This window comes from Homalodisca vitripennis, chromosome 4, assembly GCF_021130785.1.
Source record: "Homalodisca vitripennis isolate AUS2020 chromosome 4, UT_GWSS_2.1, whole genome shotgun sequence".
NCBI classification, from domain to species: domain Eukaryota; kingdom Metazoa; phylum Arthropoda; class Insecta; order Hemiptera; family Cicadellidae; genus Homalodisca; species Homalodisca vitripennis.
The window spans coordinates 173,345,873-173,591,042 of record NC_060210.1 but is presented as its reverse complement, the minus strand read 5'-3'; the positions used below and the strand labels follow the sequence as shown (position 1 = coordinate 173,591,042).

The 245,170-nt window shown below is 33.9% G+C and overlaps 2 protein-coding genes across 2 annotated transcripts; both read left to right on the top strand.

The window, feature by feature from the left end:
* Nucleotides 1–6,923: 6,923 nt before the first annotated feature.
* On the top strand, nucleotides 6,924–32,411 carry LOC124360669 (exostosin-2-like). The gene is made up of 10 exons (XM_046814487.1): nucleotides 6,924–7,722; nucleotides 9,230–9,442; nucleotides 14,034–14,208; nucleotides 21,253–21,392; nucleotides 21,546–21,771; nucleotides 24,179–24,362; nucleotides 25,361–25,527; nucleotides 27,158–27,301; nucleotides 30,673–30,801; nucleotides 31,841–32,411. The coding sequence occupies exons 1-10, from the start codon at nucleotides 7,202–7,204 to the stop codon at nucleotides 32,060–32,062; spliced, it is 2,121 nt and encodes a 706-aa protein (XP_046670443.1). The 5' UTR covers nucleotides 6,924–7,201; the 3' UTR covers nucleotides 32,063–32,411.
* Nucleotides 32,412–43,202: 10,791 nt separating this feature from the next.
* LOC124360668 (serum response factor homolog) lies at nucleotides 43,203–228,145 on the top strand. The gene is made up of 6 exons (XM_046814486.1): nucleotides 43,203–43,789; nucleotides 90,680–90,931; nucleotides 181,131–181,154; nucleotides 206,275–206,347; nucleotides 210,755–210,871; nucleotides 222,381–228,145. The coding sequence occupies exons 1-6, from the start codon at nucleotides 43,343–43,345 to the stop codon at nucleotides 222,581–222,583; spliced, it is 1,116 nt and encodes a 371-aa protein (XP_046670442.1). The 5' UTR covers nucleotides 43,203–43,342; the 3' UTR covers nucleotides 222,584–228,145.
* The last annotated feature ends 17,025 nt before the right edge of the window (nucleotides 228,146–245,170 follow it).

Genomic DNA, 245,170 nt, shown 5'->3' with positions numbered 1-245,170 from the left:
TTTGGACTGTTAAAGGTTACTTACATCATCCAAATAGATAATTGAAGTGACTACTTATTTTGTCGGGTTATATATGTATGTTTTGTATAGACTACAGAGAAAAAACCTGTCATTTCGCGTCACGGGACGTCACATCACGCTTCTTCGCTCTGTAGCCGCTAGGGACGAAACTATCGCGGCCATTTTGATTATTTTGGTTAAAATTATTAATTGACTATTTAAAAGATAATTAAATTTTAGAATGTCAAACGATAAAAAGATAAGTGCAACGATATATGGAACAACAAGATATTTAGCAAGATTTTATTTCATAGTTTTTATTTTATTATTTCAATTATTAACCCATCATTTCATTTTTAGAATATAATGGCAATGAAAATGAAGTAATAATTTCGGAAATACAAGATTGTAGTGAAAATTATACTGACCATATTATAAATAAAATAAAAACAAACTATAATAATAATGAAAATGTATCTATATTTATTACTTTAATATTTAAAAGTCAGCGATCATTGTAATACATTGTATAAGAAATGTAAAAAATATTTTTTACATATGTATAAAATTAATACAAAATAGAAAACGTTTTAATATTGAAGAATTTAATGTCCCATATTATATAAAATAACCATTTAATAATTGAAATATACGATTTCCATTTTTCCATTATTTTAGTGATTCAGTGTACGACACAGTGGCTTACCCAAGGGGATGATGAGGGGACACCCCCTAAAAACCTAATAAAACCCGAATAAACAGCTTCTAACTTGTTTTAAATACAGAAGTTAAAAGTTTAATTTTAATTAAGCTTATACCTAATTTATTCAAATCAAGATTTATTCCAGGTGGCCTAATGTGTTGTACTCTTCAATCAGATTCATTCCCTCCAAAGGCAAGTCTTTATTGCGTCACTGGGTGAAACATGTGACACCTCGTACAACAAAAACAAAATTGTAGAAAATTCAAAAAGCCATTATTAAAATAGTAATAAAACGTGATAAATAAGGTTGCTTATCTGTATTCAGTTGTTTCATAAGTTACACAAAACCGTTAGGAACGATTGCAACTTAATAACGTTCCAAGAACAAAATCGAAAGTTAACATTTTTAATAGCGAGGGCTGATTAAGAATGATTAGATTTGTAGATCAGAATTGTGTGGTGAGCAGTGGAAACAGCGAATAGGGTTTCTGAGGAAAGTCTGCGTTATTTGGAATTAATGATTTGAAGGGCTGAGTGTTGTGGAGCAAAGTGAAAATTGCAACTCATACTAATAAAGTGCGCTTTTCTGAGATCTGGTATCAACTTTACTCGCTCAATTCTAGGCATGTGCTTCTTTTCTGTGAAGATAAGCCTTCTTGTGTATTTTGTTGTAAATTAACCAAGATTATAAAAACATTTTAGGATATTAACTAATAACAGAAAAAACGCGTTTTTCATGATTGACGATTCCCTTAGTTATTTAAAAGTAAACTTATCAGACTGAGTGTTGAAATGTGTGTGATTAACTAAACGATATTCTAAAAAATATTTTTTCAGTTGCTAAGCATTCAGAGTGTTGTAACAAAATCCTAAGACCTATCAGCATGTAAAGTAGCCCTCAGATTGCTTAAACATTAATTGCTGAACCTATTCAACAATTATCTGGCATGCGAATAGACATAATACCTACATTATTATAAACTATTAAGTTTTGTCAAATAAATCTATTGTTAAACAGATTCATACTAATATACAGCAAAATACGGGTAGGAGTTATCGTGTCTATCTCAGCGGACAAATGAGGCTGGACTAAGCAGCCTTCCTTTTCTTCGCAGAAGAGACAGATTGAGGATGGTCCACAGTTTTGGCAGGTTCACTGATTTTGGGGAGTCAAAAATAATAAACAAAAAAATAATGTTCGCGTGCCACACAAGTTAAATGGGTGCCTATGACAAGAAAACGCCGAGACAATACATGATCGGTATAGGAAACACACGATTAAAAAAATAAACTCAGTAAAACCAAATACATTTAAAAGAACGAAGATTATACAAGTAATAAGTAAGTTTATGAAATGGAACTATTGCTATAACCTCAAAAATAGTGACTCATTAGTCCCTGGTACACCTAAACACGCAATATAACAATTATGTATAATTGACATTAATCATTGGGTGGTTCATTAGTATATGTGTGAGCACGACGAAGTGGTATCCTAATATGTAACTAACACATACAAAGAGTATGACTTATGTCATTCATGCCGCATCATACTATGATGATGAAGACGGAATGCTCATTAACGCTTATAAGGAGTCAATACATTGAGAGTGTCTCTGAAAATGTTAGGTTCTACATTTCTCTTTATTTACTATTCATAAATCATGCCTATAAACTACTTTTTAAGAATAAGTCATTAACAATAAGTTAATAATGAGGAAATATTTTTATGATCATAAAAAATAAAAATGAAAATATTAGTTTGTGCGTGTATGTTTATTTATTCAAAGCAGGAAACCTCTATAACTCTTTAGATTGTAATCTTTTCAACTTCTAAATGGATCAAAATGTGTTATATGGATGCAGCTCTTAAACGTTTTAGTAGAGCTATTTAACAAAATACAATTTCATACATTAGTAATGACTACTTAGAATAAGTTTTACTTCGTTATCAGTGTAAAACTGTCAAATTTTTTAGGGCTATAAAGATAGCGAATTGGAACTAGCCAGGTAGGCTTCGAACTCCATATTTATTTAGAGATTGCATCTTTGCAAATGAAATTATAATATCTCAGACGTTTTTTATCAGACCCTCCAGAATGTAACTCTATTACGTAATACACAATATTTCGTGAAATTGTTTGACCGGTTATAAATATTTAATAGTTGCATACATGTTATGATTAAGACTAAATTATTTTATATTATTATCATTTTTAATGAAATAGTTAAATTTTTTGTAATATGATCAAAAAGCTTAACTCTTTTCTTGGAGGAGGATATAGTGAGTGTGTGACAATACCGAGAATATTAACCGTCATGACGATGTATCCCAATGGATACATGCTAAGTAAAGGGTCGATAACTCTAAAACTGTAACTAATGAAATGCCAATTAAACTCCACCAAATATTAGTGTGGCATCCAAGATTTCCAGCTTAGGCTACATGACTGTTACATAACTATCATGTAGTCCTCCTCAGCAGACTAATGGTTATAGTCTCGGCTCTCTAACTGAGAGATCACGGGTTCAAATCCCGGGGAGGGCCAATCATGTATAGACACGAAAACAGTGTACTTTGAAAAATAATTAATAAATCAGTGAACATCGCAGCCTACTTAGCAGAAGCTGAGGCTTAAAAAAAAAAAAAAACTATCATGTAATTTTTCCACCTCACAGCACATGGAATGACAGCTAACACAATTAAACCATATCATTTGAATTGAATCAGTAATGCTTTAACGGTTATAAAAAGAAAATATATATGGCAGTTGCTAGTGTAACGTGTGTTTGTAATTTATAAATAATCTATATTCATTACTATCATACAAGATTACAATATAGGTAACGATTGCAACACACTGGCCATTGTGCAGCACAACATCGCTTGAGATTGGTTGACTTGAGCACTGAGGCCTTATTTTCTTATAGGTATAGTTCGAGGACTCAAGACTTTACCTGCACGCTTGGCCTTGAGTGTGTGATGATATGAGGGAGGGGTGGCGAAGTAGCATTATGCGCTGCGTCCCAAAAACATTTCCTATGACTCATCGACGACAGCTTCCTTTCTCTGAATCATACTGACGCAATAAACTCATTTCAATCACTAAAAATCAGTCTGTTTTGTGACGGTGCTGAGTATGGTGGTCGGTGGAGCTTTGCTTTTACTGATAAATTTCAGTTATAGTGTTGTATCCGAAGATGAGAGAAACATTCAGTTTACGAAATTTTGGAGTATGACTTGGCAAGAAAAAAGGATTTATATTTCAGGATTAACAGAAATAGAATTAACAACCAGAGCAAGAGACAGAAAGGTAGAAAATATGTCAAGAAGGAAGTTTTCTTACAGATTTTATCTAAGCATCAACAAAAAGAAAATGAGGGCTTGTAGACAAACATTTCTTGACACATTCGATTTAAAGGGTTGGACGGTCAATAATTGGCTGAAGGAAAAATCTGATAATGGAAATGAACACGATCTTGATTCACATGAAGACTTGGAAAAAGAAGATGACATGGAGAGTGTGACCGTTAGAAAATCAAGCAAACAACGAAAGGCTGGTGAACCATCAAGACAAGAACAGCTTATTTGTAAACAAAACAACCTTAAAGAATTTCTTTTGACATTGCCAACAGTAGAGTCACACTATTGTCGCAAATCAACAACTAAGCTGTACCTGGAACCTGTGTGGACCTCAAAAAGGGAAATCTATGAGCATTATTGTAAAGAATGGTGTAAAGAAAAAGGTATTGAACCTTTGTCTCAGTGTTCTTTTCGCAAAGCGTTTGAGGATCTGAATCTGGCAATATTCCGGCCAAAAAAAGATCAGTGTGACCTATGTCGGGCATATGCATTGAAACACATCAGTGAATATGTCTATCAAATTCATAGAAAGAAAAAGGATGATGCTTAGAAGGAAAAAGAAAAAGATAAAATAGAAGAGGATAATGTTTTTACAGTAGATCTTCAGTCTCTACTGCTTTGTCCTAAATCAAACGCATCCACCCTATACTATAGACGAAAATTGGCGGTTCACAATTTTTGTATATCTAATTTGCGAAGTAAGGAAGGTTACTGTTTTTTTATGAAACGAGAGTGAAGGTAAATTAACAGCAAACGAATTTTCAAGCATATTCTATGATTTTCTTCAAAAACAAATTCTCTCTCTTAGTTCTTCTAATAGTTCAAAGAAATTTATTATTTACAGTGACGGCTACACTTATCAGAACAGATGTGCTACACTATCAAATGCATTGTTACATCTGGCAGTGAAACACAAAGTAACAATTGAACAGAAGTTTTTAGAAAAAGGCCATACGTACATGGAGTGCGATGCCATGCATTCTACAATTGAAAGACATCTTAAGAATAAAGAAATAAATGTTCCGGCAGATTACATCACAATATGTAAGAACGCAAGAAAGCACCCAAAACCTTACAATGTAAAATACTTGGACTATTGTTTTTTTTTAAAGATTCCAACAAGGAAATGGTATACAAATCTATAAGACCTGGAGAAAAAGCTGGTGATCCAAAATAACTGACATTCGATGCCTCCAATATTCAGCTGAGGGTAAGATTTTATACAAACCTAGTTACCAAGATAATTATGAAGAGCTACAACTTGCTCCAAATAAAAATACTGCTCAAAGGAAAACAACCAAAAGATTAAATAAATCAAATGATGATGCTATCAAAGTTGATAATGTTGGACACTTCAACTTTCCCCAACTGTATAAAGCCAGACAAAAGATACCCCAAGAGAAGTTCAAGCATCTACAAGAATTGAAGACGAGTGTGCCAAAGGATTTTCACTCCTACTATGACAATTTACCAACTGAAATGTGATTAGACTAAGGTTACAAAGTTTATCTATTTGAATATTCAATAAGTACAATAATTTAAACAAACAATGCATTTTAGTTAATAAATGTATATTTCTTTGATAATTCCTGACAAAAATAACCAACTTGTGTTCCTTTTTGTACTTTTACTATGCCATTAATAAATTGTTACTGAAGAAAATGTTATCATTACCCTTGTTGACATTTTTTTCTTTATAATTTGTACTCATAGGCCACATAACTCCATATGAAGTGAAATATTAAGTATCAAACCACCAAATTCCTAAACACAAATCACGTAACTCCACTAGCTGTAACATGCAAAACTTATAACTCCAGTTGAAAATCTCCTAACTCCGTGGATCTTAATTAGCAAATCACATAAATCCATTTATGCATGATTGCACAAACAATGTTTCTATATATCTTATTTCAAATCATTTTTAGCATTAAAAAATAAATTTATAAAGAATATTTGGGAAAATAGCGTATAAAAGTTTTTAAATAATAGGTTTTTTGTGACCCCTGTAAAATTAGTAGTATGTGAGTTAGGTGATTTTACAATTAGGCCGACGAAAATTTAATTAATATAAATAAGTCGTTTGTCAGGTATTTGGCCTTCCGATCATATGTTAGGTTAGTTATTTAAACGCATGTGTGACACACGGCCAAATACAAAATATACTGAAGAGTTTTTGTAAGGGCTCTGTGGTGAAATGGTAGCACATTCACCCGGCAAGTGAGAGATCCGGGTTCGAGTCCCGGCGGAGCAAGTACTTTTTGTGATTCAATGTTTATTGAAATTAAATTCGGCTACATATATATCGAAAATCCTCCAATGAATACATATGTATGAATACGAATATACCTCTTGAATATATTATTTGAATACTATTAGTCCAAACTCCAAACGAATGAATACTTTATGTTTGAGCTCAATTCTTCCAGAGAAATTGTATTCATTTCAAAAGTATTCGAATTTGTTTTGAGGTGTAGATACTGTACTACCATCACTAGTATAATTTTGTGATTTGTTGTCGACGGAAAGTGACCCACCTTTTCCATCCTGAAAACCCTTCTTATCTTAGATATCCTGATCTTTTACAACACTACAAAGACAAAAAACACTAGGAATTATGTTGAGTGATATATGTATGTTAAAAGTCAACCTATTGACCACTGATTAACAAAAATTCATAAGTCAATAACCATTATGTAACACTAACTTATGTTTGTTTGTATCTAATTGTAGATCATCATAATCAACAATTCAATCTAAGGGTGAAGCAACCACAAAAGTGAACTACGAGGCTGCATGGATAAAAAAACCATAGCCTAAAAGATGACGGAAAAAAGACGTTGGTTATCACTGTCAGTTGTCACTTGTCAGTTATTATTGGTTAATTTTATTCCGCCCAGCAGAAATAATGTTAAAAACACAAGAAACTTTATTGTTGATTTTATCGTATGCTCAAAATGCAAAATAATATTATTAGTTTGACAATCTAATGATAACATACAACACTGTTTTGCTTGGCTAGATTGCATGATAGTGTGAATCAATATTTATTGTCGTAATTTATAGGTTAGGTATCTGTTAACTGCTAAAAACTTAAGAAGTAATAGGAGCGTGATTATAGTAATCTCAGTAAAATGGGACAGAAATACACAATATCCATCGAGAGATACAGGCACTTCTTTATAATACTTTTAATAGTAATATTTGTATCATTCTTTATTATTCTTGTTGCTCTACTTAATATATTTTCGAAAAAACTATTTGAATCTGACAGCACAAAACTGGAGAAAATATCACTAGAAAATTTGAACAATATACCAGAAGTGATTATCTCTAAACATGCATTAGTAGCAGCCAGTCGTAACTATCGCTGTAGTTATTATGATTGTTTTAATGTGTACCGCTGTGGTCGCAAAGGATCAGATCAAATATCAGTTTATGTGTATCCTCTTAGGAAATATGTTGATGAACATGGTTTGTCAGTTGGACCGCAGATGACAAAAGAATATTACGCTATTCTCAAGGCAATAGTTAACAGCAGATATTACTCTCCAAACCCTGAAGAAGCATGTATTTTAGTCCCATCCATTGATACCCTTAACCAGAATCGCCTTCGATTGAAAGAAGTGTCTCAAGCTCTTGGATTACTACCATAGTAAGTAGGCCTACTATATATAATTATAACAAGGTGTAGCTTTTTTAGATATAACTTGTTTTTTAGATATGTTAAAAAATGGAATAATTAATAAGATATAGCCTTCAGTAGCATACAAAAGCCTAAACTTGTTTCTACACTAGAACGGACAATTATGTTACCGTTACTCTATAATGGTAGGCCAATTTTGTATTGGATTCAAATTGATTAAAAATAAAATTTTATGTTTAGGTTATTTATCATATTGTCCTGTATATCATTCTTTTTTGTTAATAATGTGGTAAAATATGATATTGAGGGTAGGGTACGATAAGCGGACCCGGTTTTTTATATCGAAATTGGCAAACGATATTACTTAATCATAACCATCGATATAATCAATCGATAGCCTACTGATTAATTAATTTGAACTATTATATTAACAAATAATCTATATCAACAGCTGTAAACACTCTAAAATAATACACGTAGGATAATATTTCAATTTTACATAAATAATTCAGATTATTAAAAATGGCAGCCAATCTTAGAAAACTACACTACATTGCTTTTTCGTGGCTTCAACATGTTGGGTTGGTACCGAAAAACCCATTATAAGAAATTTGTGGGAAAGAAACAACTGTAACTGTGAGAGGAGTAAATATGGTCGTCTTCAGTTTTCCTAATTTTGGTTATAATAATTTGTTTGATCACTGTAAATATTAAATTCATATTTTAATTTAAAACATATGATTGTTATTGAGGACTATAGGTACTTTTATATCGATTGATAGTCTAGGATTTGAGATGCGAATATTAGGTATTGATGACTATATTCTTCGATATAAAAAAACCGGGTCCGCTTATCGTACCCTACCGGATATTAATGATCAAAATTATCATAGTAACTGTAATTAATTTTATAATGCTGGGATTTAATAAAAACAGAAACAAATATATATTAAGTAAAAAAATTCAAAAATCATTTATTTTCAGAAAAGCATTGATTACATTGCAGTATACATATAACTATATTGGACCCTCTAGCATTGCTAATCAAGGAAGAAAATTTGATAAAAAAAAGTTTTTTGATTATATTAAACATACTTAAAAAAGTAGTGATATTAAAGAGGGTATAACGTGTGTAAGTATATGTTTGTTTTATCTGAAATATGTTGCTTTTACACAAACTCCTTCTCTGAAGAGTCAAATTGAAGCTGAAACAGGTTACAAAGCAAAAATCTATAAGAACTGGGGTTCATAGTTTTGTTTGCAAAGACAGTAGTCAAAATGTGGTTCGGTCAATACCTTGAAAACCTGGTATAGGTATATGAAGAAGTTTTTCAATCTACGTGTGTAATATGAAATAAATAAACTAAGTTTTCAAAATAATTCTACCATCCTAGTACTGTTGTGCCACTGTATATTAGTATCTACAGCTGTCTCAGGTAACACTACTAAGATAAATAAAAGAAATTTAATGCCCAAGCAAATTGGTTATAAGTTATTTAAATATTTTGTGTTGCAGTTGGTATGGTGGAGAAAATCACTTAATATGGAATATGTTGCCTGGATCATCACCAGATTATAACACTGTTGTGGACTTAGCCCTTGGAAATGCACTGATAGCTGGTGCGGGTTTTGATTCTTGGACATATCGAGTAGGATTTGATGTATCCCTTCCAGTTTATAGTCCTTATGCTACAACCTTAGACACAGGGAAATCTGCTAATCCAAACAGGTATGGAAATGAACAATTTATTTTTGTTTTACATAAATAAGTTATTTTTTTTATTTTCATTTCATTTTTATTACATTTGTATAAAAATGAAAATAGCCTAGTTTAATATAGAGAAAGATCGATGAACAAAAAGTCTACCGGGATAAAAACTCAGATTTTCACTTGGTTGAGAATGCTAACAATGCTTAATCTTATTCCATAACACGTTCACTACAGTAGTGTTGTGTGTTGACACTCATACTATCAGACATTGAGCTGCTTGGTAGCAAAAGTGTTGACATTGTATACTATAGCTAAAATAGTACTGATGTATAACATGTTCACTACTGAAGTGTACAGTAATGATATATAATGACATTTGTATAATTATACTTTGCGTTACTTGTAGCTGACCTTTTTAAGGTTTTTTTACAACTGACAAAGAGGACAGATTCCATAACAATTGTAGTGTTTATATTTGGAACATAAAAATGGCACATGTTCAAAAACCTGTTACCCTTTCAATACTGGAAACATTATAGTCTTTTACAATACTTTTAAAACATTTTATTTTATATATTCCTAGAAACTTCATAGCAACTCCAAATATATAAACATGTTTTTTTAAATTCAACATCTGTTTGAAATCATTCATCAGTCTCTTTATCCAACATTATGCCAAGGAGGTGCTCCATTAAATTAACAATTTAAAAAATATAATTTAGATGGTTATGATGATATTCCAACAGTTTTTGTCAATGGAATATTTTAAAAATGAGTACCCCAGGTTTTGGGGCATTTACTTGTATGTTCAGGTCTTTACCACAGTTAGTACAACCCTATTTGCTGATGATACTAAATCAAGATTGAAATCTCCCTGAAAAAACATTAACAGTTAACCTAACAAAAGTTAACCTAAAAGGAGCCAATAATTGGTTTTCTATGAATGGATTCGTTTTAAACAGCAGAAAAAGTCCACTTAACAAACTAAACTAGTTAAAATGCACATTTTGTATGTGGAGATATAGAGGTGTTGTCAGGAAGATTCTTAGGTGTAGTGCTAGACAACTGTCTAAAATGGAAAGATCTTGTCTTGATTTGGCTGGAAAGTTAAATTCTGCTTGTTTGCATCATCTAACAACTAGGAGACTGTCAAGGCTATCAATCTATTATATGAGGTCTGTCGGAAAAGTATCCGACCTGTGTTTATATCTTCGTGCCAGAGCGGCCTCTGCAGGGTATGAGTGTAACTAGTAATCCCTCATGAACTACCTGAATGCCGTAGTTTCTGACTGAACACTTGAGTCGTGCACAGCGTGTATTAATGTCTCACATGTTTTTTCTGTTTGTCGCATTTGTGTACTGTTGAAAATGACAGAAATAATTGATCGATGAATTTGCATAAAATTTTGCTTCAATCTCGGCAATTCAATTCTTTAGCAGGATAACGTGCCAGTGCATTCATCGAATTTTGTGGGGCAATTTTTGGCCAAACACAAGATTGCATAGCTTCGCCAGCCTCTGTACAGTCCCGACAGCTCTCTGTAACTTTTGGCTTTCCTAAAATTGGAAATGGAGTTCAAAGGAAAGCGGTTTGATGACATCGAGGCGATTCAAAGTAATGAAACACGCGAACTGAAGGCCGTTCCAAAATCTACGTTCAAAGACTGCTTAATATGTGGAAGCACTGCTGGGAGAGTGTGTTTCAGTCAAATGGGGTCTACTTCGAAGGATGCCACGGCCCGGATGACGAAGAATAGCACGAATGGGAAGATGTGAATGCAGGTCTGATACTTTTCTGACAGACCGTGTATATACATTTTTGCACCTGATGTGTGTGGTGGTGTTTTAGAGCACTTTAGTTCAATGAGAACATGTTTTTAAAATGTTAAATAGACTTATAAGAACACGTTTGAAACCAAGGTAATCGTGTAGACAACATTTTATAAACATCCAAATTTTTCAGCTTCTTTTGCTTTACAACAGACTTAAAACAATTTCTTTTTCAAATTTAATAGCTGTAATTTAAAACAAGTATATACACTGCTTATTGACAAGACAATGATTTTCATTCACTATCCCTCACCTGAACATTGTATTCAGTCTTGAAGCTATGTAATTCACTTCGAAATGAGGTGAACATCACTATCCCTCACCTGAACATGTATTCAGTCTTGAAGCTCTGTAATTCACTTCGAAATGAGGTGAACATCACTATCCCTCACCTGAACATTGTATTCAGTCTTGAAGCTCTGTAATTCACTTCGAAATGAGGTGAACATCACTATCCCTCACCTGAACATTGTATTCAGTCTTGAAGCTCTGTAATTCACTTCAAAATGAGGTGAACATCACTATCCCTCACCTGAACATTGTATTCAGTCTTGAAGCTCTGTAATTCACTTCGAAATGAGGTGAACATCACTATCCCTCACCTGAACATTGTATTCAGTCTTGAAGCTCTGTAATTCACTTCGAAATGAGGTGAACATCACTATCCCTCACCTGAACATTGTATTCAGTCTTGAAGCTCTGTAATTCACTTCGAAATGAGGTGAACATCACTATCCCTCACCTGAACATTGTATTCAGTCTTGAAGCTCTGTAATTCACTTCGAAATGAGGTGAACATCACTATCCCTCACCTGAACATTGTATTCAGTCTTGAAGCTCTGTAATTCACTTCGAAATGAGGTGAACATCACTATCCCTCACCTGAACATTGTATTCAGTCTTGAAGCTCTGTAATTCACTTTGAAATGAGCTGAACAAAGATATTTCGTCTATCTTAAAATAAACCCAGTTAATTGGAAAGAGTATTATTTTATGGCTGAGTAGGGGGTAGTAATGTGAACTTTTTTTAATCCAGACAGTTAGTGGCTTATGTTTATTAGTTAGTATTATTTTATTTATTTAATTTAATTGACTTATTTCAAAGCACATTGGCACATTGACAAATCATATGTTTACTGCACAATCAAAATGTATTGCTTAAGAGTGTAAACTATGTGATTGCTTGAGTAAATAAGTTATGTGTGTGTTTGTTCGTTTGCATCATGGTCTTTTTTGTCAGACTCTTACAAAATTAATAATTCTTCATTATTCGAAAAGGAGCTGTAATACTTTTGAGATTGTGCAAATAACTAATAGAAGGATTACCTTCAAAAGCTAAATATAAGGCAGTGAGCTATTGAAGCCTTATCGCATTTTTGAGATAGATTGAGACCAACTAAACCTTCAGCAAGAGCATACAGAGGACAGACATAAACAATGTGGTCCATAGTATGGTACTCTGCTTGGTAATTCTAAGCAATATATGGGTCAACCTCGATTTTTCTCATATTACAATATAATGTTCCAATAGTCAATTAGAAAAGGAAATGACTAGAATTTCTTGCCGGAAAGCAGTTATAGGGAGCAGGCAACTCATATTACAATATAATGTTCCAATAGTCAATTAGAAAAGGAAATGACTAGAATTTCTTGCTGGAAAGCAGTTATAGGGAGCAGGCAACCGCGAGAATTACCTATTAGTGATCAGGGGTACTGACGTGATCTGGGCTTCAAATTTGGAACTACTCGAGTTAATTTTTTTTCTAAAAGAGCAAGCAGCGCGAAGTGCTGCACAGCGGGCAAGCATCGTGCGTGATCTTCGTATATACTGAATTTATGTAGGCCAAAGGAATGACACAGATTCCTTTACCAGATTTTTACGGAGATTTTGTATTGGGCGGATTATATTGGTTTACTTTGCTTTCCAGCATGTAATTATGTGTTTAAAATTGTTTTACATACATTACCTACATTATATTGTAATATGTAATAACAATTTATCAGAAACTTTTCATAAAAAAAAGGATCACGCACAATGCCTGCCCGCTGCGCAGCGCTTCTTGCTCTTTTAGAAAAAAAATAAACTCGAGTAGTTCCAAATTTGAAGCCCAGATCACGTCAGTGCCCCTGATCACTAATAGGTAACTCTAAGCAATATATGACCGTCTGGCGGTTGCCTGCTCCCTATAACTGCTTTCCGGCAAGAAATTCTAGTCATTTCCTTTTCTAATTGACTATTGGAACATTATATTGTAATATGAGAAAAAATCGAGGTTGACCCATATATTGCTTAGAATTACCCTCCGCTTTGCATGCACACAACTGATTGTGTGCTATTCCCCATTTATTCTTTCAGTAGTTACATCCAACGACTATAGTTTGAAAGTAATTTTGGAATAATTAGGCTTTTGATTGGTTATGTTTTACTTTAATTTTTTTTTAATTAGTGATAATAATAAAATAAGGGTAAAATATTATGGTATAATATGTTGTCTAGCATACCAGTGTCTTGAAGCGATGTATTAGGAGATTTTTTTCATTACTATTGGCATTTATCCACTATTAACTAGAGTGATATTTTTTTTCATTTAACTGTACAAGTCATAATAGGTATCATAACTTTTAAAATAAAATGGCAAATACTGTTAAAATTTGTTTTTCACTTGAACAACAACTATATGACAGACGTGCATAGCTGGGTTTAAAACTAAAATTAATATTTTTACACACTTTATTGATTATTATAGAGATATTTCTAAGTCTAAATATCGTTTGGCAGGAGGTGGCTGGTGGTCTCATCGCAAGTGAACATCCACCCGGAGTACAGTATGGAACTGCTAGGGCTGGCTGAGACTCGAGCGGAGCTGCTGGTGCTAGAGCCTTGTCCAGACCAGTCCAACACCTCCCTCCGCTGTTCTGCAGGAACCATTTACTCCCATCCTCATATTCTCCAGGTACCTTTTTTCTGTCTGTAATCTATACAATTCTTCAAACAATCTCTGGTAGAACATTGAAAACATATTGAAAAGTCCATTAAGTACAGTCTTATTTCACCTGCCTTACAGACCTGAGGACAAATATCAGTATCACTAACAAATGTGAGTAAAATAACCAGTCACCCTAACTACTTTGATAAGACAGTTCAAATATATTACTAGGATGAGAGTTTCTTCAAGTAATCCTGATATTTATTTATAATTTTATTTGATATTCTCTCAGTTACATATTTTACTGATTAATTACAAAACTAAATATTCCAAATGAGAAATGTTTTATTAAGAATCCTTTTATATTTGTCTGTATATATACGTTTTTAATTGTTAATAGTCAAATAGTTTTATTAACCAGTGATCATACATAATGAAATAGGTTTCGTCCATAAATTTCAAAATTAAAATTTATAAAACTATCATATAACTGTATAAACCTAATTAAAATCAACAGTAAAACTATATTAGCCTAATTATAATCAACAATAATCTCACAGCCAAAGAATTCTTTTATGGAATAAAATGGTGGAGATTTAGGCAACCAGCATGTACATTCTAGTCCTAAACATACTTATAGGTGCAGCTCTAGCAGTTAGTGGTAATTTATTGAAACCCTGTATACCATACAGTTTGTGTGATTTGGCAAATCTATGCATTATGGGGATGTCAATTTTGCCTTTTCCACATGTATTATGACTATGTATATTATCTCTGATGACAAATTCATCAAAGTTGTTTTTTTAAATACATCACTGTACTGAAAATATATAAGTTCACCACAGTTAACATTTTAAGTTTAATGAACAAGGGGTGACAACGCTCCGCAGGACCAGCCCAACATACTGTGCAAATTACTTTTTTTTATCAATAAAATGTCGCCAACTAAAGATGAATGTCCGCACAAAAGCAAGCCATAGCTTAAATGTGATTCAAAAAGCCCAAAATATGCTATCCTAAGGTATTCAATTGAAACAATATCTCTTAATTTCTAGATGAGATAGCTCACCCTAGAAATTTTCCTGCAATCAAAATCAATATGGATCTCCCAATTCACTTTTGAATCAGTGTGAATGTCTAATAGTTTTACTGATCTATTTTCTATATATTTTTATAAACCTATTAAAAGTGAGTGATTTTTTTTTGTAGTTAGAAAGAAGGTTATTGTCCGAGAACCAATTTACTGCGCTATCGAGAGCTAATTTTGAAATCACCTGTAAAGTTGTAATATCTTAGTGTTTGTAAAGTAGTGTTATGTCATCTGCATAACAAACAACTGCATCAGCCATGACATTGGATGGAAGATCATTGGCCGCCACAATGAAGAAGTATGGTCCAAGAACTGAGCCCTGCGGAACACCCATTTTAACACAACTTAATTCTGAATTCTTATTGTTGATTGAAACAAACTGTCTTCTGTTATTCAGATAAGATTCAATTATTTTAAAATAATCTTCTTTTATTCCATAAAATTCTAATTTCATTAATAAAATATCAAATGGGATACATTCGAATGCTTTGCTTAGGTCGCACAAGGAAATCAAAACTGTATCTTTATTTAAAAAACCATTGAATGTTTTATTTATAATTTCAAGAACTGCAGTTTTATTTTTCTTTTGCGAAAGCCAAAGCCAAACTGACTGTTGGTAAAAATATTATGATGTTCAAAATAATAATTCAATCGGTTGTAAATTAAAGATTCAAATATTTTTGAAAAGATTGAGATGATAGAAATTGGGTGATAATTTTGCAACAGGAGTTTTTCACCTTTTTTTGAAAATTGGAATTATTTTTGAAATTTTCTGTGGGTCAGGAAAATAACCAGAGTTTTAAGGACTGGTTATAAATTAAAGAAAGGGGTTCACTGATTAACTGGATATTCCTTTTAATTATATAGTTAGACAGTCCAAAGCAGTCCATACTTTTGGAGTTTTGACGAATAAATGTTTTATAGTTTAGATTAGTTTCTATATTATTTTACCATAAGAGTAAAATTTATATAATAGTATTAATAAATTAAATGTGCTGTTTTAAATTGTTTTAATTAATATTAATACAATAATTTAAAAGTTACAGATTTAACTATGGTGTATGGTTTCAATCTAACTTTTTAAATCTAAATAAAATATTATTCTCACTGAGAACCCTTGGGCCACAGGATCAAATTGTGAAATCAGTTAAGCTGTTAGATATTACTCTAGGCAAGAAACCCATATGGAAAGATCACACAAATAATTTATCTCAAAGTTTGCTTTAGAAAGTAAAGATATTGTGTGAATACAAATCTAACTTTACAAGCTTATTTAAGTCATTTTCCATTTGCACTTACTATATGGAACATTTTGTGGGATAATAGTGAGAGTACAGAAACAGTTCTCTCATGGCAGAAGAGAGCCATAAGAATTCTGTTTGGTTTGGATACAGGGATAGTTGTAAGTCATACTTTATTGAACATAATATTATGACTGTGCCTTGTATATTTATTTTACAAAATTTAGGTACTTAATGTAAGAGAAAATATAAGCGAATTTATCTGCAACAACAATATTCATAACTACCAAACCACACACTCAAAAGACTTAGTTTTTTCTCTGTAAGATTGGGAAAGTACATAAAAAGCCATAATTACAATAATAAAATGTAATACACATCCGGAGGCACTTAGATTGTTAGAACTCTTCAAGTCTTTTAAGAGATTAATCTCAAATTGACTTAACAAACATACCTTTTTACTGAGTTTACTGACCAGTCAACAAGATCTGACACCTACACCCCCACTACCCAGTGTTGAGCTCCAATCACCTGCTTGCCCTCTCTGGGTGTGCAAACAGTGTTGTGAAGTGTGAAAATGGTCATTCTGTCATCGAAAGTGCTACCCAAGAAAAATAGTGTCCAGGAGGAAAGTTTGTCTTTCCATGATTGCCCTAAAAATAATACTAATGTTCAACTTATATGTAACACAACAAAAATCACTTATACAGAATTTAAACTCCAACAAATGTAACCTTAATGTTAATGACCCCAGTTTTTTAGAATAATAAACAACACAACTGTAAAAAAACCTTTAAAAATCCTTCAACTCAATATACAAAGCATTAGAAATAACTTAGAATTGGAACAATTTTGCAACATTGAAAATATTGATATTATTTGTATTTCTGAACACTGGTCACTTTCTGATGAGATAGATCTGTACACACCACAGGAAATTTGTGTCAGCTAGCTTTTACTGTAGGAGTAATAAAAAAAATGGGGGTACAGGGATATTTTATCAGACCAAACATTAAATATAAATTAGTACAGTTTGAAAAATTTAGCAGTGAAGTAGATTGTGAAATTTGCTGTATAAAATTGGTGGAACAAAATATTGTTATTGTTAGTTTGTACAGATCACCTCAAGGTAATATTGATACATTTTTTCAAAAATTTAAACAGGCAATAAAACACGTATCAAGTAATGATACACTGATAACGGTTTCAGGAGATTTTAATATTGAAATGGTTTTATTACGGGATCATAAAGCTATAACCTTTTCCAACTTACTTAAGTCACTAAATTTAAAATGTACTGTTCAGGTTCCCACACACTGTACATCTTGTATAGACAATATCTTAGTTAATTTTACAGAGAATTTGTATACAATTAAGTCTTTTCAAGGATGTTTTACTGACCATAACTCTCATGTGCTAGAGGTTTTATTCTAATAAATATCGCCATAAAATCTTTCAAATATTAATGCAGGCAATAAAACTTTTGTGCGCAAGCAGTCAGAAAATGAAATTAATTTATTTATTGATCTTTTAAAAACTGAAAATTGTGGAAATGGTTTGATGACTTTAACTGTGATAAAATAACAGTAGAAGAACTATGCAACAACTTTTTAAAATGGCTATATAAATCTTTGGCATTTCTGTTCTCCACCTATTAGTAAAAAAAGTAAAGATAAAATTAAAAAAGTGCAATGGTACAACCAGAGTTTAGCACAAGAGAGAAAATTATATGCTTAATTTTATACAATATTTATAAAAGTTTAAGAAACAGTAGCTCAGAGGGTTGGGAATTAGCTTATAGGACCTACCGTCAATGTAAAGGAAATTATAGAAATAATTTAAAGCATGCCAAGAGACAAGCATGTGAAAGATATATAGAAAAAGCCCCTAATAAATGTAAAGCCGCCTGGGATTCTTCATCAAGCAAGAAAGTAATTCCAGTACACAACACACAGTTACACTCGAACCAACAGAATTGAACAACTTTTTCCTAAATTCTGTCTCTGAACTTTCAAACAGCATCCCATCCACTAACGTTTTATTCTCTGACCTTCTAAGAAATAATCCAGTCCCTCCTAACACTTTTAATTGGCAAACCATTACTGTGGACCATGTAGTAAATGTTGTATCAAATTTCTCCAACTCCAAAAGTACGGATTTATATTGGATTTCAAATTTTTTAGTAAAAAAAAACTATTCATATTATCAAAGAACCCATTAGCATTTATTCTTAGCAAATGTTTCGAGTTTGGTTACTTTCCTGAGTTGCTTAAAACCTCCAAAATTGTTCCAGTTTATAAGAAGGCGATAGGCTATTGCCTCAAAATTACTTGAAGAATAATTTTGCAGTTGGGTGGGACTGCATAAGTACTAATTTATTAAAGAATATTTCAGATGTTTATAGCAGGACCTTTATCATCTATAATCAATACAAGTTTTGAATCAGGAATTTTCCCAGACAGTCTAAAAATTTCTAAAATTGTGCCTATTTTTAAAAACAAGGGAAACTGCTCAGAAATTATTAACTATAGACCAGTTGCACTTCTGCCTGTTATTCTAAAGTTTTTAAGAAAGCTATTTGTAATAGGTTAATTGATTTTTTTAGAAGCTAAGAGCATACTTTTTGTAAATCAGCATGGATTCATGAGGGGAAAATCCACTTTGTCAGCCATAATCAAATTTCTTAATGAAATAATGAAAGGAATGATAAATGGTGATTTTATTTGTGGTGTGTTTCTGGATTAACAAAAAGCTTTGACTGTGTAAATATAAATATTTTGCTTGATAAAATTAGAAAACTACGGAATAAGAGGGATACCTCATGATTTACTATAATAAATGATCTACCAAATAATTTGAATGTTAGTTCAGTAGTCTACGCAGACGACACTTCCCCTTTTTGCAAGTAATAAAAACCTCCCTTATTTACTCACTAAAATGAAACAAGCTGAAAATGAAGCTTTAAAATGGTTTTTTCCTCTAACAAATTGCTATGTAACCAAGAAAAAAACTCAAAAATATTATTCTTAGCTTATCCAATAACACTCAAGATGTCCAATCCGCAAAATTACTCGGTATTCACATTGATTCTAAAACTAAACTGGTCCCATCACATTAATAACTTTATGTAGTAGGCTCTCGTGAGTAAGTTATCTTTTTTGGAAACTAAGAGATGTTGTTTCTATTGAATACTTGGGGACAGCATACTTTGGTTTATTTCAGTCTCATATTTCTTATGGATTTAATACTTTGGGGTCATTCTTCTCACGTTAAAGATATTTTGATAATACAAAAGAGGGTTTTAACGAACAATCTGTAGAGCTGAATTCTAAGAACATTGTAAACCACTTTTTAATTAGTTTAAAAATTCTCACAATTATAAACCTATACATCTTCCATCTATTATTACATGTAAAAACTAATCTGCGCTCGTTCACACTTAGACAGGATTTGCATTCGTATAATACTAGAAATCGTGATAAGCTTGATATACCCCAGCACAGGCTGGCCAAAACAGGTTCATCTCACATGGTGAACAGCATTGTTTTCTTTAATAAACTTAATGTAACAGCTTGGACTGCCTCAACTGGGGTGTTTAAGAGTAAAGGTATTGCATTGGTTACAACAAAATCCATTTTATAATCTAGAGGATTTTCGAAATCATGATGTAGATGTAGAATTTTAATTCTGAATAACTAAATAGTGCCAGAGTAGTAATTAAACGCATACATTGTAAAACCGCAATTGTAAAAATTGTACTGTAAATTTTACGTGCCTAATTTTTTAAACGTATTTGATCTATTATGTCTATTATTATTAATACATGACTATGCCTATTTCATTATATGTAAAATGTGATCAATGGCAATAAAATTATGGATTATGATTATGAGTTAGTGCATTTTTAAGGCCAGGTATAAATATAGTTACCATACTTTAGGATTAGGTCAATGATAATTATTCAACAGTAATAACAGACTAAGACGACAAATTTTAATAGACTCTCTACAATTATAAATGTTTTAAGTATTATTGTTTTAAAAAAGTTCAGTCAGTTAAAGAAAAATTAGTATTCCGATACATTAATTTTCAGGCATGCGATGAGTATAATATATTTTACCTTTTGTTAAAATATAATTTAATATTAATTTTAAGATGTTACTAAAACTGCTCGTACATGGTTGTTAATTATTTTGTTAAATTTTTATTGCTGTTTTTAGTATTATTATTGTTGCTAATTTATTACCTAGTATTTAAGTTTTATTTCAGTGATTTGAACTAATGTTTTTTGTTATATTATATATAGTTTAGTTACTAGACAAAGCAATAAGCTTATTTAAATTTTACCACCTGCCATGTATTATCACATAATGGTTAGTACTGATTGGAGTTGGTATTAATTTAATTATACAATGTTAGCCTATGCTTATAGTATAGTGACGATGTCCATTGCATATGTTGTATGTCTAAAGACAAATAAATTGTCTTGAATCTTAAATAAAATTGTCAATAAAGCTATACTTTGATGTATTATTGTAAATGTTTTCCTAAATGTTCACTTGGAAAATAATATACTTAAAAGTTTACACAAAACACATTTCTAGATCATAGGGAATAAGTGGTTACAATTGTTTTTACTCTGAAAGTCTCTTTGTCTTTTATATTTCCCTTGTCTTTCATACAAATAAAATGTTATGGTAGTTAGGCAATTCAACGGGTTGAAGATATTGCTGGTTACAGGAAGGCAGCTTTTGTCTGGTGCTGCGTGGCGCCCGCCTTGGTCAGCCTACCTTACTTGAGGCTTTGGCTGCTGGCTGTATCCCTATTGTCACAGCTGATGCCATGGTCATGCCTTTTGCTGACATCATCGATTGGAAAAGGTACATCTATTATCTGGATCTTGCTATGAAACATTGACTATGAAATAAGTGTTTTTAGATGCAAAAAATTGCTAATTATAATCATTTAAATTTCACAAAATCATGGTATCTTAATTGATCACAATTCCAATCAGAGTTTGATGTTGTTTGAAGGGCTGCCTTGTTTGTGGGGGAAGCAGACTTGAATACTGTGATAGATGTAGCGGCAAGCGTATCGGAGAAACGCAGGGATGAGATGAGAGAACAGGGTCTATGGCTCTACCAGCGCTACTTCTCCACCATGGAAGCTGTTACCCTTACAGCGTTGGACATCATCAACGATAGAGTGTTTCCCCATCATGCCCGTACATATGAAGACTGGAATTTTGCACCACATAAAGTAATTCTTATAGTGTTAAGATGTGAAAGATGTTTAGAATATGTAACCTAGTTCTTATAAAATGTAAAGAGTTTCTTTAGCAGGAAACATGGATAAATTTAATAACCAGATACAAATACATCAATTTTACGTACTAAACTAATCTAGACATTAATGTGTAGGTGAGTCAAAAGTGTGAATACATCTGTATTAAAGTCAATTAGTGCAATGAGTCATGTAAAATTTCTTTAAATACTCTTTATTTTTGCAGGGGTTATGGCCTGTTAAATTGTGCTGGTTAGACTGTCGCTATAGCTCATGTCATTATAGTTTCTTGCACCGTTTTACTTTCATAGGATGGGCGCCATCTTGAAATTGTAATTGTTTGAGACTGGCTAACAAACTTATCTAAGTCGTGTGTAAATAATATCACATTAAAAAGTTTATTTTGAATTGATTTGAAATTACAGCAATTATTGTATTTACACCCATTTCTACAGTGTTATTTTATAGTTCTCAAATATTTATATGCCTGCTATCTTGATATTGTTTGGGTTTGAAAAAATATTTAAGAACAAACTTGTTGTAAATAAAATGAGCATTCTAAAATACTTTTGGCATTTAGCTCTGCAATGCATAATAAGTGAGATATAACCTTTCCTTTTTCAAAATTTGATTGGCTATCATCTTGAAACCCTTAGAGATACTGAGAAATGAGTAAGAATATTAAATAAATAAATAAAAATGCCTTCATTTCTTAAGCGTTTCACAGTGTATCACTGTTTTTTTTTCCAGAATAACTTGTGTCAAATAGTATATGCCTAATAACTACTTTACAACTAAAGAACAATAACATACATAACAACATACAAACTATAACGGATATAAAAACAGTTCAAATACTAGACAATTGAGGCAAGTCAAATACAGAAATAAATAAATATTGTGCAAGTCAAATATAAATTAAAAAAGTTCTACAATATACAACCTACAAACTAATTAAAAATTAAATATATAAATAAAACCTACAAATTAGTTTAAAATATCTCTACGTGATATACAATTTCCTTAGTAACATCTTAGTTACTGCTGTTGTATAATTGTCATTTCTTTTTGAACATGCTAACAGCATTAAGTCTTAATGTTGTCAGGGAGGTCATTTATACATGGTTGGCCCAAAGTAGCTGAATCTCCTTCTCTCAACCAGGGTGACCAGATGTAAATTCCTAAAAGGAGGACTTTTGCGGTTGAAAAGGAGGACAGTAATAAATATTCGTATAAACTTAATGAAAAACATTTATCTATACGTTATTAGAAAAACGCACAATAAAAATAAGTACTGGATTTGTTTTTACATATAAATCGAAAAATTAAATATTATTAAAGAATATATTGATGGATAAAAGTATTATTTTAGGTTATTATTTTGTATGTGGCATAAGATTGAATGAATTATTATTACAATTTTCCTCTTTAAAAATTATAAATGATTTCAATCCAAATTTTTAGAATGATATTAAAAATAAATTTTGTGAAATAATTGGAATTAATTCATTGCATTATTCATTACATTGTTAGTGAGCTATACTAATTGGCATATATAAGATATCACTATAACATAAAAATATATAACGTATTATAACAAAATTAACCTATCATTCATTATACATAAATAGAAAATCAAGGGGTAGTAGGGCCAGTGCAGCTGAGCGGATAGAAGCAGCAGTGAGTCAGTGACACTATAGACAACTCTCAACAACAACTGAATCTAACAGCAGTTCTCATGCCGTGAATTACGTGTGCGCTGCAATAACTTTTCATTGTCTATTTTCGGAAATCTGAAGAATTTTTTAATTTTATGCTACTATTTTAAAACATGTAAGTGTTTGCCAAAAAGCCAGACGTTTTACATAATTTTCAAAAACCAGGAGGACAAAAATTAAAAAGGAGGGCATGTCCTCCTGAAGGTCACCCTGCTCCCAACATCAAACCGCACTTGAGGAAATTGATGTTTTCGGTCTTGGCTGGTGCTCCTTTGAGTGATCTCTTCAATATATGAATATTGAGTTCACCTCCATTTGAATGAGAAAGGGAAATCTTACTCCATTCTTCTGTCGTTAAAAAAAGGTATCATGCACAGATTATGTTTACATCTTAAAATTCTGAATAGACTCCACCTGCAACCAGGTACAAGTAGATAAATAAATTGTATTAAACTTTTACATTCATTTATAAGATGAAAATGTTGAGTATGATAAATATTATGTGGATGCATTTAAATGAAAACTGTTCATGTTGTTAAATGTGGAACTGTTAATGCAATAGACAGGCTACATCAGTTTCTCAGTTATACTTCTTCCAACCGCATGTTTAAATTACTGTAGCTTGTGTGTCACTAGGCTACTAACTGCTATGCTTGATGTTGCAGCGTGTTGCCCAGTCTCCTTTGTTCCTTCCTCTGACAGCTCCCAGAGCTCCTGGCTTCACAGCTGTCATTCTCACCTATGACCGAGTCGAAAGTCTCTTCACTCTCATCAATAAACTGGTCAGAGTACCAAGCCTCAGTAAAGTCATTGTTGTATGGAACAACCAACGGAAGAATCCACCACCAAGTGAGTTAACTTAATATGCAAGTTGATTGAAGTAAGGACGAGAGCCAATGACGTTGATAGAGCTATGCTTAAAGTAGATTTGAACCTATTACATCTGTAGACGCAAACTTAAATATATTTATTTATTGTCTTTTGAAGGCTTGTACAGGGTGTTAAAAGTGTTTCAATACTTTGGGATTTTGTTCTACACATAAAAATGAGCAAAAAAGTTCATATGAAGGTAGTCCTAAAACTTTAATTCTTCCGTCAATCTGTCTGTATTTGTTTTTTATAAAAGAAAATTATATCTTTTGAACCAGTTAAGATAAAGTTATGAAACTTTAGAATTGTACTAACCTTTGGTAGACCTTTTCGAAAATAAAATAATAACAAAATTCTTTTACCTGTTTCAAAATGGCGGACATTAGTCGGTTTGAGTTAATTTGATGGAATAATTTTAACTTCCGCCATTTTAAAACAGGTAAAAGGATGGGTAAATTTCAAACATAGCTTCATGTTAGTTCTGTGTTTTCATAATGACTGTTAAATTCAGAGTACTAACAACTAGCCCATTGGGGCCTTTCATGCCAAGGAGTATGAACAACTACAGTTTATTTTCTTTTTGGTCTTTTACTGTGTGTATAAGGGTTTGCTATTTAATTTGATAAATGGGTGTGTGTTTTTAGCTAATAATTTGGAATGTTTTCATTTCAATGCTGTGAATGGGTAACTTTGTTTTACCCATTTTTTTGTACTAAATGGTTTACATAAGTATTAAAAATTGAAAGCATGATTTAGTAATTTTAAAGGCATATTTATTTGTTTTGCCCATTTTACATTGATTAACTATTTAATGTTGTGTTTCTTGATGAAAATTTCACTTTGTTCAACATATTTTTTTATTTATGTAGTTTTGTATGAACTCAACATTATTTTTTTTTAATTTTAATATTTGGTTAATACCAGGTCTTACAAATCGAATGACTATATATCGTTATAACTTTTAATGTTTTTCACAGTGCATCTCTGGCCAAAAGTTAACAAGCTGGTAAAATTGATTCACACCAAAGAAAACAAGCTATCTAATCGTTTTTACCCTTATGAAGAAATTGAGACGGAAGCTATATTGACCATTGACGATGATATTGTTATGCTCACTGCAGATGAACTTGAATTTGGTTTTGAGGTAAATATGTTTTAATAGTTTTTATAGTGAAAAATAATTATTTTAAAAGTATCACTGTAATATTCTTGTTTAGATTTTAAGAATTTTATTTCAAGAAATTGTTGGTTTTAGTAACATTTCTTATTTGTATAGTATTTAAAACTCTTTTTCCCAAACAATAATTACACATTTAATGCTGTAGTTGTAACTGGGAGCAATAACATTGGTAATACAATCATGTGTTAAAATTAGCTTTACACCCAATGTAATTGGAAACAAATTATTCAATTATCAAGTAAACATGTTATTGTATAATTTAGATTTGTAAAGAAATGCCAATAATGCACAAATCAAAGATTGCATACTTCAACAATAGATAAAAGAAAGACAAAACTTACAATTAAATGGAATCCAAAGTTAGATGTATAAATCTACAGCTAAAATCAAGATACAGTAAACTTCATTTTCAATATACCTATAGTTTATAGGCATATAAAAATATGAATGGATGGTTCAAACAAACATATTATTTCCTTCTTATTGGCTCACTAATATTGAGGAATAAAAAAATTAAAACTGCACCTTTGGCAACGGAAATTATTTTCATGCTAGTTTAGGGTTGAATAAGAAGGTATGTTGTATTGTATATAACTTTTAAGGCAGTTAATAAAATATAATTTTATATTATTTTATATTGTATTTAGTCAACTTTCTTTCATGCTATAAGTAAAACCCGTGCTTCAGACTATTCCTCCCATGCATTTCTTTTATATTCACTTTTAGATCAGAATTGATATAGATCAAGACTCATTCTTATTGATTGAATTCTTGTATAAATTACTTTTTATCCTTTGAGTGCCAAGCACTTTTAAGGGGTTGGTGCTGTTAGTGCCAAGCATAGGTCACCTCTCTCAGTGAGCCAAGCACTCCTTTAGTGTTTGTGTAGTGTTCAGCCAAATAATTCATATCTTGCAAAAAAATTCTTTTACTGTGTTGGGGGAAAAGTAGGATAATTATGATTTGTAATAAATATTTCAATGATAAAATATGTTGAAGCTTTTAATTATTAATTTTATACAAAAACATTTGTATTTTTATGTGTTTAATTAATAAAGAAATAAGAAAAAGTTAATTTTGTTGTCCTAAATTAATTATATGCATCTTTTTTATTTTTCCTTATGTCCATAGGAACAAACATACCAAATTTAAAAAATTAAGTATTTTAATGTTAAGACATTTGTATGCAACTTTTTCATTGTTTCCTATATAAGTAGGAACAAGTGCAACTTACCAAGTTTAAAAAGTAAGTACCTTTAATACTGTCTTTTCCTATATATTAGTGCAAAATATTGAAAATCTGCACTGGCATAAAAGTTGTCTCTCATATTTGCTAAAAACCTTTTACCAGCTGTAACAATGTAAATCAAGATAAAAAATCTATGTTTATTTGACTTATTATGTATAAAGTGATACCAAGTACAATGCCATATCTTAACATTTAGTAACAGAATAATAAATATTCAAAAAGCTGATCTACTCGATCCTCTGCACTTTTCGGAAAAACCCAGAGGCACGTCACATTGACTCTTGGCACTCAAAGGGTTAATGAGTGAATATTGTTTGGTAACTTAAAACATACTCTTCTTTTTAGGTGTGGAGAGAATTTCCAGACCGAATTGTTGGGTTTCCCTCTAGAACTCACGTCTGGGACAATTCAACCCAGCGCTGGAAATACGAGTCAGAGTGGACCAACCAGATATCCATGGTTCTGACTGGGGTTGCTTTCCATCACAAGGTACTTGATTGGCACAGAATACTGTATCTAACACTTGGGACACAGATCCTGAAGCTTTATGTGATTGACGTTCTTACCAGAATTATATAGAGTAATTATTTTTACAAGATCTGCTTACTCTGTGACTTCTACAGGAATCATAGTCATAGAATTTAAGACTAGAATAGGTCCAATGTATGGAATAAGCTTATTGATAAACCAGAATCTGTTGGCTTTTAGAATGATGTAAAGAAAGAAAGAAACACTTCTTTATTGAGGCGAAATTAGGACCTCTTTTCTTTTGTATTCTTGTATTCTTTTCTTTAAAACATCTGCTAAAGATTTTTTAAATAATTTAATTTTCTACAGAATTCAACAATTTTTAAATTAAAAGAATGAGGAAAACAAGATGATACAGGTATGTATTGTATATATATATATATATATATATATATATATATATATGGATGGACACAATATATATATGTATATATATATACTATATATATATATATATATATATATATATATATATATTGCTATATATATACAGGGTGATTCAAAACTAAACGGCAATCTCTCGAGAGCTTATTCTATAGCTAAAAACAAGTAAAAAAAAGTTCATATAACCATATGCCCGGAAACGCTTCGTTAGCGAGTTACGCCTAGCGAAAGATTTCGCCCGGATTTCAGAACCCTTGGTGAAGTCAGGCCGTATAAAAATGGTAAAGGTAGTTACAAAGATACAAATACGATTGTTTTTTATGTTTTTATATCTGACAAATTTATTAAAATTCGTCCCAGAGCTGTAAATGCAATACTTTCAGAGATATCTTACGTAAAACACAAGAATTGGTGCAAAGAAATAACACATTTTTGTGTTTAACGTAAGATTACTTCCATAAATGTTAAATAAAGGTCATTTTTTTCTTAAACAGATTTGTAGAACATTTAATTCTGAAAAGATTCATGGTGAATTACTTAGGAAAAAAATTAATAATAGGTATTGAAATTTAGCTTTATTTAAAAATAAAACAGACGCACAAAAATGCATATTCTTATCTGCATAAATATTAACTAATATTTAGGTTGTGAGTAACAGCTGATCATTTATTCAACACTTTTTATCGTCATATTTTCTTTGCAAAGGTTGGCAATATCAGCTGATCAACAATTAAGTTCATGAAGTAATATTTGAATAACCTTTATGGAGGTTTTTTGTATTGTGGCGTGTGAAGATTGTATTTTGTGAGATCCTGTGATTTGGAAATATTTTATACAAGTGTATAAAATATTTTATTAAATATATTATTTTTAAAAATATTTTATTAAATATTTTTATAAAAGTGTATGCAATTATCTTAGTAAATAATGGCAGATAATGTAAATGGTATGTATTCGTTTTGAAGAGTATACGGACATGATACTGATTTACGGCATAGTTAACAAGAGATGGTTTAGCTGCAGTTCAGGAATATCGTGATACTTTTCCACATCGAAGAACACCTGATCGCAAAACATTTGAAGCTGTGGAGAGACGACTTAGAGAAAACTGGTTTAGCTTTAAACCGAAGCGAATAGATACTGGTCGTCAACGTAGCGCAAGGAACTATAATAATGAACAAGCAATAATAAATGCTGTAGAATTATCACCAACCACAAGCACCAGGACGATTATCACGTCAGTTAAATATTTGCCAGTCAAGCGTATGGCGGAGGACACTTCATGAAGCACAGTTGTACCCATTCCATATAACACGTTTTCAAGACTTATTACCGCAAGATCTTAATAAACGGAAGATGTTCTGCCGCTGGTTAAGAAGAAATTTGTTTTACGACATCAGTATTTTCTTCGGCGCTCGTATTCTCTTTACTGATGAATCCTGTTTTACTAGAAATGGAATTGTAAATTTTCGTAATAACCATACTTGGGCGTACGACAACCCACATGAAACTGCGACGAGGCATTTTCAACATACATTTTCAGTCAATGTATGGCTTGGTGTTCTGGGTGATAATTTTGATTGGTCCATTTTTCCTCCCTAAATCGACTTAATGGAGTAGCGTACTTAAATTTTTTAAGAACAAACCTGCCTACCCTCTTGGAAGATATTCCTGTTCAAAACAGAATAAATGCATGGTTTATGCACGACGGAGCACCTCCACATTTTTCTAATGATGTGAAAAACTATTTAAATGATACATACGGTAGACAATGGATTGGTCGAAATGGACCAGTAAAATGGCCACCACGTTCTCCTGACCTCACGCCAGCAGACTTTTTTTTTATGGGTTGGATGAAGTTCAATTTGTTTATTCAAAACGGATTAACACCATAGAGGAGTTACGTAATCGCATTACAGAGGCGGCAGAAAACTATCAAGAATGCTCCCAAACGTTATGAAACGCGCTAGAAAGAGTGGATTCGTCGTGCGAAAACGTGCATTGCTTAACAACGGAGGACACTTTGAGCAACTATTATAGGTGATTATTTACAGTTTTATAAAGGTAAATACATTTTATGTTAATGTTCAGTCTAGAATAAATGATCAGCTGTTACTCACAACCTAAACATTAGTTAATATTTTATGCAGAATAAGAATATGCATTTTTGTGCGTCTGTTTTATTTTTAAATAAGGCTTAAATTTCAATACCTATTATTAATTTTTGTCCTAAGTAATTCACATGAATCTTTTCAGAATTAAATGTTCTACAAATCTGTTTAAGAAAAAAAATGACCTTTATTTAACATTTATGGAAGTAATTTTTACGTTAAACACAAAAATGTGTTATTTCTTTGCACCCAATTCTTGTTGTTTTACGTAAGATTATCTCTGAAAGTATTGCATTTACAGCTCTGGGACGAATTTTAATAAATTTGTCAGATATAAAAACATAAAAAACACTCGTATTTGTATATTTGTAACTACCTTTACCATTTTTATACGGCCTGACTTCACCAAGGGTTCTGAAATCCGGGCGAAAATCTTTCGCTAGGCGTAACTCGCTAACGAAGCGTTTCCGGGCATATGGTTTATATGAACTTTTTTACTTGTTTTTAGCTATAGATTAAGCTCCCGATGAGATTGCCGTTTAGTTTTGAATCACCCTGTACAGTAGCTTTTGACTTTGACTTTTTGAAAGTTGCTAAAAACGCCCAGTATTGTATAAAAAGAAGTGTAAATCAAGGACAGCAAAATGTTAAAAAATATTCAGAGTGTGAGACTGTGCCCATCCATCGCCAATGTATGACAAATGTTATGATTGCAACTGATGGATGGGAGGTGTATTGTTCGCAGACAGTAAACATTGAATTACTGTGGGAAGTTACTGTTACTTGTGAGATAAAATGCTTGTAAACTTTGTGCATAGATGTATTCACATGTTTCAGTATTGGAGTTACCTGTACACAACAGCGATGCCAGGTGACATCAAGGAATGGGTGGATGCTCACATGAACTGTGAAGATATTGCCATGAACTTTCTTGTAGCCAATATCACAAACAAGGCTCCTATTAAGGTAAATATACTTTGATAAAGTCAGTCTGGGGTTACAACAGCCATTCCAGGTGACACCAAGGAGTGGGTGGATGATCACATGAATTGTGAGGATTTGGTTTAGTGATCATCATCATCATCTGACGTTTCCGTTATCACGGGTCGTCGTACACAGCCTCCTCCACTTTTGTCTATCATTCCAGGTCTCCTCTTCCTCCACCTGTATTTTCTGTAGTCCCCTTCTCTCTATGTCTCTCCACACTTGGTCCTCCCATCTTCCTCTCGGTCTTCCTCTCGGTCTTCTTCCTCCTTCCTCCTTCTCCAGTGCTATTCTAGGCATTCTATTATCTCCCATCCTCTTCACATGCCCCATCCACTGTATTCTTCTTCCTTCCATTGTCTCTTGCAGTGAAACTACCTTCAATCTTTCTCTGGTTATTTCGTTCCTTATTCTATCTCTTCTTGTAGTCTTCTCTATCCCTCTTAAAAATCTCATTTCTGCAGCTTGCAATCTGCTTAAATCATTTTTAGTCCACGTCCACGTCTCTGCTCCATATAATAAAATTGGTTGGAAATTATTATATGTTGGTTTAGTGATACAGGAAGTAATCAAGAGTTATATACACTGATTAGGTGAAAGCACTCATCCTCAGCCATCTTTTCAAAGATAATATCCTGAGTGCTGCTGCCTTCACATCTTCTATAATCAAGATAACAAACATCAGTGAACCTTTAGAGGTAACTGATGTATTACAAGCTTCTTGTAAGACATTTTAGTTAGGTTTGTTTTTCAAACTCTAACCTGATGATTATTTTGTAATATGAAGATATATATATATAATAAAGTAACAAATCATAGATTCATTAATCAATTTACAAATTAAGCAAAAAACTATTCTGAGTTTTATAACAATTCATTTAATTTTTTAATTAAAAGAAGTATATATGAAAATTAAAATATTTATTATATTTTCTACAGTTACAATTTTTTATTTTATTTTATTTTTGTAATCTATGAAATAAGGACATTTTAGTAGAACTAACTGAATGACCTTTGCCAGGTAACTCCTCGCAAGAAGTTCAAGTGTCCTGAGTGCACCAACACAGAGATGCTGTCAGCTGACCTAGTTCACATGGTAGAGCGCTCAGACTGTATAAATCGCTTCACTTCTGTCTACGGTCACATGCCTCTGCACACCGTCGAGTTCCGGGCTGACCCAGTGCTCTATAAGGATTCCTTCCCTGAGAAACTCAAGAGGTTCAATGATATTGGCAGCTTGTAAAAAACATATTGTAATTCTTTTCGCCGGATTGTTAACATAATTTAAACAAATCTTGGCAACTTGTTCCGCCTAGACAAATTCATATATCTGCCTAGTGGTGATTAATTCCTTGAGTGCTACACAGTGATGAATCATAATGCCTGTTTGTGCTGAAACAGTGTTCAACAATATATCATTGTTGCGATTTAATATAATGGTTACGAAAAAAGAATAGGCAAGTATTATTAATTTCAACTATGTTATGTTTTTCTAATGCTTTTTTAAATCCTATCCTAGGTAGGCATAATATTTTCATATGTGTCTTTTTTTTACTTAACAATATGTACTTGTAAAATATATTTTAATTGGTGTCACAGTTTTTTATATAAGATATGTTTTAAAACGTTAATACTCACTTTTTGCATCTCTATGTAAATGATTATTTACAAAATAATCCTCTAGTTATGAATCTTCAAGTAAAACTGTACAAATTGCCTTTGATAGCTTAATGCTTTTTTTAATCAACATATTATAAACCTAAATTTTTCAGATATAACATGAAAAATCACTGAGCACTCAAAGGACTAAAATCACTTATGGATTATGCATTCTGAGGGGATCATATACCTTGCCAAGTGATCATGTAACATAAAAACCTTTATATAAAATTATATTTTTGATAAATATACTGGTAATACTTAAGGAAGCAACCCAGTTGCACACTTAAGGGCCGTTGCCCTTGGAGTGGCGGGGGTAAAATGTGCTCAGTGGTTAGGAGCACTTTGGTGAAGTATAAGCTCTTTTAAAAATTCACCCACTTTCTTGTTTTGGTAAGTTTTTTATAATAGTTTTACAACAAAATATTACTATATATATACATATACGAGGGTAATTCGGAAAGTAAGGTCCGTTTTTTTATTAAAAAAAAAACCACAACAGATTTTTTCAAAAAACTTGTTTTATTTGATTCCTGACATCAATTACTATTTTTCTACATAATTTCCACTTTTGTTTAAACACTTGTCATAACGATCTACAAGTTTTTGAATGCCGGTGTCATAGAAGTCGGCCGCCGTCGTCGAGTGACGACGCAAATACCGGTGACATCGAGTGACGCCACTCCATCGACTGGCGTTTCGTTTCTGGGGTTATGTGGTCTCGTCACCCGTCACAATGTGGTCTAAAAGGTTATCACCTTCCTGATGATATTGGATCAATAATTCAAGAGCAATAACCATTCTTCTTTTTTTGTGTTCCTCAGTTAGCAGCCTGGGAACCCAACGTGAGCACAATTTGCGAAAATCCAAAATTTCAGAAACAATTTTAAACAATGTGGATTATTTCCACTAATGTTTTGGAAATTCTATTGCTAATGAAGAAACAGTGAATCGCCGATCTTCACGAATTTTTTCATCGACGGCTTTCACCAAATCTTTGGTGATCACTGACGACCAACCAGATCGTGGTTCGTCATGGACATTTTCCCGTCCATCTTTAAAAGCTCTCACCCACTTCCGCACTTTGCTGTCACTCATTGCATTTGGACCGTACACTTCATTTATCTGTCGAAGAATATCCGCTGCTGAAACGTTCCTTGCTGTCAAAAACCGTATCACAGACCGTATTTCACAGTTGGCGGGACGTTCAATAGTTTTAAACATTTTAAAAAGGCACAGACAACAGCAGACTACAACGATTTCACTGCAAATGGCGTCGTTCTGCGCGCAACGCATGCCGGGAGTCAGGCCGCATGCGCATTTCGCTGCTCGCTTACCGTTTGTCTGGTTAACGTGAATCGGACCTTACTTTCCGAATTACCCTCGTATATATCTCAAAAATACATTTTGTGGTTTTGCAAAAACATTTACTGAGTTTAGTAATTAAAATGACTGTTTATTTTATAATACATCTCCAATTCAAATCAATAAAATAATTTTGAAACAATGTTTATTATTTTGTGTTATTAGTTATATAACTGTAGAAGGAAAATATTTGAGTTTTATAAGTTTTACGAGGTTTACACAGAAAGAGTCAGATCTTATTTGTGTCAAGCATTTTGAATAATCCCATAAAGAAATCTTCCAAGGAATAAGATTGATGAAATATATAACATTTATTAAAGCTTTTTCTAAACACATTAAAATAACTGTTTTCTTGCTACTTATGGTATACTGGCTCTTCCAATTTTATTTAATATATTTTTCCTTGATGATGTTAGTATGTTAACTAATTAATACAGGTGTGATTGTTTTGTTACCTTATCATTGGGCCATGCATTATTACGTAAGCTATAGAGATGTATTCAACTATAGTTCAAACAAAAAACTCATTCTCCTGAAGCTTGGTTTGTTCGGTTACCAGGTGGTTTCGCTGGCCTGTAGTTCATGTGCAGAGTCACACAGCCCAATTGATTTTATGAGACATTTCTTGTTAAAAGTTATAATTTGTTTTACTATTACGATGGTCATCAAATTTATCCTTATAAAAAGATAGAAAATCAAATCATTTGGGTTCATTTTTTTAATTTATCAACATGCCCCATGTCATTGTAACTGTTTAATTGTGCACTATCTTGTTGGAAGAAGATTTTTTTCAACCTATTTCTTGTTTTTTTTGTTCAATTGGAGCAAAGATATAAGATATAAAGATATAATACTGTCCATTTATTATTTACCCAGGACAATAATGTAAAATATTCCGTTATTTCAAAATCATTGCCACCACTTGGTGAACAGATTTCACCATCTTTGCCTCTTTCTGATATTGTTTGCCTTCAAAAACTGGCAGTTTTAATAATTTCTTTGTCCTAGGAGTATAGTTAGTGCATCCATGTTTTAGGATTCAAATAGCAAGGCGCAAAAATAATGCAGCACCATCTTACCGAGATTTTTTCACAGATCTTTTTTCTTTGAAAGATTTAACACACTGAAGTTTGTGAAATACTTTTGGCCTCAACTATTTTGCACACTTTGATTCATTGATCACTGAAAACCAAATCTTGGATTTTTTAAGCATTTTGAGGTAGTCACTGACATTAGATGTTCACAACAAAATGTTCATCTTTTGTGGGTGTAAACCATGTTTAAAGCCATTTACCCAATCATATACAGGAGCAGAAGTACTGTGAACTCTTTTTTCTCTCCTTCGGTGTTAAAGCCTTTTAAATAGAAATGTTTTAATGGCCACCCAAAACTTACATTTTCCATTTTTTGTCAATAACAGCTGAAACTCTGACTGGAGGAGATAATGCTAACTGATAAAAAACCTGTTTCGATGATACTAGTGCTTTATTTTTGTTTTTCTAAAGATTTGCTATTGGTTATTGTGTGGTGGTTATTTAACAACCCTCATGGTTACACACGGTTTGAACCAGATTTGGGAGACTATTAAGTAGCACACTTTTTTACATGTGACTTAAAATATGATAATGAATATTACAGGTCCATTTCTCTGAAATATTTATTATTTCCTGGAAAATTTCTTTATGGTTAAATCATCAAAGATTGACTTGTACTTCTTATGTGTTATATTCAATTGGCTTTGTCATTTTGTTTATCCAGGATAGTGTCTGGAATGAGGTAATAAAACAGTTATTTACAAAAATAAGTATATTATTTATTTTTAATTTTGTTACTGTAATCCAAAAGTAAGAAGGATTTGTACTGTTCTCTATATCTGGGGAAGGAATATAGTTACCAATTAATTGATACCTTGTAGACTGAAATTAGTGAAACTTGTATTTTATAAGATATAATATGTTACTTTTGTATTAAGGGAATCTAAAAGCCACCATTAATTTACATTTGATTTGCCAGGGTAGATTTATGAATATAATGATAACATATATCTGTTAATCTTGGCTAGTTGATATCCTGATTTTAGAGAATTATCAATAGGAGCAATCCCAAATTTTCTCTGTCAACAAAACGTGAAATAGATTTTAATCTGTCTTGTAATTCTAATCCAGCTCGTTGAGAAAAGTATTAAAACTATTGTGTAAGCTTTTACAATTTGTATTAAAAGTATTAAAACCAATTAGATGATTTTACACCAAAGTGGCTTTTAGATAATTATGTAGCGTCTATGTATCCTGTAGACTCTGTATACGTTTTATAAATATGAATAAAAAATAACATTTACATTTGAAATTTGTTTTTTTATTTTTGCCTTAGCATTATACTTGCAAACTTTTGTTATTAATATTTTTCCTTGGGAGAAGATGACACTATAGCCTCTTGAACAACTATTAGATTGATAGCCAAGTAAAAAAAGTGATGAGAAATTGCGCCATCATCTTATGAAATCTACCTGAATTCACAAAAACAAAGGCTTTTAGTTTCCATGTCTTTGTACACATTTTCCTTGATTCTACATTGTGGTAGAAGCAATATTAAACTGTTTCATATCAGAAGTAAAGTATATCCACAGTAATATCTGATATTTATGACTTGTAATTTGTCTTGCCATATTTCCTATTGATTATCAAGGTTCCTAATAATGTGTACTGTTGTCAAGAAATCAATTAGAAAGGATGACACTGAGTCCTAAGATATGCTACTTTTGTTATATTAGCTGGTACACAGATAAAGATAATGTATGATATATTTTTCTCTGTGTATGGTATTAGGGATGAATCGGTATCTCTTTTTATAGCTAACTCCTGAGAATATCCCATTTGTTTCACTGAAACAGTATTCTAAAGATATTTTAAACCATTAAATTGATAAAATTCAAAACGTGCCTTTATATTCTATCAAAATGTATGTATTAACTTTTACAAGATCAAAAATTACCTTATGTCCTGTAATTGAGTGTGAGAGTAATGTTAAATTGTCTCCAAAAATTCAAGAGTGATTGATCTGGTGACAGTTCTTTCTGAATCTATTAAAGCCTTATAACACAAAAGTCTTTACAGCATTTTTTCTGAATGTATTGTAACCTAATGTATTATAACACTACAGCTTTTGCAGGCCATTAAAATGTTAACTTGTGCAAAAGAGATAAATAAATAAAAATATTCTTGTGTGATTGATATGTTATATTTATTGATGACAATTACAATGTGTTTGAACATAAAAAAGGATTCAATTGAATCAGAAGTTCATAAGTTGAATCATAAAGTTCAGGAACCAAAAAAATTCAGATTTGAAATGTGAATTTACAAGTTGTAGTAGAGCAATAAGATTTTCAGTGGTTGTAGTTCATGCTGGCGCTCATGAAGTTTTGGATGAGAGTGAATGCAATCAATAACAAGCACGTTTAAGTTAAAGTCCATTGTTTACATAAGTAATCAATAAATTACAGTGGTAAAATTATCTTAACATTTAAGTTATGTTTTCAAATATAAAAAATACAAGTTCTTGGAATTATCAATAGGATACATGAATAAAAGTGCTTGGATAAGAGTTTATAAAAGCTAATAAAGTTGATTCAATCAAATATTCACAGTCACTTATAGTTAAATTCAAATTACAATTTGGAAAAAATCTGAATGGTTCAATTACTGATAATTATATTGTTCTACTGCATTATAATGTGACAATATTTTGTGTGTCTTTGATTGTTTTGTGGTCTGTAAAATGACAAATGATAGTATTGAATAGACTAGTGGATATAGTCACAGCTCTCTAACTGAGAGACCGGTGGGTTTAAATCCCGGGGAGGTCCAATCATACAGGAATAGCAGCCACAGTGTATTAAACAAGCCAGCATAGCCGAGAGCTGAGGCTTTAAAGAGATAACAAAAAAAGAGAGATGGTGATATCTTCAAAGAATTAGTTTATATTATCAAATGATAATTTCTTCAATCACAATTGAAGTATTAATGATTCAAAGGGAATACAATTATTGTCGAATATTTTAGTTATTAAAATATTTGAGTAGTGTACAAAGACACTTTTAATTGGTTAAACTTTTGGATAATAATCAATATGCAAACACCATCTTCCTCTGATACAGAGCTGAGAGTAGCGGTTTTTTTTTTTTTTTTTTTTTTTTTTCAGGAAATAAGAAGACATTTATAATTAATATTTAGTTCTAACAATTGAACATGTGTTTGCACTTACTATAGTATGAGACATATTGCAAGTCTGGGTTGTAGCAAATAAACTGTTGTTTAATGTACTTTGTCCTGATGTACAATATTTAAAAATTTGGATGAGTATAAAAGATTATTTTCTTTTAATATCGCAGTATTGGAATTATTAATTAAGATCAATTTACCTTATTAATAAATAATAAAGCCAAATGACCAGGCAATGATATGTCTCTTACTATAGTCGAATCCTTGGTTGTTTGAATTTATTAACGTTAATTAAATAGTTTTCATTAAAATTTTTGTATTAGTAGTTTTTAGTAATAATGACATGAAATGTTGGATCAGTGATGAGGAATTAAATAAGAAATTAAAATTTTAATGAGGAAAATTGAAATAGTGGCAGAATATAATACAGTAGATAATTAAGTACATACACTAAATTATATTATATAGGATTAATTATTTTCTAAAATTTAAGTTATAAATAATAGGTAGTAGGTAAAAGTACATTTTAAATAATATTCAATCTTAGTGATTTTTAAAAGAAATTGAACTATACAAAATTAATTAACCGTTGTACTTTATCCATTGTTTTTCATACACAAAGAACAACCAAAACCAAATTTAGTCAGTTGTCTGTTTAATGCAGAGTAGCTATATTTCAAATTAAAAACAGAACATCTATTTAATGTATTTCAAGTAAGTAAGTAAAATGGCGGCATTTTATAATAATGAAGAAACTGAGATTACTTATGAAGTTAGTCATATTTTTATTAAGTTATAGTCACAAATGAAGTGCATTAACCATGATGTGGTGAAGGTATTTCCATATCTACAGCCAGATTCACACATTAAATATTTAACTGTTCTTATCAATTAGCAACTACTACTATATCTACATTAGGTTTTGTTTATTGGATGCCCAGCTAGTAATTATCAACCAATGTTTAGTTATCAAAGACATTTTCTATGCACCAATCAGTAATTAAGTGACCACAAAAGAACAGTGAAAACCCCATGTATCGTAGTTTCTGGCACTTCCTGAAGTTGCTCCCAGAATCAATTTAAGAATATAATGTAGTATTGGATGTTTAGACATTGATGCTATTTTTATTTTAAACTATAATTGTGAAATTAACTTGATTTATTTTCCTTCATATTCTTAAAATTATAATAATAAAGTCATTGCTGACCTTTACTAGCTGTTTGTAATTGTATGAGCCTATTATTTAAACGTGATAAATTGAAACATGGGTCAATTATATGTAAATATTGGGTATTATAATATGTAACAATATCAATTATTAGTAATACCATTGATATCACTTACAATTTTGATAGGCCCAAAATATCTATGAAAATTTGGCTCAAAATGTTTTGTAAAAAACAGGCAAGTACACTCATATAATTTTTCCAGTGTATGGGAACTCAGAGAGTGAAACAGTTTTTAAAAGCACCATTGACATAATTCAAATTTTTATACAACATTCAATGATATTTGAATAGATAGCTCCTATGATTTCAGTAGCACTTAACTATTTTATGCCAGTATGAAGGAACAGGAGTCCTTAGCTTTCTTTGTGTGTGTTTTTTGTCATGATGCAACATAATGGAGTCTTATGATAATTTTGATGTGGAATTAGGTAGGTTAAAGTAGGTTTTGCCTAACAGACTCATAAACATCGAAACAATCACATTTAGTGTAAAATCTATGATTATGTTAAATCCCTAAAAAGAGACATCTACCTGCTTTGTGTACCACTCGGCTCATTGTCCTTGTTTATATCCTTGGACTTCGTTATTGGAAAGTAAGAATATATGATACCTGACATATTGCTCCTGATACAATACAGTGTATGACTGATTTTTAATTCCTGTTTGCTATGTTATCCATTTCCTTGGTTCAGTGTAGGAATTAAATCAATTTTTATATGTTTAACCAGTTCAAAATAAACTCACTGGTCCCTTGATGGCTTTCTCTGCCTCAAGAAAAATTAGACTGTGTCTGTTACACGTACGTTGCTTTGTTATTCCATTTGCATTGGCCATAGGCTTGCTGCGCTCATATCTTTCCCCAAATTGTAATCATGGAAGGAATAGTTTATTGTGTCATGTTAGTGTGTGGCCCCTCTGCTTTTCTTACAGCTGCTGAAAATATTCCATGCCACGTTAAGTGAAACCAACTTTGAGTACCTTACATGCACATTTCACGATTTTGTTCATTAAATTGAATCTTAAAGGAATGTTTAAATAATATCCAGAGTACACTACAGCGTTTGAATTCATCATTGGCGCCATCTATGGTAAAAAAAGATTATACTATTGTCATTGCAGTTTACAGTACATTTTATACCTCTCAAAACACTTGTAATTTCCCATTTTCGTGGGAACTGCGGAATCTTTTTTATATTTCCAACTTTTTTTATAAAAACCTAATTTAGGTTATTACAAACATTTTATAAAAAAAGTAGCCAATCCAGCTGTTCTGGATTCATGTAATTACCTACAGACAATTTAATTCATTTTTATTTATATAGATGACAGATAAATAACTAAATAAATGAAGTTCTGTGATAACAGAGGAAATAAATAAAGCTAGCAGGAGAAGTGATTAAACCAGTATCAGTGATTTGCAAAATTACTTCATAAAACCAAACATTAACTAAAAGTGGAGACACAACTATTAGCTCAGCAAAAACTTTAAAGGTCTTGTCAAGGAAAAGGATGGAACTATTATGAAATATAAATAAGCAATACCTATAGGAGCAGCAAAGGGTGGTAGAACACTTTGAACTAAGTGGGGAATTAAACACTAACATAACAAATATTACTTAAGTTATAAAAAATGCAACACAGAGCTGTCTACTGTGAGTAGCACACACCTGCTAGTTGAAAAGGGCAAATAAAAATAAGATCAACCTTAGCAGATGGTTCTATTGGGATATTACTGAAAATACAGGACAACCAACAATCACCCAGCTAATATCCTAACAAATCAATCAACTATCAATATAACTTCTAGAAGCAGACAAACCAATAGCTAAAAAGTGAATTCTTACCTGTAGACTATCAATATTTAGATAAATCAAAAGACCTACTCAATCCCTGGAGGCAGTAAAACCAGTAGTGAAAATCTTAAAGATTATCAACTGACCAAAACTCAGATAAACAGAAGCTCGAAGATGACATGTGGAGCTAGTCAAATAAGTAAGATATATACTATATACTACATATATAGTTTTTTATTATATATATATATATATATATATATATATATATATATATATATATATATATAATATATATAATAAAAAAATAGGTTTGTAAGGCTCTTTCCAAGAAACAAAATCCTAACAACTTAACATAATTCAAAGAGCCAGCAAGGCTATTAAGCATGGGCATCCAGAAGAACTAAATCACTAACAGCAAATTTTGAGATATTGGGATCGATAGGTCTAGACTGGTGCAAAGGAAGACTGTTGGAGTTGGTGGGGGTCATTAAATCTGTTCTTGTTCTAAAGTCATTAAATACTAGATTCATCATTGGAAAGATAATGTAGAAGTCACATTTAAATTGAGCAAGATCCTAAGAGCAAATGTTTCTGCTACAGTCCTAACTCCTCAATCTCCCTCAATTTATTCCTACCAACTTTAAAATTTATCGTAGACATGTACGGTAAGCAAATCATTTTGTCAGTAAAATACACAGAACATGAATGTAACCTTACTCGATCTGGCCAAATACTCCAATGCACTTCTTTTGTAGCTTCGTCTACATTAAGAAGTAAAGGTTTGATGTTACTCAACCATTATTTGATAATGAATCAAAACCGTACGAGGACTTGAATGGCGACTTGGCCATTTTATATACCTTTCGCAAACCAATAAACTTGACGCTTTGGTACTACATGGACCGAGAGAAACTGAGTTGTAATTAACTAACTAGATTAAGTATACTTTAATATCAAGCTTCTGCAGACAGTATGGTTACATAAAGCTGCTGAACAAGGTTCAAATTCATTTAATTCAATAACTGAAGATGACGCTTATGTATCGGTATATCTGAATACTCCAGTGATGACCGTTAAAAAGTAATTTGGACATTTGCCTATCCATACCCGAAGAAATAATTTAATTTATCTAGAATTTTTAATCGGAAAATATTGAGAAAAATTGTATTATTGTTCACAGAATGTTATTATCATTTATAAGCATCATTATAAGGTGTGCATGAATTTTCCCTTTAGAATAATGATAAGAGAAACGAATGTGGCCTTTTCCATCAAACCAACCTCAAAATCCAACTTCCAAATAGCAAAATTAAACGATCATCTCGAGAGTATAATGGCTCGGACGGAAGCACCGAGCAACATAAACTGCGCGTTTGGTACCTAATTTTCTACTGTTATATAACTTAATATCTATTCGGAAAGGACTATGTATTTTGACGAAAACCGAACCTTTAGATCACAATCTCGGTAATTTTTTTTCTATACAACATGCACGCATTTTATCTAAGTACCGGTACGCTGTTTCTTGCAACTGTGTTTTTAAATAAAGGATACAATCAATAATAACAACAAATTACTTTATAATATTACAGTACAATTAAGTTATCTTTTATTATCTACACCACAAATAGGTGTTGTTGCCGTATGTGTAACAACGAATAATATTTACCGTAAGCAAAATAATAATAACAATGTAAGAAATTATAAACGTTTACAATTTTGCGGCGATACATTCGGACAAGTTACATTATCACAATAGTCATATTTATCAGGAAGGAAGTAGTCTGCTTCTGTCAACTGAGATTCTTATACCGAAAGGATGTATCTCTGTTTGCCATAATTGGAGAAGTTTACCTAATTTGGCAACACCGACTTCTAAATATGGATAAGAGGGGGGCGCGGTGTCTTTTTGAACGTATATTCCTCCGCTGTGTTGTAATTTGCAAAAAGTTTAAAAGCAACTTCAAGTATTGGTTTCTAACACTTAATTATAATTTGTAACGTTCTCTATGTATACTTTTAGTTGATGAGTCAGTCATAATTTTGAATAATTCGAGAAATGTATGATAGAACTATTTTCCCCCTCAAGCGCTCAGCTGTAATGTTGTGACCAGGCACGCAGGTCAAATTACGAACAGTCGCCGTGTGTGTGTGATGATTGTGAATCTCAGTTGTAGTTGAATGATGAGAATCGTAAGTTAAGTGATACGCGTATTTTCGGTGATGTTTTCGAAGTGTTAGTGTTGTGAAGTGATGGATACCCCATCAGGTGGGGGAAGAGATTCCCGGTTTAGTATGGGCTATAATATGTCGTTATTAAGTGGTGAAACGGCACCTGAAATATATTCAAGTGCAGTGCATAGTAGACCTTCAACCTCAATAACCTCAGGATTGTCCAGGTCTTCCTTATCGTTATCAAGTGGTTGTGCCAGTTTGCAAAGAGGAATTAAAAGAACGTCTTCCGATGTGTGTTTTGATCAAGATGTGTCTGGTGTTAGGTCGGGAATGTCAAGTATGACAGGTGATTGTGGTTCGGATGTGGTAGACGATCATGGATTTTCGTCTGCTCCCCAGAAGGGCTCTCCGCCTGCTAATGGTAAAAAAACGAAAGGACGTGTAAAGATCAAAATGGAATATATTGATAACAAATTAAGACGATATACAACATTTTCTAAAAGAAAAACTGGAATCATGAAAAAGGTAGGCTACCTTCTTAACATAACCTCAATTTACTTGGCATGTAAACATAACCCTGATGCCTCTTCAGGACTTAATTTTATTAAGTTAGTGCATCTTGGAAAAGTTTGGAATTTACCCTGAACATGTAAGGGTACATGTTTTATAATAACAAAATTTAAAAACAGATTTTATTCTAACAAACTAGGCTTGATGGGGTATTTCCATTAGACACAAAGTTACATTTTTGAAGAACGAGCCTAGACTCCAGGTAAGAAAAACAAAGAAGTATGCTGTTTTCTGCAAAGAATTGCAGTAATTGTGTTTTTAACTTGAATCGTGATTTGCCGCCCCGGCGTTTTAATCTTATTGGTACCTTTAACTCTACTAACCTATAAAAAAAACTGCTGAGGAATTTCTTAAAAAAGCATTTATTAAAGAAATTCTTTATTTTTTTATTTTGTGTTTAAAATGGATTTTAGTTTACATTTAACAATAAATGGGCTTTATCGTAAAATTATAAAAAAACTTGTTTTATTACAAAAATTGTAGGCCAGTAAGCTAAGTTTTGCCAATATATGAAAAAGAAACTTTGGGTAGGGTACAATAAGTGGACCCGGTTTTTTATATTGAATAATGTAGGCCTAATCATCGATATCTAATATACGCATCTCAAATCTTAGACTATTAATCAATATAAAATTATCTATAGTCCTCGATAACAATCATATGTTTTAAAATTTTAATATGAATTTAATATTTACAGTGATCAAACAAATTATTATGTACATAACCAAAATTAGGAAAACTGAAGGTGACCATATTTGCTCCTCTCACAGTTATAGTTGTTTCTTTCCAACAAATTTCACATAATGGGTTTTTCGGAAGGAGTCCAACATGTTGAAGCCACGAAAAACATGTCATCATCTTTCACAGCTATGTCGTGTAGTTTTCTAAAATTGACAACTATTTTTAATAATCAACTGTTAGTTATGTAAAATTGAAATATTACCTTACGTGTATTATTTGAAAGTGTTTACAGCTGTTGGTATAGATTATTAAGTTAATTGTTCAAAATAATTAATCAGTATCGATTGATTATATCGATGGTTATGATTAAGTAAGTAATATTGTTTGCCAATTTCGATATAAAAAAACTGGGTCCGCTTATCGTACCCTACCTGAAACTTTTTACTATGTTTTATTCATAAGAAAAAATCTTGTTATATTGTATGGCTACCCATGATATTCTACACTCATTTGTTAGTATACAAAACCAAAACTTATAACTGTTAGTATGTGAGATAAAATAGTTTTCCTAAATGTCAACAATTACCAGATCAATTGTTTACAGTTTCTTATTGATGATGGATGGTTTGAAAGGGGAATAAGATTTCAAAGATTTATCCTTGTTATACGGTACAAAATTCCTAAAACTATGTTTGAGGATTAAAATCTACCTTTTTACTCAGGTATAAAATAACAATACATAAACATATATATATATATATATATATATATATATATATATATATATATATATATATATATAAAGCCTAAAAAGTGTGGCAATGGATTGCCATTAAAAATATTTGTATCAAACCAGACTGGTACGCTCAGGTAGAAGTCCGGAAGAAGGTTATTTATAGTCCAGAAAAGATTCATTTTCTTTTGGAAATAAAAATATGTTTACAGGTGATTCAGATGATTTCAGTTGAGACTTAATTGTTCAAATTAATTAATCAGTATCGGTTGGTGATATAAAAATCGGGTCCGCTTATCGTATTCTACCCTTATTTATAGGCCTACCTTACTTGTAACTAGGCCTATCCTATAGAATTATTAAGTTATTAAGATAGTTCTTTAATGCTCACCACTAAAATCACATAAGATAATATCAAATTAAGGTTCCATAGTTGTCAGTATAATAAGTGACCACTAAAAACAACGGAATCATAGAACCAAAGTATGGATTAGAATTACTTAAATTAAAAACCTTACAAAACAAAAACTGTTATAGGTATAAGTTGCAGTCGATTAAAATGTGAGTTAAATATATTCACTTAATGGTCTGGTGTTATTGTATACAGTACTTCTGGGGGTAGGGTACGATAAGCGGATCCAGTTTTTTATATCAAAGAATGTAATCATCGATACCTAATATTCACATTTAAAACTCTAGACTATCAATCGATATAAAAGTATCTATAGTCCTCAATAACAATCATATGTTTTAAAATTAAAATATGAATTTAATATTTACAGTGATCAAACAAATTATTATAACCAAAATTAGGAAAACTGAAGACGACCATATTTACTCCTCTCACAGTTACAATTGTTTCTTTCCCACAAATTTCACATAATGGGTTTTTTCGGTACGCATACAACATGTTGAAGCTGCGAAAAAACAACGTCGTGTAGTTTTCTAAAATTGACTGCCATTTTTAATAATCAGAATTACTTATGTAAAATTGAAATATTATCCTACGTGTATTATTTTAGAGTGTTTACAGCTGTTGATATAGATTATTTAAGTTAATAGTTCAAAATGATTAATCAGTATCGATTGATTGTATCGATGGTTTATGATTAAGTAGGCCTAATATGGTTTGCCAATTTCGATATAAAAAACCGGGTCCGCTTATCGTACCCTACCCCAAATTGCTGAAATACTGAATATGCTAATAATAAAATGAACATAGTCTAGCCTTAAACCAGGAATACAATATTAACTGATAGCAGAGAATCTATTCAATTAAAAATATCTAAACCATTGAATATAAAAAAAATGAATTATAGTTAGTTATTTACAATTAATTATTGTCAGCTCTTTGTAATGTATTGAATAACAGTATTGTTCCAAATTAATTATAACAAAGTAAAATCATTTGTAGTATGGTATTTGAGTAATGGTTGCAAGTACAATGGCAATGTAGGCCTACATGTGCTATTTGTGTCACAAACTGTCAGACATGTTAATCCTTCCAAATATTATAAAGCAACTAAATGTTTGCACTGTTTTGTTTGTTAAATTTTATAAATGTATGTACCTTGCCTAAATTAGATAGTTTTTTTTTAATCGCCTAGTATTTATATTATCAGGAACACTGAGTTTAATGATGAAGTATGTCACTTAATGGAATTTGGCCCAGTGTTAGTGAATATTTTTATGGGTAAACATGATTTTGCAACACAAAATAGCAGAATAAATAAATTTGCAAACAAACTTAATACACCTTTTTCTTCTAAGGGGTAGAAATTGGCATATACTTAAGCCTTAAGGACCTTTTGCACACCTGGAAGTATACTATGAGGGCTACCAGTTTACGATTTCAGCAGTTCTACAAACCGCCGAAAACAACCAATCAAATTCTCCTGGGGAATTTCACAATCTTTGTACAGACTACTAAAGATGGCGTAATGCTAACTTACCATTGCAGGGCAGTCAAAGAGCAGGTGTTCAGAAGTTTCCTCGTGCCCGTCACATATTCTATAGAGTGGATTCTCTACATATACATAACACCTAATACACCTATAACAGATTCAAACATGTGACATATTAACAAATTTAGCCTAAAAGTGTCACAACACATACAACATCAATTTATAGTGGCTTGGTGTGTAGAATTGTATTATTTAAATACTGATATGAAACCCGATTCAATGAATTAAAATCTGAATGTATCATATGTGTAAGATGTGCTGAAAACATTTGATATTTTAAATTTTAAAATTTAGACTTTAAATTTTGCATGAAATTTTATTTCTACAAAAATGAGTTCTAAATGATACATCATTTTTAATAAACTTTTTAGTCTTTTTTGTATGATTGTCTGTCTGTCCTATTTGTCCACAGGATATCTTGAGAATGAAGTGAGCTATAGAATTGAAAGTTTGCAACCTCAGCGAAGCCTATTATGACATGTGGTGTGGTGTATTTCTACATTATATATTACTGTACCTCTGTTTACATAAAAAAAGAAAAGGGGAAAATGGAGGATAAATTAAATATAGTGATTATTTACTTCTACATGAAAATACAGGTAACACACAAGAAATTACGGTTCATTTTTACAAGAACTGGATTTCATAGTTAAATCTGCAGATGAAATGAAAAATTGTCTTTATTGAATACAACGTAAAACATATTCAATTGGCGAGGTTAGGACTATTAAGTCCTCTCTTACACCTAACCATAAATTAATAAACTCTACTATTACTGTAAAACAAGAGCCACAATACAGTTTAAATTACTATTTTACAATCAAAAATTATAATCTCTATTTATATAAAGTAATAAAATGAAATAAAGGTTCTCTATGAAACTAAAAATAAATAAATAGAATAAAACTTACAAGGAAATTAACAGACATTCATCCATCACCATTCATACAAAGCCGTCGTCCCATACCCTATGCCACGATATCGTCAACCCGACGAGGCCCAAAACAGATGATCCCTAAGCACCCCCCGAAACCGTTCCCGACTACGAATACCTCTGATATGATCCGGGAGATTATTCCAGAGATATGAAGATAAAAATAAAAGGAGAAAACTGTAAATATACATTGTACTATACAGTGTTTTGCTACTTTAAAACAAGGAATGTTCGAGGATACACAAAAAATAACAATTTCTTTGAAGGTTTTAATTTTGGGTTAGAATTACTCTTAAAACAGTAAGCTAATGTACTTTTTCACTATAAATATGTCTTTCTTGCGTGGGAAACAAGTAAAGTAGGCTAATTAGCTTATTAAAGTGAGTATGGAAACAATTAACCATCTGGATATGTTTAATAGAGAACTATGTTTATGATGTGTTTGATAATAAATTATTGTTAAGGGAGATAGAGTCATTTTTAGAAATTGATGAGTATAAACAAAATATAATAGAGGGAGGTTGGTAAAGTGTGTGTGAATTTTAGGCATGATTGAAATTAGTATTGACTTGGACAGAAAGAAGCGTGAAAGGCTAGGTGGACAGTACAGGTCACAATTTTCCAGGCAATGAAAAGGATGGCAATATGTTACTCTAATTTCATTAATCAACAAAGAAGTAAAACATGTTACAACCGTCATCACTGATTTATGGAAATGTTATTTTAATGTTATAACTAAAGGATGTATTATTCACTTCACAGTTAACCATAATAACAGTTTTATTGACCCATTGACACAAGCCAATACAGAAACCATTAGTCATCATATAAAACGGTAAAGAAATCATTAAAAACTGGCTTTAAATCAGAAAAAATCATGGATCACCTAACTGAATTATTATACAGAAGTTTCAATCCATAGAGAAGATCCCTTTATGTTCTTTATTCAGAAAATACATACTATATTAATCTAGTTAATTAGATTATATTTTTAAATTTATTTTGTTATTATAGTTTTAAATTATTTGTTTATTTTTGTTCATTTTTATTTGGTGACTTGTGCAATGTCGATATCAATAAATCAGTTAACTATTATGGAAGTGCAGCTTAAATACTTTAATGTCTATCAAGTATCAATTACAATAACATAATAAAATAACTTTCACATAATCAAGTATGCTTATTTACAGGTAGTTTTATAAAATCCAAGAATTAAATAATTGAATTAAATTTGAAAATGAATCTTAGGAAATTTTAACTTCAGAAATTGACGAAAAAGAACTCTTGTCTTTATTGGCGACTCGCAGGAAAGTTATGTTACTATGAAGAAGAGATTTCTAAATTTTATTTCCATCAGGTTTCGTCTTTTCTCCGCATAGCCTTAAATGAATAGCTGTTATTCTAAAACGTGTTAAACAATTTTTTATTATCATAATTTTCCAATTCCAATTTACATACTGTACTTTAAAAATACAATATATTCAGCCATTTTAAAATTGATCTAATTATTGTTTTATTGGTATTTAGACAATAGACAAAATTCTTTATTCATAATCTTCAAGATTAGAATGGTGTCATAAAGTTTACATGTTTATTTTATGTAGTATTCTCAAAACATACACTCCTAGTACTTACTTATGGCTACTTGAAATTTGTAAATGTTTAATTGAAAGGTTAAAAATAAAAACTATTCATCTCATGAGCAACTAGTTTGTACATGATCAATAGACAGAGGAAGAATTACTTCTTTTTATTGTTGGAATCAATAAATTCAGTGATTTGTATTACCAAATCAATAAATGAAAGATACAGGCTGAATTAAACCCTTGAGGCTGGGAGATTCATCAAAATATATTCATTCTTGGATTTTTTTGTGTGTTCGTTCAGATTTGGATGAGGCTTGCTATACCTGTTGATATTCACTTGTTGGAATTTACTCTAAAATCAAAACATTAAGTTGTAAAAGATGTTTAATTTACTAGAAGCATTGTTCATATAAAGTCGTTGGTTTATTAGATTTCAAAGTGAACAAATCAAATCTAAGATGTAAAAAACAACAGTTCATTAATGGTTTTCCACTAATTTGTGAATAATAAACAGTCTGTAATTGTCTCTTGTATATGAGTGGTTAGTGTCTCATATATGATCATCCCTAATCACCAAATCAATAAAATGAAAGATACAGTTATGATTGAACATGAATCCCAGTTCGGGTGTGGCTTTGTCATTTTATGTTGATGACAAGTTCCTGATCATCTGAGTCTAGCTTAAAGTAAAGTGGTAAATGGATCTGAGCTGGAGTTTCTCAACCCATCCATAATAAAATTGACATAAAAACAACCACTTACCACTGCTAGGGTTAATAAATCTGGCTCTGACCAATTGTAAAATCTTTTTCTAGTTCAAGTGGATGTATTATGTGACTTATGTCCTCTAAAGCCAGTGTGTAATACGCATGAAGCAGACATGATTGTTTTATAAGTAACCTAAGTCATTATTTTTCTGATTCTCATTTTTGTTATTGTTAATTCTTAATGATTGTGATATAATTGTAATTTTTTACCCTTTCAAAAGCATTTGTTATAAATAAAGGGGTCATTCCTTAAGAAATCAATATTCCTTTTATTTAGAGTTTGTTGTTGACGATGAAAGGTTTGACAGGATAACAGGATTTTGGACATTTGCCATTGTTATGGTTACAAAAGGTTATGTAACCTTTTGTAATCACAACAATGACAAATGTCCGAAATCCTGTTATTCTGTCGAAATCAACATACTTAAATATGGTACAAATTTTAACTGACCATCTCAAAGCTTGATGAAATTTGATATGTAGATAGTTCTCATGGAGATTAGGTTTCTGAAATGGGACTTTTGTGGACTTAAGACGAGTTCTTGTTTGTTATTATTTACTTGTTACGTTACTACCATTGCCAAAAATAGGAGTAATCAGTCTCTTTACTAAATCCACTTGGCTGCTAGATTTACTAAACGGTCCTTCAGGTTGTTGACACACATATGACACTCAGTTCAACATATAGCGAGCTTTTACATCAACCAATGCATATACATACTTTCAAATTTTAACCTGTATTTGTTAGGGGTTTTTCTTGCTTGTACGAACATCTTCCTTGGAAGACCAACATCTCACCCACAGTCGTAAACTCACTTATACTATAACTCCTTCTTACAGTTATTAGTAAAAATTTGAAATATTTCATGTATATGTGTAAACTTGTCTATAGTCTTTCTGGCCACCTCATGTGTGCCCTGTCAAAACTATAGATGTGGTAAGAGAAATATAAAGCCATCTTGTTGGCCGTCATATTCCCACTCCACATCCATCTTTGGCCCTAAGTTCTTCACTATTTCAGCAGTCCATTTTTTAGGAGTCCAACAAGATAGAGTAGCCAAAAAACAATGTATCTCTATCATATCTGTAAGTGACCCCTTCTTTGTCTTCTTTAGAGAATAAAGTAACAATTTAACCTTTTATACCAACATTAACCTCAGTAAAGAAATTAACTTAGAATTACTATTTGATATTGAAATTTTTTACTTAAATTTAAGTTAATCTGTTGATAAAATTTAAAGCATATGAAAAATGTATTTATACTTTAATGAAACTCTTTATCAAACCCCACTCATACTGTAAGAATTTTCTATTATTTGTTTAATTTTATACCTTTATTAATAAACTTACTAGGCTTGTGTACAACATAGAATTTAGTTTTACGATAAGAATGAACCCTCCTCTCCTAAAAGGTTAAAATATGTAGGCTATTTCAAGTAAAGGTAGATTTCACCTTTGCTTGTCTTGAAATATCAAACCAAAGATGCATTATTTGTTTTCAAAGTTAATTTTTACAACACTGATGACAACTCTCATGGCTGGCATGTTAATACAGAATATTCATAAAATGTAGAAACTCATCACCTTTGAAACCTTACAAAACAAAAACTGTTATAGGTATAAGTTGCAGTCGATTAAAATGTGAGTTAAATATATTCACTTAATGGTCTGGTGTTATTGTATACAGTACTTCTGGGGGTAGGGTACGATAAGCGGATCCAGTTTTTTATATCGAAGAATGTAATCATCGATACCTAATATTCGCATTTAAAACTCTAGACTATCAATCGATATAAAAGTATCTATAGTCCTCAATAACAATCATATGTTTTAAATTAAAATATGAATTTAATATTTACAGTGATGAAACAAATTATTATAACCAAAATTAGGAAAACTGAAGACGACCATATTTGCTCCTCTCACAGTTACAGTTGTTTCTCTCCCACAAATTTCACAAAATGGATTTTTCTGTACGAGTCCAACATGTTAAAGCCATGTAAAACATGTCTTATCATCTTTCAAAGCAATGTTGTGTAGTTTTCTAAAATTGACTGCCATTTTTAATAATCAAATGTTACTTATGCAAAATTGAAATATTACCTTATGTGTATTATTTGAAAGTGTTTACAGCTGTTGATATAGATTATTTAAGTTAATTGTTCAAAATAATTAATCAGTATCAATTGATTATATCGGTGGTTATGATTAAGTAATATCGTTTGCCAATTTCGATATAAAAAACCGGGTCCGCTTATCGTACCCTACCCTACTTCTGGTTTACAGTACTTCTTAACTCTTTGTATGCTTCATTGAAGTAAGATGAGCTCTTCTTATTGGAAATGTATTTTCTATTATTTTATAAAAGAAAACTTACAATTCTCCAATAATTTTTTATATTTTATATAATATCAATAGATATAAAAATTATTGGAGAATTGTGAGTTTTCTTTTATAAAATAATAGAAAAAACTTTGTATGCTTGTTATCTTGAACCCTTTATAGGATATCTTAAAGCTTTTAAATAAAAAGAGTTGTAATTTACAATCAGGGCATTTTAGAACTCTTTATTGTTTTGCTTTATGATGCGTAGATGTATAATAATTTGAATATAATCATTCCTTTCAAAATTTAAACAGCCACCATCTTAAAAGAATATTAAAATAGTTAATAGTTATATATAGTTATTAGTAAAAAATATTTGAAATTTAAAAAAGTGTATTTATATATAATGTTATGCCTATATTAAACAGTTTTACACAAATATGAATGCTTGCCATATTATGCCAACTTCTTTGAAAGATTGAGACTAACGAACTTATCCACAGCAAAGTACCAGTACTGGTCAGAAATTAGAGCAATGTCATCTTTACACTTATTTGCACAACTTTTTGAGATATTAAAAATACATGTGAGAACAATTGTTGTAAATGATCAAAGAATTTGAAAACATTTTGCTCAGCAATTTATAATAAGTGAGATATAACATTTCCTTTGCCAAACTTTGAACGACCATCACCTTCAGACCTTAAAAGATATAAAAAATATACAAATAAAATTTGTCCAGATTACTTGATATTTTAAAAACATTTCTCTTAGATTGAAGGCGATGTTTGAAAATAGTCAAGGTAAATTGTAAAATAAATGGTTAGATTATTGTGGTTTTGGGTTCTGGAGGTCGTGATCACAGATATTGTAAAGAACCTTTCAATTCCTTCAATAGAATGATTGAAATAAGCAGAATGTTATAGGTAATATTACCTTAAAATATATTTATTGATTTCCTTTTAATATTATTCTTTTAAAATAAGATACTGTTAAGAAAGCAGATAATACGCATAAAAAATAGCTAATACTGTAGTAGCCGAGAGCCAATTTGCCATAATCTAATTTTCTTTGAAATTGATAAAAGTATTTTGTTTTAAGAAAGAAATCGATTGCCCCAAATTTAGGTGGAGGTCAAAATAAGAGGATATCAAAGAAGGTTAAAAATATGAAACTATAATATTTTTGAAAATCTTTTCTAGCTGGATAGATCGACCATCAGGCGCATAAATAATAGTTATATAATTGTCTGATAACTAGCTAAAGAGACTGAAAGTCATCACTTTAAGGGTCAGTATGTGGTTAGCTGATGCTGATTTAACATTCATTTACGTCTCTTGACGGTTGGTTTAAATGTTTCAAGAAAAATATGATCCGAGAAAAAATAGTCACTTCATATTTTTAACCTCTTTAATACTGTCCCATTTCCACCAATATAAGCATGGGTGACCAATCCAGGCTGTGTGCTTATACAATGCAAGTTGGCTCTTGGACTATAAGTTCCTTCCAGCTTTCAAAACAACACCCCTTACATGTTCAGTGAATATTAGTTTGCAATCTATAAAAATGTGCCTAGATCTCACATACTATACTTTCTGTTGATCTATTGCTCCAATCCCAAAAGATGGATTAGTTAATTAGTGTTATAAGTAAAAATAAGTTGTATTCTGCCAATCTCTGAGCAGAAACAATGGGTGACTGTAGAACTAAAGGATGCAACCCCAGTGATCAGTAGGGGGATCTTAAACATCAGCAACAGTGAATATCACAGTTTAAAATATATGTTATGCCATAATTAAATTAAAAAAAAACTATTTGCCTCCAATTAAACTCAAAGTATTCCTGAATTTGTGACAATACCAGAGTACACATCACCAGAACTTGTGTGATTGTGGTAAATATTCTAGTGGACATGATAAAGTGGCCTTATGATCCAATGAAAGGGTTTGATGAGGAAGATTTTCAAAATTGACATTAAACTTACAGCAAATGTATGAAGAGCTAAGATGACAGACTCAAACAAACAAAACTCCACATAAACTTTTGAATATCTATGATAATACATAAAGAGAAGAAATCAGCTTAGAAGGTAGAGAGATACCTTACTTGTATCAAATCTTACTTGTATTAACATAATATTACTAATTACTTTGTTTTTGTTGATTTAAATCCTTATTATTTAAACATTGATTTTACGTAAACTGTGTTATAATTATGTTATCTTATTATTCTATCCTATTCAATTTTTATTATATATTTTTATAATTAATTTCTCTCAATAAAGTAATAAAGGAAGTTATTGTTTAACAATTTAATTACATTACTGTATTTTAAATTATCTCTCCATTTATAATGTTTGTGACTTTTTATGGACTGACCACCAAGCAGTCATAAAGATTGTGTATAAAATATTACTTGCTATTAACTGATTTAAATGTTTATTAATTTTTCCTCTCTTTTGTTAATGCAATGTGAAGTTTGTAAAAAAATTAAAATAAATTTACTACGCCACAGAAAACTGAAATTTGTGCTTTACAATTTCAAATTTTGGAGCATTTAATTTCTTGTGTTCAAAGTACAAGATAGAATCATAATTTTGAGTCTTACCCTTGAGTTTGCAATTTAATCAAACCTCTTCATAGATTAAACGTCCAGTAATCAAGGCACATATAACACACATAACACAAAAAGGTAAACTACAAACACTAACCCAGACTTCCTTCACCAACAGGTCTCCACGACTTCAGATCAATTACAATGTTGCCAACGATTTAAAAATCTGTGTTTAACAGATTGTGTACTGTCAAATTTGTAACTGTTTTAGTGATTGCATTCTATATAGCACCATTCCTTCAGGTTTGGTTTCAAGCAAGTGACAACACAAACACAGCTGTTCTTGACTAACAGACAAAATTGGTTTGTTGATGTATAGAAAAAAATGCACTGTTTTGATGGATCATTTTTATTTCACACAGTTATCAACTGAGTGGAATGACAGTTAGTGTGTCATGCAGGAGGAGCCTGCTGATTATTGATGCAGTGTACACTTGTGGTTTCCCAGAGATCTAATAAATAAATCCCTTATTAATCAATCTTGATATAAACCTGACTTTGTGATTTTTTAACAATGTGTATTTTAATTTACATGTAAGCTGGAAACTCTGTAGTTAAACATAATAAACATTGCTGTTAGTAACATTAAATAATGGAATCAACTGGGTAAAACAAGGACTGAAACTGAATCTATTACTACTAATATGTTTTTTCCCTGAAATTTTTTGTAAATAAATTAATTTTAAACATAAAAAATAAGATTTCTAATTTACATTAACAGTTACTTGTTATATAAATTATAATTACTACATCAAAGGTACTGCTAAGAGAGAAAGAGGAAGTTGGGTGATACAGAGAAAATGTTTTAGGGTGTTACGTTATAAAACTCTTACTAATCTTGATTGCATGCAATGAAGCATTAATCACCCCATGACAACACATTTTTTTAAATTTAATGTTAAAACTAAATTCATGAGTTGTAGATTTTTCTGCCTCATCGTCTCTAGTAACATTGTGATTTTCTTTGTCCTGCAACCTTTACATGTTTTTAATATAGTGTAATTTGTTTTTTATTCTTTCTAATCTCGTATCTACTCTGAACCAATGCAGCTGTGAAACATGTATCTTATACATTCATTTTTTTCTTTGGACCTTCTTCTCTTTAACCCTCCAAGTAACCATCTGACAGCAGAAAGTGCCACCAGCACAAGTTATGACAACCTGTACTGTACAGTTAAAAATCACTTTACTGTTTATTATCACAATTCAAATCCAATTTTAGACTATATTAATCAAAAGTGTGAGTTTCTACCCTGCAAGGTAATAAAAGACACAATATATTTCTTAATATTTAATTTTTTATAATTGCATTACCTAACAACAGTAAAATACCTAAAAAAATTCAACTTTTTCTATTTTGTTTAAATTATAAAAACTCTTTAAAATTGACTTGTAAAACCTTGTAAACATTGTAAATTTTCTGTTTTTAGGATTGCATTTTCTACAATTTTATTACTCCGAATTTTGTATACAAGTATTTTATTAAAATGTTGATAATTTGATGTAAGACAGTTATTTTATACTTCACAGACAATGTTTAGAAACCACTATTAAATTTAAAAAATACATTTTTTTATGGTTTACTTTAGACAGCTCTTGATAAGAAAATTGTATAACACTGTACACATCAATGAAGATTAATAATTTTTATTAATGTTTACAAAATAAGCCTTTAAAACCCTTAAAAAACTGGGTGTGCATTTTCAGGATTTCAGATGGGTTTACAGTTTTGGATGGTTTCTGATAGTTTATTTCTTTCATGTTAATACATAAAAAGCATACCAGTGTCTGTTGTGCTTTCTTCAAACACAAATTTTGAGTTTGATGGTTATTCTAGCCTCATAAATCTCTGGGAAGTAATCTCCATTTGAGCCATGTATGTGTTGTGATGTCTAACCTCATCCTGATATTGTAATGATTTCCATCTTAAGTTAACTAAACACAGTAGTCATTTAACTTTTTTACATAAATGTAAGTTTGAAAATGAAAAACCTTATGCCTATAGGGAAGCCAGTAAAATTTTGTTTTCCTCCTTCTAAATCCTTTACTCAAAGAAGATTTTGCAATTATCATTGTCAAAGATGCCTCCTCCAAAATACGAGGGGTATCCAGAAAGTAACAGACGTTTTGAAATTAAAAATTAACCAACTGAAATAGAAACATTTGATTATATACATTTAAAAGCTATACTCTGAGACTATTTTTCACCGTAATCCCCATTTTAAAAATTGTGGCATTTACTATAACGTGACACAAGTTTTTTTCGATTCCAGCTTTGTATAAATCTGCTGCCTTAGATCTTAACCACTGATTAACGCCAGTGTGAAGCTCAGTGTCACTATTGAAGCGCTGCGTTGCGAACCAGGTCTTCATTGCTGGAAAGAGAAAAGTCGCTTGGTGCCAGATCTAGGCTATAAGGCGGATGATTAACACACTCCCCAATCAAAATTATCCAAGACTTGTCGTGTACGATTGGCTGAATGGAGATATGCATCATCGTGGAAGAAACAAAATTTTTTAACTCAATTTTCCCCTACTCCTGTTTTGTATCACTCCCGCCGTAGCTTCTGCAATGTTTCATAGTACCTCTCTGCATTGATTGTTGATCCTCGTTCAAGGAGATCAACCCAGAATCACACCCTTAGCATCTCAAAAAACAGTTGCCATAATTTTTCTCAATGACAGAGTTTGGAAACATTTTCTTGGTTTTTTTTTTGGAGAATATGTGTGCCCTGATTCCATAGACTGCATTTTGTATCACAACTGATATGCTTTCACTCATGTTTCATCACCAGTAATGATACAATCAAGAATTTCGTTACCATGTTTTGTCGTATTCATCTAGGATAGTTAACAATACAGCAAATCTTTGTTCTTTGTGATCTTCCGTAAAGGATTTTTTAAACCCACCTGGCACTTCGTGAGATTTGTGGGAAATGTTCAAAAGTTCGGATATTCAAATGGCGAATTTTCACAAACTTTTTGTTATTTATTTTCAACATCAAATCTTCAGTCACAATAACTAGGCCGACCGCTACGACTATTGTCATGAACATTGGTGCGGCCGTTTTTTTAAAGTAAATACACCACTGCCTTACTCTGCTTTCACTCATTATTCGATTTCAATAAACTCCACATAGTTTTGCTATGGATTTTCAATTGGTTTATGGTTTTTTTTTTTCAACAAAAGCCTTATTGGTGAACGCACTTCACAAGTGGTGGGATTTTCAATCGCAGCACACATTTGAATTAATCACAGTGATAAAAGTAAAAGAGATACAGACAGTGCATGACTACAGCTCGATATGCACTGAACGCTGAGTGTTTTGACCACCACCACGGTGGCAGCTGTAGCCCCGGCCACACCATTCAAAAACTTTCTTGATAGCCCTTGTACTATTGAATGTAAAAAACTGAAATAATAACCCTGATTGGTACAGAATTTAACAACATTCTCCAAAAGCACCCAAAATGGGTGTAAAATGTTTCTGGAATAGACAAGAAAAAGAAAATCTCAAAAAAGTCTCTTGAAAAAGTTAGGCCCAAACAATGTGATTTGTGGCAAGGTGAATACGGATGCAAATAATAAAAATGTAGTATAAAATCCTCAATGAAGTAAAAATATTAGTTTTATTTAAGGGTTTAAACTTTTCTGTGGCACAGAAATCAGTAAAGGCACTAGATTTCGTTACTGGGAGTTGGCTGTTGCACAGTTATCTGAGAAACAGGGTGATCAGTTTTATTGTGAGGTCTGTCTTTCACTCAGGAAATTTTTTCCACAAAGCCCAATTTGACAATAAAAGAGAAAAAGGCCATGTTGATCCTTGGAAAAGATGACACGGGTCAAAATTTTACCAGCCCAATAAAGGCAACGCTACTGTTGTACTTAACTCAGTAGCATATAAAGAAAAGATTACGGTGACTTTAAATACTGGCACATGTACTGTTTTAAATCAAGACCCAACTGATTCATTTCAACGCAAAGGATGCAAACACCTTAAGAAAACACAAATCATATTTTTTCAGATAAATTTAAGACTAAATTAACTCCTCACCATTCCAAAATCCCCCATATGTATGGCCTTCCTAAAATCCACAAACCTAGCATCCCTCTCCAGCCTATCATTAGTTCTTGTGATTCACACATTGCCGGGAAATGGTGTAAAGTCCTTATGGACATTTGGTAGAAAAAAACTGACTTTTATAAAAACTTCCAGGGATTTGGTAAAAATGTCAAAAGTCTATCTGGTAAAAGTCTATAAACAAATCTACCAGTTTCATAAACTCTTGACATTACGTCTCAAAGAAGGCCAAACATTAAAGGAAAGAACTAAACTTCCCATGTAATTAAGGAACTGTTGGAACTATGCACTCAATGCAATTATTTTGAGTTAGAGGGTCAAATTTACCGTCAAAATGAGGGGATGGCAATGGATTCTCCACTGTCTCCTATTTTCATCAATGTATAGGGTGTAACAAAAAGTTTGGGTTGGCTATGTATTTTCAAATTCTGTGATTCTAAGCTAAAAATGAAGAATAATTTGTTTCCAATTTCCCCTTTGTCTAGCCGCTAGCCACCATTTTGTATTAAAAAATTATTATCTTTAAAACTAGTAAAGCTAAAGAAACTAAATTTAGCACACAGGTTTGAATAGGTAAGAGGAAATTTTTAAAAGTAATCGTGTTATTTTCTTTAATTAACAAAATGGCGTCTGTTGAACTTTTTTAAGTCAAATATCAAAAAAAGCCAATATAGTTATAAAATGTACTAGACACCAACTATTTGGTGAATTTTATTGCAACTCCAACGGTACTAGTTTCAACGGAATCAACTGTAAATGTACGCTTGCACAAGCTGTGAACAACAAACATTTTATCTTTAGATAGGTATTTTCTATCAGCTGTTTTAAAAGATATACAAATTTTAAAAGATAACAATTAATTTGAAATTTTCATAACAATTCCAACGGTACTTTTTCATTGAAATCCATCAACGCATAAGCGAGCATAACCACTTTAAAGATACGCTTGCACAAACCGGGAGCGCCAAACATGTCATAGTTGTAAGTTATCAATAAAAACCTTCAAAAATCTGTCAAAGAAGGAGTGGACTACTCGATATTTGATAGAGAAAACAGCTTATGCTCAGATAAAGATAGATGAAAAGAGGAATTTAAGAAAGTTGAATCTTAGTGCAGTGGATACTCTCAAGTAGTAATAAATAAGTGCAAACGAACCAGAAGAATCATTCCTGAGTCAGAAAAACAAAATTGTGATAAATTTGTGTTTAAGTCAATCCCGTATGTGCCGGAATTATCAGAGAAAGCTAGAAGAGTAAGTAGAAACCAAAAAATGGCACACAGGATTCCAAAAACTGTGTTTACAGTATAACATGCAGTTGCAATAGGGAATACATATGTGAGACAAAAGGACGATTAAATATAAGGATAAAAGAACACAACAAAAAAAAAGCAGGAGAAAGGGTCTAACATAAAAGAAATTGCACATCATATGAATTGATGAACCCAACATGATACATTAGGAACCTAATTTCTTTAAAAGGAATTTAATCGAAGAACTTGCATATGAACTTTAATTTTGAAAATTGCATCCAAAACCACGTACCAGCTTGATGTTAATAAAAATAAAATGTGTTTGTCACTAACGAGGGAAGTTGGTCAGAGTTCTCCCTTAGATATTAATACTCTCTCTTAAGATACGAAATACCAATATTGTAGACATTTAATATATAATCAGTAACAATTTGTTCTGCACATCCACTGATTATTCTATTTTGTTTAGGTATTTATGTACTGTATGTTGTAGAGGCCATCCCAGAGAGTTCTTTCAGCAGTTTAAACACTCGGTTGCGGTATTAAACACGTATAATATTTAAGAAGATGATGATCCAATCATATCATTCATTCTTTCTACATAATTCATATTCATATTATTTCAGCATATTTTGTTCTCAACATGTGAGCTTGGCTCAAGAAAACATGATATGTCAGAGAATATTGAATTATTTATCCTAACATCGAAAATATTTATTTTTATTACATAATAGAACAAATAAATAATTTGTTAAATATTCATAGTACACGAGTAGTGTCCTAGAGGATTTAGAGATTTTTAGTGAATTACGGTTTCAATGATATACTCCTGCTTCATACAAAGCTAATTGGTGGGTATTGCAGGTTTCTTTGTCCGAATGGTAATTATTATTTATTTTTAATAATAAATACCATGTTTTCCTTAGATGTTAGGTGAAAAGATATTCAAAGAAACCCGTTATAATATTCAATTATCAATTGAACTCTTTGTACTATACTTTTGTCATTCCATCTGGTGAGTACTTAAATAAATTCAGGAGCTTTTCTGATTGAGAGCAAGCTACATACATTTGACCGTTTGAGAATCATTGATTCCCCAAATCCAGTCCAAACATCCATCCAGCGATGCCCTCGTACTTTGTTGATGGTTATTGCCAAAATTTGTTGCACCAGACAAACATTTCAATTCAAATGGAAATAATGATTTATTTCCACGATTTTATGAATTTTATAAAACAATAATGATATATCTCTGGAAAAAATTCATTTATTCAATAAACGTTTCACATCGTGTTTACATTCTTTAGCGGAGCTAAAATAAACATGTGAATTGTCACAGTCAAAACAACATATAAAACGAATGAGAAATCAAAAGTACAAATTACACTTTTGCTCAAAAAACTTACTTAAGGCAAATAAGAAATATAAATAGGTAAATTAAGTAGTTAAGTATGTACTCTTCAACAGAGTAAAATGCCCGGTTTATGAGGTAGCATTTCAAGGAATTTTTAAATGTTTGAATTGAATATTCATTTTTTAAAGATTCTGGCAATTGTAAAGTTTTAATGCAGAATAATTCACGCCCTGCTCATAGAGTTTTAACCTATGAACAGGATGGTATAGCATCTGATTCCTTGTATTGTAAGGGTGAAATACTTGATTTTTATAGAACTGTTCACTATTAGATTTGTAAAAACTCAAAACTTCAAAAATATATAGAGATGGGAGGGTCAAAATGTTCTTATTTATGAAAAATGATTTACATGACTGTCAGGTTCGGAGCTTAAACATAATTCTTATAATTCCTTTTTGCAATTTGAACACATTTTTTGACTTTAATGAATTTCCCCAAAATGCCACCCCATATCTCAGGTGCGTGAAAACATATGTGTAGAAGGCAGACTTGATAGTATCACGGTTTGTTACAGAGTTAATTGTTCTCAAAGCAAAACAGCTGTATTTAGTTTTTTTATAGTTGCTCTACGTGTTCATTCCATTTAAGGTCTGTCTACTACTACTCCGAGGAATTTTGAAGAGTGAACAACCTCAATATCAGGCAATTTTACTTCTGGAATCTGATTTAAAAAAGGCATGAACTGAATTATTTAGTTTTTTTCTTGTTGAGCATCAGACCGTTAGCGTTAAACCAATTACCTACTTCGCATAGGGATGTTTGCAAGGCACTTTCTAGCTCAGCCAAATTATCTCTTTTCACTGTTAAAGTTGTGTCATCTGCAAATAATGTAACAGACGAACAGGTTAGGCTGTGTGGAAGGTCATTAATGTAAATTAAGAACAGCAAAGGGCCCAATACTGACCCTTGGGGAACTCCACGTGTAATAGTCTTCTAAGTTGAAACATGTGTTTCCATTAATTCGTCTTTGTATGTGACTCTCTGTTTCCTATCAGATAAATAGGAGCTTAGCCATTCATAGACCATCCCATGTAAGCCATAATAATCGAGTTTTAATAAGAGCAAATTGTGTTCCACGCAATCAAATGCTTTTGTCAGATCACATAAAATTGAAGCAGTTTGATGCCTTTTATCAATGGAATTTAATACTGAATCCAATAAATTGTAAACCGCAGTCACTGTGGAAGATTTTTTAATGAAGCCAAATTGATTTTTACATAAAATTGTATATTTTTCTAAATGTTTCAAAATCCGAGTTGTCATTATTTTTTCAAATATTTTTGATAAAACAGGTAAAATTGATATTGGTCTATAATTGGAAATGTTTTTCTTTTCACCCTTTTTAAAGAGTGGTTTTACTATAGAAATTTTTATTTTATAAAATCAAACAACAGTTGCCAGAAATTGTGACCAATAAAATATATATGAAGTTGCAATAAACAAATATGTACAGTTCAGTACTACATAAAATATAAAAAGCTGTTTAGTTACTTCTTGTGGCGTTGTATAACTGACGTAAAATCTTGTAGAGATAGTATTTGGTTGATGAATACAATAAAATAAATATTGATCTTAATATAACAAAATATATGTTCCAAATACGAAACAGATATGCTAAAAAAATTTACTTCGAAGAAAACTAATATAACATTTCTAAGGTAACAGATATTACATTGGCAAAATAAACAAGATTTAACTTTGTAAGAACAGGTGTTACTATTTGTTTTTTATTTTTTTTAATTTCATACTGTAAAAAGTGTTGACCCAAATTTTGAAAAGAAGTTCTAAAAGAGGAATTTAAGAAAGTTGAATCAGATCTTAGTGCAGTGGGTACCCTCAATTAGTAATAAATAAGTGCAAACGAACAAGAAGAATCATTCCTGAGTCAGATAAAACAAAATTGTGATAAATTTGTGTTTAAGTCAATCCCGTATGTGCCGGAATTATCAGAGACTGTATGACTATGAGTTTTAAGCAATTGTTGCTGAAAACCTATAGTTTTGTAAAATAAATATTAGCTCCCTTATTCAATAAAATAGCCTTAAACTTTAAATCAAAAATATGTTGGATGAGAAAAATCTTGACCTCATAAAACACTGAAAACAAGTTTTATTATTTTTTTTTAACTATTTGCATAAAATGATTTTGAGTTGCTCTTGATCTATTAATGTACGTATATATTCAATTAACGCACACAACTTATTGTAGATATTGTTATTATGATTGAATCAAGTCAAAATACAAAGTGCATAATAATGTTTGATAAAAAATAAAAAGAATCAAAACGCATGAGATCATCATTTTGTTTTTTATTATAAATAGTTTTAAGAATGAATGTTAAATTCTGATTGATGCTGATAGTGTTTTTGTTTCTGCCCCATAGTGTTTTTGTCACTTGTTGATAGTTTTGAAAACATGTCCTTTCTTTCAAATGCACTTTTAACTCAATGTTAGTTTACTCCTAGAGGGTACAAACTATGAAATTACTTCTATGCAATCAACTTTTAATTACAGTTCTTTATTGAGTTAAATCACAAGAGCAATTAAACGTGTTTTGGACTAAGCAACGCAACGAACAAACGCACAAGAAAATGGCGAACTGAAAGTTACAGTTCAAAATGAAGCGGACCATTTGGAACCGACCACTGACCTCACAATAGAAAACCTGAAGCTCGCAAAACATTTTCAAGTACATTAGGATTTCTGCATTCCTGAATCACAATTTACAGTATAAGCCTGTTTTCACCTGTAGTACAGTAAATTAAATCAAATTAACTATTTATGTACATATGCATGTTGGTGCAGACGATCGGATGTTCCAGACCATAGGATACTGAGCAATTGGAAGTTCTCTCTCTCTCCATCCCTCCCTTCCCCTCTTTCTCCTTCTCTCTCTCTCTCTCTTTGTGTGTGTGTGTGCGTGCTTACGTGCGTATGAAGATTTGATGGTTGTGAAAGTTTGACCAACTTCACTGATTTTAAAATTTATGAAATTCTGTCTGAGGATTAACTAACTCAACACATTTACTGGAACATTATTTGAACAATTTTACTGAGTTTTCCCAAGTCTCACTCCATATCTGAAATGCATTTCCATCTATCCTTTTTCCTTACAGCATATTATGTGAGGTTTCATTCCTCTCCATGGAATGATTTTCAGACAAGTTTGATCACCATGTCTTGAATTATTTACCTTTTTAACACGTTTAACCCAATGTTATCAAATTCTATACTTAAAAAGAGTGCAGATACAAATTCTGGAAACATCATGTTTGTGTCGTATCACATAACGATACTGGTAGTAAATTTCTATAATTCCATTGTACTTTTAAATCATCCAGTGTTAGTAACCATATTTTATTATTCTCAATTACTTTAATATTTGGTCTTAGACTGTGCTTGTCCCGTTTCTATTTAATATTTCCTGTTTTAGAAGAGTTGATATTATCTGCCAGTACCTCTGAAATTCACATATTTCCATTCAAGATCCTGCAAGTAACCAGTTCTAATATTAATACTGTCAAGTCTCAATCTCAATTCTGGACTGCACCCAGTTAATGATCAAAGAAGTTATGTACATATTGTTACCACTGCTTTTAATGTTGATGCTTGTCTAGCATTTATGTTTGTGTGTATTTGTCTCTGACCATGGTTTATAGGGTTCTCCATACCTCTATAGCTATCTATTTTTTTGTCTTACATATTCATTGTATAACTTTTGAGCTTTTCAATTTGTTGGCTACAAATTTTAAGCTCACATTTCACCAAAGCTATAGTATGTCTCACAAGCTTGAGGATGCAGCCATTGACTATGTTTTCCTCATTACCATGTTTTCTTTGCATCCTGCCGGATGGCGAGTCCATTTTAAAATTCCACTTTAGTTTTAAACAATGTTCTGTTGTGAGGAAAATAGGACACTCAAGTTTTTTGTTATTATCTCAAAGAGCAGCATACAATGAACAGCCAATACTACTCGCATTTGCTTTTAAACAAGGTGTCACCAGCCATGAGAGGCAAATGTCTTGAATCTCATAGGATAGATGTGATTCTCCAGCAAGACAATGCACATTCTCATATTGTTCAAGTAACCCATGAAACCATCGACAAAATGGGCTGGGAAGTACTGCCTCATCCTCCTTACAGTCCTGATGTAGCACCTAGTGATTTCCATTTGTTTGGTTCACTGAAGGAAGCATTAGTACGTGAAAAGAGGTTCCAAGACAACAAGGACATTTGTGGGTAATTGGTTCAAATATCATGATAAATAGTTCTTTGCAACCGGAGCAAAAAAAGCTTGTAGCCCATTGGAGCAAGTGCATAAATGTTCAAGGGAATTATGTTGAAAGGTAGTAAAAGTATTGTTTTATAAAAATAGATGGTTTTTTTTTCCAGACTAATTTGTCTCTTTAATTATTGAATGACCCTCATATCAAATAGAAATCCACCTGAACCTCAATCTGTTGGTATGTAGGGATTTTATTTCACTCCTACCCTCTAAGTGTCACTTGTGAGGTGTCTGGCAAGCATTTCCTTACCTGGCTCATACATACATTCTCTAGGGATCATATTTCCCCAAGAATGTGGTGTTCACCAAATCATCTGGGTCTGGCTTTAATTTGTTTTGTATTCTCTATTTCTTGTGTTTTTTTTTAAATTGAATCAGCATCTTGTTTGTTTTGTGTATTCTTCCATGATATAGGATCCATTACTTAAAAAAAACGTAAAATTTTCAATAAATTAAAAACATTTTTAAATCCTAGAATGTATTACTTTTAATTTAATGTATCTCATTTAAGTATGGTGTTTTATAATTTCAATGTGTAGATTTTACCATAAGAAGCTCTATATTGAATTTAAATTACAAACTAATATATAAGTATTGACAGATAATAGAATTTGTATAGTTAACCCTCCATCAGGCGCTTAAAATTAGAAACACCATCAGGCACTCATGGAGGTTTCCTCCAGGTTAGCGAATAATGGATATTATAGTCGTTTAAACTGTTTTTATTTGTTTAAATATTCATACGGATTTAATTACAATGTAATATATTCATTTTTAGATGTTAAATAAAAATTACTCTCTTATTTAATGAATTTTCCAAATAAGAAATTCAAAATCTTAAAAATGGTTATTGTATAGTAACAACATTTTAAGGAATAATGCAATTAATTGTAAAAATGTTTAACCTACTGTAATAATATATGGAATTTAACTTAGTTTTTAACTTCTTACAAAAACAACTTACTTCAATTCTTGAGTTATTATACAATGTAATGTCAATTATTACTCTGAAATAAAAATTTATTCTTTACCAAAAAATTCTTTTTGAATACTACACAAAGTTTCAAAACATTTTCCTTCCGGTTATTATAACGACAATGTTCACTCCATAAACAGTACTGAAATGTTCCCTAGCACACGGGTACTGTACTGACAAGTCTCTCGTCTTCTTTCTCCATTTCAGAAAATTCAAATAAAATATATTGTAAAACTTAAAAAGAAACCATCACAGGTCACACATTTAGGCACACACGGATTATTACTCTATAAAAACTAAACACAATAAGGCGCTCACGGAGATTTCGTCCTAGCACTACAAACACAACATCGGTCGCTCACGGAGGAATCGTCCAGTCTCGCACGGAAGTAGACGTCATACTGACTGATTTTGACAAAGATAAGCGGGAGGCTATTGTTTCGCTTCCCCGAAAGATGCTCGTGAAGTACACTGCGGGAAACGACTGCCAACACCAGAAAAGTAATACTATTTTTAATAATAAAAAATACACGGAGGAAAACTCCGTTTAGCGCCCGATGTAGGGTTAATTAGTCACTAAAATCAAAGTCCTAGTTATAACGCAGTTGTAAAGTTGTTCCTCCTGTTAAAAGACCTCAGATGCGCGGCTGACAGTTATCATGCCCTCTTGAGAACATATTAAGAAATTATTTTGATTTCTGTTCAGTTTTACAAGGAATGTACTTCAGTGACCCTAATTTTATGTACACTTGTTATATCATGGCCCACAGCCACAATTATTCCGCGTCTATGCTCAGCTTATTGGGAAATTTTATAACAGACTTTCAGATCAGGAGATAATAATTGGTGCCATTGGCTAACAACTGATTACCACGTTAAGCAGTTTAGGGTAATTTTTTCAAAAGGCCCATAACAAAGAGGCCACATGTAACCTATAAAACATGTTTTATTATGCAAATTGTGCAGTTCCTACTAACCTATGTGCTCATAAAATTCCTTTACTTTTTACTCATGTAAACTTATCTCTAAAATCACACATTACCTTCACTTTTAGTTGGAGAGAGTTTAGTATAAACGGCAAATTGTTTTATTATGCAAATTGTGCATTTCCTACAAATTTAAGTGCTAATAAAATTCCTTTACTTAATTTTACTAATGTAAAGTGATGTCTTTCATTTTTCCATGCTGACGAATTGTATCATAAGGTTGTAAAGATTATTAACAATCTCTTTAATTTAACAATGATGAATTTGTTAAACTACCTGTAGTGTTATTTGTCTGATGTTTAAGTTTAGCGAAGTTGCAGGAAGCTAATGTTTGTGATGGCCTTGTGATAAAAACAAGTAAATACCATTACGTAATCACTACTAAACTCACAAACGTCTATCAGACAAAGTAACTCAGTAACAATAGGTACGAGTCATGTCGACACAAGTTAGGTTATACTGTGTGTGTGTGTATGTGTGTGTGTGTGTGTGTGTGTGTGTGTGTGTGTGTGTGTGTGTGTGTGTGTGTGTGTGTGTGTGTGTGTGTGTGTGTGTGTGTGTGTGTGTGTGTGTGTGTGTGTGTGTGTGTGTGTGTGTGTCTGCATGAGTGTTCCGTGTCTCAACAATGGTGTGCCAGTGTTTGCATCCCCTAAGAAATAAAGAATTTATCGTCAGCTGTGCCACACTTCGAGGCACATCATTGCAAGCCTGCCGTATGGGCAGTTACCGCACCCCACTTCCCCCTTCACCCAGCGTTGTTGCCACATTGTCATATCAGCTGATTGTCAGTATGAAAGGCGACACACCGATGTCTCGCTTTGTTTCGGTTTTGTTCTTCGGCGTTCGATTAATCAGCACGTTTTTATTTTATTATTATTTTTTATTCACGTTCTGTCATAGTGTAAACGCTCACGTTCTGTCATAGTGTAAACGCTTGTTAATTTAGATCGTGAAGGTAAAGGATTCCGGAAGATAGATGAGAAGTAAAGAGAGCAGTAACCATCGATCGATTGTAGAATTCAGTCGATTATCCCATTACTAGTTATTTATTATTCCGGTTCTGCTGGCAATGCCGCTCACAACCCAGGCTTACTTGGTGGGGGCCAAACTAGGATAGTACCGAGTAAGATAAAGGGACAAAGTTACAATTTTCGACCATCTGATCTTAAAATGGTTGCTGATGCTGATGTAATGCTCTACCTATAACTTATAGTTCTTTTTAATGTAGGGCTAAGAATTTTTGAAATCAGGCCTACATTGTCTTGGGCTTCCCTTAGTAAAAAAGTTTTTAGTTTTGCTTACAGTCAGTTAAGCAATACATTTTGAAATACGATTTGTACTGTCAGATATCGAATGATCAGTGTGATTTGAACTGTCTTTGATTCGAACAGATGTTGATTTTGAACAGCTGGTGAAAGTTTTGCCGTTTGGCGGTTACTTCACTCACAAGATTGTTGTTTTCTGTGAGTCTTCGTAGATTCCTTTAGTTGTGCGTCACTTCGTACTGGCGTAAATATTATACTAAGTAGTCTATTGATTTTCATATTCCCAAATTGTGCTTACAATATGTTAATCTTCAAATTTATTTACTGCAATTCCTTACATAAAATGTATGTGAATGTTGTGTTTAGCTCCGTTTACCTTCCTCTATAACGTTTATAGTACTGTATAGCATATTTGGTTTTTGAACTACAGTTTCGTTAAGTTACGTATAAACTAGTATTTCAAATTACATAGAATTCATGCTATAGTTTTATTTATTTAATTAGAATATAATAAATGTTGACTTGTTGTACAACTGAAAGCAGTGTAGCTATTTACAATTATATAAATTATTATATAATAGGTATTTCTAAATTTGTTATGTTTCCGTGTGAAGAAATACAATGGATAACTGTTTGTGTAAAAAATTGTTGTATAGGAATTTGATTTTTAAAGTGGTAAAACAGAAAAAAATCGACAATAGGACGAGAAGGAAATTGGTGTCTCTTAGTTCATTGTAATACACACACTTATTGCGGAATCTTCGTAAAATTTAAGAAAGAAGGTCATTTAAAGTTGTATGACGGTACAGTTGTAGTTGCATTAACACGCCAACAGCTTACGGCTTTTAGGAATTGAGTATAATCAAACCTCTTTTAATTTGACGACTGCGCTGTTCAAAGGTACACATATTGTTTGTTGCATGTTATAAGTAGGGTAGGGACACCTGTAAATCGATTTGTATTCTCATGGAAAGGAAGTTTATTCTTAAACTTTGGAATGCAATACATATTTTGCATTCTCCGAGTTTGTAACTTCGAAGGAAAAATGTAAACACGAACAGGTGTGTGGGTGATATGAAATGGAATCAATTAAGTGTAAGTCGGTCGCGGTCGGTCGCGGCTGCCGCGGCACGCTCGCTCGACATTCCGCGGCTTCTGACTGCGGCGCGCCATATGTCAGCAATCCGGCGACTCGCGTGGCCCGAGGGGTGAGCTCCGAGTACTGTCGGGCGGCTGACGAGAGTGTCGTCCAGGAGGCCACCCTCGTGCCGGGCCGGGCCTCGGAGTGGAGGTCACACACTCTCCGGTCACAGTGGTTTCTGGCCATGTGGCCGACAGATGGCGCCACATCTCTCGAACCCGCGATATCTCTTCAGGAAATGATTTCTTGCTGATAACGTTGTTTCACGTCGAAAATTGTTTTTCTTCCAGCATGTCTCAACCGGTTGTAGTCGCGACCGCCTCACTAGAAAGATGCTCGGCTAGAACTCTAGCAATGTTAAACTTGAAAAGTGGTGGCCCTAATGCTGCAAGCCTTTGAAAATAATTCATAGAAAATACTCCATCTGCATAATGTAATCACATATTGTTGCATATAGTAATAAATTATTCTCGTCAATAGCTGTAGCTTCAGAAACAGTTACTGACTGACTGCGTTTCTACTATTTTTATTCTAAGTATGTTTAATCGTGTGAAGAATGAACAAAATCGAGATTTTATTAAAATTTTAACTTATAACCCCTTCCAATGAATAATACAATAGTGTTGTTACTTCCCATATAACAACAATTTTTGAAATGTGTAGAATAAACAATATGATTCTTTTTTCAATAGTGAACACATTCTTTTCTGTAGATTTCTTTACAAATAAACAATAGTGATAAAAAACTTATAACTAAAATCGTACAATTTTCATTTTAAAGTGCCTATATTAATAAAAAGCCTGTTTTTCTGTTGTAAATTTAAACCACTATTACAAAAGTAAAGGACAGTAAGACTACATAAATGAAAATGTTCACTGGTAAAACCAAAATGAGCTCAAGGCTTTAGATCGTTTTTCTTTATAGACAACATACTGACCACATATTCCATAGCTGTAGTTGTGTAACTAAGAGAAAACGTCCATTGTAACTGAATATTGTAAACTGTAACATAGTTATACCCAAATTGTTAGTTTCCGTAAATTGGAAAGATAGCCTACCTTAGGAAAAATATGATTTCAAGTATGAAAAACACTTTTTCTCTCCGTGTGTTGAACAAGTTTTTATATCATACGAAAAACAATAGTACGGTACACTTCATTGCTAATTCAAAAGTGACGTATATATTGTAATACAACTGTAGAGACTAGTATTGAACGATACTGTAATGCAAAAAGCAATCTTTTAAAAGATTATCTGATATTTCATAGAAGTATCACGTACGTTAAGGAAACGTAACACTATTTATTTTTGTAATGTATTTTGGTGTTGAAATCAGCAGCTGTTTGAACAAAAGACTACTAAAACAATTAACGGTACCACCTTGATGTGTTTACACATTTGCAAGTTTTCGATACACCGGCAAAAGATACTGCAATAGGTTTCGATGTGTCAGTTTTTATACGGGAAAGAGATGTTTACACAAGGGAAAGAATTGTTTAGATAGAAACAGTAATATTTGTAAGAGGGAAAATCACCTAACTTAGCTACAAGGTAGACAATGATTTTCGCAGATCTTGACTCTATTGGAAAATAGACCATTACTATACAGTGTAATTTATACTTATTTTCGTTTAATTTGTATTACATAATAACTCAATTTAGTCTTTGTGTCGATTTTGCGTATTAAATCAGCTGTTATTTAGGCCTACTTGTACTAAAACAATAATAAAGTTCCGTAGACTAGACAGTGGCAATAGTCTCGGCTCTCTAACCGAGAGATCACGGGTTCGAATCCCGGGGAGGTCCAAAAATGTAATAATAACAAAAACCAGTGCACTTCGAAGCCGGCATAACTGACGCTGAGGCTTAAATGAGATTTAAAAAAAAATAATAAAGTTTGAGATTAGCCCCCTGAAAAAGCATTGTGTTAATTTTCCTGAGTTCCCTACTATAAGACAACGAAAACCAATCACTTCATAATGTGTTTTGTATCTTAAGAGGTTTGCAAGCGTTACAGCTCATGTCTCTTGCAAATATAAACATTTGATTCATCGGCGATAAAATCTACCAGTAGGCAGTAGTGTAGAAGAATAACTTTGCAGATTGAGAGAGTAATTGTAATAAAATGAATAACTAAAATAACTGCTACCATGTTGTCCCCTTCAAGTACATATTTTGTTAATTTCTTTAGGGAACCAAATAATTGCATACAATGTATTTCCCTATTGTCACGTAACTATTGCAAAATGAGCCATTTATAAGGGTTTTTAGAAACACTTCTTATAGATAAACCATTGCATTAACCAAATGAACTATAATAAACCGTATTTATTTTTGGGTTGTGAAGACCTAACACGCCTCATCCCGTTCATTACATCTGTTGCAGTTGGTAAACAATTATCTATTTAGAGAATTTCTTTGTTTCGGCTTGAATTTTGATTAAATCGTAGCACATTTTAATTTAACTTCTTATGTTCATTACAATGCATGTAAAGGAATAAAATATATTTATAAACACGAACTACGGAAATTATATTATGTTTATTCATAGTAGTAAAACCTATTAAAATTGGCATTATAAAATGTATTATTTATTTCAAGTCATATATAGCTCATATTATTATCGACAAATAGAACGACAAAAATTATACCGAAAAGAGCTTTGATTGATACCAAAAGAAATAGAGTTACAATAACATGAAGTTGTATGCGTTAGTTATTAGGTTACATGTGGTAATATATCACACTTTAAAATCTCCATTAGTGTACTTTTTTGTTTATACAGTTATTTATTCTGCTTTTCTCTCGTTGCTGTCACGATTTTCCATAAGAACAATGTAAAAGTATTTGGCTGACTAACGGTCAGCAAAATCCCATGGAGTGACAGGCACCGTCATCGAACTCAGTGTTCCTCGTGTAGAATTGATGATTCATACACAATTTCAAGTCTGTACGTTCTTATTCGAGGTATCGTGTAGGTAAATAGACAAAAAATAAATTTGTCCATCCTCTCAGTGATAGGTTTCACTAATGCTCAGCTACTAATACGTACGAGTAAAATCACGTTGAAATAATGCCGGTAGCAATTTTTTTTTAATTCTACCGTAAATACTAGACAAACGAATTGTGTGTTATGTGTAAAATATTTGCATTAAGTTTTCACATTTGATAATTTTTAGATTTCAAAACTTGGATCGGAAGCAGTTAGAGAAAATGCTCATATTGCATACAGAAATAATCCCGAGTTCATTATGAAAAGTAAACATGAAAACTTTATTTCACGCCTGCATGTAACGTAGCTGCCGAGCTTCATAGATGTCGGCTGCTATTTAAAACTGATAATTTATTTTTACTTACCAAACTTTTTGGCTTACAGCGGCCTTAACATAATTCTTAATATTACACTTGAAAACTTGAGAATTAAACTTCAGACCATTGTTATTGATTCTGATATGTATACATAAAAAATTCATGAAACTATTTTAAACTGTTCTTATGGAATGAGGTTTTTGTGAAAACCTCGTTTAATTCACTTTTTTACAATAATCCGCTTTCTCGCAAACGATTTGAGACACATTTTATGAAACAACTTTTATAACTAGCATGAACTTATATGTTTGAATTGGAAATGTATAAAATACGTTTCTTAATAAGACCTCATAGCCTTCACTTTCAATACTCTATAATACAAATTATAGAGGATTTTTAAATGATTTTTAATTTTAAAATCCCAGCAATTTTACTTCAACAGCATACGTTACCGACATAGTTGAATACAATTTTACTTACTATTAACAAAAAACATATTTTAATTGAATTGTGTTAGTAAATGATGAACAAATTTAGCATTTATCAAAAATATGTCATTTTTAGGCCTTTGTAAAAATTTTTGGTTGAAAATACTCGCTCCTATTACTCTATGATCATATTAGACTCATAACAGTCAATATTAATAAATAATAAATTGTGGATAAAGTTGTAGAGCAGGAATTCTTACTCTCGGTCTGATATTATAATTTTAAAATTTATGTAAGTTACTTTTTATACTTGAGGAATAAATGAAAGTTGGTACTTTTATAAAAGCAGCCTCATTCCGAATTTTGATCTTGTAACAGTTGGAATTGTGGAAAATTTGAAGAAAGAATAGTCTACAGTACAATTGGTGATATTCCTTCGACGTTTTACAATTGTTACTAGTAACTTCAAACCAGCCAAAGTTATTTGCTCAGCGAGAGACTAGGGTCGTCTCTCTCACATTGTAAGTACCTTCCGCAGCAAACTGGAGATGTTAGGTGTGGCTGTCTGTTATCTTGGGTTATCAAGTGGAAGGTGTGTATGTATTGAGGTTAATTTGTACAACACTGATGGTATGATCATTCTTAAAGTATTTCATATTAATATACTCGTAATTCTGTCAAAAAGGTGGAAACTCTCTAATCTTTTAAACTTTAACATGTAAGTGGTTTTAAGCACATAAAGACGTTATTTAAAACGTGAACTGTTACTATGCTAAACATTTTTAGCCTACTTGTACCATTTTGTGTGTTTTTGTTATTTTTTGTACTTGATTCGATTTTTATCGTATTTCCGTACAAACGCGTATTTCCGCTATACCATTGTATAAAGTAATGTACACTTCATATTTTCTTTGTTGGTTATAAAATACATTAGAAACAAGTGATAAAACTAGAAATAAATGTAAAATTCATGTATGTATGGGTCGTCCATCAGGCTCTCTTGTTTTGAAAATCAACTAATGAACTATTTCTATATTACGCGATTAATTTTGATTTAGCGTCCGCAATGATATTGAGTACAAAAGATTTGTTATTACTTATCTAAAAATAATTTTTAATTAAATGTTCAGTATTTTTATTTGGGAGTATTTGTAGACGATGTCCTTTCAGAATTTTGTTGGGAAATGTCGAAACGATGGTTAATAATCTTTTTATTTTATGGGAGTTAATGGTTTTACCAATATAATCTTATGGGAACTGTTTGTAGATGGTTTGAGTTGTAACTGATACTGCCTTGTTATTCTTTGTTAGTTGTTTTAAGAGATTACGAGTCCCAAGTACATTATTGTATCTTGTACGGTTGGTATGTAGGGGGTTCTTGTGAGTAAGTTTTAATGTTGATTGCTATTACTCTTTGGATGTAATATTTTTAGTTGGCTGTTTAATGAAAATGGTTTAATGTGGTTTAGAAAATAGTTACGTGTTTCTGTTGAACTTTGACTGAATATGTTGTTTCCTGTAAGATATAGACTTTTGGAAATTAAACGTTTAACATAAATTGGATGACAACTAATGTAGTGTTGATGATTTTTGATGTTTTTTTTTTTTATATTTAGGTCAGTTATAACTAACTGTTATCTAAAAACCAGCAATTTTTAGTATAACATCTACATGTCTTAATTATTTTTTATTTAAATTCAGTAGAAATTGCTGTTGGATGTTTATATGTATAGATTACAGAGATGTCGTTAATGTATTCGAACTACTTTTGGGGTTTAATCCTTGGGCATCGAGAGAGTTGTGCGTAAGAGGTCCTGTAGACAAATTTACAAAGGATAGTGCAATTTGAAACTTACAATATCGAACTATTGTTATGGATAGTGGCGATCATAATCGGCGAAAATTCAAAACACCTTCCTGAACTTCCGCCATGAGGGTGATACGATATGCAGATTTTTTGAAATTTTCATTAAAGGCTACATACACTTGTGTATTAGGAAGGTCTTTAGTACGCGGCGTGGCGGCTGTTCGGACACTACAGTCTGTCCGCGCGGTCCCGCAAGCACAGGCACATGCCTAGAGGTGGGCAGTCCTTCCGACGGGTACTGGTCAGTTTTATTAATCCTCATTAAAATTTAATTAATTTTATGACATGTGCAATCATTACAAAGAACATGAGTCCAAATACGCTGTATTTATCATAACGTAAAGCTAAGTTGTAATGTATTATAGAACTTTCTAAATAATCTGCATGACAACAATTCCTAATTTTTATACGACCATTTTAGGAATCTGAAACTATTATTTTGTATCAATGCAAAGCTCTAAAAGTAAGTTCCTTTTATGGACTTGATAGAAATCCGCAAATAAGCTAAGGCTCTCCCTCTTGACTTTTCAAGTTCCAACGTCAATCATATCGGAGTATTTTCAATTATAAAAAGTGATTGCTAAAACGTATATTGACTGACATCACTGCACTCCAGCCGCAACCACAGCAACAGCTAGCTGCAAGCTTGATCGACGGCGCGCCGCGGCGGTCATACGTCTCTAGCCGTTTAAAGCTGCCCATTAACATCACTCATGACTCTGTATCACTATAAGTCCTAATCCAGCTGCTGTCCAGTACATTACAATGTCTAAGCTATTGATAATTGATGAGGTAAGTGTAACTCCATCTGGGGTAACTTGGTGGGCAGGTATTTTGACGATTTCCGTCAATTTTTACCAGTACGGTCTACGTGCGACAACAGTACAGCATTCAGTACAATTTAAATCCGTTTCGTAGTTTGATAGAGTGTTTAAATTTCTTTCGCTAGTTATCTCTTAGAAGTTGGAAACCAAACATTACCACAACCTGAGCAATCGGTGACAGTTTTCGTGCTTATTGACAGACCGTCTATTTAGTATGGGATCTCCAATAGATTTGATTTACTCTAATCAAGACCTTTTAGCAAGTGAAGAACGCACATATTACAGCTTAATACACAGTAACATCAAATGGCATTAATTAATGAGTAACTAATATTCCCTATTATATTAAAAAAAGTGAGACAAGACATAACTTAGATTTAAAAATTAGTGCCGTTGCCATGTTGGAACCCAGAAACAGCTAAAGGAATTAATATAATTATAGCACTCGCCTGTGGGTTCGCGTTGCTAAACAACACAGCTGAGCGTTCAGTGATAATTGGAATAACTCTAGGAGATGAGTGCTGATGCTAAATCGATGGCACGTTTTTGTCTAGAACGTTTATAATTTTCTATTGCCATTGGCTTTTGCATTTACAATAATACAAAGCCCAAGGTTAATCTCTAGGAAGGCGTGGCCAGGTTTCTCCTTAATATTATTTATTCACATGGCTTTACTTTGGCATAAGCCGAGCGAGCTTGGTCATCTAATGGGGTAAATTGTTTGTCAGTCCTGGAATAGTAGGTCTACACGTAATAAACAATACTAACACTTTCTAAAACATATATGTGAAACCAATCCCAGGGTTCTTCTATCCGTGGCCCACCCTTTCGGGTTAGGAGGATACTGCTTGATTGGCCCCTGGCAGAGAAGACAAAATCCATTTTTTACCTTTGTGCTGTTATATTTTTTTGTAAATAATATCTGTGATGTGTGTATATATGTGAATGGATGATGATTAGGTGTATGTATTATAACAATCAAAACTATGTTGAACAAATTGGACAATAGTGTACATCGAGGTCTCATGGTTATTTAAACCAGACCGCCTTTTATGCAAAAAAAAGGTCTACACGTAACAAAGAAACAGTAGACAATACTATTTCTACTTATCGTTTGGTTAAAAGTTCTATGTGAATTCTATCGTCACATTCATCCACAAATAGCCCAAGTTTATGTAATCTCAGGTATGTTGTGAATAGTAAGTGATACTTCTTTGTATTCTTATGTATATGCATTTAAAAAATATAATTATATTAAGCTGAACGTATGTAGATAGCTACTGTCTATGAAAGTAGTTTGCTAAAGCTTATTGATTAGTTAATGTAATTAAAAGAAACACACACTCAGACAGACGGAAGTAGATAAGACCATGGTTGCATTTACTAATGTACTAAAGTTTGTAATGAGAGTTATGAAACGCTCTGTATGTTTGTCAGGAGAACCGTGGCTCATGAGGGATTACCGCTAACCACAGAGAAAGCTATACCACACGCTAATACAGATGGGCGCCGCCTGCTCTGAGTCATAAACAAGTATTATGGCGTACAGAAACTGCATTGTTTTAATTTATTGTAAAGTACTTAAATACGTCTTGTCTGACTGAATGATCAGCTACATCCAGTAGGTCATGAAAAATAGATACCTACATGAACTTTGGTAGATATGGCCTGGTTTATCTTGTGCCCACAAGGGTTATCTGGATACGCACAAGGAAGGATTTTTCTCAAACTCAGGTTTCCACCCCACTGGGCTATAAAATTGCGAAAAATTACACAAGAAGTGCATTGGAGCAACCATTATGTTATTAAAAAAGGTTTTGTTAAGTATGCCGAGTAACACTCAATACATGGTTATATCTTTTCACGCCATTGCGTTACCTATATTTTCTAAATATTTTATTACAAAATAATTGATAAAACCAGCACATTTTTATTTTTAATGTTAAAAATACACTTTGAAAGGATTGATAATTTTTATATGCTTTTATCTTTATGAATAAAACTAAAATATGGTTCTTTGGTATGGAACAACAAAATCGGAAAAGTGTGAAATAAATCCCATAGAGACGGGTCATTTCTAGCGTTTCGAGAGTAGTAGGATACTGTAAATATGAATGACATATTATTTCCATTTTACTATAGGTCGCACTAGTGACAAATCTAACCAACTTACTCTATTCTGTACATTATTATAACTTTGGTAATAAATGGAATCAGTCTTAATGCTCAAAATTATTAACACTTTCAGCATATTTACTGTGAATCTTTACGTGGGGCTGAGAGTGTTAACGTACACGATATTGGGTTCTATTGCCATTGTGGCACGGAGTATTCACAGTAGCTGAAATAAAAAACAAGAAGGGCGAGCAATAACATAACTCAATAAGCAAGCCACTGTTTCCATGACTATAGTTTAAGGATCGCAGCGAGCCTTTGATCATTTCACATGGAATCACAAAGCAATGCATCAGACTCAAAGTTCAATGTTTTCTTTATGAAGAATCATCGAGCGAGAAGTGAATGTTAAGTTAAACTGATGAAGGATACGACGCTGATAAGGTTTATAAAAGTGGATATTATAACATGACAGAATTAAGGAAATAGGATCATGTAGCGAACAGAGATGACTTGCAGTGTACTGTATCAGGGTTACAGGTATTTATTTATATTTCCAAGAATGGAAACCGAGGATACAAACAAATACGGCGAGCCGGGGGATCAGCAATACAAGCAGCCTTTTTGTACTCCTGTTATACAAAAGCTTATATTTACGATTATGTTGAAAGTTCACATAAATGTTAAAATAATATGTTTAAAAAATATGCCTACTTTCGTTTAAACATTAATCATATGACTGTCACTAACAAATTCCGACTAGCCTAAGAAAGTTCAATTAAAACTAAAATATTTTTAGCTGTTTATTAAAACATAATGGAATATACAAAAGAAATTCGAATGGGAATATCTTTTGCTATTTATAAAAAATATGTCTATGAAGTCTTTGTTAAAATATTCCGTACAGAGCCGTGGGTACTGCTTATTTAGCCATAAAAAGTAGGCTAGAGGCAGTATTTATACTCTAAAATATAAATATGTTTTAAAACGCACTTGAGCGTATCTACTGTCATACAAAATACCTTTAATTCGTCATTGGATATTACTATATAGTAGGAACGTTCTAAGGGCAACAGCGGCTATTCGCGAGATTGTATATGCCAGAGCTACCAGTGACCTCCCATGGTCCCAGAGCCGGAATCTGCCAGAAATGAAAAGCACCCAGGCGCCAGGAGTTTCCACAGCTGAATAACATACAGAAATGTGGAGCTGCCAAAAACCAGGAGCTCTCAGAGGCCTGGATATATTAAAGACCGAGATCTAACAATAACCGCTAGTCAGTTCTAGGGACCAGGAGCTCCTGTAGCCAATTGTCAAGACGGTCATTTGCCGTGAGCTCTCTGTGGCCGGAAACTACCAAAGGCGAGGCCGGTTCCTCGTAGAAGTTGAGATCTTTCGGGAATCGTAATCTCCAAGTTGGTGGTTGCCATCAGGAACCGGTGCTCCCAGAGACCGGAACTTGTGTCTCTGACTCGGTGTAGTTCATATTCTAGATTTCAGGAACTGGGTAGTTCAGTACCAGTTTCAATCACCATTCCAATTAACTGCAACGGAAATCTACTGGAATCTTGTGTCCGATTTTTTTACATTACTGCAGGGGAGATTAACTTTGGAAACATATGGAAAATACTGGGTTCTGATCAGGAACAGCTGCAACGCTTACCACTTAACTAACAATAGACATGATTGCTGCTTAAAATGATATCTATTTGTAGAGTTTACATAAAAATAACAGTCCGGTTTGAAAAATATGGTAGAAGGTGTTCTTTGGTTGAGCGTTTAGCAAAGTCTATCTTGCAAGTTGGTGGAGAACGAAATATAACGTGTCTGTCTGTACGCAACAATAAGAGATGAAGTAGTTGACCTAGAAGTTTGAAAATTTGCACGAAATTTGACCTCTCCATCATTATTGGAAATGGTAAACAATGGACCATTTGAATAATTTAGTGTAGCCCCTCCCACTAGTTTACAACCAAAACAGAGTGCTATCTTTGTGTATATATGTCTGTATGTGCGATAAATTTAGAGTGAGTAATCCGTCTGTAAAAATTAAATCTTTCGAAAAAGTTGACCTGGGGGTTGAAATTTGGTTTGAAGCGTGACTTCTACCATCTCAATATATAAATCTAAATCGAAAAACATCGGGGTTTGGGAAGTTTTTCTCCGGGCCAGGATGTTGTCAGCTGTAGAGGCTGGTGTGCGTTTCACTTAGTTAAGTGTGAAAAAGACTTTTACTCCTGTCGGTCTACTAAAAGAATCAGTATACATATTGTACTAAGATAGAGAGTTGTACATTGAAACGCATTAGTACAATCCGTTGCGAGTTGGAATTCCGATCATCGATTTGCATATATTGATAAGATTTTTTTAACGACAATCGTGCAAAATCGTACAAGTGTCTAGAATATGACTACTGTATAAATATATTTCAAGATGTTAACGGTTTTGTATCTGGCGTTTGGCTTAAGAAACTTGCTAACTATTGAAAATGCACTCAAATACTTTGAATAGTTACAACGAGAATCAAGTTCCAAAAGTTTCCGCACCTTCCATTGGGACCTAACTGTAGACACGTGTTAATGTTATGCCATTTTTATACTTCCTGTACTGTATTATGTTGCAATTTTGTTTTAACATAATTATTGTCCCCACTTTTGAATTATAAATATACTAACGAACATAGTTAATACATTTTATAGTGTTTAAATACATACATACATGCTTACAAACATTGAGCGTATGCAGCGCATATATCAGAATCGACAAGCATTAAAAAAAATATTTCGAGAAAGATATACTTTTAATATATCATTACATTGATTTATAGTCCATAAATTGTGTAAACTCAGATTAAAATTCAGAGTTGATTTGGAGTAATATATATTTTTATATAATATATGTAATAATTTTATGTAATATACTTGCAAACGTCCATGCAATCCGAATATATGGCCTTGTTGAGATACCTGTACTTGCGATCGGTCCCGCGGAGTACGGTACAGCAAGTCAGGTGTCGATTGTTGCTTATTGTTTGGTCAGGAAATATACAGAAATAACATTATTGTTAATACACAATTGTTCAAATTTACTTCCTGTTTTGTTACTTATTTTGCATACGTTTAGATCTAAGAATATTTATTAGATCGTCAGGAGTTTTGTCTAGGTGAACTGTCACTCATACAAGTTTATCTATAACTATAGAGAAATAAATTAAACGTGATATTTGTCATTTTAAGTAATTTCTATATGATACATAAAAAGACGAGATCAGACATCTAAAATTAATGAAAAGTTTGTGTAATCTAATCCATTTAATCACTTATAAAAGTTCTGATTTACACTTTATGTAGACAGTGCGATAAATACACAATATTAAAAAAGAAAAGACCTAGCTACCTCTTTTACACCCTCGATGAAATAATAGGAAGGGATTGCCTAATCACCCAATAAAATTTTTTTGAAAACGCTACTAGGGTATTCCATATTCTCCAGATCTCCCCATAGTATCTCCTTATAGTGAGTGACCTCCCTCAAAAACGTTTATATCCGCTTATGTGTTCACACGTGTCTCTCAGTCTGCAGAGGCAGGCTTGATCTAAGAATATTTATTAGATCTTCAGGAGTTTTTCTCTAGGTGAACTGTCAGTCATACAAGTGTATCTATAACTGTAGAGAAATAAATTAAACGTGATATTTGTCATTTTAAGTAATTTCTATATGATGCATAAAAGACGAGATCAGAAATCTAAAATTAATGAAAAGTTTGTGTAATCTAATCCATTTAATCACTTATCAAAGTTCTGGTTTACATTTTATGTAGACAGTGCAATAAATACACAATATTAAAAAAGAAAAGACCTAGATTCCATATTCTCCAGATCTCCCCATAGTATCTCCTTATAGTGACCTCCCTCAAAAACGTTTATATCCGCGTACGTGTTCACACGTGTCTCTCAGTCTGCAGAGGCAGGCTTCACTACACGGCTTGTCTATTTATGCCCGAGTCCCCTGTGTTGGTGAATGCTGCTATTTATAAATTGTATAGGCTACCCTCTGGAAGAATGGCAGTGATATTCAAACCAGATCTCTCTGTAGTGAAATGCGTTAAACAGTATCTTAACACTGGTGCTTACAGTTCTGTGTCACTGTGTGCACAGTGTTGTCCTAGGTAGCCTACTCTAACTGACGGCGGCTTGTCGTGATATCAAGTCACATAATGTTAAACTGGACATTTTTTGTAGTTCACCTCATTCCTGACTAACGAATTTTCGTCAGTTCCGAGCTAGCTCTAACGGTTCGCCCGCTATCGGGCTTACAAGAAAGGCCTGCAAGGGTGAAAAATGCGGGAATTTTCTGGAATGTTGGTTTTCGTGTTACATAATTTGTTCATTATCTACGCTTAGTAAGCGAGTTTATTTTGTCATGTAAAACAAGTACCAGCCATTTAATTAAAAGTAACACATTGTGGACTTATTACATTAGCACTAATTTAATTCTGTACCGCGAAATGTAATGTCCGAACTATTATGAGGAAACTTGAATAAATTATATCGGTTACTGTCCTTCGATACTTAAACACATGTAGGCCTAAAATCAAAAATGTTACGTTATTTAGCAATTCCAGCTAAATATTAAACTTTAATCAATAATGTTTCATTATTTTATAATACCAGCTAAGTATTAAAATTCTTGAGCTTGGCACACAGTATGTAATGAAAATATAAACATACAAATCGGAATTACAAAAATCCTTTTTTTGACACCATTTCATGCTAGTATGAGATACAATCAAGGAGCGAATACGTATTGTTTGTATGTTTTAAAGCCTTTCATTTAATATAAGTTCCTCTTTTGAGACATAATAATTTTTTTATTTTCAGTAATAAAACTTTTTGAATGGACGTAGTTATCCAGTTGTTTAAACCCATTTAGTCAGTGAAAATGAAAGATATCTTCAGAAAATTCCGTTTGAGGGTGCTTAAAGTAGACGATTTCTTTGTAATATACTAAAAGTTGATTGTGAGAAATTGTTTTATGCTATTCAAACTTAAACCAAGGGTTTAAACTAACCAAAGACTAAACTAACCCATGGAGAGATATGTACCATTATCAAATTCTATCTTGCCTGTATATAAACATTAAATTTAATAAAAAATTACACACATTTAGTATTCATTCTTGATGTGTATAGCAGAAGAGAGACAGATAGACAAATTTTGCTAGCTCCCTGAGAATGATTGCCAAATATGCAAAATTTGAAATATTATGCGTACAGACAGAAGAGACATTTTGTCAGCCCCCTGAGGTATACAGGTTCTCAAACGCTCAGGTAATTAAGGCAGGAATTTCGACAAATTTTAGGATTATTTTCCTGACTCGCTGACAGTTGGCCGAATTTATATTTTAAAGATTCATTAACTTTGTAATAGGTATCATGAAGTTAATATATCTATGTTAAGCTCCTAATATACCGACAATTTAATTAAAGAAATGACTTTGCCGCCATAAATATCCAGAAACAACAAACATGAGCGCACAAACTACCGACTCGCGCCAACATCTTGACGTCAACACTCAGTCACCACAATAGTCTCCGTCGTACTTCACTTCTAAATTTGTGTTCATTAAGTTCCATTTTCCTGTAACAATGCGGGGTCGGGTCACGTGCTAATATGATATGAATGATACGAGAGTAACCTGTGTAGAGGCCTACACGATCTCACGTTATCTCGGGTCCTCCGCAGTGATCGTGGCTTGCACTCATCATGCCTGGCTGGTCTCCAAGTAGCCGAGTTGTATTACGCCACGTACACCACTGTTTTGTCTTTTTTTTACAATTTTGTGGACACTTTTACATACTTTTTAATCAACACAATCTTAATGGCTGTTTAAAAAACATAATATTTTATACTATAATTTTCAATTAAATTCACAATTTTTATTGTTATGAAATGTCCCAGATATAAATGTTGCCCAAATTCGAATGGCCATTATCTTGGTATGGTGTATTGACTAAGACCAGCTAACAAACTCATCCCATCTATTTACTAATCTTATTTACTGGGTCTGTTAAAAATTACAGTAGGTAACGTGTTAAAAATTAACACATTGCATTGCATTGTTGTTTACTAATTAAATCTGTGTGCGCCCGCTATTAAAGAGATAAAATCATACGAGATATAAAAAACAGTAAGAAGACACATTGTTGTAAATGAACAGGTAATTGTAAAACTGGTTTTGTTATGAGCTATAATGTATAACCATTCTTTTCCTAACTTTGAATGGCTGACGTCTTGAAACTTAAAGAGATATCGAAAAAGTGAAAGAATAACGGTTTTTTATAATTACTTCGTATATTAAACATATGTATCGTGTCTCGGGTATATGATGGTACGTAGTCGAGTTAAAATTTTTGCTTGAATGTAAATGCCGCCAACTTGAAATGGTTTATTGATTAAGACTAGCTAATGAACACTTGCAAACCATGTATAAATACTGTCTGCTGTACCGAACTTGGTTGGAATCTATTAATAACTACGATTGTTATCGTCATCACAAGAGTCAAAGAACCAACTTATTTATTCGTTCAAAACACATTATGAACACGTTACAAGTACAATAGTTAGTTTGAAGAAATGCACACATAAACAGCAAAACAAAAAAAATATATTGACATTATATGGAATCCTTTTCAGGAAAAATGTTTTAAATTTACGTTTAAAGGCAAGTTTTGAATTTGTATCCTCGATGGCAGTGGGCAAGGTATTTATATTTTCACGCATTGATGATGAGGCCCTTTTCATACCCTGTTGTGAAATGAATGAATGGAACAAGTTAGCGTTATATTGCGTAAACCCGTACATACATATTTTCGGATTTTGCTAGTTTTGGATTCTGGGGTCCATGATCGGATAAAAGTGCAAAAATCTCCGGGAATTACGCAATAAGGGCGATTGCAATATACATATTTGCATGAATCGCACGTTTGGTATTTGGCTACTGTTGAGCGATACGGTGGGAGATACGAGCGCGAGTGTGAAGTGTCAGGTGTGGGGGCGTGTCCGCGACGTGTGCCCGAGGACAGGTGCCGTGCCGCTCCACGCCAGCTGTACTGTGCCATATGGCCGCTGACCCGCTGACCTCAGTACCTGCATGCCCCTGCTGCTCTGCTGCTCTGCTGCTCCGGTACCATACCAAACCGGAACTCACATTGCCAATCAAGACAGTTTTATTTTGTGAATTCATTAATTGGAATTGGTTACAAATTAGGGAAATGATTTTATTCTTGAATATATGTCTATTTCCGATTGTTCATTAAATTTGGTATTTATACTTTTACCTGAGGGATTACGTTTTGTGCAACAGAAATTACAATATTTATCTAGAAAATGTATCAGGGTGTTTTAATGGGTCTTTCTTAATACGTCTTTATTATTGTTTTCGAAACTTGTACAGTAAATTTATAACTTTTATTAATGAAACTTTTTTTGTTGTACTGTATTTCCCTTAATAACGAAGATATGAGGGCTATGTGTGCTAAGTGTTGAGATCCCTTAGAAAGTTTAAAATTGAGAAACCGCCTAAATAAAATATAGAGTTGCTTAAGAAAAAACGAAGTTGGAAAGTGGTTGCAGTTTTTAGTAGTTTTAAATACACATTTTTGTTTCAGAAAATAAGGAAAGGTTCCCCATTTAGAGTTTGTTGTGATATTTATAGTTTCTAAGATCAGAATGATGGCCCATTAAAAAGACGCCTTGTATATAATGAAACAAAGGATCTTTTCATATACAACAACACATTATTAACTTATATACCATGTTAATTAAAATGAACACAGTGAGGGAATTAACTTAAATAAATATATTTTTCTTTGTACTGTATTATAAGTTTTGTCTTGATTCAAATAGTCGGAGGGATGATTTGATTTTTTTTAAAGTACAGTAAATGTATGTTGCCTTTGTAGAAAAAATACGTTAAGTGATATAAATGTATAATTCTATAAATTATTACCAAAGGAATTGCGTTTTGTGTCACAAAAATTCTATTTTCTTGGAATTTTAATTAAGATTCTCCATGAGCAAAGTAAGCCATCGTCATACATGAGTGATAACTCATATTTGCCTGTAGACAGTATTAAATAACATTATTTGGTCTAGTGAGAGTTCTCGACTAGTGTGAATTTGTAATGCTTTAGTGCATGAACCCCAGTCAGAATGTTTTAAGAGATATTGTTTTATAAAATTCTACTGCACAACTACTTTTAGTAATATTATAATTGGGACATTAAATTAATGCATTATCAGAGAACCACTAGTATCAAACACTGAAAATACGTTATACAATAACACAACTGTAACTTGTGTCTATACAAAACAAATATATTTAAAGCAAACAGTATTCTTCTGGGTAGTTAAGTGATTGAATACAGAATCTATTGAGAACTTATTAACTAATTCCAGACCAGTCGTGGAGCACTTCACATTCAAATTCTAATGTATTTGTTAATTATCTTTAAACAATAAATAGAGCCACTTTAAGAAAAAAATAACAAATAATATTAAGATATATTTAAAGAGTGACATAAAATACATTACAAGACATAATAGGTGTATGTTATAATTCATGTAATGTTTTTCTTCTTGTAAAGTCCCTCGTCCAAAATTAAGCTTAGATATTCTTACATATTATGAAGACATTAGTTTGTTAACAAAATGTTCAATATTGTATAACTTTTTAATATTTATTTATATGAATAGTATATGAAATAATTTAATATATATTATACATCAAACTAGCACCAGGTAACTTGCAAGGAAGGTTCCAACAATTTCAGCAATTTAGGTTCCAAGGTACAGTTTCAACCTTTTTAGTGTTTGTAGGTAGGGTCTAACTCTGCATATATGACTTACAGAAGTAATGGTTATACAACGCCATATGTAGTATTAGTGAGAGTAATAGGACTTGGACATTTGTAGTATTAGTGAGAGTAATAGGACTTGGACATTTGCCGTCGTTGTATGGTTCAGAAATTACTATTTGAGGTTTGGAAACTATTCTTTTCTTTATGCATCAGAAAAATCTTGATTCCAATCCTCACAACTTTGCGTTTTATTTTAATATTCATCTTTTTAATATGGTAATTTGCTACTTTGGAAAGATGAATTTGAGATGAGTTTGTTTTTGTGTTTTTTCTATTTCCAGGATTAATTGACTCCAAAGTATGATTATTATATTCATGATAACTAATTGAGGAGTGAACAAACTATTTATTGGGTAACTACTCTTGTTAAAAAGTTTTAATTTCATTGACTAGTCCAACGCGACTTCTCCTTATTTCATTATTGTTGATTTAAGATTCAAATACAAAATTTAAACAAATAAATCAAACAAGTTAATGTACATTAGAGATCCTACAATTCTGAAAATCTTTGTAGACAAAAGAGGTAGCAGTGAAGTTCCCATTGAGATGTGTGTAGTGTCCAGAAATGAACCATATGTACCTATTAAATGAACTCTATTATAATAAAGCTTTTTTAACGTTAAAAGCTTATATAAAAACCAGGACAAAAACCGTTTTGCTTATCACTAACATAGCAGTGGCACGTTCACCAATTCTAGTTTCAGGTATAAAGTTGAATTTTATGAATAATATAGTATTGAGGTTGTACTTAACAAAAATAGCAGAACCCCACCTGGAAGCGATTTTCTACTAAGAAAGAAAAACAAGTATATTCAACAATATTTATCTCTGTAATATCATGTTCTACCACAGGGGTCTGCTTCTACAGATATTAAATTCTTAAGTCACGTTTTCCTTATTCTTTCCCGTTACAGTTACAATTTATTCCCCAGTTGTGTCTTTCAGTTTTGCTTGCTTCCACAAGAGTTACTTTAGTGTTTGAATTAGTAATTGTACAAGTAGGAAAACATATAATTCATGTAGTAAAGTTATATAGAAAGGTACTTGAATAAAACAACAATAAAATCATCTATTGTACGGAATTCACAAGCTAATGAACAGAACATTTTTTTAGAGTATTTTGAAAAACCAAAATGAATCAGTTTAAAAATGTAATTTTCGAAAAAACTTCAAACAAATTAAAATGATAACTAAACAACGTACATTATGTAAAATACTGTTATATTTAATTAGGTAGCGTTATGTTCATAGGGTTGTTTTTTAAATGTATATTTCTTTGCAAATTTTGTCCTGAAATACAGGAATGGCAATTTTGCGACTTGTGTATGATAAAATTTATCTGTATACATGATTTAATAAAGGTTTTAGTTCTTTTCCAGCAGTACACTAGCATACTTTCACTACCAGATAAAAATAATTTGCTTGAATAGAGTTCCTATGCAGTTCAAATCTAAGAATAACTCTTTAGCTTTCTGTTAGTGCAAATAAAATTTAAAAAGTACTATAATACAGACAATGTATAAGCAAAACTTATACCAATACTTGTTTTTCTCAGATTAAAATCTTTTTAGCTGGGAGAGTGACTTTAGGTCTTATTTAAAAGATTTATTGATAAAATGTACAATCTTCTTTAAAGTTTGATGTTAACAGAGAAACCAACAGTGTTTCTACAACAAATATTATAGTTTATTGATATTAATATATTTCATAAGTTTTGTTGCCATAGTTAATCAAGCAGCAAAATTATGGGCAAATAACAAAGTAATTGTAATTTAAACTTAGATTAAAAAAATTCTGGTAATTTTAAGAATTTCATATTTCCAATAGTACGCATTTTAATTTGGTTCATGCAGTATCAAACATCTAATTTTAAAAAATTCTAAAATTTGTCGTTATGGCTGTTGGAACTGTTTTACGAGGGGGAGGGATCTTGTATTAATTTTTGGGGGGATGGCCCACCGTTTTTAATTTAGCATTTTTGTTACTGTTCTAGGAACTTTTTTTAATATCAAAGTTTAATTCATTAAGTTAATTTGTGTGTGTTTACAATATGAAAATAACTTTCTTTTCATAAAAACTTCTTTTTCGAAATATTTCCTGAATCCGCTACTCCTGTTTCAATATATTGTAAAACTACATACCTTGAATACTCTGAAGTACTTTAATTTAGGCTACTGAAAACCTCTAGGCTTTTTTTGCTGGTTTACTCAAAGACTAAATGATTGATTTAACCTTTAAAACCATATTGTAAAATAGTTAAAACTGTTAACCTGTTAATAGCCTAAATTATTAGTCCTGAAATAAATCATGAATGCTAAATGTATTGTAAATATTATGTATATTGAGTAATCTGCAATATTCTTTAATGTTGTTGCAGGCTTACGAGCTGTCAACACTGACGGGGACACAAGTAATGCTGTTGGTAGCCTCCGAGACTGGTCACGTATACACTTTTGCTACACGGAAACTGCAGCCGATGATCACATCTGAAGCGGGCAAGGCACTGATACAGACGTGTCTCAACTCACCTGACCCCTGTCCGTCCGGATCCGGAGGTGACCAGCGAATGTCCGCTACTGGCTTCGAGGAGACAGAGCTGTCCTACAACATCGGCGATGATGAACAGAAAGTAAGGCAGTTGGTGTATCAAAATCCGCCCTCCCACAGCCAACACTTCCAGCAACACCACTCACCCCATCACCAACACCACATGATGATCCCTCCTCACCCCCACGCCCAGATCCCCTGCTCCAGCCCTGGCCCTATGCTGGGATCAGGCTACCAGCAGCAGTGTCCCAGCCCCTATCCCACCTCCCATCACCACATGCACTAGTCCCTGCTACTACTCAGTGCAGACTGCAGTCACACCACATTCATGTCCTTGTCTGGTGATCAGATAATGTGTCTAAGCAGAGTTAGGTCACATAAAATCTTCATAAATTAATTTAAAGCTTTAGTCATAAATTTGTTAATTTATTCTTTAGTGGTGAGAGTAGTAAAACACATCATCAGACATGGGGCACATGAATGTGGAACTGACGGAATGGTTCTAATCCGTAACGTAACGTCGAGCTAACCTACCATTCCGCTAGGCTACTGAGTTTCATACTTGTCTGTGATAAGAACGAGGCAGAGGCAGCTCTCTTCATCGAGTATACTCAGCATTATGTACTTAGACTGGTTATTAAATATTTATTTATTAGACACAATTTTGTTAATATTTATTTAATTCTTATTTATATAATTTTGATTATATACTGCACTGAGTAGGTATGTAGGCATGTTTTAAGCATGTTTACTTACTTGTATTGTTCCAATTTTTGTGTGTATAAACCATTTGCTTTGCCTGCAATCAGCCAGCTGAGTATTACTGTTAGTAATGATGGGAAATATAGTTAAGCATTGAATGGAATTAGAGAACAATATTATAGAATTATTGCAAAAAATACATTTCCTGAAACGCAATATTTGTTAGATTTTATACTTTGTACCCAATCTTAAAGAAATCTAATTTTATCAATTAATTACTCGTATGCTGATTAAAAATCTAAAAATTAAATTAATGTTAATAAAAAAATATTTTAATTTTTTTATATAATTCGTAAACAATTTGTATAAATGCTAATGTTACTAGTAGCATAGATTATACTCACTTGAGTTCTTAGAAAGCAACCAGATAAAAAGTGCTTTGAATTGTGAATGCAATAGATGTACGAGTTTTTACAAGTTTCATTCTAATCAATTTCAACACTTTTTGAATATTATTTATGAAATAGAAGTTTTAATTGTGATACCCATTCTGTTTGTATCGCCACCTTTCTTTTACTGAGTGTAAAAGTCTATATCTTTTATCCTAATTATTTGCCTCATTACTATTTATCCTTTATAAATGTTAAATTGCAAGACAACTGCAAAATTAACAAAGGATAAGAGAGCACTGATAAATAATGTACAACCAGTTTCTTGTTTATAAAAAAGTAATTTTTGTATGTAGGTACTGGAATTATTGTAACACAGGACAGTTTTCCTGTTGATCAAGGTTTTCCTTACACCAGTGTCAGGAACTGCACAAAGTATGCTACCATTCATTGCCTTCTTTAAGACTCCTTTGAGCATATCTTAGTGAATGACAGAAAGGTGTTTAATATTGCAAACGTAATATTTATACACAAGCTTCTTCTTTCAGTTAGATGTTACTATTCATAAATTCAATATCTTTAAAAATTAAATATACTCATACAAAACTAATTCTCAATTTGGAGTTGTTAACCTGAATTTTTACTCCAATTTTAGAAATTATGTGAAGTCAATGATAAGAATTTTAGTGTTGTTAGAATGAGTATCTTAAATAAACTTGCAATTCAATATTAAGAAATCTAAAGAAAATCACTTGCATAACCAACAAATAGCAAACTTTTAAATGTACTACTTTTCTAACTCATCAATATTAACTAGGTAGAACTCTTAAAAAAGCACGTTAAAACAAAATTTAGATCTGTAGACAAAAAAACAAAAATAGACATCATTACCAAATCACTAGACTATTAAATACCGTTAGTAAAAATAAATAACATACAAAATTTGATTAAAACATTATTTTACAATATCCTTTTATTTTTGTCTTTGTGCTACACTTGCACGAAAAGCTCAATAAGCTTTTATTGAGTGTGGGCTGTTACACTCCTCTCTTTACACAACAACAAGAGATCCTCTCTTAGTGAACAAGAGATTTTATAACCTGTATAAGGATCTTGTTTCACAAAGAAATTTAGTCACTGTCTTCGCCATAATGCTTAAAAGTATACTCTACAAAAAATACGCTGGTTTCCCATTCAACATCATATGGAATTAGACTCCTTTCCAGCTATTTTTGAAATATTAGTTTTTCTAATGTGTACTCAGTTCTATACTTTCTATCTGACCGATGAACTTACATGGTACTTCAAAACAACATCATATGGAATTACCTTCTTTCCAGCCATTTTTGAAATATTAGTTTTTCTAATGTGTGTTCAGTTCTGTACTTTCTATCTGACCGATGAACTTACATGGTACTTCAAAACAACATCATATGGAATTAGCCTTCTTTCCAGCCATTTTTGAAATATTAGTTTTTCTAATGTGTGTTCAGTTCTGTATTTTCTATCTGACCGATGAACTTACATGATACTTCAAAACACTACAACACCGGGTTGGTATTTGTTACTAGTGATGGGTGCTTCTAAAAGTGTTCAGGCCATTTTCATTAAACTCTTCTGCAGTGTTTCTACATACACACTGTAAAATGAGATATCTTTACTTTACTTTTACACTGTGAACTTTCATCACTTATTTGAGCAATTTATTCAGAAGAAATAATATGGTAATATTATTCAGTATTTGTGATACTTTTTTGTACTTCTCTCTTGTTCAATAAAGTATTTAGCACATTATAAGCACTTCTTTGTAATGGAGGGTATGATTATTTTGTTTTTCCAGGCCTTAAGATTTTTTTTAACACTTTTCGTACGTTTCTAAAAAAATATTGCAAAATAAATATTGGTGCTATACTCTGTCAATTATGTTGTACAAAAACAATTTTGTTGTTGTACCTATATCTTCTGTTATTCGTTAGTTTCCTGACCAAACAGTTATTAAGTTTAGGTGTGCATGTGCATTTGGCAACTTGAAAAGCCTCATAATTATCAAAGAACAACTTGATTTTAAACTGACTTTTGAGAAATTCTTAACATGTTAGTTCTTAAAATTTGTAGCAAACATAAAAAAACAAATTGTAGAGAAATGAACAAAATTTTTATACAAAACATTACTAGTAGGTTTTTGAGATAGGGTTTTCATATAAACATGTATAAATAATTTTATTGAAGTACATAAGACAAATGCACGCTGTTACAAACAAATATTCTTTTACGTTCTTACGCTTTTTGTGCAAGCTAGACAAATGTGATGGGGTGACTAGAAACTGAATAAGTTGTATCATGCAGCTGGACGCACTTAGCTATGATATTTTTCTTTAAAATTGTTGCCAAGTCAAAGTCTGGTTGTATGGATTAGTTATGCGTAGTAAAGTGAGGTGTAGTAGACAGTACTATGTAAGATTGACTGGTCCTTTAACAATCCTTCATGGACAAAGAAAATTACAGTTTATTGTAAGTTTCTAAATCATCTTTTGTTGGTCTGATTTCATTAACTAATTGACATAGCTAAATAAATTTCAATCGATCTCTGACATTCCAGAGATTGTACTTTACTTGTAGTGCCCATGTTGACAGAGAATACTCAAACTTCACCACCTTAATAACTGGCCCTTTAGTACTGGATCATTGTGTTTCTATGTGAAAATGATGTAATATTTCCAAAATATGTTGTAAGTGTAACTTTATATAAATATTTTGAAACTATATTAACTTAGATACATAACCAATACAAGTTTATACTGTGCATCTCTTCCACATTGATTTTTCATTTCCTACATAATTCATTTGTTGTAAGTTCCAAATCCTACTCACAACAAATACATTTTGATTGCTGTATTTAGAAGATTTAAATGAAGTCACTCAATCTTTCCACTAATGATTGCAACTTTTATCTGACCTTAATAATCAGTAAATAATAACCCTATAATATTCACTATTTCTTAAAATATCCTACTGGTTCAGTTTAAATTATTTAAGAAATGTGCATTTTAACACAACAGATAATCTCTTTTTATCAATTGATTTATATATGCAACTTAATTCAGTGAATAAAAATGTTCAGTTTAAATAACTATTTGTAAAGAATAGAATAGGGCCTATATATATTTTTAGTACATTTGTAGTGGGGAGACAGTTGGCTGATGTGGACAAAGAGGGTGGTGAGTGCATGTCTACTGTTTACTGTTGTAGCCATGGTTGTAGTCTGTAGCTTGCTTCTCGCACACAGTCTCTAGACACTACTCATAGACTCATGTGCCATATCCATCCAGTCAGTTGTGTCTTCTTTATAACAAGCCGTGCATCAGCCTGTGTAACCTGCTGGTTTGTAGATCTTATTAGATCTATAATTTTGTTGTGTTTTTAAATTATGGATTTAGAACCAATAACACAATTATCGGTTTTTATGATGTACCATTATCATTCTGTCACTGCTATACTTGTTCGAAAATCATTATATTTCAATTAAATTTCATTATAGATTGTTAATTTAGATTTTACTAAAACCAGAACATTCTGTTAGTAAGAAATCATTCTGTTCTTTTTATATGTATATATTTGCTGAATATCATAATTTGATAATATATTTTGATATGTAATATTTATTTTTTATTTATTAGAATATTTGTAATTGTTTATCACAGTTAAATTGTAAATTTAGAGTTTTGAGTTCTTTTCTTGTCAGATTGATATTTCAACAGAATAAAAATATTCTTCAATAAAGGAAAGAAAACAAAAGAAGTTATAAATGGTTAATGTAATATTCACTTTTGACTTGTATTCACTAGTTTTATAGCAAGAGTCCATTTTACAGCTGCCTTTTACTTTTTGTATATTTTCTGAGTGTTAGAATTCCTAAAAGAGAGGAGGCCAATCAAGCAAAAATTCTTTTAAGTGTTTAATTTACTTTAAATCAACATATCTTATAATTTCAGTTAATTAAAATAACAAGTTCTTTGTTAAAATATTTCCAATCAATAGTACAGGTTCAAATTAACATTTAATAGCGAAGAAAGTAAGATAGTAAGAAAAGTTTGTCCTCCAACTTGCTGTTTGATGGTCTCCAGTTCCTGTGGTGTGTGCGGGAGGCAAGGCCTGCTGCTGTACAGTATCTGTCTGTAGTGTATAGTGTGTATGTGTATCTCAGTGTAGTGTTGTGCCATGTACAACTCGACAACATCGTCTCGCCAAGACGCTAAAATCAATACTGTTTTTTATTACTAACTGTTGTTTTATAATAAATGTAACTATTTTATATTTTTCTTTACTTTCTTGTAGTTCCTTGTTTTCTTTATACCGAGCATTGTTTTTGTATTTATAACAAAAATAGAGGTTTCACACTCTGATCTTCCTTATTCATGTTTCTTTGAAACGATATCTTTTTAAATTTTGAAAACTTGCTTGTGTATGCTTTTTATTGTGTACTGCTATAATGTTTTAACCAAATTATAAATTATAAATGATGCAGGCATAAATTCATCATTTAGGTACATTGAGAATTTTGTTTCTCTGTATAGTAAAGTTATAAGAAAAGGTGTAGGCATGAATACAATGAAACATGCTCATGATTTACGCTCTTTGAGCATATATATTATCTGGTTTCTAGAAATTGCACATAAAAACAATAAATTTTATTGCAGTAGTGAATAAAATAATAAACTTGATTTATTTTATAAATATTATTTATCAGATGGCTTTTGTTTGATAACTTCTGCTGTTTGTGTTTGCAAAGTGTGAAGCTTATTGCTTGTAGTACTCGTATAGTGGAGTGATGTGTCCAAGTAGAGGTTGTTGTATGTTGTTAATGAAGCAAGAAGAAAGAAGACATCAATCGGTTATGCATTTCACATCCGATATAATAGTTTCTAAGCCAGATTTTCTATATTGAAAGTTAGTAATATACCAATGAGTATAACATTATTCACAATATCGTAATTTACACTTTTTAAATTAGGTATTAAGACAAAAAAAACTATGAAAATATAAACTAAAGCAATGACAAATACTGGTGTCTGCTATGTTATGAAATAGAATTGATTAATTTTACAAAGGAAGATTTGATAGTAATATAATGACCAAATATAACACACACTTGGTCTAATTACCAAATATTTTTATCATCATTATGTTTATCTGACTCTGTTATCTAAGATATAACCTTGATTTCAGTGAGATGGGTAGAATAAAAATACACTATTATCTTTTTACCTGGTACACAGTAGTGCATGATTTGGAATTGGCAGAGATTTTACATTTTAAATCTTGATTATAAAAGTAATAATATAAGTAAAATATTATCGGTCATTGCTCTCAACATTTGGGATCTAGATTACTTCATGTGGTCAAATTAAATATTAATTCCAATATCAATTGCTTTGTGTTTTGATGTGAATATTATACTTAATTTGTCACATTTTGTTATTCAAACTCAGACTTGTGAATGGCATAAAAAATATTTTGTGGGCGATGGGCTCCTACATAAATCTATGATGATCGTTAGTACAGTATTTCTGGCTGTAAAAGGCTCAATCATGTAAATAAACTTAACATGTGGACCTCCTGACCCTTGTCGAACTTGGTACTAATGTGAGCGATTTTGGTACGGTAGTGCACTTTTGGGAGTGATTTTGGTGCTGTAGTGTACTGGTGGGAGTGATATTGGTACTGTACTGTACTAGTGGGAGCTATTTTGGTACTGTACTGTACTAGTGGCAGCAATGGTAGCAGCGTGGCTTCACAGCATTCAGGCACAGATAATCATCATTCATAAACTTTAAATTGGTTGCTATTTTATCATTATTTCAATCTGGCCTCCACATTCTCAGGGTCCTTGTACCACTCACATAAGCTAGACAGTTTTTAAGGGAGCTGTTCGTATTATTTGTGTTATTATATATTTATTTTTGACTTATAAAAATTTGGTATAACCTAACTAGTTTATGCCAGCTTTTTACATCTCAACTGGCTATAGGTCTATACTTGCACTACTTAATAAGGAATTAGTCTTATATGGGTTTATATACTCTACTGATTCACCAAGAACATTATATTTAAAAGGACTGCAATAAGATGTCTATATGACGGATAATTTTGAATATATTCTAAAATGAAAATCTTGATTTTCAAAACTTTTTTATTTAGTAAACTATATCTCTCTGGGATATATTAAAGAAAATAAACAAATATTGCATTTTTAATTTATTCACACACGATATAAAAATATAATGATTTAAACTTATAAAGTTTTAAACTAATAAACATTTGTTGTTTTTGAAATTTGTGCAGTAAATTTCACAAAAAATATTGATTTATAATTAATATTCATCCATAAATATTCTTGATTTGAGATTTTTTATACTAAGGTTAATATAGAAACACTATGTATATATATATATATATATATATATATATTTATATATCCTTTTTATTCTTTCAAAAATGATTTTAAGTTTGTCTTATGAATAATCAACTTTTGTTACAATAAGGTAAACAATTGGTAAATAAAACAAAACAAATTTTTTTATCAACTTTATTATGATATGCCTCAAGTATGAAACACCATCAAGCTTATAATAAATCATATTAAAATAAGTATCAACATTAAAAACTGCTTATTTACAAGAACAAATTTTCTTACATAACAAGAAAATAAATGTTTCTTCAGTATGTCTTGGCAATAAACTATTTAAACATGTTTTGTAAGTTATTTGTGTATCAATTTTTTTACAAACGCAATGCAATATTATACAAACTTTAAAATGTTAAAGAAATAGTTAATTAACAAAATATGTATTTTATTTACAACTCAATATGAATAATACAAGATGATAAGGCACTATTGCTAACATGATGACTTAGTACTCAACAAAATATATTCAGTTTTATGTGGAAACCAAGGTGGAAGATGCGAGAGAATGTGAAGTACCTTAGTGGGGCAGGACAGGGCCAGGGTTGTGTCGTGCTGGCCATGTATGGGCACGGCAACACGTGGCTACCCGCGTGGGTGATACACCTGCGTGGCTGCCTGCCACTGTTACTGTCAGTCATACGTCGTAGCCATAGTCTACTTTCGTACAGTCCCTTGTCTACTAGTAGATTAGCCATGGGCAGGGCAAGGGTTGTGTCGGGCTGGCCATGTATGGGCACGGCAACACGTGGCTACCCGCGTGGGTGATACACCTTGCGTAGCTGCCTGCTACTGCTACTGTCAGTCATACGTCGCGTCGTAGCCATAGTCTACTATCGTGCAGTCCCTTGTCTACTAGTAGATTAGCCATGGGCAGGGCCAGGGTTGTGTCGGGCTGGCCATGTATGGGCACGACAACACGTGGCCACCCCTTACTGTAGTTCAAATCTTGAATTATTATAACATGATAGACTACATATCACGACGATAGTAAGTTACATATTGCTACAAGGATCTGCGTGATATATACTCAAGTTTTAACTACAGAATTAAATGGAAATGTATTCCTAAGAATAATAATCAAAGTAATAACATTAATTTTATGATCTAACATCGGCAGTTGTTTGAAAATTTTTAAAAAAGTTATTATTTACGTTGTACGTATTAACTAATAAATGGGTTGTATTTTGAATCGATCGATTCTATTGCAGTAAGCTAGAATGTTTGTAGAATAAACATCGGTTGCCGGTTGCCATTGGTAGGGAGTGCCGCGCGTGGCTAGTGACCCCGCCCTCACATCTACGTCTTCACTATATATCTCCACCTCTAGCGCCTCGTCATCGTGCTGATTGTCGGACACTGAGGCCAACGACCGGAAACCATCTCTCATAGCACAGACCAACTCTTAGCGCCCCAACGGGCAGCAACAAACGTTGGTACTCTTACTTGTCTCAGTTCAGGCGACTACGGAATCGTACTAGTGCGATTAGTCAAACGTTCGTGTATAAGGTTTATTGTACCAGACATACTGGGGAATATTTCTTTCGATATGCAGCACATTCCGAGATAAGGTTATTTTCCTTATGACGCCGAAGAAGTGACGTGCCCTTTCGATAATTTAATGTGTTTAGGAAAGTTGTATGGTGGTGTCGCGCGTCCCCCCGGAGGCCCCTGGCGGCGCCCAAGCCCAGTCTAGTGTATGTGGGCCGCAGTGGGCGGCTGACTCACCCGTGGGCGCCCCCCCTCTTCAATTAGTTCCCAATCATCAGCTCCCAATCTCTAAACACTACGGACACCGCCTCCTACACAGCGATCACATAAGACCAATAGATGGAGCACTCCTATTCCTACAGCATTACTGGTGTTGAAGCCAGTGGCGGCCATCTTGAGAACGTCTAGAAACGCCAAACGCCGTCCAGAAAAGCTTAAAAATTGCAGTCCGCGCGCATAAATAAATCGCCACCTAGCCCACTTTGGATTAAGCCAAAATGTTCAAATTTGGTGTACGTATATCTCATAAAACATCTGATTCCAATGGCGCAACTCAAATTACCAGTTTTGATCTCTATATAATTTTAATGAGCAAAAAACTTTAAAAGTTTTATACACATTTGAAATCGTAACATGAAAAAGTCGGTCTGTGAGGAATTTTTTTGTTTTTAGGACAGGCAAGTTTTGTAAGCGAGAAAGTTTTGAGATAAAGAGTTGAATTATTTTTTTTCATTCGAAACTTTATTTTCTAAGACCAGTCGTTTTCCTGATATTATCGGCAGAATATAGGCGAAAAACCCTGACCGCATCGCCCGACCTACAACAGATCGCCTACACTCCAGGCCGCTCTCGGCTCTTAAAATTAAAAACTCAACATATCGTTAATTTAAATTCATTTTAAATGTAATTAATTATTTTTAATATGTTAAACATTTTTAAACCCCATTTATAAGGCATTCGCTTATCATTTCATGTAAATAGAAACTGTCATTCAGTGCAATTAAATATTAACTAAACTTGAGGCAATATAAGGTACAATAAAGTAAACCACTAGACATAGACTTATTTATTTATCAACGGACAACCATTTTTTATCAAGAATAGTGCAAATTAATTAATTCAAGACAGACAGCATAATCGAACAAATTTATAATAAAACATGGTGTGTTAGTTTTGACTATGCAATAATTATAAAAAAATCATAAATAAACACTAACCAACTCGAAAACTAATATATAACTTGAGTATAATAACAAGAACAACAAAACAACAACAACAACAAGATAAAAGAAAAATAATGATAAACATTTAAGAATTAACAAGATAAATTTAGAGCAAATAACAAAACAACAAGAAATGATGTAGCAGATCTACTTGGAAAAATCTATACATTTACAAGAAATCAGGTAATTAACAATGTACAATCTCATTTAGCAGTGCAATTTTAGAAACAAATATTAATTCATTAAAAAAGTACAAAACAAATAAGTTAAATTTACCACCAAGCTATTAGAAAAAAATAACGTAAAAAAATAAATAAATTTAAGTATCATTGAGCATGATGAAAAGACTATTTCTAAAAAAAGCTATAGCTATATGCGAAATAGTCCAGATGCTGGCACACCAATTACCCAAATGGGTAATTCATTATGTTTATTAAATAATGAATTTAATATAATGGAAATTAAAATATGAAAATTAGAAACATAAATATCCAAAGCTTACAATAAAACGTACCTCTCTACTGTCCTAAAAATATTACAGTTTTTAATAGATGACTGCGTATTCTGGTTTTGTGTAATGAGGCACTGACATTTTTGCAGTTTGGTGATGTAGTCGCACTTTGAAGTATTGTTTACAAATAGCTTTTTGAACTAATATAAGGTGATTTACCCCAGGATCTTGTACAAAACAATGCCCTCTGGGAACTAAACAGATTTACAACCGATACACTTTCGTAACCCTGAATTTACCATTCTGTCACCTAGTTTTTTCACAGTTGTCACGTCGCCTTTCTTAATACGCAAATTTACTTCTGTTTCACATAACAAACAAAGTTTTCACAAACACCTTCAGAAGGTTGTAAAAGTCCTCCTCGATTTTTACAACTTATCAAACTGTTGCGGTATTTGCGTTTCCTCATTAGCCTGTAACAGCTGTAGGCACCCGCTACAGGCTATTTTATTTCTTAACGTTCTTACTACAAAACCAGAGAGGTACTCCACAATATGCGTCGTTACATTTGAAGTGTTTCCTACAATATCATAGTAATAGTCGAGATCTTCATCTTCCTTTCTCATGTTCTAAAACCTGCCAGACAGCAGCGAACACAGTCTGAGCGCTCGCCACTAGGGTGAATCATCCCAAGGTCGCCGCCATTGTTGTATCATCAGGCGACAGAGGCGGCTTCAAACGGGCAACCCCACTGCTCCATCTATTTGGTCTTATGTGATCGCTGCTCCTACACCACGGACCCGGAGCGGCGCCCACCGACATTATCGTAAAAAGTTAGCAAATCCCCTGTAGAATTTTTCAGCTCCACTTGCTTAGATCTGCCCAGCAATTGTGTAACAGCGATTTGTCACCAACAGACAAAAGTTAAGTTAGTCTTTTATTGTCCGATCATAAAATAAAGTATTAACATGTTTCCTTTTTTTATAACCTACGCTCGTTTGCAATTTAATCGTTAACAATATTGACTGATGCTATAATATTATTAACTGTATTTACGAGCTATCACTTTTAAGGGAAACTAGAAAATTAAGTACAGAGTACATAAATGTGTTATTTCTGTGTAACCACAATTTTTCAGGGATCTGAAATTAAATAACCTAAATAATTAAAATCCCCAAAAATAATCCAAATTTTACTTCTCCTCCTACACTGCAACCAAACGGTCGGTAACAATTGTGTGAAAGGAGAAAGTTGTATGAAATAATAAACAATAAACGTGCCGGTAGCATTTAAACAGGTGTAATTTATGTTCTTAAAACAATTTAAATCATTGTAAAAATTAGAACTAAGCCTATTTTAAGCCAACTCTGTTATTAAAACAATTCAGTTACATCTAAAATATTATCGTCAACATTTTCGAGTCCAAACCGTGTCTAGCTATTTCTAAGACATTAAAATCGTTTAATGTTCGGTCTCGCAGTTGAAAGCATTCTCCAGTCATGTTTCAGGATTTTAAATATTTAAAAGATTTGACTGTGTTGACAATTTTTGTACGTCGTTTAAACCGAAATATTTTAATTATAGTTGTGGCACTGGCTGCATTACTTCACTGGTTGAGAAACTTAAGGTTTTTGAATTATGTACACTCTACAGTTAAAAAATAAAGAATAAGCAGTTTGAGTACGATTTGCAAATATTTTACGTTATAATACCATGTTCAGCGTTATACACGTAGAGTAATAACTGAGAAATGTTAAAGATAAAGCTTATATCATATTTTTTTATTATTATAATCACTGTATGGAACACCCACAACAACCAATAGGCCAATATTAAACGGTTTATTCTGTAAGCAGTCTATTTTCCTCTAACAATGCAAAAAAATTAATATTGGTTGTTGAACATTTCAGTATAGTGATCACAACCAACAAATGCTTTATGTATTTAGCAGTATAAATTCTAAACGATTTAATATTAAAAATAAATAAGCGATTTCTTCAAATTTTGAAATAATCTTCTAATGATGGAGGAGGCGCGGCGTGAGCAGTAGTGAGTGTTCTGTGAGCGGTGTTGTTGATCAAGTGTTTGGCCGAGCGAGTGATAGGGTGCAGCACTGAGAGCAGCACACCTACCGGCTCTACTAGTTTTACATCTCGGGGGTGTGATCGTCGTTAATGTTGTATGGCACATGTGTACTAGTACTTTTTTGTAAACTTTAATATTTTTTAAAATATTAACGTTTTCGTAGTATTTGTTGGAAAGGACTTTGTTGTGGATAAATTATTACTGTATATTCACATATTAACATTGCAAACGCGTGTGAGTCTGGATAAATTTAAATATGTAGAAAATCAATTATACGGATTACCTGCAGCTCTGGTATTTTTCAAACAAAACTGACGAAAGACTCCTGAATCTCGCGTGGTTGTGCGTGGTGTTGCACTGTAAGCTCAGGACACGCACAGCAGCATAGCAACAGCCGTGACTTTCTTACTTCTTTTATATAATGTTTACATACATTTAAATCTGCTTGTAATGCTTTGTATTTTTCCCAAAAATGGTTTACTGTTCAAGTGATAGTTTTTATATTGCTGTCATGCATTACAATATTTTGATTTTACCAGAGCTATAAATTTAGTAAACAAACAAAAATTGATATTTGTTTTGTTATGTTAAATTTCAAACAGATTTAGTTACCTTAAACATACTATTAAGTGTCACACATGGCCATAACGTTTTCTACTGAATTAACTGACATTTTAGAGAAAATATTTAAATGATCTCTCCCCCATAAACGCGTTTTCAAAGACTTTATAGTAAACAGTATGAATACATAAAGTGGTCTGTTATTACGTGTTATGAAATATCATGCTAATAAATATTTATTGTTGTATAATGGTATTGACATTTTTTAGGAAATTGAGGTTTAGTGAATTTAGAAGATTAGACAAAAAGTTAGTTGCATTCTCAAATAATGTAGACTTCAAATAAACGCTTATACTTATTAATTTGGCCTTTATTCGTAAATTTTAATTCGAAAAAGTTTTCTCTTGTATAACTTATACGTTGTGTTTCTTCATATATAATTTATGTTATTGAACTAACAGTCACATCACTTCAAACAGTTTTCCTTGAATTTAAATCGTATTGCCCGCTGTATGTTAAGGTGGTGAAATAGGTTTTATTTGAACATTTTTCTAAAATTTTAAAGTCTTAAATAGAAACAGTAGAACGTTGTTTTGACCTGTCAATGAGCAATTCAAATAAAAACGAATGAAGATAATGTAATGTAATGAAAACGAATGTACAAAATATTGCTTCATTATAGCATACATGAGTTATATAGTTTGAGGAAGTTACGGAGTATTTTTATGATTTATGACTTTAAAGAAAATTATAAGTTTTGTAATAAAATGTAATCTCAGAGACATGTTTTCCTATTAACAATTTTCTAATGTGATATTTTTTATGAATAAAAACACTTCATCCCTCTAGTCATCATTTATGGACATACTGTAAGTTAAACATTCATATAATTACTTTCAACCGTTATTCTTTGGGCCTGATGAAGATACTCCTAAATTCTGCTTCAAATGTATACAACTCCTCGTGGCGTGACAACAAAAATTTCAATTTATCCTGTTTTCAGAAAAAAGTGTGTTAAAGGTCGTAATCAAAATTGTATTCCAAAAAATATAAAAAAGGTTTTCAACGGAAAGTATATCACACTACCAAACAGAGACACAAATACACGTTGAATAATCAATACTTTGCAAACTATCTGTGTTAATAATTCTATAACACGTAAAAATTAATTTAATAAAATCTAAAATTTGTGTTATTTAAGTATTGAAATAGTTTGTTGATAAAAGTATTTATTTTAGAGCATATTTTAAATTAAAAATTTAACAGACTGCCATTTGTACTGTATTGCGATAAAAACTTTTTGATTGTGTCTGTTTTCTTCTTTTACGAGGTCCTTTAAAATAACATGTCACTTGATGGCAATATACATTTAAAAGTTTAAAGTTCCCCCTACCCCCAATTACCCAAATCGATGTTGGGGTTGACGTTATAATAATAAAACAAACCATGATAAATGTTCTATTCTTGATCTCAAGTTCCAAGTTTATAAAGTATTCATACCTAAATTTATTTTGTACGAATTGTGATAAACAATAACGCTTACAAATTATTTATTTATCAACGTGAGATCCTTGTTGTTAAAATCAATTACACAATTCATGTAAATATCCTTGTTTTTCCATCTTCAGTGTAGGATATTACAAGTCCATTTGCAAACAACAGTAAAGATAGCTTACAGGGGTCCCATGTTATAGTAAGTGTGCATTGTTAGGATTGGGTGACATTATTATCATTTATCTCTGACGATTTTCCCGTTTTAAGGTGAATATGAATTTGTGTGTGTGTGATGTGTGTATTTTTTATTAACAAGGTAACTTTTTTGTGACTTGCGACAACAAAATCATGACTGTCCTATAGTTTTAAGGGAGTCTAAAACAATAGGGATTCTGTTCTTTGCTACATTGTAATACCGTCGAAATCCAGTTTCCGGTGCCAAATTCAGAATTTAGAACAATGAGACACAAGATGTCTGGAGGTCAAACATTTGGATTTTAATCGATTGAGCGTACCTGAATGATCATAAAAGGTGACACAAGAGAGTAACGAGCTCCAAATAGAACAAAATGTTTTGTTTTCATTCTGTAAACCTTTCCGTAAAAAAAAAAAAAAAACTGGCATCTATCTAAGCATCCTTTAGCGTAAGCTGAGTACAAGTATTGGACACCAATTATTTGTAATGTATAATTTTAAGGGTTTATGAGTTTCTCTCTTTTAAAACAAATTTGGATAATAACTAATGCATTCTCAGACCTATCAAACGTGAAGTTTGTATTTAATCAGCTTCTAATTAAGTAATTACCGAGATTATTTTTGATCCCAAGCAATTTGCGTAGTAACCTTTTTTTTCTATCAGACAACATGGAGAATAGTAAATTTCATTTCTAGTCTCGAAAGTGAATTGCGGGGCGAGATATCACCTACACGCATGGCGGAGCCTAATCAGCTTCTAATTAAGTAATTACCGAGATTATTTTTGATCCCAATCAATTTGCGTAGTAACCTTTTTTTTCTATCAGACAACATGGAGAATAGTAAATTTCATTTCTAGTCTCGAAAGTGAATTGCGGGGCGAGATATCACCTACACGCATGGCGGAGCCTAATCAGCTTCTAATTAAGTAATTACCGAGATTATTTTTGATCCCAATCAATTTGCGTAGTAACCTTTTTTTTCTATCAGACAACATGGAGAATAGTAAATTTTCATTTCTAGTCTCGAAAGTGAATTGCGGGGCGAGATATCACCTACACGCATGGCGGAGCCTAATCAGCTTCTAATTAAGTAATTACCGAGATTATTTTTGATCCCAATCAATTTGCGTAGTAACCTTTTTTTTCTATCAGACAACATGGAGAATAGTAAATTTCATTTCTAGTCTCGAAAGTGAATTGCGGGGCGAGATATCACCTACACGCATGGCGGAGCCTAATCAGCTTCTAATTAAGTAATTACCGAGATTATTTTTGATCCCAATCAATTTGCGTAGTAACCTTTTTTTTCTATCAGACAACATGGAGAATAGTAAATTTCATTTCTAATCTCGAAAGTGAATTGCGGGGCGAGATATCACCTACACGCATGGCGGAGCCGAGCGTGGTACATTATATCCAGCCCCGCAATAGAACTTTCGAGACGAGTATTGAATGATACTTTTCATCACGGTACGAAAAACACACGAAATCTTTTAAAAGAGTAGGTATCTGACCTTTTATAGTCTAGTGAATCATTCTTCTGTGAGGAAAGTAACACCGATTTGTTTATAATTTATTTTTGTGTAAAAATCCTGTTTGAACACAGGACTGTCAAAACAAATAATGAAATTTTCAATTTATTAGCAGAGAGAAAGAGATGTTTACATATGGAAAGGGAGAGGGGAAACCAGCTGACTTAGTTACGAGAAAAACGATAACTTTAGTAGATCTCAGCTGTATCTGGAAGTAGCCCGTTACCATTGAGTGATGAGAACGATATTTTCTTTAAACAACTGATTATATAAAAAGGTTTTACTTCACAAATAAACGTTTACCGTTGTTCTATGACCTTATTTCAGATACATATTATAGACAAATACACTGTTAGTCCTGAATTAGAGTAGACTACGCGTTTGTATTATATACGAGAATACAATTTTAAAATAAAACTATAACTATAATTTATTGTAATAAGAGTTACGCTATGGCTTTCAAACTCGCTGCATATCTCCTACTGGTTTTGGAGACTATTTTACACTGACTTCTCTATGTACTTCGGGACCAAAAATGTCAAATTATTTGTTCTTTGTGGATTTGGCAATAAACCCTAAAATATTAGGTAAACGTGTTCCACGATTGATCAAAATTCATATAATTTGTCCCCTATATCGCCGTCGTAATTTTGCAAGACCCAATTGCTTCTTATTAAGTATGAATATAGAACTGAAACTGAAAAACCAGTTGCTGTTTTAAAATGCGTATGTTATAGTTCTAAAGTTGAAGAGTTAATACAAACAGATACAAGTTCAACAAAAATTTAATAAACATTACAACTTATCTTTAAAATAAAAATGCGTAACAATTGTGTGCGTACCACGTTAACCATAACTGAGTAAATTAAATGTTCATTAACTGATATAATTCCAAAAATATATAAGAAATAAACATTACTTGTTTATTAACTTTTACCATACTATACTTGTGAACGCACTATACTATACTTGTTACAGATACACGGATTACGTTCTGTTTTTTTCGTGCAAAACATTTGGAATATTCGCAAATGTCTTAATTACATTGACATTAACCTTTTTTGTTTAATTGAAAGAAGTAATATAACACATTATCTCGATCCTTAAATTACAAAATTAAATGACACTACTTCAAAATCTTTTCTAAATGATAAAAACAATTAGCCAGACACTCAGTAGTATACAACACACCAGATGCCTTAAAAACTGATTTCATATCAGTTCGTGCAGATAATCTAAATTCCATTTTTGCTACTTACTACATAACTTACAAATAGCTCATATTTGTGAAAAAAAATCCTTAAAATTATAAATGTTTAAGATATGTAAGAATAACAATATTGTGTTATATTATCGTAACATACAAGTGATCAGCTTGCTATTCCTAAGAATAATATGATGAAATATTTATGTGTATACCTTTTATTTGAAATAGTAAAAAAACGCCCTTCTATTACTTTAAAAAATCTCCTTGTGGTTAGTCGTGTATATTACGAAAATAACCTCCCCCTATTGTGATGGTGACAGAACTTTCCATATTTCTACTATTTATACACAAAATTTAGTAATACTACGTTTCGATATCTTTAATCCAACATCTTTTTCATGTGAATAACTAACGTAACACATAACTAAACTCTAGGTTAAAATACACGTTTACACGCACTTGTAATTAATCTTACCAAACATGTTGTGCCAATTCCATGCACATTATCTCTAAACAAGCATTTAATAAAACTAACATTCAATTATTATAAACCAGATTAAATAATACAGAATACATTACGTCCACTAATACCACAATAATCGAACCACTGACTACTGACCAGTGGCCAATAATAAATGTCAGAAACAAAATGGCGGCAAATCAGGGAACAGAGGTGAGCCTTTTTCATCATATAAAGATCGTCGATCGCTTAATGCAACGGACACTTCTTTTCTGTAAGGAGAAATTACTTGAGGCGTCATACATTAAATTAGGTTACCAACCAATTAGTCAATCGTCAGTTAAAATTATGCCGCTTAGGTTCCTAAAAATAGCCTACAATGCGCAGTGAGTGTGGTTTTAACAATTCCAAATAAAAAAATCTAGGGTGTTTGTGGTTAATTACATGTGTGCCAAGACGCTTAGCACGATTTGCTTATTTTAATCTAGTTTTAATTATTATGTGTTGTTAGTTGTCCACCTGAAGAAGATAACAGATTGTAGATTTCGAAACGCACTGTAACAGATCCTTTTGTTTCACTGAACTTATGGCAAATGTCCGGAAAAATCTTGTCATCTTCATAAACCTTCCATAATGAAAACATTTCCTCTCACTGTTGACAATACTATGGTTTAATAAGAATTAAAATGTGCACCACATAGACACACAAAAACAATAACCAAAAACCTAATTGTACTTTACTGTAAAATCCGAATCAAAATTAGAAATTGTTTATACTTTTATGTCAAAGATGTAATTTAAATGCGAATCGCCTTGATGAGATGTTTGAATGAACGTGCATTACTATTTTTCTGATTTTTAATAGTAACACAATGATACATTTTATTCATAAATATCCATTCATATATGAAACTTCAGAACTGAAAGTTTTGTTGTTTTAAGATTATTTATATTAATATTAATTTCTTCTGTTATTACAATATCTGTGAAATGTTAGTTTTTACTATATCAAATCGATGTAGAAATCAATTTAATAAAAAATACATTTTTTGTCTTATGCTATCATATATCGTGAAATATATTAAACTTGCGCATCTTAAATCAAATAACCAAACATTAAAAACAATATTATGGTTTTACAATAAGAACGACCGATTCACGATTTTGTGCCATAAATATTCATACGAGCGTATTAGATCTCTGCTAGATAAATACGAGTATAGTTTTTTTAATACATTTCATTTAAACATTTTTGTGTAATGAAATATTTTGTATGGTGGATTTATTCCACATTTGAGAACACTGGTCATATTATGCAGCGTACATATTACTGCTGCATATTATATGTACGCTGTTGTTAACACATTTAAGTTAATTATTGTATATTAGAGACAATTTGAACAAAAACTTAACTATAACTATTTATACAAAATAAAAAGAACTAATCAATCTATGAAGGTATGTTAATATACTATTTTAATTCAGTAAAAATGTGAAAAAAACTTTCTAAAGGTAATCGAAAAATCTATAATTCCTATGAGATTTTTCACAGAAGATAACCTATGCAACGTGCATCTGACCCTCTCGAGATACTGTGGTCTCCATACGACAATAGATTGCTAGTGCATTGTGTGGGTTCTTGTAGAACTGCGATTTTCTGGGCGTTTTACATCTGAAGTGTGTCACAGATTTTAATCCAATTAATACTCCAAATAATTTGCTTTTGAACTGGCGTTCTGCCCATTTAAGTAAGGACGTAAACCCCTGAGAGGATTGCTGTTGAAATATTATTGTGCCGTATCATTCATGCGGCTTGTAGATTGTTTTGAACTCAACTTTCAAGCCCATTTAGTCCTCGGGTTGTTGTCGAACTATCATTGCGCCGCTTCATTCATGCGACTTATGGGTGTTTTGAACTTCAACTTTCAAGCCCATTTAGTCCTCGGGTTGCTGTCGAACTATCATTGTGCCGTGTCATTCATGCGATTTCTGGGTGTTTTGAACTTCAACTTTCAAGCCCATTTAGTCCTCGGGTTGCTGTCGAACTATCATTGTGCCGTGTCATTCATGGCGACTTCTGGGTGTTTTGAACTTCAACTTTCAAGCCCATTTAGTCCTCGGGTTGCTGTCGAACTATCATTGTGCCGTGACATTCATGGCGACTCCTGGGTGTTTTGAACTTCCACTTTCAAGGCCATTTAGTCCTCGGGTTGCTGTCGAACTATCATTGTGCCGCGTCATTGATGGTGACTCCTGGGTGTTTTTAACTTCAACTTTCAAGCCCATTTAGTCCTCGGGTTGTTGTCGAACTATCATTGCGCCGCGTCATTGATGGTGACTCCTGGGTGTTTTTAACTTCAACTTTCAAGCCCATTTAGTCCTCGGGTTGCTGTCGAACTATCATTGTGCCGTGACATTCATGGCGACTCCTGGGTGTTTTGAACTTCAACTTTCAAGCCCATTTAGTCCTCGGGTTGCTGTCGAACTATCATTGTGCCGCGTCATTCATGGTGACTCCTGGGTGTTTTGAACTTCAACTTTCAAGCCCATTTAGTCCTCGGGTTGCTGTCGAACTATCATTGTGCCGCGTCATTGATGGTGACGCAGGCGGTGACTCCTGGGTGTTTTTAACTTCAACTTTCAAGCCCATTTAGTCCTCGGGTTGTTGTCGAACTATCATTGCGCCGCGTCATTCATGGTGACTCCTGGGTGTTTTTAACTTCCACTTTCAAGGCCATTTAGTCCTCGGGTTGCTGTCGAACTATCATTGTGCCGCGTCATTGATGGTGACTCCTGGGTGTTTTTAACTTCAACTTTCAAGCCCATTTAGTCCTCGGGTTGCTGTCGAACTATCATTGTGCCGCTTCATTCATGCGACTCCTGGGTGTTTTTAACTTCAACTTTCAAGCCCATTTAGTCCTCGGGTTGCTGTCGAACTATCATTGTGCCGCGTCATTCATGGTGACTCCTGGGTGTTTTTAACTTCAACTTTCAAGCCCATTTAGTCCTCGGGTTGCTGTCGAACTATCATTGCGCCGCGTCATTCATGGCGACTCCTGGGTGTTTTTAACTTCAACTTTCAAGCCCATTTAGTCCTCGGGTTGTTGTCGAACTATCTTGCGCCGTGTCCATTCTCATGCGATATCTGAGTTGCTGTCTTGTAGTACTTTTCCGTGTCTTTTCAAGCGACTCTCTGCTGCTGATTGATGATATCGCCCTTTGTTGCGACCACGGCCTCAGCATCTGAAAACAAAAAAAAAATATTCTTAATATTGCTTTGTCACTTTAAAGTATATATGTACAAGAATCTATAAATCGTATAAATGAGCATTTGACTGTGCAAAACTAAAATACACAATAACTATATTATTTAATGCACCTACTGAAATTGAATTGAATACTCTAAAACAGAGATTTTATTTTATTTATTTATAATACTATTTCACTGATAGGATACTAATTAAACAAACTACTTTAGTAAGTTAAAAATGTTGTTTAAAATTCTTATGATTAGCATTGGTTTTCTTTAAACATATAATTTATTCGTTATTCAATATTTTGAATCAGTAAATTACTCAGGATGAAAACATTGGGACTATAATGGTCATAGGATAGTTTTAAATTAATCTTTGTTAACTCGACGCATGTGAAAATGGTATATTAATGTTCTGCTTGGCAAGGTTGAATAAATAAGCGAAATATTATTAAATTTAAATATGAATTTCAGAGGATTCATTCCCACTTTTAGTTCTAAAATAATTTTTAAAATTCTGAATATGAAGTTTAACATACAGATATGGATAAGAAAATAGTAAAAAAAGTGAACAATAACTTCTGCAGACATAACCGCTTTAAACGGTTTGAAATGGGTAGGAGGTTAACGAGACCATTTTGTAGGTGTATGTATTTGTCTTAGGAATAGGATGGTCAAAACACTACAATGAGAATTTAGTACAATAGGGCCAATAATGAAATTTGGCGTAAACTACATTCAAGGAGTACGTTTTTGAGTATGGCTAATATTTTGTCTAAAACACCTCTTAAATTTTGGTGTCTCGCCTCTTTTGTTCTCCTTTACACCAGTATGCTTCAGGCACAAAATAATACCAACATGGATTACAAGTATTTTAGGATAAAAATATCCCCTTCGGCACAAATGGAAGGGTTGATTCAATGCAAATGTTGAGTTTAGCTCCCATTTCACCCTCGTTCAGTGCAGCGTCTGAAATTTAACTCAGTCACTTACTTACTCCTGAAATCTGGAGTCCATGTCTGTCTGAAGCGATAAAAAAAAATTAGCGATGAAGACGTTCAAAAACGAACTATTTGCATATAACTATAACCTACAATCTTTAACCTTGCATGTATAACTCTTCCAGACAACATTCGCATATAAATAGTCTTAAACCTTATAAAGACGTTTTTAAAGAGTACACAATTGTGTACACTTGTTACGGTTTATCGTCACTACATACTGCTCAATACGTTTTATATTTTATGTTAACTTTATGCTTCCACTAATAATTGGTAAAGGTTATTGCAGTTAAAACACAGTTAAACTTAGATTCCATAAATTTTGGATTGACGCCAGTTGCCTCAAAAACAAAGGAGAGTAGACCTTTGGAATTGATTTGATTCATTTGCCTAGCCCAAGAACAATAAAATCATAACAATTTCCGAACAATTTAGTTCCAGTAGTTTCCATTTTAATTAACTTCGCTCTTGAAGCTAACACTTATATATTTTTTCTCTACCTGTAACTACCACACTAATCGATTTTATGCCTATGGTTATTTATTTTTTTCTTGTTTTCAGTAGTAAAATCACCTACCTTCTGTCATGGAACACACTTTATAAGTATGATCATCATTATAAGAAAATTGGTTCTTTAACTCATCATTTCATTAGTCTTTTCTTTTTTCCTTATGTTTCTGTACGAATATATTCCCATGTCAGATAAATGTGATAAATCATAGAATTCGTGTAGTGAATAATTTGAATTTAAAAGTTTATTTTCCGAAATAAATCCTTAATCAGTATTTAAACAGGAAAAAGAGTTAAGAATCTACAAAGAAATTTAGAGAATTTCGAAGATTATTTTTATAAAACTAAATTTTCTTTGATGTCAGCTCGTGTAGAGATTCGTATTAGTAGTTTCCTGTGGTACTCCTCTTACATAGAAGATTCTAGCCTTAAATTCATTATTAAGATACAGTACTTATGTACTGTTACGTTCATACGAACATGTTAGCAAGAACATACTTATCTAAATATTACAACAAAACGGGACGTACAATATCTTAATAATTTTTTACAATGAGATACTGAAATAGCACAATATCTGTGTATTTATTTATCTTAAAGGAACAATGAAAGGCAAAAGCAAAAGTGGAGCTTTCAATATGTTTCTGCCCATCTGGGCTTGCATGCTTACGTAGAAACAGCTTTTTGTAATGAAATAGTTCAGTTTGAATGTGTTTGTCCGCTCGCCTTAGCACGACACGCTCGATTGAATCTCAACGATTTCTTCAATACCAATCTTCACTCTTGTAGTGAAATAGCTCCGTTTAAAAACAAATAGATGTTTTATTATGTAAAGTGATTTGTAAATTGGTTCAATAGTGTCTCCATTAACAGTTGGCTATTACTAGGATTGTGGAGTGTGTAGATAATTGTCTGCTCGCCGTAGCTCGACACGCTCGATTGAATCTCAACGATTTCTTCAATACCAATCTTCACACTTGTAGTGAAATAGCTCCGTTTACAAACAAATAAGGTTGTAGTATGGAAAGTGATTTGTAAATTGGTTCAATAGTGTCTCCATTAACAGTTGGCTATTACTAGGATTGTGGAGTGTGTAGATAATTGTCTGCTCGCCGTAGCTCGACACGCTCGATTGAATCTCAACGATTTCTTCAATACCAATCTTCACTCTTGTAGTGAAATAGCTCCGTTTAAAAACAAATAAGGTTGTAGTATGGAAAGTGATTTGTAAATTGGTTCAATAGTGTCTCCATTAACAGTTGGCTATTACTAGGATTGTGAGAGTGTGTAGATAATTGTCTGCTCGCCGTAGCTCGACACGCTCGATTGAATCTCAACGATTTCTTCAATACCAATCTTCACTCTTGTAGTGAAATAGCTCCGTTTACAAACAAATAAGGTTGTAGTGTGGAAAGTGATTTGTAAATTGGTTCAATAGTGTCTCCATTAACAGTTGGCTATTACTAGGATTGTGAGAGTGTGTAGATAATTGTCTGCTCGCCGTAGCTCGACACGCTCGATTGAATCTCAACGATTTCTTCAATACCAATCTTCCCACTTTTAGTGAAATAGCTCCGTTTACAAACAAATAAGGTTGTAGTGTGGAAGTGATTTGTAAATTGGTTCAATAGTGTCTCCAGTAACAGTTGGCTATTACTAGGATTGTGAGAGTGTGTAGATAATTGTCCGCTCGCCGTAGCTCGACACGCTTGATTGAATCTCAACGATTTCTTCAATACCTATCTTCCCACTTTTAGTGAAATAGCTCCGTTTACAAACAAATAAGGTTGTAGTGTGGAAGTGATTTGTAAATTGGTTCAATAGTGTCTCCATTAACAGTTGGCTATTACTAGGATTGTGAGAGTGTGTAGATAATTGTCTGCTCGCCGTAGCTCGACACGCTTGATTGAATCTCAACGATTTCTTCAATACCTATCTTCACACTTGTAGAGAAATAGCTCCGTTTACAAACAAATAGAGTTGTATTATGGAAAGTGATTTGTAAATTGGTTCAATAGTGTCTCCATTAACAGTTTGCTATTACTAGGATTGTGGAGTGTGTAGATAATTGTCTGCTCGCCGTAGCTTGACACGCTCGATTGAATCCCAACGATTTCTTCAATACCTATCTTCACACTTGTAGTGAAATAGCTCCGTTTACAAACAAATAGAGTTGTATTATGGAAAGTGATTTGTAAATTGGTTCAATAGTGTCTCCATTAACAGTTGGCTATTACTAGGATTGTGTGAGAGTGTGTAGATAATTGTCCGCTCGCCGTAGCTCGACACGCTCGATTGAATCCCAACGATTTCTTCAATACCTATCTTCACACTTGTAGTGAAATAGCTCCGTTTACAAACAAATAGAGTTGTATTATGGAAAGTGATTTGTAAAATTGGTTCAATAGTGTCTCCAGTAACAGTTGGCTATTACTAGGATTGTGAGAGTGTGTAGATAATTGTCCGCTCGCCGTAGCTCGACACGCTTGATTGAATCCCAACGATTTCTTCAATACCTATCTTCACACTTGTAGAGAAATAGCTCCGTTTACAAACAAATAGAGTTGTATTATGGAAAGTGATTTGTAAATTGGTTCAATAGTGTCTCCATTAACAGTTTGCTATTACTAGGATTGTGGAGTGTGTAGATAATTGTCCGCTCGCCGTAGCTCGACACGCTCGATTGAATCCCAACGATTTCTTCAATACCTATCTTCACACTTGTAGTGAAATAGCTCCGTTTACAAACAAATAGAGTTGTATTATGGAAAGTGATTTGTAAATTGGTTCAATAGTGTCTCCAGTAACAGTTGGCTATTACTAGGATTGTGAGAGTGTGTAGATAATTGTCCGCTCGCCGTAGCTCGACACGCTCGATTGAATCTCAACGATTTCTTCAATACCTATCTTCACACTTGTAGAGAAATAGCTCCGTTTCAGTCGAGCTTAATTGTTTTACTGAATTTAGATTGTACATATTGGTGGGATTTGTACGTTATTTTATTTGATTTTAGTACAACTTTGTTGAACGTAATACTAAATCCAATACATCACTGGCTGCGATAGAAATGTTTATCTTTACAGAGTGCCCGAGTAGTCGTCAAAAATTATGGGCAATATATAATTTGACATTATTTATTTTGTTTCTGTTACCGGGCGTAGGGATGCTAACGGTAAATCAAAATATTACAAATAAAATAAAGGTATTTTAAAATAATTAGTAACTTGTTGAAATCGTTTTAGTATTATTCTTTCCAAAAACATCTACCCTAATTGAATAATGGTAATGGTGCGTCCAGACCTACGAACAATCTGTTCGCGAACATTTCCGGAACCGCTCGCGAACACGAGGATGTCAAATCTGGATGATGCACAGTGCTCTTAACTATTAACCTTGGTGGATAAAATAGATAATGTCTAATAAAATAACTTTAAATTTACCAAGTTTTTCTAGGTACTTAGGACATCAAACTGATAAGAACTTAACATTATGAGATTTCTGAGTAAGTTTAAATACGGTCAGAAAATATGACTTGTTTAAACTCTGCTATTTTGTCATTAAATTACTGTTATTTTGTACCAAGGCACCACTTTTTGAGCTATTTTCCTAATCTTTATATATATATATATATATATATATATATATATATATATTTATATATACATATCTTTAGGTATGTTTTATTAACCGTTATATTGTTGAATGCAATATAAAGTCTATGTATATACTTATACGTACGTTATTGACTTATTGGTACGTTCTTGTTTTATCGATATAATTGCCTAAATATCAAGTGATAATAGCTAGCATTCATATCAGATTATGGTTTCTATGCATTTTTAAATACTTTCATCGTATAACAGTTGTTTTTTTTTTTCGAGGTAACATGGGCAATTAGACAAGACACTGAAATTCGTACATTTGTGCCAAATGGTCGGTCTGTATTGAGTTATGACTTTCGCGGATTTCACTATTACATACATCTATTTACGTTTCTGATGCTTGGTTGTGCATCTTCACTAAGTGTATTTAGATAAACAAATATTATCTAAGAAAAAAGTATCATTTCATATTTTTAACCTTTTCGATACCCCCCTATTCCTGTGCGGATGACGAACGATTTTGTCTTAGTGGATGGATAATTCTTTTGATTTCAAGAAAGTTTGTATGCTTATACGTACAGTGCAAATCGGCTCTTGGTACTTGGACAATTACAATTTAACTTCGTCGTTAAACATAGGCCATTGTTTAAACATGTATGTATGAATTTAAAATTTATATTGAAAATATAGTGCAATGGTGATTGATCTTTCTTTAGTTGACATTATATATATATATATATATATATATATATATATATATAAGTTTGCTTATTTAAACGCATATGTGACATATATGGCCAAATACACATGGTAATGGTAGCACATTCACCCGGCAAGTGAGAGATCCGGGTTCGACTCCCGGCGGAGCAAGTACTTTTTGTGATTCAATGTTGATTGAAATTAAATAAGGCTATTGCCATTTATACAATTTAATGTAAATGAAAAAAGTCGTTTGAGAGGTATTTGGTCTTCTGATCATATGTTAGTTTGCTTATTTAAACGCATATGTGACAGATGTGGCCAAATACAAAATAATTGAATCGGGAAAAAGTAAGCGCTCTGTGGTGTAATGGTAGCACATTCACCCGGCAAGTGAGAGATCCGGGTTCGACTCCCGGCGGAGCAAGTACTTTTTGTGATTCAATGTTTATTGAAATTAAATAAGGCTATTGCCATTTATAAAATTTTATGTAAATATATATATATATATATATATATATATATATATATATATATATATATATATTTAGACATATCGACACAAAAATTATAATAATTTATGTTAAAAAAATATATTTTTGCACAAAATAAACACATTTGGATGCGTAGTTGTCCAAATAGTATGTCTAGGTGGGAAATTTAGGTGGGCATTTAGTCAAATATATGATTGACTGCTTTTAGAATATTATAGAATTCTCTATATTCGTCTAAACAAGACATTTTCAAGAGATATAGGTAAACATATTAACAAACAATAATAAACAAAAGAAACATCATATGATGGAACTAATTTTGAATTAGATACAAAGAGTAAATAATTTTGCATAATACGAGGAAGTTATAAATACTATTTGTAGTTAAATGTGTAATTTTATACAATAAAACAAATTAAAATTGTAAAGGATAATTTATATCAACAACTATCCATACCTTAAGTTTAGACCATGCGGATGTTAAGTTTGTAGGACCCTCTGATGAGCTATTTCTAAATAATTAATTTTAAGTTTATAGGGGTTTTGAATTTTGTTAATACTTTTTAAAGCAAAGCATTTATCGAACTTTTTGTTATGCTCCATTGCATGGGCTGAAATAGGATTGGATTTAATTTTAAGGTTTGTATCGCTGCGATTTTTGTTCATTCTAATGTGCAATGGAGTTATGGTGTGACCAATGTAGTCTTTCGGACAGTCTTTACATGACAATTGGTAAATGACATTGCTTGGTCCACAGGTCATTTGACCAATTATCGGATAATTTCTTTTTGTTGTGCTACTACAGAAATGTTTTGAATTTATTATTAAATTACACGTTTTGCAGCGAGGCTTACAACAGGATTCACAGCCAAAACGTTTGATTAAATTTTGAGTTAGGTCATCAGAGGGTAGTTTAGATCTTACTAATTTTTTTCAAATTTTGAGGCTTTTTAAAAATTTGAAAATTTTTATCATACATTAAATATATATATATATATATATATATATATATATATATATATATATATATATATATATATATTACTGGTCATGTATCCTGGCTCCGATAAGGTATAATTTTGGGCTAGGCCGAAAAACCTTTAGTACGGGTTTCTTCACTCATCCAACTAGTTCGCGAAAGTTACCAGTTTGTGTTGCCGAACCTCCCGCAAACCTCGCGCTATCGTATCGTTGTTGACTTTTTAGATGTATATACAATTGGTGCGCGCCACCAATGTTCTTTTCCCTCAGACGACTTGCCATAATCATGACTGAACCACACATCACATCAGATACGTTTGCTAAATGTTAATTTTCTTTTGCGAACAGTTCGGTTCGCAGGTCTGGACGCACCTTATACAACACTCTACTTAATATGTAGTTTTTAATTTTCGTTTATTTCTACGTTTAAAAATAATAATATTCAAAATTATGCTTATGTTATTTTTTTAACTATAACTCTTTAAAAAATTAATATTTCATATGTGTTTTAAATAATTTTGAAATGTGTGAAAGTAGCTGCCATATTCCATAATGATTGGAAACTTGAAATCCCAAAAGAGATCGGTACTTAATGCCTTAAAGTCGGATCCACGAATAATTGATTCTTTTACTCTATTAAATTATATCCATCCGTACAGATGTCATAAGGTATGACTGGTAGTTCAGAAATATTACTTTGCCATTAAAATAAGATAGAACTCAAATGAGATATATTTCTGTAGATGAATCAATCTGTCTATGTTTTTATGTATAAGTTTATTTTTAAAATGGCTTAAATTACAGCACTGATTTTGTTCAAATCTTGTTACTAGCCTTAAATATAATATCGAAAAAATTAATGCTATGTACATTTTCAAAATAGCGTTAGTTTTAAACTTTACTGTCAAATTGCATAGATACTTTTTTACTAAAAGTTTTTATTAATACACGGTAAATTAATATACTTAGAATGTAATCACAACACAATGATACTCAATTCTGTCAAAGATTGTCTAAATTACAGTCTTTTTTGATAATCGTACTGTATTGGAATACATATAGTATAAATATCTTGAAATGTAGGCAAAATGTAATCTAATGATACTACATCTGGTCAATATTTAGGATATGCGTATATTGGTTTAATCGTATGTGTTTTGAACAGTGCTTATTTTAAAATGTTCGTATTATTATTTATATTTTGTTGGAATTAAAAAAAAAACTAACAGGTTAGATACTTTAAAGTTATTATTTCACAGCATGAGAACTTGTACTTATGGAAGGTTTGTCAATCTTCCGCTACAATATAACCAACATTATGTTTGCACACTCTTGTGATAAAAAACAAGTATTGTTGGACAATACATATGTTTAAACCAAATCATATCAGATTACTGATCATATGTCAGATTAGCACCAATGCATTACATTTCATAACTAAGTTAATCCATGACAGAATTGGTTATTTGGAAAATTCGTTGAAAATCCACGTATAGATTTGATAAAATAAATTATTATTTGTTATAATTATATAACACATTGAAAATTTGAAATCTCTTGATTATTTTTCTGTTTTGTGATCGTCGGATTTATCGTGTAAATGAGAATTTATTGAACACATCATATTGTATTTTTCAGTAATTATTCTTTATCTGTGCAGACACAATATGAAGAGTTTGTGATTCTGTTCGTTGTCGTTAGTTGTTATGTACTAACTCCAAATGATGTTATCTACCGACATTTAACCATTGACCGATACTCATCATAAATTTAAATACAATGATTTAATCTGTAATAATGTTCTCAGTTATTTGTAAATCAGTTTCTTTTAACACTGTACATTAAATGTAAATTCTCTTAGAGCATAAAACTCTCTCGCTGTAGTCCTTATGAGACAATTTGAACCGTATGATTGACATCAGCTCTCTTTGAAAAACGTTAGTATTTCATTCGTCTATTACAATTCATTAAACACCGTTACGCAATACAAAATGTTCTGATGGCATTATCGAGCACATCTAGTTTAAATCAAATTAAATTCACACTCGCTACTATAAAATGTTAATAGAAAATAAATGAGAATTCCAACAACAGGTCTTAAGTTATTCGACTTCCAGTAGCAGGTTTCTAACGTTGTAATTTATTGGCGCTGTTCGCAGACGCTCAGACGTAGAATGCGATTTTTGCCGGCTGTAATTGGTTGGGATCAGACGTAGCTACCCATCACCTGTCAATTAACCTCGATTCTATAAACAGACTGAAAATTAATTACTACACTCAGTTTTACTTCATCAAAGGAAATCACCATTTTGAGGTGCTGCTTACATTTACCATCGTGTTTCACCGACTTTTTTTATTTTCAAATATTTTTTAGGAACCATCCTAGGAACATAGGAACATAAACTATCCGAGAAGATGAAAATGCTGTAAACTTTGTAGGGACATTTAGACATTGTGTTATATATACATAAAGCCTTTATAACAATTCTAAATAAGAGAAAAATATTGGTTAACATTAACAAATTACAAAGTAATTAACAGTAACAGTCATTAACGTCTTCAAACCTTTTTTAAAGGTACGTTACCGTAGTTGGATTATTTGTCCCCACAAATCAATGACTATATTTATTGTTATTACAAAGATCAAGTATTACAATAGATCCGTAATACATTGAATAATGGAAGAGAAATATAGAAATGTACGTATGATTGAAAGTAAAATGTATCACATTTGCTGTATTGTTAAATACTCTATTAGTACGATTAAGTTTAACCAAGTGTTATAAACCAAATCACTTGGGTGACCAGCAGCGCGTATTACCTAGCCTTCGAACTGAACTCTCCCAGTGCCTTGAACATGTTTGTGTGTGTATGTTTTTTATTTATTTATTTATTTTATTTTTTATAATAATAACAGGATCAACAAACATAAAGAACCTTGATGGAAGACCTAGGAAGCTGCTGACCGGGTTGAATTTTGAGCACATGTTTTACGTTCGATTACCAACTGTGACCATATATAATGTGGAGAAACTGTCCTTTACTCTCACAAAAGTAAAGATCAAAGCTGCTATTTAAGGATTATATAATCCACCTTGAAATTTCATAACGCACAATAAAGAGAAAGGTTTTAAAATGTATGAAATCATGTAATTACTCTATGTACTAATGCTCTTTATAACATTGGATCTAAATAAACACAGGGTTCCTTCTCGGCCGTTAAGTAACTGTAATTGTGTAAAAGTCACCTACAAAACTGTCATTAAAAGATACTTTCTTCAGCATCGTATAAGACGACACCGCGCCTGTCTAATTTTTTCTGTTCTAATAGGGTGGGCATATTTATTAAATAATGGTTTAGAAGCTATTGCAGTCTTAATTAATTAATTTCTGTAGTGGAGTTAAATAGTTTTCACAACTGTTGATACTTATTATATTAAATGTACTAAAAGATAATTGTCTATACAAAGGATCTCACAAAAATTATTGTTGATGGGGGGGGGGGGGGTAGGCAAAGGAAATAAGATCGAGCTCGATGGTAGTTGTTTAGGACGAGAGTTTTAAACTGTTTTTAAGTTTTACCATAACTGAGTTAATAACTAATATAGTTTTCCCTACGTGTCAGTTTGTGGTTTGGAGAGGTTTCAGCTAAAAGTTTAAGTAGACACAATTAGTTGAGTGACAAAAATACAATTACGTACTGAGTAAACTGTATTAGGCATGATAAAAATTAGGCGTCATTTTTAGGTGATACGTTCGTTGAAGTGAAATATCGTTTGTTATGAGTCCATGTCCCGTCAAAACACGAAATTGTAAATAAATATTAACAAGTTACAATTTTCCAAACAAGTGTTTTCTTCATAACGGACCGATTGAAAGTATCAAAGATTTACTTGTGAGTTTTCCTGAGTAAAAATACTCTCCTCCAAACATTTCCACCTAAATTTGGGCTCACTTTTGACGGAGCCAAATGCAGATTGGACTGACTCATTCAGAACGAGGAGATGTATACTGTTCTAGGTTCTAGATGTGACAATTGTGTGTACTTCTATAACCCTATAACCCAATATCCACGATAAAAATACTTAGGGGAAGCCTGCTGTAATGTCCTGCACATAAAACATTTTGCCAAACAGTTTATTTACGACGAGAAAGCTCAGGAAAAGTTACCAAGCCCCCATAGGTAGACCCTGGAATATGCAACCGTTAAATATATATAATTACGCATTATGCAAAGCAAATAACGTACAAATCTGCTAAAAAAAATCTCAATCATCATCTGAAATCTGCTGTTTGTATAAGAACTCAGAAGCCATACGGCTCTTTGGCTAATACTAAAGCTATTACGCTCAGTCTTCCTTACGACAGCTAGGTTGAGCAAAGTAATAGCTAATCCGACTAGTAAAGCTATGTTGGACGATGTCCGTCTGTTGAGACTCAGATAGAGAGCAGATCTCAGCTGTCACTGTGTTACACAGTGCAAGAGCTTGCTCTCCTGTCGACCACTGTACTAACCAATGTAGGATACTAAACACTACTGCTGAAAGCTACCACTCTCATTGTTCCTTGCGACAGCTAAGTTGAGTAAAGTAATAGATAATCCGACTAGTAAAGCTATGTTGACGATGTCCCGTCTGTTGAGACTCAGATAGAGAGCAGATCTCAGCTGTCACTGTGTTACACAGTGCAAGAGCTTGCCTCTCCTGTCGACCACTGTACTAACCAGTGTAGGATACTAAAAACTACTGCTGAAAGCTACCACTCTCATTGTTCCTTGCGACAGCTAGGTTGAGCAAAGTAATGTAGATAATCCGAATAGTAAAAACTATGTTGACGATGTCCGTCTGTTGAGACTCAGATAGAGAGCAGATCTCAGCTGTCACTGTGTTACACAGTGCAAGAGCTTGCTTCCTGTCGACCACACCTGTACTAACCAATGTAGGATGATACTAAGCACTACTGCTGATAAAGCTACCACTCTCATTGTTCCTTGCGACAGCTAGGTTGAGCAAAAGTAATAGATAATCCGAATAGTAAAAACTATGCTTGACGATGTCCCGTCTGTTGAGGACTCAGATAGAGAGCAGATCTCAGCTGTCACTGTGTTACACAGTGCAAGAGCTTGCTCTCCTGTCGACCACTGTACTAACCAATGTAGGATTACTAAGCACTACTGCTGAAAGCTACCACTCTCATTGTTCCTTGCGACAGCTAAGTTGAGTAATAGTAATAGATAATCCGACTAGTAAAGCTATGTTGACGATGTCCCGTCTGTTGAGACTCAGATAGAGAGCAGATCTCAGCTGTCACTGTGTTACACAGTGCAAGAGCTTGCTCTCTGTCGACCACTTGTACTAAACCAATGTAGGATACTAAACACTACTGCTGAAAGCTACCACTCTCATTGTTCCTTACGGACAGCTTGGTTGAGCAAAGTAATAGATAATCCGACTAGTAAAGCTATGTTGACGATGTCCTGTCTGTTGAGAATCAGATAGAGAGCAGATCTCAGCTGTCACTGTGTTACACAGTGCAAGAGCTTGCTCTCCTGTCGACCACTGTACTGACCAGTGTAGTAGGATACTAAAAACTACTGCTGAAAGTTACCACTTCTCTATTGTTCCTTACGGACAGCTTGGTTGAGCAAAGTAATAGATAATCCGACTAGTAATGCTATGTTGACGATGTCCGTCTGTTCAGACTCAGATAGAGAGCAGATCTCAGCTGTCACTGTGTTACACAGTGCAAGAGCTTGCTCTCTGTCGACCACTGTACTGACCAGTGTAGGATACTAAAAAACTACTGCTGAAAGTTACCACTCTCATTGTTCTTACGACAGCTTGGTTGAGCAAAGTAATAGATAATACGACTAGTAATGCTATGTTGACGATGTCCCGTCTGTTCAGACTCAGATAGAGAGCAGATCTCAGCTGTCACTGTGTTACACAGTGCAAGAGCTTGCTCTCTGTCGACCACTGTATGACCAGTGTAGGATACTAAAAACTACTGCTGAAAGTTACCACTCTCATTGTTCCTTACGACAGCTTGGTTGAGCAAAGTAAACTAGATAATCCGACTAGTAATGCTATGTTGACGATGTCCCGTCTGTTGAGACTCAGATAGAGAGCAGATCTCAGCTGTCACTGTGTTACACAGTGCAAGAGCTTGCTCTCCTGTCGACAACTGTACTGACCAGTGTAGGATACTAAAAAATACTGCTGAAAGCTACCACTCTCATTGTTCCTTGCGGACAGGCTAGGTTGAGCAAAGTAATAGATAATCCGACTAGTAATGCTATATGTTGACGATGTCCCGTCTGTTCAGACTCAGATAGAGAGCAGATCTCAGCTGTCACTGTGTTACACAGTGCAATGAGCTTGCTCTCCCTGTCGACCACTGTACTAACCAGTGTAGGATACTACAAATACTACTGCTGAAAGCTACCACTCATTGTTCCTTGCGACAGGGCTAGGTTGAGCAAAGTAATAGATAATCCGGAATAGTAAAACTATGTTGACGATGTGTCCCGTCTGTTTCAGACTCAGATAGAGAGCAGATCTCAGCTGTCACTGTGTTACACAGTGCAAGAGCTTGCTCTCCTGTCGACCACTGTACTAACCAATGTAGGATACTAAAACACTACTGCTGAAAGCTACCACTCTTCTATTGTTCCTTGCGACAGCTAAGTTGAGTAAAGTAATAGATAATCCGACTAGTAAAGCTATGTTGACGATGTCCCCGTCTGTTGAGACTCAGATAGAGAGCAGATCTCAGCTGTTCACTGTGTTTTACACAGTTGCAAGATGCTTGCTCTTCCATGTCGACCACTGTACTAACCCAATGTAGGATACTAAACACTACTGCTGAAAGCTACCACTCTCATTGTTCCTTACGAAAGCTTGGTTGAGCAAAGTAATAGATAATCCGACTAGTAAAAGCTATGTTGACGATGTCCTGTCTGTTGAGGACTCAGATAGAGAGCAGATCTCAGCTGTCACTGTGTTACACAGTGCAAGAGCTTGCTCTCCTGTCGACCACTGTACTGACCAGTGTAGGATACTAAAAACATACTGCTGAAAGTTACCACTTCTCATTGTTCCTTACGACACGCTTGGTTGAGCAAAGTAAATAGATAATCCGACTAGTAATGCTATGTTGACGATGTCCGTCTGTTCAGACTCAGATAGAGAGCAGATCTCAGCTGTCACTGTTGTTACACAGTGCAAGAGCTTGCTATCCTGTCGACCACTGTACTGACAGTGTAGGATACTAAAAACTACTGCTGAAAGTTACCACTCTCATTGTTCCTTACGACAGCTTGGTTGAGCAAAGTAATAGATTAATCCGACTAGTAATGCTATGTTGACGATGTCCCGTCTGTTCAGACTCAGATAGAGAGCAGATCTCAGCTGTCACTGTGTTACACAGTGCAAGAGCTTGCTCTCCTGTCGACCACTGTACTGGACCAGTGTAGGATACTAAAAACTACTGCTGAAAGTTACCACTCTCTATTGTTCCTTACGACAGCTTGGTTGAGCAAAGTAATAGATAATCCGACTAGTAATGCTATGTTGACGATGTCCGTCTGTTGAGACTCAGATAGGCGAGAGCAGATCTCAGCTGTCACTGTGTTACACAGTGCAAGAGCTTGCTCTCCTGTCGACCACTGTACTGACCAGTGTGTAGGATACTTAAAAACTACTGACTGAAAGCTACCACTCTCATTGTTCCTTGCGACAGCTAGGTTGAGCAAAGTAATAGATAATCCGACTAGTAATGCTATGTTGACGATTGTCCCGTCTGTTCAGACTCAGACTAGAGAGCAGATCTCAGCTGTCACTGTGTTACACAGTGCATGAGCTTGCTCTCCTGTCGACCACTGTACTAACCAGTGTAGGATACTACAAAACTACTGCTGAAAGCTACCACTCTCATTGTTCCTTGCGACAGCTAGGTTTGAGCAAAGTAATAGATAATCCGAATAGTAAAACTATGTTGACGATGTCACCGTCTGTTCAGACTCAGATAGAGAGCAGATCTCAGCTGTCACTGTGTTACACCAGTGCAAGAGCTTGCTCTCCTGTCGACCACTGTACTAACCAATGTAGGATACTAAACACTACTGCTGAAAGCTACCACTCTCATTGTTCCTTGCGACAGCTAAGTTGAGTAAAGTAATAGATAATCCGACTAGTAAATAAGCTATGTTGACGATTGTCCCGTCTGTTGAGACTCAAGATAGAGAGCAGATCTCAGGCTGTCACTGTGTTACACAGTGCAAGAGCTTGCTCTCCTGTCGACCACTGTACTAACACCAATGTAGGATACTAAACACTACTTGCTGAAAGCTACCACTCTCATTGTTCCTTGCGACAGCTAAGTTGGAGTAAAGTAATAGATAATCCGACTAGTAAAGCTATGTTGACGATGTCCTGTCTGTTCAGACTCAGATTAGAGAGCAGATCTCAGCTGTCACTGTGTTACACAGTGCAAAATAGCTTGCTCTCCTGTCGACCACTGTGTCTGACCAGTGTAGGATACTAAAAAAACTACTGCTGAAAGTTACCACTCTCATTGTTCCTTACGACAGCTTGGTTGAGCAAAGTAAATAGATAATCCCGACTAGTAAAGCTATGTTGACGATGTCCCGTCTGTTCAGACTCAGATAGAGAGGCAGATCTCAGCTGTCACTGTGTTACACAGTGCAAGAGCTTGCCCTCCTGTCGACCACTGTACTAACCAGTGTAGGATACTAAAAACTACTGCTGAAAGCTTCCTGGCTTAGAATATCTTAATCTCAGAACAACCTTTTTTGTATCTTCATAACCATTTATTTATACTATGGACTAGTTGTGAAAATATCGCTTGTTCCTACTGTAAGAATCCAACGTTAGTTAACGAGTTAAACATTCAAAGGAACTAAAAATATTTAACATGTTATTTACTCGTCGAATTGGATAAAAACATACTACAATTAGCATAATGTTGTATAGAGATGATACCAGGCAATCTGAGGTTAGTGATCACTTAAACAATTGTATATTCCTACCAGGTTTCATCTCTCCACAAGAAAAGTATGTGGTATAAAACGGGGGCGGTTTTAGAAATCTTTACTGAACAACGATATGCATACAGTCTATGTTTAGGAAGGCAAGAAGCTTTTTTATTCATACATTTATAAAATATAGTTATTTTAATATTAACAATGTATTTAAAAGTAACTATATTATGGTGTTTAGGAGTTAACTACTTTTGGAAGATAATGAGTAATTTGGAAAGAGCTTGTAATTTATTGTACTGTAAATTAATTTGTTTATAATATCAGATTAAAACAAAATGATGATCACTATCAGTTAAGATTAAATTGTTATTTGCATAAATTTAAGATTATGAATCAATATTTTTAAGTATATTACTTAAAGTTTATATTCTAAGCAACTAAATTGACTATAGTAATACACGATATTTGCACAGATACTCGGTATATCATGTAAGCGAAGTAACAATGGACTGGGTCACGTAACCTGCTGTGCTGATTCAACATACGTAGTTCAAAGCAATAAACTAACTATTAACGATTACCTAGTGATTACATATTGAATGTTTTATAAATTTGGTTATACTCTCAAACTTCAGTTTATATTTAAGAAATCCGAAGCAACTAATTTAAAGCCTCTTCTTACAGTGTCTAACTCCTTAAAGTATTTGGTCGCTGCGAATGTCTGTTCATTAAGGCCCCGGTATCTATCCAGCCTCTTCTTACAGTGTCTAACTCCTTAAAGTATTTAGTCGCTGCGAATGTCTGTTCATTAAGGCCCCGGTATCTATCCAGCCTCTTCTTACAGTGTTTAACTCCTTAAAGTATTTGGTCTCTGCGAATGTCTGTTCATTAAGGCCCCGGTATCTATCCAGCCTCTTCTTACAGTGTCTAACTCCTTAAAGTATTTGGTCTCTGCGAATCTCTGTTCATTAAGGCCCCGGTATCTATCCAGTCTCTTCTTACAGTGTCTAACTCCTTAAAGTATTTGGTCTCTGCGAATGTCTGTTCATTAAGGCCCCGGTATCTATCCAGCCTCTTCTTACAGTGTTTAACTCCTTAAAGTATTTGGTCTCTGCGAATGTCTGTTCATTAAGGCCCCGGTATCTATCCAGCCTCTTCTTACAGTGTCTAACTCCTTAAAGTATTTGGTCTCTGCGAATGTCTGTTCATTAAGGCCCCGGTATCTATCCAGCCTCTTCTTACAGTGTCTAACTCCTTAAAGTATTTGGTCTCTGCGAATGTCTGTTCACTAAGGCCCCCGGTATCTATCCAGTCTCTTCTTAAAGTGTCTAACTCCTTAAAGTATTTGGTCTCTGCGAATGTCTGTTCACTAAGCCCCCGGTATCTATCCAGTCTCTTCTTAAAGTGTATAACTCCTTAAAGTATTTGGTCTCTGCGAATGTCTGTTCACTAAGGCCCCGGTATCTATCCAGTCTCTTCTTAAAGTGTCTAACTCCTTAAAGTATTTGGTCTCTGCGAATGTCTGTTCACTAAGCCCCGGTATCTATCCAGCCTCTTCTTAAAGTGTCTAACTCCTTAAAGTATTTGGTCTCTGCGAATGTCTGTTCATTAAGGCCCCGGTATCTATCCAGCCTCTTCTTAAAGTGTCTAACTCCTTAAAGTATTTGGTCTCTGCGAATGTCTGTTCATTAAGGCCCCGGTATCTATCCAGCCTCTTCTTAAAGTGTCTAACTCCTTAAAGTATTTGGTCTCTGCGAATGTCTGTTCATTAAGGCCCCGGTATCTATCCAGTCTCTTCTTAAAGTGTCTAACTCCTTAAAGTATTTAGGCTCTGCGAATATCTTTTCACTAAACCCCCGGTATCTATCCAATCTCTTGTTTGAGTGTCTACCTACTTGAACATTTTGGCTCTGCAAGTATCTGCCAATTAGAGCCCCTAACAGAATAGCTTAAACCTCCGGATAGTGTTGCTTGTAGACTCTGAAAGAACGTATTTTCTGAGTCATAATTTCCCCATGGAGACACGTTTCTATCTTCTCATTTTTTACCAATATTAAATATTGAAAGTAATAATACGAACCTGTCATAAATACCTTTAAAAAGTATATGTCACATGAACACATATACTGAAATTTGCCCTAAAAATTAATATATTGTAAATGTTAAAATAGGAAAACTAAAAAAATGTAATGTAAATGGAAGAATATATCATATGATACCTTATTTTAAACGTCTTTGAAAAAAATTTTTTACATTAAACCCATGTTTTTTATCTCTAACGCGCTTTTAATGTTGAAAATTAAAACGTATTCAATATTATTACTGTAAATCATTATTAATTGCTAAATTTTCAAAAGTAATGTTTAACATGGTACGTGGACTTAACCCTAACTGAACCTTAAACTCTTCGGAGACAAACGAAACATTTAAGTGAAATTTTTAATTAACATTTAACCGATGCTAAAATTAGACCAAGAACATAACAGTTTTCTAAATTTTAAAACCCCACTTTTGTTATCCCCTATTTTTTTTGTTTCTGAAGTTGAAATGAGATTTTAAACCTTGTAAAACATAATTTGCAATGAATTTCCTTTAAAAACACATGTCACATGAATGTATTTTTCAAAAATGTTGTAACCCTAAAATGTTTAAAAGATTCAAATAGACGTATCTAAAAAATAAGTATTAAGTGATACGTTACAATGTGCATCAATTTAAATGTCCAATTGAAAAGGAAATGGCTTACATCCAAACCATTACGTACTAACGAACATAGTAGTGGTTAATAGCAAAGAAATATGTTAATTGTAATGGTGAAAAAATGTTCTAAGCTCTATTTCATAAATTCTTATACGTAAATAATTAATATGGAAAAGACATTATTTACTTTTCAAAGACGTATAAAACGCGCACCACATAAACTTCCACCAGAATTATTTATTGAGTTATGGTATAATTTGAATTTTGCTCAAAATATTCTCAGGATTAGGCAAAATTGAAAATACGGTCATGTGAAAGGTGGGTAGATTTTAGGTATATACACATTGTGTCCTGTCATTACAATACGATTGGATATGCTTAATCGAATAGAAATCTAATTTTTAGTAGTAGGTTAATCACTAATTTCACAAAAACGTTTTAAAAGTTTGTAGGCCTACATTTCCTTTTTTGTGGCCTACATGATACGTTTTTTGTGAAATAAGTGTTTGTTTGTTGTGTTATGTGTGTTAACGGTAGGAACGATGCCATTCGGCGGATCATCATATTTTATCCTGTAGTCTGATGGGATCATACTTTATCCTGTTATCTGATTATGGAATGATTTCCAAAACATGTGTAACTTTTGATAACACCTCACGGTTGTTTTGGTCTTGTCGGAGATACAAATACCAGCTATTTAAGTTTGTAATGTTATGATAGAAGCAGAATGTTATCGTTTAAATTTGTTGGCAAGATGGTGTGGAATTAAAATGAAATCTATTTTCACCTCGACCGGACACGTTCTAATATAATTTCATACATATATAAAATTTCACTAAAAAATAAAGTAACTTAGGTATATTAGTTGTAAATCAGCATTAAATTCTAGTTTTCGACATCATTCCGAATCGAAACAAAATATTTCTCCAGCTCGTGTCTAGTTTAGAGACATATCTGGTGTGATTCCTGGTTGTAATCTAGAAAATATAAAATCGCAATTTCTTCAACTTTAATTGACCTCCTAACTCGCCAATAAAATCAAAAACTACTAATTAATTCTTTGTATTGAACTAAACGTATTACAACAGATTTGTATCCTTTCAGATTTGTATTCTACAATATATTTAGCAATATATTGTAGAATATATTGCTAAATATTGGGAATGGTAAAGTAATGGGTTGAAGATATTTCTATTTCGTCTTTAAAATCTATTTAAAGCTATCATATCCTGTATAAATATTATTGTTTGCGTTATAATTGATAAAAGTAATATTTTAGTAGGGGCATTTAGAGACAAGAAGTACAGAACTGGTTACCACCGGGCTATGTTTTTCGTGTGACTGCGAATCTGTACAGCTTTGTATGATAATAAAACCGGTGTCCTTTAGTAATAATTAAGGAAACATTGTTTTTATTCATGTAAGCTTATCAGAGCAAATACTTATACATTTGTGCTCATACAAATGACTTTTAAATCAACGTACAATAGGTATTATTTCATCATCATGTCATCTCTGAAATATTGAACTGGATACAAGATCGTATCGTCGAGTATCTATAGGACGTGAGATGGGTTACTGATTGACCTGTACCATATATATGGTATTAAACTACACAATATTGAAGTATTTTAATTCCCGTGTAAAATTGTATATGTTATTTTGTTCCATACAAACAGTATTGGGGAATATCTTTTGTTTATATACCTAGTAGATTTTGAAAGATACTGAATTGTAAAAAGTTGCCTCTTGAACAAATTGGTCCCTTAAAATACGTGTGTTGAGTGTTCAGGGGACAGGATCGGGGTGGACAGTTGGACAATGTCGGTGGACAGGATCGGTTTTGATAGTTTTCTTTGTAAACATGACTTGTGAATATTTTCAGACCATTTTTAAAAATTGTAAAAACATTTTGTTGAAGACACCAGTTTTAAGAGTACGTCACACGACGACCATGTGCACGTAACAGGTTTCGCTGAAGTAAATTTCCAGCCTATAGTTCATTTTAATCTTGAGGTATCCTGCTTTTAAACAAACAGGCAGACAATCTCAACAGAAAATACAGTTTTAAATTCCTCGCTACATTCAGGAGAGAAATTATGCCAGCCTATAGAGTGATATGTTTGTGTGTCACAGTCACATCCCATGGATGCACATGCACATCATAGAACTCGGTCTTCTTTATATAAGAATGAAGTATCATCTATACTTTAACGTCTACAAATGAAATCTTTTTCGAGATATGTTTCGATCAGTTAGGCTTAGACATGTTAATATATGATATTTTAAAATGTCTTACGGTTTTACTCAGTTTGTGAAAAAATGTATTTATTTTGCGATTCTCTCGTTGCCATCATTGTTAACCATAAGACCAGTATAAAATCTCTTTAACGCTCAGCTAAATGCCGTTGAACTTGATGTTGCTTTTATACAAATGAAGTTTGATTTCAACACATTTCCAATCTATAAGTCAGTTCTTGAGGTATCGTGCAGGCGGACAGAAACGAAGTTCTTCCAGTCCCTCAGAGATAGGTTAAGCTAACGCTCAGCAAAGACACCTGAGAACTTACTACCAAACTGTTTTAACGATTTTTACAGAAATCTCATCATCAATGTCACATTTTAAAATGACAGAAAACCTTAATTTTGTAAGAAACCTTATTTGCTCTATGGTAAAGATAAAAGAGTATGTTGTATATAGTATATTTATAAAACAGGCTGTAGAGATTATTTAAGTACAATATTTATATGAACACGTCATTTTTACGTAAGGATGACGGTTTAAGCCTTAATACGGGATTTTCCTAAAACTAGTATAATGAGTTTGATTTAAATTTGACCTGCACAGGGTTAGTTAAAAGACAAAACCGAATCGTCCATTAAAATTCTTGTTGAAACGTTATACAAGATTAGGTTCTTAATTTGGTTAGTTGTACAATTTTCAGCATGATAAAGAAGATTAAACAAAATGGTCTAAGCGTAAATTTCTACACGCAGGCCAAACTAGCTATTACATGCAAACTGTCAACATTTTGAAGTGAATATTTTTTTACGATTATGGATCAGGGAATATCACCACCACACTATTGTCGAAATTTGTAGTTGAAAACCTATTGAAACCATCCGATGCACGGTGTTAATTTAAATACCACTACCTGGTGTTTGAAATACAATTATGATACTTTTAGGCGATTGCCCTGGGTCGGGGGGGGGGGCGTTAAAGCAACTTATTAGATGGTGGTCGTCCTGTGGTACTCAATTTTAAAGTTCCGACAAAGAAATATAATTTTGATGAAAATAAACCCAAACCTAGGGTTTTGGGTTGTTGTAACTGAAACTGTCTCGTCGCGGCGCTCTTTTCCTGGAACGGTTATGGCGGAACCGCGACAAAGGAAAAGTATAAGGTTCCACTGCAACTGTCGCGACACACCACTGTTTCAACAAATACCTGGCGATGCAACTGGAACTGCCTCGTCGCAACTCTCTGTAACTGGAACGGTTATGGCGGAACCGCGACAAAGGAAAGATATAAGGTTCCACTGCAACTGTCGCGACACACCACTGTTTCAACAAATACCTGGCGATGCAACTGGAACTGCCTCGTCGCAACTCTCTGTAACTGGAACGGTTATGGCGGAACCGCGACAAAGGAAAGGTATAAGGTTCCACTGCAACTGTCGCGACACACCGCTGTTTTAACGAATACCTGGCGATGCAACTGGAACTGCCTCGTCGCAACACTCTGTAACTGGAACGGTTATGGCGGAACCGCGACAAAGGAAAAGTATAAGGTTCCACTGCAACTGTCGCGACACACCACTGTTTCAACGAATACCTGGCGATGCAACTGGAACTGCCTCGTCGCAACACTCTGTAACTGGAACGGTTATGGCGGAACCGCGACAAAGGAAAAGTATAAGGTTCCACTGCAACTGTCGCGACACACCACTGTTTTAACGAATACCTGGCGATGCAACTGGAACTGTCTCGTCGCAACACTCTGTAACTGGAACGGTTATGGCGGAACCGCGACAAAGGAAAAGTATAAGGTTCCACTGCAACTGTCGCGACACACCACTGTTTTAACAAATACCTGCCGTTGCAACCGATTCAGGGTGGTTACTGGTAGAACGAGAACTGGAACGATTAGATAACAGCGACAAGACGTCCCAAAGAATACAGGGAGGCTGTATTTTTCTTCTTATCTTTTTTCTCCTTAAAGCTTTTATTTATCAAGAATTTCAACCCTTTGAATGCCAAGAGCTTATTATTGATGGGTTCACGCGGTTCAGTGCCATACAGTTATGGCAGGTTGTATTACTCAGAGCCAAGATCTCTTTTGGGTAATTGTAGTATATTCCAACTAATTGGCTACTAAAAAAATCTTATAATTCCATGGTCTTAACTAGTCCCTTTTGGGAAAAAATTCCTGCTTTTTGCACACAGTGCCTAAATACTCTTAAACGAACTCGCGGTCTTTACATATCAATTGAGCAGAAAACTATAATCATTGCACTCAGTCAGCTTTTCTTAAGATGATTTAATTTGGTAAGTGGAATCGATAGTTTATAATTCATAATAATATATACTTTTATGTACTTTCTAGCACTGTAGTGATATATAAAATTTTCAATTAGCCTTCTTTCTCAAATTCGAATCAACTTTTTATGTATTCTGGTCCTCCACTAAATTTTAGCAATTTAAATTATTATTAAAAACTTATCTTTTTGGTTTAATAATCCAGTCCAGAAGTTAATAATTCATAATAATATGCCGTTCACATGGACCCATTTAATAAAAGTCACTGTTTTCATCCTCTTCAGGCAGGTAGTATGATTATTATGTGTATCAGAATATGTATATAAGTTTTGGAAGGTTAATTTGAAGATTTGTACTGTTTGATAGTTATTTATGACTGGAATATTAAGATATAGTTTAAAATGTTTGTTTCTTATTCCAATAATGATTAAATATTCTCCTTCTCTATTAATTCACTATTTTGTTAAAATTGAAGTTCAAAGATCGATGTATACTGATGTAATTATATATTTCACTTAAAATTACAAATTTATGTGTGATTAATATTCTCAATTCTCTTCCACGAACTCACGGTTCATGCATTTCAGTTGACCAGAACACTAAAATCAAGAACCATACGCAATGTTTGCATAAGGTTTGTATATGGAAAGTTTGCGTTGAATATGTGACTAAAATTCAGACTAATTATTCACGAATGCTTTTCCCATGAAGATTGCTTTGATTTCAGAGGCCAGTGGGGCCCGAGCCCCAACTTTTGTTATATCTAGCATGTTTCCTACCACCCTTGACACTCAAGCTTTAAAATAACTCTCGTAAAGCTTTAATCTTATTTTCTTCACAGCTTGAGAAATTTCCTGAGACCGATTCGCTTGCAGAATTGAATATTTAGAAATTTTTTGTATGCACCTTTTTTATTGTTCCAAGTTTAAAACCTAAGTACCTGTATATAACTTAAAAAAATTTAATTTTGTTATATTTAATTTTGCACGTTTAAACTCATATTTGAAACATAGCTTTAGCCAACTGTAACACATTTAATTAAGATAAATGATCCATTTTCATTTTATTTATTATGTATAAAACGAGAGACTAAGTACAATGTCATGTATTAAAATTTACTAAGAGAATATATAAACATAAACATTCGGAAAAGCCTATCTAATCCGCTCCCTGCACTTCTCCGAATTCCTTGGGGGCCGGTTCCTGGCATTAAAAGGGTAATCCAAAAATGGAGTGTTGGGTATCACTCCCATTGGGGGAAAGGATGGCCTCTCCTTAAAGAAATTTTTTTATTACTTTCTTGTTTTGTATTATTATCAAACTTTAATATATCACATTTGATGTAGTTTGTAACAGTAATCCAAACAAAACTAAATCTGTGTTGCAATAAAAATATTTTAATTTAACGGGTCTGTAAAAAAGCCAGAATTTGAACCACTTATTATTAATTGGTATGTATTGTAACCTAATCACGTGAAAATTAATCATATCCAATATACTTCACGCGACGAGATGTAACGAACTGAATGTGGGGTTTCGTTGCAACGGAACTGTTAGCCGGAACCGCTCCACGGCTGTCGCGTACTCGTTTTAACGGTTCCACATCTGGAACGGTTTGGCACACCTAAATCCAGATCACTTATTTGTGCTGAGCTTAAAAATGTATATTTTCGGGGACTAATTTAGTATACATGAGTTTTACGTTCAAGAACCATTGAGATGAATGGGTAAGTTACCTGCGCGATATTACTGCATTCTTTAAACTTCAGGGTTAAATAATGTTTAATAGCCGCTATCTTTGTGAGAGTTAAATTTACTTAACAAGTCTAAATAATGTATTTTTAGCAGTATTCTAGTTTAGGTGTTATAACACAATATCGATTGCGCACTTTTTGAATAGAAAACTTGTAGACTATCAACTCACATTGCTGGCGATTACGCTCATTACAAAAACGTAATATTCCGTGATTTTAACCTTACAAACGTTATTTACAACGTTACATTTTATCCCAACGTACCAAGCACAAATTAATCACAAACGTCGTGAAAAGAAGAAGGGACGCTAAGTTTTTACAAGCACCAATGAGATTTCCAAATAACTTTATTCCCTTTTTCACAATGGGAAATAGGATTTTTCTCATATCCATATGTCCGAACTTGACATTGAAAGATAAACCAAACCCCCAGCAGCGAACATAGGGGTTGTAAGTGTATTTTCACCCAAAATTAGCGTAGGAGTTATATCTTATAATTTTTCCTAGCCGGGCGAGAGGCAAAACATTGCACTGGATCGGATTACACAAGTACTTAATCCACCTGCTCTATTTGATTCAAAGACACACATCAACCCAAGAACAGAGAAATTGTCAGCAAAACCCAAAAAGTTCACACGCTGCTACATCAGGACCATCAAAAGAACAAGGCAACATAGACGAGAACTGATCACCACACATTACAGCTCTCGTTTGCTACTGAAACATCCTCGAACTCGAACCCGAAGGTGCAATCGGTTTTTGATTGGCTTAATTTGTTTTGTCATTTCATAATCATGGCTTTTTAAAGTTACTTCCAGCAACTAAAAATCGTTCGAACGCTCTACAAGGAATTATAGCCATCTAATGTAGGAGCCAAGCGGTTTTTTAACCTGCTTTAAAAATAGCTAAACATAAAAATTTTATCTTTGATAGTATGTATTTTAATTATAAATTAAAGACATAATATGTGTACTAAGTTGTGACTTCAAAAAATAAATGTGTTAAATGGGATATAAGGAAATTAGTTTTTTTTTAATATTTTCTAAATGAAATTATATATTTCTTTATATGTGATGTTTTATTATTATCCTAAAAGTAGTATCACGTGTACTTTTATTTACGCTGTATAATAGTCAACATTACTCTACATTAACAAGGTGATACCTCGTTACAATACTTCTCTGAAGAGTGGGTTTTTATATTAGTACTGTACACATATTGATCAGTGTCACATAGGAAATATTAACGAACGGTTTTAAACATGTAATTCTCCGATATAATAGCTAAATTTATAGAAGGAAAAATAAAATATATACTTTTTAAACATGGCTGCTACTTTGACAACTCTACTGGCCAAGTCCCCCTTACGTTTTGTATATATATATATATATATATATATATATATATATATATATATAGAGAGAGAGAGAACAAACGAAGTAGCCCAAACATTACACTCGCATGATCAAATGTCACCATCACATCTCTTCGTACAGGGTCTTCCCAATTCCATCATTATCATGTTGGATTGTAATGTTTACTTTACTCCAAAGCAGCATTATTAGAGAAATAAAAGGAAAAAAATTCTGTAAAGATTAGTAGAGTTCCTTATAGGACAGGCAGAGTCCGACAAATACTCGGTGGTCTTGCGAGTAAAGCAGCGGCGTGTTTGCTTACCCGACCTTCCATTCTTGATTTCTGTATAGGACAGTGAATGTGTTAGTCCGACAAATACTCGGTGGTCTTGCGAGTAAAGCAGCGGCGTGTTTGCTTACCCGACCTTCCATTCTTGATTTCTGTATAGGACAGTGAATGTGTTAGTCCGACGACCAAATACTCGGTGGTCTTGCGAGTAAAGCAGCGGCGTGTTTGCTTACCCGACCTTCCATTCTTGATTTCTGTATAGGACAGTGAATGTGTTAGTCCGACCAGACCAATACTCGGTGGTCTTGCGAGTAAAGCAGCGGCGTGTTTGCTTACCCGACCTTCCATTCTTGATTTCTGTATAGGACAGTGAATGTGTTAGTCCGACAAATACTCGGTGGTCTTGCGAGTAAAGCAGCGGCGTGTTTGCTTACCCGACCTTCCATTCTTGATTTCTGTATAGGACAGTGAATGTGTTAGTCCGACAAATACTCGGTGGTCTTACGAGTAAAGCAGCGGCGTGTTTGCTAACCCGACCTTCCATTCTTGAGTTCTGTATAGGACAGTGAATGTGTTAGTCCGACAAATACTCGGTGGTCTTACGAGTAAAGCAGCAGCGTCCTTGCTAACCCGACCTTCCATTCTTGAGTTCTGTATAGGACAGTGAATGTGTTAGTCCGACAAATACTCGGTGGTCTTGCGAGTAAAGCAGCAGCGTGTTTGCTAACCCGACCTTCCATTCTTGATTTCTGTATAGGACAGTGAATGTGTTAGTCCGACAAATACTCGGTGGTCTTACGAGTAAAGCAGCAGCGTCCTTGCTAACCCGACCTTTCTAATTCTTGAGTTCTGTATAGGACAGTGAATGTGTTAGTCCGACAAATACTCGGTGGTCTTACGAGTAAAGCAGCAGCGTCCTTGCTAACCCGATCTCCAATTCTTGAGTTCTGTATAGGACAGTGAATGTGTTAGTCCGACAAATACTCGGTGGTCTTACGAGTAAAGCAGCAGCGTCCTTGCTAACCCAACCTTCTAATTCTTGAGTTTCTGTATAGGACAGTGAATGTGTTAGTCCGACAAATACTCGGTGGTCTTACGAGTAAAGCAGCAGCGTCCTTGCTAACCCGACCTTCTAATTCTTGAGTTCTGTATAGGACAGTGAATGTGTTAGTCCGACAAATACTCGGTGGTCTTGCGAGTAGAGCAGCAGCATGCTTGTAGTCATTTTTCTAGAACCCCAGAACTAGAAACCCGATGGACCTTTGGAAATCCCCTGTCTACCATTATATTTATGTCTGAGCTTTAACAAAGCCTACCACTCGTAAGTTTGGATATTTGTTCTGTCTGTCTGTCCGGACGACATCTCGAAAACTAACTACACTATAGACTATAGAAATGTTGTATGAAGCTTCACTTGTATATTTGCATCACTGAGTTTGGTGATAGTGATGTCAGTCACTCCATTAGATTTGGCCGAGCCAAGGCATATATTTTTACATTGGTCTTAGTACTGGGAACCATTGTGGCAACGAGAAAATAGCACAATAAATACATTTCTAAACAAACTATATCGAATTATTTGCGATTTTAACATGTGATATTTTCAAACATTTGTCTGAGCGTCATAGTTTGACTGTGTCATTGAAAGGTTTGACACAGTAGGGTGATAAAGATTTTCCCTTGCTTGTTGGAGGCGATGAAAAATATCTTTGATTGTCCTTCATTCTACCTGTCCCAAGGACTTGTCAAGAATGAAATGAGCTATAGATTTGAAAGTTAGCATGCAACCTTAGCGACCTCTGTTACGCGACACAGAGTGTGGCGTATTCCTCCCTTGTAAAATATAAGAAAGCCCACATATGACTGGTTGAATTCAATCGTTCCGTCTCCGGATGAACAAGCAGTTCTCAGTAACAAGCGCGTTTTTATACATGTGCGTTGTTTGCCAAATACAATTTCCAGGTTTTAAAGGCATAATTTTATCCAAACACAGTTATGAATTCAACTCTGTATTTATAATCGCTCTATAATATCTTACCTGTTGGTTGTGTACTATAATGGACCTTGTACTTAAATGGAGATTTCTAACAATTTTGAACAACGTCGTCCTTAAACGCAGCGAGACATAAAAACTTAGCTGTCTTGACCAATGTCTGCCATAATTACTTTATACGTAAGTCCGGTTTACCGGCGCCCGCCAGCCGTGCAAGGCAAATATTGAACGGTTGAAAATGTCTGCAACTGTCTTGTCGTACTGTTATTTATAAACACAGCTCCAACAAAAACATATAGCAATTAGCCATTCAACTATGCCTGGCGCTGAGTTGTAGTGGCGGCTATAGTTGTTGACCGTGCGTTTGCAAACTGTCAGGGGATAGTGTGAATAATGAAGCAAAATATGAATGTAATTGTCACATAGATAATATATTCGTCTGTACATTGATTAATACAACTGGAAAAACATAAAACCATGTACATATACAGTCCTACATCTGTCTTTCGTAGACGAGTACATTTTTGTATTTTTAAATATCTTTCGGTATTTTCTTGAAGTTTATTGAGTCCCAAATTGTTGGATGTGCCGTCAATAAAGATATTTCATATGGATGTTTGCATAAATAACTCCCTGATTTAAAGTTACAAAAGAAATACATAGCCGACATTTAAAAACATACGGGAAAGTAGTTTTCTTACATTTTGTTGTGTTGTAATAAAATAAACAACGGAACCATCAAAATTACTCAATGGGTTTTTAAACATGTACAAATGTATACAAATCTGTTTACCCTGCGATGATCTCATGGCCATCATAATTAACTAACCTTATTAATTGCAATCTCACGAAGGACCTGTCGGGTTCTTAATTATGGGCAAATTATCCTAGGGTTCAGAACCTAGATAATCAACACACACACACACACACACACACACACACACACACACACACACACACACACACACACACACACACACACACACACACGCGCGCGCGCGCGCGCACACACACATTGTTATAAAATACACATATATAATGTACGATTTGTTTGTGAATACAATAAAAGAAATGATATTACTATTTAAACAAATTATTCATTGCTATCAGCATAAACGTAAACAAATGAGGAAATTATGTAATAAGAAATGGAAGATGGATAAACACTGGAACCCTTAATATCCGATTTCCCCACCGCTACCAACTCTGGCCATGTATTATTGAAGTTCTGTCAGCTGCCTCGTTTCTGGCGATTCAAACTTGTAACAACTTCATCGTCGCCTTATAAATGTTAATCTCAACCGCCAAATTTGGTTTACAAATTTTTTAAGAAAATTATTTCTTGTATATTGAGTTATAATATAAATAAACCCAGGATATTTTACTAACCAGTATGATATGATCGGGGTTGATTTTCTAGAAATTCTATAATAAACATACATATAATTTACTGAACTTTATATCTTTACATTCTAATCACGAAACCAATTTTAATATGACAAAACTAAATTGATATTTGCCGTAACATTGCGTTTACGTGATAGAAAACTTAAATTTCAAGTACATAACCGTGCACACAACAATTGTATTTTAAATTTCTTCAAATAGTAAAACATCGGTAGTTAATTAATTAAAATGTATAGTTGTGTTTGAAATGTAAATGCAACGTGTTAGTTGTTGTAATAAATATAAATTGTCTGTTGTAAGTTTTATTGTATTTTCGATATAAAACAACTATGTTTATTATTTAAAGAATAGTGAAGTTAACAGATTGTTTATTCATATTTGTACAAAACACATGTAGGCAGTTTTATTTAAAAAATAATAAATATTATTTCGACATCAATTAAAGCTATTATATTATAGACAAAAAACTAAAAACACATTTTGGTACAGTTCGTGAAAACTTGTAATAATAAAATAAAATGCTAGATAAATCAGAAACTATATCAATAATTGTTAAACCAACACGTAACCCGAAATAGGTGTGGTAAAAATTGCGATCTCTCAATGGTTGGAACTCTACCGAGCGCTGACCACACATCTGCAGAGCCACCACCATCACTGTCGGTGGTCGAGGGGGTGGGAGGGGAGATGGTGGATTCTTGTTCAGCGGACGAATCAAAGTAAATAATACAACTATACATTAAGTTTATTTATTGTTGAAGCGTTTAACTTTGTGTGCATTAAGTGTCAAAACGGGATTTTTGCGGCGGAATGCTGCTCCGGAATGAAGGCTGTAATTAAGAGCAGAAGTGACCATATGTTGGGAGGAAGCCGCACCAGCTGGTCGGTCGGTCCGGCACTACGTGTCATCTACACGTTGTACCATATGTTCGGTTGTCATACATTAATGTGCTATTGTTAGTGTTCAATATAAGAATCAAAGTGTATTCATGTCACTGCTGTCAGTAGCCGCCGAGTTATCGCCACCATCCGTGTTTATTATGTTTAGAATGTGCAACACTTTACAGAACGGTTATATATGATCTGTTGGCAAAATAGAAGTTTGAAATAATGATTATATTGAGATAATTAGGCATAACATTACATAACATAATTGAGACAAATTACGTTCACGTGATGTCAGTGGTCCACATAGAACCAATGTGTTTTAGTAAATAATTTGACATAATCTTTGCTTACACCTAGGTAAAATACAGTGTGCTTTGTAGAATTGCCTAATTGTTCGGTGTTATTAATAGTATAAAACAATGTGGAAAGTGTAGGTAGGATGACGAAATGCACTTATGGGTTTCACCGGCATCTGTTGTTTGTACACTCGAGACCGTTCTAAATGAAATATTTAAAAAAAGTTAGATACGCGTTGCGCAAATAAGAACGGACACTTCGCTTATACTACATGCCAAACTAGTTAATAGACTCAAACTTGGTTTTGGAAGTTCTTTTGCTCACGGGATCTACGCTAATAAATTTTAGATACTTTTCTAAGCTCTGTAAACTTGTTTTAACATTCTATTATTATCATTATTATGTTTACTACTAATATTATTTATTATTAGAATATTAAACAGTACACTTTAACTAAATAAAAATCAAACATGTAAAAGTATGTATTACTACTTGCTTATACAGTACCCCGGTTTCCACGTTTTTCAAATTTCGCGCCTTACATGGATTTGTACACTTTTATTTCAAGACATATTTGTATTGTTTATTTATTTTTTATTACACTTATGGTCAGCCGAACGAAAACCAAATTTGTAGAAACACGTGTTATTCTCTTGCATTTATTATAACTCTTTTTAACTCTAAGAGAACCTTCACAATTTCGTTTTCCGTCGTCGTTTTATTAGTGCTCAGGCAATGTTATGTACTTAGGAGACGTTTATTTTTTATTGATTGCACAATTCTACTCAGCTGAATGAAAATCAAGTATGTACCAGTAAGACTGAACATCCTTTGATGAGTAAATTGTAACTGCCACGAGATCCAAAGAGTTCACAGTAAAATTTATTTAGGGCCTATTTTGGATCAAAAGCTGTCTTGGGAAAGTCATGTCATTCAGTTAAACAGTAAAAAAAGATTATCAATCTGAACGTTTTACTTTTCGCATAATTTTTGTGACACAGGTCTGTTAAAAACATTATACTATTCTTTGATCAATTCGAATATTCAGTACGGTTTGATAATTATGTTATGGGGTACTTATAACAGTTTAATTACCTTACAAAGATCCCCAAATTTGTATAATTGATCAATTGGTCTAAAATGTCTATAAATTACAGGAGTGGGCCACTCGTGACTTTTAGATGACTCTGTACAAGTCATATTTTGTATTTACATTGACGGCCTAGTGCAAGTGGGCGTTGCACTATGTAGTAACGTAACATTGACAAGACAAAACACGTCCTTACCATTTCTTAAAATAATTAGTTTTTATAAATGTGACGACTGTATTATAGATTTTAGATTCATATTAAGATTTAACCAATTATAGACGTAAATTATTAACCGATTGCAATGTGCTCTCGCTGTATTAATACGATATTTTTGTACAACAATTTGGGACTTACCTTAGGAAAAGAATTGCCTGCCAATACGTGATAATGTTTGGTTTATTCGAGAGCACGAACTGTCACATTAGATGTCTTGGAATTTGTGTTAAACTCAAATTGTTGATGAGTGGATGATGTCTTGATCTTTATTTTAAAGTACGAACCTGTTTGTTGTTTAGATAGGAAACTTGATGTTTTTTTTTTTAAATTTTCACACTTCATCAGTCGTGTTTATGTTGAGCATGCAGAAGTAGTCTCTCACACTATAAATACTGTATAATTCAAGTGTTTGTAATCTGTAATATTGTATAAAAAGGTGTATAAAAATCTAATGTGTGTGTGTGTGTGTGTGTTTTATACGCAATCAAGTAAACATTACTCAACCGATTGTACCAAAATTTTTACATAGATATCCTTAGGATTCCTGCCTAACACGAAGGCCTATTCCTATCTGGAAAATCCCTGTGGACTACGTACGTACGCCCCACTGGTCTTGAATACTCCCTTAAAAGTCTCCTTTATGAATAATCAGCAGATAGTAAATAATATGTTTATAATCACTTGTCAAAGCCAAGAATAATAAGTATAATAATTTATACACATTTGAACAGGTGATATATTGTTGTTATTCATTTCTCAAAGTCAGTTACAGAAACTAAATATTCTGTACTAGTAGATATTTAACCGCAGCTCCGTACGTAATTTCGTAGAATTTGCACGCTCTGGGTCGCGCGAATTATATTTCCGACGCCAAGGTTGAGTTTTGCTTTGTTGCTAAGATCAAGAAAATATTTCAAAAAAGTATATATTTATGGTTATTGTAATATTCTTCGGTCTTAGTGTTTTTGTGCAATAGTTGATTTTTGCCTTGTTTCCCAGATCAAGAAAATGTATGTACATACACAGGTCTGAGAAGCCTACTTCGGTCATGGAGCGCTTTTTTTCGACCATTGTAACTTACTTCCAGCCTAAGATATTTCTGGAACCACAATAGAGTTTGCTTTGTTGCCCTAATCTAGAAGACCTAGTATACATAAGAAGGTCTGAAAAGCCTACTTCTGTAAAAAAACATCAAAGATGGGTTTTTAACAGTCTGTAAATTTATAGTTAAAGTTAGTAACTCTATCTTTGATATCTGCATTACAGTATTGACCAAGCACCGCTTATTTAATATTTGCTAAAATTTACAGATAAAAGTATATTTTTACTAAAGATTATAATTTTGTATCTAGATATATTCTTATTCTGTGCTCAACAGGAGTGCAGAAAAGGTTTAAATAGTGTTGTTACTATCAGGCGTACTCTTTGTTTCCAAGACTATAAGTATATACGAATTGTAAATAGTGGTTAATTAAACATGTTATTGTGCTGTCATTCTATAATTTTTACACAGAACAGTTTATAACTGTTAACAGACTCTTAGAACATTTGTTTGCTGTATTGTAATTGTAAAACCCGATATGAGATTTTTCGTAATTTTAGAGTCCAGTGGGGCGTAGCCTGGAGGGATTTTCGAATAAGGAATAAGCCTGTGTTAACGAAGGACCCATGCTAGGGGGAAGGTGTTCATGTAACATTTTAGTACAATCGATCCAGTAGTTTTTATTTAATCGAGTAAAACACAGAGATACAATTAGATTTTTATATACAAATAGTTCCAACAAACTTGAGTTAACCTATAGCATCCCTGATTTGTATATCAGACTACAATAAGCTCCATAACCCCGTACATAGGACGGGTACTCTGCTAGTTGTAACTGTTACTAGAATGGAATTCAAAAGATTTTATTTATATAAATCACCTAAAATATCTACGAAAAAGTCTTTTAAGTAACTCTGTATTATGCACTATGGATATACACACGGCACAAGAAAAACATTACTTGATTTGCACTTGCAATTAATTGGCTGAGCGTTAGCGAAGCCTATATCTTCCTTGGCGCTGGAAAATGTCATTTATGTCGGTCTTTCCGTACGATATCTCGAAAACGAACCGACTTATAGACTTGAAATCTTGCATGAAGCTTCATTTATATATGAGGACCACTGAGGTCGATTATTCGACCGATTTCGGTGCATGTTACTCGATAGGATTTGGCTGAACGTTAGCGAATATTTTTTTTCATAGTCCTATGTGTAACCATAATGGCAACGAGCAGAATACAGACATTTGTACAAACAAATTTAGTATACTCAGTATAGGTTTTTTTTTAAAAGTGTCATGTGTACCCTAACTATCCCAACACATACAATATCATTTTGTGGTGACTGGTGTGTAGGCTTTTATTATTTAAACACTGATTATCTCGAGAAAGATTTCATCTGTAAACAAAAGAGTCCATGAAAAGTTATTCCTAGCGTAGACGGCTGAGAAACACTCAGTTTCTCTTTTGTATGCCGGGGGATTGAAAAATGTCTTTGCCTTATGATTGTCTGTCGTTCTATCTATGAATAATGAAACGAGCCATAGACTTGAAATTTTGCATTGAACCTCAGCGTGGCCTGTTACACGACATGCGTGGCTTAATCCTACCTTGTATACAGGGTGTCCCACGAGTACCCGACAAACCCCTCAAGTGTTTTGTTCTGATCGACAAAAGTTCATATAAACATATGTCCGGAAACGCTTTGTTAGCGAGCTACGGCTAGTGAAAGATGTTGTCCAATATTCTGGGAAAGGACGGAAAAAAGCAAAAATTATGTTTTATGGCGTGAAGATAGTTGTTAAATGTATTGGATTTTATGTAAAATGAACTGAAAAATTGAATAAAATACATCGCGGCCTGTAAGACCGCTCATTTCTGAGATATCAGACAACATATGCAAAGTTTTGTCTCAAAAACATGCTTTGTTTAGATTTGTAGAAGTACATTAACTTCATGAAGTGGGTAATAAACACGCAAACGTTTTAATGAAAAAGTTTAGAGAATTTAATTCCGAATAGAATAATGTAAAATAGGCTAATAATAAACAAACACAAAGTTTAAAAAAAAAAACAAATAATTAAATCAACACATACGAAAAATAAGACAAAAATGCAAATCTGTTTATTACATGAACGTTCTTCAAACACGTTATCGTAAAAACAAAACATTTGATGATGTTTTGTTTTTCAATCAAGTAAATTGTAACAAAGATTTATAAATACAGTGTCAATTGAAATGCTTTTAGTTGATTGAAAATCGAGAGTTGGCAGGACTACTGCAACAATACCCGAATACAAGTTATTATTGTACAGCTGTACAACAATTCAGCTGTTTCAGTAACTCGTCTTATCATCTTTGGTTTGTGTATTATTGTATTGTTTGTACTTTATTCTTGTTTTTTACCGACAAGATGCCATTTACATTTTCAAATCAAGAGTACACAGATATTGTTTTCGTCTATGTTTTGCCAATAGAAATAGTCGTGCAGCTAAACGTGAATAAGAAAGACGATTTCCGAACAGAAGAACACCTACTCACGTAACATTTGCATCGGTTTTTAATAGCTTACAAAGAAATGGATCTTTTCCAACCGTTAATTGTTCGAGAGCACGTCTTGTAATACAGCCTGTACACGAACAAGATACTATCATTGACATGATACAACGCAGTCCTCAACGTAGCACTCGTCGACTTTCAAATAGATGAAACATATCTCGTAGTACAGTCTGGAGAACATTGAAAGAAAACTATTTTTGTATCCATATCACTTACAAAGAGTTCAAATTCGTCATCCAGGTGATAGTAGGCTACATTAAGAAACATATTTTATCGATGGGTGTTAGAAAATAGAAATAATGTAAGTTGTCTTTTATTCACTGATGAATCGATGTTTATTTACGGAATTGTAAATTTGAAATAGTCAGCGGTGGTCAAGTGAAAATCAAAAAGCAGTTGTAGAGTCGAACTTTCAAATTCGATTTTCGATAAATGTATGACGTGGTATAATTGGGGACCAGTTAATTGGCCCATTTGTTTTTGAAAGCGCCTTACGGGTCTTGTGTACAAAGACTTTTTTGAGAATCAACTGCCAGTTCTACTTGAAGATGTACCACTTGAAAGAAGACATTAAATTATATAGCAATATGATGGCGCACCGGCACATTATTTACAAATTGTTAGAGAGCACTTGCAGATAAGTTTTCCAGGCAGTTGGATTGGTCGAGGTGGACCAATTAATTGGCCTCCTAGGCCCCTGATTTAAATCCCTTCGATTACTACCTTTTGAGTCATTTAAAGCAACTTGTATACGCAGAACCAGTTAATTCCAAAGAAGAATTATTTCCGAATGTGAAACTCTTGTGAACTACTTAAGGACGATCGAGATGCTGTCAGAAAAGCTACAAGGTTTCGTTAAACGCACTAGATTGTGCATAAATTATCAAGGAAACAATTTTGAACGCCATTCATTAGGTATGGAAATTGAATAAATGATTAGCAAAGATCAGCAATTAAAATGTTTTGTCTTTAAGAAGAATGTTCATTTAATACTCATATACTTGCATTTAATTAGAACGAAACAACTAAATATATGGACAAATTTGTGACAAATCCTGTGGAAGATTTAAATATTTGAAGCACTGTTGACGGCAATAGAGTTAAAAATGAATTATAATTTACTGCTCAGCAGTGTATTGAACTATATTATATTGTACATAGAACATTTCCAAAACAGTATTACATTTTTTCAGAATACTTTGTAGAATAGCCTAGAGTTGTATATGTTCTCTCATTCTTATGCATTGTGATGTACTTGTAAACATCAGAACACAATGCATGAAAGAGGAGAATCTATACATCTTGTGATAGGAGAAGTCTATAGCAGTTTAGCAGTAACTGCAAAAATGTCAGTTTTGCAGGTACTATTTTTCGAATATATATATATATATATATATATATATATATATATATATACATACAGTGTTGCCAGAAAGTTTAGGGACACCCCACATAAAGTGATATACTACTTGTGTCCCTATACTAACAGCAGATTGGCTAACTCTATATATTTCCCCATTAACGCATTGAAAACGAAGTATTTTGGTGTGACTTTCATTACTTTATGTATAAAATCTTTCAAAATATGAACTTTTTTGTGATTTTAAAATTTTTGAGGAAACACCTGTTTTTTTTAAACATTAAAATTTATAACTTCTAAAATAAATGCCCAATCATCTTAATAATCGGTACGTTGTTTTAACATAAGATATGGAGTAAATAAATGCTATTGTGCCAAATAGAAAAAAATAACTCACTGTTTGGTGAGCGCTCAAAGTCCCTTTATTTTTATTTTTTTTTTTTACAAATACGGAAATGGCGATGTTTGTAGCTGACGGCAACAAAGCAAATGATGAAAAAGGAGTGCGTGCGCATCAATATCCCTTCCTCTGTTTTGTTAGGAACAAGCTGGTGTGCGTGGATTGCCTACCACTCTCATAGTTCGAGCGCTACAACGCACCAAAGTTATCAGTTTTTTCATTTCCAAAAAAAAAAAAAAAAGGAACTTTGAGCGATCACCAAACTGTGAGTGATTTTTTTCTAGTTGCCACAGTAGCATTTATTCACTCCATATCTTATGTTAAAACAACGTACCAACTATTAAGATGATTGGAAATTTTTTTTGGAAGTTATAAATTTTAATGTTTAAAAAAACAGGTGTTTCCTCAAAAATTTTAAAAATCACAAAAAAGTTCGTATTTTAAAAGATTTTATACATAAAGTAATGAAAGTCACACCAAAATACTTCGTTTTCACTGCGTTAATGGGGAAATATATAGAGTTAGCCAATCTGCTGTTAGTATAGGGACACAAGTAGTATATCACTTTATGTGGGGGGTGCCTAAACTTTCTGGCAACACTGTGTATATATATATATATATACATACATATATATATATAATACATACATATATATATATATATATATAGATATATATATAAAACACACGCGCAGCAAGCATATAACGCGTATCTGTATGTATGTATATTATATTATAAAACAAGGTAGTCCAAGCATTTTCGGCGCTGTTGGATGGATGAAGCAGAGTTGGGTTGTTCCCCGTATAAATGTAACGCTTAGGTCCAGACCATATGTTGAGTAGCGGGTAGCGGGTAGCGGGTCTGGCTGCTGCCGCAGTCTCATCTTTGAGCGCTCGTGCCGCCTCCTGCACTGCGGCCCCGTCCCTCGTCTTTTTGTCTCGCCGGCCGCTATTGTTCAGTCCCGCGTCGTTTATATCTTATTCGTTTTTACCGGACAGTGAATGCTATCCATCTCCGCGGGAGGACAAAAAACGGGCACTCGAAATATTGGATCAGTGGTGCAGTTTTTGCCGGGCTGCACGTGCGTTGCCCACCAATACACGACACGCCAGCGCTTGTTACTGACGGAATGTGGTCGCGTACTCCACACCACTGCCAGTGCCACTGCCGCCAATATATTATCATTAGTGGAAACTTACAGTGAGATGCACATTATATTTGTACATCGCAATCACAGTTCCCAGTAGTGCTATCGTATTTTGCGGATGACGAGTCACATGTCATCCTTCCACCACCGTGTCTGCTTACACATGTGATAGACTAAAACTTGTAACACACCTTTTCTATCATACATTTATTCAAGTTTTACAGAATCGTATGCAAATGTACAAAAATATTAATTAAGTCAAAGTACCACCTTTTTGTTAGTGTTTTCGTATAATTACGATTTATTTGGTGTTGATATTGCGAAAATAATGTTATCGCCACACGCTGCCATCGACATAGACTCGTGGTGTGAGAGCGACTACAGGTGTGAGAGCAGTTGCAGGCTCTGCCGAGGAGCGGTGGCGGGCTGGCGATGTATGCACTACAAGTGTTAACAAGGTTGATAACGCCCTATCCGCACATCTCGGCACCAATAATTAGATGGATGCTTGGCCGAGGCTAATTTATGCCGTCCACGTCGCCTTTGTCCACTTCTCTGCGCCTGCGCCTGGCTGTCCCCACCCGCCAAGGCATCGCCGTGCATTCCGCGCCTACCTATACAGTCTGCGCTTGCGCTCAATCTGTGTAACATTAATAATAAAGTGCAATTAACAGTGTACAGACCGTCATGACGATAATGCACCTTACCGAATTGTATTTTTTCACTCATATAGTATATGTTTTATAAATTGTACTGCATTACATCTACTATAATATGTTGTTAATTATGGAAATAAAATTTTCTTCCTTTTAATTTCGTAGATATATTAATAATAAATATCTCATTTTAATGGGATTCATTTAATCTGTGCTATATTTTTAAAGTTGGCCCTTTGAGATAACTTTTTTAAAGACAGAACAATTAAATTTTTTTATCACTCCACGAGGAATACAGCCATTTAAAGATATAAATTTATGCAATTTTGTAACCACATAAACGTTTCTGAAGAGGTAAACATTCTTACAGTATGTTGATGTGTTATAGCTTCAAACAGTGACATTGTTTTTAATTATTTGTAAATTATGTACATATATTTTTGTGATAAAGACTTTAAATTTACTCCATTTATCTATTATGCACATAATATTACTAAAAATTCTTATCACGAACTATTTTCTATTAGACGCGGATTATATTATACTCCTACACTCTGCTCCCAACCACTCCTCGTGACGCGAGCCAGCATTATTTCTGTCCTTACGAAAGGTTATAATAATTTTAAAGAGTTATAACGAAAGTTTTTGAAAAAATCATTTAACCGACAGAATTTCACAGATTTTTTTGCTAAGTTGCAAACGTTCTTCAGACTATTACACACACTATATTTGTAGTAAACCCTGCAACGCTGCTATTTGTGTAATATTTTACGCAAGTTCTTTGTAATTACATAAGAATTAGCAAAACTTATCAATACACCTCGGGAACACAGTCGATGATTCAGAGTGCAGCTGAAACACCGTTAGGACCGTAAATGTGTGTGTAGGAGGAGGGGTCCAAAATATTGCAGAGCCCGGACATAGTGTAAGAATGTTATATTTTAAAAATTCCAGATAAGTCATCAAAATTTACGTTTTTCGTGTTGAATTAATTCTACTACTGTATACAACGTAAACTTAACATTACATTCATTACGAAATTAAATGTTGAAATATTCTCCAAACAACAGAATAAGCCTGGGATTGATTCCCACTCCCTAAATGTCATGTCATAAATTCGATTTTTGCCTTCAGTTGACTTTAAACAATATTAGATTATGACTGTTACAATGTTTTAATTGTTTGGATTGTGGCTGATTTAAGGGTTTTAAATTTCAGGGTAAATATATTTAATTGTAATATTATGAATAGTATTTTGACCCACCAAAACGCCTCGTTTGTCAGAATGTGTTTTATTAATTTAATCAAATATTAATTATTGAATAACACCACAGTAGGTAACGAAAAAGTTGTCGCACAGACGGACGGTCGGCCGCATGACCTTTTGACCCCCAAATCAAATGAGTTCTTCCTTAGACCAAGCGCAACCTGTGTACCAAGTTCCAAGTCCCCAGGACCTTCCTATCAAGAGTTACTGCACAGACGTATAGACAACGACATGAATTAAAGAAGGACGTTTTGCTCCTTGATAAAATTATCGTTAATATACTGTCAAATAATTCCTGAAAACTTTGTATTTTGTTATTGATGTGTTCAGGTGAAATCTATTTTCGGTTGAAATAATTTTGTTATAATTTTTAACCTTTTAAGATATCATTTTTGAAGATAGAAGAAACATTTCTTTATTACGACTTAGATGAAGATAAGAATATGATTGCTTTACAGTGAAGTATGTACTTGAAAGGTGGTTGGAGTGTGTGACGTGTTTTTATTTATAAAACTGTAATTTTGTTAAGAAAAAAATTACCAAACATGTACTTTTCTTAAATTATATTTAATAATAAAATTTATTTCTCTTAAGTTATAAAAGCACGTCACTCCCCGAAGGTGTATAACTCATGTACATTCTGTAAAAATGTACGCTTATGTTCAGCAGTTTTTATTTGCGCCTGATAAAACCATATCAGTGTAAGCTACCATATTGTCTAAATTTATTTATTTAATTACCTGTAATTCCTCGTAGAATAATCTAAACTTCAGGGAAGTTAAACAATGAAATTTTTAATTCTAGACTTCTAGAACTAGAAAATAATTAAAAAACTATGATTTTTAAAATGAAAAACCCGAAAATTAATTGCACTTTAAGAGGGTTCAATACAGCACATGTATAGTATTTATATGTCTGTGTTAGTATTTTAACATAAAGGTATGGAATTAAACGAAAATTCAGTATAATTAACAGAAATGTTTTCTGTTAACATAATAAGCCCAAAAGGAATATATGTCTATTAAGGGGGCACTCCACCCTAGAATCGATAAAAATGCCAAAAATTCACATTATTGTTTTTTGCCTAGTTTCGTCCCTTGTACTTTTCTGAACAATTTGATATATAACAAGTACAGTTCAAATGCTTATAACTTGTTTATTTTATCTATAAATGAAACAGTAACACTTACTTCAGGCTAGCAGCCATCGCCTTTCTAGACTGTTTTACGAATTTTGGTTTTCACGCGTTTTCATTTGTTGTGGCAGACACAACTTAAGTTGTATTTGAGATAGCCTTATAATTCTTTTTTATTTGAAAGAAGACATTTCATTCTACAACCTGTATTATGGATTTACATTAGTTCCTTCAACTAACATTTTATAAAAGTTACAAAAATAATTTTGTAAAAATATTTTGAACAAAAAGTAAATAAATTTTTTTTTACAGAAATATTTTATATAATTTAGTATCCATACTAGAGGTAGCACAATGAAATATCCCATTCAACATAAAAAAAAAAATTATGAGGCTATCTCAAATACAACTTAAGTTATGTTTGCCACAGTAAATCCTAGTTTTATCCGTAAAAAGTTATCCCCAGGGGGGGGGGGGTGAGGGACCAAAAATTATGGATAAAGTTACCCATAACTAACACTCATATATAAAAAATAAAATAATTAATTTTGCTATAAAAATAAAATAAAAACAATTTTGGGAGGAGTGCCCCCTTAAACCCTCTGGAAACCATACTAACTATACTGGAAAGTCAGTGTGAAATTTATGTTGCGTTTAAGATTTTTAAGACGGCATACTCATGTGTTACAGTAATATATGAGCATTACAGTAAGCATGGAAATATTATAACATTGACATTACATGTTACGATATCTTCTTACAAATAAAAATGAATCGCAAAATGTGTTGCTAAGCGCTAATCCCGAGAACGACTGGACTAATTCGACCAATTCTGTCGGTAAAATATTCGTTTACATCCCATGAAAGGTTTATAAGAAGGGAAATATAAAAAAGTTACATGGATTATTTTGGAATTCTGAAAAAATGTTATTATATGTTTTATAATGCAAATTTAACTGACACTAAACAGCTGTTGACACTTTCAGATGAAGTTTGATAAATTGTTTTAAACATCTGTTGATCAGTAGTGTAATGCAGATAACAGATATACAACATGTATATCTAACTTTTACTCTAGGTTGCACCAGTGACGAATTAAAAATATCTAATGCAATGTAGTGATATAACATGAGGAAAACAAAGGATTAAAGAAAACAGAGAAATGAACACTAACATGTCCCAACTATCAATTCTTTCCCAGTATACAGCCCAAAAACAACAACAAAACTTCACAACACTAAACCTTATAAACGATTATTTTGGAAAGTTGCCTGAACTTAATAAGAATTTTCCTGTTATAACGGAAGTATATATGAATTAGGTAAAACTTCCACCTAGACGGTAATAGGCTTGTCAGTCCTACGTGTGTATGTGCACTGTATTCCTTATCGGGACCTCAAGGCAACTCAACTATGGCGCAGAGAATAACTTAGATCGAAAGTAGATTACAAGAGCCGGAATTAGTGTCTTTTTGACCGAAGTTGATTCCTGAGAGCTACAAAAGTATATAAAGTTTTTTGATCGGGATAATAAGGCAATGGCACCTCAAGGCAACTGAACTATGGCGCAGAGAATAACATAGATCGAAAGTAGATTAGAAGAGCCGGAATTAGTATCTTTTTGACCGAAGTTGATTCCTGAGAGCTACAAAAGTATATAACGTTTTTTGATCGGGATAATAAGACAATGTCAACTGCGGTACTGTAAGTGATTTTTTTATGCTCGGAAGTAGACACCGTTTAACTGAAGTATGCTTCCCATACCTAAGTATGTAAATAATTTTCTTCGTTGGGACAGCAAGGCAAAATCAACTATGACGCTATAAATATCTTTGACCGGAAGTCCAAGGGTTGAAGTAAACGCTTTGTGACCTAAATAGGTTTCCTTTGAGACCTATGTATTTGAGTTTTTGACTGGGTCAACAAGGCAGGCTCAGCTGTGGCTTAGGAAATATAATTAATTCGAATCAGAAATGCTCCTACACATACAAAACATGATATAAGAGTTTGGTTAAACTCTGACTATCTTAATTGTGAACATTGAAATAATATACCTCATGTATGCTTACTTACGTTTGAAAATGACATAGGACTCCATTATACAATATCATTAGTAAAATTACTTAGATTTTGAAAATTGCCTGTAAAGCCGCGACTCAGCTAGTATATAAATAAATGGAGTTTGAATGTGAGATTGTGTGGGTCACTTTCAGTTTCTGTTTTACCTGTTTGATGAGATTTAGTCAATGTTTGGAATGATTCTGAAGTTATTAAACTAAATGATTTGGTTCACTGTTGTCACTGTCATTCCTTTTATCTCTTTTAGCAATTTTCAATGTTTATTGTACCTTCCCTAATGGAATATTTTTGTTGTCTTTTATTGAGAATTTATTTGATTTGATTTTTTATTAAATAAGTACTCTTTCCCCGCATAGACTATGCCGATGTAGGATTTTTATGAGGTAATCATTGTACAAATTTATTATTGAAAACTTTGCGAAAATAAATTATTTCGTGTTACTTTTTTCAATTTCATAAAATGAAGCAATATTGAAGTTTTAACAAAATTTCCATTTCATGAGGTAATATTTCCATATCACATATTGTTTGAAAATTATCTTTCTTTTGAAGGTATCTTACTTTTATAAAACCTGGACCTTGTAAGTGGCACATAAAAGAAAAGTCTTAAATTCTCTAATGTTGTTGTCATTTTTATGGAAATTACATTTTGAACTGAAGAAAAGATGATTCTAAATAAATAATAAATTGTTCATATACGGCGTAGACAATGCATTCTTGAACACACTAATAAGATCTTGGTAACTATATATATGTCTTATTTATGAAAAATAAAATGTTCAAACATTTTCTCGATGAAAATGCAATAAAGAATTTTCAAATAAACCCAAAAAACGGAAAGGATATTAACCAAAGTGTAAGGTCTATTTGTATACTTTAAATGCCATTTTAAAGTATGCACAATGTTGCATTCACTACCTAAATCACTTTAAAATTAAATATACCCGCCTTTATTATAATGTTTATAAAGTTTTCAGTGTGTCTACAAACTTCGTTACGGGTTTCTGAAATAGGTAAACACGCGAAACCCATACACGGGCATACACACGAATGTCTTTAGTCGGTACAGAAGCTATTCCTCGGGGCTACAGTCTAATACGATTGCACCTTTCTATTTAAGTAAAACCAAATTTTCTATTCATAATTTTATTAAAAAATAATAATACAATACATTAATAATAACAACTTTTAAATTTAAAACCAAACATATTTACGTGACATAACCAATTCTAATTCTACATGTTTTCAAAGCCGAAGTTCTAACCACAAATGATAACAACGCGCTGAAATGGAGTAAAAGAAGATTGAGTTTACTATTTTATTGTTTTATGCGTGTGTGTGGGATCGTCTCTGCGCGCGCGCGCACTGCCATGCCCGTCCCTCGCACCTCCGTGATACGTGCACAATCGAGGCCGGCCAGGTTTACGTCGCTCATTACCTATCATAAACTGCAATACTAAACTTACCTTCTCTTTTTTGCCCCCGCTCTCTCTCTCTCTCACTCTAAATGCCGGTACAAACAGTTAAAAGCATTTGTGAGCTTGTCCACTTATTTTATAAAAGACAGGAAAATATTAAGTTTATAGAAAGGTAGTTGAAGATGTTATTATTCAGGCTGTTCTAGTCTTACGAGCAGAATTTAATTTTGTTATCAACCTTCATACACGTTATAATAACACATATGGTTTAATCGATGATGTCGATTGTTAGATTTAAAAAAGTATAAAATAAAAAATAACATTTGTTCATATGATCTTTCGATCGACTATTCCAACGCTAAAGTAAAGGAAAATAGTATGCATTTGTGCCTCTGGTATTATACTACTTGTCTGAATAGATTTTCAAACCTTTTGTAAGACAAGTTAAATTAAGATGTATCAACTGTTATTGTGAAGTTTAGAAAATGTCGACTATTATTTATACAGTCCTTCTTTAAAAATGTAATTATCTTGTTTCGATTTATTTGTTCTGATTTTATTGCAATGCGGGTTAGTAAGAGAGAAATAGGTATATCACAGTGACAGTAGTATCAGAGAGAGGGTTTCACATGTTTATATTGGGACGTCTGGGCAGTGTCGGGGGTTTTTAATGCGGTTTACTTGGACCCCGAGTACGGATGCTAAGTAGTAAGAGTAGTGGCTCTAGTAACAGAGAGAAATGAGTATTTCACATGTTTATATTGGAACGTCGGGGCAGTGTCGGGGTTTTCTAATGCGGTTTATTTCGACCCCGAGTACGGATGCTGAGTAGTAAGAGTAGTGGCTCCAGTAACAAAGAGAAATGAGAATTTCACATGTTTATATTGGGACATCTGGGCAGTGTCAGGCTTTTTTAATGCGGTTTACTTGGACCCCGAGTACGGATGCTAAGTAGTAAGAGTAGTGGCTCTAGTAACAGAGAGAAATGAGTATTTCACATGTTTATATTGGGACATCTGGGCAGTGTCAGGCTTTTTTAATGCGGTTTACTTGGACCCCGAGTACGGATGCTGAGTAGTAAGAGTAGTGGCTCTAGTAACAAAGAGAAATGAGTATTTCACATGTTTATATTGGGACATCTGGGCAGTGTCAGGCTTTTTTAATGCGGTTTACTTGGACCCCGAGTACGGATGCTGATTAGTAAGAGTAGTGGCTCTAGTAACAAAGAGAAATGAGTATTTCACATGTTTATATTGGGACATCTGGGCAGTGTCAGGCTTTTTTAATGCGGTTTACTTGGACCCCGAGTACGGATGCTAAGTAGTAAGAGTAGTGGCTCTAGTAACAGAAAGAAATGAGTATTTCACATGTTTATATTGGGACGTATGGGCAATGTCGGGATTTTCTAATGCGGTTTACTTGGACCCCGAGTACGGATGCTAAGTAGTAAGAGTAGTGGCTCTAGTAACAGAAAGAAATGAGTATTTCACATGTTTACATTAGGACGTCTGGGCAGTGTCGGGGGTTTTTAATGCGGTTTATTTCGACCCCGAGTACGGATGCTGATTAGTAAGAGTAGTGGCTCTAGTAGCAAAGAGAAATGAGTATTTCACATGTTTATATTGGGACATCTGGGCAGTGTCAGGCTTTTTTAATGCGGTTTACTTGGACCCCGAGTACGGATGCTGAGTAGTAAGAGTAGTGGCTCTAGTAACAAAGAGAAATGAGTATTTCACATGTTTATATTGGGACATCTGGGCAGTGTCAGGCTTTTTTAATGCGGTTTACTTGGACCCCGAGTACGGATGCTGATTAGTAAGAGTAGTGGCTCTAGTAACAAAGAGAAATGAGTATTTCACATGTTTATATTGGGACATCTGGGCAGTGTCAGGCTTTTTTAATGCGGTTTACTTGGACCCCGAGTACGGATGCTAAGTAGTAAGAGTAGTGGCTCTAGTAACAGAAAGAAATGAGTATTTCACATGTTTATATTGGGACATCTGGGCAGTGTCAGGCTTTTTTAATGCGGTTTACTTGGACCCCGAGTACGGATGCTAAGTAGTAAGAGTAGTGGCTCTAGTAACAGAAAGAAAATGAGTATTTCACATGTTTACATTAGGACGTCTGGGCAGTGTCGGGGGTTTTTAATGCGGTTTATTTCGACCCCGAGTAAGGATGCTGATTAGTAAGAGTAGTGGCTCTAGTAACAAAGAGAAATGAGTATTTCACATGTTTATATTGGGACATCTGGGCAGTGTCGGGGGTTTTTAATGCGGTTTATTTCGACCCCGAGTACGGATGCTGATTAGTAAGAGTAGTGGCTCTAGTAACAAAGAGAAATGAGTATTTCACATGTTTATATTGGGACATCTGGGCAGTGTCAGGCTTTTTTAATGCGGTTTACTTGGACCCCGAGTACGGATGCTAAGTAGTAAGAGTAGTGGCTCTAGTAACAGAGAGAAATGAGTATTTCACATGTTTACATTAGGACGTCTGGGCAGTGTCGGGGGTTTTTAATGCGGTTTATTTCGACCCCGAGTACGGATGCTGAGTAGTAAGAGTAGTGGCTCCAGTAACAAAGAGAAATGAGTATTTCACATGTTTACATTAGGACGTCTGGGCAGTGTCGGGGGTTTTTAATGCGGTTTATTTCGACCCCGAGTACGGATGCTGAGTAGTAAGAGTAGTGGCTCTAGTAACAGAGAGAAATGAGTATTTCACATGTTTACATTAGGACGTCTGGGCAGTGTCGGGGGTTTTTAATGCGGTTTATTTCGACCCCGAGTACGGATGCTAAGTAGTAAGAGTAGTGGCTCTAGTAACAGAAAGAAATGAGTATTTCACATGTTTACATTAGGACGTCTGGGCAGTGTCGGGGGTTTTTAATGCGGTTTATTTCGACCCCGAGTACGGATGCTGAGTAGTAAGAGTAGTGGCTCCAGTAACAAAGAGAAATGAGAATTTCACATGTTTATATTGGGACATCTGGGCAGTGTCAGGCTTTTTTAATGCGGTTTACTTGGACCCCGAGTACGGATGCTAAGTAGTAAAAGTAGTGGCTCTAGTAACAGAGAGAAATGAGTATTTCACATGTTTATATTGGGACATCTGGGCAGTGTCAGGCTTTTTTTAATGCGGTTTACTTGGACCCCGAGTACGGATGCTAAGTAGTAAGAGTAGTGGCTCTAGTAACAGAGAGAAATGAGTATTTCACATGTTTATATTGGGACATCTGGGCAGTGTCAGGCTTTTTTAATGCGGTTTACTTGGACCCCGAGTACGGATGCTAAGTAGTAAGAGTAGTGGCTCTAGTAACAGAGAGAAATGAGTATTTCACATGTTTATATTGGAACGTCGGGGCAGTGTCGGGGTTTTCTAATGCGGTTTATTTCGACCCCGAGTACGGATGCTGAGTAGTAGTAAGAGTAGTGGCTCCAGTAACAAAGAGAAATGAGAATTTCACATGTTTATATTGGGACATCTGGGCAGTGTCAGGCTTTTTTAATGCGGTTTACTTGGACCCCGAGTACGGATGCTAAGTAGTAAGAGTAGTGGCTCTAGTAACAGAGAGAAATGAGTATTTCACATGTTTATATTGGGACATCTGGGCAGTGTCAGGCTTTTTTAATGCGGTTTACTTGGACCCCGAGTACGGATGCTGATTAGTAAGAGTAGTGGCTCTAGTAACAAAGAGAAATGAGTATTTCACATGTTTATATTGGGACATCTGGGCAGTGTCAGGCTTTTTTAATGCGGTTTACTTGGACCCCGAGTACGGATGCTAAGTAGTAAGAGTAGTGGCTCTAGTAACAGAGAGAAATGAGTATTTCACATGTTTATATTGGAACGTCGGGGCAGTGTCGGGGTTTTCTAATGCGGTTTACTCGGACCTGAGTACGGATGCTGAGTAGTAAGAGTAGTGGCTCTAGTAACAGAGAGAAATGAGTATTTCACATGTTTATATTGGAACGTCGGGGCAATGTCGGGGTTTTCTAATGCGGTTTACTTGGACCTGAGTACGGATGCGACCAGTGACCAGTTGGGCGGAATGCGACTGTGGACTGCGGCGCTCGGCCCGGTTATTTATGCCGGGAGCCGATACAAGTATTTAGTGGACTGTTTATTATGTGGAGTCGCCATTGTCGAGCACGCGCTCGCGCTCAGACACACGCCGCCATTACACGCATTATTTGCATAGAGCCGTCCGTACACAGTCGGCTAACGAGCTGTGTGTGGTGGCTGACAGATTCGGCAAGGCCAACGCTGCAGTATGTGCTTCCCCTGCACTAAGTTTGCTCTAGCATAATTGTACCAGGAGCATCTGTACTATTGCCCCACAGTCGGCTAACGAGCTGTGTGTGGTGGCTGACAGATTCGGCAAGGCCAACGCTGCAGTATGTGCTTCCCCTGCACTACGTTTGCTCTGGCATAATTGTACCAGGAGCATCTGTACTATTGCCCCACAGCCGGCTAACGAGCTGTGTGTGGTGGCTGACAGATTCGGCAAGGCCAACGCTGCAGTACGTGCTTCCCTGCGCTAAGTGTGCTCTAGCATACTTGTACCAGGAGCATCTGTACTATTGCCCCACAGCCGGCTAACGAGCTGTGTGTGGTGGCTGACAGATTCGGCAAGGCCAACGCTGCAGTACGTGCTTCCCCTGCGCTAAGTGTGCTCTAGCATACTTGTACCAGGAGCATCTGTACTATTGCCCCACAGCCGGCTAACGAGCTGTGTGGGGTGGCTGACAGATTCGGCAAGGCCAACGCTGCAGTATGTGCTTCCCCTGCACTAAGTGTTGGATTCTAAAGTGTCTATTTATTCTAGTGGCTCGAACAAGATCCCATTTACTTGGAGAAATTCTTTGTTCTTAAATGTACCAAACTACTGTTACTACAAGTAATCTTCGGCATCTTTGAGAGGATATTGTGAATGGGGATTGAGTAAACCTAAGCCCTTCCCAATAACTTTCAAAACTTAAGTTATAATAATTATAAGTTGCTATTATTACTATCATAAGAAAAATGTAATCTGAGGCTCAACAATGTTATCAATTGTAAAACATATTTTTCTGCGAGTCCAAAAGGTCTGTTCTTACTCATATGATATGTTTGTTCCTTAGTCTCTCATAAAGTACAGATTCCAATTTCAAATGTTAATTTGGCCATAAACTGTTGTTCCTAAACACAAAATACGTTTCTGTTGCTTTGAAAATATAATATCAAATACCGAACAGAACAATGCTGAATGTTTGATTCTGTTATAAAAACATTACAAAGGTTATTTATAAGCCGTGGAACTTGAAAGTTTTTAGCTTTTTGTACTCGTACGAACGGAAACAGCACAAAGTAGCCCATGTTCTGTTTCTTAAAATATTCTTGAACACAAACCAGATTAATAATATATGTAATCTATCTAACGAGTGATATCGAATTTAAATTATTGCTTGAAAGTGGTGCTATCCCATGAATTGGTATAATTGTCATACATTTAAATCCCAGAGAAAGTAAATGATTCCATAGTATTGTTTTCAAGAAACAGCCACGAGAATATTCCCAAAGAAGGAAAACACTGCAAATTTTGTAAAAATTGCGAAATGAATGATCACGTAAATATGATAGACGCCAACAGAAATTATCTGAGGAATGTTTTGAACACTTATATAATATACCAACAGGTTTACTTCATTCAGTATGATGTGTTACATATTATGTTATACTTTGACTAACGGAAACTTCATAACATTTTAACTTCTAAATATTTTGGCAATAATAAATAGTTTCCAAAATTGTATAACATTTTGCACCTAAAAGTAACATTTTTAGGCAGATAAAGTTGAATACAAAGGAAACATTTTTATATTTTGGACACTGGTGTCTGGAGTGTTTAAATTTAATCTTCCAAAATTAAAATATAAGTTACGGACTGACGAGAATGGAATAGGAGACGGAAATTGATTACAAATACATTTTTGATGAATGAATAAACTCTAATGTATGGGTTGTTGTTTGAAGAAAGAGCGTTTTAAATTTAGATTTTTGACCCGCTTTAAAATTAGTTATAATTCACTCCTATTACAATTTAACGTTGAATACAATGGTACATAATTTTAAGTCATAACACAATAGTATGTGACGAGAATAATATGTTAATAGATAGTTTATGCCGATTTTAGAGCAAAGCTGAGAGTTTGTGGATTGCCTGATCAAAAAGGATAAAATGAGAAAACTTTATGAGAAAACTCCGGTGCCTGAGAAATATGTTAAATTAGACGCTTGCAAAACAATCATTAATAGAGTATTATTGTAGTGTTATTTGAATAAAATGTATGATGTGAACGTTTTGCATTAACTGGACCACTTGTTGACAATATCTGGCAGTAACATCGTGTAGGTTCTGTGTATAAATAATGTGCGGGTCCAGATTTGATGTTCTCCGCACTATTAGTCTGTGTAGTGATGTGAGTGCACATCGCTCTGACCACCAGGTGACCTCGCCCTCCGTGTCCCGGGAAGCCCTACGCATCGAGTTGCGTCATTAACTGGTTTCCGACATAAGATCCCGTTGCGAGCGAGTGGACTGCGAGGGTGGCAGGGGTGTACATACTGTAGCTCATATCCTTATAGGAATGTAAAATGCAATGGCAAGTCGGAAATTGTATTTGAAAGTGATAAACTTTTATACGAACAGATCCAGGTCGTAATATAAGACGTAGAGAACTGGAGCGCTTGTCAGGTGGTCCAGGAGTCCTCACATCCGGCCCTGCTCCGTCCCGGTCGGTGGTGACGGTAGCCCCGCTCCCGCGGACGGGGGTGGTGATAAGTAAATCGGCGGGCGGCACGGTGTGGCGGCCCGTCTGGTACCGTAAGGTAAGCGTGGTTATTGTCTAAGCTGTGGCCCATTCATTGCGGGCCCGCCGAGCCGCTCACAGCGCCGGCGGGGGAGTGACCAATTACCGGTCTACCCACACACCTGGTCGATGTTTGGGTCCCTAGGCCGGCGTCCCCGGAGCTATGGGGGTGAGCTGCCCCCGGGGGGCGTGTGGCAGGGTCCCCTTGCCGCCCCTCCGGTCACCGACTCCCGCACCCTCGGGATACCCCGGGAACGACCGGGATAGTCGGCATCTGGCGGCCGCTAGCGCGCGCGCTCTCTCTCTCTCTCTCGCTCTCTCCTCGCCGGGTTGTTGGACTCGGTGACTTGCCTGTTTTCGCGCAGCCAGCACTGGCGCGCGTACACTCACACACTCGCAGAGAGATTAATTAGACGCGTGTCTACAATATCTGTGATTAGCACCCCTCATTAGAGGACCACATACCTCACAGCTGCCTGTCATGTCACCCGCACCGCACCGCCTTATGGCGGGCAGTCATCTGGTACAAACACCGGGGGTCTCATGTGTTCACATCTTATAGGTTGAGGTTCGACGATAAAAACGTTTGTATATTCTCTTGAGCTGTTATTTACTGCAGTTCTGTTACCTAGCAGTTTTGAAAAGTCAAATGAAAATGTTCAATATTCCTAACGGTTATGCAAATTACAAATGAAGTCTCATATTACGGCGCGGATAGAAGAGTGTATGCTTCATAGTGATATGAGGGTATGAACTAACTCAGTGTATTTACGATAACCGCGGTGTCTGTAGTGTTACAACTGTCAGTTGGACGTGACAGTTCTGGATGAGTGATACACAAATTGTTCTATACTTCACAACGTGGTAATGGAACAGTATTTCATAAGTGTCAGCAATAAATAAACAATTTTCCTGCATTGTTTTGGAACTAATTGAGTTGCGGTGCTACCTAGTCCTCGACCGTGTAATTAGGGTAGTACAATGGAAATGACCCCTTGGTCGTGATTTATCGACTACACTTAAGGTACAATTGAACCAGGCGTGTTGTTCAGAGAACTAATACAATAACTATAGCACACGCCCAGAAGTACAGATGTTAGTGTCGGAATGCGAGAGCCCGGACGGTAGCTAGTACCGCGGTGCCGCTTGCGCTCGTTGATGTTTGTGTAATGATTCCATGCATGCTGTTAACTTTCTCCACCATCTGTCGCTACATTCCCTGGCCTCCCCCTCCCCCTCCCCTGGCGTCGTAAACATTGCACATGTGGTGCAGCTAGTGAGGTGGTGAAAGCAGACGATACGTGAAAGTGGGGTAAAAACGCGAATTCCGCGATCATCTTCGTCCGTAAACATGTGATTGCCGAGTTTAAAAACTCTTCTAGCACCGGCAGAGTCTTATTACGGTATAGTTGAGTTGCGGAAACCGTCCTGTTCCTACTCTCTGCGTACCGTTTGTCTGTCCTCAGTGGGAAACAGCCACAACCACTACGTCGTGAATCCAAAAAAATAATTTAGGGGATTTTACTTTAAATTTTACTAGGACTAACACAATATCCACGTATAAAACGGCTGAATTAGAGTTAAAATTAAACGAAAAATCACACACCCAGACAACAACGAAAAAAACTGCATGAGAGCACACGTTTGCACTGTGTCCGACCAAACTTCCCTCCCAGATGGACGGTGATAGCAGACATTTTCACTGTGTCCGACCAAACTTCCCGTCTGGATGGACAGTGATAGCAGACATTTGCACTGTGTCCGACCAAACATCCCGTCTGGTTGGACAGTGATAGCAGACATTTTGCACTGTGTCCGACCAAACATCCCGTCTGGTTGGACGGTAAAAGCAGACTTTTGCACTGTGCTCGACCAAACTTCCCGTCTGGACGGCGAGAGCAGACAGTTGCAACCGTGTCCGACCAAACTTCCCGACTCGATGGACGCTGAGAGCAGACAGTTTTGCACTGTGTCCGACCAAACTTCCCGTCTGGTTGGACGGCGAGAGCAGACAGTTGCACTGTGTCCGACCAAACTTCCCGTCTGGTTGGTTGGACGGCGAGAGCAGACAGTTTTGCACTGTGTCCGACCAAACTTCCCGTCTGGATGGACGGCGAGAGCAGAAAGTTGCACTTGTCCAACTAAATTTCCGTCTGGATGGACCGTGATAGCATACATTTGCACTGTGTCCGACCAAACTTCCTGTCTGGATGGACGGTGAGGCAGAAAGTTGCACTTGTCCGACTAAATTTCCCGTCTGGATGGACCGTGATAGCATACATTTGCACTGTGTCCGACCAAACTTCCTGTCTGGATGGACGGTGATAGCAGAAAGTTGCACTTGTCCGACTAAATTTCCCGTCTGGATGGACCGTGATAGCATACATTTGCACTGTGTCCGACCAAACTTCCCGTCTGGATGGACCGTGATAGCAGAAAGTTGCACTTGTCCGACTAAATTTTCCCGTCTGGATGGACCGTGATAGCATACATTTGCACTGTGTCCGACCAAACTTCCTGTCTGGATGGACGGTGATAGCAGAAAGTTGCACTTGTCCGACTAAATTTCCCGTCTGGATGGACCGTGATAGCATACATTTGCACTGTGTCCGACCAAACTTCCCGTTCTGGATGGACCGTGATAGCAGAAAGTTGCACTTGTCCGACTAAATTTCCCGTCTGGATGGACCGTGATAGCATACATTTGCACTGTGTCCGACCAAACTTCCTGTCTGGATGGACGGTGATAGCAGAAAGTTGCACTTGTCCGACTAAATTTCCCGTCTGGATGGACCGTGATAGCATACATTTGTACTGTGTCCGACCAAACTTTAACTTAAATTAACCTTTTTAAAAAATCTTTTTCAAAATACCAAAATTTATTAATTCTGTTTGTTGCCGTAATTTGTCAATACAATGTTGATTTACAGTTCCTGGCCCCTCTGGTCAGTTTGGTGGTTTGGTCCCGTTGCTAACGACGCACAATTTGATTAAACCGGCATCAGGCAGATGTGTGTGAATAAAGTCGGCACACATTCGATAAGTCCATAAATTTGTCTAATTAGCCAGTGGCCGCTGAGCAGCAGCGCGGCCAGTTGCCATTATTACTAATGAGCGGTCGACTTATTGTGTTACATTCGGCGCCGACACCGGCATACCACTTGGCCCTGCTAGTAGAGGGGATCCTCCAGATATCTGAGCTTTACTCTAACATTATTGTTTGCGAGGTCGTAAAATAAAAAATACATTAGGTCTACTTATTAATTAATAAGAGATTCTTTATTTTGTTGTTTACTTGTTTTAAGTGGTAGAATTCCCTATAGTTTTCTTATCTGTTCTAGTCAGCTTATTCTACTTTGATTGGTAAATGTTCTATACATGTGAAATCTATTCTTTATTTTAAATTCTATTTCTGAATTACAGTTATCTAGCCAATAATTTATGGATTTGCAATTTTGGTACTACAGAATTTTTAATTACAGGAATTATTTGATCAAAAATCGCAACATGATTGGTAGATCCATTTTAAACATGTTTACTAATTTTATAGTTAATTTTTTTGCAGTGAAACTATCTTGTCTTAGTGTTGCATTTCACAGATTATCATTGACCATGAATGCCTGTTATAAATTAAAATGAAATCTAACAACTATATGTGTTCAAACATATTTTTAGTGACCTAATCTACGAAAACGTATTTCCAAAAAATAAATAATAAAATTAAAATTATTGTGCTATAAAGGCGCAATGCTAGCTGACTGTTAGACTTTACTCTTTTCACGGATATTGTCATTGACTGTTAAGACCTGTTAATATACTGCATTATACGTCAATGTTTTGTCTTTGTGTGGTCATAATATTTTATTTTATTACCTATACGCATTCATCCCTCTTCATAAATAATCGTACTCTCGAGTAATTCATTTTCATCTAACATTGTATGAAAGTATAAAAGCTGGCAGTATACAGTAAGCTAGTCGGTAAGTGAACAACATAAGTCTACTCACGTGGAGATGTGTACAGGATCGTGAGGTCCAGCAATGCATCATCTGCAACAAGGGGTTCACTTTACTACACATCAGTTTCATACAATTAACTGTTAACGACCTGGGAGTTTATTTTATTTTTATCTTTGGACAACAAATACAAAACTTGTCTTAAAAATATAATTTATTATTAAAATGGTACAAAATAAATTAAGGCGCACGCTATAAAAATTATGTTCAAAATAATTTATTTGAGAGCGTAATGATAAATTGTAATACTATGTTTTATTGCTATTTAACGTTTTTTCAGCGGCCAATAATCACAAGAATTTAATTTATTTCATAACATAGCCTACTGTTGTTCAAAATATCGAGATTTTTAAAAGATTCAAGGTAAGGAATGTTTTAATTTAAAGCCGATTTCACAGTTAGGTTGAAAGTGATAAGTTGGAAATTGACAATGGAATATTTATCAAAATAATGCGTGATTAATGATAATTTGTCAGGATTAAAAATGTCAATTTGCATTAATTCGTTTTCGGTGATCTGTGAAGTGATAAATGGATTGTAATGGCTATTTTCCCGTATACATGTATTACAATGTGATGTAAATCTTCAAGCCACCAATAATCTAATATCAATTTTACATAGTGTTCCTTGCGTTTCTCTTTTTAAATAGTGTCATATAAGTTAATTAATTTACCTTGTTTTGTGAGATCAAACTTTTTCCTTAGGATTAAAAAAAATCTATGTTAAAATCTAATGATTACATTTTAAGAACGGATAAATATACACATAAATTACATTTGACAAGATATACTAATTGTTAATACGTCGTTTTAAATAAAAATTATCAACACACACACACATGTATATATATATATATTTCAAGCTTTGTTCTTTAATTCAGGAAATTAACATTCTTGTATATAAAAGCCATTTTATTCCTGTTATCAAAAACTGTACATTGATTACAATAATACATAGATTTACCTGCAAGTAATTCTCCAAAACGAAATCAAAATTGGACAGAAGATCTAGATGCACGGCAGGAGTCGGCGTTATAATCTGAAACAAACGATATAGTTTGTAAAATGTATTATAAACTAATTATACAATTATTAATAGTCAAAGTGTTACTTTCTTTAACAGTTCAAAAGTTGTATTTAACAATAATAATGCAAAATTTCCTCATAAACAAAACAATGTAATAAATTCCTTATTATGTTTTACACTTTTTCCAGGGGACCCATATTTTATAAATGTTTCGACTTCATTATAAAACTTTAGATTTTAAAGCGAACTTTCTTGCACATCAGATTGAAGTTAAAATTAAGAGGTCGAAGTAATATATAAAATAATTTTAACTGATTCCTGTGAAAGTGAATTATTTTTGGTAAACATAAGACGCAACTAATAAGATTGTAAAATAATTAAATGTGTTTCATCTCATATCTAAAAATCTTTGTCGCATTTTAGTTTTTTTAACGTTTTTTATACAGGTCTACTTCAAAGACATTCAAAAGAACAAGGCATTGGCAGACTGATATGATAGTTAATATTAAGATTTTTTGTTGCCGTGTAAAAAATACAGTGAATTTTAATATGCTTTAGGGCTATTTGTATTTAGATAGGTGTATTTGGAATTACAATTTAAAAAATTACAATTTAGTGTTCAGTTAAGGATACATGAAATCTTACGTCCAGATCTGGAAATGTGTTCAGTAAGGTACTACAATGTTAGTGAAAAAGTGTTCAAATTTACTGTATATTACATGTTTGAATGGGGTATCGAACTAACTTAATCATCTGCTTTTACCATAAGTAATTGTAAAGGATTGTGTACATTCTATAACAAGTTTCGTGTTGTCACGTATTTCTATTTCCTTTATTTGAAAACACGTACACAAATATTCAAAGGAAATATTACATTTCGTGGAAATACGCATAGTTTCATATAAAACATGTTTTTCAAATAGGCACTTCTGTGTGTACAGGAATACAAAAATATGATAGTTTTCTGGCAGTAGAAGAACCGGTAACCAAGAGATGTACCGTGTTAAATTTGGCATTGTCATCGTTCTACATCACGGAACAGGCACGTAGAAGATGACCCAACTATAGTTCATCAGTTGTAGTCGATTTAAAACTATATTATTCACACTTCGCTCTTGTTTCTGGGGATTTTTAAGTATTAAAAAAACGCCGTTAAAACAATGGAGGGGGCAGAAAAATAGAGGTTTAACTATCTTATGCAGGACAACAAAATTTGCTATCAAAATATTAACTTCTAGATATTAAATATAGCATCTTACTGCAAGATAATATATATAAAAAATTAAACTAAAATAGTTTTAATTTGCACTATAGATCTGCTATTTGTAATCTGTATATGATAGGCAATGATAGCGTAGTTTTTGATTTTTAAAGCGTAGGCACTAATGCTTCTGAGCAGGTTATTTCACGCCTTTGGTAGGTTGTTCCTATAACACGTTTGTGTGTGGTACGTATTGTAGGCCTACGTAATGTAGTAGGCTACATACAAAGAGTTTTGTAGTATAATTTTCACATCATAAATATTATTTCATTTCAGATATTGCCGTAAAAGTCCATTCACTAAAATTGTGTTTATAACAATCAAAATATTGCACCTCTGTCACATAATGTTCCACATCTAAATGTAAACACAAAGTCCTTTCCGTTTTATTTATTTTCAACACATACACATCTAAGTGTTTTATTAGTGGTATCATTTGCCGACTCTACTGTGACATTACATGTCAATAACTTAGGATCCTAAGTATCTAATAAACCACCACTATTGTATGTATACCAATATTAAATATAAGTAATTTTGGTCCACTTTACTGTTGGGTCCTTCTAATGTTTGACCATTCATAAAGCAATTGTGAACGGCAAACGTTGGAATTTAGAACAATCTGTAAAGTATCTAATATTGTTACAACGTAAGCTTCAGAAATGAGCGTAAGGCTTTATATTATTTTATTGTACTGATTACTACACGGATTCTGGAATTTTTCTAGTCATCGGTTTTATTTAACAGTGTTTAACCGTTACATTTATGCATATCGTTGGAAACATAAATGTCCAAATGGATCATGTCCATGCAGTGTTTGTGTTAAAATGAAATTTCATCCTACGAGAGACCGGCTACAGCTGATGGTAATGGCTGTGGTGGCGCCGCCGCCCACGGCCCCCGAGTCGCGCTGAGGCCTGCGAGGAGCGTGTCAGTCAGTAGTCACTATCCCCCTTTAGCTAAAATGTTCTATGTTCTATATATATATATATATATATATATATATATATATATATATATATATATTATTACATAAAATATATTCCGAGACATTAAAAAATATTTATTTGTACACTTTTTTTAGTAAATACTACAGTATTGAAGTAGTTTTGTTGATGTTGTCTATGGGCTAGACGTGCCGATTCTCTATGTTTTAGGTGTAATCAATGTTCAACTATTTTTAATTTGATCTGGATTTACTTTAAATGAATGCAACAGTCGCATTTTGAATTAATTTAAGGCGCGTTCAAAAAACGGGACGTTTATACGAGTACTGTAGCTGACCTGAAATAACGGAAAAAACTTCTGAAGCAAAGTATGTGATTTGTTATTATGTGTATGTGGTATGTAAATGAAAGGAATGCCTTGTTTTATATTAAAAAGGCGTGCTGTTTTGAAACTATATTTCGGGTAGGAGTGGTATCTTCATGTCAGTCCACCAAAACACCGCATTTATTGAACTAAGTGTGGTCCGGTATCGATGATTTAATAAATCGGCAATTTTGGGAGGCATGTGACGAACAGTTCCCTTGGAAATTGTACCTCTGCACTCACAGTCGATAACGTGGAACATGGAACACGAAGTGAGAACAATACACATGTTTACTACGTAACGGCGGCGCCGAGTGATTGTACATGAAGTGTTACTACATCATTCACAACGACAAATATATATGAGATGCAGTATGTGTACTATCAAAGTAGAGAATGGAGAAAATGTCATAGGGCCTAGACAGTAATAATATGAACCTACAGTGGGAGTACCCCGACACGCCCGCGCCACTCACTCACCTGTCGTCCCCGCCTCACAGTGGAGGTTATCGCGTAATCTAGAATATTCTGTAGAAATATTACACGATTGCAAGACCTCACTTTCCGCGCCACTCACTCACCTGTCGTCCCCGCCTCACAGTGGAGGTTATCGCGTAATCTAGAATATTCTGTAGAAATATTACACGATTACAAGACCTCACTTTCCGCGCCACTCACTCACCTGTCGTCCCCGCCTCACAGTGGAGGTTATCGCGTAATCTAGAATATTCTGTAGAAATATTACACGATTACAAGACCTCACTTTCCGCGCCACTCACTCACCTGTCGTCCCCGCCTCACAGTGGAGGTTATCGCGTAATCTAGAATATTCTGTAGAAATATTACACGATTGCAAGACCTCACTTTCCGCGCCACTCACTCACCTGTCGTCCCCGCCTCACAGTGGAGGTTATAGCGTAATCTAGAATATTCTGTAGAAATATTACACGATTACAAGACCTCACTTTCCGCGCCACTCACTCACCTGTCGTCCCCGCCTCACAGTGGAGGTTATCGCGTAATCTAGAATATTCTGTAGAAATATTACACGATTACAAGACCTCACTTTCCGCGCCACTCACTCACCTGTCGTCCCCGCCTCACAGTGGAGGTTATCGCGTAATCTAGAATATTCTGTAGAAATATTACACGATTACAGGACCTCACTTTCCGCGCCATTCACTCACCTCTCGTCCCCGCCTCACAGTGGAGGTTATCGCGTAATCTAGAATATTCTGTAGAAATATTACACGATTGCAAGACCTCACTTTCCGCACCACTCACTCACCTGTCGTCCCCGCCTCACAGTGGAGGTTATCGCGTAATCTAGAATATTCTGTAGAAATATTACACGATTGCAAGACCTCACTTTCCGCACCACTCACTCACCTGTCGTCCCCGCCTCACAGTGGAGGTTATCGCGTAATCTAGAATATTCTGTAGAAATATTACACGATTACAAGACCTCACTTTCCGCGTCATTATGTCAGTATTACTATGCAACATGAATAAACTAGCAGTTGCCCGCGGCTTCACACGCAATATCGTAGGCTTTGGACCTGAATGGGGAATTCTGGTTCGAGTGAATTATATTTCCGATACCAATGCCTATTCCTCTTGTTTCAATAATATATACTTAATACATATCTGAAAAGCCTACTTCTCTCAAAAGGCAACTGAGATAGGTTTATAACAGTATTTACATTTATAGTAAAAGTTAATAAAGTAACTTTGCTGTTATACCTGGATGACAGCACTGCATACTTAATATTTTATTAAACATTTACAGATAAAGGTGTATTTTAACTGAAAATTGTCTAATCTGGATATCTTTGTACTCTGTGCTTAACAGCGGTTATAGAAAAGGTTCAAATAAGAACAATATCATATAGTATAATAATATCAAGCTTACTCTATGCTTTCCCACTTTAAATGTAAGCAAATTGGAAATAGTTGTTAAATTAATTAAACATTCGGTTGTGCTGTTATAAATCAATGTCTACACATAACAGTCTACACTAAAACAGTTAATTACATTTAACAGTTAATATTTCGTAACTTTTAGAGACCAAGATGGGATTTGTCAATACTTTAGAGACCAGTGGAGGATAGCTAGGAGAGATATTCGAAATAGGAATAGACCTACATTTATACCAGGGATCCTAAGAATGTCCATGAGAAATTTTAAGTACAATCGGTTGAATAGTTTACGCGTGAAAGCAGAATAAAATTTATAATATTATTAGGATTTTGCAATACATTTTGTAGCACTAATTTTGCCAATATTCACTTTTAAATGTGAGTTAATCTTTTGGTGTCTAAGAAATATCGTAGCTCTCGGATCATGCAACTTATTTTTACGAAGCCGAAGTTCGTTTGTGTACAGTGGACCTTAGTTTGTTTTGTTAAACTCAGTAAAAGTAATAACAAACTTAGCAATCACATTTAACCAATTTCTGCTTTCCAGAACAAACGTGCCTTCAAAAGGCAACCATACTTAAAGAATTTAAAACTGCTTTAATATTTCTTAAATTGTATAACTGCTTTCTCAGTGTTATTGTGTAACTAAACGGGATTTCACTTTAGGATGACTACTTTTATTCTCTAAAGCTTGTACTATTCAAAGAATGTACTATTAATTCCAACTATTCTCATATTATGACATGGATTTAAATTGTTAATATTTTTTAGTAAAGTTTAAAATAATTTTAGTGACAAAAATTTCGAACAAACCTTTACGTTTTATAAGTTTGTTTGTGCAAAAAGTATGTTTATATGCAATAATAATATAAGTATTAGTCGTGTACAGTCTGACAGTTCCCCATATTATAATAGTCCTGCATATGATATGTTAGCTCCTTATCAATAAATGCGCTATGTGTAGGCAAGACTTGTGATCCCACAGATGGTCAAGTAATCTTTCAATGTGTTGGCTTTAAAACTATTACCAAGGTTGAAATAATTCAAATATTACTATTTATTTTATTACATAATCCATGTGTACTAATTTTTCCATAATTTCAGACGAGTTAACAACACAATTGTAATAAAAGTTGCAAAAGAATTATTGGTGTTATTAGTAAAAAAACATTACGTTCAATAGAACTAATAAGTATGCGCGGTATAATATGAATTATTGTGTATTGTGTATAGTTTGTCCTTGTATTGCTACCCGAAATATGTCTGGTAGCCGTAAAGGTAGTACTGTAATCCCTAAAACAGCCAGGTACAAAATAATTCCTTGTATTTTCATGCTGTAAAGTACATTATAGTTAGAGTTGATCGCACAGTTACTGGTTTTCACTGTTAATATGATGATAAATGCAACTATTAAAATGAGCCCATGCTAGAGTCATAGTTATTGAGAAGACGAACCAGGAAACTAGAAGCTAGCATAATACTAAAGTACAGTATTATATTTATGTATAGAGAAGAGTATGCGGGACGCTCTAGACGCGTCGCCCGGCCGCGGTCACCAAATTGTGTCACCGTGACTGCACCGCGGCCGCGCTAGTAGAGCTGAATCGCTACAATATTATATATATTACTGTACGTATTATCGTGTCAGATTTTTAGGAGCGTTGTTGAAAGCTTTATAATAATTCGAACTGTAGCAATATATTTTACTATCCTGTTTTTCTTATAGTTTACACGTAATATCGGATCGTAATGCATTTAACACAACTGTGAACACAAAGATTATAATATATATGTGTGTATGTATATATATTTATATATTCATTTATTGTCATTAATTATTTATTTAACAAAGAAAATTTGTTCGGGAAGAGTATATGCGAATAATATCGTCAAAGAAATAAGTATTTTTGAATTGTTATGTTTAGTGTTTATACATTCATTAGGAATAGCTATGCCTTTAGACGTTTACCTACTTTAGAACAGACTTAATTATGGTATTGAGTATGTCTCTATAATCTAGTATGCAAGAAGTCTTAAATTTTTTCTATAACACATTTTGATATTTCTTTCAATATTTGAATTAGGCTACTTTATCTTAGCATACGTCCGGATATAATATTGATTTATTGTGTACATATAGTTCTCTTTAAGAACATTTCAAGATCCAACTTATGATCCAAGTACATGCTCATGAAGTTGCTTTATTTGTAGGTAATATTGAATCTTCTTTTACAATAATTGTTTAAGTAATAAATATGCCAATCAATTACGTATGCTCTTAAGACAGGAATAACTAAAACAGAATTTATTATACAAAATGTTCCTTCATCGGACCAATATCTGCAAACGCAGGCAATCATATTGAGAACATATGCATGAACGATGTGCAGTACCAGTTAAACAGATGTAGGGTTGGACATCACGTGATAAAGACGACTTGTTGTTGACGCCTCGGGCGACAACCCTGCACAACCCAGCAGCCTTGTCCCGTTTTATAATTATTAAATATTATACTTGAATTAAGTGTCCGTAATTACATTGATATATTATTAATACTTACAATTTTACTGGTCTTAGTATATAACATTTTCTATTTTACAATTACAATCAATCATAACAGGGCCCTCCCACTTTTGCCCCCTCTCATGTTAAGGGGAGGGGGTTAACAATGGCCACCGATATCCGCCATTGTTTATGTTCTAGCTTTAATGCACACTTTCTGTTCTGTCAAGTTAGAAAAAAGTGCAGTTAAAATTTCACATTTTATAGTTTTTTAATTAACCTTTTAATTAATTTCTAACTGAGAAACGCACTTGTAGTAAATTAAATAAATGATATGTATTTCAGCAAAGTTAATTTGATCCTTAATAGTTTTATTTTACCATATTTGGTTTTAAATAAAAAAAATAAATGAACTTGATTAAGATTAGACAAAACTGTTCAACTGCTTTGTCGCAGGTGGTATAATTGATAGTAGTTAGACTTGCAGGATTTATATACCTACATTAATAAAACATTTAGATGAGATATTACCATATAAAATAACAATGTTTGTGTATGCTTAAATGATAAGTATAACTAAATAAATATAACAAATTTAATAAGTATGAAAACTATTCATAACAAAGGCACTGATAACGTACATACATATGTATACTTTATTGATAGTTATATTTTTTATAGTAAATCGGTACTACTGAATCATACTAGTACTTGAGAATTCGTAAGGAATATAGTACAGGTTAGTGATAAGAAGCGTGTTATCAGTTAGATACGAGAGAGGTTATGTACTCACTGCGGACGAGGACGGCGGCGACGCGCGACTGACAGAAGGAGCGCGCTGGTGCTGCTCGCCGCGGCAGATGCGGACACTACGTGCACTATACTACTTGGCCGTATATGGAGTACGTTGCGTATGACGCCTTGTATGGGACACACTTGTTGCGGCTGACTCACGGTACCGGAGCCCCTGCCCACTGCCCACAGTCCACTTAGGCCAGGCTAATAACCGAAATGTGCCCAACTCGCGCATCACATTGTGGTGCCCTCTTATCAGCCGTACTATCAACCTCTTGTGACTCACGTGCACAGCCGATCATCTCGTGGCAGGCTGACGTCTTTATCGGATTTACAATTTTGTTGAATCCTAGAGAATTTTGTTATTCTTGAGTTGTTAAACATGTTTATTCATTGCAGTATTGCAATTTACTTGTGCAAAATTTGGTAATTAATTAATTTCACCGTAAAAAAAATTCTCATAAAAATATATTAAGTTGACAATTATTAAAATATTATTTCTTTATGCTGTAAAGTTTCTATGTATGTCAACTTCACATAGTAACAATTGCACTTATTGGCACTTGTTTTAATAGTTCGATGGTATTGCATCGATACCAAGCTGCATCAGCCCTTAAGATCCTAGATTTTAAAATAAAATGTTTTATAGTTTTTCAATTTGTATTTACCATTATAACAGTAGTAATATAATAGCAGTACAACGTTTCTACTACAATTCTTTACGATTCGCTATCTTTGGCTGAAGTTGGTCAAGTTGCAAGAAATTATTGATCCAATTATTTTTTATTAATTTTAGTCAGACAAAACTGATTCGTTTATCTTAGATGGACAGAATATGTTGTGGGTATTGATTGTATACAAAGTACAAGTAATTGAGAATTAACATGAAAAATTCCTAATTTGTAGTATCTTCGACAAATAAACGAAACTCATTTCTCTGTAGTACTGCCAATCAGGAGGTAAATGTGACCAAACGTGCGAGTCGCCACATGCTGCAGGATCATCGTACGCGGTACTTCGTGTTCATCTTCATCTGCCCACAACTGACAGTCTACTTAATATAAAATTATAAACGTTTATAAAAATAAATAACCTCGATCAATATGAATACAACTTAATGTAGCGTTGTTTTACTTCTATCCGTTTTCACATTGCTGATGACATTAACATCAAAGATGTCTTGCAAAACTGTACTAAAAAGCGTCAGTTTACTCTGTATCTACGTTTCCTTGAGAGAATTGCTCGTGCTTTTACAATTTTAGTGGTGGTTGTATAGTTGGAGTGATGAAGATTATGTTTGTAAGTAAAAGGGAGTAAAAGGCTTTTGTTAATGTATTTACATTTTATATAACTACCTTTTGAGTACGCTTGCATTGTACTGCGGCATGATTTATTTAGTCGTCTCATTGATTAGAATCAGGCCTCGTAGTCCAGTCCAGTTACATTCCAAAAAAGAAATCTTCATTAACTGCCACAAGACACTGAAATGTATTAGAGGATATATGTGATCAGTGTCTGCATCTGGAACCTTTATTTACTGGACGGCGAGTTTTCTTATTTCATAGAGGTAGTAGTTATGTCTGCAACTCTTTCGTTTTCACTGTACCCGGTTCAGGTCCCAGTATATATTTACTGGACGGCGAGTTTTCGTATTTAATACAGGCAGTAGTTATCTCTGCAACTCTTTCGTCTTCACTGTACCCGGTTCAGGTCCCAGTATATATTTACTGGATGGCGAGTTTTCGTATTTAATACAGGCAGTAGTTATCTCTGCAACTCTTTCGTCTTCACTGTACCCGGTTCAGGTCCCAGTATATATTTACTGGATGGCGAGTTTTCGTATTTAATAGAGGCAGTAGTTATCCCTGCATCTCTTTCGTCTTCACTGTACCCGGTTCAGGTCCCAGTATATATTTACTGGACGGCGAGTTTTCGTATTTAATAGAGGCAGTAGTTATCTCTGCAACTCTTTCGTCTTCACTGTACCCGGTTCAGGTCCCAGTATATATTTACTGGACGGCGAGTTTTCGTATTTAATAGAGGCAGTAGTTATCTCTGCAACTCTTTCGTCTTCACTGTACCCGGTTCAGGTTCCCGTATATATTTACTGGACGGCGAGTTTTCGTATTTAATAGAGGCAGTAGTTATCTCTGCAACTCTTTCGTCTTCACTGTACCCGGTTCCGGTCCCAGTATATATGCTTTTGAGAATTGAGAACTCGTCCCGGAAAATTCACATATCCAGTGAACATTACTGGAAGAGTTCCTGATGTTCACTCGTGAACTGTTAATGTTACAGAACAGGTACGAGCGTATCATAACCACTTCCTAGTATTCCTGACAACCGTTGTTGTTTTTATTCCCCTGGACCAGAACCAATGTCCTCCAATACCCAGATATACCAAGATCTAGCGTTAGAGCAATAAAATATTTGATTTTCCTAGTTATGCGTGAAATCTGTAACGATCCTCAGGAAGAATCCTTATATCTGTATTAGAGCTGTAAGTTTGCAGAATGTCGAGATCCCCTTTTTAAAGTAGTCCAGTCAGTCGTAAGATAAAACAGCTGTGGGTAAAGGAATAGTACAGTTTTACAATGTTTGTATTCTTTCACGATGGTTTGCAAAGTAATTTATAGTCGACGGTAGTATTAGACACTTAAAAACACAAATGGTTCACTTTAATTCAGCTTCAAGATAATTTACTCCTTTTATAATTCGCATTTTTTACATCCCACTTGCGGCATTTATATATTTTAATATTATAAACATGTGGTCCCATGCAATTCAGTATATTGTTTTGAGATTAAAAGTTAAAATTAAATAAGTAATATGAGTTTGTAGTAATATTATATAATAAAAAAAAATTTTGCCCAATGAAAAATGTTTAATTATGCCACAGACCAAACATATGTACGGTATCTATTTACACTAATAGCGACTCAGCTTAAACAAGATGTTAGAAGTAAGATTAAAAAAAAATCGAATTGAAAGAGAACTAAAGAAATAATTTTTGTTGATTATACAATATAAATATTTATAGTAATATTTGCTTCATAGGTAAAGTGGATTTGAAATCATATTGCGTTTCGTGTGTTAGAAATGCATAAAATTACACCAGTACTGTTTCAACTTTATTTATTTTACAGCATTTACATCAATATTGGGAATTGAATGTTACACGGAAATGCTTAAATACGTGTTAATGTTTTCAGGATGGTTGGAGTACTAGGTGCAAGGTAAGCAGACGCCTTTTATCAGTGCTTTGAATGCTCATATAATGTATAAAGATCACAACAATTGTATTACTTTCATACTAGTAACTATGTTTTATAAAACTGTATTAACCATAAGATCGTAAACAAAATAGTATTTAATTAAGATATGCTAGGTTTTTTAAAACGCCATTCTGTAGAAGTAGTAAATTCCACGAAACAACCAATGTAGCATTAAAACATTTAAATTATATTTTGCACGAATTGTAAGAGAATCTGACGCTCGCTGTTTGGCCTGGCTGGCAGCGGCTATTCCCATTGTCCCCGCAGAAATTTTGTTTATGCCAGAAAGTGGGAATTAAATCGAGGCTTTTGAAACAATTCTTTTTTGTCCGCCTCAAACGCGTTTTACAATCACAGAGAGCATATTTTAATCATTATTATGGGTGAAGTGTAGAGACAATACATTTTACCAAATTGTTCAATACAATATTAAAACGCAGTTAATATTGCATAAACGTATCGTTATGGAATGTGTATTGTAACACCAAGTAGTTACCACACTAGAGTTCGTGCACAAATATTTTACAACAAACTTGGCGGAAATTAGTTCAAAATTATGAAAGATTGGTATTGGTTGAAATCTGTAATGTACATATGTAGTAATAAGGTTATACCGACTACATGAGTATACTACAAAGACATGATATGTAGTGATGAGTTTATACTGAATATCTGTGGTTTCAACATGTGTGATCAGTATTTAGTAATTTAGTGTTATTAAACGGGACAGGCTGTAATAGATATATTATAGTAACAAATTTATAAATCTGTAAAATACTTTTGTAATATTAGGCTACTGTTATTATTCTATCAATAAGACTGTTAACAGCCTGTATTATACACACAATGTGTGCCACACATACAATACAATAGAATTGTTGTAGAATTCAATGTAATTTGACAACATTTTTCTACCTGTATAATAAACCTATAATAGTTTAAAATAAACAGGAATCTTCTTATTAATTTTTACGTAAAATATATTAAATTAGGGTAGTGTGGTAGGTTCTGACTATCACCCAATTGCTGTTTGTATATATACATTGTATACAGAGTGAGTTATCAAAGGTGTCCTAATAATTTATTAAGGTAAACCTTTGATGAACGGTTGATAACGGTTAGAGCTATAACAAAAAACAAAATGCAATCCCCTGAATCATAAACAGCAAATCTATTTAAAATATTTTTATGACATTTAAGGAACAACTGGAGGTCTTGGGTTCGAATTTCAAAATTTTTAAATGTAATCTACACATTGTTTTAAAGTTCTATTTGACAGATACATTGCGATGAAGTTTAAATATATTTGACTCTTTAAAAATGGCGAAAAAGATTTAAAAGAACTTTCTACAAATTTTAAAACGTGTAATAAATACCATTAAAAATACGTAACGAACATATTTACTACGAATTGCCAAACTGCACAAGTGGTCATAACTCAGAAGATTTGAATTGAAGGTTACATCATGTTATACCTCATTTGATATGTCTTTGAGTACTGTTTAACTGTTTTTTTGTACTTGCAAATCATTTTTCTACCTCCAAATTGTTTTGTTTCAGTGAGAACAAAAAATGTTTACGTTAAAAATAATACTTATCCAGTATTATTGCTGTAGATTATTACTATTATATTTTCTTACATAACTGTATGCCACATGGTACGTGGATTTAACATTATTGTAAAAAGAAACATTTTGGAACAATGTTGTAAGTTAATATTTAACCGTTTCAAAATGAGGGTCAAATCGTTATAGGTTTTAGAGTTTAAAACATAATTCTTATACAAGATTTTTACAATACAAAAGCATAACAACTGTGAAGTAGCCTAGTAGTTAAACAAATATTTGTTTGGGTTACGGATATTTTGTAAAATATGTTCACATGCCATTTGTAATTTTTTAACTAAAAGTGAAACAGTGAAACCAACAAAATCTTAATCTGCAATAAATACCATTTAGAATGGTATCTCGCATGAAAATATTTACTAAATCCATCCCCAACAAAAATAAATATTAAAAAAAAATTTAATCGGCATATTAAAACAATGGAAGGTTAATTTACTTAGAACGCAACTAGTTAACTTGAAATGAATTTGTTCAGTTTATATTTTAATCACTATCTAAAAATTTATTTAGAAAATTTTAAAAATTATTCCTCGTGCTTAAAAGCTATATTTTGACGTCAAATAAAATGTTGAACTCTTTGATACGAAATAGGAATGCTTTCTATCCCTGACTGCCACATAGCTGGAAGACTGACAATTGAGAATGGAGTACAGTACATAATTTACGCAGAATAGATCTTTATGAGTGTAGAGGTCTCGAATTCTTCCTTAATTTGATATGCGTTTTAAGCTCCAAAAATTCGATTTTTACTAAACAAATGTATATGAGTTTCTCTTTTTTTTACAAAAATGCTCTTGATACAACTAACTATCATTGTCGGATTAATTATTAGTTTCTCATTATCTATGCAGAAAATGGTCAAACAAATTCGCTAATTGATGTATGGTGAAATATATTTCGTGTTTATCGTAACAGACTGGACTTATGGTTTTACTTACATAGTGTGAATATTGTAACAAAATAGAATTTTGATTCTACTTACTCAAAAGATGTACGGGTGCGGTAAACTTTTGTGTAAATTTTAGTGTAGTATTATCAATGCTTCTCTACTCCCTTGTCTAATTCAAATGGAAATAATTTCAGTTTATTTTAATATTTGGCATAAACAGTTATTAGATATATTTGCTTTATTGTAGTCAATGTTTTATTTGTATTTAAACTGCAAAGCATCAGTATCAAAGACCTTACATAAATAAGTTGATTTTGTTCCGGGAGTTGTTTTGATTTCTAAGCTTATTTTTCTGTTTAACCGCTCTGCCAGGCTTACAGAAGCAAGCTTTTAATATGAGAACTGTTTTAAGACAATAAATATAAACCGTATTGTTATATTAACAAATAACCGTTTATTCGTTAAGTTGAACACCCAGAACGCCGGAGTGGTTGAATAACGCCTTCTTAATTCCAGTTATGTTACAGTACGGAAGAAACCGGCAAGTATTAGAATTTAAGTGTTAATTGATTATGAGTCACTTTGATTCTTTTACTAAACCTGGCAGGTGTATAACTACTTTAAATCTGAAACTACTGTCACTGAGACATTGATATTTACTGTATTCTGCCATACCAAAAGTGCATTGATAGCTCCGAGACTTCGGAACAAATGTACAAAAATGAGTTTGTATACATTAAGATTATATGTGTTTAGCAAAAACCTACCGTACATTATTTTTCCCAATTTTAAATATGTGTACTTTATTTCAGTATGAGTGGTGAAGCATCGGTAGTCTGTACGTATACAATGATACGAATTAGGAGCATTAACATTGTGTCCCTTATTTCTATGTAGTATTGTTTACTTGATACTAAATGTTATGGCATCTATTACACACTTACGTGTGACGCGATCTGTGTATGTTATTACTACATATGTTCACTGTATTTAATATTTCGTGTTACACCACACCTTCAGTCGTTGTCTGTATTGAGAACCCTTACTTGTCAACACTAATACTGTACGAGTATTCTATTTGAGGTGAATATAAAACGTTTCTTATTTGATAAGGAATACCGAGTACTAGAATGCATTGATAAAAATACTTTTACCCAATTAGGAAATTGACGAGGTAAGATTGTTACTTTGGAAATGTAAATGAATATGATTTGTACATTGTTCCAAGATATCCATAAAAACTAGTGTCATCACGTTAATTTGTTTTCCTTAATTGTACAATTAGTCTTTTATTTATAACAATGGTTGAACTACAAACAGTAATCAACCACTGCGACGGTGATTGAAGTGGCCTGTGAGGGATTTCTGAATTTCCCTACAAATCGGAAGTCCCTAGTTATAACGTGACCTATAAGCAAAATATGTCGTCTTAATTTAAAAAATAGCTGAAAATACAGTCCCCTGTACCAACTCTCCATCCGGTCACACCCAGCTTGGTATTTTGTACGTGACGTTTGTGACTCAGGTGAAAAGTCACATCAACTAGTCACCAGTAAACAAGCCTTATTTATTTCATCTTCCTGGAGTATAATAAATACGTAAACAAAAAAGAAATAAAAGATGACCACTAAACACCAGAAATGGACTAGGCCTAGTCGTGAGTAGCATTGTATTAAATATCCGCCAAATTAAACATCAAACAAATGAAAACAGTACACGTTATGAAAATGTTTGTTATTAGTAATCTATAATGATAAATAACTTGTATTCCAAGACCATCGCGGGCATTTAAAACAGAATATGAGCCCCACGTGCAACTAAAAGACTACGGGATGAAGAGGCCGGGGTCAGTATCGCCAATTAACCAGGGTTTCCGAGAGCTCACAAAGGCCTATTGTTGCCAATATCGATCTGTCTTGGCACAATATTGAAATAAATCGCCGGCGGTTGGCGGCATGGAGCGGCCATCTGTGGGGCCAGTGACACCGCCACCACATGGTCGTACCTGGCACTCACCGCAGCACATGGTGGAATAAACGGTACTTCAGCACGTGGACGATCATATAAACATCGCTATCACTGGTCACTTCTGGCACCCACAGTAACACACAGTCAACTAAATCGTATTTCAATAAATGCACGATTTATAAACATCGCTATCACATACATGGTCGTACCTGGCACTCACCGCAGCACATGGTGGAATAAACGGTACTTCAGCACGTGGACGATCATATAAACATCGCTATCACTGGTCACTTCTGGCACTCACTGTAACACACAGTCAACTACATCGTATTTCAATAAATGTACGATTTATAAACATCGCTATCACATACATGGTCGTACCTGGCACTCACCGCAGCACATGGTGGAATAAACGGTACTTCAGCACGTGGACGATCATATAAACATCGCTATCACTAGTCACTTCTGGCACTCACTGTAACACACAGTCAACTAAATCGTATTTCAATAAATGTACGATTTATAAACATCGGCTATCACATACATGGTCGTACCTGGCACTCACCGCAGCACATGGTGGAATAAACGGTACTTCAGCACGTGGACGATCATATAAACATCGCTATCACTAGTCATTTCTGGCACCCACCGTATCACACAGTCAACTAAATCGTATTTCAATAAATGTACGATTTATAAACATCGCTATCACATACATGGTCGTACCTGGCACTCACCGCAGCACATGGTGGAATAAACGGTACTTCAGCACGTGGACGATCATATAAACATCGCTATCACTAGTCATTTCTGGCACCCACCGTATCACACAGTCAACTAAATCGTATTTCAATAAATGTACGATTTATAAACATCGCTATCACATACATGGTCGTACCTGGCACTCACCGCAGCACATGGTGGAATAAACGGTACTTCAGCACGTGGACGATCATATAAACATCGCTATCACAAGTCATTTCTGGCACCCACAGTAACACACAGTCAACTAAATCGTATTTCAATAAATGTACGATTTATAAACATCGCTATCACATACATGGTCGTACCTGGCACTCACCGCAGCACATGATGGAATAAACGGTACTTCAGCACGTGGACGATCATATAAACATCGCTATCACAAGTCACTTCTGGCACTCACTGTAACACACGGTCTACTAAATCGTCTTTTAATACATGTACGATGTATAAACACGCTACCATATGATCGTGCCTGGCACATGGTCGACTAAATGTAGTATATTTTACTAGCGGTGTTGATGTCTCTGTTGGTACTGTCACTTGCTGACATCACTGTACTTACTGATGACATCAGTACTAGTTGTACTGTTGTGTGGCTGTGCACAAGTGTCAGATAAGTGGTATATTTTTTTGGTACTTGTTTTTTGATAATAATTATTAAAGCTGATGAGTTACGCACCAATTTTATCCTGAAGGGTGTTTACATATGGCGTTTTTCTGAGAATTAATTAATTTGTCTTTCATACCCGTGTATGATCAGTTAATTTACTTTTTATACCAGAGCAACCATTGACATACACAACGACAAGAATTGAAATTTATAGCAACAGTTGACTTGTATAACTACAACCATTGACATTATATAATGGCAACCATTGACGTTTATGGGTACAACCAATAATATATAAAAGAATAACAATTAATTGACATGCATAACAACAATTAATCACGTTCTAATAGTTACAATCGTATTACCTTGGTTGTAGAATTGTACAACTGGCCCTAAGCACTTATGGAGGGTAGTGAAACTTCGAATTGAATAGTGATGAGCATTAGTTTTAGTTCAAGCTTTTCATTTTATGTAACAAGGAACAAAATGTAAATAAATCGGAAATTTAAAAATTTGACCTATCAGAATATCAAGACCGTTTATTTTTTAACAGGTTTTATTGGTGTTTGTTATTCTGCACATAATTTATGTAAATGCATTAAACCTCTAATCTGGAACCTCGCACTCTGGTGATTATTTGTTGCTCGTGCTTAAAATGAGGTGCTCAAAGCGGGAATCGAATTCTCGAGTGATAAACTGAGCGAGGTGCTAATCACTCAGGTAACAAGGATGGTCTAATCTAAGGTAAAATCAGAGAACAGATACGAAAAAATAGGAACACAAAATACCACAGCTCTACTATTAATTTTTTTTTGTAATCTTTAAATAAACATTTTCGCACATTCACAATTGCCTTTGCTCTAAAGGATATGGTTCATAGTGTATGTAGAACAACTCAAAGGTAACTAACGAAGTATATACTCATAAATATTTATGTTCGAAACTAGTTATTGGGGATTATAAAACCCGTCTTCAGAGATCTTTCTTCCACTGACTTATTGAAGAAATGACACATGAGCTCACTAAAAACTTAGAAATGTAGTCCGTTAAACGATTTTTTAGGCATAGCACTACTCACACTTGGTGTATATGATGTAGTTATTTTTTTCAATGAAGAAAACATTGGAAACTGTCGTTTTTGAGAGACTAGGTATAACTCCAGGCTCCAAATATGGAAGAACAATGAAAAGGAAACGCCAATTGTAGAGTGCAAAGGTCTAATACAGCTGTGTGAAAATGTCGCCAAAAAACTCGATAGACTCGTAGGGGTGCGAAACTGAAAGAAGAGGGCAGAGTAAGAAGATCCTGACAACTCTCAGTATATAGCTGGAATATTTTGGCTGATGAAAGTAATATACATTAAAAAAATTGAACAATAATATTAATTTTGCATTTGTCGTCAATTTCCAATTTCCTATCTCAAGAATTAATAAGAATATATTTTTTGAAATTTTTACCACGTTTTCTTGATATGACATAAAATTATACAAAGAGTCTTAAGTGATTACCACTTTTTCAGGCATATTACAAATCCGCTAAACTTAGAAAGTTCCGTTCTTTTTTAAACTTAAAAAATATTTTAAGTGCGAATTAGAGATAGACCTGCTTGTCACACGTAGGGAGAATGTTGTATACATCCAGTACAACTTTTACTTTTAGATTGTTTCTGGTAAAAGGGTCATGTGGATATAAAACTAGAATTGTTAAGGTAGCAAACCAGTTTATGAAAGTCCTATATAAATGTTTTATTCAAATTTATTACATCACATTAAAAAAATACAGTTTTGACGAATGTAGTCGTCACTCGCTACAGTTTCTTGCCATTTAGTCCTTGCAGTGCCAAAATGAAGAAGGGGTATAGTTGTGTCATGCTTTTTATAGATAATTTACTTTGTTTTTCTTATTTTTGCTTCATCTCCTCTAGAGATTTATTTCATTACTTCGTCCAACAATAAGACTCAATTAATGGTATATTACTACAGAAACCTGGCTAAGAATGCTAAATTCAGAGAATTCTGTGTCATTCCCTAATATTATCTATGCATCACCGTTACAACCTCCAAATAATATTTTAAAACTGCAATTAAAGATTAGTAAAAATGATCCTCTATTGCTAAATAATATATTAAGCCGAATGTTACGTGCGGCGAATGAAGTTGACCCACAGTAACTTTTACACAATAGCAGAACAAAAAAGACATTGAATTTAATCACGAGAAATTATAGGAATTACTGAAGATAAAAATGTGAAGGTTCACAGTACTTTCCTAACTTATTGCTTCAAGGAGTGGCTTTACGTAATAGGTTTACTTAACATTTATGTAATGAAATATATTTTAAGAAAATTATGTTTCTTAAGACAATATTATTAAAGGAAATTAAATTTGTTTATAGATAGAACATGTTATTCTCTTCAGTTATCTTTTATATACAGGGATTTTCAGGAGGAATCTGTCATGATGCACAAGTGTATTCCTTTCAACAAAATAATGAAAAAAGTTCATATAAACTTCCGGTCCGGAAATGCTTCGTTGGCGAGTTATACAGGGTCAAAGATTTCATCTAAAATTCAGCTCCCTCAGTGAAACTCACACTGAATGTTTAGGTGCTAATTGAGTTTTTTTTTAATTAGATAAGTTTTATATTAAATGATCTGACAAATGGTATACGGCCTGTACCAGAACTCTATCCCCAATAGTTTAGGAGATTATCGGGGTACAGCAAAAGGTTATGGTCGAAAACACACGTTTTTGCGTTTGGACTACAATAACTCCGTTAAATTATCTATAATCAAAGAAATGTATTCAATAAAATTTTTAGAGAATACTCCATTATTAGGGGGCACGCAAAACTAAAAATTGTTGAAAATCACGAGTTATGAAAATAAAATTTAATTTAAAAGAAAGCTATTCCGTTTTTATTGACTCTATTTACATTATTTTGTTTGAGAATAAAGATCTCTCCAAATTTAATTGAACATTTTCCTCTGTTTATAGGCAATTTAATGGAGTTCTAGTCCTAACGCAAAAAAGTGTGTTTTCGACCCTAACCTTTTTTGCTTTACGCCGCGCTTCTCCTAAACTATTGGAGTCGAGTTCCGAGACAGGTTGTATACGATTTGTCAGCTCATTTTACATAAAACTTATCTAATTAACAAACTCAATTGACAGTCTAAAACTTTCACTGTGAGTTAATTTCACTGAGGGACCTAAATTTCAGGTGAAATCTTTGACCCTGTATAACTCGCCAACGAAGCATTCCCGAACCCATGTTTATATGAACTTTTTCATTATTTTCATGAGACGAATAAGCTTGTGCAGTGTGGCAGATTCCTCCTGAAACATCCTGTATATGCGGTAAAATTATTTTCTTATATTCAGTTTTTCTTCGAGCTTATGAGATGCTCTTATATATTTAGTTTAAATAACTTTCAACTCCTAATGTAATGATAGCAAATTTCTAGTTTTCTTGTAGGTAGAAAAAATATGATAGTAGAGCTTGTTCTAAGAATGTTCAAAAATTCATAATTTACTACCCCAATTAAATGCCACTGCATGGCCATCGCTCCTCAAAGGACAGAGGTAGTAATAGTAAATATTTATTAGTGATATTTACCAGATGTATTTATTTCTGCATGGCGTCTAAAACCATTGTTTTCAATAAAAAACATAATTTATGATTATAAAAATATACAATAAAAGTAATATGGGAATTGAATTGAGACCTAATAAGTTTATTACTTCTAAACATTTATTTTTTTCCAAGGAAACTTAAATTTTATACTACAGCATTATAAGTTTTAAAAATACCAACATTTTTAATGGGATTCTTCTAAGAAGCCTTATATAGAATAGGTTTAGTTTAAGATATGAAATCATTAACTAGTTTTCGCAGTCCTTAGCATCAAATTATTTAAAGAGAAGCACTGTAATGTTACCGCAAGTAATTATACCACGAAATATGGTGGTCTACTCTCTAACTTTGTTTTGGATTGAGGAGCTTTTATTCAATTATAAATTAGAATCAAATTATTGTACTATCCCTTTTAGTGCCAGAGTGATATTTGTACTGTAGCAAATTACCTATAAGATAAAAAAAAAACTATCGCTATAACGATCGTCGGCAAGTTTCGCGAATATACTTACGAGATCGCTATATCGAACGCTGGCAATCTTCGCAAATATGCCGACGATCGCTATTTCGACAGTTGGCATTGAAAGGGTTAACTTGTTAAACGATCTGATGTAATTTTATCCTTTGAAAAGCAACTAGATGTAGAATGCTGGTAACGCCTTGTTGTTATATTATGAATGAAAATGGATTTGTGTTAGTAGATGAGCATGCGCGGTGGCGGGAGACGCAGCGTGACGGAACAGATCCTCTCGCTGGTGGTTCTCAAGTGTGACAAATGCTGTGTAAGACCGCCACGCCGCGCCACTGCTGTACAGATAACAAGGCATCGTGTCAACACCGGTGGCCGTTTGTTTGTCCGCTGATATAATTTGTTGGTGTATATTGTTGTCAATTATTGCAGGTGTTGAGATAGCCCATCTGTTCAATAGCCATTCTGCCGCCAATGTGCGAACACATGTCCACAATTTGCAACTGGTATCGGCGTTATCTGAGCAGGAGCGGCGAGACGCGGACTTGTCGTAAATTGTGGCGACTTTGCTCGCGTGGGCCGCCACCTGTGCGAACCGACGACTTCTCTTCACTTTTACCGATAAATTGAAAAATAACAATTTATACTGGATAATGTTACATTGAACTTTATAAAGTTGTCACCATGTTTCAAGAAATTAAAGTTTATAATAAATCGTCTAATCATTAATAGACATTTATTTTACTATATATACAAATATTATTCGTTGAAATCAATATGTGCAAGACATAGATCTAAATTACCTTATAACTGCATTATTTTAAAAACGACACTTTGGTCCACATTTCATTCAGACAAAGTTATACTTTGTTAAAATGGAAGCACTATAATAACGCACATTTGTTTTATAAATGTTGTGAAAGTAATGAATCTGTTTTTTAAAAGATGGCCCAACAATATAAACTGTCTTTACAGGAATGTTACGTAAATCTAATACGTACAAGTGGTTTGGCCCTTTGTGGTAACGTAACCCTGGTCCCAGAATTGCTGGCATTTCGTCGTCACCACAACTATCGTTGGCGAGGATCGGGAAATTATGGCATAACGAAATCATCTTCGGATAACTTCTGCAGTTTTTGTGGTGGAGGTGGTTCTTTGTTCATAAATAAAACGTTTTCATTTAGTTTAAATTGGATGTTTCGATTTTGGAATTTTGTTTCTGTTGAGGTGTTGAGTATAATTTGTATACAGTCAGTACTCACGGCAAGTGAAAGATCTGGGCTTGTTGTGGCGCGGAACCTGTGCACATAGAGTTTAACCAGGAATTTAAATTTGCTGTACCGCTTATACAAAAATAATTGATAATAACTGTCCTCCCGTCAGTTGAGGAAATATTATTTACGTTCGTCTTAACGCACGATGACTATCAAAACTGTCGAAGGAAGTCACCTAGAGAGTTGAACTATGGGTGAATTTTACCTCTACTATTGTTATCGATAGTTACCATTGGTGCTCTCTGTGGGGCCAACGGGAGCTTCCTAATCCGACCCGAAGTCTAGAATACGTTTACCTGTACTACTGTTATCGATAGTTACCATTGGTGCTCTCTGTGGGGCCAACGGGAGCTTCCTAATCCGACCCGAAGTCTAGAATACGTTTACCTGTACTACTGTTATCGATAGTTACCATTGGTGCTCTCTGTGGGGCCAACGGGAGCTTCCTAATCCGACCCCGAAGTCTAGAATACGTTTACCCTTGCATAAAATGTCCGCTGTGCCAATATATATGATCTGGTCTGAACTACGTCATATCGAGTTACTTACAGAAGGTATCAAAGCGATATCTATCGTTAGTAACAGGCAATTATTATAATTTTACTGGCAATCCAAAAATACATGTGTACATTATGTATCCATCAAATCGTTTTTGTTTTTGTTTTGTTTTTTTTTTAGTCCCGTTTAAGCCTCAGCGTCAGCTATACCGGCTTCGTACGTAGTGCACAGGTTTTTATTTTTCAAATTACATTATTGGACCTCCCCGGGATTTGAACCCGTGATCTCTCGATTAGAGAGCCGAAACTATAACCATTAGTCTATGGAGGAGGACATAATCGGGTTTCTCTATAAACTGATTAAATAATAAAGACAAATGAATTGAAATTGTAGTTTTATTTAAACAATTTTACAAAACAACTATGTTAAAAACAAAACATTGTAAGAACAGAATTACCATTCATCAGGTTCGGTTATGAAACCTGCGCAATCACTTGTTGGCATTTTATTCCGAAATTCTCTTCCATTGTGTGGCATGAGTAGGACCAACTTCTTTAAAACGTCGTCCTTTTTTAGTTTAAGAATAACCCTTGGCCCATTTATTTTCGGAGGTTGGGAATCTTTATTTTTTAAGAATTGGCTGTTTAAAAATATCAGAGAAATATTATCTGATGAAAATGAAGTTTTGTATTTTAAATTCATTTGCCTCTTTTAAAAGAAACTTGCACAATACTAGCTAAAACTGTCTCTAATTTGCTTTATTTATTTCACTTGCGGATGAGTAATCAGACTGAAGAAAAAAAATAAAATTCATGTCTAAAAGTCATAGAAGTGTTATATTATAGCAAGAGATGTATTATAGACACTTAGACTGTGCTGGACGCACAATATTTCTATCCCCGCTGATCTAAAGCCATGCCATAGTTTAATTATTAACACGTTTGATTTTTATTTTTGTACAAAAGTTTTATTAACAATTCAGAAAAGTTTTTGGAAATGTATTATTTTAATATTTAAAAAGTATACACAGTATAAGAAAAACTAATGTCATGTACTTAAAATGAGACACCTTCCATAATTCTACGTTGAAAAAAAAGACGTGAAGTGTTTAAAATACAACTTCTACTAATCACTATTATTTTAGGGTGAAAATATAGTGTTTTCTCTACAGCCGGCTCTTAATGTCCCCCCCCCCCTCATATCTTACCCACCACGGTACTACAAATTGTTCTAATCATAAAATTAACAACTTATACAGTTGGTTATCTGTGTTAAATATAAACAGTACTAATACGTTAGGCGTATCTTGGGTTATGAAAGGCAAAAAAGATCCCTAGTTAAAAAAAGGTAAATCGCAAAGTGTCATTTTGTTGGGGCCATCAATGGTATAAATAGCTTTAATAACAATTGTGACCAACATAATATGGTATCATAATGTAATTATTTTGTCTAATCCCCGAGTATGGCTGATATAATTGTATTAACGTTACAAATGGGAGTTGTGGGCGGGCGGAGGCGAGGTTGTAACGCTAAGGCAGAGCTTCTGTCCCCTCCCAGTGCCGTAGCAGGCTGGTTGCCTTGATTTGTCCATTTCGGTGCACTGTCCCCCCCCTCCTGCCCCTCACACGCACATGGTCGGACTTTTTCCTTGTTTATTGGAAAACAATGCGATCGCAGAATTTCTCAGGATCCGATCGGCAGCAAAGGGCCGAGATCTGGTTTTGCATTAACATAGGCAGCCGCCACCGCCACCATATCTCTGACCGATTTATCATAAGAATGTAATCAAGATTACCATTAAGCACAAATATTGTTTATTGTAATCTATAACAAGTATGTAGCGGTGCGTTTAATCTATTGCTTGCTAATGGATTGGTCTGCCGCGTCGCGCCACATCAGGGTTTGGCTGTATCACACGACGCTGTGGCACTAATCTGGGGCCGATATTAATCTTCGCTCCTACTGTTAAAACTCTTACTATCGAATGGATTGGTCTGCTGCGTCGCGCCATATCAGGGTTTGGCTGTATCACACGACGCTGTGGCACTAATCTGGGGCCGATATTAATCTTTGCTCCTTCTGTTAAAACTCTTACTATCGAATGGATTGGTCTGCTACGTCGCGCCACATCAGGGTTTGGCTGTATCACACGACGCTGTGGCACTAATCTGGGGCCGATATTAATCTTTGCTTCTTCTGTTAAAACTCTTACTATCGAATGGATTGGTCTGCTGCATCGTGCTACATCAGGGTTTGGCTGTATCACACGACGCTGTGGCACTAATCTGGGGCCGATATTAATCTTTGCTCCTTCTGTTAAAACTCTTACTATCGAATGGATTGGTCTGCCGCGTCGCGCCACATCAGGGTTTGGTTGTATCACACGACGCTGTGGCACTAATCTGGGGCCGATATTAATCTTTGCTCCTTCTGTTAAAACTCTTACTATCGAATGGATTGGTCTGCCGCGTCGCGCCACAACAGGGTTTGGCTGTATCACACGACGCTGTGGCACTAATCTGGGGCCGATATTAATCTTTGCTCCTTCTGTTAAAACTCTTACTATCGAATGGATTGGTCTGCTACGTCGCGCCACATCAGGGTTTCGCTGTATCACATGACGCTGTGGCACTAATCTGGGGCCGATATTAATCTTTGCTCCTACTGTTAAAACTCTTACTATCGAATGGATTGGTCTGCTACGTCGCGCCACATCAGGGTTTCGCTGTATCACACGACGCTGTGGCACTAATCTGGGGCCGATATTAATCTTTGCTCCTTCTGTTAAAACTCTTACTATCGAATGGATTGGTCTGCCGCGTCGCGCCACATCAGGGTTTGGTTGTATCACACGACGCTGTGGCACTAATCTGGGGCCGATATTAATTTGCTCCTTCTGTTAAAACTCTTACTATCGAATGGATTGGTCTGCTGCATCGTGCTACATCAGGGTTTGGCTGTATCACACGACGCTGTGGCACTAATCTGGGGCCGATATTAATCTTTGCTCCTTCTGTTAAAACTCTTACTATCGAATGGATTGGTCTGCCGCGTTGCGCCACAACAGGGTTTGGCTGTATCACACGACGCTGTGGCACTAATCTGGGGCCGATATTAATCTTTGCTCCTTCTGTTAAAACTCTTACTATCGAATGGATTGGTCTGCTACGTCGCGCCACATCAGGGTTTCGCTGTATCACACGACGCTGTGGCACTAATCTGGGGCCTATATTAATCTTTGCTCCTGCTGTTAAAACTCTTACTATCGAATGGATTGGTCTGCTGCGTCGCGCCACATCAGGGTTTGGCTGTACTGTATCACACGCCGTTGTGGCACTGATCTGGGGCCGATACTAAATCAGAATCAGAAAGTCTTTATTTGCAAATCAATCACCCATTACAATATGAATAAAGAGCCACATGGGACGAATCCTGTGCGTGGCTCTGAGTTCCATTAAAATACTGTGCGCTTACTACATACATAATATATAAAAAGACAGAAAGAAAGATAAAAGAAACAAATAGCTAGCTAATTGATTGGGCTGCTGCGTTGCGCCACATCAGGGTTTCGCTGTATCACACGCCGCTGTGGCACTGATCTGGGGCCGATACTAAATCAGAATCAGAAAGTCTTTATTTGCCAATCAATCACCCATTACAATATGAATAAAGAGCCACATGGGACGAATCCTGTGCGTGGCTCTGAGTTCCATTAAAATACTGTGCGCTTACTACATACATAATATATAAAAAGACAGAAAGAAAGATAAAAGAAACAAATAGCTAGCTAATTGATTGGGCTGCTGTGTCGTGCTACATCAGGGTTTTGCTGTATCACACCATAGACACAGAACAGTTTCTTGTATTGAGTAATATCTCATACAGCATGCATCGTCCATTTATCATAAATATTATTACATTATAATTCATCGCAAGTTATATAAATAACTATATACCACTTCCAGATAATATCTTAACGTTATAGTTAAGATTATTGTATTGGTAGTTGATTTTGTTTTGTTAAATAAATTCTGTGTATATCCAATTATTTTAAATTATAATGTACGTAATTAAAAATCTATATAAATTAAAATTTATTTCTCTAATCCACAATTTTTAAAGTTTATAAAAAAAATTAATAGATTATTTTCAATATTTTACTGTCAAACTTCTTTCCAATCAATATAGTGATGAGTGCTGAGGAGCAATAATACTACAAGTAATAATGCTGTGAACAACATGGTTATGGATGTAACTCACAACTAGGCGGCGCTGCAAAATATCAAATTTATCAAAGCGCCTGCACATTCTAAACTGCAATTACTAGACAGTTGTGTATATTAAATAGCCAAAAACTATTTGAAGTTTTTATTGTATATTTGTCTAAAGTAAATTTCTGGTTAAACTTTAAGTTTGGGTGTTAGACCACTTTATAATAGAGTACATGTACGTGTACAATGGCTACAAATATACACTTTTGACAGATTTTCTTGATCGTGGCAACAAGGTAAACTTCGACGTTGGAAATATAATTCCCTTGAACCAGAAGTGCTCATACACGGGCAAAGCTTACGAAAAGCGGGCGATGCCGCGGGAAACAGCTAGTTTATTATAAATTCCAATTACAACCGATACGACCAACCACTCTTCTAACTAAGATAATAGTAACCGACTGTTATTGGTCTACCTAATAGCTGGCTCATCATCATTGAAAGAGGTTGAATTTAATTATATTTAACGTAAACTTAAATTTTAAATCGTCTATACCCATATTTGTATTAAACCCGCCAACTATGTAGGTTTTATCTTCTAACCCTAAGTTATTTGAGGCTGGCTTATTTGAAAAGGAGTATTTTATGAGAAATTATGAATTTTCTTAAGTTCAATTTATGCGTGGTATTGGTAGTAAGCCATAAAGGTTTGCTATATTATACAGAGTGTCCCGTACCCCTCTGTAAAATATATATCTCATTATTGCTCAGCTCAAGACAAACACATTTCACCACATGAACATAGGTGCTTAGTTTCCCATCTATCTGTATGTGTTTAAAATAAAAACATTAATTTTTTAAGGAGAGGCCGATCCCCTTTTAAACCTTTATTCTGTCCGTCCTCATGGGTCACTGGCCTGTGCGAGGACAAACTATAAACTAATACATATCTTTAAAACTAATAAATTAAATCCTGCCTAATGTTGGTCAAATCTTATGGCAACTAGTCCAGTTACGGCAACAATATTATGATATTATCTGTAATAATGCCGTCCATTAAAACTTTTTACTTTGAATATCTTAAAATACAAAAATCTTACTAGAGAATTACAAGAATAACAAGCAATACACGGCCCACATTGAGGTTTTCAGCAAATAGCAGACAATAAGAAACTTAGAATTGACGGCAGCTCCAGGATATCTTATGGCTATTGTGCTTTTGTGTTGTATGATTAAAAAGAAATTCAAAAGCACATGTTTCACTCCTACCTAAGAATAGTTTGGAGTCAAATATTTTATGTTCAGTAAATTTATTTTAAGATCTGCTGTTTTAGGACTTATTTCTTTACAAAAATTGTCCATTAGCTGTCTTTCAAGGACGTAGCCAGCAAGGGTTTCCAAGGGGTCCGGAATCCCCAAATTTTCAATTTTTAATTTGTTCAATTACTTTTTAGTAAACTATTACTATTATTTAAATAACTAAGTATTACTGACATGCACTACTGAAAAATCGTTCTCAACAAAGACATGGGTCAAGAACTTTTTTAGGAGCAAAATAGGGTTCTTACTCTCTGTCCACTACGGGAAAATATCAGTTGATTGGACCCCCAAAATATTTTCCTGGCTACGTTCTTGCTGTCTTTCCCATAAAAATAGCTAATCTATGCTGTTGCCAAATATAAAAAAAATTGTTATCTGAACATTATTGTAAGATTTTGTTAGATGTTTGTAGTTTAAATAGTTTATTATAAACTTTACTCCGGTCTACATAGGTTTCTTAGCTGTTTCAGACGAATTGGCACCTATACATTTGGATTAAATTAGGAGTGGTATTCAAAGTGACATATGCCTAGCAATCCATAGGTATGTGAAAGCAAACATTTGTTGGATTTGTGACAAAGCGCAGGCGGGTGACGAAACTCGGGCATCCGATGTGTGTACTTAACTACAAGAAGAAGAAGTGTTTTTTTTTTTAACAAAACAATTGAATAATCAGGTGCCAAGCATGGAACCATGTATAAACACACTACATCAATGGCCTAAGACCGTCTGCTGGGTTGGCTATCACAACGTGATAAAAGTATTGGTTTTTTTTAGATTTTAACAAAAACAAAACATCATCTTCCGAATTTTGAACAGTATAAAATAATAAATTAAAATATACATTTTAATTAAATTTAAAAATAAAAGTAAATAATAAAATACTAATATAAAAAATACTTTACAAAATAATAGTCTAATAATAAATAATATACAAAGTTGCAATGACTATTACCGCATTGGATAAAACTATTGTAACCACACACTTATACAATTAAAAATATAAGAAACTTAAAAGTTTTACATGTTGCTTTTTAAAATAACAATAACAAAGTAATGTGTAGCGTGATAAATGTGCTAAGAGTGGCGAGTGGCTTTCAACTGTAAGACATTAAAATTTCGAATTAATTAAAAGTTTGTTAAAAATTAAATTCCTGTACCAAATCCCGTCTTTGTTCCAAACCTCTTCCGTAAACCCCGTTAAGACCCGATAATCCCCCTTGTTTTTCACACTAATATACTCATCCCAATTCAGTAACCTAGAACCAAACCAAAACGTTCTAACTTCGGCCAAAATCGGACATTTACACACAAAATGAAACTGTTTTATTTTCCTGAAGGTTACAAAGAGACCAATCAAAGTTTCCTTTTTTCAACCAAGAAGGTTTAAAATTCAAATCAACTAGTTTAGCTCTAACTTTGATTGTCCATAATAATTGGTGGCCATATCACAACCGTCATGAAAGAAACTTCCGTCGCCGAGGTCATGGTCATGAGCTAAATATTGCTGATGATATGGCGATGTTATCGCTCTTCCAGCACAATTTGCCCACCACCTGCTTCTCACTCACTCCCTCTGCTACACTGTCATTTTAATTTATTAATATATCTATATTGACGTCGCAATTTCTGCCAAAGGCTTTCCATTCTTTATACTAAGATAATTTTTCATCAATTATTTTCTTTGATAAAATATGTGGTAATCTGTTTTAATTCATCCGCAGAACTTGTAAATATAACTTAGATTCAATTTAATGGTATAATAGACAAACCTATCTAATTTTGTTTCCAGTTGGACCACGCAATCCGGCGTATTATATGGGAGGCGTAAAACTTTTTTAAAAAACCTCAGAACAGATTCTACCACTTCACTTAAGAGTTATCCTCCACACCTGTGCTCCATAACACAAATTAGATCGTACAACGGAGTTAAAACACAAAAGCTTATCACTTAGTGGCACCCGTTTATTGGTTGTTAAATGGTTCCAAACTAAATTTACAGCAGTTTTCGCCACCTTAGATGTCTGAGTTAAATGGGAATTCCAGGACAGTGTGCTTGCTATTCAATACTATACCCAAATATAATTGTAATAATTTAATCTTGGTACCTTTAAACCACCATTTATCTTGCACTCTGGGTTTGCCACATTTTCTGAAAATCATAATTTTTGTTTTATTTAAATTTACCTGTAGGTTCCAGGTGTCACAATAGGTTTCAAGTATCTTAATCATGTGTTGCAAACCTGCTGCCGTGGGAAACAGAATTACGATGTAATCCGCGTAAAGGAGTAATTAACTCGAACACCACCGAAGCACCAAAGTTACAACCCCCCTTCTATAATATCGGTCAAATAGTAAGAACATTAATGGACTAAGAATGCATCCCTGTCTGAGGCCTATTTTAGTATACAAATGTTGTCACTCCATCGTCACACCACACGCCTACAGTTGCGTCCTTATAATAATCATCTAATATGGTTAATATGCTAGTGGAGACCCCTAAACAGGATAGTTTAAATATTAACGAACGTATATCGACTGTGCCGAACGCTGAAGAGAAATCAACATCAAAAAACCATATAGTTTTCCTTTATTGTTATTCAACTGCAAGTTAACCATGCAAGACAGACTGAAAATATTGTCTACAGTGGAATGTCTTGTCTAAATCAGTCCTGAAATTCTGTAATAATATTTTTCTTACTTACCCATTCATACAGTCTATTATTCAGCAAATTGGAGAATATTTTTGCAATACAATCAATAAATGACAATCCCTGCAATCTTTCGCATACTTGATATCATCCTTCTTGTGAAGAAGGAATGTAATACATTTTCAAAGCTAGCGTGAATATGCCGTTTTTAAAAATACTATTAAAAATTAGAAGCATTCTATTTATCAAACTTTTAGGCGCATTCTTGTAAAACTCATAGGGTACTCTGTCGTAACCAGGTGCTTTGTTTATCCTGACCTTGCTCAATACGAATATTTCCTGTCTTGGAAAATCCTTATCGAGAGACTCATCGCTACAATAAGGCAGTGCGAATTCCACACTGGGACCTGTTACAGGTGGATTTAATACAGTTTTAAAATCCCTCATCCGTTCACTCGATGGGATATTTCCTTCTTTATTTTCATTTTTCACCTTAAATCTATTAATTGCCATCCAACATTGTTTTGCGTCTGATGCTTGATTTAAATTACGTACTGAGCTATTCTCACTCTTCTAAGTAATTATTTTAACCTCAGGATAATTTGACTTCCTAAATAAATTTAAAAAACGAAAAACACGTTTCCGTACATTTAAACACTTAAAATCAAACCATGGCTGCTTCCGTTTTAAGTGGGACAAATTACCCCCTGGCTTTAATTGTGAATGAGCGGAATTGGTAATGCAGGCAACAACGCTATCAACGTTCTCTTGAATGTTGTCATATACTGGGACTGTGGCAATCAGCTGATTCACTTTATCTTTGACATTATTATTGTCGCTGTCCGTCCAGAGGGATCGTCCTATCCCCCTCCCCGACTACAACGACCGGAGAATCCCCCCTAAAACTTACCTCTGTCGGCAAATGGTCTGAACCAATGTGACTAATAACTAAAGTCACTGACTGATTTTAAACAATTAATTGAACAAGCAGCTAAATCTATTACAGAGGATCCAATCCGCTCTATAAAAGTAAAATCCCCTTCGTCAACAATTGACCGACTTCAAACAAAGTCAAAATAACGCTTACACCGTCAATTTAAAACAAAATCTTTTGGAACTCTGTCTTTATTAATAAACGCATTGTCCGTTCCTTTTAATTCTCTCTCATAAAAAGCCAGTTCCTCACCAATTCTCAGTTCAGAACGTAACGTAAAACGCAAAAAATCACGTTAATGTTACGTTCGTGTTGTCAAATTTTACGTTCAGAACGTAACGTAAAACGCAAAAATCACGTTAATGTTACGTTCGTGTTGTCAAATTTTACGTTCAGAACGTAACATGAACGTGAGTTTTGTGTTTTATGTTCTAATTAACGTAATTTTAACATGTCAATTCGTGTTCGGAACATTGAACAGTATTTTCTATTGATTTTCTGACTGTCCCAAAAGTGTCCTAGAAACCCCATATTCATATCTACTTATATATATATATATATATATATATATATATATATATATATATATATATATATATATATATATTAGTAGTAACGTTACAGTGGTACTCTTAAAATTCATGTATTTAATTAAGTAAGAAGTCTTCTATGTTAGTTTATTTTATTATAAAATATTGATGTATTATTTTCCTTGTTTATACAGAGAGACAAGTTTCCTTGTCAGCCTTTGAAGTTCTGTTTTCAACTTACGGGACCTTTAGTGGATACCATGCACCAATATATATTTCAGCTAACATTTAATAAAAGTCTATTGATTTTATGATTTTGTTAAAAACTCTTTTCCTTATGTTCCTTAGATTTAGATAGTTACAGTACCATTGCAGTATCATTATTAATTGTTTATATAACAATTGTAAATTGTATAAACCTATAAGCGTATTATGGCCCCCATATTTTGTCGTCAAAGAATTCAATACAATTATTTTGAACCCCTCCCCAAAATATCTGTAAGGGGTATTTTTAGGGGTGGGGGTGGTTTTTAGAAACGTTTTAAATGTGAAGGTAGGGCGTGTGGTACCTCATTTTAAATTCTCTTGACACAGATCATTAAAAAAATGTCGATTTATCTTGCTATGAACGTACAGGGTGTTAAAATTGTTTAATAAACATGTCAAGCGGTTTCGGTTTTGTCGAAAAAAATAAACATTTCTATTGATTTATTCCAATTTGTTTTGAAACAATCGTATCCATACAATAATCACTCTCTAAACAATGCCCTTATAAAACTCGTAAAATTGTTGCGGTTCCCCAAAACTCTTATAATCCTGTAATACAAAGTCCACAATTTCAATGTCAATCCATGAGCATGCAATACAGAGTGACATCTTCACGTTCTTATGTTTTTAACTTCTCTGGAATTTGGCCGTCATTTTATGTCAGCTGATAAGGTGTGCATTGTTCTTCTGGTAAACAATAACAATAATGCAGGTTTTGTCATTGTTATAATACTGAATCTAGTGTACTAATTAATTTTGAAATAGCAAATTCAGTACTGATCAAGCAAATGATAGCTAGGAAGCATAATCTTTTATGTTTGTCACTTCTTGCAAAAGTGTAAATTCTCTGTGTTTGAAATTCACTCACCGTAAAATGACAGTGAATCTGTTTAGTTTGTAATTTTATTTATTTAAATTTTAAAATGGCTTACACTAGTGCGGAGTGTTTGATATGTTGATACGAAATATATATTTCGATTTATCTTTCTGTAAATGTACAGAGTATTAAAAAACCTAAACACAACGGCGTTAACAACAAGTTTTATTTATTATTACTTTATTGAACAACTTATGAAACTCCAAACGTTACCCAAAATAGTTGAAAATCCACCCTTCCAAAAATAACCTAGAAAGTTCAGTTCCACAAACATTTCGACTGTTTCGCATCGTTCGTTACCAAAGCAAATCTCCACCCGCCCACTTTGGCTGTCTACTGAACGCTGGGTTTATTCTGGAGAAATGGAAGCTACTGCATTTCTTATTCTCTCCATCATATCCTCTCTAGTAGTTAGTCTCGTAGCATCAACAATGCACCACAACCTCTCCTAAAGGCAGGAGTCCACAAAGACTAGATCTGAAGAACGGGTGAGATAACTGACTGTTCATTAAGTGTATTACGAATAGCAATAGCATAATGTGGAGGGGCACCATCTTACTGCATCCACACTCTTTGTCCAACTTCGTTCAGAAGACCCATCAGTAGGTTAGGCAAGACATTGTTAAGGAAATAATTGTACATATCTCAATTTAAATTTCCTTCAAAGAAGTGGGGTGCCAATTATTATGTTTTAATTTATGCCACAGCACGTGTTCTGCGTCCAATACCTTTGATTGTTTACTGCACGTATCCAATATGGATTCTCGAAGGACCAATAATGCATATTATGGAGATACACCTCGCCGTTACTTCTAAACGTCGCCTTATCACACCAGGGGACATGAGTAAAGAAGTCAGTGTGTTTCATTCATTCTCTCGTGGTGTCCAACAAAAGTTGATAAGCTGAAGATAGTCGTGTACGCTAAGCTATTGTGTAACGATATCTTGTAGGGGTGCATCTTGTTTTCGTGGAGGATTCTCAAAACTGTAGTTTGACTCAACACAGAGTCAGCTGTTATTCTTCGGCTTGAGTCCTGTGGGTTTTGTAAAGCAACCGCTAAAACATCAACAGATATTTCACTTCTAACTGGCCTTATCTTCTTATCTTGGATATACCTCACAATGCATACTCCAGTTTCTCAAACACGATCAGCAAATCTTCGAAAAGCCTTTCGTGAGTATTGATGTCTTCCAGATAGCGTTCTGCTTACAATGCAGCTACTGCAAGGAAGTTTGAATAACACTCCATGTTGCTCCATGGCAGTAGCTTCCATTTCTCCAGAATAAACCCAGCGTTCAGTAGTAGACAGCCAAAGTGGGCGGGTGGAGATTTGCTTTGGTAACGATGCGAAACACTCGAAATCTTTGTGGAACTGAACTCTCTAGGTTTTTTGGGGAAGGGTGGATTTTAAACTATTTTGGGTAAAGTTTGGAGTTTCATAAGTTGTTCAATAAAGTAATTATAAATAAAACTTGTTGTTAACGCTGTTGTATTTAGATTTTTTTAATAGTCTATACGTTTACAGCAAGATAAATCGAAATATATATTTTTAAAAAATCGATGTCGAGAGATTTTTAAAATGAGGCACCACAAGCTCCACTTTGACCTGTTACAAATTTCCAAACCCCTCCCCCTACCACCCACAAATATCCCTTAGAAATATTGTGGGGTGTTTAAAATAATGTATGGAATTCTCTGGCCTCAAAATGGGGGGGGGGGATTCAGTTAAAACGGAGTTTCTTTCTTCACTTATTATTCCGCTACAATCACGGGCCTAGGTGATCTGGTTTACTCTGTACAAATTATGATTTTGTTTTTACTCTGTATTATTAGACCCATTTCCTGGAACGTTTAGATTGTAGATTAAATGCAAATGTGCAATTGAAAATTATTTAAAATCTAGTAATGCAATTAGATTGATTAAATAGAACCAGAGTTAGTTTAAAACCATTATAATACTGATTAATGAATTTAATGTATATACTATTTGGAATTGCTGTAATTTCAAAGAGAGCAATATCTTTGACAAATATTCATTTTCAATTATCATACATTTTAATTTGTATAACAATGTAATTTTACTGTAAAAATATATGCTTATATTTTAGTCATTGTTGTAAATTTCACACTATGTACATCCTCAAATAAAATTACTAGTAATTTTGCATTAGAACTTAGTAATTGCTGTAATTAATTACTAATTCACGTATGCGCGTAGTTTTGTTTATGGCATACGCTGCAGTTGTCTCACAACTTCTCTCAGGTGGCTGCAATGATTCAATTCTCTATAGTATCATGCAGTAGCGCAGGATACAATACCGATGCCCAAGATGTTACCGTGCTGTTCAGCCAGGATCGTCTAGGAATGATAAAGTCCGCAGGGAACAGGAGGAGGAATCAATCTGTCTGGAAAATAAAAGAAATTAATTCCGCAAAGGAGTTGTTATTAAATTTCTATGTGTCGAATGGTAGTAGTGTGGGTAATTGGTGGTGTATCTGCCATACTGATGAGGGACGACCATCTGTCATTCCTGGAACTGAGTCAGGCCGTTGTTCCAGGAGGAGCTGGGGCTGGAGGAGGCTGGAAGCGGCGGAGACTCCAGTAGCTGCGGGTCGCTGCCGGAACCCCCAGGTACGTTCAGACAGCGTGGAACCCGCACACCTGACCGCCATCTCTGATCAGGCAAAAACCTCTCCAGCTAGTGCTAGTCCCCTGTTTTATTGTCATTACACCACTAGTCTGCACACGTACACGTCTAGTGCAGACGACCTCAGCTGCCCCACCTGTCCGGCCCGGCACATGTGTTCTCCATTACACCGAATATACATATCGTTTGCATAATTCTGGATAAAACGTGTAATTGCAAGTTTGGATTTAAAAAGAAATATTGTTATATCGCAATGTCCCCTGTGTTACCATTATACAATACTCATTTACTTTTAAACACAGGCCAGATCGGTGTATATTTTGTTCTTATGCTCGTTGTTTCTCTCACTATAAACGATAATATTTTCAACAGTTCTATTCAATGCATTGTTAATGTTTGTCGGTGCGTTCAGTATTGGTTTAGTGATTAAGATGTATTCTATACATCATTTTCGCAGTTACTGCATCAAATCAGTTGGCCAATTCACGGAAACCGGCAACCACGAAACATTTGTGTGAAACCGTCATAAATCGTAATTAAAACATATTCGTGTAATATTTTCTCAAAAAAATAATTAGATCATCATACATTTATTTATTCTAATGAGCATATATTTTTGTGCGTTTTTAAGCCAGTGGAGGATTTTTTAAAGTAATTTTGTATATATTTGTGAGTTTTGAAAATTTAACAACTTTCTGTGTGAAGAAATTGTATACAATTTGGTATAAAGAATTAGAGAGGCATTTTCTTAAAAGACGCCTCACCTAAAGTATGCAGTTTAAAAAGATGAACACAACAAACATCATTTAACTTTCTTTATTGGTTTTGAGAAAAAGACAAATTTACCTGTGAAAATTTAATTTTTCAGAAATCGTAAATAAAGGTAAACAAACGTAATATAACATATCTATTGTACCTTAAAACATCCCTGATCCATACTTCTTTTGGTGTGTATCCTCTAGCCTTTTTGCCAGATTTTGTTCTTGACGATACTTTTTTTGGGGATTTCAAATAGACTTTTCTGTCTCTTAAATACGTGTTTCATCCATCTTTTTCATTCTTTGTATACATTTTAACTCGAGATGTGTACAGTTTCTTTCAGAACAAAATTTTATTTTGGGATTCGTGGCCAAATGACACTATTTACTGACTCACTAGGGTTTTGAGTTCCACTGTGTAAGCATTTTTTGAGAATTTTATTATTGATCAGATCTCTTAACATTGGCTTTATTCAGACATTTCAGTACATTGAGGAAAAAGTGTATGTGACTTCTAATTTACCCTTTGCAAACTATGATAATATTTTCCATTATTTGCCTTTTAATACTTGACCCAACTTTAAGTTCCCTTTGCACATTACTGGTTTTGAGGGTAGGTGAATTCAAACCAGATAGCAATTTTAATCTCTGATATGCTGTTACATTCAATATTATAGCTAAGCCATAACATAAATGTATTTCATATATGCCTGCATAAGGTAGGTGCCCACAACCAGCTATCGTCTTTATATCATATAGTTTTGTTTTTTACGGTTCTAGTCTCTAGTTTTCTGAGACGGGAGCCCATTCTTCGATGTACGAGTATATGGCTAGTACATTCTAATTTTTCAATGTAAAAATTTAAATGATAGGGCTTGGTGGCTTCGACAGTGTGAAATGAAACACTGTTGCCATCACCAAGGACATTAATTTGTATATCTGACACAGAACGATTTGTGTGAACTTTGAAACATGTCGAGGACTCCTGACGCTGCCACTCTCTCCTGCATAGTTCACAGTACAATCAGCATTGCCATGCTCATTTTCAGTCTGTTTTTGCATCTACAATATTTTGTTAGTATCCTGACCTCAATCAATTTTCTTGTATTAGATGCAATTGCAGTGACCAGAAAGTTGCTCTGCCATTCAGAGAACAAAATCATCACTGCCAAGACCTATCGAATAGATCGGTTATTCCGAGCACTATCGTATTCTACAACACATTCTTCAACAGCTTCTGACGAAAGTATCTTTACGTAGTAGCAGTCAAAAGAGGAGTGCAATATTTGAAGGCAGGTGGATTAAGCATATTCATCAAGGCGCAACAGGTTTTGGCAGAATTCTTACCTTCGCCTATACACAGAAACAGATAAGCGTACCTTATATTTACAACTGCCCTTCTACTACTTACAGACTTATTATTCTTTTCAGATACTGCATATTTACAATAATTGCACTCATTAATTATTTTAATACTGAGGCTTAGTATGGGGTTTGTTTTTATAGTTAGTAGAGGGCCATGACGTTTTGAACAAACAGCAGTTTGTGTTTAAGTAAGGAATTCAATTTTTTAAGATCTATAATGTCATTAACAGGAAGGAGCATTAATAGGAACTGGTAGGCCTATTTTATTCATACAAATTATAATCCCTACTTTTTTTGTAGAAGAGTTTTTTTTCTGCTATGTTTTCAGTCGTGCACTTCTAGGTGCCTAAGCCTATTAGTGTCAACTGAAGAACCATTGGCCACAGATTGTTTATTATGTATGGAACAGCCTGTAAAGACAAGTTTTCTTTTCTTGAATTCTTTTCATGATCTAGGCAGATTGAAAAGATAACAAAGATCACTGTACACAACACAACCTCACAGCAAAAAGCAGAAGAAGAATCAGAAAACATACATTAACAAAAACTCAGCTGGTGTATTGACAGTATTTCAGTTGGCAGGTGCAGGAACAGTATAATGGGTTTATGTCACATAACATGTCTATAACCAGCATATAGCTAGCAACTGGTAGTAGTTGGAGTACAAAACATACATTAACAAAAACTCAGCTGGTGTATTGACAGTATTTCAGTTGGCAGGTGCAGGAACAGTATAATGGGTTTATGTCACATAACATGTCTATAACCAGCATATAGCTAGCAACTGGTAGTAGTTGGAGTACAAAACATACATTAACAAAAACTCAGCTGGTGTATTGACAGTATTTCAGTTGGCAGGTGCAGGAACAGTATAATGGGTTTATGTTACGTAACATGTCTATAACCATATAGCATATAGCTAGCAACTGGTAGTAGTTGGACTGCAAAACATCACTGACATACTAATTTAAAAGTTGCTATGAATTCATTATTTCTGCTCCTATTTATGATAAGGAGATTAGCTATGATAAACTAAAGAAACAAAGAAAAAGATCGCAAGTAAAAACATTGGAATGTTTTTAAAGTATTTGGGCATCCCGGTCCCTTTTAAATCAGTTTGCTCTTCTGAGACTGCTATATAGTGTCAATGACACTTTAATCTGATATTGACCACTTTCCTGACGGGCACACCAATCAATTTAGTAATTTCGCCCCATATGCGAAGTCATAACATTATTAGAACGTTGTTTACGTGATATTTTTCATACCATAACAACATTAATGTATAGCTCCATAAGTTTTTTTATGAAATAATTCCAAGGTGCTTGACTTTACAAGATGATTCAAACTTATGTCAAGGAATTCAGGCTATAGTCTAGGAGTCAAAATAAGGCTATTTCATACTGACATGTGTCCGGAAGGTACCACCCGAAAAGCTACAATATTCAACAAAGTTGCACATTTTTCAGATTTATTATAATTTTATTATTTCATAATACGAGTATTTATTGATAGTTTTAAATCAATTAAAGTTAAATTTCTCTACCTTCGTGTCCATTTAAGAATTTCTACCTACTTTTCGCGGGATTACCCTGAGGAAACAGAATTACGGATGCTGCCTTGCCGTCTTGTCACCCTGTACTGCATGTTCATGTTGCTTAGCTTTTTTTCTAGTCTTAATAATTATAATTTTATTTTGTGCGACTTGGTTGTGTTGAACAGTTGAATTTTGTTTATTATATACATAAATATTTAAAATGTATATGTTACTGTTACAATTACTTGGTAGTAACTAAGCCTCGCCGTCACGCACAGACCTCGGCCCAGATGACGGTATTTTCAAATAAAATTGTAATTATTGTATTATATTGAAAATAAAGAATAATTTGATTTGTTTTGATTTTCTAAAGTGAAGCAATTGATACTTATGTATAAATAATACTGAAGCTGTAGTATAGACTTTTTAACTCTTTTTAGATTAAACCGTCCCGGGACCTTCTGTATACTCTGAATATTCCTTAAAGTTCACTTTAAATTTTAAATGTTTACTGTAAGAGCTCTTTATTTATAATAAATTACCAATCCCTGAAAAATTTCAATGTGATTTCATGCGACTTTCTCTGTATAATTGTGGTAAAATTCAGTATACAAAAACATATGTACCTGGGATGTATTGAATCAGTTAATATTTTGGAATTGCTCAATAGTTTTGTACAATGTAAGATGAGTTGGTAGTCTTACTGTGTGCTGGAGTATGGTTGTGTTGCAGGAGGCCGCGATCCCCTGAGCACTACCAGCACCAGTGTCAGTGGAGGCCGAGCGTCTCCGCCCGCCAGCGTGCCCGTGTCTGCGGTGCCCGCCCACCAGAACAACAGGATATCCATCGGTAATAGACATTTGGCTAGTAACGATGAAGTCAATACATAAGAAAAGTGTGTTTAAAATACATTATTCGTGCTTTTCCATCAATTACAACGATGTCGCTTTCTATAGCATTCGCGCTGTATGTGTATGTAAATCTGTGTCTCTTATTCTCACGTTTCGTGTTTTTTTATTCAACGATACTTCAAAACTGTTTTATAGAAATCCAGAAATTGGATACAAACAGAAGGTCTTATGTAAGTGAATACGTGAAATAAATAGTGCCACCTAACTGGATAAGTTACGTATTCAACGTCGAATTATTTATACAGCTGTGGATTTAAAACATAAAAAACATACATTTTAAATAGAAAATACTTGAGACACTACGAGAGAAATACTTTCAACACATTCTATGAGAATGTGAGAGACCGCTGCATAGTTTGGGGAACTTGTTTCTAAAGTGACGTGAAATAGTTTCATTTGCTTTGAGAATGAACATCTAGAAACAAAAGTTTAGTTATTGAGTTCGAGTTCACAGCAAACTCGTAGTCCTCTCATAGTATTGCACAACAGTTTCGTATTCACTCCCATTGTTCTTGGTTCTGTGGTTTAGTGTAGCATTCTTCATTGCTTGCGCCATTACCTCCTTTCCTTGCTTGAATACTCGGTCTCTGAGAGATTTTAAGACTTTCCTTAAAGTGGAAAACAAGGGTTAAGAGATTAACCCGTTGTCAATCAGTTTTGGTTCTTATATAATCAAATTGAAGCTAAGGTTTAGTCAGGTGGTACTTTAAAAGTTACTCATTTGTAAATATTGCAAATTGTGTTTGAAAATTTTTACCGAAATTTAGATGTCTCCATAAAGGTAGAATTTGAGATGAGACTTTCTTTTGAAGTCTATAAGTAGTAAGACTTTCTTCTATAAGTAGTATACAGGTAACAATGAATAGGTGGAAACCCCAGATACACTTGTTAAGGTAAATTCTAATCCATATCTATATAGTTTTAATAATCGGTATCCGGGAATGGCTAACCTCTGACTCGGTGTCATACATCACTAGGACAAAAAAATCGCTTTCCAACTTAAATGTGCCAATGCATAGAGAAATTCATCCGTCTGCATACGGTATATTTTGGAATCGCTCCGAAGGCGATTTTAAAAAGTAATTTTTTGACGTTTTATCTTGCACACACTCTATTTTGATTAATTAGTATTTAGATTATTACAGTTTTGTAATAAAGGATTATGCAATACATATAGTTTATTTTCAAATCCAATATGTAATCAGAGTAAGGAGCTTGTTAATTTCCGTAGATATTTAGAAATTATGGTAATTTTATATTTTATTACAGATTTTATTAATTAGCTTACGGTATTCTTATTTAGCAGTAGAAATTAAAAAGAAAGTTCTTGAAAAGGTGAGAATCTTTCATTTATGGGACTCTTCATCACTCGAATCATGATTAATGTCTAAGCCAGGAAATAACAATTTGAGAAATTCCCGTAACACCACATGACGTTTGACGCCATCGGGAGATTACTGAATACAAGAAACGCAGCAGGTTAGGTTCTGGCCTAAAACATACGAGTATGTCCTTTCTGCGGTCCTTTCTGTAGGCCGAGGCAGGGCGCAGCCAGCCTCGCTGTGGTGTGCAATCGAACGGCTTAATTTAGTAAACTGTAAACTTTGTTAATAACATTTATAATCTCTACGTAATAAATTTAACGACGTTAAAAATATGTCTATACAATATAAAAAGAGTCTACACCTTAGAATTTTTCGTATTTTGATGTAATTATAGTATAAACAATGCTCTTTCAAGCCATTCCTATTTACATTAGAATTATATATTTTCTTATATAATTTGGTGATATGTATGTGTAGTAACTGTATTATTACATATTTTTAAATGTTAATAAAATACTGATCTCTCAAAATTGGATCTGGTTATGTTTATAGCCAAAATTAAAATAAATTAAATCTTTGATCACACACTGTTCTCATTGGGACAAGATAAAATACGTTTGTTAGAGGCGTATCTTCCATTTCAGAGGGGTTGCAAGAGGGGTTTCCGTTATATGTCGTCTTTCTTCTTCACTCGTTTTGTAAAAAAAAGAGAAATATAGAAAAGTACTCGTCTTAGTTAAATAAAAATTATCAACATCTTTTTTGTTTGTTTTTTATTTACCTAACAGATAAATATAAGGAATTAATACATGTATATTTGTCGAAGAAAATTCACAAAACACCAATTGTTAACAAGTCAACATTTCAGGTAAGATGAATATGTTTTGAAAAAGGGTGTTTGATGATCTTTTAAAATTGCAAGATACGGATCACTATTAGGAGAATTTCCCGTATGCCTCTCTTAATGTTTACTATGATTGTCAAAATGTTGAAGTAATGTTGTAATTCATATTCCGTAGGGATTTATATTTTATCGTACTTATTTCAAAAGCTAAATGCATCTTGAGTATGAAACTTCGGAGATGAGACCCAGTGTACTGGCGGTCATCTTAATTTTAGTTCTAACACTTTTACGATTTTATTTTTGTCGTTGAATTAGGGGAGATGTCTCATTTTAGAGATATTGTTAATACACATAAAAATATCTTTTTAAATTTTTCAACATTGTTGGGGGGTTTTAGAAAAAATGTCATTGTTACTTTGTTCTTATAGCACAAAACTAGGTCGTCTCGCTTCAGCCGGCTCTTTTAAAAATGTACACAAAAGAATATAAGCTAACATGTACGGTTAATTTTCTGTAAATGTTGCATTGTGATCATATTTTCTATTTGGGCGCATAATAATAATAATACAATACTGTTAAATCTTAAGTAATGAAGAGTAAATGTACTCGTATATTTTCAATGTTGTCATTACCAGGGGACTGTGCCGCGTTCTCCACGAGGTTAGAACCGTAGGTGTCAGAATAAGTGTTGTGGACAGAAGACGGTAGGGCAGAAGTCCACGGGTCACGTGTCATTCATCCCCACGTCAGCATCAGGGGACTGTGCCGAGTTCTCCACGAGGTTAGAACCGTAGGTGTCAGAATAAGTGTTGTGGACAGAAGACGGTAGGGCAGAAGTCCACGGGTCACGTGTCATTGATCCCCACGTCAGCACCAGGGGACTGTGCTGCGTTCTCCACGAGGTTAGACCCGTAGGTGTCAGAATAAGTGTTGTGGACAGAAGACGGTAGGGCAGAAGTCCACGGGTCACGTGTCATTGATCCCCACGTCAGCATCAGGGGACTGTGCTGCGTTCTCCACGAGGTTAGACCCGTAGGTGTCAGAATAAGTGTTGTGGACAGAAGACGGTAGGGCAGAGGTCCACGGGTCACGTGTCATTGATCCCCACGTCAGCACCAGGGGACTGTGCTGCGTTCTCCACGAGGTTAGACCCGTAGGTGTCAGAATAAGTGTTGTGGACAGAAGACGGTAGGGCAGAGGTCCACGGGTCACGTGTCATTGATCCCCACGTCAGCATCAGGGGACTGTGCCGCGTTCTCCACGAGGTTAGAACCGTAGGTGTCAGAATAAGTGTTGTGGACAGAAGACGGTAGGGCAGAGGTCCACGGGTCACGTGTCATTGATCCCCACGTCAGCATCAGGGGACTGTGCCGCGTTCTCCACGAGGTTAGACCCGTAGGTGTCAGAATAAGTGTTGTGGACAGAAGACGGTAGGGCAGAGGTCCACGGGTCACGTGTCATTGATCCCCACGTCAGCATCAGGGGACTGTGCCGCGTTCTCCACGAGGTTAGACCCGTAGGTGTCAGGTTAAGTGTTGTGGATAGAAGACGGTAGTGCAGAGGTCCACGGGTCACGTGTCATTGATCCCCACGTCAGCACGGCGCTGAGCCTGAGGCGTCGCGTCCAGTCGGTCGTTTCGTCCGTCGCGAACCTTTCAGTATTCAATCACTGTTGGTATTTAAAGTAAGACATCCGCTTCCGGTAGTGAGCGGATATGGTGTCAGTTCCGGCTGATTGCATGCCATCCATCACATTGGTTATTGGCCACAACTCATCAGCATATCACATACTCTCACACCTACCATCAGTCCAAGCCTGAATTACCGCGATTATTATACGCGTGCTGTAATTTCCATCCATCATTGTGCAAATCTCTCAAGGCATATAACCAATATTTGCTGATTGACAAAATATCACGGTGTCTCATGAGAAATTATTTGTTTACAGTGATACTTTGAACCCAAGAGAAACAGACCTTACCTTCGAGTAGTACGAAGGCGTTCAAACTGTGGAGATTTCTTAATGATATACAATGTCGTGACACAATCAAAGCAATGAAGTTATGTTGTGGAGACTTGTACATTACATTGAAACATAAATCTAAGCTGAACTCCACAGATAGAGAATTTTTCCCATATGTAACATTTTTCTAGTTAATCGCAATGAAAAATAAGGACTTGTCTTCAATTTCCATTTGAGAAAAACAGGTTTCCGTAATTGCAGAGAGCACAATTAAAATACAAAATACCGCGAATAGCTCTTAGTAACGGACATGGATAAAACAATTCAGCTGTCCTCATATTTCCCCCTGAATCCTTGACCACCTACACGGCTTCCGAGCACCGGTGCCTAAGTAACTACTTGCTTAAGATACTCAGCACACAATTTTTTTAAATATAAAAAATTATATGAAAAGTTATACGTCGTTTTGTACATAGGATGCGGTAATTTGTGTGCCTGTATTGTAAAATATGAGGTTATTTTTATATACTTTTGGTCACCAAGGTTGAGTTATTACAAGAATTTTAGAGGTAAAAAAATAAAACACACACACACGCGCGCGCGCGCGCGCGTAAATCGATGTTTGAGCTATCTAACGTGAAAATCAGATACCATCAGAGGCCGTCAGTCGCCTCTCAACTGTTGTATATTTTTCCATTTTTTATATCAATAGGATAGTACTTAAATTGTGTGAAAGTATTAAATTACCAGTCTAATTAGGTGTATAAATAAAATCACCACAGCAATTGTAAAGAGTACCGTAGTATTTTTCAAACCATGTTACCGTACTAAATTGTACCTAAATTAGGTCCACAATAACTGGCAAACCTTCTTACAAAAAGATTCAAGATTAAATTTCTATGTATTTATATTGGGATCCATTAACACAACTTTCAGTACTTTTAAAATGAATGGAACAATATTTAATACGCATTATTCCAAGTTTTAAATTACCTTTTTTCAAATTTAAGTGTTTTTAATTTATTTTAAAAAGTGTGTTTTAATAATTTGTACATTGTAATTTTTAAGATTAATTTGTATATTACAAAAAAGCTAAAAAAAAACAAACAAAATGTATAGTTCTGAAATTATTACAGCTCAAGTTCAAACAAAATCGAAATTTATTTTCAAGCTAACATAAATAACTCAGCTACATTTACATGTTGAGATACATGTGTTTTGCCGGATTTTTTGTGTTCGTCAAAAAACAAAACTATGTATTTTGTGTTTTGACATAGTCTACTAAATTTAGTGCACATCTTAGGAGTGTCAGGTTGAAGACATGGATTGGCTACATGGCCTTTGTGTTGGTAGCGTGGAATTAATGTGGGGTAGTGATACAGAATGTGTAGGGTGAAGTTTTCCCCAATAGAGATTCTGAATCGGAAGCCAGAAGCCAGATGACTAGTCTTTGGGAGCCTTTGAATCTATTCTGCATCAGCGAAACAGAGGACGTGAGTTCCTGGAGGAGAGGGGTGCTTTCAATCTCTGGTGTATTTTTAATTGGTTATTTTTAAGGAAAAATGCATCAAACCTAATTGCAAAATTTGTTCTACCTCACTTGAAGTGGAATCCGTGATTTATCGGTTAGGGAGCTGCAGCCTAACATCTAAACTACGGTGAAGGTGTTCTCCAAAGGCTATAACTTATCTGGCTGTGGTTGCAGATGTGTTCAACGTCCCCTGTCCTACGGCAGCGAAAAATGATAGTTGCCACAAATAGGTTTATCCAGTGGCTTGACTTACTTAAGCCACCATTCATAGAGTAGGACATCTGCAGAGATTAGGATTTCTTCTATTGCCAGAACGGACTTGAGGTTCTGTGGAGAAATTCAGCCCTCAATAGTTTCAGCTAGGGCCCTCTTGTAACCTTTACTATAAAAACTTTATTAGAAGATTCAAGTATTTCGAGCATACTAATCGTTAAAGAAACTTGTAATTGACGGCTTTTCGGAGGTTGTAAATTCCACACCAACACTAATATTGTGAACACCGTGGAGCCAAGCTACAAAACAATTTTAATATTGAACCTCTATGATAAATCTTAACAGTATATGTGAAGGGACATGTGTTAGTCATTACGTATCGTAAGTGCTTTTACTATTTTTATCATGTTTAAGGTGGATTAACTGTAGAACATTCCTTGTTTGACAGAGTCAATCTAAGAATTATATGGAACATTAATAATTATTACGATCCTTATACCATGAAGGTTAGAAAATAAGCTCCGAGTAAGTAGCTACCAATCACAATAATCCTATAGAGGTTTAATTGAAACTTTATATTTCCATGACTTTAAAATTTCTCTTGTAAATGTTAAACGGGTAAATTTATGTTAGCAATAGACAATAGCAATAAGGACCCGTCGGGACCTTAAAATAAGAAGGTTATAAAACCGTCATTGTCCGTCTGTATGTGTAACAATAAAAAGGTCCTACAGACTTGAAACGTGGTAACTTACGTAAGTTCTCTTGATCCATGGATGAACCCTATTGATCTCATTACGTTCTATTGGATCATTCGATACACCGTTTTATTGTTTTATTACACCTTTTATTTATTTAGTACATAAATAAATACGCTTCCTGAGCTGTTTTGACAAAATAAAAGGTTTATTGATCAATCGGTTTTCAGCAGCGTGATTGTCAGTATATTACCTATTTAGGTTGGATTCTTTACGCAGTTAGCCAGTTTTCATGGCGTCGTCAAATAAAAAACCCACAAACATAAACATACATGATAAAATAGCAGATATATACTGTGTTTGTGTTTTATAATTATACAGGGTGTCCCGTAACTCCATGGACAAAGGTATACCACGTTATTGCTTAGGTCAAGACAAAATATAAATGGAATTGATTAAATTTAACAGGTACTTAGAATAATAATATTTGTTTGCTGTAATGCAATTTTAGAGATCAAGATGAGATTTTTCGCAATCTTAGAGACACTGGTAGCTCGGAGGGTGTTTAAAACAAAGATAGGCTTCTATGTTAACCAGAGCCCTTAAGAATTCCCATGTAAATTTTCAGTACAATCAGTTTAATAGTTTACGCGTGAAAGCGTAACAAACAAACCCACTCTCGCATTTATAATATTAGTTGGGATGTAGGTCTCAAAAACCTACTTCGGTCAAAAAGGGTCTGCTTCCGGCTATTTCAATATTCTTTCGGTCTTAAATATTTCCAGTGACATAGTGCAGTTTGCCTTACAGTCACGATGTATAAAATATACATACATACTTAGGACTGAGAAGCCTTTTACGGTAAAGAAAACCTCTGCTCCCGATATAAAGTGGAAATCCCTACAGAGTTTATGCAACATTTCTAAATAATTATATACAATAGGGTTTGCGTAATAGAAGTCTTGCTATGTACGGACCTACAGTTTTGGGAAATATGGCTTGTTGATGCATGTTAGTGTTTATTTAGCTGTTTTTCTTTAAGTCACTGTAAAATACCATATCACAATGTCAAGGAAGCCAACCATTTTGTCACAAAGATACCCAGCTTTGTTCATTAAGGTGGGTTTCATAACATTATTTTAATAATATTAAAGAAAATTAAACAAAGTATTTCCAATGCAATAGATGTTTTTCATTTTTCATTAGCGCATTAAAAGTTACAGCGTAACTCTGTCTCTATTATCTGCATTCCATTACTGACGTGCTTAATATTTTACAATATTAAAATTTTTAATGTTTCAGCCTTTTTGGCGAACTTTAGCCGAATAAAATATTTCAAAGGTGTACAGGTATCAACAGCTGTTCAATGTCAGTTAAAGTTGTATCGTAAACATAAATATTATCATTTTGTTTCCAAATTCTAAGTGTTCCGGGATAATGTTCCAGTCTTCCTCAATATTCGCAATTCTTAAAGTTGAGGGGAAGAGCCGTAAGATATCTTTTTAACAGGACTAAACATATCAGCTGAGTATTATTTCAGTATCCAACGTTAAGAGAATAAAAAGTTAAATACAATTGTGACTGGTTCTATTTTGTGTATTGTTGTATCTAAACATACATGCATAAAATCTCAAAAACCTAATTTGATCCAAAAGTGTTCAATTTTGTCAGTTTAAATTCACCTACTGTCTTAAGATATTTCAAGAGCCATAATTATAGTTGAGCATTATGTCACAATATAGAACATATTTGAACGTCTAACAAGTTACTGCTATTTCAAATGTATCTGTTCCGGCTATTTAAATTCACTCCCAGTGTAATTTATGTAGCCTACAGATCAACAGTTAAGTTTTTGTTGTCGCACTGACCAAGAAAATAAATACACATTTGTAATTTGGGATCTAACTTAAAATAAAAAGACGTTGCTTGTGGTCTGCTTCCAGTTTAAGGGGAAGAATGTGCCATCCCTTTGATACTCTACTGGAAAAAATGTCATACACAACGTCAAGGGATCCCATCAGTGTCGAGTAACGTGCAAACATTCACAGCTTTGATCATTAATGTGCGTTTAGATGGTATTTCCAATGCATTAGCTAATTCTTTCGTCACTGATACAATGTAAATAAACAAATTATATATTTGCACTTTACATTATACCACTGCATTAAGTACCGATTGAAGCATTGTATTTCTAATAATGTTCTAAAATTTAAATGTTAACAAATGTTTCTGCCCCTATGATGAACTTCACCTGAATATTTTAACAGCTGTTAAATGCCAGTTCACTTTGGATTACGTGTTGTAAATATTTTAATTATTTTCCCGATATTTTAAATATTCTGCAAAACTTTCCTTACTTGCTTCTCCTTATAAACCTTCTTCAGACTTCAACGAACATTAAAGAAAATAATTAGCTGAATTGGTCCAGTCGTCCACGAGATAAGCGCTTAGCAACACATTAAGCGGTTTATTTTGCAATACTAGATATACTAGTTGAAAGGTATATACTGATTGTACAAGTATAATTGCAGAGTTTAATTAGTTTTCGTTGCTTAAATTAAGGCAATGTTCACAAGAGAATTACTATTTAGTGTGCAATGGAAATTTGGAGAAAGGAATGGCGTATTATATTGCTTATTAGTCTCTTGCACAGTTTTTGTCACGTTATAAATAGCTAAATCGAATCAAAATATCCACAGTCCTCGCGAAATGCTTGGTTCCCGCTAACAGGCGGTCGTATAGTTATGAAACCATGATAAGAGATGAACAGTTGTAGCTAATTAATCAAATTTAAATTTTATAGGCTTCATAGTTTTTGGAGATATTATTAATGAAATAATGAGTTAGGCAGTCGTTGTAATAATAAATATCCATTGCACATTGGCGAATATAGCCTAATAAATGTTTATAATTTAGGAGACGACTTTTCGTAATTATAAAAATTAGATTACAAACAAAAATTTATCCATAAAATATTTTACAAAACACCTCGGCAGTATTGAAAGATATAATTAGCCTACTTCGTATTTGCTGTCACCTGAAATCTTTACGATCGCGAAACGTGGCTAGTGGCTACAGGTATTGTATTTCAGTTCGATGCATTAGCCTATAGTACCGAAGCATTAGCCTATATAGTACCGAAGCATTGGCCTTGTAGTACGGGACATAATTGTAAGCCTGGATCGTTGCAAATAAACTTTTGTTTACGCACTTAGGCCTGAGATACATTGTTTAAAGTTCACATTAGTATAGGATATTAGTTTTTTGTGATAACACTAGTATTGAAGTTATTAATTGAAGACCCTTTACATTGTTAATAAATGGTTAAACCAAACGTCCAGGCTTGCATGATATCTCGTACTATACTCAGCCTCTACCGTCGGTACTGTAACACATATAGGCTACTGTGCTGTAGTGCAGCGCCATCTGCTGATATTTATCGCTATTTCCACCTCGCTTGAAACTTTTATTTACATCGAATTGTTTTTCTGTAAATTATAAGTTTCTGTCGACCAAGATCTATAGGCTTTGAAACCAGTTGCGATGCAGTAAAAAATATTGGTCGGTGCGCGTGTCCAGCCAGCTAATTGAAATATTTCTTTGTGGAATTTTAAGTTATTTATAGAGCTGCGGGCCGAGGATGGCTTGTTCGCGTAATCACACAGATAAAAACTGGCCCGGTTCTGCGAGATGGAGTTTGTGGTCTAGCTCGTCTCACCGGTGACCGGTGTCCCTCACAATGCAGTGGAGTTTGTGGTCTGGCTCGTCACCCTGGTGATCGATGTCAATCATTGCGCAGCGCAATTTTTGATCTTGCTCGTCTCACCGGTGACCGGTGTCCCTCACAATGCAGTGGAGTTTGTGGTCTGGCTCGTCACCCTGGTGATCGATGTCAATCATTGCGCAGCGCAATTTTTGATCTTGCTCGTCTCACCGGTGACCGGTGTCCCTCACAATGCAGTGGAGTTTGTGGTCTGGCTCGTCACCCTGGTGATCGATGTCAATCATTGCGCAGCGCAATTTTTGATCTTGCTCGTCTCACCGGTGACCGGTGTCCCTCACAATGCAGTGGAGTTTGTGGTCTGGCTCGTCACCCTGGTGATCGATGTCAATCATTGCGTAGCGCAATTTTTGATCTTGCTCGTCTCACCGGTGACCGGTGTCCCTCACAATGCAGTGGAGTTTGTGGTCTGGCTCGTCACCCTGGTGATCGATGTCAATCACTGCGCAGCGCAATTTTTTATCTACTCGTCTCACCGGTGACGAGTTACCATTGCACTGATGAGTGTGGTGATATGGCTCTTTCACCGGTGACTGACGTCCACCAGTGCGCTGAAGAGATTGTGGTCCTGTAAATGTGAACTTGCTATCTACAAAATAATTTGGACCACTCATGGTGATTTGAAGGAACTTTTACTCCTCTCCTTATATAAGTTTTTGTTCACATAGGACAAGAATTTGAGAAAACCTCTCATTGCATTTAGTCCTAAAAGAACCTTTGATGTCGGAGTGGTAGGATTTTCAGGATGGGTAATGTTGGTGGTAGGGGCCTAAATTCCATGGGGAGGGATAGCGGGCACTATATCTCAGTCATGTCACCTAGAAGAAGGGGAGGCTAGTTCTGTAGTTAAATCATAGTCTGTTACTGACAGCAGTTTACAATAGTATCACACACCTACGGCACTCACAGTGTCAGAAGAGCCTACCAAAGATAAAGTGTCTGTGGGGCCCTGGTCCACTGGTAACAGGTTCAGAGACAGACTCTGTACCCACCATAAACTCTTAAACATAGTTATAGAAGTCAAGAAAATTTTGATTGAGAATTAATTATTATCCTGACAAGTGATGTTTACAGTAAATATGATATGTGCAGGTAGCGCAGGTGGTGGACCAAGTTTTCCCCTGATGTACCAACAACCCAGCATGGTGTACGCTAGCCCTGCCCCCGGTATGCCGAACGGTGGTGTTATCTTTAGCTTGGGCAGTGACACAGCTGGTCGCGGACAGTTCATCATCCCCTTGCCGCTAGGACCCGCTCAGGCCGCTGCTGCCGACCTGTCCAAAGCCAAGAAATGACACTCAAACTCACCCCCACCTCCTTCACTTCTGGGATTTACATTTTGCTTTGAATTATCATTCCAGCTTTTAATGGTTTTAAATGGGCACAGACCTAATATAAGTTACCACTTGGATTTTGATTCATACCTAAATTTGATTTATTGTATGAACTTCGAGTTTAAATTTTGCAAATGAAATTTTTTAATGCAGTTTTTACATGTTACAAAAAACGTTACTGCGTCAATCCTGTAGCATAGTAATTGTGGTATATACATATAACTAAATTAGTTACTGATCTATACTTTTATTTACAATGTAATATAAGTGTTTATATTATTATACATAACAAATACACTTTGAACAATATCTTCTTCAAGCAGAACAACATAAAAACTTAAAACTTATTTAGTAGGAATACTAAAAATTCATTTCATGAGGATTAATTTTTAATAAATAATAAAACTTTTAGTTTTATGATCGATATGTACTAAAACAACAGTGATTATTGTAGGCATTTCCCTCAATCATCTGCAATATTGTTATAAAATATTACTTTAATCCAGATTACAGTGTTGATAGTAGGTAGATTTTGTATACAGAATCAACTTATTACAGTTTTCTCATAACGAAAATTTGTTCATATTTTCATCAGACACGATCTCCGAGTTCTAACCACTCCCAGTTCCTAAGTTTTTATATATATTATATTATAAAAAGCGGCCTGTGAAAATGATAACTTCCAAAATCCAAACAAGTTGAAACTTGTTCCAAAAATGTATGTTGTAAATGACACGGCTAAAATTGTTTACAAACTTTGTGTACTGTTGTTTTAATGTGGTGGCCATTAAATATGTAAAAAATTCACAACTCCATTATTTAAAACTCTATATAAAAATTGTTTATCTACAAATGTAGTTCGAAAATAAACCGTATTAATGTTTAATTTTCCAAAAATCTACGGTACCTACTTCTTCTAACTGAGCTGGAGGAACTAACTTAAGTGATAAAATAAATTTCTCTGCTTACTGCAGAAATGTTTTTGCTATGTTTAGTAATTATCAATTATCTTATTATTTCTTACCTTTGCTCAGGCAAATTAATTTATCGGAGCAAAGTAGATAGATAAAAAAGTGGTTCTGTTTTTGTAACCTGACATATTCACTTATGTCTGCTGTGTTGCTACTTTCCTAACTTTACCTTTGTTTAACTAACTTTTCCTTTGTTTAACATTATGTTTTAGGTTTTATCCCATGAGGGAGAAAGCAGTTGCTAGTTTTTAAAATATATTATTAATTGTTTGCAAAGCATAATTGTGGCAAATGGTCATAGCAGTCTTGATGTCTTTAAAATGACTCAGGGTGTGTAATGCATTTCAAATGAAGTAAACCTGTTTGTATAATGAAATCATAACGTAATTTTGTTGATCAGCTTAGTGTATATTAGATTAGTGATATTATGTATAACAATAACCGATCCAAGAGAATCAAATATCTAATTAAATGTTAATTATCAAGCAACATGGAGTGAGTGTGGCTAATATTTGGACGGGTGACCACTGAGTGATCCTGTCTTTTTAACGAGCCCGCCTATTTGGCCATTGGTGGTGGTTCGGAAGTCACCTGTAAATCATTGTGCCCCCAGATTAAGTGTTAGAGAGGGGTTTTTAACCCTAACTTCACCTGGTAAAATAACAAATTCTTTATTTTACGTTTTTACTTTAATTAACAACTATTTACTAGGAGATTTTTTCTATTTAGGAGAGTTACACCCCTTTTCTTGTGTAAACTTATTGCAGTACAATGAGTTGAAACAAATAACAGTGCAACCTCACTAACTCAAACCTGAAAGTGGTACTAGCTTTCAATTTAATGAGGTTCAAGGTTTTAAAACCTGAATATTTTAATTATAGACAGTCCAAATTTCACTGAACTCTGTGTTGTATGAAATTTAAACAGTTTAACTATAAGTTGTTCAAGTTTAGGTGAGAAATAAAATACCGAGTTGTAATAACATTATTACGTATTGAATTAATTGAATGTAGATAAGTTCATTAAGCAAGTGTATTGTAAATTCATTAAAATATATAATACTACATTAATGTATTGTAATTAATTTCTAAAAGATAAAATAATAAAATATTTACCATGAATTGTAGTGTATCCAAGATACCAATCAACTACACTCGTTTTGGTTTTATTCTCCTTACAATTCAGCACAATAACTTGGTGCAATCCAATCCAAAAAGTAAGAATTGCACTGTCTTCAGTGTTAAAACTACAGTTACTAAACATGTGAAGACTCATCTCTAAACATTATAATTTTTTGTTGCAAATCGTTGACAGAGCGTGATTATTTTTAATTATGAGTGATAGAGGTCATTTGAGTTGTTCGACAAGTATATGTCCAGAAAGACATAACTTTCAGCTATAGAAAGGTAATTTATCATCAATAATTCAGAAAACTAGAGGTTATCAAGAGTTTTATTTCAAAATAATCTGTTGTATAGACGGTATTGAGTGCAATGAGAGGGCCAAGGGGATAATATGACTTTGAGGTTCTAGTTACTGAGGTTGCACTATAAATTATTTTTTGTATGGAAGAATTTAGTACATTTTGTGATTGATTTACGATGAAGAAATAAACTAGTTTTGTACAAAATAGCAATTTAATTAATACAATATAAGGATTATAATTTATATTATGTTTGAAAAAGATACAGCATTGCCGAAGAATAATTAACCCATTGCTACCCTGTCAGGAACAGTACTAAATTATGCATCACAGAGACCATTCCATATTGAGTAAGGATGTTTATAATATTTCTTCTTTTCTTAACAATAAATTCATATGGCATTATCCATGTATCAAAATTAAACAAATAAATATTACACACTCTATATATTGCATTTCTGCCAGCGTATTATGACTTCCCTAAATTCATCTAAAAAATATTTCTTAGGCTTTTAAATTGTTATAGAAATGAAGTATTAGTAAACCCTTGTGTTTTTATAATTTTTTATTTAATCCATATAGAGAGGTGTCAGGTGCAGAAAGGTGCTACTGGGTTGAATGTTTTGTTCATAGTAAATGTTGTTCTTAAATTATAATGTAGTTTTTTATTTTTTGCTTATGTTGTGAAGGAATGTCTGTATAAATATGAAAAATTTAGTTGCTCTGCTTTATAAATTAAAATTACTATTGAAGCATATTTGAAGAATGGAATTATCAGTATATTGTCTACTTCAAAATTGTTAAATTTTAAGTGTTTACTTATACTAGGTGCTTTGTGAATTTTATTTTGTTATTTTTATAAAAAAAGCTTTTAAACGTAGGCCTTAGAGTAATAATCTGTGCTGAGCCAGGTCCAGTTGTGAAGATAGTTAAGGCCTTAAACTGTACAGGGATGCTGTGGAATTGTTAAGATTAATTATTTTCAGAGAACTGTTATCGCTTGGAGTAAATAATTTTTAAATTATAGTTGGTCATAAGATGGTATTTTTATGTCGACATCAATGTAAATAATAATATATAATTTTTAATAAAATTCATTTAAAATTGGAATAAAATATAATGTAACACTCTACATCAGTGGAACCTCAATAAATCAGATTTTAATGAGATTACTGAACATTGTATTTTTGAGACATTTTAACATAGTAAGTTTTGTGCAGCTGGTAATGGGTGGATAAATGGACAGCATATTCAAACTAGTTTGTTAAAGTCTATGCAAAGAGATTGAATTTCATATTCTGTGGTCATGAGGATTATAATTTTAACAATTTATAAATTAAAAAATACATTTAACATGATTAAACTAAATATGGAACTTAACCTCAGGGATGACTTTTTCAAAATTTCAAAAACTTGATTTTTTTATAGTAGAGAGATAAAATGTGCCCAGTTGAGTGCCCAGATGTTATTCCATGTTTTGTCGTAATTGAGGTCCATATTCGGTTCATTTTCAGTACATTAATATTCTTTTTCTTATATGTTGTATTAATAAAACAAATTTATATAACATTCCAGTAAAAAAAGTAAAACTACATCTTACTGTAGAAAGCTGCCATCTAGCAAGTCTAAACCAATCAATCAATCTAAATGTCACAATTAATGGGACCACATTTGGGCTTTGATCCTCAATGGGCACAGATTATTATTTAAATGTAATTATTTTTATAATTACTTCTTATGTAAAACATTCAGATGGCTCAACAAAAATAAAGTAAGCTACAAAGTATAGGGAAAAAACTCTCAGTTTTGTATTGATATAAAAAATGCATATAACACATGTTCAAAATTCAAGAATTAAAATTCTTCCATATTTTTCCTGAGGCAAAATATGGAGACTGACAATATCAGCTGTTACAGATGACTGAAAAATAGTTCAGTAATAATAATAAAGCTGTTATTGGGCCCATCTGGGTGTTTATTTCAGTTGTGGACCATAATATATTCTTTTAGGTAAATGTTAAAGTTAATGTGCCCAAATGGTCCATACTCCTTGAAAATATTATAATAATAGGTTTTAAAAATATTTAACACAACAGCTAACTTAACCTTACAATTTTAGGATATATTACTGAAAGTCATCAATGAAGTTCAGAATGTGATCAGACTGGCTATGATATCACCTGTCCTCAGGCCAAGATAATTTATAATATCTAGATTAAATTTAATTTCTTATCTATCAATGTTACCTCCAAACTTATAATAAGTTTAGTAAAAGCTCTATCAGATTTTTTCTCAATGTTGCTTGACATATTATATTACTTTAAATATTAAATATAATCCAAGGTCGTGTTGCTCAGACTTAAACTATTAAGCTGTGACTTCTTTCATTCAGTTCTGAAACCATGAGGAACTTGAAATATCATACCATACTTGGTAACTATTGCTACTTGGTGTTGATACTCAAACAAAATAAAGGGGGCAGAGGAACATTCTTAAAAACAGTAATTATAAATCCTTTATATAATATTATTTTTTAACTGTCAACAACAATTAAATCTGTCTTCCAAATAATACATACTGGTATTAATATTTTTTATTCTTATGTATAGTAAAGCAATGTAAGATCCTAGTTACACTCGATGAAGAAGTAAGTTTCCGAAATACAATCTAAAGAGAGGAGATAAATATGTATCTTCTGTAATAACTACAAGACTAGTGTATAAATGGTATGTTTATGAAATGACATGATGTGGTACCGTACCAAAGTGAGCAATGATTGGTGCTAACCCAGATACCGTAACAATGTCTGTTGAGGGATGTGATGTTTGTTGTATTGTATTAATATACTGACCTGACCACTGTTTGACCCTGCGAAGCTAGTCTATAGTTTTTTATGCTTACAATCTAATGTGTTTGTTGTTATTTCTAAGACACCTATTTGTTTTAATACATTTCTATGTTTTTTTAATAAATTATATTTGAAACTTATATTATGATAACAATTTTGTGTTCTGTATATAAAAACTCAATATGCTGTAAATTGTTGAATTTATTTGTTGTATATTTAAGGTGCCATTGCAAACTAATCTTGAATTTGTATTATTTAATAAATAAACATATCTTCTATGACTTGTGAGGTTTTATATTGAAGAGTTCAATTCATATACTTTTATCTTTTACTATTTTTGAGGATGATTGCTCTATACAGAGTGTTTCAAAATTAAGTGCATAGTTTTTGTGTGATGGTAGATGTACCCTGTAACACGTTTGAGATAGAAACATGGCTTGCATATTATGTATAATAATGCCACTTGAGAGAAAGGAATACTATGATACAGCCCTGCTGAAGTATATATATAAAATCAAACATAAATAAAAATACCAAATATTGGTAAACACTTATGAAATTTCATGTGCCTTAGTGTACTTCTTCATACAATAACAGTTATGATAGTGTACAAATATAATATATTATAATGAAACTGACAGGAAAATAACTCTTATTGAAAAATAAACAGTGAACAAACACTTCATAGCTGATATGGCATCAAAAATACCAAAGAGTAAAATTACAAATTTGTCATAAATAATATATATACAGAGTGTAAATTAAGTCCTGATACGCCTAGATATATTCCAAACAGATTGAGATATAAATGTACAACCTTCACCATACTTATTAAATTACTTTGGATTTTTCTTAGGGTAAAAAAATTTCATCCCCATTTTAAAGGTCTATTCAATGGAAACACAATAACATGAACAAAACATCTCTACAACAATCCTAGCAAACGTTAAGGGCAAATAATCTCTTACATTGTAATATTGCCTAGAAAAGACATCTCTTACCAAAACTATGCACACTATGGATAAGTGGGGCCCCTCAAGTCTTACTAAAAGATATCACGCATGCATTGTGTTAATATGTGTAAGGCATTGGCATTGTCCCTACAGATTTTTGTGTTATTTGTCCATAACTTTCGCTAGAAATGGCGTAAAGGTGTTTTCTTAGTGTCATTGTGTTTCACAAAATAGGGCTTGCAATTTGAAAATTTATAGTTACCTAATTTAACGGCCCTTTGAAAAGGGGAGTCAAATTTTCGAGTGAAAAAATAAACAAAAAGTATTTTATTAGGTATGGTGAAGATTTTACATCACTATCTCAATCCGTTTGGAATATATCCAGGAGTATCAGGACTAATTTACACCCTGTATATAATTACATTGAATCACAAAAAGTACTTGCTCCAGTTTTATATAATATATATATATATATATATATATATATATATATATATATATAGTGTACATCAATGAATTTCATGAGTACAGCTTATAAGTTACTTTCCCAACTATCTGTAATAAATAGTTACGTAAAATAAAGTTGTAAATTAATAAAATAAAAATAATACTAAATGGTCACCATAAAACAACTTTGCAACAAGACAATCAAATAAGATATGGTGTTTAAAGTGGCCATTGTTTTGTTGAATGCACAATTCATCCCTATGAATCATGAAATCCTTCACTATCTTAAACGTTGTGGCAAAGCTGTCGAGAATATTTTCTGCAACTGCAACGACCTTGCCAACCAATTCCTCTCTAATTGGGACAGGTTTTATTGATATTGTTTTTCATATAAATCCTACAAATTGTCTGAAGGGTTTGCCCCTGTATTCCTGTATAGAGCAAATTTGCTCCAAAAGTGCTGTACCTGGTGTTCAGAGTAAAGGCCACCACTCAAATGGATGTAGAAGGATTGATATCAAACCTGTGGAATATTTCTTCTTGTATGTTCATGTCACACAATTTAATCACGGCTCCAGTCATGAATGTTCCCTCCAATTGTACCTACATGTGCAAAGTGCGGTCCAACACAGAAAGTTGCATGAGTTAAGGGTATGTGATTCGGATACTGTTCATGGTAGCACTCCCTAGCACATTTCATGTTCCGAGACACAGCTGCATGTCGGCACACTACTGCAGCGTGAAGTCAACATCAAGAATAACAGCATAAATATAAATTGTACGCTTGCACTCACCGGACACTACAACATCGATGATTATTAGATGAAGCAGAGAAAATCACATGTAAACAAGCACAGGTACATGGGTGCAGAATTGACAGTGTGTGTCTTGTCTTGACAAGTTGAGTATATATTGAGTTATGGAGGTTTTCTTTTTTAATATTTAGTAGTTATTCAGAAAAAATCTCTTATTTTTTGTACTTCAATGTTGAGTTTGCCTTGTCCCCACGATCATGAAAATAAGTCAAAGTTGTATATTTATGGCCACTGTTGTCTATTCTAGTCTTGGTATATTTTTTATGTCATTGTTAAGTTTGCCTCGTTTCCTCAAACAAGAAAATATATACATTTGATCATCAAACATCTACTTTCAACCATTGTAATTTACTTCCAGTCTAAGATATTTCTGCTGCCACAATTTAGTTTGCTTTGTTGTCCTGGTCAAGAAGATATACGCGTATACATCTCAGGTCTGAGAAGCCTGCTTCTTTCAAAAGACAACTAAGTTGGGTTTTGTAACATTTTAATTTAAATTTATAGTAAAAGTTAGATAGTAACTTTGTCTTTGATGTCTGTATTACTTACTCACTAAGTACTGCATAGTTAAATAATTAATATTGCCAAAATGTACAGTAAAAATTTTATTTTTTACTAAAACTTTAAATTTTCTTATCTGGATATTTTCTTCCTCTGTGCTCCAGCGGTTGAAGAAAGTTGAAATAAGAAGTGGTATTACCATCAAGCTCACTCTATGTTTTCAAGCTTATAAATGTAATAAAATTGAGAACAGTGATTAACCCTAGAACTGGCAATGGTGTCACTCTGTACTGGCGGCTCTATTTTAACAGCCTCGCAGACGTTTCTTATAATGTATCACGTTTTCATAACTGTTAGTCCAAATATAAACTATTATATGTCAATGTATTCACAACTATATGGAGAGCATTATAATAACAATATCTTATTGTTTCCATGGAAACATATTTTTGTTTTTTTTTTTTTTACAAAATGTAAGAAAAATGTTTTTTGGACATTATTTTTGTAAATCTTTCCGTTGTGTAACTGCTTAGCAATAAGCTTTACATCAAAACTGTAAATGTATAACATATTCAAAATTTTGTCCTGATTCCAAAAATATATATTTGTTGTAACTTTTACCTCAAAACGTATGTGTTACAGGGCTTTGTATGAAAAAGCACGCATATTTACTTATTTTCAAAAATGCGTAGATTTCTAAATAAATATTATTGTTCGTGGGTAAACATAATATCATGACTGCATTTATACTTATATAGGTATGACAGATAAAACAAAATAAAATAATAAATTTTAATCTTATTTTATTTACATATGTACAATATATACAAAGTTTCATTTTTTACCTCAGCGTCACTAGATTCCGCCCTGCGAGATCATTTGATCGGTCTCTAAGGTTTTCACCCATACTGAACAACTAAAACTATAACCTAAGAAAGCTAAACAAACAATAATAACAACACTAAAACACTATAAAATACAATTTCCACAAATACTATTGGATTCATAACCTCAAACACAAAACCCGACACTTGTTTACAGTTTCACAACAATGTGGTTGACCCGTACTACGTTCACGTCAGCTGTCCATAGAGAACGGTGTTTTACGGTAAACAAAGAAGACAATAATCGAAGTAAGAACAGTAAATAGGTACTATAGTTAATGCTCTTCCAGAATATATCAAATAAAAATCATTTATATGACCTTAATTGCCTAAAATTTCAATAAATGTACATGTCTACTTTGGCGACGAATATTCGTCCTTGCCAAATCGGACGGGCCTTTGGCGACGAAAATTCATTTCATACCAGCTGGAGGGTTAAATTAATTAAACATATGATTAGGTTTTATAAAAAAATGTTTACACAGAACAGTTGATTACATTTCAATTAATAAAATGTGTTTGGAATAGATCTATATGTTAACTAGGGACTCTAAGAATGTCCATGTAAAATTTCAGTACAATCGGCCCAGTAGTTTTTATACGATTGAGTAAAACACACCAAGATAACATTACATTTTTATATAATAATATAGATTGTTTTTCATTATAATATTATTACAAAGATCTAATAATAAGGTTAAATACTTATTGTGTGTGTTTGTTTCTACAAGATTTTATTGAATCCTACAAAATTTGTTTTCTGTGCAGAGTAAGGGGAAGTAACTATACTTGGCGAGTTGTACTTTAAAACTGTTATTACTTTTTTGATGTATTGAATTAAAATGACTGGTTCTGTCTTTTGCATGAAACGTCTCCTACCAGTTGGTGATGACGAAATCCAATTTCTGTCTGCCTTACGCACGATAACTGTCGAAAAGGTCACCTAGAGGTTCAATTAAGTGTAATTCTTTATTACTGTATCTCTAAATTGGTTCAGTACTGAAAATGATAAAAATAAGTGAATTGGAAGTCTCGAATCCTATCTGTTAAAAAATAACTCTGCTTTCATTGGGTTTATGGATAATCATGTTGGCAACAAAAAAAAAAAAAAAAACACAAAATAATCAACTTAATTTGTAAAGAGTATATTGTGACAGTCATATGAAATTTTCCAGTAACTTATTAACACATAAGATTAATTTACTTTGTTGGGTTGGTTAGTTTCATATAAAATATTTCATATAAAAATTTTAGCTCTACCTGCAATGTAATCTTCATATCTTATTTACTGTATTATGTTGATTGGGATTACTAATGAAAAATTAGATGGACAGAGCATGAATCTCATACATGCTACTTATTAAATAAAAACTTGTTATCAATTTTTTCAGTTTAACTCACTTTTTGTCTCTCTTAAATACAAATTCATTTTAAACTAACTTTTTGAAAATCTAAAGTAAAAATTTAAAAAAAAATCTGAAACTTTGCTCAGAATTGGATAACAGTGCTATAATATTCAACTTACTACTTTGTACATTACGAACACTAAACACATACACTCGCACATTCTACAAGTTTTTACATACGAGTTATATAAGTTTACAAAAGCATGTTCTTAGGATAGAACACTTAAAACAGTGGGAATATATTCTAAAAATCAATAGATATTTAAAACTGAATAATGCAGTTTTTATTAATTTACATGGTTTTGCAGGCACAAGTGAACTCATTTTGTGTCTACTTATGTACAAAAGAAGTACATGGAAATGCTACAATAACTTTAGATAGGAAAACCTAGGGTTTAGCCCTTAAAACATACCCTTAACTCACATATTTAAAATTAGCAACCACAAAGACTAATTGGTAAAAGGTTTGGCGAAGTCTCTCCCACCATTTGATGATGAAAGCAGATTTCTGTCTTTGTGTGTTTCCATCTGTATACATGTTAAATTTTGATTGAGTTAACTTGGAGGGTTGAAATGTGGTGTGAAACTCAACCTCAACTACTTCTATATTGAAATTGGAAATTTGAAACATCAGTCCAGGATTTTATCCACTGTGGGGTGAATGCAAAGTGTCACCTATTGAGCGAAAGTATGGCTTGTGTTTAACCTTGTATTAACAACAGTTGTTGAATAAAAATATATGAACAGTTTTTGGTTCATAAATCATTTTTAAATTCAAAATGTAATTAAAATGTAAAATATCAAAAACTAATTGTAATCTGTATAAATATTTAATCTTTGGACATGTTACTTTTTAATGGCCATTTAGCAGCTAGAAATTCCTATTTTCTATGGTTTGGTTGGTTTTACAAAGTGCAATTGTTTATGTCACCTTGAAACACTTTTTTGAGAAACAATGTTTTTATTTTTTACAATCAAATCCCGGGGAGGTCCTATCATACAGGAATAGCAGCCACAGTATATTAAAAACAAACCAGCATAGCTGAGAACTGAGGCTTTAAAGAGATAAGAAAAAAATAAACAATATGTAGGTTATACTCAAACTACTTAATTACTCAAACATGTCATAGTCAAAACAACAACAAACATCAGCCAGATAAAAAATTTAAAAATATTGTATTTTGCACAATAGTGCCAAAATCAGTATTAGGAAAAGTTCACAGGCTGTTCAGTGCTGCTACGAGGATGGTTTAATAAGTCAGTACCTTTTTGAATGTCCCACACAGTAAATTTAAATACAACAATGCTGCAGTCAACTGTAATCTATCAGTGGAAAACTTTATAATTTTAGCAAGCTGTGTCGTGCAGTTGGTGTTTGATAGCCATTCAAAGCAGACAACCTCGTAAATTTTCACAAAAATGGAAAAAAGTGAATTTAGTGTGCTGATTAAACATTACTTTTTACGTAAAAAATCCATCACTGAGACTAAGGAAAGACTTAATAAATACTACAGGGGCTCGGCATCTTCAATTTCAATGGTTAAGAAGCGGTTTACTTGTTCCCTTGTGGTTGTACCAGCACTAGTGATGACGAACGTTCAGGTCACCCAAAACTAGTGATCATGCAGCAAATCGTCATTAAAATCCATAGAATGATATTGAACGATCAGAGATTAAAAGTGCATGAATTGGCTCATGCTGTAGCTATCTCAACTGAATAGGTACACCACATTTTACACAAATATTTGGACATGATAAAACTCTCTGCGAGATGGGTGTCGCGATTGTCACACTCCAGCATAATTGCAACCTTGTGACCATTTCAAAAGATTGTTTAGCGATGTTCAGCTGTAATCTGGATGAGTTTTGGCACCGTTTTGTAACTGTGGATGAAACATGGATCCATCACAACACGCCAGAGATCAAGGAACAATCGAAACAGTGGGTTGCTCGGAGCGAACGTGGAACAATGAAGGCCAAGGCGAGTCTGTCAGCCAACAAGGTCATGGCCCCAGTTTTTTGGGATGCATGGGTTGTAATTCATATTGATTACCTAGAGAAGGGTAAAATGATCACCTGCGAATGTTATTCAGAGCTTTTGGACAGATTCAATGTTGATTTGAAGCAAAAACGGCCGCATTTGGCGAAGAAGAAAAAGTTGTTTCATCAAAACAATGCACATGTGCATACTTGTCTAGTCAAGATGGCAAAGATCCATGAATTGGGCTATAAACTGTTATCCTATCCAGCATATTCTTCAGATCTAGCCTCCTGCGACTATTTCCTATTTCGAAACCTAAAGAAATGGCTGGGCAGTAGGAGATTTGGGTCAAATGAAGAAGTCATTACTGAAACAAACGCCTATTTTAGATCCTTGAGAAGACCAATTATTTTGAGGGAACAAACAGGGAAAAACATTAGAGAAACGCTGGACTAAATGTATCAAACTAAAAGGTGATTATATTGAAAAATAAAATTTTTATTTGTTGAAAAAAAACTTGTTTTATTCATAAAGTCACTGACTTATTAAACTGCCCTCATATCTTGCACACAACAATACAACTATGTAGTCAAAAGTTTCAGAGCAAGACTGTCTACAGTGGTCTATTGTTAAGGTTCACTCTCATCATAGCATGTTGATGGTTAATAAATTAGGAGCAAATTCTTATCAAACTTTAAGAATTTTAATATACATTATAAGAAGCTAAATGATGTGAGAACTCCATAGAGAATTTACACTCTATAAATGTAAACAGATTGAAAATAGTAATTAAATCTGGTTGTGTTGATTACATTTGAGAGGCTTTTTTAATTAATATTTCAAAACTTTAGACCAAGTTGGGATTTTTCGCTAATCTAAAGACCAGAGGGGAGCTTTTTCGTAGTCTGGAGAGCTTTTTGAAATAAAAATAAACCTATATTCATACCAGGAACTATAATAATGTGTATGTAAAATTTCAGTACATTTGGTTGAATACTTTACTTTACGCGTGGAAGCAAAAGAAACAAACAAAGGCACTTTCGCATTTATTATGTTAGGGATTAGGATAACAGTAATATAGTCAGATTTGTTGTATTTTTAATACTTAGGTACATAATATTAATTAATTAAAAACGATATACTCAGAGTAATAAAAACAGACAAATTACTTGTACTCTATAACCAGACTTGTTATACCTTCCTTATGAGCCCTGTTAGGGGTTTTTTCTTTGTAATGGTTGACTGTTCAATAAGCTATGGACGGTCACTTTTTTCATTTGATGTGCACTGCAGTTCACTGTCCCGCAGCTACAGTATATTGTAGACGTTCTCTTTTTTTCAATCGCAATAGGAACAATACTATATGCATCCTTGTTGGGGAACAACTTCACCTCTGTTTTGGGCAACACGAAGTAGTACTTTCTGGATACTGCCCTGCAGTTCCAGGGATAGGTTGGGTTGACTTAATCTTTGCCTCTGCCACATAGGTCTTTGTGGAGTTTGATTATGAATTTGTTGTCTTGACATCGCCTTCCCATTATTTTTTCTAGATTAGTTATGCACATACGAGTATATAATATATGTACTGAAAGCTGTTATTTTTAGCATATTATGAAATAAAGAGTAGCCATTTTGGTTTTTCGGCCACAGTTAGCAGTCTGTTACAGTTGGTGATAAAGTGTCAATACTGTCTTTGTTACTTCAATAGGTTATTATAATTTGAGGTACACTTTACACTTCATTTATAGCTGAACAAATGTACATGTTTAATAAAAATGATAAGTTGATCCTTCATTCATTGTGGATATTAAAGTGACCATTTTGTTTCTCTTTGCTTTGTGAGATACAGCAATTAATTACATCTTCATAAAATTAAAACACTACTACCCACTTGGCAATCTTTGTAGTGAGCATCTTTGAAGTCATTGTGTAGTTCCATTTTACACACAACGTAGCTGTGGTAGGAAGGGTTAATTCAATTTTAAATGATGAGTTTAGCTCCAGTTAATCTTTCTTTAATTGCAGCGTCTGGTATCTGACGCTGTCTCGGACTCGACTCCTGAAATCTGGAGTCATGTTCGTCTGAAGAGATCAAAGAAAGTCGGCGACGAAGAAGCTCAAAACGAACCTTTACATTGTTTGACATCAGAAAGGTGAAGTGGCAGTCTCATTGTCTCATCAGGTGCACAATTGAGTACACTATGATGCTCTGACACGATCTCTAAGCACGGTGGAGCAATCTAGTACACATAATGTAGCTATGGTAGGTATGGTATGTGGGTATGGTTAATTCAATTTGAATGTTGAGTTTAGCTCCAGTTCAGGTTTTGTTTTTTTATTGTGCCCACAGTTGTAAGATGACATTCTTTCAATGGTACTGAGATAATGTACACCAATGGTCAGTTGTCAGATTGCTATTAGTCACAACAATTGTCCCTACTAATCTCCGAACAAAAAGTCAGCAATTGGTGTAGAAACTGTACCTTTTCCTAGATAAGGGATAGCATTTAACATGTACTTTGAGCTATTATTATACACCAAGACAATTTGATTCCATACTTGTTTGGTTTGTTGGGGATGTACATTGTACATAACGAAGGGGTTAACTATCCCTAAAATCAAACAATAATTCATCAATTGTTATTTATGACCTAGCTTTTTAGTGTTTCTTGCTATTTTCTACTAAAATATCCCACACTTGTGAAACAGCCATTGACTTAGTACCTTTTTTCGTCGATCTCTAGTACTTTTGTGATTGAGGTGAAGACTATTAAGTAGAAATGCAAATCGACACTCTAATATAGTAGCACGGTATTTTTCACCTGAATATTCTGTATCAAAACAACAATTGTGTTGTGAAATGGTTGTCTCAACATGCCAGATAATATCAATAAAACCAAAAGTGCATTCAGTTCATGGTGAACCAAATTCTTTAGTGATACATCTCCAGGGTTTTGTGTAAACTGTGTTTTGGTGCAATATCTTTTGTATGGTTATTACGATATTTACCATATTCTCAGAAAAGAAGAGCTGAAAACATTTGCTTGGTGTAGAAGCATTTCGAGCAAAAGCCCTAGTATGTGAAATATGTTTTGCAGGGATTTTACCTGCACGCACAACTCAGATTTAAGTGAACCCCACGAATCCATCCTTACCACCAATGAATGATGTTAACATCTGGTACAGTTACTATGTTCTGAGATTTTAGATCCTTTTTTATTTATTTTCTGTAACTTCATCATTAGCCTCTTTATTAGTTGATGTACTTGCTTCACAATTCTGCTTGTCTTCCTTCTCTTACTTGGTGCACTTTCAACATCACACTCAATGTTTCTGATCGAACAATAATATATATATATATATATTATTCGAATAATATATTATTATTATGTATATATATATATATACCTCAAATGCTGGTATGTTCCTAAAACTAATGGGGTATATTCAGGGTCAGCATCGCTGTCATGTTTATCAATCACATCATCTACCATTGCACTAATTATATCTTTGTCTAACAGTGTTCTTTTCTCACTCATTTTCAAAGTTTTAAACCCAAAATTAATATTTAGTCAATTCTATACACAGTCTGGCAACTGTCACATAATACTATACCACAAAAACTCACATATTGTACACAGTCATCATTGCTAGAGCCATACAGAAATGACGTATTGGTATTTACGACTACTAGAACTATGTAAAGTTTGTGTTGTGCAGAGAAAAGATGAAATAACTTCACTATAAGGGAGCACACACACCAGTGTTCAAGTGCTGCTGAAGGGATGAGGGCCTAGAGAGAGGGGTAGAGTGGGGAGAAAATAAAATGTCTGTGGCTCATATCAATTTTATGTATGCTAGTGTTCCAATGTTAATTGAGAATGTGTATGCTCTACATATACACATTGCACTGGGCAAACAAAATATTGAATCATCTGCTAAAATTATTCAATTTCAAAGAATACCTCCTTGGTCCTGAGTAATTTTAACAGGTTAGATGTTGGCGGAGAATGAATCGGTTTTCAAATTTGAAAGGATTCACAGGTAATCTGTGGAAGGTGTAATGAGCAGGAGGAGACTGCTGAGCACCTGCTCTTTGACTGTCCTGCAATAGCAAGAGAGCGGTATGCCATCTTTGGTAGTTTGGACAGGGGTGGTGAATTTTCCCACGAGGACTTGTTGTTTTCGGCGGTTTGTTGAACTGCTGAAGTTGTAGACTGGTGGGCCTCATGGTGTGTTTCCGGGGTGCGCAAAAAGCCCTTGAGGCTTAAGTGCATGGCAGTAGGCCGCCCAAGGGGGAAAAAAAAGGAATAGAAAACGAGAGGGGAAAGAAGTTTTTTATTTACCCCAATATTTGTCTACAAACTCCTCCCTAATTTATTTTAAGTATTAAAGTAACATATATGTATATATAATATGAATTCAATTCTATGGTTTTCCAGTTTCAAATGCAGAATAGAAACAAACATATTATTATAATTGTATGTAAATTTACAATCATATTGAAATAACATTAACATAATCATTAGAAAAATGTACCTTACATTATTTCCTATAAACAATATTATAGTTTTCAGAAGACATTTTAATGATGTTTTTGAAATGTTGTACACTTTCAATTAACTTGTCCTGTTCTTGCTATTGTCTGTTGCAACATTATGCAACAACTAGGGAATGCTGTGCACATAGCTACAAGATTCCAGCACATCCGTTTTATCTTGACAATGTCATCGTTGTTTATTACTATTAAGTAATTTTCACAGTGTGTATATAGAAATAATATGTTGAAATTGCAGGGCTTAGGAATTGTTCAAATTGTAAAAGAAACATCATTATTATAGTATGTTCAAAACTTTTTTATACATATAAAATAGAGATTAAGGCAAGAAAAATTTTGTATATACTGGGAAAATTATTAAAAAAATTATATATATATATATATATATATATATATATATATATATATATATATATGTATATATGTAATTTTCTGTCAAAAACCCCTTATCTTTTGACACTTTACATAGCAAATATAAAAATTTACATACCAATTTGCTTAAAATGTAACTGAAACAGCCATTAACCAAAAATTGTTGGCACTTAATCATTATTAAATTGAAAAGTGAAACATTTAAAACTTATCTACATCTTAGTTTACAGTTTGTTACTAATAATGGATTTGACATTTGGGAGGATAATAGACATTTGCAATCATTACACGTCAGAAAAATAGAATAATATGTTTCAAGGATTTAAATTTTTGTGTGCTTGTTTAGCTTTATGTATTAGGAGTTTTTGAAAGATACAGAAGAGGGTGTTATTGAATTCTTAAAACAGTGTTCTCTTCTTGTGACATGATGATAGCAAATATCTAAAATCCTGTGGTTCACTTTATTTCATTTTAAAATCTACATTGTTTGATTGAGCTATTTGTTTTTATTAACAGTACAAACGTTTCAGGGAATAGTAAATCTCTATTCTCTATTAACGAGTCATGTACCCACTTTAGGACAGTGGTGATATTATCGGTCTGCATGCGCCGCAGTCAACATGTGAAGCTATGATACATCTCTATAGCTGTATTACATGTTGTTAACACCTTCCCTGCGACACAAGTCATATTCCGACTTTAGGACAGTGGTGATATTATCGGTCTGCATGCGGCCGCAGTCAACATGTTAAGCTATAGTACATCTCTATAGCTGTATTACATGTTGTTAACACCTTCCCTGCGACACAAGTCATATTCCGACTTTAGGACAGTGGTGATATTATCGGTCTGCATGCGCCGCAGTCAACATGTTAAGCTATGATACATCTCTATAGCTGTATTACATGTTGTTAACACCTTCCCTGCGACACAAGTCATGTACCGACTTTAGGACAGTGGTGATATTATCGGTCTGTATGCGCCGCAGTCAACATGTTAAGCTATAGTACATCTCTATAGCTGTATTACATGTTGTTAACACCTTCCCTGCGACACAAGTCATATTCCGACTTTAGGACAGTGGTGATATTATCGGTCTGCATGCGCCGCAGTCAACGTGTTAAGCTATAGTACATCTCTATAGCTGTATTACATGTTGTTAACACCTTCCCTGCGACACAAGTCATATTCCGACTTTAGGACAGTGGTGATATTATCGGTCTGCATGCGCCGCAGTCAACATGTTAAGCTATAGTACATCTCTATAGCTGTATTACATGTTGTTAACACCTTCCCTGCGACACAAGTCATATTCCGACTTTAGGACAGTGGTGATATTATCGGTCTGCATGCGCCGCAGTCAACGTGTTAAGCTATAGTACATCTCTATAGCTGTATTACATGTTGTTAACACCTTCCCTGCGACACAAGTCATATTCCGACTTTAGGACAGTGGTGATATTATCGGTCTGCATGCGCCGCAGTCAACATGTTAAGCTATAGTACATCTCTATAGCTGTATTACATGTTGTTAACACCTTCCCTGCGACACAAGTCATATTCCGACTTTAGGACAGTGGTGATATTATCGGTCTGCATGCGCCGCAGTCAACGTGTTAAGCTATGATACATCTCTATAGCTGTATTACATGTTGTTAACACCTTCCCTGCGACACGAGTCATATTCCGACTTTAGGACAGTGGTGATATTATCGGTCTGCATGCGCCGCAGTCAACATGTTAAGCTATGATACATCTCTATAGCTGTATTACATGTTGTTAACACCTTCCCTGCGACACGAGTCATGTACCGACTTTAGGACAGTGGTGATATTATCGGTCTGCATGCGCCGCAGTCAACATGTTAAGCTATGATACATCTCTATAGCTGTATTACATGTTGTTAACACCTTCCCTGCGACACGAGTCATGTACCGACTTTAGGACAGTGATGATATTATCGGTCTGCATGCGCCGCAGTCAACATGTTAAGCTATGATACATCTCTATAGCTGTATTACATGTTGTTAACACCTTCCCTGCGACACGAGTCATGTACCGACTTTAGGACAGTGATGATATTATCGGTCTGCATGCGCCGCAGTCAACGTGTTAAGCTATGATACATCTCTATAGCTATATTACATGTTGTTACACCTTCCCTGCGACACGAGTCATGTACCGACTTTAGGACAGTGGTGATATTATCGGTCTGCATGCGCCGCAGTCAACATGTTAAGCTATGATACATCTCTATAGCTATATTACATGTTGTTAACACCTTCCCTGCGACACGAGTCATGTACCGACTTTAGGACAGTGATGATATTATCGGTCTGCATGCGCCGCAGTCAACATGTTAAGCTATGATACATCTCTATAGCTGTATTACATGTTGTTAACACCTTCCCTGCGACACGAGTCATGTACCGACTTTAGGACAGTGGTGATATTATCGGTCTGCATGCGCCGCAGTCAACATGTTAAGCTATGATACATCTCTATAGCTATATTACATGTTGTTACACCTTCCCTGCGACACGAGTCATGTACCGACTTTAGGACAGTGGGGATAGTATCAGTATGTATCCGCTGCAGTCAACGTGTTAAGCTATGATACATCTCTATAGCTATATTACATGTTGTTAACACCTTCCCTGCGACACGAGTCATGTACCGACTTTAGGACAGTGGGGATAGTATCAGTATGTATCCGCTGCAGTCAACGTGTTAAGCTATGATACATCTCTATAGCTATATTACATGTTGTTAACACCTTCCCTGCGACACAAGTCATGTACCGACTTTAGGACAGTGGTGATATTATCAGACTGCATGCGCTGCAGTCAACGTGTTAAGCTATGATACATCTCTATAGCTGTATTACATGTTGTTAACACCTTCCCTGCGACACAAGTCATATTCCGACTTTAGGACAGTGGTGATATTATCAGTCTGCATGCGCCGCAGTCAACGTGTTAAGCTATGATACATCTCTATAGCTGTATTACATGTTGTTAACACCTTCCCTGCGACACAAGTCATATTCCGACTTTAGGACAGTGGTGATATTATCGGACTGCATGCGCCGCAGTCAACGTGTTAAGCTATGATACATCTCTATAGCTGTATTACATGTTGTTAACACCTTCCCTGCGACACAAGTCATATTCCGACTTTAGGACAGTGGGGATAGTATCAGTATGTATCCGCAGCAGTCAACGTGTTAAGCTATGATACATCTCTATAGCTATATTACATGTTGTTAACACCTTCCCTGCGAAACGAGTCATGTACCGACTTTAGGACAGCCAGGTTAGAATCAGTGTGCTGGCCGCAGTCAATGTCCTATAGGAGCATAATAAATAGTCAGTTAATAATTCTGGTAAAATTATGTTGCTGACAAAAAGGTTCTAATTTTTACCATTTTAGCCTTAATGATAATTATATGTAGCTTGTTAATGAAGCTAGGAAACCAATTTTAGTAATTATAGCAATGTCCGTAATGACTACTATTGCAATCCTTGGATGCTTAAAATTTGTTCTGAAAATCAATGAATGATTTGTTATATTTACTTAAATAACTGACAGTAAAACTATTTTATATTCTATAGTTAAGCATGTACTAGAAAAGTTAAACTTATACTTTACAGGTAAAAAATGTACAATACTAGTTAGGTTAAATTCTTATTATAAAGTTTTGATAAGTTTGAAAAAAGACGTTACAGAGTTAGATTTCTGACCCGAATTTGTAAAAATCCCTGCTATTGAGGTTTAAAAACGAATAAATAACGTACTATAAAGGTACTTCTAACATTAGTCATAAAGAGTAATGGTGATTTAAAGGAGGTTAAAAAATTGTTATCGAGAAAGTTATGGTATTGAGAGAAAGGTCTTCTGAGAGAGTCTTCTATAACTTACAAACATTTTATTGAATACTAGCAGCTACTCATGACTTCACATGTATTTGAGGCTTTGCATCTGTATGAGCACTTCTGGTTCAAGTCAATTTATTTCCTATGCCATAGTTGATTTTGCCTTGTTTCCCCAATTAAGAAAATATATATACATACACAGGTCTGAGAAGCCTACTTCTGTCAAAAGTTTTTATAGGGCTACAATCAAGATGGCTGCCAATACAACGGATTTTTATCCCTGGAACTGGCGAAGATCTGACATTGGACGTTTATATTTCTTTCTAATGGCAGTGACTGATATGGAATCTTTGAATGTATCCTACATTTTATAGTTCTATTCTATTCACTTAAATATTTGTTCTTGCAGAGCATTGAAACTGTACATTAAATCAAAGTAATGTTATGTATGTTCAGTGTTCCCAAAATACTCAGCTACTAAGAGGTTTTTAACTATTGATTCTATAATTCTATAAAATGAGAAATTGTAGTCTGAGAAGTTTTGCTAATCAAATAAAAATATTGTTTATCACCAAGTATTGAAATGGTGTCAGATATGATGATATAAAAGTTTGGTATAAAAGATATAAAATGTTTGAGTTTATCAAGTAGTAATGTTTATTGTCTTCTTTCAAAAAACTCGCCAAGTGTATCAAAAGTATTGTTTAGCAACCAAACCAAGAGCGGTCTTCAATCTTCTCTTGGTGAGGCATCTCAATTCTTCTGGTAAAAGTGTGTGCATCTTCATGCCCATGTAAGAGGGTTTCTTTTCGTATTGAGATAGAAGATGAGCTGATGGGTGGCAGCGTGTGTAATGGAAGTGTCTATTTTGCATCAGCTACTGTCCATTTATACAAGCTGATTGCTTTTATGTAGAGGTTTATTATTGTTATAGTCTTCAGGATCCTGAAAGCTTTCATACAATTTTCTCTGAAGTATAACTCAGCTCAGGCTTTTATGGTCCTCTTTTTCAATATCAATACTCTGAAGATTTCTTGCTGAGGTTTCTCCCCATATCATCAGGCCATATCTGAGATGTGTTTCAATCAAAGAATGGTACAGAATTTTTCAGTCAAAGTGTCACTTGTTGAATTTATGTGTATATCACATAAAGTGAGGAATTTAGTTTAGAGTGGAAGTTGTCTACATACTGCAACCAGAAAATACCTTCATTGACGACTCCTATATACTTGGCCTGGTAATTCTTTCCACATCGGATATTGTTGTTACTTCTTCACAATCAAAAAGCTATCTGGTTTGTTTTATCTGGATTTACCAACAAATTATTTGAGAGGCAGTATTATTATCAATCATGGCTTATGCCATGTTCAATGCTGTGAATGAGTTGACAACTAGATCATTTTTATCACATAAATTACCTTATAGCAAGGTGGTGTCATCGGTGTACATCACAATTGTGCAACATTTGCTCGGATGTTTTGGTATGTCATTCATGAATATTATAAACAGTACCT

Excerpts from the sequence above, each read along its gene's own strand:
- LOC124360669 (XM_046814487.1), top strand. The coding sequence starts at position 7,202 with ATGGGACAGAAATACACAATATCCATCGAGAGATACAGGCACTTCTTT. Across the intron at positions 24,363-25,360 it reads ACGGAAGAATCCACCACCAA|TGCATCTCTGGCCAAAAGTT; the intron begins GTGAGTTAACTT and ends TGTTTTTCACAG. Across the intron at positions 30,802-31,840 it reads CAAACAAGGCTCCTATTAAG|GTAACTCCTCGCAAGAAGTT; the intron begins GTAAATATACTT and ends GACCTTTGCCAG.
- LOC124360668 (XM_046814486.1), top strand. The coding sequence starts at position 43,343 with ATGGATACCCCATCAGGTGGGGGAAGAGATTCCCGGTTTAGTATGGGC. Across the intron at positions 90,932-181,130 it reads TCGGCGATGATGAACAGAAA|GATGGTTGGAGTACTAGGTG; the intron begins GTAAGGCAGTTG and ends TAATGTTTTCAG. Across the intron at positions 210,872-222,380 it reads GAACAACAGGATATCCATCG|GTAGCGCAGGTGGTGGACCA; the intron begins GTAATAGACATT and ends TGATATGTGCAG.